The sequence below is a fragment of the Sorex fumeus genome, unplaced genomic scaffold, assembly GCF_029834395.1.
Source record: "Sorex fumeus unplaced genomic scaffold, SorFum_2.1 ptg000043l, whole genome shotgun sequence".
Classification (NCBI taxonomy): Eukaryota; Metazoa; Chordata; class Mammalia; order Eulipotyphla; family Soricidae; genus Sorex; species Sorex fumeus.
The window spans coordinates 21,734,913-22,023,270 of record NW_026606100.1 but is presented as its reverse complement, the minus strand read 5'-3'; positions in this window follow the sequence as shown (position 1 = coordinate 22,023,270).

Below are 288,358 nucleotides of genomic sequence, written 5' to 3'. Positions count from 1 at the left end.
GATTTTTCCATTCATTCACTGCGACTTTGGAAAACATCTGAATTCCAACTCCAGGCGAGTTTTCGTTCCACCACTGGTGAATGTCCAAGTAACCCAATGCTGTCTTTCAGCGGCCTGTTCACACTCGTAGGCATGCTGTTCTACTGGCTATCCACTCAACCCTGATCAATTCTTCATTTTCCTGTCCACACAACCCCGACTTCAAAAATCATTGGAATCTCCACCCCTGAATGTGCCATTCATTCACTGAGAATCTGAAATTCATCTCCATCTCCAAATAAAGGCAGACTTTCGTTACACCACTGGTAAATGTACAAGTAAACCAATGCTGGTTTTCAGAGGCCTGCTCACATTCCCAGGCGTGTTGTTTAACTGGATATCCACTCAACCCTGGTCAGCTCTTCATATTCCTGCGCACACAACCCAGACTTCAGAAATCATTGGAATCTCGACTACAGAATGTTCCGTTCATTCACTGCGAATCTGGAATTCATCTGCATCTGCACTCCAGGAAGTTTAATGTTACACCACTGGTTAATGTTCCAGTAATCCAATTCTGATTTTCACCGTCCTGGTCACTCTCGCTGGCGTTCTGTTCAATTGATTATCTAATCAAACATGGTCAGCCCTTCATTTTCCTGGTCACGAAACCCAGATGTCAGAAAAAAATGGAATCTCCGCTAGAGAATGTGCCATTCGTTCACTGTGAATCTGATATTCATCTCAATATCCACTTGAAGGCAGACTTCCTTTACACCACAGGTAAATGTCCAAGTAATGCAGTGCTTGTGTTCTGCGGCCTGTTCACACTCGCAGGCGTGCTGTTCTTCTGGCTATCCACTCAAACCAGGTCAGCTCTTCATTTTCCTGTCGATACAACACAGATGTCAGAAATCATTGCAAACTCCTCGACAGACTCTGCTATTCATTCACTGCGAATCTGGAATTCATCTCAATCTCCACTCCACGCAGTCTTTCGTTACACCATTGGTGAATGTCCAAGTAGCCCAATGCTGGTTTTCAGCGGCCTGTTCACACTCACAGGCGTGCTGTTCATCGGGCTATCCATGCAACCCTGGTCAGCTCTTCATTTTCCTCTCCACACAACCCAGACGTCAGAAATCATTGGAATCTCCACTACAGAATGTTCCACTCATTCACGGCGAATGTGGAATTCATCTGAAACTCCACTCCAGTCCGCCTTACATTACACAACTGGTGAATGTCCACGTAACCGAATGCTGATTTTCACACTCGCAGGCTTACTATTAAACTATTCAGAAATCATTGGCATCTCCATTAGAGATTTTTCCATTCTTTCACTGCGAGTTTGGAAAACATCTGAATTCCAACTCCAGGCGAATTTTCGTTACACCACTGGTGAATGTCCAAGTAACCCATTGCTGGCTCTCAGCGGCCTGTTCCGACTCGCAGGCATGCTGTTCACCTGGCTATACACTCAACGCTGGTCAGCTCTTCATTTTCCTGTCCACAAAAGCGAGACTTCAGAAATCATTGGAATCTCCACTACAGAATGTTCCAAACATTCACGGCGACTCTGGAATTCATTTGTATGTCCACTCCAGGCAGATTTTCGTTACACCACTTGTGAATGTCCAAGTACACAATGCTGGATTTTTGCGACCTGTTCACAGTCGCAGGGGTGATGTTCAACTGGCTATCCACTCAACCCTAGTCAGCCCTTCATTTTCCTGTCCACACAACCCAGCCTTCAGAAACCATTATTATCTCCAGTACAGAATGTTCCATTCATTCACTGCGTATCCGGAATTCTTCTGAATCTCCACTCCATGCAGGTGTTCGTTACACTGCTGGTGAATATCCAAGAAACACAATGCTGGTTTTCAGCAGCCTGTTCACTCTCACAGGCGTGCTGTTCTACGGGCTATCCACTCAAACCTGGAAAACACTTCATTTTCCTGTACTCACAACCCAGACTACAGAAATCTTTGGAATCTCCACTAGAGAGTGTGCCATTCATTCGCTGAATCTGGAACTCATCGCAATCTCTACTCCACACAGGCTTTGGTTTCACCACTGGTGAAAGTTCAAGTAACCCAATTCTGGTTTTCAGCGGCCTGTTCACACTCACAGGCGTGCTGTTAAACTGGCTATGCACTAAACTCTGGTCAGCTCTTCATTTTCCTTTCTACACAAAACAGACAGCAGAAATCATTGGATTCTCCACTATAAAATGTTCTATTAATTCAATCTGAATCTGGAATTCTTCCTCAATATCCACTGCAAGTAGACTTTCTTTACACCACTGGTGAATGTCCAAGTAACCCAATGCAGGTATTCAGCTGCCTATTCAAACCCGCAGGCGTGCTGTTCTACTGCCTGTCGACACAACTCTGGTAGGCTCTTCATTTTCCTGTCAACACAACCCATACTTCAGAAATCATTGGAATCTCCACTACAGAATGTGTCATTCATTCACTGAGAATCTGGAATTCATCTCAATCTCCACAGGAGGTCGTCATTTTTTACTCCACTGGTGAATGTCCAAGAAACTCAAGGCTGGTTTTCATCGGCCTGTTGACACTCGCAGGCGTGCTGTTAATCTGGCTGTCCAGCTCTTCATTTTCCTCTCCGCACAACCCAGACGTCAGAAATCATTGGAATCTCCACTACAGAATTTTCCATTCATTCATTCCGAATCTGGAATTCATCTGAATCTGCAAATCCAGGTAGGCTTTCGTTACACCACAGGTGAACGTCCGAGTAAACCGAATGCTGATTATCACACACGCAGGCTTACTATTAAACTATTCAGAAATCATTGGCATCTCCATTAGAGATTTTTCCATTCATTCACTGCGACTTTGGAAAACATCTGAATTCCAACTCCAGGCGAGTTTTCGTTCCACCACTGGTGAATGTCCAAGTAACCCAATGCTGTCTTTCAGCGGCCTGTTCACACTCGTAGGCATGCTGTTCTACTGGCTATCCACTCAACCCTGGTCAATTCTTCATTTTCCTGTCCACACAACCCCGACTTCAAAAATCATTGGAATCTCCACCCCTGAATGTGCCATTCATTCACTGAGAATCTGAAATTCATCTCCATCTCCAAATAAAGGCAGACTTTCGTTACACCACTGGTAAATGTACAAGTAAACCAATGCTGGTTTTCAGAGGCCTGTTCACATTCCCAGGCGTGTTGTTTAACTGGATATCCACTCAACCCTGGTCAGCTCTTCATATTCCTGCGCACACAACCCAGACTTCAGAAATCATTGGAATCTCGACTACAGAATGTTCCGTTCATTCACTGCGAATCTGGAATTCATCTGCATCTGCACTCCAGGAAGTTTAATGTTACACCACTGGTTAATGTTCCAGTAATCCAATTCTGATTTTCACCGTCCTGGTCACTCTCGCTGGCGTTCTGTTCAATTGATTATCTAATCAAACATGGTCAGCCCTTCATTTTCCTGGTCACGAAACCCAGATGTCAGAAAAAAATGGAATCTCCGCTAGAGAATGTGCCATTCGTTCACTGTGAATCTGATATTCATCTCAATATCCACTTGAAGGCAGACTTCCTTTACACCACAGGTAAATGTAAAAGTAATGCAGTGCTTGTGTTCTGCGGCCTGTTCACACTCGCAGGCGTGCTGTTCTTCTGGCTATCCACTCAAACCAGGTCAGCTCTTCATTTTCCTGTCGATACAACACAGATGTCAGAAATCATTGGAAACTCCTCGACAGACTCTGCTATTCATTTACTGCGAATCTGGAATTCATCTCAATCTCCACTCCACGCAGTCTTTCGTTACACCATTGGTGAATGTCCAAGTAGCCCAATGCTGGTTTTCAGCGGCCTGTTCACACTCACAGGCGTGCTGTTCATCGGGCTATCCATGCAACCCTGGTCAGCTCTTCATTTTCCTCTCCACACAACCCAGACGTCAGAAATCATTGGAATCTCCACTACAGAATGTTCCACTCATTCACGGCGAATGTGGAATTCATCTGAAACTCCACTCCAGTCCGCCTTACATTACACAACTGGTGAATGTCCACGTAACCGAATGCTGATTTTCACACTCGCAGGCTTACTATTAAACTATTCAGAAATCATTGGCATCTCCATTAGAGATTTTTCCATTCTTTCACTGCGAGTTTGGAAAACATCTGAATTCCAACTCCAGGCGAATTTTCGTTACACCACTGGTGAATGTCCAAGTAACCCATTGCTGGCTCTCAGCGGCCTGTTCCGACTCGCAGGCATGCTGTTCACCTGGCTATACACTCAACGCTGGTCAGCTCTTCATTTTCCTGTCCACAAAAGCGAGACTTCAGAAATCATTGGAATCTCCACTACAGAATGTTCCAAACATTCACGGCGACTCTGGAATTCATTTGTATGTCCACTCCAGGCAGATTTTCGTTACACCACTTGTGAATGTCCAAGTACACAATGCTGGATTTTTGCGACCTGTTCACAGTCGCAGGGGTGATGTTCAACTGGCTATCCACTCAACCCTAGTCAGCCCTTCATTTTCCTGTCCACACAACCCAGCCTTCAGAAACCATTATTATCTCCAGTACAGAATGTTCCATTCATTCACTGCGTATCCGGAATTCTTCTGAATCTCCACTCCATGCAGGTGTTCGTTACACTGCTGGTGAATATCCAAGAAACACAATGCTGGTTTTCAGCAGCCTGTTCACTCTCACAGGCGTGCTGTTCTACGGGCTATCCACTCAAACCTGGAAAACACTTCATTTTCCTGTACTCACAACCCAGACTACAGAAATCTTTGGAATCTCCACTAGAGAGTGTGCCATTCCTTCGCTGAATCTGGAACTCATCGCAATCTCTACTCCACACAGGCTTTGGTTTCACCACTGGTGAAAGTTCAAGTAACCCAATTCTGGTTTTCAGCGGCCTGTTCACACTCACAGGCGTGCTGTTAAACTGGCTATGCACTAAACTCTGGTCAGCTCTTCATTTTCCTTTCTACACAAAACAGACAGCAGAAATCATTGGATTCTCCACTATAAAATGTTCTATTAATTCAATCTGAATCTGGAATTCTTCCTCAATATCCACTGCAAGTAGACTTTCTTTACACCACTGGTGAATGTCCATGTAACCCAATGCAGGTATTCAGCTGCCTATTCAAACCCGCAGGCGTGCTGTTCTACTGCCTGTCGACACAACTCTGGTAGGCTCTTCATTTTCCTGTCAACACAACCCATACTTCAGAAATCATTGGAATCTCCACTACAGAATGTGTCATTCATTCACTGAGAATCTGGAATTCATCTCAATCTCCACAGGAGGTCGTCATTTTTTACTCCACTGGTGAATGTCCAAGAAACTCAAGGCTGGTTTTCATCGGCCTGTTGACACTCGCAGGCGTGCTGTTAATCTGGCTGTCCAGCTCTTCATTTTCCTCTCCGCACAACCCAGACGTCAGAAATCATTGGAATCTTCACTACAGAATTTTCCATTCATTCATTCCGAATCTGGAATTCATCTGAATCTGCAAATCCAGGTAGGCTTTCGTTACACCACAGGTGAACGTCCGAGTAAACCGAATGCTGATTATCACACACGCAGGCTTACTATTAAACTATTCAGAAATCATTGGCATCTCCATTAGAGATTTTTCCATTCATTCACTGCGACTTTGGAAAACATCTGAATTCCAACTCCAGGCGAGTTTTCGTTCCACCACTGGTGAATGTCCAAGTAACCCAATGCTGTCTTTCAGCGGCCTGTTCACACTCGTAGGCATGCTGTTCTACTGGCTATCCACTCAACCCTGGTCAATTCTTCATTTTCCTGTCCACACAACCCCGACTTCAAAAATCATTGGAATCTCCACCCCTGAATGTGCCATTCATTCACTGAGAATCTGAAATTCATCTCCATCTCCAAATAAAGGCAGACTTTCGTTACACCACTGGTAAATGTACAAGTAAACCAATGCTGGTTTTCAGAGGCCTGTTCACATTCCCAGGCGTGTTGTTTAACTGGATATCCACTCAACCCTGGTCAGCTCTTCATATTCCTGTGCACACAACCCAGACTTCAGAAATCATTGGAATCTCGACTACAGAATGTTCCGTTCATTCACTGCGAATCTGGAATTCATCTGCATCTGCACTCCAGGAAGTTTAATGTTACACCACTGGTTAATGTTCCAGTAATCCAATTCTGATTTTCACCGTCCTGGTCACTCTCGCTGGCGTTCTGTTCAATTGATTATCTAATCAAACATGGTCAGGCGTTCATTTTCCTGGTCACGAAACCCAGATGTCAGAAAAAATTGGAATCTCCGCTAGAGAATGTGCCATTCGTTCACTGTGAATCTGATATTCATCTCAATATCCACTTGAAGGCAGACTTCCTTTACACCACAGGTAAATGTCCAAGTAATGCAGTGCTTGTGTTCTGCGGTCTGTTCACACTCGCAGGCGTGCTGTTCTTCTGGCTATCCACTCAAACCAGGTCAGCTCTTCATTTTCCTGTCGATACAACACAGATGTCAGAAATCATTGGAAACTCCTCGACAGACTCTGCTATTCATTCACTGCGAATCTGGAATTCATCTCAATCTCCACTCCACGCAGTCTTTCGTTACACCATTGGTGAATGTCCAAGTAGCCCAATGCTGGTTTTCAGCGGCCTGTTCACACTCACAGGCGTGCTGTTCATCGGGCTATCCATGCAACCCTGGTCAGCTCTTCATTTTCCTCTCCACACAACCCAGACGTCAGAAATCATTGGAATCTCCACTACAGAATGTTCCACTCATTCACGGCGAATGTGGAATTCATCTGAAACTCCACTCCAGTCCGCCTTACATTACACAACTGGTGAATGTCCACGTAACCGAATGCTGATTTTCACACTCGCAGGCTTACTATTAAACTATTCAGAAATCATTGGCATCTCCATTAGAGATTTTTCCATTCTTTCACTGCGAGTTTGGAAAACATCTGAATTCCAACTCCAGGCGAATTTTCGTTACACCACTGGTGAATGTCCAAGTAACCCATTGCTGGCTCTCAGCGGCCTGTTCCGACTCGCAGGCATGCTGTTCACCTGGCTATACACTCAACGCTGGTCAGCTCTTCATTTTCCTGTCCACAAAAGCGAGACTTCAGAAATCATTGGAATCTCCACTACAGAATGTTCCAAACATTCACGGCGACTCTGGAATTCATTTGTATGTCCACTCCAGGCAGATTTTCGTTACACCACTTGTGAATGTCCAAGTACACAATGCTGGATTTTTGCGACCTGTTCACAGTCGCAGGGGTGATGTTCAACTGGCTATCCACTCAACCCTAGTCAGCCCTTCATTTTCCTGTCCACACAACCCAGCCTTCAGAAACCATTATTATCTCCAGTACAGAATGTTCCATTCATTCACTGCGTATCCGGAATTCTTCTGAATCTCCACTCCATGCAGGTGTTCGTTACACTGCTGGTGAATATCCAAGAAACACAATGCTGGTTTTCAGCAGCCTGTTCACTCTCACAGGCGTGCTGTTCTACTGGCTATCCACTCAAACCTGGAAAACACTTCATTTTCCTGTACTCACAACCCAGACTACAGAAATCTTTGGAATCTCCACTAGAGAGTGTGCCATTCATTCGCTGAATCTGGAACTCATCACAATCTCTACTCCACACAGGCTTTGGTTTCACCACTGGTGAAAGTTCAAGTAACCCAATTCTGGTTTTCAGCAGCCTGTTCACACTCACAGGCGTGCTGTGAAACTGGCTATGCACTAAACTCTGGTCAGCTCTTCATTTTCCTTTCTAAACAAAACAGACAGCAGAAATCATTGGATTCTCCACTATAAAACGTTCTATTAATTCAATCTGAATCTGGAATTCTTCCTCAATATCCACTGCAAGTAGACTTTCTTTACACCACTGGTAAATGTCCAAGTAACCCAATGCAGGTATTCAGCTGCCTATTCAAACCCGCAGGCGTGCTGTTCTACTGCCTGTCGACACAACTCTGGTAGGCTCTTCATTTTCCTGTCAACACAACCCATACTTCAGAAATCATTGGAATCTCCACTACAGAATGTGTCATTCATTCACTGAGAATCTGAAATTCATCTCAATCTCCACAGGAGGTCGGTATTTTTTACTCCACTGGTGAATGTCCAAGAAACTCAAGGCTGGTTTTCATCGGCCTGTTGACACTCGCAGGCGTGCTGTTAATCTGGCTGTCCAGCTCTTCATTTTCCTCTCCGCACAACCCAGACGTCAGAAATCATTGGAATCTCCACTACAGAATTTTCCATTCATTCATTCCGAATCTGGAATTCATCTGAATCTGCAAATCCAGGTAGGCTTTCGTTACACCACAGGTGAACGTCCGAGTAAACCGAATGCTGATTATCACACACGCAGGCTTACTATTAAACTATTCAGAAATCATTGGCATCTCCATTAGAGATTTTTCCATTCATTCACTGCGACTTTGGAAAACATCTGAATTCCAACTCCCGGCGAGTTTTCGTTCCACCACTGGTGAATGTCCAAGTAACCCAATGCTGTCTTTCAGCGGCCTGTTCACACTCGTAGGCATGCTGTTCTACTGGCTTTCCACTCAACCCTGGTCAATTCTTCATTTTCCTGTCCACACAACCCCGACTTCAAAAATCATTGGAATCTCCACCCCTGAATGTGCCATTCATTCACTGAGAATCTGAAATTCATCTCCATCTCCAAATAAAGGCAGACTTTCGTTACACCACTGGTAAATGTACAAGTAAACCAATGCTGGTTTTCAGAGGCCTGTTCACATTCCCAGGCGTGTTGTTTAACTGGATATCCACTCAACCCTGGTCAGCTCTTCATATTCCTGCGCACACAACCCAGACTTCAGAAATCATTGGAATCTCGACTACAGAATGTTCCGTTCATTCACTGCGAATCTGGAATTCATCTGCATCTGCACTCCAGGAAGTTTAATGTTACACCACTGGTTAATGTTCCACTAATCCAATTCTGATTTTCACCGTCCTGGTCACTCTCGCTGGCGTTCTGTTCAATTGATTATCTAATCAAACATGGTCAGCCCTTCATTTTCCTGGTCACGAAACCCAGATGTCAGAAAAAAATGGAATCTCCGCTAGAGAATGTGCCGTTCGTTCACTGCGAATCTGATATTCATCTCAATATCCACTTGAAGGCAGACTTCCTTTACACCACAGGTAAATGTCCAAGTAATGCAGTGCTTGTGTTCTGCGGCCTGTTCACACTCGCAGGCGTGCTGTTCTTCTGGCTATCCACTCAAACCAGGTCAGCTCTTCATTTTCCTGTCGATACAACACAGATGTCAGAAATCATTGGAATCTCCTCGACAGACTCTGCTATTCATTCACTGCGAATCTGGAATTCATCTCAATCTCCACTCCACGCAGTCTTTCGTTACACCATTGGTGAATGTCCAAGTAGCCCAATGCTGGTTTTCAGCGGCCTGTTCACACTCACAGGCGTGCTGTTCATCGGGCTATCCATGCAACCCTGGTCAGCTCTTCATTTTCCTCTCCACACAACCCAGACGTCAGAAATCATTGGAATCTCCACTGCAGAATGTTCCACTCATTCACGGCGAATGTGGAATTCATCTGAAACTCCACTCCAGTCCGCCTTACATTACACAACTGGTGAATGTCCACGTAACCGAATGCTGATTTTCACACTCGCAGGCTTACTATTAAACTATTCAGAAATCATTGGCATCTCCATTAGAGATTTTTCCATTCTTTCACTGCGACTTTGGAAAACATCTGAATTCCAACTCCAGGCGAATTTTCGTTACACCACTGGTGAATGTCCAAGTAACCCATTGCTGGCTCTCAGCGGCCTGTTCCGACTCGCAGGCATGCTGTTCACCTGGCTATACACTCAACGCTGGTCAGCTCTTCATTTTCCTGTCCACAAAAGCGAGACTTCAGAAATCATTGGAATCTCCACTACAGAATATTCCAAACATTCACGGCGACTCTGGAATTCATTTGTATGTCCACTCCAGGCAGATTTTCGTTACACCACTTGTGAATGTCCAAGTACACAATGCTGGATTTTTGCGACCTGTTCACAGTCGCAGGGGTGATGTTCAACTGGCTATCCACTCAACCCTAGTCAGCCCTTCATTTTCCTGTCCACACAACCCAGCCTTCAGAAACCATTATTATCTCCAGTACAGAATGTTCCATTCATTCACTGCGTATCCGGAATTCTTCTGAATCTCCACTCCATGCAGGTGTTCGTTACACTGCTGGTGAATATCCAAGAAACACAATGCTGGTTTTCAGCAGCCTGTTCACTCTCACAGGCGTGCTGTTCTACTGGCTATCCACTCAAACCTGGAAAACACTTCATTTTCCTGTACTCACAACCCAGACTACAGAAATCTTTGGAATATCCACTAGAGAGTGTGCCGTTCATTCGCTGAATCTGGAACTCATCGCAATCTCTACTCCACACAGGCTTTGGTTTCACCACTGGTGAAAGTTCAAGTAAGTTCTGGTTTTCAGCGGCCTGTTCACACTCACAGGCGTGCTGTTAAACTGGCTATGCACTAAACTCTGGTCAGCTCTTCATTTTCCTTTCTACACAAAACAGACAGCAGAAATCATTGGATTCTCCACTATAAAATGTTCTATTAATTCAATCTGAATCTGGAATTCTTCCTCAATATCCACTGCAAGTAGACTTTCTTTACACCACCGGTGAATGTCCAAGTAACCCAATGCAGGTATTCAGCTGCCTATTCAAACCCGCAGGCGTGCTGTTCTACTGCCTGTCGACACAACTCTGGTAGGCTCTTCATTTTCCTGTCAACACAACCCATCCTTCAGAAATCATTGGAATCTCCACTACAGAATGTGTCATTCATTCACTGAGAATCTGGAATTCATCTCAATCTCCACAGGAGGTCGTCATTTTTTACTCCACTGGTGAATGTCCAAGAAACTCAAGGCTGGTTTTCATCGACCTGTTGACACTCGCAGGCGTGCTGTTAATCTGGCTGTCCATAAAACCCTGGTCAGCTCTTCATTTTCCTCTCCGCACAACCCAGACGTCAGAAATCATTGGAATCTCCACTACAGAATTTTCCATTCATTCATTCCGAATCTGGAATTCATCTGAATCTGCAAATCCAGGTAGGCTTTCGTTACACCACAGGTGAACGTCCGAGTAAACCGAATGCTGATTATCACACACGCAGGCTTACTATTAAACTATTCAGAAATCATTGGCATCTCCATTAGAGATTTTTCCATTCATTCACTGCGACTTTGGAAAACATCTGTATTCCAACTCCAGGCGAGTTTTCGTTCCACCACTGGTGAATGTCCAAGTAACCCAATGCTGTCTTTCAGCGGCCTGTTCACACTCGTAGGCTTGCTGTTCTACTGGCTATCCACTCAACCCTGGTCAATTCTTCATTTTCCTGTCCACACAACCCCGACTTCAAAAATCATTGGAATCTCCACCCCTGAATGTGCCATTCATTCACTGAGAATCTGAAATTCATCTCCATCTCCAAATAAAGGCAGACTTTCGTTACACCACTGGTAAATGTACAAGTAAACCAATGCTGGTTTTCAGAGGCCTGCTCACATTCCCAGGCGTGTTGTTTAACTGGATATCCACTCAACCCTCGTCAGCTCTTCATATTCCTGCGCACACAACCCAGACTTCAGAAATCATTGGAATCTCAACTACAGAATGTTCCGTTCATTCACTGCGAATCTGGAATTCATCTGCATCTGCACTCCAGGAAGTTTAATGTTACACCACTGGTTAATGTTCCAGTAATCCAATTCTGATTTTCACCGTCCTGGTCACTCTCGCTGGCGTTCTGTTCAATTGATTATCTAATCAAACATGGTCAGCCCTTCATTTTCCTGGTCACGAAACCCAGATGTCAGAAGAAATTGGAATCTCCGCTAGAGAATGTGCCATTCGTTCACTGCGAATCTGATATTCATCTCAATATCCACTTGAAGGCAGACTTCCTTTACACCACAGGTAAATGTCCAAGTAATGCAGTGCTTGTGTTCTGCGGCCTGTTCACACTCGCAGGCGTGCTGTTCTTCTGGCTATCCACTCAAACCAGGTCAGCTCTTCATTTTCCTGTCGATACAACACAGATGTCAGAAATCATTGGAATCTCCTCGACAGACTCTGCTATTCATTCACTGCGAATCTGGAATTCATCTCAATCTCCACTCCACGCAGTCTTTCGTTACACCATTGGTGAATGTCCAAGTAGCCCAATGCTGGTTTTCAGCGGCCTGTTCACACTCACAGGCGTGCTGTTCATCGGGCTATCCATGCAACCCTGGTCAGCTCTTCATTTTCCTCTCCACACAACCCAGACGTCAGAAATCATTGGAATCTCCACTACAGAATGTTCCACTCATTCACGGCGAATGTGGAATTCATCTGAAACTCCACTCCAGTCCGCCTTACATTACACAACTGGTGAATGTCCACGTAACCGAATGCTGATTTTCACACTCGCAGGCTTACTATTAAACTATTCAGAAATCATTGGCATCTCCATTAGAGATTTTTCCATTCTTTCACTGCGACTTTGGAAAACATCTGAATTCCAACTCCAGGCGAATTTTCGTTACACCACTGGTGAATGTCCAAGTAACCCATTGCTGGCTCTCAGCGGCCTGTTCCGACTCGCAGGCATGCTGTTCACCTGGCTATACACTCAACGCTGGTCAGCTCTTCATTTTCCTGTCCACAAAAGCGAGACTTCAGAAATCATTGGAATCTCCACTACAGAATGTTCCAAACATTCACGGCGACTCTGGAATTCATTTGTATGTCCACTCCAGGCAGATTTTCGTTACACCACTTGTGAATGTCCAAGTACACAATGCTGGATTTTTGCGACCTGTTCACAGTCGCAGGGGTGATGTTCAACTGGCTATCCACTCAACCCTAGTCAGCCCTTCATTTTCCTGTCCACACAACCCAGCCTTCAGAAACCATTATTATCTCCAGTACAGAATGTTCCATTCATTCACTGCGTATCCGGAATTCTTCTGAATCTCCACTCCATGCAGGTGTTCGTTACACTGCTGGTGAATATCCAAGAAACACAATGCTGGTTTTCAGCAGCCTGTTCACTCTCACAGGCGTGCTGTTCTACTGGCTATCCACTCAAACCTGGAAAACACTTCATTTTCCTGTACTCACAACCCAGACTACAGAAATCTTTGGAATCTCCACTAGAGAGTGTGCCATTCATTCGCTGAATCTGGAACTCATCGCAATCTCTACTCCACACAGGCTTTGGTTTCACCACTGGTGAAAGTTCAAGTAACCCAATTCTGGTTTTCAGCGGCCTGTTCACACTCACAGGCGTGCTGTTAAACTGGCTATGCACTAAACTCTGGTCAGCTCTTCATTTTCCTTTCTACACAAAACAGACAGCAGAAATCATTGGATTCTCCACTATAAAATGTTCTATTAATTCAATCTGAATCTGGAAATCTTCCTCAATATCCACTGCAAGTAAACTTTCTTTACACCACCGGTGAATGTCCAAGTAACCCAATGCAGGTATTCAGCTGCCAATTCAAACCCGCAGGCGTGCTGTTCTACTGCCTGTCGACACAACTCTGGTAGGCTCTTCATTTTCCTGTCAACACAACCCATACTTCAGAAATCATTGGAATCTCCACTACAGAATGTGTCATTCATTCACTGAGAATCTGGAATTCATCTCAATCTCCACAGGAGGTCGTCATTTTTTACTCCACTGGTGAATGTCCAAGAAACTCAAGGCTGGTTTTCATCGGCCTGTTGACACTCGCAGACGTGCTGTTAATCTGGCTGTCCATAAAACCCTGGTCAGCTCTTCATTTTCCTCTCCGCACAACCCAGACGTCAGAAATCATTGGAATCTCCACTAGAGAATTTTCCATTCATTCATCCGAATCTGGAATTCATCTGAATCTGCAAATCCAGGTAGGCTTTCGTTACACCACAGGTGAACGTCCGAGTAAACCGAATGCTGATTATCACACACGCAGGCTTACTATTAAACTATTCAGAAATCATTGGCATCTCCATTAGAGATTTTTCCATTCATTCACTGCGACTTTGGAAAACATCTGAATTCCAACTCCAGGCGAGTTTTCGTTCCACCACTGGTGAATGTCCAAGTAACCCAATGCTGTCTTTCAGCGGCCTGTTCACACTCGTAGGCTTGCTGTTCTACTGGTTATCCACTCAACCCTGGTCAATTCTTCATTTTCCTGTCCACACAACCACGACTTCAAAAATCATTGGAATCTCCACCCCTGAATGTGCCATTCATTCACTGAGAATCTGAAATTCATCTCCATCTCCATATAAAGGCAGACTTTCGTTACACCACTGGTAAATGTACAAGTAAACCAATGCTGGTTTTCAGAGGCCTGCTCACATTCCCAGGCGTGTTGTTTAACTGGATATCCACTCAACCCTGGTCAGCTCTTCATATTCCTGCACACACAACCCAGACTTCAGAAATCATTGGAATCTCGACTACAGAATGTTCCGTTCATTCACTGCGAATCTGGAATTCATCTGCATCTGCACTCCAGGAAGTTTAATGTTACACCACTGGTTAATGTTCCAGTAATCCAATTCTGATTTTCACCGTCCTGGTCACTCTCGCTGGCGTTTTGTTCAATTGATTATCTAATCAAACATGGTCAGCCCTTCATTTTCCTTGTCACGAAACCCAGATGTCAGAAAAAAATGGAATCTCCGCTAGAGAATATGCCATTCGTTCACTGCGAATCTGATATTCATCTCAATATCCACTTGAAGGCAGACTTCCTTTACACCACAGGTAAATGTCCAAGTAATGCAGTGCTTGTGTTCTGCGGCCTGTTCACACTCGCAGGCGTGCTGTTCTTCTGGCTATCCACTCAAACCAGGTCAGCTCTTCATTTTCCTGTCGATACAACACAGATGTCAGAAATCATTGGAATCTCCTCGACAGACTCTGCTATTCATTCACTGCGAATCTGGAATTCATCTCAATCTCCACTCCACGCAGTCTTTCGTTACACCATTGGTGAATGTCCAAGTAGCCCAATGCTGGTTTTCAGCGGCCTGTTCACACTCACAGGCGTGCTGTTCATCGGGCTATCCATGCAACCCTGGTCAGCTCTTCATTTTCCTCTCCACACAACCCAGACGTCAGAAATCATTGGAATCTCCACTACAGAATGTTCCACTCATTCACGGCGAATGTGGAATTCATCTGAAACTCCACTCCAGTCTGCCTTACATTACACAACTGGTGAATGTCCACGTAACCGAATGCTGATTTTCACACTCGCAGGCTTACTATTAAACTATTCAGAAATCATTGGCATCTCCATTAGAGATTTTTCCATTCTTTCACTGCGAGTTTGGAAAACATCTGAATTCCAACTCCAGGCGAATTTTCGTTACACCACTGGTGAATGTCCAAGTAACCCATTGCTGGCTCTCAGCGGCCTGTTCCGACTCGCAGGCATGCTGTTCACCTGGCTATACACTCAACGCTGGTCAGCTCTTCATTTTCCTGTCCACAAAAGCGAGACTTCAGAAATCATTGGAATCTCCACTACAGAATGTTCCAAACATTCACGGCGACTCTGGAATTCATTTGTATGTCCACTCCAGGCAGATTTTCGTTACACCACTTGTGAATGTCCAAGTACACAATGCTGGATTTTTGCGACCTGTTCACAGTCGCAGGGGTGATGTTCAACTGGCTATCCACTCAACCCTAGTCAGCCCTTCATTTTCCTGTCCACACAACCCAGCCTTCAGAAACCATTATTATCTCCAGTACAGAATGTTCCATTCATTCACTGCGTATCCGGAATTCTTCTGAATCTCCACTCCATGCAGGTGTTCGTTACACTGCTGGTGAATATCCAAGAAACACAATGCTGGTTTTCAGCAGCCTGTTCACTCTCACAGGCGTGCTGTTCTACTGGCTATCCACTCAAACCTGGAAAACACTTTATTTTCCTGTACTCACAACCCAGACTACAGAAATCTTTGGAATCTCCACTAGAGAGTGTGCCATTCATTCGCTGAATCTGGAACTCATCGCAATCTCTACTCCACACAGGCTTTGGTTTCACCACTGGTGAAAGTTCAAGTAACCCAATTCTGGTTTTCAGCGGCCTGTTCACACTCACAGGCGTGCTGTTAAACTGGCTATGCACTAAACTCTGGTCAGCTCTTCATTTTCCTTTCTACACAAAACAGACAGCAGAAATCATTGGATTCTCCACTATAAAATGTTCTATTAATTCAATCTGAATCTGGAATTCTTCCTCAATATCCACTGCAAGTAGACTTTTTTTACACCACCGGTGAATGTCCAAGTAACCCAATGCAGGTATTCAGCTGCCTATTCAAACCCGCAGGCGTGCTGTTCTACTGCCTGTCGACACAACTCTGGTAGGCTCTTCATTTTCCTGTCAACACAACCCATACTTCAGAAATCATTGGAATCTCCACTACAGAATGTGTCATTCATTCACTGAGAATCTGGAATTCATCTCAATCTCCACAGGAGGTCGTCATTTTTTACTCCAGTGGTGAATGTCCAAGAAACTCAAGGCTGGTTTTCATCGACCTGTTGACACTCGCAGGCGTGCTGTTAATCTGGCTGTCCAGCTCTTCATTTTCCTCTCCGCACAACCTAGACGTCAGAAATCATTGGAATCTCCACTACAGAATTTTCCATTCTTTCATTCCGAATCTGGAATTCATCTGAATCTGCAAATCCAGGTAGGCTTTCGTTACATCACAGGTGAACGTCCGAGTAAACCGAATGCTGATTATCACACACGCAGGCTTACTATTAAACTATTCAGAAATCATTGTCATCTCCATTAGAGATTTTTCCATTCATTCACTGCGACTTTGGAAAACATCTGAATTCCAACTCCAGGCGAGTTTTCGTTCCACCACTGGTGAATGTCCAAGTAACCCAATGCTGTCTTTCAGCAGCCTGTTCACACTCGTAGGCATGCTGTTCTACTGGCTATCCACTCAACCCTGGTCAATTCTTCATTTTCCTGTCCACACAGCCCCGACTTCAAAAATCATTGGAATCTCCACCCCTGAATGTGCCATTCATTCACTGAGAATCTGAAATTCATCTCCATCTCCAAATAAAGGCAGACTTTCGTTACACCACTGGTAAATGTACAAGTAAACCAATGCTGGTTTTCAGAGGCCTGCTCACATTCCCAGGCGTGTTGTTTAACTGGATATCCACTCAACCCTGGTCAGCTCTTCATATTCCTGCGCACACAACCCAGACTTCAGAAATCATTGGAATCTCGACTACAGAATGTTCCGTTCATTCACTGCGAATCTGGAATTCATCTGCATCTGCACTCCAGGAAGTTTAATGTTACACCACTGGTTAATGTTCCAGTAATCCAATTCTGATTTTCACCGTCCTGGTCACTCTCGCTGGCGTTCTGTTCAATTGATTATCTAATCAAACATGGTCAGCCCTTCATTTTCCTGGTCACGAAACCCAGATGTCAGAAAAAAATGGAATCTCCGCTAGAGAATGTGCCATTCGTTCACTGCGAATCTGATATTCATCTCAATATCCACTTGAAGGCAGACTTCCTTTACACCACAGGTAAATGTCCAAGTAATGCAGTGCTTGTGTTCTGCGGCCTGTTCACACTCGCAGGCGTGCTGTTCTTCTGGCTATCCACTCAAACCAGGTCAGCTCTTCATTTTCCTGTCGATACAACACAGATGTCAGAAATCATTGGAATCTCCTCGACAGACTCTGCTATTCATTCACTGCGAATCTGGAATTCATCTCAATCTCCACTCCACGCAGTCTTTCGTTACACCATTGGTGAATGTCCAAGTAGCCCAATGCTGGTTTTCAGCGGCCTGTTCACACTCACAGGCGTGCTGTTCATCGGGCTATCCATGCAACCCTGGTCAGCTCTTCATTTTCCTCTCCACACAACCCAGACGTCAGAAATCATTGGAATCTCCACTACAGAATGTTCCACTCATTCACGGCGAATGTGGAATTCATCTGAAACTCCACTCCAGTCCGCCTTACATTACACAACTGGTGAATGTCCACGTAACCGAATGCTGATTTTCACACTCGCAGGCTTACTATTAAACTATTCAGAAATCATTGGCATCTCCATTAGAGATTTTTCCATTCTTTCACTGCGAGTTTGGAAAACATCTGAATTCCAACTCCAGGCGAATTTTCGTTACACCACTGGTGAATGTCCAAGTAACCCATTGCTGGCTCTCAGCGGCCTGTTCCGACTCGCAGGCATGCTGTTCACCTGGCTATACACTCAACGCTGGTCAGCTCTTCATTTTCCTGTCCACAAAAGCGAGACTTCAGAAATCATTGGAATCTCCACTACAGAATGTTCCAAACATTCACGGCGACTCTGGAATTCATTTGTATGTCCACTCCAGGCAGATTTTCGTTACACCACTTGTGAATGTCCAAGTACACAATGCTGGATTTTTGCGACCTGTTCACAGTCGCAGGGGTGATGTTCAACTGGCTATCCACTCAACCCTAGTCAGCCCTTCATTTTCCTGTCCACACAACCCAGCCTTCAGAAACCATTATAATCTCCAGTACAGAATGTTCCATTCATTCACTGCGTATCCGGAATTCTTCTGAATCTCCACTCCATGCAGGTGTTCGTTACACTGCTGGTGAATATCCAAGAAACACAATGCTGGTTTTCAGCAGCCTGTTCACTCTCACAGGCGTGCTGTTCTACTGGCTATCCACTCAAACCTGGAAAACACTTCATTTTCCTGTACTCACAACCCAGACTACAGAAATCTTTGGAATCTCCACTAGAGAGTGTGCCATTCATTCGCTGAATCTGGAACTCATCGCAATCTCTACTCCACACAGGCTTTGGTTTCACCACTGGTGAAAGTTCAAGTAACCCAATTCTGGTTTTCAGCGGCCTGTTCACACTCACAGGCGTGCTGTTAAACTGGCTATGCACTAAACTCTGGTCAGCTCTTCATTTTCCTTTCTACACAAAACAGACAGCAGAAATCATTGGATTCTCCACTATAAAATGTTCTATTAATTCAATCTGAATCTGGAATTCTTCCTCAATATCCACTGCAAGTAGACTTTCTTTACACCACCGTTGAATGTCCAAGTAACCCAATGCAGGTATTCAGCTGCCTATTCAAACCCGCAGGCGTGCCGTTCTACTGCCTGTCGACACAACTCTGGTAGGCTCTTCATTTTCCTGTCAACACAACCCATACTTCAGAAATCATTGGAATCTCCACTACAGAATGTGTCATTCATTCACTGAGAATCTGGAATTCATCTCAATCTCCACAGGAGGTCGTCATTTTTTACTCCACTGGTGAATGTCCAAGAAACTCAAGGCTGGTTTTCATCGGCCTGTTGACACTCGCAGGCGTGCTGTTAATCTGGCTGTCCAGCTCTTCATTTTCCTCTCCGCACAACCCAGACGTCAGAAATCATTGGAATCTCCACTACAGAATTTTCCATTCATTCATTCCGAATCTGGAATTCATCTGAATCTGCAAATCCAGGTAGGCTTTCGTTACACCACAGGTGAACGTCCGAGTAAACCGAATGCTGATTATCACACACGCAGGCTTACTATTAAACTATTCAGAAATCATTGGCATCTCCATTAGAGATTTTTCCATTCATTCACTGCGACTTTGGAAAACATCTGAATTCCAACTCCAGGCGAGTTTTCGTTCCACCACTGGTGAATGTCCAAGTAACCCAATGCTGTCTTTCAGCGGCCTGTTCACACTCGTAGGCATGCTGTTCTACTGGCTATCCACTCAACCCTGGTCAATTCTTCATTTTCCTGTCCACACAACCCCGACTTCAAAAATCATTGGAATCTCCACCCCTGAATGTGCCATTCATTCACTGAGAATCTGAAATTCATCTCCATCTCCAAATAAAGGCAGACTTTCGTTACACCACTGGTAAATGTACAAGTAAACCAATGCTGGTTTTCAGAGGCCTGCTCACATTCCCAGGCGTGTTGTTTAACTGGATATCCACTCAACCCTGGTCAGCTCTTCATATTCCTGCGCACACAACCCAGACTTCAGAAATCATTGGAATCTCGACTACAGAATGTTCCGTTCATTCACTGCGAATCTGGAATTCATCTGCATCTGCACTCCAGGAAGTTTAATGTTACACCACTGGTTAATGTTCCAGTAATCCAATTCTGATTTTCACCGTCCTGGTCACTCTCGCTGGCGTTCTGTTCAATTGATTATCTAATCAAACATGGTCAGCCCTTCATTTTCCTGGTCTCGAAACCCAGATGTCAGAAAAAATTGGAATCTCCGCTAGAGAATGTGCCATTCGTTCACTGCGAATCTGATATTCATCTCAATATCCACTTGAAGGCAGACTTCCTTTTCACCACAGGTAAATGTCCAAGTAATGCAGTGCTTGTGTTCTGCGGCCTGTTCACCCTCGCAGGCGTGCTGTTCTTCTGGCTATCCACTCAAACCAGGTCAGCTCTTCATTTTCCTGTCGATACAACATAGATGTCAGAAATCATTGGAATCTCCTCGACAGACTCTGCTATTCATTCACTTCGAATCTGGAATTCATCTCAATCTCCACTCCACGCAGTCTTTCGTTACACCATTGGTGAATGTCCAAGTAGCCCAATGCTGGTTTTCAGCGCCCTGTTCACACTCACAGGCGTGCTGTTCATCGGGCTATCCATGCAACCCTGGTCAGCTCTTCATTTTCCTCTCCACACAACCCAGACGTCAGAAATCATTGGAATCTCCACTACAGAATGTTCCACTCATTCACGGCGAATGTGGAATTCATCTGAAACTCCACTCCAGTCCGCCTTACATTACACAACTGGTGAATGTCCACGTAACCGAATGCTGATTTTCACACTCGCAGGCTTACTATTAAACTATTCAGAAATCATTGGCATCTCCATTAGAGATTTTTCCATTCTTTCACTGCGAGTTTGGAAAACATCTGAATTCCAACTCCAGGCGAATTTTCGTTACACCACTGGTGAATGTCCAAGTAACCCATTGCTGGCTCTCAGCGGCCTGTTCCGACTCGCAGGCATGCTGTTCACCTGGCTATACACTCAACGCTGGTCAGCTCTTCATTTTCCTGTCCACAAAAGCGAGACTTCAGAAATCATTGGAATCTCCACTACAGAATGTTCCAAACATTCACGGCGACTCTGGAATTCATTTGTATGTCCACTCCAGGCAGATTTTCGTTACACCACTTGTGAATGTCCAAGTACACAGTGCTGGATTTTTGCGACCTGTTCACAGTCGCAGGGGTGATGTTCAACTGGCTATCCACTCAACCCTAGTCAGCCCTTCATTTTCCTGTCCACACAACCCAGCCTTCAGAAACCATTATTATCTCCAGTACAGAATGTTCCATTCATTCACTGCGTATCCGGAATTCTTCTGAATCTCCACTCCATGCAGGTGTTCGTTACACTGCTGGTGAATATCCAAGAAACACAATGCTGGTTTTCAGCAGCCTGTTCACTCTCACAGGCGTGCTGTTCTACTGGCTATCCACTCAAACCTGGAAAACACTTCATTTTCCTGTACTCACAACCCAGACTACAGAAATCTTTGGAATCTCCACTAGAGAGTGTGCCATTCATTCGCTGAATCTGGAACTCATCGCAATCTCTACTCCACACAGGCTTTGGTTTCACCACTGGTGAAAGTTCAAGTAACCCAATTCTGGTTTTCAGCGGCCTGTTCACACTCACAGGCGTGCTGTTAAACTGGCTATGCACTGAACTCTGGTCAGCTCTTCATTTTCCTTTCTACACAAAACAGACAGCAGAAATCATTGGATTCTCCACTATAAAATGTTCTATTAATTCAATCTGAATCTGGAATTCTTCCTCAATATCCACTGCAAGTAGACTTTCTTTACACCACCGGTGAATGTCCAAGTAACCCAATGCAGGTATTCAGCTACCTATTCAAACCCGCAGGCGTGCTGTTCTACTGCCTGTCGGCACAACTCTGGTAGGCTCTTCATTTTCCTGTCAACACAACCCATACTTCAGAAATCATTGGAATCTCCACTACAGAATGTGTCATTCATTCACTGAGAATCTGGAATTCATCTCAATCTCCACAGGAGGTCGTCATTTTTTACTCCACTGGTGAATGTCCAAGAAACTCAAGGCTGGTTTTCATCGGCCTGTTGACACTCGCAGGCGTGATGTTAGTCTGGCTGTCCAGCTCTTCATTTTCCTCTCCGCACAACCCAGACGTCAGAAATCATTGGAATCTCCACTACAGAATTTTCCATTCATTCATTCCGAATCTGGAATTCATCTGAATCTGCAAATCCAGGTAGGCTTTCGTTACACCACAGGTGAACGTCCGAGTAATCCGAATGCTGATTATCACACACGCAGGCTTACTATTAAACTATTCAGAAATCATTGGCATCTCCATTAGAGATTTTTCCATTCATTCACTGCGACTTTGGAAAACATCTGAATTCCAACTCCAGGCGAGTTTTCGTTCCACCACTGGTGAATGTCCAAGTAACCCAATGCTGTCTTTCAGCGGCCTGTTCACACTCGTAGGCTTGCTGTTCTACTGCTTATCCACTCAACCCTGGTCAATTCTTCATTTTCCTGTCCACACAACCACGACTTCAAAAATCATTGGAATCTCCACCCCTGAATGTGCCATTCATTCACTGAGAATCTGAAATTCATCTCCATCTCCATATAAAGGCAGATTTTCGTTACACCACTGGTAAATGTACAAGAAAAACCAATGCTGGTTTTCAGAGGCCTGCTCACATTCCCAGGCGTGTTGTTTAACTGGATATCCACTCAACCCTGGTCAGCTCTTCATATTCCTGCGCACACAACCCAGACTTCAGAAATCATTGGAATCTCGACTACAGAATGTTCCGTTCATTCACTGCGAATCTGGAATTCATCTGCATCTGCACTCCAGGAAGTTTAATGTTACACCACTGGTTAATGTTCCAGTAATCCAATTCTGATTTTCACCGTCCTGGTCACTCTCGCTGGCGTTCTGTTCAATTGATTATCTAATCAAACATGGTCAGCCCTTCATTTTCCTGGTCACGAAACCCAGATGTCAGAAAAAATTGGAATCTCCGCTAGAGAATGTGCCATTCGTTCACTGCGAATCTGATATTCATCTCAATATCCACTTGAAGGCAGACTTCCTTTACAACACAGGTAAATATCCAAGTAATGCAGTGCTTGTGTTCTGCGGCCTGTTCACACTCGCAGGCGTGCTGTTCTTCTGGCTATCCACTCAAACCAGGTCAGCTCTTCATTTTCCTGTCGATACAACACAGATGTCAGAAATCATTGGAATCTCCTCGACAGACTCTGCTATTCATTCACTGCGAATCTGGAATTCATCTCAATCTCCACTCCACGCAGTCTTTCGTTACACCATTGGTGAATGTCCAAGTAGCCCAATGCTGGTTTTCAGCGGCCTGTTCACACTCACAGGCGTGCTGTTCATCGGGCTATCCATGCAACCCTGGTCAGCTCTTCATTTTCCTCTCCACACAACCCAGACGTCAGAAATCATTGGAATCTCCACTACAGAATGTTCCACTCATTCACGGCGAATGTGGAATTCATCTGAAACTCCACTCCAGTCCGCCTTACATTACACAACTGGTGAATGTCCACGTAACCGAATGCTGATTTTCACACTCGCAGGCTTACTATTAAACTATTCAGAAATCATTGGCATCTCCATTAGAGATTTTTCCATTCTTTCACTGCGAGTTTGGAAAACATCTGAATTCCAACTCCAGGCGAATTTTCGTTACACCACTGGTGAATGTCCAAGTAACCCATTGCTGGCTCTCAGCGGCCTGTTCCGACTCGCAGGCATGCTGTTCACCTGGCTATACACTCAACGCTGGTCAGCTCTTCATTTTCCTGTCCACAAAAGCGAGACTTCAGAAATCATTGGAATCTCCACTACAGAATGTTCCAAACATTCACGGCGACTCTGGAATTCATTTGTATGTCCACTCCAGGCAGATTTTCGTTACACCACTTGTGAATGTCCAAGTACACAATGCTGGATTTTTGCGACCTGTTCACAGTCGCAGGGGTGATGTTCAACTGACTATCCACTCAACCCTAGTCAGCCCTTCATTTTCCTGTCCACACAACCCAGCCTTCAGAAACCATTATTATCTCCAGTACAGAATGTTCCATTCATTCACTGCGTATCCGGAATTCTTCTGAATCTCCACTCCATGCAGGTGTTCGTTACACTGCTGGTGAATATCCAAGAAACACAATGCTGGTTTTCAGCAGCCTGTTCACTCTCACAGGCGTGCTGTTCTACTGGCTATCCACTCAAACCTGGAAAACACTTTATTTTCCTGTACTCACAACCCAGACTACAGAAATCTTTGGAATCTCCACTAGAGAGTGTGCCGTTCATTCGCTGAATCTGGAACTCATCGCAATCTCTACTCCACACAGGCTTTGGTTTCACCACTGGTGAAAGTTCAAGTAAGTTCTGGTTTTCAGCGGCCTGTTCACACTCACCTGCGTGCTGTTAAACTGGCTATGCAATAAACTCTGGTCAGCTCTTCATTTTCCTTTCTACACAAAACAGACAGCAGAAATCATTGGATTCTCCACTATAAAATGTTCTATTAATTCAATCTGAATCTGGAATTCTTCCTCAATATCCACTGCAAGTAGACTTTCTTTACACCACTGGTGAATGTCCAAGTAACCCAATGCAGGTATTCAGCTGCCAATTCAAACCCGCAGGCGTGCTGTTCTACTGCCTCTCGACACAACTCTGGTAGGCTCTTCATTTTCCTGTCAACACAACCCATACTTCAGAAATCATTGGAATCTCCACTACAGAATGTGTCATTCATTCACTGAGAATCTGGAATTCATCTCAATCTCCACAGGAGGTCGTCATTTTTTACTCCACTGGTGAATGTCCAAGAAACTCAAGGCTGGTTTTCATCGGCCTGTTGACACTCGCAGACGTGCTGTTAATCTGGCTGTCCATAAAACCCTGGTCAGCTCTTCATTTTCCTCTCCGCACAACCCAGACGTCAGAAATCATTGGAATCTCCACTACAGAATTTTCCATTCATTCATTCCGAATCTGGAATTCATCTGAATCTGCAAATCCAGGTAGGCTTTCGTTACACCACAGGTGAACGTCCGAGTAAACCGAATGCTGATTATCACACACGCAGGCTTACTATTAAACTATTCAGAAATCATTGGCATCTCCATTAGAGATTTTTCCATTCATTCACTGCGACTTTGGAAAACATCTGAATTCCAACTCCAGGCGAGTTTTCGTTCCACCACTGGTGAATGTCCAAGTAACCCAATGCTGTCTTTCAGCGGCCTGTTCACACTCGTAGGCTTGCTGTTCTACTGGTTATCCACTCAACCCTGGTCAATTCTTCATTTTCCTGTCCACACAACCACGACTTCAAAAATCATTGGAATCTCCACCCCTGAATGTGCCATTCATTCACTGAGAATCTGAAATTCATCTCCATCTCCATATAAAGGCAGACTTTCGTTACACCACTGGTAAATGTACAAGTAAACCAATGCTGGTTTTCAGAGGCCTGCTCACATTCCCAGGCGTGTTGTTTAACTGGATATCCACTCAACCCTGGTCAGCTCTTCATATTCCTGCGCACACAACCCAGACTTCAGAAATCATTGGAATCTCGACTACAGAATGTTCCGTTCATTCACTGCGAATCTGGAATTCATCTGCATCTGCACTCCAGGAAGTTTAATGTTACACCACTGGTTAATGTTCCAGTAATCCAATTCTGATTTTCACCGTCCTGGTCACTCTCGCTGGCTTTCTGTTCAATTGATTATCTAATCAAACATGGTCAGCCCTTCATTTTCCTGGTCACGAAACCCAGATGTCCGAAAAAATTGGAATCTCCGCTAGAGAATGTGCCATTCGTTCACTGCGAATCTGATATTCATCTCAATATCCACTTGAAGGCAGACTTCCTTTACACCACAGGTAAATATCCAAGTAATGCAGTGCTTGTGTTCTGCGGCCTGTTCACACTCGCAGGCGTGCTGTTCTTCTGGCTATCCACTCAAACCAGGTCAGCTCTTCATTTTCCTGTCGATACAACACAGATGTCAGAAATCATTGGAATCTCCTCGACAGACTCTGCTATTCATTCACTGCGAATCTGGAATTCATCTCAATCTCCACTCCACGCAGTCTTTCGTTACACCATTGGTGAATGTCCAAGTAGCCCAATGCTGGTTTTCAGCGGCCTGTTCACACTCACAGGCGTGCTGTTCATCGGGCTATCCATGCAACCCTGGTCAGCTCTTCATTTTCCTCTCCACACAACCCAGACGTCAGAAATCATTGGAATCTCCACTACAGAATGTTCCACTCATTCACGGCGAATGTGGAATTCATCTGAAACTCCACTCCAGTCCGCCTTACATTACACAACTGGTGAATGTCCACGTAACCGAATGCTGATTTTCACACTCGCAGGCTTACTATTAAACTATTCAGAAATCATTGGCATCTCCATTAGAGATTTTTCCATTCTTTCACTGCGAGTTTGGAAAACATCTGAATTCCAACTCCAGGCGAATTTTCGTTACACCACTGGTGAATGTCCAAGTAACCCATTGCTGGCTCTCAGCGGCCTGTTCCGACTCGCAGGCATGCTGTTCACCTGGCTATACACTCAACGCTGGTCAGCTCTTCATTTTCCTGTCCACAAAAGCGAGACTTCAGAAATCATTGGAATCTCCACTACAGAATGTTCCAAACATTCACGGCGACTCTGGAATTCATTTGTATGTCCACTCCAGGCAGATTTTCGTTACACCACTTGTGAATGTCCAAGTACACAATGCTGGATTTTTGCGACCTGTTCACAGTCGCAGGGGTGATGTTAAACTGACTATCCACTCAACCCTAGTCAGCCCTTCATTTTCCTGTCCACACAACCCAGCCTTCAGAAACCATTATTATCTCCAGTACAGAATGTTCCATTCATTCACTGCGTATCCGGAATTCTTCTGAATCTCCACTCCATGCAGGTGTTCGTTATACTGCTGGTGAATATCCAAGAAACACAATGCTGGTTTTCAGCAGCCTGTTCACTCTCACAGGCGTGCTGTTCTACTGGCTATCCACTCAAACCTGGAAAACACTTTATTTTCCTGTACTCACAACCCAGACTACAGAAATCTTTGGAATCTCCACTAGAGAGTGTGCCGTTCATTCGCTGAATCTGGAACTCATCGCAATCTCTACTCCACACAGGCTTTGGTTTCACCACTGGTGAAAGTTCAAGTAAGTTCTGGTTTTCAGCGGCCTGTTCACACTCACCTGCGTGCTGTTAAACTGGCTATGCAATAAACTCTGGTCAGCTCTTCATTTTCCTTTCTACACAAAACAGACAGCAGAAATCATTGGATTCTCCACTATAAAATGTTCTATTAATTCAATCTGAATCTGGAATTCTTCCTCAATATCCACTGCAAGTAGACTTTCTTTACACCACTGGTGAATGTCCAAGTAACCCAATGCAGGTATTCAGCTGCCAATTCAAACCCGCAGGCGTGCTGTTCTACTGCCTCTCGACACAACTCTGGTAGGCTCTTCATTTTCCTGTCAACACAACCCATACTTCAGAAATCATTGGAATCTCCACTACAGAATGTGTCATTCATTCACTGAGAATCTGGAATTCATCTCAATCTCCACAGGAGGTCGTCATTTTTTACTCCACTGGTGAATGTCCAAGAAACTCAAGGCTGGTTTTCATCGGCCTGTTGACACTCGCAGACGTGCTGTTAATCTGGCTGTCCATAAAACCCTGGTCAGCTCTTCATTTTCCTCTCCGCACAACCCAGACGTCAGAAATCATTGGAATCTCCACTACAGAATTTTCCATTCATTCATTCCGAATCTGGAATTCATCTGAATCTGCAAATCCAGGTAGGCTTTCGTTACACCACAGGTGAACGTCCGAGTAAACCGAATGCTGATTATCACACACGCAGGCTTACTATTAAACTATTCAGAAATCATTGGCATCTCCATTAGAGATTTTTCCATTCATTCACTGCGACTTTGGAAAACATCTGAATTCCAACTCCAGGCGAGTTTTCGTTCCACCACTGGTGAATGTCCAAGTAACCCAATGCTGTCTTTCAGCGGCCTGTTCACACTCGTAGGCTTGCTGTTCTACTGGTTATCCACTCAACCCTGGTCAATTCTTCATTTTCCTGTCCACACAACCACGACTTCAAAAATCATTGGAATCTCCACCCCTGAATGTGCCATTCATTCACTGAGAATCTGAAATTCATCTCCATCTCCATATAAAGGCAGACTTTCGTTACACCACTGGTAAATGTACAAGTAAACCAATGCTGGTTTTCAGAGGCCTGCTCACATTCCCAGGCGTGTTGTTTAACTGGATATCCACTCAACCCTGGTCAGCTCTTCATATTCCTGCGCACACAACCCAGACTTCAGAAATCATTGGAATCTCGACTACAGAATGTTCCGTTCATTCACTGCGAATCTGGAATTCATCTGCATCTGCACTCCAGGAAGTTTAATGTTACACCACTGGTTAATGTTCCAGTAATCCAATTCTGATTTTCACCGTCCTGGTCACTCTCGCTGGCTTTCTGTTCAATTGATTATCTAATCAAACATGGTCAGCCCTTCATTTTCCTGGTCAGGAAACCCAGATGTCCGAAAAAAATGGAATCTCCGCTAGAGAATGTGCCATTCGTTCACTGCGAATCTGATATTCATCTCAATATCCACTTGAAGGCAGACTTCCTTTACAACACAGGTAAATATCCAAGTAATGCAGTGCTTGTGTTCTGCGGCCTGTTCACACTCGCAGGCGTGCTGTTCTTCTGGCTATCCACTCAAACCAGGTCAGCTCTTCATTTTCCTGTCGATACAACACAGATGTCAGAAATCATTGGAATCTCCTCGACAGACTCTGCTATTCATTCACTGCGAATCTGGAATTCATCTCAATCTCCACTCCACGCAGTCTTTCGTTACACCATTGGTGAATGTCCAAGTAGCCCAATGCTGGTTTTCAGCGGCCTGTTCACACTCACAGGCGTGCTGTTCATCGGGCTATCCATGCAACCCTGGTCAGCTCTTCATTTTCCTCTCCACACAACCCAGACGTCAGAAATCATTGGAATCTCCACTACAGAATGTTCCACTCATTCACGGCGAATGTGGAATTCATCTGAAACTCCACTCCAGTCCGCCTTACATTACACAACTGGTGAATGTCCACGTAACCGAATGCTGATTTTCACACTCGCAGGCTTACTATTAAACTATTCAGAAATCATTGGCATCTCCATTAGAGATTTTTCCATTCTTTCACTGCGAGTTTGGAAAACATCTGAATTCCAACTCCAGGCGAATTTTCGTTACACCACTGGTGAATGTCCAAGTAACCCATTGCTGGCTCTCAGCGGCCTGTTCCGACTCGCAGGCATGCTGTTCACCTGGCTATACACTCAACGCTGGTCAGCTCTTCATTTTCCTGTCCACAAAAGCGAGACTTCAGAAATCATTGGAATCTCCACTACAGAATGTTCCAAACATTCACGGCGACTCTGGAATTCATTTGTATGTCCACTCCAGGCAGATTTTCGTTACACCACTTGTGAATGTCCAAGTACACAATGCTGGATTTTTGCGACCTGTTCACAGTCGCAGGGGTGATGTTAAACTGACTATCCACTCAACCCTAGTCAGCCCTTCATTTTCCTGTCCACACAACCCAGCCTTCAGAAACCATTATTATCTCCAGTACAGAATGTTCCATTCATTCACTGCGTATCCGGAATTCTTCTGAATCTCCACTCCATGCAGGTGTTCGTTACACTGCTGGTGAATATCCAAGAAACACAATGCTGGTTTTCAGCAGCCTGTTCACTCTCACAGGCGTGCTGTTCTACTGGCTATCCACTCAAACCTGGAAAACACTTTATTTTCCTGTACTCACAACCCAGACTACAGAAATCTTTGGAATCTCCACTAGAGAGTGTGCCGTTCATTCGCTGAATCTGGAACTCATCGCAATCTCTACTCCACACAGGCTTTGGTTTCACCACTGGTGAAAGTTCAAGTAAGTTCTGGTTTTCAGCGGCCTGTTCACACTCACCTGCGTGCTGTTAAACTGGCTATGCAATAAACTCTGGTCAGCTCTTCATTTTCCTTTCTACACAAAACAGACAGCAGAAATCATTGGATTCTCCACTATAAAATGTTCTATTAATTCAATCTGAATCTGGAATTCTTCCTCAATATCCACTGCAAGTAGACTTTCTTTACACCACTGGTGAATGTCCAAGTAACCCAATGCAGGTATTCAGCTGCCAATTCAAACCCGCAGGCGTGCTGTTCTACTGCCTCTCGACACAACTCTGGTAGGCTCTTCATTTTCCTGTCAACACAACCCATACTTCAGAAATCATTGGAATCTCCACTACAGAATGTGTCATTCATTCACTGAGAATCTGGAATTCATCTCAATCTCCACAGGAGGTCGTCATTTTTTACTCCACTGGTGAATGTCCAAGAAACTCAAGGCTGGTTTTCATCGGCCTGTTGACACTCGCAGACGTGCTGTTAATCTGGCTGTCCATAAAACCCTGGTCAGCTCTTCATTTTCCTCTCCGCACAACCCAGACGTCAGAAATCATTGGAATCTCCACTACAGAATTTTCCATTCATTCATTCCGAATCTGGAATTCATCTGAATCTGCAAATCCAGGTAGGCTTTCGTTACACCACAGGTGAACGTCCGAGTAAACCGAATGCTGATTATCACACACGCAGGCTTACTATTAAACTATTCAGAAATCATTGGCATCTCCATTAGAGATTTTTCCATTCATTCACTGCGACTTTGGAAAACATCTGAATTCCAACTCCAGGCGAGTTTTCGTTCCACCACTGGTGAATGTCCAAGTAACCCAATGCTGTCTTTCAGCGGCCTGTTCACACTCGTAGGCTTGCTGTTCTACTGGTTATCCACTCAACCCTGGTCAATTCTTCATTTTCCTGTCCACACAACCACGACTTCAAAAATCATTGGAATCTCCACCCCTGAATGTGCCATTCATTCACTGAGAATCTGAAATTCATCTCCATCTCCATATAAAGGCAGACTTTCGTTACACCACTGGTAAATGTACAAGTAAACCAATGCTGGTTTTCAGAGGTCTGCTCACATTCCCAGGCGTGTTGTTTAACTGGATATCCACTCAACCCTGGTCAGCTCTTCATATTCCTGCGCACACAACCCAGACTTCAGAAATCATTGGAATCTCGACTACAGAATGTTCCGTTCATTCACTGCGAATCTGGAATTCATCTGCATCTGCACTCCAGGAAGTTTAATGTTACACCACTGGTTAATGTTCCAGTAATCCAATTCTGATTTTCACCGTCCTGGTCACTCTCGCTGGCGTTCTGTTCAATTGATTATCTAATCAAACATGGTCAGCCCTTCATTTTCCTGGTCAGGAAACCCAGATGTCCGAAAAAAATGGAATCTCCGCTAGAGAATGTGCCATTCGTTCACTGCGAATCTGATATTCATCTCAATATCCACTTGAAGGCAGACTTCCTTTACACCACAGGTAAATGTCCAAGTAATGCAGTGCTTGTGTTCTGCGGCCTGTTCACACTCGCAGGCGTGCTGTTCTTCTGGCTATCCACTCAAACCAGGTCAGCTCTTCATTTTCCTGTCGATACAACACAGATGTCAGAAATCATTGGAATCTCCTCGACAGACTCTGCTATTCATTCACTGCGAATCTGGAATTCATCTCAATCTCCACTCCACGCAGTCTTTCGTTACACCATTGGTGAATGTCCAAGTAGCCCAATGCTGGTTTTCAGCGGCCTGTTCACACTCACAGGCGTGCTGTTCATCGGGCTATCCATGCAACCCTGGTCAGCTCTTCATTTTCCTCTCCACACAACCCAGACGTCAGAAATCATTGGAATCTCCACTACAGAATGTTCCACTCATTCACGGCGAATGTGGAATTCATCTGAAACTCCACTCCAGTCCGCCTTACATTACACAACTGGTGAATGTCCACGTAACCGAATGCTGATTTTCACACTCGCAGGCTTACTATTAAACTATTCAGAAATCATTGGCATCTCCATTAGAGATTTTTCCATTCTTTCACTGCGAGTTTGGAAAACATCTGAATTCCAACTCCAGGCGAATTTTCGTTACACCACTGGTGAATGTCCAAGTAACCCATTGCTGGCTCTCAGCGGCCTGTTCCGACTCGCAGGCATGCTGTTCACCTGGCTATACACTCAACGCTGGTCAGCTCTTCATTTTCCTGTCCACAAAAGCGAGACTTCAGAAATCATTGGAATCTCCACTACAGAATGTTCCAAACATTCACGGCGACTCTGGAATTCATTTGTATGTCCACTCCAGGCAGATTTTCGTTACACCACTTGTGAATGTCCAAGTACACAATGCTGGATTTTTGCGACCTGTTCACAGTCGCAGGGGTGATGTTCAACTGACTATCCACTCAACCCTAGTCAGCCCTTCATTTTCCTGTCCACACAACCCAGCCTTCAGAAACCATTATTATCTCCAGTACAGAATGTTCCATTCATTCACTGCGTATCCGGAATTCTTCTGAATCTCCACTCCATGCAGGTGTTCGTTACACTGCTGGTGAATATCCAAGAAACACAATGCTGGTTTTCAGCAGCCTGTTCACTCTCACAGGCGTGCTGTTCTACTGGCTATCCACTCAAACCTGGAAAACACTTTATTTTCCTGTACTCACAACCCAGACTACAGAAATCTTTGGAATCTCCACTAGAGAGTGTGCCGTTCATTCGCTGAATCTGGAACTCATCGCAATCTCTACTCCACACAGGCTTTGGTTTCACCACTGGTGAAAGTTCAAGTAAGTTCTGGTTTTCAGCGGCCTGTTCACACTCACCTGCGTGCTGTTAAACTGGCTATGCAATAAACTCTGGTCAGCTCTTCATTTTCCTTTCTACACAAAACAGACAGCAGAAATCATTGGATTCTCCACTATAAAATGTTCTATTAATTCAATCTGAATCTGGAATTCTTCCTCAATATCCACTGCAAGTAGACTTTCTTTACACCACTGGTGAATGTCCAAGTAACCCAATGCAGGTATTCAGCTGCCAAATCAAACCCGCAGGCGTGCTGTTCTACTGCCTCTCGACACAACTCTGGTAGGCTCTTCATTTTCCTGTCATCACAACCCATACTTCAGAAATCATTGGAATCTCCACTACAGAATGTGTCATTCATTCACTGAGAATCTGGAATTCATCTCAATCTCCACAGGAGGTCGTCATTTTTTACTCCACTGGTGAATGTCCAAGAAACTCAAGGCTGGTTTTCATCGGCCTGTTGACACTCGCAGACGTGCTGTTAATCTGGCTGTCCATAAAACCCTGGTCAGCTCTTCATTTTCCTCTCCGCACAACCCAGACGTCAGAAATCATTGGAATCTCCACTACAGAATTTTCCATTCATTCATTCCGAATCTGGAATTCATCTGAATCTGCAAATCCAGGTAGGCTTTCGTTACACCACAGGTGAACGTCCGAGTAAACCGAATGCTGATTATCACACACGCAGGCTTACTATTAAACTATTCAGAAATCATTGGCATCTCCATTAGAGATTTTTCCATTCATTCACTGCGACTTTGGAAAACATCTGAATTCCAACTCCAGGCGAGTTTTCGTTCCACCACTGGTGAATGTCCAAGTAACCCAATGCTGTCTTTCAGCGGCCTGTTCACACTCGTAGGCTTGCTGTTCTACTGGTTATCCACTCAACCCTGGTCAATTCTTCATTTTCCTGTCCACACAACCACGACTTCAAAAATCATTGGAATCTCCACCCCTGAATGTGCCATTCATTCACTGAGAATCTGAAATTCATCTCCATCTCCATATAAAGGCAGACTTTCGTTACACCACTGGTAAATGTACAAGTAAACCAATGCTGGTTTTCAGAGGCCTGCTCACATTCCCAGGCGTGTTGTTTAACTGGATATCCACTCAACCCTGGTCAGCTCTTCATATTCCTGCGCACACAACCCAGACTTCAGAAATCATTGGAATCTCGACTACAGAATGTTCCGTTCATTCACTGCGAATCTGGAATTCATCTGCATCTGCACTCCAGGAAGTTTAATGTTACACCACTGGTTAATGTTCCAGTAATCCAATTCTGATTTTCACCGTCCTGGTCACTCTCGCTGGCTTTCTGTTCAATTGATTATCTAATCAAACATGGTCAGCCCTTCATTTTCCTGGTCAGGAAACCCAGATGTCCGAAAAAAATGGAATCTCCGCTAGAGAATGTGCCATTCGTTCACTGCGAATCTGATATTCATCTCAATATCCACTTGAAGGCAGACTTCCTTTACACCACAGGTAAATGTCCAAGTAATGCAGTGCTTGTGTTCTGCGGCCTGTTCACACTCGCAGGCGTGCTGTTCTTCTGGCTATCCACTCAAACCAGGTCAGCTCTTCATTTTCCTGTCGATACAACACAGATGTCAGAAATCATTGGAATCTCCTCGACAGACTCTGCTATTCATTCACTGCGAATCTGGAATTCATCTCAATCTCCACTCCACGCAGTCTTTCGTTACACCATTGGTGAATGTCCAAGTAGCCCAATGCTGGTTTTCAGCGGCCTGTTCACACTCACAGGCGTGCTGTTCATCGGGCTATCCATGCAACCCTGGTCAGCTCTTCATTTTCCTCTCCACACAACCCAGACGTCAGAAATCATTGGAATCTCCACTACAGAATGTTCCACTCATTCACGGCGAATGTGGAATTCATCTGAAACTCCACTCCAGTCCGCCTTACATTACACAACTGGTGAATGTCCACGTAACCGAATGCTGATTTTCACACTCGCAGGCTTACTATTAAACTATTCAGAAATCATTGGCATCTCCATTAGAGATTTTTCCATTCTTTCACTGCGAGTTTGGAAAACATCTGAATTCCAACTCCAGGCGAATTTTCGTTACACCACTGGTGAATGTCCAAGTAACCCATTGCTGGCTCTCAGCGGCCTGTTCCGACTCGCAGGCATGCTGTTCACCTGGCTATACACTCAACGCTGGTCAGCTCTTCATTTTCCTGTCCACAAAAGCGAGACTTCAGAAATCATTGGAATCTCCACTACAGAATGTTCCAAACATTCACGGCGACTCTGGAATTCATTTGTATGTCCACTCCAGGCAGATTTTCGTTACACCACTTGTGAATGTCCAAGTACACAATGCTGGATTTTTGCGACCTGTTCACAGTCGCAGGGGTGATGTTAAACTGACTATCCACTCAACCCTAGTCAGCCCTTCATTTTCCTGTCCACACAACCCAGCCTTCAGAAACCATTATTATCTCCAGTACAGAATGTTCCATTCATTCACTGCGTATCCGGAATTCTTCTGAATCTCCACTCCATGCAGGTGTTCGTTACACTGCTGGTGAATATCCAAGAAACACAATGCTGGTTTTCAGCAGCCTGTTCACTCTCACAGGCGTGCTGTTCTACTGGCTATCCACTCAAACCTGGAAAACACTTTATTTTCCTGTACTCACAACCCAGACTACAGAAATCTTTGGAATCTCCACTAGAGAGTGTGCCGTTCATTCGCTGAATCTGGAACTCATCGCAATCTCTACTCCACACAGGCTTTGGTTTCACCACTGGTGAAAGTTCAAGTAAGTTCTGGTTTTCAGCGGCCTGTTCACACTCACCTGCGTGCTGTTAAACTGGCTATGCACTAAACTCTGGTCAGCTCTTCATTTTCCTTTCTACACAAAACAGACAGCAGAAATCATTGGATTCTCCACTATAAAATGTTCTATTAATTCAATCTGAATCTGGAATTCTTCCTCAATATCCACTGCAAGTAGACTTTCTTTACACCACTGGTGAATGTCCAAGTAACCCAATGCAGGTATTCAGCTGCCAATTCAATCCCGCAGGCGTGCTGTTCTACTGCCTGTCGACACAACTCTGGTAGGCTCTTCATGTTCCTGTCAACACAACCCATACTTCAGAAATCATTGGAATCTCCACTACAGAATGTGTCATTCATTCACTGAGAATCTGGAATTCATCTCAATCTCCACAGGAGGTCGTCATTTTTTACTCCACTGGTGAATGTCCAAGAAACTCAAGGCTGGTTTTCATCGGCCTGTTGACACTCGCAGACGTGCTGTTAATCTGGCTGTCCATAAAACCCTGGTTAGCTCTTCATTTTCCTCTCCGCACAACCCAGACGTCAGAAATCATTGGAATCTCCACTACAGAATTTTCCATTCATTCATTCCGAATCTGGAATTCATCTGAATCTGCAAATCCAGGTAGGCTTTCGTTACACCACAGGTGAACGTCCGAGTAAACCGAATGCTGATTATCACACACGCAGGCTTACTATTAAACTATTCAGAAATCATTGGCATCTCCATTAGAGATTTTTCCATTCATTCACTGCGACTTTGGAAAACATCTGAATTCCAACTCCAGGCGAGTTTTCGTTCCACCACTGGTGAATGTCCAAGTAACCCAATGCTGTCTTTCAGCGGCCTGTTCACACTCGTAGGCTTGCTGTTCTACTGGTTATCCACTCAACCCTGGTCAATTCTTCATTTTCCTGTCCACACAACCACGACTTCAAAAATCATTGGAATCTCCACCCCTGAATGTGCCATTCATTCACTGAGAATCTGAAATTCATCTCCATCTCCATATAAAGGCAGACTTTCGTTACACCACTGGTAAATGTACAAGTAAACCAATGCTGGTTTTCAGAGGCCTGCTCACATTCCCAGGCGTGTTGTTTAACTGGATATCCACTCAACCCTGGTCAGCTCTTCATATTCCTGCGCACACAACCCAGACTTCAGAAATCATTGGAATCTCGACTACAGAATGTTCCGTTCATTCACTGCGAATCTGGAATTCATCTGCATCTGCACTCCAGGAAGTTTAATGTTACACCACTGGTTAATGTTCCAGTAATCCAATTCTGATTTTCACCGTCCTGGTCACTCTCGCTGGCGTTCTGTTCAATTGATTATCTAATCAAACATGGTCAGCCCTTCATTTTCCTGGTCAGGAAACCCAGATGTCCGAAAAAAATGGAATCTCCGCTAGAGAATGTGCCATTCGTTCACTGCGAATCTGATATTCATCTCAATATCCACTTGAAGGCAGACTTCCTTTACACCACAGGTAAATATCCAAGTAATGCAGTGCTTGTGTTCTGCGGCCTGTTCACACTCGCAGGCGTGCTGTTCTTCTGGCTATCCACTCAAACCAGGTCAGCTCTTCATTTTCCTGTCGATACAACACAGATGTCAGAAATCATTGGAATCTCCTCGACAGACTCTGCTATTCATTCACTGCGAATCTGGAATTCATCTCAATCTCCACTCCACGCAGTCTTTCGTTACACCATTGGTGAATGTCCAAGTAGCCCAATGCTGGTTTTCAGCGGCCTGTTCACACTCACAGGCGTGCTGTTCATCGGGCTATCCATGCAACCCTGGTCAGCTCTTCATTTTCCTCTCCACACAACCCAGACGTCAGAAATCATTGGAATCTCCACTACAGAATGTTCCACTCATTCACGGCGAATGTGGAATTCATCTGAAACTCCACTCCAGTCCGCCTTACATTACACAACTGGTGAATGTCCACGTAACCGAATGCTGATTTTCACACTCGCAGGCTTACTATTAAACTATTCAGAAATCATTGGCATCTCCATTAGAGATTTTTCCATTCTTTCACTGCGAGTTTGGAAAACATCTGAATTCCAACTCCAGGCGAATTTTCGTTACACCACTGGTGAATGTCCAAGTAACCCATTGCTGGCTCTCAGCGGCCTGTTCCGACTCGCAGGCATGCTGTTCACCTGGCTATACACTCAACGCTGGTCAGCTCTTCATTTTCCTGTCCACAAAAGCGAGACTTCAGAAATCATTGGAATCTCCACTACAGAATGTTCCAAACATTCACGGCGACTCTGGAATTCATTTGTATGTCCACTCCAGGCAGATTTTCGTTACACCACTTGTGAATGTCCAAGTACACAATGCTGGATTTTTGCGACCTGTTCACAGTCGCAGGGGTGATGTTCACTGGCTATCCACTCAACCCTAGTCAGCCCTTCATTTTCCTGTCCACACAACCCAGCCTTCAGAAACCATTATTATCTCCAGTACAGAATGTTCCATTCATTCACTGCGTATCCGGAATTCTTCTGAATCTCCACTCCATGCAGGTGTTCGTTACACTGCTGGTGAATATCCAAGAAACACAATGCTGGTTTTCAGCAGCCTGTTCACTCTCACAGGCGTGCTGTTCTACTGGCTATCCACTCAAACCTGGAAAACACTTCATTTTCCTGTACTCACAACCCAGACTACAGAAATCTTTGGAATCTCCACTAGAGAGTGTGCCGTTCATTCGCTGAATCTGGAACTCATCGCAATCTCTACTCCACACAGGCTTTGGTTTCACCACTGGTGAAAGTTCAAGTAACCCAATTCTGGTTTTCAGCGGCCTGTTCACACTCACAGGCGTGCTGTTAAACTGGCTATGCACTAAACTCTGGTCAGCTCTTCATTTTCCTTTCTACACAAAACAGACAGCAGAAATCATTGGATTCTCCACTATAAAATGTTCTATTAATTCAATCTGAATCTGGAATTCTTCCTCAATATCCACTGCAAGTAGACTTTCTTTACACCACTGGTGAATGTCCAAGTAACCCAATGCAGGTATTCAGCTGCCAATTCAAACCCGCAGGCGTGCTGTTCTACTGCCTGTCGACACAACTCTGGTAGGCTCTTCATGTTCCTGTCAACACAACCCATACTTCAGAAATCATTGGAATCTCCACTACAGAATGTGTCATTCATTCACTGAGAATCTGGAATTCATCTCAATCTCCACAGGAGGTCGTCATTTTTTACTCCACTGGTGAATGTCCAAGAAACTCAAGGCTGGTTTTCATCGGCCTGTTGACACTCGCAGACGTGCTGTTAATCTGGCTGTCCATAAAACCCTGGTCAGCTCTTCATTTTCCTCTCCGCACAACCCAGACGTCAGAAATCATTGGAATCTCCACTACAGAATTTCCCATTCATTCATTCCGAATCTGGAATTCATCTGAATCTGCAAATCCAGGTAGGCTTTCGTTACACCACAGGTGAACGTCCGAGTAAACCGAATGCTGATTATCACACACGCAGGCTTACGATTAAACTATTCAGAAATCATTGGCATCTCCATTAGAGATTTTTCCATTCATTCACTGCGACTTTGGAAAACATCTGAATTCCAACTCCAGGCGAGTTTTCGTTCCACCACTGGTGAATGTCCAAGTAACCCAATGCTGTCTTTCAGCGGCCTGTTCACACTCGTAGGCTTGCTGTTCTACTGGTTATCCACTCAACCCTGGTCAATTCTTCATTTTCCTGTCCACACAACCACGACTTCAAAAATCATTGGAATCTCCACCCCTGAATGTGCCATTCATTCACTGAGAATCTGAAATTCATCTCCATCTCCATATAAAGGCAGACTTTCGTTACACCACTGGTAAATGTACAAGTAAACCAATGCTGGTTTTCAGAGGCCTGCTCACATTCCCAGGCGTGTTGTTTAACTGGATATCCACTCAACCCTGGTCAGCTCTTCATATTCCTGCGCACACAACCCAGACTTCAGAAATCATTGGAATCTCGACTACAGAATGTTCCGTTCATTCACTGCGAATCTGGAATTCATCTGCATCTGCACTCCAGGAAGTTTAATGTTACACCACTGGTTAATGTTCCAGTAATCCAATTCTGATTTTCACCGTCCTGGTCACTCTCGCTGGCGTTCTGTTCAATTGATTATCTAATCAAACATGGTCAGCCCTTCATTTTCCTGGTCACGAAAACCCAGATGTCAGAAAAAAATGGAATCTCCGCTAGAGAATGTGCCATTCGTTCACTGCGAATCTGATATTCATCTCAATATCCACTTGAAGGCAGACTTCCTTTACACCACAGGTAAATGTCCAAGTAATGCAGTGCTTGTGTTCTGCGGCCTGTTCACACTCGCAGGCGTGCTGTTCTTCTGGCTATCCACTCAAACCAGGTCAGCTCTTCATTTTCCTGTCGATACAACACAGATGTCAGAAATCATTGGAATCTCCTCGACAGACTCTGCTATTCATTCACTGCGAATCTGGAATTCATCTCAATCTCCACTCCACGCAGTCTTTCGTTACACCATTGGTGAATGTCCAAGTAGCCCAATGCTGGTTTTCAGCGGCCTGTTCACACTCACAGGCGTGCTGTTCATCGGGCTATCCATGCAACCCTGGTCAGCTCTTCATTTTCCTCTCCACACAACCCAGACGTCAGAAATCATTGGAATCTCCACTACAGAATGTTCCACTCATTCACGGCGAATGTGGAATTCATCTGAAACTCCACTCCAGTCCGCCTTACATTACACAACTGGTGAATGTCCACGTAACCGAATGCTGATTTTCACACTCGCAGGCTTACTATTAAACTATTCAGAAATCATTGGCATCTCCATTAGAGATTTTTCCATTCTTTCACTGCGAGTTTGGAAAACATCTGAATTCCAACTCCAGGCGAATTTTCGTTACACCACTGGTGAATGTCCAAGTAACCCATTGCTGGCTCTCAGCGGCCTGTTCCGACTCGCAGGCATGCTGTTCACCTGGCTATACACTCAACGCTGGTCAGCTCTTCATTTTCCTGTCCACAAAAGCGAGACTTCAGAAATCATTGGAATCTCCACTACAGAATGTTCCAAACATTCACGGCGACTCTGGAATTCATTTGTATGTCCACTCCAGGCAGATTTTCGTTACACCACTTGTGAATGTCCAAGTACACAATGCTGGATTTTTGCGACCTGTTCACAGTCGCAGGGGTGATGTTCAACTGGCTATCCACTCAACCCTAGTCAGCCCTTCATTTTCCTGTCCACACAACCCAGCCTTCAGAAACCATTATTATCTCCAGTACAGAATGTTCCATTCATTCACTGCGTATCCGGAATTCTTCTGAATCTCCACTCCATGCAGGTGTTCGTTACACTGCTGGTGAATATCCAAGAAACACAATGCTGGTTTTCAGCAGCCTGTTCACTCTCACAGGCGTGCTGTTCTACTGGCTATCCACTCAAACCTGGAAAACACTTCATTTTCCTGTACTCACAACCCAGACTACAGAAATCTTTGGAATCTCCACTAGAGAGTGTGCCGTTCATTCGCTGAATTTCGAACTCATCGCAATCTCTACTCCACACAGGCTTTGGTTTCACCACTGGTGAAAGTTCAAGTAACCCAATTCTGGTTTTCAGCGGCCTGTTCACACTCACAGGCGTGCTGTTAAACTGGCTATGCACTAAACTCTGGTCAGCTCTTCATTTTCCTTTCTACACAAAACAGACAGCAGAAATCATTGGATTCTCCACTATAAAATGTTCTATTAATTCAATCTGAATCTGGAATTCTTCCTCAATATCCACTGCAAGTAGACTTTCTTTACACCACTGGTGAATGTCCAAGTAACCCAATGCAGGTATTCAGCTGCCAATTCAATCCCGCAGGCGTGCTGTTCTACTGCCTGTCGACACAACTCTGGTAGGCTCTTCATGTTCCTGTCAACACAACCCATACTTCAGAAATCATTGGAATCTCCACTACAGAATGTGTCATTCATTCACTGAGAATCTGGAATTCATCTCAATCTCCACAGGAGGTCGTCATTTTTTACTCCACTGGTGAATGTCCAAGAAACTCAAGGCTGGTTTTCATCGGCCTGTTGACACTCGCAGACGTGCTGTTAATCTGGCTGTCCATAAAACCCTGGTCAGCTCTTCATTTTCCTCTCCGCACAACCCAGACGTCAGAAATTATTGGAATCTCCACTACAGAATTTTCCATTCATTCATTCCGAATCTGGAATTCATCTGAATCTGCAAATCCAGGTAGGCTTTCGTTACACCACAGGTGAACGTCCGAGTAAACCGAATGCTGATTATCACACACGCAGGCCTACTATTAAACTATTCAGAAATCATTGGCATCTCCATTAGAGATTTTTCCATTCATTCACTGCGACTTTGGAAAACATCTGAATTCCAACTCCAGGCGAGTTTTCGGTCCACCACTGGTGAATGTCCAAGTAACCCAATGCTGTCTTTCAGCGGCCTGTTCACACTCGTAGGCTTGCTGTTCTACTGGTTATCCACTCAACCCTGGTCAATTCTTCATTTTCCTGTCCACACAACCGCGACTTCAAAAATCATTGGAATCTCCACCCCTGAATGTGCCATTCATTCACTGAGAATCTGAAATTCATCTCCATCTCCATATAAAGGCAGACTTTCGTTACACCACTGGTAAATGTACAAGTAAACCAATGCTGGTTTTCAGAGGCCTGCTCACATTCCCAGGCGTGTTGTTTAACTGGATATCCACTCAACCCTGGTCAGCTCTTCATATTCCTGCGCACACAACCCAGACTTCAGAAATCATTGGAATCTCGACTACAGAATGTTCCGTTCATTCACTGCGAATCTGGAATTCATCTGCATCTGCACTCCAGGAAGTTTAATGTTACACCACTGGTTAATGTTCCAGTAATCCAATTCTGATTTTCACCGTCCTGGTCACTCTCGCTGGCGTTCTGTTCAATTGATTATCTAATCAAACATGGTCAGCCCTTCATTTTCCTGGTCACGAAACCCAGATGTCAGAAAAAAATGGAATCTCCGCTAGAGAATGTGCCATTCGTTCACTGCGAATCTGATATTCATCTCAATATCCACTTGAAGGCAGACTTCCTTTACACCACAGGTAAATGTCCAAGTAATGCAGTGCTTGTGTTCTGCGGCCTGTTCACACTCGCAGGCGTGCTGTTCTTCTGGCTATCCACTCAAACCAGGTCAGCTCTTCATTTTCCTGTCGATACAACACAGATGTCAGAAATCATTGGAATCTCCTCGACAGACTCTGCTATTCATTCACTGCGAATCTGGAATTCATCTCAATCTCCACTCCACGCAGTCTTTCGTTACACCATTGGTGAATGTCCAAGTAGCCCAATGCTGGTTTTCAGCGGCCTGTTCACACTCACAGGCGTGCTGTTCATCGGGCTATCCATGCAACCCTGGTCAGCTCTTCATTTTCCTCTCCACACAACCCAGACGTCAGAAATCATTGGAATCTCCACTACAGAATGTTCCACTCATTCACGGCGAATGTGGAATTCATCTGAAACTCCACTCCAGTCCGCCTTACATTACACAACTGGTGAATGTCCACGTAACCGAATGCTGATTTTCACACTCGCAGGCTTACTATTAAACTATTCAGAAATCATTGGCATCTCCATTAGAGATTTTTCCATTCTTTCACTGCGAGTTTGGAAAACATCTGAATTCCAACTCCAGGCGAATTTTCGTTACACCACTGGTGAATGTCCAAGTAACCCATTGCTGGCTCTCAGCGGCCTGTTCCGACTCGCAGGCATGCTGTTCACCTGGCTATACACTCAACGCTGGTCAGCTCTTCATTTTCCTGTCCACAAAAGCGAGACTTCAGAAATCATTGGAATCTCCACTACAGAATGTTCCAAACATTCACGGCGACTCTGGAATTCATTTGTATGTCCACTCCAGGCAGATTTTCGTTACACCACTTGTGAATGTCCAAGTACACAATGCTGGATTTTTGCGACCTGTTCACAGTCGCAGGGGTGATGTTCAACTGGCTATCCACTCAACCCTAGTCAGCCCTTCATTTTCCTGTCCACACAACCCAGCCTTCAGAAACCATTATTATCTCCAGTACAGAATGTTCCATTCATTCACTGCGTATCCGGAATTCTTCTGAATCTCCACTCCATGCAGGTGTTCGTTACACTGCTGGTGAATATCCAAGAAACACAATGCTGGTTTTCAGCAGCCTGTTCACTCTCACAGGCGTGCTGTTCTACTGGCTATCCACTCAAACCTGGAAAACACTTCATTTTCCTGTACTCACAACCCAGACTACAGAAATCTTTGGAATCTCCACTAGAGAGTGTGCCGTTCATTCGCTGAATCTGGAACTCATCGCAATCTCTACTCCACACAGGCTTTGGTTTCACCACTGGTGAAAGTTCAAGTAACCCAATTCTGGTTTTCAGCGGCCTGTTCACACTCACAGGCGTGCTGTTAAACTGGCTATGCACTAAACTCTGGTCAGCTCTTCATTTTCCTTTCTACACAAAACAGACAGCAGAAATCATTGGATTCTCCTCTATAAAATGTTCTATTAATTCAATCTGAATCTGGAATTCTTCCTCAATATCCACTGCAAGTAGACTTTCGTTACACCACTGGTGAATGTCCAAGTAACCCAATGCAGGTATTCAGCTGCCAATTCAAACCCGCAGGCGTGCTGTTCTACTGCCTGTCGACACAACTCTGGTAGGCTCTTCATGTTCCTGTCAACACAACCCATACTTCAGAAATCATTGGAATCTCCACTACAGAATGTGTCATTCATTCACTGAGAATCTGGAATTCATCTCAATCTCCACAGGAGGTCGTCATTTTTTACTCCACTGGTGAATGTCCAAGAAACTCAAGGCTGGTTTTCATCGGCCTGTTGACACTCGCAGACGTGCTGTTAATCTGGCTGTCCATAAAACCCTGGTCAGCTCTTCATTTTCCTCTCCGCACAACCCAGACGTCAGAAATCATTGGAATCTCCACTACAGAATTTTCCATTCATTCATTCCGAATCTGGAATTCATCTGAATCTGCAAATCCAGGTAGGCTTTCGTTACACCAGAGGTGAACGTCCGAGTAAACCGAATGCTGATTATCACACACGCAGGCTTACTATTAAACTATTCAGAAAGCATTGGCATCTCCATTAGAGATTTTTCCATTCATTCACTGCGACTTTGGAAAACATCTGAATTCCAACTCCAGGCGAGTTTTCGTTCCACCACTGGTGAATGTCCAAGTAACCCAATGCTGTCTTTCAGCGGCCTGTTCACACTCGTAGGCTTGCTGTTCTACTGCTTATCGACTCAACCCTGGTCAATTCTTCATTTTCCTGTCCACACAACCCCGACTTCAAAAATCATTGGAATCTCCACCCCTGAATGTGCCATTCATTCACTGAGAATCTGAAATTCATCTACATCTCCATATAAAGGCAGACTTTCGTTACACCACTGGTAAATGTACAAGTAAACCAATGCTGGTTTTCAGAGGCCTGCTCACATTCCCAGGCGTGTTGTTTAACTGGATATCCACTCAACCCTGGTCAGCTCTTCATATTCCTGCGCACACAACCCAGACTTCAGAAATCATTGGAATCTCGACTACAGAATGTTCCATTCATTCACTGCGAATCTGGAATTCATCTGCATCTGCACTCCAGGAAGTTTAATGTTACACCACTGGTTAATGTTCCAGTAATCCAATTCTGATTTTCACCGTCCTGGTCACTCTCGCTGGCGTTCTGTTCAATTGATTATCTAATCAAACATGGTCAGCCCTTCATTTTCCTGGTCACGAAACCCAGATGTCAGAAAAAATTGGAATCTCCGCTAGAGAATGTGCCATTCGTTCACTGCGAATCTGATATTCATCTCAATATCCACTTGAAGGCAGACTTCCTTTACAACACAGGTAAATATCCAAGTAATGCAGTGCTTGTGTTCTGCGGCCTGTTCACACTCGCAGGCGTGCTGTTCTTCTGGCTATCCACTCAAACCAGGTCAGCTCTTCATTTTCCTGTCGATACAACACAGATGTCAGAAATCATTGGAATCTCCTCGACAGACTCTGCTATTCATTCACTGCGAATCTGGAATTCATCTCAATCTCCACTCCACACAGTCTTTCGTTACACCATTGGTGAATGTCCAAGTAGCCCAATGCTGGTTTTCAGCGGCCTGTTCACACTCACAGGCGTGCTGTTCATCGGGCTATCCATGCAACCCTGGTCAGCTCTTCATTTTCCTCTCCACACAACCCAGACGTCAGAAATCATTGGAATCTCCACTACAGAATGTTCCACTCATTCACGGCGAATGTGGAATTCATCTGAAACTCCACTCCAGTCCGCCTTACATTACACAACTGGTGAATGTCCACGTAACCGAATGCTGATTTTCACACTCGCAGGCTTACTATTAAACTATTCAGAAATCATTGGCATCTCCATTAGAGATTTTTCCATTTTTTCACTGCGACTTTGGAAAACATCTGAATTCCAACTCCAGGCGAATTTTCGTTACACCACTGGTGAATGTCCAAGTAACACATTGCTGGCTCTCAGCGGCCTGTTCCGACTCGCAGGCATGCTGTTCACCTGGCTATACACTCAACGCTGGTCAGCTCTTCATTTTCCTGTCCACAAAAGCGAGACTTCAGAAATCATTGGAATCTCCACTACAGAATGTTCCAAACATTCACGGCGACTCTGGAATTCATTTGTATGTCCACTCCAGGCAGATTTTCGTTACACCACTTGTGAATGTCCAAGTACACAATGCTGGATTTTTGCGACCTGTTCACAGTCGCAGGGGTGATGTTCAACTGGCTATCCACTCAACCCTAGTCAGCCCTTCATTTTCCTGTCCACACAACCCAGCCTTCAGAAACCATTATTATCTCCAGTACAGAATGTTCCATTCATTCACTGCGTATCCGGAATTCTTCTGAATCTCCACTCCATGCAGCTGTTCGTTACACTGCTGGTGAATATCCAAGAAACACAATGCTGGTTTTCAGCAGCCTGTTCAATCTCACAGGCGTGCTGTTCTACTGGCTATCCACTCAAACCTGGAAAACACTTCATTTTCCTGTACTCACAACCCAGACTACAGAAATCTTTGGAATCTCCACTAGAGAGTGTGCCGTTCATTCGCTGAATCTGGAACTCATCGCAATCTCTACTCCACACAGGCTTTGGTTTCACCACTGGTGAAAGTTCAAGTAACCCAATTCTGGTTTTCAGCGGCCTGTTCACACTCACAGGCGTGCTGTTAAACTGGCTATGCACTAAACTCTGGTCAGCTCTTCATTTTCCTTTCTACACAAAACAGACAGCAGAAATCATTGGATTCTCCACTATAAAATGTTCTATTAATTCAATCTGAATCTGGAATTCTTCCTCAATATCCACTGCAAGTAGACTTTCTTTACACAACTGGTGAATGTCCAAGTAACCCAATGCAGGTATTCAGCTGCCAATTCAAACCCGCAGGCGTGCTGTTCTACTGCCTGTCGACACAACTCTGGTAGGCTCTTCATCTTCCTGTCAACACAACCCATACTTCAGAAATCATTGGAATCTCCACTACAGAATGTGTCATTCATTCACTGAGAATCTGGAATTCATCTCAATCTCCACAGGAGGTCGTCATTTTTTACTCCACTGGTGAATGTCCAAGAAACTCAAGGCTGGTTTTCATCGGCCTGTTGACACTCGCAGACGTGCTGTTAATCTGGCTGTCCATAAAACCCTGGTCAGCTCTTCATTTTCCTCTCCGCACAACCCAGACGTCAGAAATCATTGGAATCTCCACTACAGAATTTTCCATTCATTCATTCCGAATCTGGAATTCATCTGAATCTGCAAATCCAGGTAGGCTTTCGTTACACCACAGGTGAACGTCCGAGTAAACCGAATGCTGATTATCACACACGCAGGCTTACTATTAAACTATTCAGAAATCATTGGCATCTCCATTAGAGATTTTTCCATTCATTCACTGCGACTTTGGAAAACATCTGAATTCCAACTCCAGGCGAGTTTTCGTTCCACCACTGGTGAATGTCCAAGTAACCCAATGCTGTCTTTCAGCGGCCTGTTCACACTCGTAGGCTTGCTGTTCTACTGGTTATCCACTCAACCCTGGTCAATTCTTCATTTTCCTGTCCACACAACCACGACTTCAAAAATCATTGGAATCTCCACCCCTGAATGTGCCATTCATTCACTGAGAATCTGAAATTCATCTCCATCTCCATATAAAGGCAGACTTTCGTTACACCACTGGTAAATGTACAAGTAAACCAATGCTGGTTTTCAGAGGCCTGCTCACATTCCCAGGCGTGTTGTTTAACTGGATATCCACTCAACCCTGGTCAGCTCTTCATATTCCTGCGCACACAACCCAGACTTCAGAAATCATTGGAATCTCGACTACAGAATGTTCCGTTCATTCACTGCGAATCTGGAATTCATCTGCATCTGCACTCCAGGAAGTTTAATGTTACACCACTGGTTAATGTTCCAGTAATCCAATTCTGATTTTCACCGTCCTGGTCACTCTCGCTGGCGTTCTGTTCAATTGATTATCTAATCAAACATGGTCAGCCCTTCATTTTCCTGGTCACGAAACCCAGATGTCAGAAAAAAATGGAATCTCCGCTAGAGAATGTGCCATTCGTTCACTGCGAATCTGATATTCATCTCAATATCCACTTGAAGGCAGACTTCCTTTACACCACAGGTAAATGTCCAAGTAATGCAGTGCTTGTGTTCTGCGGCCTGTTCACACTCGCAGGCGTGCTGTTCTTCTGGCTATCCACTCAAACCAGGTCAGCTCTTCATTTTCCTGTCGATACAACACAGATGTCAGAAATCATTGGAATCTCCTCGACAGACTCTGCTATTCATTCACTGCGAATCTGGAATTCATCTCAATCTCCACTCCACGCAGTCTTTCGTTACACCATTGGTGAATGTCCAAGTAGCCCAATGCTGGTTTTCAGCGGCCTGTTCACACTCACAGGCGTGCTGTTCATCGGGCTATCCATGCAACCCTGGTCAGCTCTTCATTTTCCTCTCCACACAACCCAGACGTCAGAAATCATTGGAATCTCCACTACAGAATGTTCCACTCATTCACGGCGAATGTGGAATTCATCTGAAACTCCACTCCAGTCCGCCTTACATTACACAACTGGTGAATGTCCACGTAACCGAATGCTGATTTTCACACTCGCAGGCTTACTATTAAACTATTCAGAAATCATTGGCATCTCCCTTAGAGAGTTTTCCATTCTTTCACTGCGACTTTGGAAAACATCTGAATTCCAACTCCAGGCGAATTTTCGTTACACCACTGGTGAATGTCCAAGTAACCCATTGCTGGCTCTCAGCGGCCTGTTCCGACTCGCAGGCATGCTGTTCACCTGGCTATACACTCAACGCTGGTCAGCTCTTCATTTTCCTGTCCACAAAAGCGAGACTTCAGAAATCATTGGAATCTCCACTACAGAATGTTCCAAACATTCACGGCGACTCTGGAATTCATTTGTATGTCCACTCCAGGCAGATTTTCGTTACACCACTTGTGAATGTCCAAGTACACAATGCTGGATTTTTGCGACCTGTTCACAGTCGCAGGGGTGATGTTCAACTGGCTATCCACTCAACCCTAGTCAGCCCTTCATTTTCCTGTCCACACAACCCAGCCTTCAGAAACCATTATTATCTCCAGTACAGAATGTTCCATTCATTCACTGCGTATCCGGAATTCTTCTGAATCTCCACTCCATGCAGGTGTTCGTTACACTGCTGGTGAATATCCAAGAAACACAATGCTGGTTTTCAGCAGCCTGTTCACTCTCACAGGCGTGCTGTTCTACTGGCTATCCACTCAAACCTGGAAAACACTTCATTTTCCTGTACTCACAACCCAGACTACAGAAATCTTTGGAATCTCCACTAGAGAGTGTGCCGTTCATTCGCTGAATCTGGAACTCATCGCAATCTCTACTCCACACAGGCTTTGGTTTCACCACTGGTGAAAGTTCAAGTAACCCAATTCTGGTTTTCAGCGGCCTGTTCACACTCACAGGCGTGCTGTTAAACTGGCTATGCACTAAACTCTGGTCAGCTCTTCATTTTCCTTTCTACACAAAACAGACAGCAGAAATCATTGGATTCTCCACTATAAAATGTTCTATTAATTCAATCTGAATCTGGAATTCTTCCTCAATATCCACTGCAAGTAGACTTTCGTTACACCACTGGTGAATGTCCAAGTAACCCAATGCAGGTATTCAGCTGCCAAGTCAAACCCGCAGGCGTGCTGTTCTACTGCCTGTCGACACAACTCTGGTAGGCTCTTCATCTTCCTGTCAACACAACCCATACTTCAGAAATCATTGGAATCTCCACTACAGAATGTGTCATTCATTCACTGAGAATCTGGAATTCATCTCAATCTCCACAGGAGGTCGTCATTTTTTACTCCACTGGTGAATGTCCAAGAAACTCAAGGCTGGTTTTCATCGGCCTGTTGACACTCGCAGACGTGCTGTTAATCTGGCTGTCCATAAAACCCTGGTCAGCTCTTCATTTTCCTCTCCGCACAACCCAGACGTCAGAAATCATTGGAATCTCCACTACAGAATTTTCCATTCATTCATTCCGAATCTGGAATTCATCTGAATCTGCAAATCCAGGTAGGCTTTCGTTACACCACAGGTGAACGTCCGAGTAAACCCAATGCTGATTATCACACACGCAGGCTTACTATTAAACTATTCAGAAAGCATTGGCATCTCCATTAGAGATTTTTCCATTCATTCACTGCGACTTTGGAAAACATCTGAATTCCAACTCCAGGCGAGTTTTCGTTCCACCACTGGTGAATGTCCAAGTAACCCAATGCTGTCTTTCAGCGGCCTGTTCACACTCGTAGGCTTGCTGTTCTACTGCTTATCGAATCAACCCTGGTCAATTCTTCATTTTCCTGTCCACACAACCCCGACTTCAAAAATCATTGGAATCTCCACCCCTGAATGTGCCATTCATTCACTGAGAATCTGAAATTCATCTCCATCTCCATATAAAGGCAGACTTTCGTTACACCACTGGTAAATGTACAAGTAAACCAATGCTGGTTTTCAGAGGCCTGCTCACATTCCCAGGCGTGTTGTTTAACTGGATATCCACTCAACCCTGGTCAGCTCTTCATATTCCTGCGCACACAACCCAGACTTCAGAAATCATTGGAATCTCGACTACAGAATGTTCCGTTCATTCACTGCGAATCTGGAATTCATCTGCATCTGCACTCCAGGAAGTTTAATGTTACACCACTGGTTAATGTTCCAGTAATCCAATTCTGATTTTCACCGTCCTGGTCACTCTCGCTGGCGTTCTGTTCAATTGATTATCTAATCAAACATGGTCAGCCCTTCATTTTCCTGGTCACGAAACCCAGATGTCAGAAAAAATTGGAATCTCCGCTAGAGAATGTGCCATTCGTTCACTGCGAATCTGATATTCATCTCAATATCCACTTGAAGGCAGACTTCCTTTACAACACAGGTAAATATCCAAGTAATGCAGTGCTTGTGTTCTGCGGCCTGTTCACACTCGCAGGCGTGCTGTTCTTCTGGCTATCCACTCAAACCAGGTCAGCTCTTCATTTTCCTGTCGATACAACACAGATGTCAGAAATCATTGGAATCTCCTCGACAGACTCTGCTATTCATTCACTGCGAATCTGGAATTCATCTCAATCTCCACTCCACGCAGTCTTTCGTTACACCATTGGTGAATGTCCAAGTAGCCCAATGCTGGTTTTCAGCGGCCTGTTCACACTCACAGGCGTGCTGTTCATCGGGCTATCCATGCAACCCTGGTCAGCTCTTCATTTTCCTCTCCACACAACCCAGACGTCAGAAATCATTGGAATCTCCACTACAGAATGTTCCACTCATTCACGGCGAATGTGGAATTCATCTGAAACTCCACTCCAGTCCGCCTTACATTACACAACTGGTGAATGTCCACGTAACCGAATGCTGATTTTCACACTCGCAGGCTTACTATTAAACTATTCAGAAATCATTGGCATCTCCATTAGAGATTTTTCCATTCTTTCACTGCGACTTTGGAAAACATCTGAATTCCAACTCCAGGCGAATTTTCGTTACACCACTGGTGAATGTCCAAGTAACCCATTGCTGGCTCTCAGCAGCCTGTTCCGACTAGCAGGCATGCTGTTCACCTGGCTATACACTCAACGCTGGTCAGCTCTTCATTTTCCTGTCCACAAAAGCGAGACTTCAGAAATCATTGGAATCTCCACTACAGAATGTTCCAAACATTCACGGCGACTCTGGAATTCATTTGTATGTCCACTCCAGGCAGATTTTCGTTACACCACTTGTGAATGTCCAAGTACACAATGCTGGATTTTTGCGACCTGTTCACAGTCGCAGGGGTGATGTTCAACTGGCTATCCACTCAACCCTAGTCAGCCCTTCATTTTCCTGTCCACACAACCCAGCCTTCAGAAACCATTATTATCTCCAGTACAGAATCTTCCATTCATTCACTGCGTATCCGGAATTCTTCTGAATCTCCACTCCATGCAGCTGTTCGTTACACTGCTGGTGAATATCCAAGAAACACAATGCTGGTTTTCAGCAGCCTGTTCACTCTCACAGGCGTGCTGTTCTACTGGCTATCCACTCAAACCTGGAAAACACTTCATTTTCCTGTACTCACAACCCAGACTACAGAAATCTTTGGAATCTCCACTAGAGAGTGTGCCATTCATTCGCTGAATCTGGAACTCATCGCAATCTCTACTCGACACAGGCTTTGGTTTCACCACTGGTGAAAGTTCAAGTAACCCAATTCTGGTTTTCAGCGGCCTGTTCACACTCACAGGCGTGCTGTTAAACTGGCTATGCACTAAACTCTGGTCAGCTCTTCATTTTCCTTTCTACACAAAACAGACAGCAGAAATCATTGGATTCTCCACTATAAAATGTTCTATTAATTCAATCTGAATCTGGAATTCTTCCTCAATATCCACTGCAAGTAGACTTTCTTTACACCACCGGTGAATGTCCAGGTAACCCAATGCAGGTATTCAGCTGCCTATTCAAACCCGCAGGCGTGCTGTTCTACTGCCTGTCGACACAACTCTGGTAGGCTCTTCATTTTCCTGTCAACACAACCCATACTTCAGAAATCATTGGAATCTCCACTACAGAATGTGTCATTCATTCACTGAGAATCTGGAATTCATCTCAATCTCCACAGGAGGTCGTCAATTTTTACTCCACTGGTGAATGTCCAAGAAACTCAAGGCTGGTTTTCATCGGCCTGTTGACACTCGCAGGCGTGCTGTTAATCTGGCTGTCCATAAAACCCTGGTCAGCTCTTCATTTTCCTCTCCGCACAACCCAGACGTCAGAAATCATTGGAATCTCCACTACAGAATTTTCCATTCATTCATTCCGAAAATGGAATTCCTCTGAATCTGCAAATCCAGGTAGGCTTTCGTTACACCACAGGTGAACGTCCGAGTAAACCGAATGCTGATTATCACACACGCAGGCTTACTATTAAACTATTCAGCAATCAATGGCATCTCCATTAGAGATTTTTCCATTCATTCACTGCGACTTTGGAAAACATCTGAATTCCAACTCCAGGCGAGTTTTCGTTCCACCACTGGTGAATGTCCAAGTAACCCAATGCTGTCTTTCAGCGGCCTGTTCACACTCGTAGGCTTGCTGTTCTACTGGCTATCCACTCAACCCTGGTCAATTCTTCATTTTCCTGTCCACACAACCCCGACTTCAAAAATCATTGGAATCTCCACCCCTGAATGTGCCATTCATTCACTGAGAATCTGAAATTCATCTCCATCTCCAAATAAAGGCAGACTTTCGTTACACCACTGGTAAATGTACAAGTAAACCAATGCTGGTTTTCAGAGGCCTGTTCACATTCCCAGGCGTGTTGTTTAACTGGATATCCACTCAATCCTGGTCAGCTCTTCATATTCCTGCGCACACAACCCAGACTTCAGAAATCATTGGAATCTCGACTACAGAATGTTCCGTTCATTCACTGCGAATCTGGAATTCATCTGCATCTGCACTCCAGGAAGTTTAATGTTACACCACTGGTTAATGTTCCAGTAATCCAATTCTGATTTTCACCGTCCTGGTCACTCTCGCTGGCGTTCTGTTCAATTGATTATCTAATCAAACATGGTCAGCCCTTCATTTTCCTTGTCTCGAAACCTAGATGTCAGAAAAAAATGGAATCTCTGCTAGAGAATGTGCCATTCGTTCACTGCGAATCTGATATTCATCCCAATATCCACTTGAAGGCAGACTTCCTTTACACCACAGGTAAAAGTCCAAGTAATGCAGTGCTTGTGTTCTGCGGCCTGTTCACACTCGCAGGCGTGCTGTTCTTCTGGCTATCCACTCAAACCAGGTCAGCTCTTCATTTTCCTGTCGATACAACACAGATGTCAGAAATCATTGGAATCTCCTCGACAGACTCTGCTATTCATTCACTGCGAATCTGGAATTCATCTCAATCTCCACTCCACGCAGTCTTTCGTTACACCATTGGTGAATGTCCAAGTAGCCCAATGCTGGTTTTCAGCGGCCTGTTCACACTCACAGGCGTGCTGTTCATCGGGCTATCCATGCAACCCTGGTCAGCTCTTCATTTTCCTCTCCACACAACCCAGACGTCAGAAATCATTGGAATCTCCACTACAGAATGTTCCACTCATTCACGGCGAATGTGGAATTCATCTGAAACTCCACTCCAGTCCGCCTTACATTACACAACTGGTGAATGTCCACGTAACCGAATGCTGATTTTCACACTCGCAGGCTTACTATTAAACTATTCAGAAATCATTGGCATCTCCATTAGAGATTTTTCCATTCTTTCACTGCGACTTTGGAAAACATCTGAATTCCAACTCCAGGCGAATTTTCGTTACACCACTGGTGAATGTCCAAGTAACCCATTGCTGGCTCTCAGCGGCCTGTTCTGACTCGCAGGCATGCTGTTCACCTGGCTATACACTCAACGCTGGTCAGCTGTCATTTTCCTGTCCACAAAAGCGAGACTTCAGAAATCATTGGAATCTCCACTACAGAATGTTCCAAACATTCACGGCAACTCTGGAATTCATTTGTATGTCCACTCCAGGCAGATTTTCGTTACACCACTTGAGAATGTCCAAGTACACAATGCTGGATTTTTGCGACCTGTTCACAGTCGCAGGGGTGATGTTCAACTGGCTATCCACTCAACCCTAGTCTGCCCTTCATTTTCCTGTCCACACAACCCAGCCTTCAGAAACCATTATTATCTCCAGTACAGAATGTTCCATTCATTCACTGCGTATCCGGAATTCTTCTGAATCTCCACTCCATGCAGGTGTTCGTTACACTGCTGGTGAATATCCAAGAAACACAATGCTGGTTTTCAGCAGCCTGTTCACTCTCACAGGCGTGCTGTTCTACTGGCTATCCACTCAAACCTGGAAAACACTTCATTTTCCTGTACTCACAACCCAGACTACAGAAATCTTTGGAATCTCCACTAGAGAGTGTGCCATTCATTCGCTGAATCTGGAACTCATCACAATCTCTACTCCACACAGGCTTTGGTTTCACCACTGGTGAAAGTTCAAGTAACCCAATTCTGGTTTTCAGCAGCCTGTTCACACTCACAGGCGTGCTGTTAAACTGGCTATGCACTAAACTCTGGTCAGCTCTTCATTTTCCTTTCTACACAAAACAGACAGCAGAAATCATTGGATTCTCCACTATAAAATGTTCTATTAATTCAATCTGAATCTGGAATTCTTCCTCAATATCCACTGCAAGTAGACTTTCTTTACACCACCGGTGAATGTCCAAGTAACCCAATGCAGGTATTCAGCTGCCTATTCAAACCCGCAGGCGTGCTGTTCTACTGCCTGTCGACACAACTCTGGTAGGCTCTTCATTTTCCTGTCAACACAACCCATACTTCAGAAATCATTGGAATCTCCACTACAGAATGTGTCATTCATTCACTGAGAATCTGGAATTCATCTCAATCTCCACAGGAGGTCGTCATTTTTTACTCCACTGGTGAATGTCCAAGAAACTCAAGGCTGGTTTTCATCTTCCTGTTGACACTCGCAGGCGTGCTGTTAATCTGGCTGTCCAGCTCTTCATTTTCCTCTCCGCACAACCCAGACGTCAGAAATCATTGGAATCTCCACTACAGAATTTTCCATTCATTCATTCCGAATCTGGAATTCATCTGAATCTGCAAATCCAGGTAGGCTTTCATTACACCACAGGTGAACGTCCGAGTAAACCGAATGCTGATTGTCACACACGGAGGCTTACTATTAAACTATTCAGAAATCATTGGCATATCCATTAGAGATTTTTCCATTCATTCACTGCGACTTTGGAAAATATCTGAATTCCAACTCCAGGCGAGTTTTCGTTCCACCACTGGTGAATGTCCAAGTAACCCAATGCTGTCTTTCAGCGGCCTGTTCACACTCGTAGGCATGCTGTTCTACTGGCTATCCACTCAACCCTGGTCAATTCTTCATTTTCCTGTCCACACAACCCCGACTTCAAAAATCATTGGAATCTCCACCCCTGAATGTGCCATTCATTCACTGAGAATCTGAAATTCATCTCCATCTCCAAATAAAGGCAGACTTTCGTTACACCACTGGTAAATGTACAAGTAAACCAATGCTGGTTTTCAGAGGCCTGTTCACATTCCCAGGCGTGTTGTTTAACTGGATATCCACTCAACCCTGGTCAGCTCTTCATATTCCTGCGCACACAACCCAGACTTCAGAAATCATTGGAATCTCGACTACAGAATGTTCCGTTCATTCACTGCGAATCTGGAATTCATCTGCATCTGCACTCCAGGAAGTTTAATGTTACACCACTGGTTAATGTTCCAGTAATCCAATTCTGATTTTCACCGTCCTGGTCACTCTCGCTGGCGTTCTGTTCAATTGATTATCTAATCAAACATGGTCAGCCCTTCATTTTCCTGGTCTCGAAACCCAGATGTCAGAAAAAAATGGAATCCCCGCTAGAGAATGTGCCATTCGTTCACTGCGAGTCTGATATTCATCCCAATATCCACTTGAAGGCAGACTTCCTTTACACCACAGGTAAATGTCCAAGTAATGCAGTGCTTGTGTTCTGCGGCCTGTTCACACTCGCAGGCGTGCTGTTCTTCTGGCTATCCACTCAAACCAGGTCAGCTCTTCATTTTCCTGTCGATACAACACAGATGTCAGAAATCATTGGAATCTCCTCGACAGACTCTGCTATTCATTCACTGCGAATCTGGAATTCATCTCAATCTCCACTCCACGCAGTCTTTCGTTACACCATTGGTGAATGTCCAAGTAGCCCAATGCTGGTTTTCAGCGGCCTGTTCACACTCACAGGCGTGCTGTTCATCGGGCTATCCATGCAACCCTGGTCAGCTCTTCATTTTCCTCTCCACACAACCCAGACGTCAGAAATCATTGGAATCTCCACTACAGAATGTTCCACTCATTCACGGCGAATGTGGAATTCATCTGAAACTCCACTCCAGTCCGCCTTACATTACACAACTGGTGAATGTCCACGTAACCGAATGCTGATTTTCACACTCGCAGGCTTACTATTAAACTATTCAGAAATCATTGGCATCTCAATTAGAGATTTTTCCATTCTTTCACTGCGAGTTTGGAAAACATCTGAATTCCAACTCCAGGCGAATTTTCGTTACACCACTGGTGAATGTCCAAGTAACCCATTGCTGGCTCTCAGCGGCCTGTTCCGACTCGCAGGCATGCTGTTCACCTGGCTATACACTCAACGCTGGTCAGCTCTTCATTTTCCTGTCCACAAAAGCGAGACTTCAGAAATCATTGGAATCTCCACTACAGAATGTTCCAAACATTCACGGCGACTCTGGAATTCATTTGTATGTCCACTCCAGGCAGATTTTCGTTACACCACTTGTGAATGTCCAAGTACACAATGCTGGATTTTTGCGACCTGTTCACAGTCGCAGGGGTGATGTTCAACTGGCTATCCACTCAACCCTAGTCAGCCCTTCATTTTCCTGTCCACACAACCCAGCCTTCAGAAACCATTATTATCTCCAGTACAGAATGTTCCATTCATTCACTGTGTATCCAGAATTCTTCTGAATCTCCACTCCATGCAGGTGTTCGTTACACTGCTGGTGAATATCCAAGAAACACAATGCTGGTTTTCAGCAGCCTGTTCACTCTCACAGGCGTGCTGTTCTACTGGCTATCCACTCAAACCTGGAAAACACTTCATTTTCCTGTACTCACAACCCAGACTACAGAAATCTTTGGAATCTCCACTAGAGAGTGTGCCATTCATTCGCTGAATCTGGAACTCATCGCAATCTCTACTCCACACAGGCTTTGGTTTCACCACTGGTGAAAGTTCAAGTAACCCAATTCTGGTTTTCAGCGGCCTGTTCACACTCACAGGCGTGCTGTTAAACTGGCTATGCACTAAACTCTGGTCAGCTCTTCATTTTCCTTTCTACACAAAACAGACAGCAGAAATCATTGGATTCTCCACTATAAAAGGTTCTATTAATTCAATCTGAATCTGGAATTCTTCCTCAATATCCACTGCAAGTAGACTTTCTTTACACCACTGGTGAATGTCCAAGTAACACAATGCAGGTATTCAGCTGCCTATTCAAACCCGCAGGCGTGCTGTTCTACTGCCTGTCGACACAACTCTGGTAGGCTCTTCATTTTCCTGTCAACACAACCCATACTTCAGAAATCATTGGAATCTCCACTACAGAATGTGTCATTCATTCACTGAGAATCTGGAATTCATCTCAATCTCCACAGGAGGTCGTCATTTTTTACTCCACTGGTGAATGTCCAAGAAACTCAAGGCTGGTTTTCATCGGCCTGTTGACACTCGCAGGCATGCTGTTAATCTGTCTGTCCAGCTCTTCATTTTCCTCTCCGCACAACCCAGACGTCAGAAATCATTGGAATCTCCACTACAGAATTTTCCATTCATTCATTCCGAATCTGGAATTCATCTGAATCTGCAAATCCAGGTAGGCTTTCGTTAGACCACAGGTGAACGTCCGAGTAAACCGAATGCTGATTATCACACACGCAGGCTTACTATTAAACTATTCAGAAATCATTGGCATCTCCATTGGAGATTTTTCCATTCATTCACTGCGACTTTGGAAAACATCTGAATTCCAACTCCAGGCGAGTTTTCGTTCCACCACTGGTGAATGTCCAAGTAAGCCAATGCTGTCTTTCAGCGGCCTGTTCACACTCGTAGGCATGCTGTTCTACTGGCTATCCACTCAACCCTGCTCAATTCTTCATTTTCCTGTCCACACAACCCCGACTTCAAAAATCATTGGAATCTCCACCCCTGAATGTGCCATTCATTCACTGAGAATCTGAAATTCATCTCCATCTCCAAATAAAGGCAGACTTTCGTTACACCACTGGTAAATGTACAAGTAAACCAATGCTGGTTTTCAGAGGCCTGTTCACATTCCCAGGCGTGTTGTTTAACTGGATATCCACTCAACCCTGGTCAGCTCTTCATATTCCTGCGCACACAACCCAGACTTCAGAAATCATTGGAATCTCGACTACAGAATGTTCCGTTCATTCACTGCGAATCTGGAATTCATCTGCATCTGCACTCCAGGAAGTTTAATGTTACACCACTGGTTAATGTTCCAGTAATCCAATTCTGATTTTCACCGTCCTGGTCACTCTCGCTGGCGTTCTGTTCAATTGATTATCTAATCAAACATGGTCAGCCCTTCATTTTCCTGGTCTCGAAACCCAGATGTCAGAAAAAAATGGAATCTCCACTAGAGATTGTGCCATTCGTTCACTGCGAGTCTGATATTCATCCCAATATCCACTTGAAGGCAGACTTCCTTTACACCACAGGTAAATGTCCAAGTAATGCAGTGCTTGTGTTCTGCGGCCTGTTCACACTCGCAGGCGTGCTGTTCTTCTGGCTATCCACTCAAACCAGGTCAGCTCTTCATTTTCCTGTCGATACAACACAGATGTCAGAAATCATTGGAATCTCCTCGACAGACTCTGCTATTCATTCACTGCGAATCTGGAATTCATCTCAATCTCCACTCCACGCAGTCTTTCGTTACACCATTGGTGAATGTCCAAGTAGCCCAATGCTGGTTTTCAGCGGCCTGTTCACACTCACAGGCGTGCTGTTCATCGGGCTATCCATGCAACCCTGGTCAGCTCTTCATTTTCCTCTCCACACAACCCAGACGTCAGAAATCATTGGAATCTCCACTACAGAATGTTCCACTCATTCACGGCGAATGTGGAATTCATCTGAAACTCCACTCCAGTCCGCCTTACATTACACAACTGGTGAATGTCCACGTAACCGAATGCTGATTTTCACACTCGCAGGCTTACTATTAAACTATTCAGAAATCATTGGCATCTCCATTAGAGATTTTTCCATTCTTTCACTGCGACTTTGGAAAACATCTGAATTCCAACTCCAGGCGAATTTTCGTTACACCATTGGTGAATGTCCAAGTAACCCATTGCTGGCTCTTAGCGGCCTGTTCCGACTCGCAGGCATGCTGTTCACCTGGCTATACACTCAACGCTGGTCAGCTCTTCATTTTCCTGTCCACAAAAGCGAGACTTCAGAAATCATTGGAATCTCCACTACAGAATGTTCCAAACATTCACGGCGACTCTGGAATTCATTTGTATGTCCACTCCAGGCAGATTTTCGTTACACCACTTGTGAATGTCCAAGTACACAATGCTGGATTTTTGCGACCTGTTCACAGTCGCAGGGGTGATGTTCAACTGGCTATCCACTCAACCCTAGTCAGCCCTTCATTTTCCTGTCCACACAACCCAGCCTTCAGAAACCATTATTATCTCCAGTACAGAATGTTCCATTCATTCACTGCGTATCCAGAATTCTTCTGAATCTCCACTCCATGCAGGTGTTCGTTACACTGCTGGTGAATATCCAAGAAACACAATGCTGGTTTTCAGCAGCCTGTTCACTCTCACAGGCGTGCTGTTCTACTGGCTATCCACTCAAACCTGGAAAACACTTCATTTTCCTGTACTCACAACCCAGACTACAGAAATCTTTGGAATCTCCACTAGAGAGTGTGCCATTCATTCGCTTAATCTGGAACTCATCGCAATCTCTACTCCACACAGGCTTTGGTTTCACCACTGGTGAAAGTTCAAGTAACCCAATTCTGGTTTTCAGCGGCCTGTTCACACTCACAGGCGTTTTGTTAAACTGGCTATGCACTAAACTCTGGTCAGCTCTTCATTTTCCTTTCTACACAAAACAGACAGCAGAAATCATTGGATTCTCCACTATAAAATGTTCTATTAATTCAATCTGAATCTGGAATTCTTCCTCAATATCCACTGCAAGTAGACTTTCTTTACACCACTGGTGAATGTCCAAGTAACCCAATGCAGGTATTCAGCTGCCTATTCAAACCCGCAGGCGTGCTGTTCTACTGCCTGTCGACACAACTCTGGTAGGCTCTTCATTTTCCTGTCAACACAACCCATACTTCAGAAATCATTGGAATCTCCACTACAGAATGTGTCATTCATTCACTGAGAATCTGGAATTCATCTCAATCTCCACAGGAGGTCGTCATTTTTTACTCCACTGGTGAATGTCCAAGAAACTCAAGGCTGGTTTTCATCGGCCTGTTGACACTCGCAGGCGTGCTGTTAATCTGGCTGTCCAGCTCTTCATTTTCCTCTCCGCACAACCCAGACGTCAGAAATCATTGGAATCTCCACTACAGAATTTTCCATTCATTCATTCCGAATCTGGAATTCATCTGAATCTGCAAATCCAGGTAGGCTTTCGTTACACCACAGGTGAACGTCCGAGTAAACCGAATGCTGATTATCACACACGCAGGCTTACTATTAAACTATTCAGAAATCATTGGCATCTCCATTAGAGATTTTTCCATTCATTCACTGCGACTTTGGAAAACATCTGAATTCCAACTCCAGGCGAGTTTTCGTTCCACCACTGGTGAATGTCCAAGTAACCCAATGCTGTCTTTCAGCGGCCTGTTCACACTCGTAGGCATGCTGTTCTACTGGCTATCCACTCAACCCTGGTCAATTCTTCATTTTCCTGTCCACACAACCCCGACTTCAAAAATCATTGGAATCTCCACCCCTGAATGTGCCATTCATTCACTGAGAATCTGAAATTCATCTCCATCTCCAAATAAATAAAGGCAGACTTTCGTTACACCACTGGTAAATGTACAAGTAAACCAATGCTGGTTTTCAGAGGCCTGTTCACATTCCCAGGCGTGTTGTTTAACTGGATATCCACTCAACACTGGTCAGCTCTTCATATTCCTGCGCACACAACCCAGACTTCAGAAATCATTGGAATCTCGACTACAGAATGTTCCGTTCATTCACTGCGAATCTGGAATTCATCTGCATCTGCACTCCAGGAAGTTTAATGTTACACCACTGGTTAATGTTCCAGTAATCCAATTCTGATTTTCACCATCCTGGTCACTCTCGCTGACGTTCTGTTCAATTGATTATCTAATCAAACATGGTCAGCCCTTCATTTTCCAGGTCTCGAAACCCAGATGTCAGAAAAAAATGGAATCTCCGCTAGAGAATGTGCCATTCGTTCACTGCGAATCTGATATTCATCCCAATATCCACTTGAAGGCAGACTTCCTTTACACCACAGGTAAATGTCCAAGTAATGCAGTGCTTGTGTTCTGCGGCCTGTTCACACTCGCAGGCGTGCTGTTCTTCTGGCTATCCACTCAAACCAGGTCAGCTCTTCATTTTCCTGTCGATACAACACAGATGTCAGAAATCATTGGAATCTCCTCGACAGACTCTGCTATTCATTCACTGCGAATCTGGAATTCATCTCAATCTCCACTCCACGCAGTCTTTCGTTACACCATTGGTGAATGTCCAAGTAGCCCAATGCTGGTTTTCAGCGGCCTGTTCACACTCACAGGCGTGCTGTTCATCGGGCTATCCATGCAACCCTGGTCAGCTCTTCATTTTCCTCTCCACAAAACCCAGACGTCAGAAATCATTGGAATCTCCACTACAGAATGTTCCACTCATTCACGGCGAATGTGGAATTCATCTGAAACTCCACTCCAGTCCGCCTTACATTACACAACTGGTGAATGTCCACGTAACCGAATGCTGATTTTCACACTCGCAGGCTTACTATTAAACTATTCAGAAATCATTGGCATCTCCATTAGAGATTTTTCCATTCTTTCACTGCGAGTTTGGAAAACATCTGAATTCCAACTCCAGGCGAATTTTCGTTACACCACTGGTGAATGTCCAAGTAACCCATTGCTGGCTCTCAGCGGCCTGTTCCGACTCGCAGGCATGCTGTTCACCTGGCTATACACTCAACGCTGGTCAGCTCTTCATTTTCCTGTCCACAAAAGCGAGACTTCAGAAATCATTGGAATCTCCACTACAGAATGTTCCAAACATTCACGGCGACTCTGGAATTCATTTGTATGTCCACTCCAGGCAGATTTTCGTTACACCACTTGTGAATGTCCAAGTACACAATGCTGGATTTTTGCGACCTGTTCACAGTCGCAGGGGTGATGTTCAACTGGCTATCCACTCAACCCTAGTCAGCCCTTCATTTTCCTGTCCACACAACCCAGCCTTCAGAAACCATTATTATCTCCAGTACAGAATGTTCCATTCATTCACTGCGTATCCGGAATTCTTCTGAATCTCCACTCCATGCAGGTGTTCGTTACACTGTTGGTGAATATCCAAGAAACACAATGCTGGTTTTCAGCAGCCTGTTCACTCTCACAGGCGTGCTGTTCTACTGGCTATCCACTCAAACCTGGAAAACACTTCATTTTCCTGTACTCACAACCCAGACTACAGAAATCTTTGGAATCTCCACTAGAGAGTGTGCCATTCATTCGCTGAATCTGGAACTCATCGCAATCTCTACTCCACACAGGCTTTGGTTTCACCACTGGTGAAAGTTCAAGTAACCCAATTCTGGTTTTCAGCAGCCTGTTCACACTCACAGGCGTGCTGTTAAACTGGCTATGCACTAAACTCTGGTCAGCTCTTCATTTTCCTTTCTACACAAAACAGACAGCAGAAATCATTGGATTCTCCACTATAAAATGTTCTATTAATTCAATCTGAATCTGGAATTCTTCCTCAATATCCACTGCAAGTAGACTTTCTTTACACCACCGGTGAATGTCCAAGTAACCCAATGCTGGTATTCAGCTGCCTATTCAAACCCGCAGGCGTGCTGTTCTACTGCCTGTCGACACAACTCTGGTCAGCTCTTCATTTTCCTTTCTACACAAAACAGACAGCATAAATCATTGGATTCTCCACTATAAAATGTTCTATTAATTCAATCTGAATCTGGAATTCTTCCTCAATATCCACTGCAAGTAGACTTTCTTTACACCACTGGTGAATGTCCAAGTAACCCAATGCAGGTATTCAGCTGCCTATTCAAACCCGCAGGCGTGCTGTTCTACTGCCTGTCGACACAACTCTGGTAGGCTCTTCATTTTCCTGTCAACACAACCCATACTTCAGAAATCATTGGAATCTCCACTACAGAATGTGTCATTCATTCACTGAGAATCTGGAATCCATCTCAATCTCCACAGGAGGTCGTCATTTTTTACTCCACTGGTGAATGTCCAAGAAACTCAAGGCTGGTTTTCATCTTCCTATTGACACTCGCAGGCGTGCTGTTAATCTGGCTGTCCATAAAACCCTGGTCAGCTCTTCATTTTCCTCTCCGCACAACCCAGACGTCAGAAATCATTGGAATCTCCACTACAGAATTTTCCATTCATTCATTCCGAATCTGGAATTCATCTGAATCTGCAAATCCAGGTAGGCTTTCGTTACACCACAGGTGAACGTCCGAGTAAACCGAATGCTGATTATCACACACGCAGGCTTACTATTAAACTATTCAGAAATCATTGGCATCTCCATTAGAGATTTTTCCATTCATTCACTGCGACTTTGGAAAACATCTGAATTCCAACTCCAGGCGAGTTTTCGTTCCACCAGTGGTGAATGTCCAAGTAACCCAATGCTGTCTTTCAGCGGCCTGTTCACACTCGTAGGCATGCTGTTCTACTGGCTATCCACTCAACCCTGGTCAATTCTTCATTTTCCTGTCCACACAACCCCGACTTCAAAAATCATTGGAATCTCCACCCCTGAATGTGCCATTCATTCACTGAGAATCTGAAATTCATCTCCATCTCCAAATAAAGGCAGACTTTCGTTACACCACTGGTAAATGTACAAGTAAACCAATGCTGGTTTTCAGAGGCCTGTTCACATTCCCAGGCGTGTTGTTTAACTGGATATCCACTCAACCCTGGTCAGCTCTTCATATTCCTGCGCACACAACCCAGACTTCAGAAATCATTGGAATCTCGACTACAGAATGTTCCGTTCATTCACTGCGAATCTGGAATTCATCTGCATCTGCACTCCAGGAAGTTTAATGTTACACCACTGGTTAATGTTCCAGTAATCCAATTCTGATTTTCACCGTCCTGGTCACTCTCGCTGGCGTTCTGTTCAATTGATTATCTAATCAAACATGGTCAGCCCTTCATTTTCCTGGTCACGAAAACCCAGATGTCAGAAAAAAATGGAATCTCCGCTAGAGAATGTGCCATTCGTTCACTGCGAATCTGATATTCATCTCAATATCCACTTGAAGGCAGACTTCCTTTACACCACAGGTAAATGTCCAAGTAATGCAGTGCTTGTGTTCTGCGGCCTGTTCACCCTCGCAGGCGTGCTGTTCTTCTGGCTATCCACTCAAACCAGGTCAGCTCTTCATTTTCCTGTGGATACAACACAGATGTCAGAAATCATTGGAATCTCCTCGACAGACTCTGCTATTCATTCACTGCGAATCTGGAATTCATCTCAATCTCCACTCCACGCAGTCTTTCGTTACACCATTGGTGAATGTCCAAGTAGCCCAATGCTGGTTTTCAGCGGCCTGTTCACACTCACAGGCGTGCTGTTCATCGGGCTATCCATGCAACCCTGGTCAGCTCTTCATTTTCCTCTCCACACAACCCAGACGTCAGAAATCATTGGAATCTCCACTACAGAATGTTCCACTCATTCACGGCGAATGTGGAATTCATCTGAAACTCCACTCCAGTCCGCCTTACATTACACAACTGGTGAATGTCCACGTAACCGAATGCTGATTTTCACACTCGCAGGCTTACTATTAAACTATTCAGAAATCATTGGCATCTCCATTAGAGATTTTTCCATTCTTTCACTGCGAGTTTGGAAAACATCTGAATTCCAACTCCAGGCGAATTTTCGTTACACCACTGGTGAATGTCCAAGTAACCCATTGCTGGCTCTCAGCGGCCTGTTCCGACTCGCAGGCATGCTGTTCACCTGGCTATACACTCAACGCTGGTCAGCTCTTCATTTTCCTGTCCACAAAAGCGAGACTTCAGAAATCATTGGAATCTCCACTACAGAATGTTCCAAACATTCACGGCGACTCTGGAATTCATTTGTATGTCCACTCCAGGCAGATTTTCGTTACACCACTTGTGAATGTCCAAGTACACAATGCTGGATTTTTGCGACCTGTTCACAGTCGCAGGGGTGATGTTCAACTGGCTATCCACTCAACCCTAGTCAGCCCTTCATTTTCCTGTCCACACAACCCAGCCTTCAGAAACCATTATTATCTCCAGTACAGAATGTTCCATTCATTCACTGCGTATCCGGAATTCTTCTGAATCTCCACTCCATGCAGGTGTTCGTTACACTGCTGGTGAATATCCAAGAAACACAATGCTGGTTTTCAGCAGCCTGTTCACTCTCACAGGCGTGCTGTTCTACTGGCTATCCACTCAAACCTGGAAAACACTTCATTTTCCTGTACTCACAACCCAGACTACAGAAATCTTTGGAATCTCCACTAGAGAGTGTGCCATTCATTCGCTGAATCTGGAACTCATCGCAATCTCTACTCCACACAGGCTTTGGTTTCACCACTGGTGAAAGTTCAAGTAACCCAATTCTGGTTTTCAGCGGCCTGTTCACACTCACAGGCGTGCTGTTAAACTGGCTATGCACTAAACTCTGGTCAGCTCTTCATTTTCCTTTCTACACAAAACAGACAGCAGAAATCATTGGATTCTCCACTATAAAATGTTCTATTAATTCAATCTGAATCTGGAATTCTTCCTCAATATCCACTGCAAGTAGACTTTCTTTACACCACTGGTGAATGTCCAAGTAACCCAATGCAGGTATTCAGCTGCCTATTCAAACCCGCAGGCGTGCTGTTCTACTGCCTGTCGACACAACTCTGGTAGGCTCTTCATTTTCCTGTCAACACAACCCATACTTCAGAAATCATTGGAATCTCCACTACAGAATGTGTCATTCATTCACTGAGAATCTGGAATCCATCTCAATCTCCACAGGAGGTCGTCATTTTTTACTCCACTGGTGAATGTCCAAGAAACTCAAGGCTGGTTTTCATCTTCCTATTGACACTCGCAGGCGTGCTGTTAATCTGGCTGTCCATAAAACCCTGGTCAGCTCTTCATTTTCCTCTCCGCACAACCCAGACGTCAGAAATCATTGGAATCTCCACTACAGAATTTTCCATTCATTCATTCCGAATCTGGAACTCATCTGAATCTGCAAATCCAGGTAGGCTTTCGTTACACCACAGGTGAACGTCCGAGTAAACCGAATGCTGATTATCACACACGCAGGCTTACTATTAAACTATTCAGAAATCATTGGCATCTCCATTAGAGATTTTTCCATTCATTCACTGCGACTTTGGAAAACATCTGAATTCCAACTCCAGGCGAGTTTTCGTTCCACCAGTGGTGAATGTCCAAGTAACCCAATGCTGTCTTTCAGCGGCCTGTTCACACTCGTAGGCATGCTGTTCTACTGGCTATCCACTCAACCCTGGTCAATTCTTCATTTTCCTGTCCACACAACCCCGACTTCAAAAATCATTGGAATCTCCACCCCTGAATGTGCCATTCATTCACTGAGAATCTGAAATTCATCTCCATCTCCAAATAAAGGCAGACTTTCGTTACACCACTGGTAAATGTACAAGTAAACCAATGCTGGTTTTCAGAGGCCTGTTCACATTCCCAGGCGTGTTGTTTAACTGGATATCCACTCAACCCTGGTCAGCTCTTCATATTCCTGCGCACACAACCCAGACTTCAGAAATCATTGGAATCTCGACTACAGAATGTTCCGTTCATTCACTGCGAATCTGGAATTCATCTGCATCTGCACTCCAGGAAGTTTAATGTTACACCACTGGTTAATGTTCCAGTAATCCAATTCTGATTTTCACCGTCCTGGTCACTCTCGCTGGCGTTCTGTTCAATTGATTATCTAATCAAACATGGTCAGCCCTTCATTTTCCTGGTCACGAAAACCCAGATGTCAGAAAAAAATGGAATCTCCGCTAGAGAATGTGCCATTCGTTCACTGCGAATCTGATATTTATCTCAATATCCACTTGAAGGCAGACTTCCTTTACACCACAGGTAAATGTCCAAGTAATGCAGTGCTTGTGTTCTGCGGCCTGTTCACACTCGCAGGCGTGCTGTTCTTCTGGCTATCCACTCAAACCAGGTCAGCTCTTCATTTTCCTGTCGATACAACACAGATGTCAGAAATCATTGGAATCTCCTCGACAGACTCTGCTATTCATTCACTGCGAATCTGGAATTCATCTCAATCTCCACTCCACGCAGTCTTTCGTTACACCATTGGTGAATGTCCAAGTAGCCCAATGCTGGTTTTCAGCGGCCTGTTCACACTCACAGGCGTGCTGTTCATCGGGCTATCCATGCAACCCTGGTCAGCTCTTCATTTTCCTCTCCACACAACCCAGACGTCAGAAATCATTGGAATCTCCACTACAGAATGTTCCACTCATTCACGGCGAATGTGGAATTCATCTGAAACTCCACTCCAGTCCGCCTTACATTACACAACTGGTGAATGTCCACGTAACCGAATGCTGATTTTCACACTCGCAGGCTTACTATTAAACTATTCAGAAATCATTGGCATCTCCATTAGAGATTTTTCCATTCTTTCACTGCGACTTTGGAAAACATCTGAATTCCAACTCCAGGCGAATTTTCGTTACACCACTGGTGAATGTCCAAGTAACCCATTGCTGGCTCTCAGCGGCCTGTTCCGACTCGCAGGCATGCTGTTCACCTGGCTATACACTCAACGCTGGTCAGCTCTTCATTTTCCTGTCCACAAAAGCGAGACTTCAGAAATCATTGGAATCTCCACTACAGAATGTTCCAAACATTCACGGCGACTCTGGAATTCATTTGTATGTCCACTCCAGGCAGATTTTCGTTACACCACTTGTGAATGTCCAAGTACACAATGCTGGATTTTTGCGACCTGTTCACAGTCGCAGGGGTGATGTTCAACTGGCTATCCACTCAACCCTAGTCAGCCCTTCATTTTCCTGTCCACACAACCCAGCCTTCAGAAACCATTATTATCTCCAGTACAGAATGTTCCATTCATTCACTGCGTATCCGGAATTCTTCTGAATCTCCACTCCATGCAGGTGTTCGTTACACTGCTGGTGAATATCCAAGAAACACAATGCTGGTTTTCAGCAGCCTGTTCACTCTCACAGGCGTGCTGTTCTACTGGCTATCCACTCAAACCTGGAAAACACTTCATTTTCCTGTACTCACAACCCAGACTACAGAAATCTTTGGAATCTCCACTAGAGAGTGTGCCATTCATTCGCTGAATCTGGAACTCATCGCAATCTCTACTCCACACAGGCTTTGGTTTCACCACTGGTGAAAGTTCAAGTAACCCAATTCTGGTTTTCAGCGGCCTGTTCACACTCACAGGCGTGCTGTTAAACTGGCTATGCACTAAACTCTGGTCAGCTCTTCATTTTCCTTTCTACACAAAACAGACAGCAGAAATCATTGGATTCTCCACTATAAAATGTTCTATTAATTCAATCTGAATCTGGAATTCTTCCTCAATATCCACTGCAAGTAGACTTTCTTTACACCACAGGTGAATGTCCAAGTAACCCAATGCAGGTATTCAGCTGCCTATTCAAACCCGCAGGCGTGCTGTTCTACTGCCTGTCGACACAACTCTGGTAGGCTCTTCATTTTCCTGTCAACACAACCCATACTTCAGAAATCATTGGAATCTCCACTACAGAATGTGTCATTCATTCACTGAGAATCTGGAATTCATCTCAATCTCCACAGGAGGTCGTCATTTTTTACTCCACTGGTGAATGTCCAAGAAACTCAAGGCTGGTTTTCATCTTCCTATTGACACTCGCAGGCGTGCTGTTAATCTGGCTGTCCATAAAACCCTGGTCAGCTCTTCATTTTCCTCTCCGCACAACCCAGACGTCAGAAATCATTGGAATCTCCACTACAGAATTTTCCATTCATTCATTCCGAATCTGGAATTCATCTGAATCTGCAAATCCAGGTAGGCTTTCGTTACACCACAGGTGAACGTCCGAGTAAACCGAATGCTGATTATCACACACGCAGGCTTACTATTAAACTATTCAGAAATCATTGGCATCTCCATTAGAGATTTTTCCATTCATTCACTGCGACTTTGGAAAACATCTGAATTCCAACTCCAGGCGAGTTTTCATTCCACCAGTGGTGAATGTCCAAGTAACCCAATGCTGTCTTTCAGCGGCCTGTTCACACTCGTAGGCATGCTGTTCTACTGGCTATCCACTCAACCCTGGTCAATTCTTCATTTTCCTGTCCACACAACCCCGACTTCAAAAATCATTGGAATCTCCACCCCTGAATGTGCCATTCATTCACTGAGAATCTGAAATTCATCTCCATCTCCAAATAAAGGCAGACTTTCGTTACACCACTGGTAAATGTACAAGTAAACCAATGCTGGTTTTCAGAGGCCTGTTCACATTCCCAGGCGTGTTGTTTAACTGGATATCCACTCAACCCTGGTCAGCTCTTCATATTCCTGCGCACACAACCCAGACTTCAGAAATCATTGGAATCTCGACTACAGAATGTTCCGTTCATTCACTGCGAATCTGGAATTCATCTGCATCTGCACTCCAGGAAGTTTAATGTTACACCACTGGTTAATGTTCCAGTAATCCAATTCTGATTTTCACCGTCCTGGTCACTCTCGCTGGCGTTCTGTTCAATTGATTATCTAATCAAACATGGTCAGCCCTTCATTTTCCTGGTCACGAAAACCCAGATGTCAGAAAAAAATGGAATCTCCGCTAGAGAATGTGCCATTCGTTCACTGCGAATCTGATATTCATCTCAATATCCACTTGAAGGCAGACTTCCTTTACACCACAGGTAAATGTCCAAGTAATGCAGTGCTTGTGTTCTGCGGCCTGTTCACACTCGCAGGCGTGCTGTTCTTCTGGCTATCCACTCAAACCAGGTCAGCTCTTCATTTTCCTGTCGATACAACACAGATGTCAGAAATCATTGGAATCTCCTCGACAGACTCTGCTATTCATTCACTGCGAATCTGGAATTCATCTCAATCTCCACTCCACGCAGTCTTTCGTTACACCATTGGTGAATGTCCAAGTAGCCCAATGCTGGTTTTCAGCGGCCTGTTCACACTCACAGGCGTGCTGTTCATCGGGCTATCCATGCAACCCTGGTCAGCTCTTCATTTTCCTCTCCACACAACCCAGACGTCAGAAATCATTGGAATCTCCACTACAGAATGTTCCACTCATTCACGGCGAATGTGGAATTCATCTGAAACTCCACTCCAGTCCGCCTTACATTACACAACTGGTGAATGTCCACGTAACCGAATGCTGATTTTCACACTCGCAGGCTTACTATTAAACTATTCAGAAATCATTGGCATCTCCATTAGAGATTTTTCCATTCTTTCACTGCGAGTTTGGAAAACATCTGAATTCCAACTCCAGGCGAATTTTCGTTACACCACTGGTGAATGTCCAAGTAACCCATTGCTGGCTCTCAGCGGCCTGTTCCGACTCGCAGGCATGCTGTTCACCTGGCTATACACTCAACGCTGGTCAGCTCTTCATTTTCCTGTCCACAAAAGCGAGACTTCAGAAATCATTGGAATCTCCACTACAGAATGTTCCAAACATTCACGGCGACTCTGGAATTCATTTGTATGTCCACTCCAGGCAGATTTTCGTTACACCACTTGTGAATGTCCAAGTACACAATGCTGGATTTTTGCGACCTGTTCACAGTCGCAGGGGTGATGTTCAACTGGCTATCCACTCAACCCTAGTCAGCCCTTCATTTTCCTGTCCACACAACCCAGCCTTCAGAAACCATTATTATCTCCAGTACAGAATGTTCCATTCATTCACTGCGTATCCGGAATTCTTCTGAATCTCCACTCCATGCAGGTGTTCGTTACACTGCTGGTGAATATCCAAGAAACACAATGCTGGTTTTCAGCAGCCTGTTCACTCTCACAGGCGTGCTGTTCTACTGGCTATCCACTCAAACCTGGAAAACACTTCATTTTCCTGTACTCACAACCCAGACTACAGAAATCTTTGGAATCTCCACTAGAGAGTGTGCCATTCATTCGCTGAATCTGGAACTCATCGCAATCTCTACTCCACACAGGCTTTGGTTTCACCACTGGTGAAAGTTCAAGTAACCCAATTCTGGTTTTCAGCACCCTGTTCACACTCACAGGCTTTCTGTTAAACTGGCTATGCACTAAACTCTGGTCAGCTCTTCATTTTCCTTTCTACACAAAACAGACAGCAGAAATCATTGGATTCTCCACTATAAAAGGTTCTATTAATTCAATCTGAATCTGGAATTCTTCCTCAATATCCACTGCAAGTAGACTTTCTTTACACCACCGGTGAATGTCCAAGTAACCCAATGCAGGTATTCAGCTGCCTATTCAAACCCGCAGGCGTGCTGTTCTACTGCCTGTCGACACAACTCTGGTAGGCTCTTCATTTTCCTGTCAACACAACCCATACTTCAGAAATCATTGGAATCTCCACTACAGAATGTGTCATTCATTCACTGAGAATCTGGAATTCATCTCAATCTCCACAGGAGGTCGTCATTTTTTACTCCACTGGTGAATGTCCAAGAAACTCAAGGCTGGTTTTCATCGGCCTGTTGACACTCGCAGGCGTGCTGTTAATCTGGCTGTCCAGCTCTTCATTTTCCTCTCCGTACAACCCAGACGTCAGAAATCATTGGAATCTCCACTACAGAATTTTCCATTCATTCATTCCGAATCTGGAATTCATCTGAATCTGCAAATCCAGGTAGGCTTTCGTTACACCACAGGTGAACGTCCGAGTAAACCGAATGCTGATTATCACACACGCAGGCTTACTATTAAACTATTCAGAAATCATTGGCATCTCCATTAGAGATTTTTCCATTCATTCACTGCGACTTTGGAAAACATCTGAATTCCAACTCCAGGCGAGTTTTCGTTCCACCACTGGTGAATGTCCAAGTAACCCAATGCTGTCTTTCAGCGGCCTGTTCACACTTGTAGGCATGCTGTTCTACTGGCTATCCACTCAACCCTGGTCAATTCTTCATTTTCCTGTCCACACAACCCCGACTTCAAAAATCATTGGAATCTCCACCCCTGAATGTGCCATTCATTCACTGAGAATCTGAAATTCATCTCCATCTCCAAATAAAGGCAGACTTTCGTTACACCACTGGTAAATGTACAAGTAAACCAATGCTGGTTTTCAGAGGCCTGTTCACATTCCCAGGCGTGTTGTTTAACTGGATATCCACTCAACCCTGGTCAGCTCTTCATATTCCTGCGCACACAACCCAGACTTCAGAAATCATTGGAATCTCGACTACAGAATGTTCCGTTCATTCACTGCGAATCTGGAATTCATCTGCATCTGCACTCCAGGAAGTTTAATGTTACACCACTGGTTAATGTTCCAGTAATCCAATTCTGATTTTCACCGTCCTGGTCACTCTCGCTGGCGTTCTGTTCAATTGATTATCTAATCAAACATGGTCAGCCCTTCATTTTCCTAGTCTCGAAACCCAGATGTCAGAAAAAAATGGAATCTCCGCTAGAGAATGTGCCATTCGTTCACTGCGAGTCTGATATTCATCCCAATATCCACTTGAAGGCAGACTTCCTTTACACCACAGGTAAATGTCCAAGTAATGCAGTGCTTGTGTTCTGCGGCCTGTTCACACTCGCAGGCATGCTGTTCTTCTGGCTATCCACTCAAACCAGGTCAGCCCTTCATTTTCCTGTCGATACAACACAGATGTCAGAAATCATTGGAATCTCCTCGACAGACTCTGCTATTCATTCACTGCGAATCTGGAATTCATCTCAATCTCCACTCCACGCAGTCTTTCGTTACACCATTGGTGAATGTCCAAGTAGCCCAATGCTGGTTTTCAGCGGCCTGTTCACACTCACAGGCGTGCTGTTCATCGGGCTATCCATGCAACCCTGGTCAGCTCTTCATTTTCCTCTCCACACAACCCAGACGTCAGAAATCATTGGAATCTCCACTACAGAATGTTCCACTCATTCACGGCGAATGTGGAATTCATCTGAAACTCCACTCCAGTCCGCCTTACATTACACAACTGGTGAATGTCCACGTAACCGAATGCTGATTTTCACACTCGCAGGCTTACTATTAAACTATTCAGAAATCATTGGCATCTCCATTAGAGATTTTTCCATTCTTTCACTGCGAGTTTGGAAAACATCTGAATTCCAACTCCAGGCGAATTTTCGTTACACCACTGGTGAATGTCCAAGTAACCCATTGCTGGCTCTCAGCGGCCTGTTCCGACTCGCAGGCATGCTGTTCACCTGGCTATACACTCAACGCTGGTCAGCTCTTCATTTTCCTGTCCACAAAAGCGAGACTTCAGAAATCATTGGAATCTCCACTACAGAATGTTCCAAACATTCACGGCGACTCTGGAATTCATTTGTATGTCCACTCCAGGCAGATTTTCGTTACACCACTTGTGAATGTCCAAGTACACAATGCTGGATTTTTGCGACCTGTTCACAGTCGCAGGGGTGATATTCAACTGGCTATCCACTCAACCCTAGTCAGCCCTTCATTTTCCTGTCCACACAACCCAGCCTTCAGAAACCATTATTATCTCCAGTACAGAATGTTCCATTCATTCACTGCGTATCCGGAATTCTTCTGAATCTCCACTCCATGCAGGTGTTCGTTACACTGCTGGTGAATATCCAAGAAACACAATGCTGGTTTTCAGCAGACTGTTCACTCTCACAGGCGTGCTGTTCTACTGGCTATCCACTCAAACCTGGAAAACACTACATTTTCCTGTACTCACAACCCAGACTACAGAAATCTTTGGAATCTCCACTAGAGAGTGTGCCATTCATTCGCTCAATCTGGAACTCATCGCAATCTCTACTCGACACAGGCTTTGGTTTCACCACTGGTGAAAGTTCAAGTAACCCAATTCTGGTTTTCAGCGGCCTGTTCACACTCAAAGGCGTACTGTTAAACTGGCTATGCACTAAACTCTGGTCAGCTCTACATTTTCCTTTCTACACAAAACAGACCACAGAAATCATTGGATTCTCCACTATAAAATGTTCTATTAATTCAATCTGAATCTGGAATTCTTCCTCAATATCCACTGCAAGTAGACTTTCTTTACACCACCGGTGAATGTCCAAGTAACCCAATGCAGGTATTCAGCTGCCTATTCAAACCCGCAGGCGTGCTGTTCTACTGCCTGTCGACACAACTCTGGTAGGCTCTTCATTTTCCTGTCAACACAACCCATACTTCAGAAATCATTGGAATCTCCACTACAGAATGTGTCATTCATTCACTGAGAATCTGGAATTCATCTCAATCTCCACAGGAGGTCGTCATTTTTTACTCCACTGGTGAATGTCCAAGAAACTCAAGGCTGGTTTTCATCGGCCTGTTGACACTCGCAGGCGTGCTGTTAATCTGGCTGTCCAGCTCTTCATTTTCCTCTCCGTACAACCCAGACGTCAGAAATCATTGGAATCTCCACTACAGAATTTTCCATTCATTCATTCCGAATCTGGAATTCATCTGAATCTGCAAATCCAGGTAGGCTTTCGTTACACCACAGGTGAACGTCCGAGTAAACCGAATGCTGATTATCACACACGCAGGCTTACTATTAAACTATTCAGAAATCATTGGCATCTCCATTAGAGATTTTTCCATTCATTCACTGCGACTTTGGAAAACATCTGAATTCCAACTCCAGGCGAGTTTTCGTTCCACCACTGGTGAATGTCCAAGTAACCCAATGCTGTCTTTCAGCGGCCTGTTCACACTTGTAGGCATGCTGTTCTACTGGCTATCCACTCAACCCTGGTCAATTCTTCATTTTCCTGTCCACACAACCCCGACTTCAAAAATCATTGGAATCTCCACCCCTGAATGTGCCATTCATTCACTGAGAATCTGAAATTCATCTCCATCTCCAAATAAAGGCAGACTTTCGTTACACCACTGGTAAATGTACAAGTAAACCAATGCTGGTTTTCAGAGGCCTGTTCACATTCCCAGGCGTGTTGTTTAACTGGATGTCCACTCAACCCTGGTCAGCTCTTCATATTCCTGCGCACACAACCCAGACTTCAGAAATCATTGGAATCTCGACTACAGAATGTTCCGTTCATTCACTGCGAATCTGGAATTCATCTGCATCTGCACTCCAGGAAGTTTAATGTTACACCACTGGTTAATGTTCCAGTAATCCAATTCTGATTTTCACCGTCCTGGTCACTCTCGCTGGCGTTCTGTTCAATTGATTATCTAATCAAACATGGTCAGCCCTTCATTTTCCTGGTCTCGAAACCCAGATGTCAGAAAAAAATGGAATCTCCGCTAGAGAATGTGCCATTCGTTCACTGCGAGTCTGATATTCATCCCAATATCCACTTGAAGGCAGACTTCCTTTACACCACAGGTAAATGTCCAAGTAATGCAGTGCTTGTGTTCTGCGGCCTGTTCACACTCGCAGGCGTGCTGTTCTTCTGGCTATCCACTCAAACCAGGTCAGCTCTTCATTTTCCTGTCGATACAACACAGATGTCAGAAATCATTGGAATCTCCTCGACAGACTCTGCTATTCATTCACTGCGAATCTGGAATTCATCTCAATCTCCACTCCACGCAGTCTTTCGTTACACCATTGGTGAATGTCCAAGTAGCCCAATGCTGGTTTTCAGCGGCCTGTTCACACTCACAGGCGTGCTGTTCATCGGGCTATCCATGCAACCCTGGTCAGCTCTTCATTTTCCTCTCCACACAACCCAGACGTCAGAAATCATTGGAATCTCCACTACAGAATGTTCCACTCATTCACGGCGAATGTGGAATTCATCTGAAACTCCACTCCAGTCCGCCTTACATTACACAACTGGTGAATGTCCACGTAACCGAATGCTGATTTTCACACTCGCAGGCTTACTATTAAACTATTCAGAAATCATTGGCATCTCCATTAGAGATTTTTCCATTCTTTCACTGCGAGTTTGGAAAACATCTGAATTCCAACTCCAGGCGAATTTTCGTTACACCACTGGTGAATGTCCAAGTAACCCATTGCTGGCTCTCAGCGGCCTGTTCCGACTCGCAGGCATGCTGTTCACCTGGCTATACACTCAACGCTGGTCAGCTCTTCATTTTCCTGTCCACAAAAGCGAGACTTCAGAAATCATTGGAATCTCCACTACAGAATGTTCCAAACATTCACGACGACTCTGGAATTCATTTGTATGTCCACTCCAGGCAGATTTTCGTTACACCACTTGTGAATGTCCAAGTACACAATGCTGGATTTTTGCGACCTGTTCACAGTCGCAGGGGTGATATTCAACTGGCTATCCACTCAACCCTAGTCAGCCCTTCATTTTCCTGTCCACACAACCCAGCCTTCAGAAACCATTATTATCTCCAGTACAGAATGTTCCATTCATTCACTGCGTATCCGGAATTCTTCTGAATCTCCACTCCATGCAGGTGTTCGTTACACTGCTGGTGAATATCCAAGAAACACAATGCTGGTTTTCAGCAGCCTGTTCACTCTCACAGGCGTGCTGTTCTACTGGCTATCCACTCAAACCTGGAAAACACTACATTTTCCTGTACTCACAACCCAGACTACAGAAATCTTTGGAATCTCCACTAGAGAGTGTGCCATTCATTCGCTCAATCTGGAACTCATCGCAATCTCTACTCGACACAGGCTTTGGTTTCACCACTGGTGAAAGTTCAAGTAACCCAATTCTGGTTTTCAGCGGCCTGTTCACACTCACAGGCGTACTGTTAAACTGGCTATGCACTAAACTCTGGTCAGCTCTTCATTTTCCTTTCTACACAAAACAGACCACAGAAATCATTGGATTCTCCACTATAAAATGTTCTATTAATTGAATCTGAATCTGGAATTCTTCCTCAATATCCACTGCAAGTAGACTTTCTTTACACCACCGGTGAATGTCCAAGTAACCCAATGCAGGTATTCAGCTGCCTATTCAAACCCGCAGGCGTGCTGTTCTACTGCCTGTCGACACAACTCTGGTAGGCTCTTCATTTTCCTGTCAACACAACCCATACTTCAGAAATCATTGGAATCTCCACTACAGAATGTGTCATTCATTCACTGAGAATCTGGAATTCATCTCAATCTCCACAGGAGGTCGTCATTTTTTACTCCACTGGTGAATGTCCAAGAAACTCAAGGCTGGTTTTCATCGGCCTGTTGACACTCGCAGGCGTGCTGTTAATCTGGCTGTCCATAAAACCCTGGTCAGCTCTTCATATCCCTCTCCGCACAACCCAGACGTCAGAAATCATTGGAATCTCCACTACGGAATTTTCCATTCATTCATTCCGAATCTGGAATTCATCTGAATCTGCAAATCCAGGTAGGCTTTCGTTACACCACAGGTGAACGTCCGAGTAAACCGAATGCTGATTATCACACACGCAGGCTTACATTTAAACTATTCAGAAATCATTGGCATCTCCATTAGAGATTTTTCCATTCATTCACTGCGACTTTGGAAAACATCTGAATTCCAATTCCAGGCGAGTTTTCGTTCCACCACTGGTGAATGTCCAAGTAACCCAATCCTGTCTTTCAGCGGCCTGTTCACACTCGTAGGCTTGCTGTTCTACTGGCTATCCACTCAACCCTGGTCAATTCTTCATTTTCCTGTCCACACAACCCCGACTTCAAAAATCATTGGAATCTCCACCCCTGAATGTGCCATTCATTCACTGAGAATCTGAAATTCATCTCCATCTCCAAATAAAGGCAGACTTTCGTTACACCACTGGTAAATGTACAAGTAAACCAATGCTGGTTTTCAGAGGCCTGTTCACATTCCCAGGCGTGTTGTTTAACTGGATATCCACTCAACCCTGGTCAGCTCTTCATATTCCTGCGCACACAACCCAGACTTCAGAAATCATTGGAATCTCGACTACAGAATGTTCCGTTCATTCACTGCGAATCTGGAATTCATCTGCATCTGCACTCCAGGAAGTTTAATGTTACACCACTGGTTAATGTTCCAGTAATCCAATTCTGATTTTCACCGTCCTGGTCACTCTCGCTGGCGTTCTGTTCAATTGATTATCTAATCAAACATGGTCAGCCCTTCATTTTCCTGGTCACGAAACCCAGATGTCAGAAAAAAATGGAATCTCCGCTAGAGAATGTGCCATTCGTTCACTGCGAATCTGATATTCATCTCAATATCCAATTGAAGGCAGACTTCCTTTACACCACAGGTAAATGTCCAAGTAATGCAGTGCTTGTGTTCTGCGGCCTGTTCACACTCGCAGGCGTGCTGTTCTTCTGGCTATCCACTCAAACCAGGTCAGCTCTTCATTTTCCTGTCGATACAACACAGATGTCAGAAATCATTGGAATCTCCTCGACAGACTCTGCTATTCATTCACTGCGAATCTGGAATTCATCTCAATCTCCACTCCACGCAGTCTTTCGTTACACCATTGGTGAATGTCCAAGTAGCCCAATGCTGGTTTTCAGCGGCCTGTTCACACTCACAGGCGTGCTGTTCATCGGGCTATCCATGCAACCCTGGTCAGCTCTTCATTTTCCTCTCCACACAACCCAGACGTCAGAAATCATTGGAATCTCCACTACAGAATGTTCCACTCATTCACGGCGAATGTGGAATTCATCTGAAACTCCACTCCAGTCCGCCTTACATTACACAACTGGTGAATGTCCACGTAACCGAATGCTGATTTTCACACTCGCAGGCTTACTATTAAACTATTCAGAAATCATTGGCATCTCCATTAGAGATTTTTCCATTCTTTCACTGCGAGTTTGGAAAACATCTGAATTCCAACTCCAGGCGAATTTTCGTTACACCACTGGTGAATGTCCAAGTAACCCATTGTTGGCTCTCAGCGGCCTGTTCCGACTCGCAGGCATGCTGTTCACCTGGCTATACACTCAACGCTGGTCAGCTCTTCATTTTCCTGTCCACAAAAGCGAGACTTCAGAAATCATTGGAATCTCCACTACAGAATGTTCCAAACATTCACGGCGACTCTGGAATTCATTTGTATGTCCACTCCAGGCAGATTTTCGTTACACCACTTGTGAATGTCCAAGTACACAATGCTGGATTTTTGCGACCTGTTCACAGTCGCAGGGGTGATGTTCAACTGGCTATCCACTCAACCCTAGTCAGCCCTTCATTTTCCTGTCCACACAACCCAGCCTTCAGAAACCATTATTATCTCCAGTACAGAATGTTCCATTCATTCACTGCGTATCCGGAATTCTTCTGAATCTCCACTCCATGCAGGTGTTCGTTACACTGCTGGTGAATATCCAAGAAACACAATGCTGGTTTTCAGCAGCCTGTTCACTCTCACAGGCGTGCTGTTCTACTGGCTATCCACTCAAACCTGGAAAACACTTCATTTTCCTGTACTCACAACCCAGACTACAGAAATCTTTGGAATCTCCACTAGAGAGTGTGCCATTCATTCGCTGAATCTGGAACTCATCGCAATCTCTACTCCACACTGGCTTTGGTTTCACCACTGGTGAAAGTTCAAGTAACCCAATTCTGGTTTTCAGCGGCCTGTTCACACTCACAGGCGTGCTGTTAAACTGGCTATGCACTAAACTCTGGTCAGCTCTTCATTTTCCTTTCTACACAAAACAGACAGCAGAAATCATTGGATTCTCCACTATAAAAGGTTCTATTAATTGAATCTGAATCTGGAATTCTTCCTCAATATCCACTGCAAGTAGACTTTCTTTACACTACCGGTGAATGTCCAAGTAACCCAATGCAGGTATTCAGCTGCCTATTCAAACCCGCAGGCGTGCTGTTCTACTGCCTGTCGACACAACTCTGGTAGGCTCTTCATTTTCCTGTCAACACAACCCATACTTCAGAAATCATTGGAATCTCCACTACAGAATGTGTCATTCATTCACTGAGAATCTGGAATTCATCTCAATCTCCACAGGAGGTCGTCATTTTTTACTCCACTGGTGAATGTCCAAGAAACTCAAGGCTGGTTTTCATCGGCCTGTTGACACTCGCAGGCGTGCTGTTAATCTGGCTGTCCAGCTCTTCATTTTCCTCTCCGTACAACCCAGACATCAGAAATCATTGGAATCTCCACTACAGAATTTTCCATTCATTCATTCCGAATCTGGAATTCATCTGAATCTGCAAATCCAGGTAGGCTTTCGTTACACCACAGGTGAACGTCCGAGTAAACCGAATGCTGATTATCACACACGCAGGCTTACTATTAAACTATTCAGAAATCATTGGCATCTCCATTAGAGATTTTTCCATTCATTCACTGCGACTTTGGAAAACATCTGAATTCCAACTCCAGGCGAGTTTTCGTTCCACCACTGGTGAATGTCCAAGTAACCCAATGCTGTCTTTCAGCGGCCTGTTCACACTCGTAGGCATGCTGTTCTACTGGCTATCCTCTCAACCCTGGTCAATTCTTCATTTTCCTGTCCACACAACCCCGACTTCAAAAATCATTGGAATCTACACCCCTGAATGTGCCATTCATTCACTGAGAATCTGAAATTCATCTCCATCTCCAAATAAATAAAGGCAGACTTTCGTTACACCACTGGTAAATGTACAAGTAAACCAATGCTGGTTTTCAGAGGCCTGTTCACATTCCCAGGCGTGTTGTTTAACTGGATATCCACTCAACCCTGGTCAGCTCTTCATATTCCTGCGCACACAACCCAGACTTCAGAAATCATTGGAATCTCGACTACAGAATGTTCCGTTCATTCACTGCGAATCTGGAATTCATCTGCATCTGCACTCCAGGAAGTTTAATGTTACACCACTGGTTAATGTTCCAGTAATCCAATTCTGATTTTCACCGTCCTGGTCACTCTCGCTGGCGTTCTGTTCAATTGATTATCTAATCAAACATGGTCAGCCCTTCATTTTCCTGGTCTCGAAACCCAGATGTCAGAAAAAAATGGAATCTCCGCTAGAGAATGTGCCATTCGTTCACTGCGAGTCTGATATTCATCCCAATATCCACTTGAAGGCAGACTTCCTTTACACCACAGGTAAATGTCCAAGTAATGCAGTGCTTGTGTTCTGCGGCCTGTTCACACTCGCAGGCGTGCTGTTCTTCTGGCTATCCACTCAAACCAGGTCAGCTCTTCATTTTCCTGTCGATACAACACAGATGTCAGAAATCATTGGAATCTCCTCGACAGACTCTGCTATTCATTCACTGCGAATCTGGAATTCATCTCAATCTCCACTCCACGCAGTCTTTCGTTACACCAGTGGTGAATGTCCAAGTAGCCCAATGCTGGTTTTCAGCGGCCTGTTCACACTCACAGGCGTGCTGTTCATCGGGCTATCCATGCAACCCTGGTCAGCTCTTCATTTTCCTCTCCACACAACCCAGACGTCAGAAATCATTGGAATCTCCACTACAGAATGTTCCACTCATTCACGGCGAATGTGGAATTCATCTGAAACTCCACTCCAGTCCGCCTTACATTACACAACTGGTGAATGTCCACGTAACCGAATGCTGATTTTCACACTCGCAGGCTTACTATTAAACTATTCAGAAATCATTGGCATCTCCATTAGAGATTTTTCCATTCTTTCACTGCGAGTTTGGAAAACATCTGAATTCCAACTCCAGGCGAATTTTCGTTACACCACTGGTGAATGTCCAAGTAACCCATTGCTGGCTCTCAGCGGCCTGTTCCGACTCGCAGGCATGCTGTTCACCTGGCTATACACTCAACGCTGGTCAGCTCTTCATTTTCCTGTCCACAAAAGCGAGACTTCAGAAATCATTGGAATCTCCACTACAGAATGTTCCAAACATTCACGGCGACTCTGGAATTCATTTGTATGTCCACTCCAGGCAGATTTTCGTTACACCACTTGTGAATGTTCAAGTACACAATGCTGGATTTTTGCGACCTGTTCACAGTCGCAGGGGTGATATTCAACTGGCTATCCACTCAACCCTAGTCAGCCCTTCATTTTCCTGTCCACACAACCCAGCCTTCAGAAACCATTATTATCTCCAGTACAGAATGTTCCATTCATTCACTGCGTATCCGGAATTCTTCTGAATCTCCACTCCATGCAGGTGTTCGTTACACTGCTGGTGAATATCCAAGAAACACAATGCTGGTTTTCAGCAGCCTGTTCACTCTCACAGGCGTGCTGTTCTACTGGCTATCCACTCAAACCTGGAAAACACTACATTTTCCTGTACTCACAACCCAGACTACAGAAATCTTTGGAATCTCCACTAGAGAGTGTGCCATTCATTCGCTGAATCTGGAACTCATCGCAATCTCTACTCGACACAGGCTTTGGTTTCACCACTGGTGAAAGTTCAAGTAACCCAATTCTGGTTTTCAGCGGCCTGTTCACACTCACAGGCGTGCTGTTAAACTGGCTATGCACTAAACTCTGGTCAGCTCTACATTTTCCTTTCTACACAAAACAGACCACAGAAATCATTGGATTCTCCACTATAAAATGTTCTATTAATTCAATCTGAATCTGGAATTCTTCCTCAATATCCACTGCAAGTAGACTTTCTTTACACCACCGGTGAATGTCCAAGTAACCCAATGCAGGTATTCAGCTGCCTATTCAAACCCGCAGGCGTGCTGTTCTACTGCCTGTCGACACAACTCTGGTAGGCTCTTCATTTTCCTGTCAACACAACCCATACTTCAGAAATCATTGGAATCTCCACTACAGAATGTGTCATTCATTCACTGAGAATCTGGAATTCATCTCAATCTCCACAGGAGGTCGTCATTTTTTACTCCACTGGTGAATGTCCAAGAAACTCAAGGCTGGTTTTCATCGGCCTGTTGACACTCGCAGGCGTGCTGTTAATCTGGCTGTCCATAAAACCCTGGTCAGCTCTTCATTTTCCTCTCCGCACAACCCAGACGTCAGAAATCATTGGAATCTCCACTACGGAATTTTCCATTCATTCATTCCGAATCTGGAATTCATCTGAATCTGCAAATCCAGGTAGGCTTTCGTTACACCACAGGTGAACGTCCGAGTAAACCGAATGCTGATTATCACACACGCAGGCTTACTATTAAACTATTCAGAAATCATTGGCATCTCCATTAGAGATTTTTCCATTCATTCACTGCGACTTTGGAAAACATCTGAATTCCAACTCCAGGCGAGTTTTCGTTCCACCACTGGTGAATGTCCAAGTAACACAATGCTGTCTTTCAGCGGCCTGTTCACACTCGTAGGCTTGCTGTTCTACTGGCTATCCACTCAACCCTGGTCAATTCTTCATTTTCCTGTCCACACAACCCCGACTTCAAAAATCATTGGAATCTCCACCCCTGAATGTGCCATTCATTCACTGAGAATCTAAAATTCATCTCCATCTCCAAATAAAGGCAGACTTTCGTTACATCACTGGTAAATGTACAAGTAAACCAATGCTGGTTTTCAGAGGCCTCTTCACATTCCCAGGCGTGTTGTTTAACTGGATATCCACTCAACCCTGGTCAGCTCTTCATATTCCTGCGCACACAACCCAGACATCAGAAATCATTGGAATCTCGACTACAGAATGTTCCGTTAATTCACTGCGAATCTGGAATTCATCTGCATCTGCACTCCAGGAAGTTTAATGTTACACCACTGGTTAATGTTCCAGTAATCCAATTCTGATTTTCACTGTCCTGGTCACTCTCGCTGGCGTTCTGTTCAATTGATTATCTAATCAAACATGGTCAGCCCTTCATTTTCCTGGTCACGAAACCCAGATGTCAGAAAAAAATGGAATCTCCGCTAGAGAATGTGCCATTCGTTCACTGCGAATCTGATATTCATCTCAATATCCAATTGAAGGCAGACTTCCTTTACACCACAGGTAAATGTCCAAGTAATGCAGTGCTTGTGTTCTGCGGCCTGTTCACCCTCGCAGGCGTGCTGTTCTTCTGGCTATCCACTCAAACCAGGTCAGCTCTTCATTTTCCTGTGGATACAACACAGATGTCAGAAATCATTGGAATCTCCTCGACAGACTCTGCTATTCATTCACTGCGAATCTGGAATTCATCTCAATCTCCACTCCACGCAGTCTTTCGTTACACCATTGGTGAATGTCCAAGTAGCCCAATGCTGGTTTTCAGCGGCCTGTTCACACTCACAGGCGTGCTGTTCATCGGGCTATCCATGCAACCCTGGTCAGCTCTTCATTTTCCTCTCCACACAACCCAGACGTCAGAAATCATTGGAATCTCCACTACAGAATGTTCCACTCATTCACGGCGAATGTGGAATTCATCTGAAACTCCACTCCAGTCCGCCTTACATTACACAACTGGTGAATGTCCACGTAACCGAATGCTGATTTTCACACTCGCAGGCTTACTATTAAACTATTCAGAAATCATTGGCATCTCCATTAGAGATTTTTCCATTCTTTCACTGCGAGTTTGGAAAACATCTGAATTCCAACTCCAGGCGAATTTTCGTTACACCACTGGTGAATGTCCAAGTAACCCATTGCTGGCTCTCAGCGGCCTGTTCCGACTCGCAGGCATGCTGTTCACCTGGCTATACACTCAACGCTGGTCAGCTCTTCATTTTCCTGTCCACAAAAGCGAGACTTCAGAAATCATTGGAATCTCCACTACAGAATGTTCCAAACATTCACGGCGACTCTGGAATTCATTTGTATGTCCACTCCAGGCAGATTTTCGTTACACCACTTGTGAATGTCCAAGTACATAATGCTGGATTTTTGCGACCTGTTCACAGTCGCAGGGGTGATGTTCAACTGGCTATCCACTCAACCCTAGTCAGCCCTTCATTTTCCTGTCCACACAACCCAGCCTTCAGAAACCATTATTATCTCCAGTACAGAATGTTCCATTCATTCACTGCGTATCCGGAATTCTTCTGAATCTCCACTCCATGCAGGTGTTCGTTACACTGCTGGTGAATATCCAAGAAACACAATGCTGGTTTTCAGCAGCCTGTTCACTCTCACAGGCGTGCTGTTCTACTGGCTATCCACTCAAACCTGGAAAACACTTCATTTTCCTGTACTCACAACCCAGACTACAGAAATCTTTGGAATCTCCACTAGAGAGTGTGCCATTCATTCGCTGAATCTGGAACTCATCACAATCTCTACTCCACACAGGCTTTGGTTTCACCACTGGTGAAAGTTCAAGTAACCCAATTCTGGTTTTCAGCAGCCTGTTCACACTCACAGGCGTGCTGTTAAACTGGCTATGCACTAAACTCTGGTCAGCTCTTCATTTTCCTTTCTACACAAAACAGACAGCAGAAATCATTGGATTCTCCACTATAAAAGGTTCTATTAATTGAATCTGAATCTGGAATTCTTCCTCAATATCCACTGCAAGTAGACTTTCTTTACACTACCGGTGAATGTCCAAGTAACCCAATGCAGGTATTCAGCTGCCTATTCAAACCCGCAGGCGTGCTGTTCTACTGCCTGTCGACACAACTCTGGTAGGCTCTTCATTTTCCTGTCAACACAACCCATACTTCAGAAATCATTGGAATCTCCACTACAGAATGTGTCATTCATTCACTGAGAATATGGAATTCATCTCAATCTCCACAGGAGGTCGTCATTTTTTACTCCACTGGTGAATGTCCAAGAAACTCAAGGCTGGTTTTCATCGGCCTGTTGACACTCGCAGGCGTGCTGTTAATCTGGCTGTCCAGCTCTTCATTTTCCTCTCCGCACAACCCAGACGTCAGAAATCATTGGAATCTCCACTACAGAATTTTCCATTCATTCATTCCGAATCTGGAATTCATCTGAATCTGCAAATCCAGGTAGGCTTTCGTTACACCACAGGTAAACGTCCGAGTAAACCGAATGCTGATTATCACACACGCAGGCTTACTATTAAACTATTCAGAAATCATTGGCATCTCCATTAGAGATTTTTCCATTTATTCACTGCGACTTTGGAAAACATCTGAATTCCAACTCCAGGCGAGTTTTCGTTCCACCACTGGTGAATGTCCAAGTAACCCAATGCTGTCTTTCAGCGGCCTGTTCACACTCGTAGGCATGCTGTTCTACTGGCTATCCACTCAACCCTGGTCAATTCTTCATTTTCCTGTCCACACAACCCCGACTTCAAAAATCATTGGAATCTACACCCCTGAATGTGCCATTCATTCACTGAGAATCTGAAATTCATCTCCATCTCCAAATAAAGGCAGACTTTCGTTACACCACTGGTAAATGTACAAGTAAACCAATGCTGGTTTTCAGAGGCCTGTTCACATTCCCAGGCGTGTTGTTTAACTGGATATCCACTCAACCCTGGTCAGCTCTTCATATTCCTGCGCACACAACCCAGACTTCAGAAATCATTGGAATCTCGACTACAGAATGTTCCGTTCATTCACTGCGAATCTGGAATTCATCTGCATCTGCACTCCAGGAAGTTTAATGTTACACCACTGGTTAATGTTCCAGTAATCCAATTCTGATTTTCACCGTCCTGGTCACTCTCGCTGGCGTTCTGTTCAATTGATTATCTAATCAAACATGGTCAGCCCTTCATTTTCCTGGTCTCGAAACCCAGATGTCAGAAAAAAATGGAATCTCCGCTAGAGAATGTGCCATTCGTTCACTGCGAGTCTGATATTCATCCCAATATCCACTTGAAGGCAGACTTCCTTTACACCACAGGTAAATGTCCAAGTAATGCAGTGCTTGTGTTCTGCGGCCTGTTCACACTCGCAGGCGTGCTGTTCTTCTGGCTATCCACTCAAACCAGGTCAGCTCTTCATTTTCCTGTCGATACAACACAGATGTCAGAAATCATTGGAATCTCCTCGACAGACTCTGCTATTCATTCACTGCGAATCTGGAATTCATCTCAATCTCCACTCCACGCAGTCTTTCGTTACACCATTGGTGAATGTCCAAGTAGCCCAATGCTGGTTTTCAGCGGCCTGTTCACACTCACAGGCGTGCTGTTCATCGGGCTATCCATGCAACCCTGGTCAGCTCTTCATTTTCCTCTCCACACAACCCAGACGTCAGAAATCATTGGAATCTACACTACAGAATGTTCCACTCATTCACGGCGAATGTGGAATTCATCTGAAACTCCACTCCAGTCCGCCTTACATTACACAACTGGTGAATGTCCACGTAACCGAATGCTGATTTTCACACTCGCAGGCTTACTATTAAACTATTCAGAAATCATTGGCATCTCCATTAGAGATTTTTCCATTCTTTCACTGCGAGTTTGGAAAACATCTGAATTCCAACTCCAGGCGAATTTTCGTTACACCACTGGTGAATGTCCAAGTAACCCATTGCTGGCTCTCAGCGGCCTGTTCCGACTCGCAGGCATGCTGTTCACCTGGCTATACACTCAACGCTGGTCAGCTCTTCATTTTCCTGTCCACAAAAGCGAGACTTCAGAAATTATTGGAGTCTCCACTACAGAATGTTCCAAACATTCACGGCGACTCTGGAATTCATTTGTATGTCCACTCCAGGCAGATTTTCGTTACACCACTTGTGAATGTCCAAGTACACAATGCTGGATTTTTGCGACCTGTTCACAGTCGCAGGGGTGATGTTCAACTGGCTATCCACTCAACCCTAGTCAGCCCTTCATTTTCCTGTCCACACAACCCAGCCTTCAGAAACCATTATTATCTCCAGTACAGAATGTTCCATTCATTCACTGCGTATCCGGAATTCTTCTGAATCTCCACTCCATGCAGGTGTTCGTTACACTGCTGGTGAATATCCAAGAAACACAATGCTGGTTTTCAGCAGCCTGTTCACTCTCACAGGCGTGCTGTTCTACTGGCTATCCACTCAAACCTGGAAAACACTTCATTTTCCTGTACTCACAACCCAGACTACAGAAATCTTTGGAATCTCCACTAGAGAGTGTGCCATTCATTCGCTGAATCTGGAACTCATCACAATCTCTACTCCACACAGGCTTTGGTTTCACCACTGGTGAAAGTTCAAGTAACCCAATTCTGGTTTTCAGCAGCCTGTTCACACTCACAGGCGTGCTGTTAAACTGGCTATGCACTAAACTCTGGTCAGCTCTTCATTTTCCTTTCTACACAAAACAGACCACAGAAATCATTGGATTCTGCACTATAAAATGTTCTATTAATTCAATCTGAATCTGGAATTCTTCCTCAATATCCACTGCAAGTAGACTTTCTTTACACCACTGGTGAATGTCCAAGTAACCCAATGCAGGTATTCAGCTGCCTATTCAAACCCGCAGGCGTGCTGTTCTACTGCCTGTCGACACAACTCTGGTAGGCTCTTCATTTTCCTGTCAACACAACCCATACTTCAGAAATCATTGGAATTTCCACTACAGAATGAGTCATTCATTCACTGAGAATCTGGAATTCATCTCAATCTCCACAGGAGGTCGTCATTTTTTACTCCACTGGTGAATGTCCAAGAAACTCAAGGCTGGTTTTCATCGGCCTGTTGACACTCGCAGGCGTGCTGTTAATCTGGCTGTCCAGCTCTTCATTTTCCTCTCCGCACAACCCAGACGTCAGAAATCATTGGAATCTCCACTACAGAATTTTCCATTCATTCATTCCGAATCTGGAATTCATCTGAATCTGCAAATCCAGGTAGGCTTTCGTTACACCACAGGTGAACGTCCGAGTAAACCGAATGCTGATTATCACACACGCAGGCTTACTATTAAACTATTCAGAAATCATTGGCATCTCCATTAGAGATTTTTCCATTCATTCACTGCGACTTTGGAAAACATCTGAATTCCAACTCCAGGCGAGTTTTCGTTCCACCACTGGTGAATGTCCAAGTAACCCAATGCTGTCTTTCAGCGGCCTGTTCACACTCGTAGGCATGCTGTTCTACTGGCTATCCACTCAACCCTGGTCAATTCTTCATTTTCCTGTCCACACAACCCCGACTTCAAAAATCATTGGAATCTACACCCCTGAATGTGCCATTCATTCACTGAGAATCTGAAATTCATCTCCATCTCCAAATAAAGGCAGACTTTCGTTACACCACTGGTAAATGTACAAGTAAACCAATGCTGGTTTTCAGAGGCCTGTTCACATTCCCAGGCGTGTTGTTTAACTGGATATCCACTCAACCCTGGTCAGCTCTTCATATTCCTGCGCACACAACCCAGACTTCAGAAATCATTGGAATCTCGACTACAGAATGTTCCGTTCATTCACTGCGAATCTGGAATTCATCTGCATCTGCACTCCAGGAAGTTTAATGTTACACCACTGGTTAATGTTCCAGTAATCCAATTCTGATTTTCACCGTCCTGGTCACTCTCGCTGGCGTTCTGTTCAATTGATTATCTAATCAAACATGGTCAGCCCTTCATTTTCCTGGTCTCGAAACCCAGATGTCAGAAAAAAATGGAATCTCCGCTAGAGAATGTGCCATTCGTTCACTGCGAGTCTGATATTCATCCCAATATCCACTTGAAGGCAGACTTCCTTTACACCACAGGTAAATGTCCAAGTAATGCAGTGCTTGTGTTCTGCGGCCTGTTCACACTCGCAGGCGTGCTGTTCTTCTGGCTATCCACTCAAACCAGGTCAGCTCTTCATTTTCCTGTCGATACAACACAGATGTCAGAAATCATTGGAATCTCCTCGACAGACTCTGCTATTCATTCACTGCGAATCTGGAATTCATCTCAATCTCCACTCCACGCAGTCTTTCGTTACACCATTGGTGAATGTCCAAGTAGCCCAATGCTGGTTTTCAGCGGCCTGTTCACACTCACAGGCGTGCTGTTCATCGGGCTATCCATGCAACCCTGGTCAGCTCTTCATTTTCCTCTCCACACAACCCAGACGTCAGAAATCATTGGAATCTCCACTACAGAATGTTCCACTCATTCACGGCGAATGTGGAATTCATCTGAAACTCCACTCCAGTCCGCCTTACATTACACAACTGGTGAATGTCCACGTAACCGAATGCTGATTTTCACACTCGCAGGCTTACTATTAAACTATTCAGAAATCATTGGCATCTCCATTAGAGATTTTTCCATTCTTTCACTGCGAGTTTGGAAAACATCTGAATTCCAACTCCAGGCGAATTTTCGTTACACCACTGGTGAATGTCCAAGTAACCCATTGCTGGCTCTCAGCGGCCTGTTCCGACTCGCAGGCATGCTGTTCACCTGGCTATACACTCAACGCTGGTCAGCTCTTCATTTTCCTGTCCACAAAAGCGAGACTTCAGAAATTATTGGAGTCTCCACTACAGAATGTTCCAAACATTCACGGCGACTCTGGAATTCATTTGTATGTCCACTCCAGGCAGATTTTCGTTACACCACTTGTGAATGTCCAAGTACACAATGCTGGATTTTTGCGACCTGTTCACAGTCGCAGGGGTGATGTTCAACTGGCTATCCACTCAACCCTAGTCAGCCCTTCATTTTCCTGTCCACACAACCCAGCCTTCAGAAACCATTATTATCTCCAGTACAGAATGTTCCATTCATTCACTGCGTATCCGGAATTCTTCTGAATCTCCACTCCATGCAGGTGTTCGTTACACTGCTGGTGAATATCCAAGAAACACAATGCTGGTTTTCAGCAGCCTGTTCACTCTCACAGGCGTGCTGTTCTACTGGCTATCCACTCAAACCTGGAAAACACTTCATTTTCCTGTACTCACAACCCAGACTACAGAAATCTTTGGAATCTCCACTAGAGAGTGTGCCATTCATTCGCTGAATCTGGAACTCATCACAATCTCTACTCCACACAGGCTTTGGTTTCACCACTGGTGAAAGTTCAAGTAACCCAATTCTGGTTTTCAGCAGCCTGTTCACACTCACAGGCGTGCTGTTAAACTGGCTATGCACTAAACTCTGGTCAGCTCTTCATTTTCCTTTCTACACAAAACAGACCACAGAAATCATTGGATTCTGCACTATAAAATGTTCTATTAATTCAATCTGAATCTGGAATTCTTCCTCAATATCCACTGCAAGTAGACTTTCTTTACACCACTGGTGAATGTCCAAGTAACCCAATGCAGGTATTCAGCTGCCTATTCAAACCCGCAGGCGTGCTGTTCTACTGCCTGTCGACACAACTCTGGTAGGCTCTTCATTTTCCTGTCAACACAACCCATACTTCAGAAATCATTGGAATTTCCACTACAGAATGAGTCATTCATTCACTGAGAATCTGGAATTCATCTCAATCTCCACAGGAGGTCGTCATTTTTTACTCCACTGGTGAATGTCCAAGAAACTCAAGGCTGGTTTTCATCGGCCTGTTGACACTCGCAGGCGTGCTGTTAATCTGGCTGTCCAGCTCTTCATTTTCCTCTCCGCACAACCCAGACGTCAGAAATCATTGGAATCTCCACTACAGAATTTTCCATTCATTCATTCCGAATCTGGAATTCATCTGAATCTGCAAATCCAGGTAGGCTTTCGTTACACCACAGGTAAACGTCCGAGTAAACCGAATGCTGATTATCACACACGCAGGCTTACTATTAAACTATTCAGAAATCATTGGCATCTCCATTAGAGATTTTTCCATTCATTCACTGCGACTTTGGAAAACATCTGAATTCCAACTCCAGGCGAGTTTTCGTTCCACCACTGGTGAATGTCCAAGTAACCCAATGCTGTCTTTCAGCGGCCTGTTCACACTCGTAGGCATGCTGTTCTACTGGCTATCCACTCAACCCTGGTCAATTCTTCATTTTCCTGTCCACACAACCCCGACTTCAAAAATCATTGGAATCTACACCCCTGAATGTGCCATTCATTCACTGAGAATCTGAAATTCATCTCCATCTCCAAATAAAGGCAGACTTTCGTTACACCACTGGTAAATGTACAAGTAAACCAATGCTGGTTTTCAGAGGCCTGTTCACATTCCCAGGCGTGTTGTTTAACTGGATATCCACTCAACCCTGGTCAGCTCTTCATATTCCTGCGCACACAACCCAGACTTCAGAAATCATTGGAATCTCGACTACAGAATGTTCCGTTCATTCACTGCGAATCTGGAATTCATCTGCATCTGCACTCCAGGAAGTTTAATGTTACACCACTGGTTAATGTTCCAGTAATCCAATTCTGATTTTCACCGTCCTGGTCACTCTCGCTGGCGTTCTGTTCAATTGATTATCTAATCAAACATGGTCAGCCCTTCATTTTCCTGGTCTCGAAACCCAGATGTCAGAAAAAAATGGAATCTCCGCTAGAGAATGTGCCATTCGTTCACTGCGAGTCTGATATTCATCCCAATATCCACTTGAAGGCAGACTTCCTTTACACCACAGGTAAATGTCCAAGTAATGCAGTGCTTGTGTTCTGCGGCCTGTTCACACTCGCAGGCGTGCTGTTCTTCTGGCTATCCACTCAAACCAGGTCAGCTCTTCATTTTCCTGTCGATACAACACAGATGTCAGAAATCATTGGAATCTCCTCGACAGACTCTGCTATTCATTCACTGCGAATCTGGAATTCATCTCAATCTCCACTCCACGCAGTCTTTCGTTACACCATTGGTGAATGTCCAAGTAGCCCAATGCTGGTTTTCAGCGGCCTGTTCACACTCACAGGCGTGCTGTTCATCGGGCTATCCATGCAACCCTGGTCAGCTCTTCATTTTCCTCTCCACACAACCCAGACGTCAGAAATCATTGGAATCTCCACTACAGAATGTTCCACTCATTCACGGCGAATGTGGAATTCATCTGAAACTCCACTCCAGTCCGCCTTACATTACACAACTGGTGAATGTCCACGTAACCGAATGCTGATTTTCACACTCGCAGGCTTACTATTAAACTATTCAGAAATCATTGGCATCTCCATTAGAGATTTTTCCATTCTTTCACTGCGAGTTTGGAAAACATCTGAATTCCAACTCCAGGCGAATTTTCGTTACACCACTGGTGAATGTCCAAGTAACCCATTGCTGGCTCTCAGCGGCCTGTTCCGACTCGCAGGCATGCTGTTCACCTGGCTATACACTCAACGCTGGTCAGCTCTTCATTTTCCTGTCCACAAAAGCGAGACTTCAGAAATCATTGGAATCTCCACTACAGAATGTTCCAAACATTCACGGCGACTCTGGAATTCATTTGTATGTCCACTCCAGGCAGATTTTCGTTACACCACTTGTGAATGTCCAAGTACACAATGCTGGATTATTGCGACCTGTTCACAGTCGCAGGGGTGATGTTCAACTGGCTATCCACTCAACCCTAGTCAGCCCTTCATTTTCCTGTCCACACAACCCAGCCTTCAGAAACCATTATTATCTCCAGTACAGAATGTTCCATTCATTCACTGCGTATCCGGAATTCTTCTGAATCTCCACTCCATGCAGGTGTTCGTTACACTGCTGGTGAATATCCAAGAAACACAATGCTGGGTTTCAGCAGCCTGTTCACTCTCACAGGCGTGCTGTTCTACTGGCTATCCACTCAAACCTGGAAAACACTTCATTTTCCTGTACTCACAACCCAGACTACAGAAATCTTTGGAATCTCCACTAGAGAGTGTGCCATTCATTCGCTGAATCTGGAACTCATCACAATCTCTACTCCACACAGGCTTTGGTTTCACCACTGGTGAAAGTTCAAGTAACCCAATTCTGGTTTTCAGCAGCCTGTTCACACTCACAGGCGTGCTGTTAAACTGGCTATGCACTAAACTCTGGTCAGCTCTTCATTTTCCTTTCTACACAAAACAGACAGCAGAAATCATTGGATTCTCCAATATAAAAGGTTCTATTAATTGAATCTGAATCTGGAATTCTTCCTCAATATCCACTGCAAGTAGACTTTCTTTACACCACCGGTGAATGTCCAAGTAACCCAATGCAGGTATTCAGCTGCCTATTCAAACCCGCAGGCGTGCTGTTCTACTGCCTGTCGACACAACTCTGGTAGGCTCTTCATTTTCCTGTCAACACAACCCATACTTCAGAAATCATTGGAATCTCCACTACAGAATGTGTCATTCATTCACTGAGAATCTGGAATTCATCTCAATCTCCACAGGAGGTCGTCATTTTTTACTCCACTGGTGAATGTCCAAGAAACTCAAGGCTGGTTTTCATCGGCCTGTTGACACTCGCAGGCGTGCTGTTAATCTGGCTGTCCAGCTCTTCATTTTCCTCTCCGCACAACCCAGACGTCAGAAATCATTGGAATCTCCACTACAGAATTTTCCATTCATTCATTCCGAATCTGGAATTCATCTGAATCTGCAAATCCAGGTAGGCTTTCGTTACACCACAGGTAAACGTCCGAGTAAACCGAATGCTGATTATCACACACGCAGGCTTACTATTAAACTATTCAGAAATCATTGGCATCTCCATTAGAGATTTTTCCATTTATTCACTGCGACTTTGGAAAACATCTGAATTCCAACTCCAGGCGAGTTTTCGTTCCACCACTGGTGAATGTCCAAGTAACCCAATGCTGTCTTTCAGCGGCCTGTTCACACTCGTAGGCATGCTGTTCTACTGGCTATCCACTCAACCCTGGTCAATTCTTCATTTTCCTGTCCACACAACCCCGACTTCAAAAATCATTGGAATCTACACCCCTGAATGTGCCATTCATTCACTGAGAATCTGAAATTCATCTCCATCTCCAAATAAAGGCAGACTTTCGTTACACCACTGGTAAATGTACAAGTAAACCAATGCTGGTTTTCAGAGGCCTGTTCACATTCCCAGGCGTGTTGTTTAACTGGATATCCACTCAACCCTGGTCAGCTCTTCATATTCCTGCGCACACAACCCAGACTTCAGAAATCATTGGAATCTCGACTACAGAATGTTCCGTTCATTCACTGCGAATCTGGAATTCATCTGCATCTGCACTCCAGGAAGTTTAATGTTACACCACTGGTTAATGTTCCAGTAATCCAATTCTGATTTTCACCGTCCTGGTCACTCTCGCTGGCGTTCTGTTCAATTGATTATCTAATCAAACATGGTCAGCCCTTCATTTTCCTGGTCTCGAAACCCAGATGTCAGAAAAAAATGGAATCTCCGCTAGAGAATGTGCCATTCGTTCACTGCGAGTCTGATATTCATCCCAATATCCACTTGAAGGCAGACTTCCTTTACACCACAGGTAAATGTCCAAGTAATGCAGTGCTTGTGTTCTGCGGCCTGTTCACACTCGCAGGCGTGCTGTTCTTCTGGCTATCCACTCAAACCAGGTCAGCTCTTCATTTTCCTGTCGATACAACACAGATGTCAGAAATCATTGGAATCTCCTCGACAGACTCTGCTATTCATTCACTGCGAATCTGGAATTCATCTCAATCTCCACTCCACACAGTCTTTCGTTACACCATTGGTGAATGTCCAAGTAGCCCAATGCTGGTTTTCAGCGGCCTGTTCACACTCACAGGCGTGCTGTTCATCGGGCTATCCATGCAACCCTGGTCAGCTCTTCATTTTCCTCTCCACACAACCCAGACGTCAGAAATCATTGGAATCTCCACTACAGAATGTTCCACTCATTCACGGCGAATGTGGAATTCATCTGAAACTCCACTCCAGTCCGCCTTACATTACACAACTGGTGAATGTCCACGTAACCGAATGCTGATTTTCACACTCGCAGGCTTACTATTAAACTATTCAGAAATCATTGGCATCTCCATTAGAGATTTTTCCATTCTTTCACTGCGAGTTTGGAAAACATCTGAAATCCAACTCCAGGCGAATTTTCGTTACACCACTGGTGAATGTCCAAGTAACCCATTGCTGGCTCTCAGCGGCCTGTTCCGACTCGCAGGCATGCTGTTCACCTGGCTATACACTCAACGCTGGTCAGCTCTTCATTTTCCTGTCCACAAAAGCGAGACTTCAGAAATTATTGGAGTCTCCACTACAGAATGTTCCAAACATTCACGGCGACTCTGGAATTCATTTGTATGTCCACTCCAGGCAGATTTTCGTTACACCACTTGTGAATGTCCAAGTACACAATGCTGGATTTTTGCGACCTGTTCACAGTCGCAGGGGTGATGTTCAACTGGCTATCCACTCAACCCTAGTCAGCCCTTCATTTTCCTGTCCACACAACCCAGCCTTCAGAAACCATTATTATCTCCAGTACAGAATGTTCCATTCATTCACTGCGTATCCGGAATTCTTCTGAATCTCCACTCCATGCAGGTGTTCGTTACACTGCTGGTGAATATCCAAGAAACACAATGCTGGTTTTCAGCAGCCTGTTCACTCTCACAGGCGTGCTGTTCTACTGGCTATCCACTCAAACCTGGAAAACACTTCATTTTCCTGTACTCACAACCCAGACTACAGAAATCTTTGGAATCTCCACTAGAGAGTGTGCCATTCATTCGCTGAATCTGGAACTCATCACAATCTCTACTCCACACAGGCTTTGGTTTCACCACTGGTGAAAGTTCAAGTAACCCAATTCTGGTTTTCAGCAGCCTGTTCACACTCACAGGCGTGCTGTTAAACTGGCTATGCACTAAACTCTGGTCAGCTCTTCATTTTCCTTTCTACACAAAACAGACAGCAGAAATCATTGGATTCTGCACTATAAAATGTTCTATTAATTCAATCTGAATCTGGAATTCTTCCTCAATATCCACTGCAAGTAGACTTTCTTTACACCACTGGTGAATGTCCAAGTAACCCAATGCAGGTATTCAGCTGCCTATTCAAACCCGCAGGCGTGCTGTTCTACTGCCTGTCGACACAACTCTGGTAGGCTCTTCATTTTCCTGTCAACACAACCCATACTTCAGAAATCATTGGAATTTCCACTACAGAATGAGTCATTCATTCACTGAGAATCTGGAATTCATCTCAATCTCCACAGGAGGTCGTCATTTTTTACTCCACTGGTGAATGTCCAAGAAACTCAAGGCTGGTTTTCATCGGCCTGTTGACACTCGCAGGCGTGCTGTTAATCTGGCTGTCCAGCTCTTCATTTTCCTCTCCGCACAACCCAGACGTCAGAAATCATTGGAATCTCCACTACAGAATTTTCCATTCATTCATTCCGAATCTGGAATTCATCTGAATCTGCAAATCCAGGTAGGCTTTCGTTACACCACAGGTAAACGTCCGAGTAAACCGAATGCTGATTATCACACACGCAGGCTTACTATTAAACTATTCAGAAATCATTGGCATCTCCATTAGAGATTTTTCCATTCATTCACTGCGACTTTGGAAAACATCTGAATTCCAACTCCAGGCGAGTTTTCGTTCCACCACTGGTGAATGTCCAAGTAACCCAATGCTGTCTTTCAGCGGCCTGTTCACACTCGTAGGCATGCTGTTCTACTGGCTATCCACTCAACCCTGGTCAATTCTTCATTTTCCTGTCCACACAACCCCGACTTCAAAAATCATTGGAATCTACACCCCTGAATGTGCCATTCATTCACTGAGAATCTGAAATTCATCTCCATCTCCAAATAAAGGCAGACTTTCGTTACACCACTGGTAAATGTACAAGTAAACCAATGCTGGTTTTCAGAGGCCTGTTCACATTCCCAGGCGTGTTGTTTAACTGGATATCCACTCAACCCTGGTCAGCTCTTCATATTCCTGCGCACACAACCCAGACTTCAGAAATCATTGGAATCTCGACTACAGAATGTTCCGTTCATTCACTGCGAATCTGGAATTCATCTGCATCTGCACTCCAGGAAGTTTAATGTTACACCACTGGTTAATGTTCCAGTAATCCAATTCTGATTTTCACCGTCCTGGTCACTCTCGCTGGCGTTCTGTTCAATTGATTATCTAATCAAACATGGTCAGCCCTTCATTTTCCTGGTCTCGAAACCCAGATGTCAGAAAAAAATGGAATCTCCGCTAGAGAATGTGCCATTCGTTCACTGCGAGTCTGATATTCATCCCAATATCCACTTGAAGGCAGACTTCCTTTACACCACAGGTAAATGTCCAAGTAATGCAGTGCTTGTGTTCTGCGGCCTGTTCACACTCGCAGGCGTGCTGTTCTTCTGGCTATCCACTCAAACCAGGTCAGCTCTTCATTTTCCTGTCGATACAACACAGATGTCAGAAATCATTGGAATCTCCTCGACAGACTCTGCTATTCATTCACTGCGAATCTGGAATTCATCTCAATCTCCACTCCACGCAGTCTTTCGTTACACCATTGGTGAATGTCCAAGTAGCCCAATGCTGGTTTTCAGCGGCCTGTTCACACTCACAGGCGTGCTGTTCATCGGGCTATCCATGCAACCCTGGTCAGCTCTTCATTTTCCTCTCCACACAACCCAGACGTCAGAAATCATTGGAATCTCCACTACAGAATGTTCCACTCATTCACGGCGAATGTGGAATTCATCTGAAACTCCACTCCAGTCCGCCTTACATTACACAACTGGTGAATGTCCACGTAACCGAATGCTGATTTTCACACTCGCAGGCTTACTATTAAACTATTCAGAAATCATTGGCATCTCCATTAGAGATTTTTCCATTCTTTCACTGCGAGTTTGGAAAACATCTGAATTCCAACTCCAGGCGAATTTTCGTTACACCACTGGTGAATGTCCAAGTAACCCATTGCTGGCTCTCAGCGGCCTGTTCCGACTCGCAGGCATGCTGTTCACCTGGCTATACACTCAACGCTGGTCAGCTCTTCATTTTCCTGTCCACAAAAGCGAGACTTCAGAAATCATTGGAATCTCCACTACAGAATGTTCCAAACATTCACGGCGACTCTGGAATTCATTTGTATGTCCACTCCAGGCAGATTTTCGTTACACCACTTGTGAATGTCCAAGTACACAATGCTGGATTATTGCGACCTGTTCACAGTCGCAGGGGTGATGTTCAACTGGCTATCCACTCAACCCTAGTCAGCCCTTCATTTTCCTGTCCACACAACCCAGCCTTCAGAAACCATTATTATCTCCAGTACAGAATGTTCCATTCATTCACTGCGTATCCGGAATTCTTCTGAATCTCCACTCCATGCAGGTGTTCGTTACACTGCTGGTGAATATCCAAGAAACACAATGCTGGGTTTCAGCAGCCTGTTCACTCTCACAGGCGTGCTGTTCTACTGGCTATCCACTCAAACCTGGAAAACACTTCATTTTCCTGTACTCACAACCCAGACTACAGAAATCTTTGGAATCTCCACTAGAGAGTGTGCCATTCATTCGCTGAATCTGGAACTCATCACAATCTCTACTCCACACAGGCTTTGGTTTCACCACTGGTGAAAGTTCAAGTAACCCAATTCTGGTTTTCAGCAGCCTGTTCACACTCACAGGCGTGCTGTTAAACTGGCTATGCACTAAACTCTGGTCAGCTCTTCATTTTCCTTTCTACACAAAACAGACAGCAGAAATCATTGGATTCTCCAATATAAAAGGTTCTATTAATTGAATCTGAATCTGGAATTCTTCCTCAATATCCACTGCAAGTAGACTTTCTTTACACCACCGGTGAATGTCCAAGTAACCCAATGCAGGTATTCAGCTGCCTATTCAAACCCGCAGGCGTGCTGTTCTACTGCCTGTCGACACAACTCTGGTAGGCTCTTCATTTTCCTGTCAACACAACCCATACTTCAGAAATCATTGGAATCTCCACTACAGAATGTGTCATTCATTCACTGAGAATCTGGAATTCATCTCAATCTCCACAGGAGGTCGTCATTTTTTACTCCACTGGTGAATGTCCAAGAAACTCAAGGCTGGTTTTCATCGGCCTGTTGACACTCGCAGGCGTGCTGTTAATCTGGCTGTCCAGCTCTTCATTTTCCTCTCCGCACAACCCAGACGTCAGAAATCATTGGAATCTCCACTACAGAATTTTCCATTCATTCATTCCGAATCTGGAATTCATCTGAATCTGCAAATCCAGGTAGGCTTTCGTTACACCACAGGTAAACGTCCGAGTAAACCGAATGCTGATTATCACACACGCAGGCTTACTATTAAACTATTCAGAAATCATTGGCATCTCCATTAGAGATTTTTCCATTTATTCACTGCGACTTTGGAAAACATCTGAATTCCAACTCCAGGCGAGTTTTCGTTCCACCACTGGTGAATGTCCAAGTAACCCAATGCTGTCTTTCAGCGGCCTGTTCACACTCGTAGGCATGCTGTTCTACTGGCTATCCACTCAACCCTGGTCAATTCTTCATTTTCCTGTCCACACAACCCCGACTTCAAAAATCATTGGAATCTACACCCCTGAATGTGCCATTCATTCACTGAGAATCTGAAATTCATCTCCATCTCCAAATAAAGGCAGACTTTCGTTACACCACTGGTAAATGTACAAGTAAACCAATGCTGGTTTTCAGAGGCCTGTTCACATTCCCAGGCGTGTTGTTTAACTGGATATCCACTCAACCCTGGTCAGCTCTTCATATTCCTGCGCACACAACCCAGACTTCAGAAATCATTGGAATCTCGACTACAGAATGTTCCGTTCATTCACTGCGAATCTGGAATTCATCTGCATCTGCACTCCAGGAAGTTTAATGTTACACCACTGGTTAATGTTCCAGTAATCCAATTCTGATTTTCACCGTCCTGGTCACTCTCGCTGGCGTTCTGTTCAATTGATTATCTAATCAAACATGGTCAGCCCTTCATTTTCCTGGTCTCGAAACCCAGATGTCAGAAAAAAATGGAATCTCCGCTAGAGAATGTGCCATTCGTTCACTGCGAGTCTGATATTCATCCCAATATCCACTTGAAGGCAGACTTCCTTTACACCACAGGTAAATGTCCAAGTAATGCAGTGCTTGTGTTCTGCGGCCTGTTCACACTCGCAGGCGTGCTGTTCTTCTGGCTATCCACTCAAACCAGGTCAGCTCTTCATTTTCCTGTCGATACAACACAGATGTCAGAAATCATTGGAATCTCCTCGACAGACTCTGCTATTCATTCACTGCGAATCTGGAATTCATCTCAATCTCCACTCCACGCAGTCTTTCGTTACACCATTGGTGAATGTCCAAGTAGCCCAATGCTGGTTTTCAGCGGCCTGTTCACACTCACAGGCGTGCTGTTCATCGGGCTATCCATGCAACCCTGGTCAGCTCTTCATTTTCCTCTCCACACAACCCAGACGTCAGAAATCATTGGAATCTCCACTACAGAATGTTCCACTCATTCACGGCGAATGTGGAATTCATCTGAAACTCCACTCCAGTCCGCCTTACATTACACAACTGGTGAATGTCCACGTAACCGAATGCTGATTTTCACACTCGCAGGCTTACTATTAAACTATTCAGAAATCATTGGCATCTCCATTAGAGATTTTTCCATTCTTTCACTGCGAGTTTGGAAAACATCTGAAATCCAACTCCAGGCGAATTTTCGTTACACCACTGGTGAATGTCCAAGTAACCCATTGCTGGCTCTCAGCGGCCTGTTCCGACTCGCAGGCATGCTGTTCACCTGGCTATACACTCAACGCTGGTCAGCTCTTCATTTTCCTGTCCACAAAAGCGAGACTTCAGAAATTATTGGAGTCTCCACTACAGAATGTTCCAAACATTCACGGCGACTCTGGAATTCATTTGTATGTCCACTCCAGGCAGATTTTCGTTACACCACTTGTGAATGTCCAAGTACACAATGCTGGATTTTTGCGACCTGTTCACAGTCGCAGGGGTGATGTTCAACTGGCTATCCACTCAACCCTAGTCAGCCCTTCATTTTCCTGTCCACACAACCCAGCCTTCAGAAACCATTATTATCTCCAGTACAGAATGTTCCATTCATTCACTGCGTATCCGGAATTCTTCTGAATCTCCACTCCATGCAGGTGTTCGTTACACTGCTGGTGAATATCCAAGAAACACAATGCTGGTTTTCAGCAGCCTGTTCACTCTCACAGGCGTGCTGTTCTACTGGCTATCCACTCAAACCTGGAAAACACTTCATTTTCCTGTACTCACAACCCAGACTACAGAAATCTTTGGAATCTCCACTAGAGAGTGTGCCATTCATTCGCTGAATCTGGAACTCATCACAATCTCTACTCCACACAGGCTTTGGTTTCACCACTGGTGAAAGTTCAAGTAACCCAATTCTGGTTTTCAGCAGCCTGTTCACACTCACAGGCGTGCTGTTAAACTGGCTATGCACTAAACTCTGGTCAGCTCTTCATTTTCCTTTCTACACAAAACAGACAGCAGAAATCATTGGATTCTGCACTATAAAATGTTCTATTAATTCAATCTGAATCTGGAATTCTTCCTCAATATCCACTGCAAGTAGACTTTCTTTACACCACTGGTGAATGTCCAAGTAACCCAATGCAGGTATTCAGCTGCCTATTCAAACCCGCAGGCGTGCTGTTCTACTGCCTGTCGACACAACTCTGGTAGGCTCTTCATTTTCCTGTCAACACAACCCATACTTCAGAAATCATTGGAATTTCCACTACAGAATGAGTCATTCATTCACTGAGAATCTGGAATTCATCTCAATCTCCACAGGAGGTCGTCATTTTTTACTCCACTGGTGAATGTCCAAGAAACTCAAGGCTGGTTTTCATCGGCCTGTTGACACTCGCAGGCGTGCTGTTAATCTGGCTGTCCAGCTCTTCATTTTCCTCTCCGCACAACCCAGACGTCAGAAATCATTGGAATCTCCACTACAGAATTTTCCATTCATTCATTCCGAATCTGGAATTCATCTGAATCTGCAAATCCAGGTAGGCTTTCGTTACACCACAGGTAAACGTCCGAGTAAACCGAATGCTGATTATCACACACGCAGGCTTACTATTAAACTATTCAGAAATCATTGGCATCTCCATTAGAGATTTTTCCATTCATTCACTGCGACTTTGGAAAACATCTGAATTCCAACTCCAGGCGAGTTTTCGTTCCACCACTGGTGAATGTCCAAGTAACCCAATGCTGTCTTTCAGCGGCCTGTTCACACTCGTAGGCATGCTGTTCTACTGGCTATCCACTCAACCCTGGTCAATTCTTCATTTTCCTGTCCACACAACCCCGACTTCAAAAATCATTGGAATCTACACCCCTGAATGTGCCATTCATTCACTGAGAATCTGAAATTCATCTCCATCTCCAAATAAAGGCAGACTTTCGTTACACCACTGGTAAATGTACAAGTAAACCAATGCTGGTTTTCAGAGGCCTGTTCACATTCCCAGGCGTGTTGTTTAACTGGATATCCACTCAACCCTGGTCAGCTCTTCATATTCCTGCGCACACAACCCAGACTTCAGAAATCATTGGAATCTCGACTACAGAATGTTCCGTTCATTCACTGCGAATCTGGAATTCATCTGCATCTGCACTCCAGGAAGTTTAATGTTACACCACTGGTTAATGTTCCAGTAATCCAATTCTGATTTTCACCGTCCTGGTCACTCTCGCTGGCGTTCTGTTCAATTGATTATCTAATCAAACATGGTCAGCCCTTCATTTTCCTGGTCTCGAAACCCAGATGTCAGAAAAAAATGGAATCTCCGCTAGAGAATGTGCCATTCGTTCACTGCGAGTCTGATATTCATCCCAATATCCACTTGAAGGCAGACTTCCTTTACACCACAGGTAAATGTCCAAGTAATGCAGTGCTTGTGTTCTGCGGCCTGTTCACACTCGCAGGCGTGCTGTTCTTCTGGCTATCCACTCAAACCAGGTCAGCTCTTCATTTTCCTGTCGATACAACACAGATGTCAGAAATCATTGGAATCTCCTCGACAGACTCTGCTATTCATTCACTGCGAATCTGGAATTCATCTCAATCTCCACTCCACGCAGTCTTTCGTTACACCATTGGTGAATGTCCAAGTAGCCCAATGCTGGTTTTCAGCGGCCTGTTCACACTCACAGGCGTGCTGTTCATCGGGCTATCCATGCAACCCTGGTCAGCTCTTCATTTTCCTCTCCACACAACCCAGACGTCAGAAATCATTGGAATCTCCACTACAGAATGTTCCACTCATTCACGGCGAATGTGGAATTCATCTGAAACTCCACTCCAGTCCGCCTTACATTACACAACTGGTGAATGTCCACGTAACCGAATGCTGATTTTCACACTCGCAGGCTTACTATTAAACTATTCAGAAATCATTGGCATCTCCATTAGAGATTTTTCCATTCTTTCACTGCGAGTTTGGAAAACATCTGAATTCCAACTCCAGGCGAATTTTCGTTACACCACTGGTGAATGTCCAAGTAACCCATTGCTGGCTCTCAGCGGCCTGTTCCGACTCGCAGGCATGCTGTTCACCTGGCTATACACTCAACGCTGGTCAGCTCTTCATTTTCCTGTCCACAAAAGCGAGACTTCAGAAATCATTGGAATCTCCACTACAGAATGTTCCAAACATTCACGGCGACTCTGGAATTCATTTGTATGTCCACTCCAGGCAGATTTTCGTTACACCACTTGTGAATGTCCAAGTACACAATGCTGGATTTTTGCGACCTGTTCACAGTCGCAGGGGTGATGTTCAACTGGCTATCCACTCAACCCTAGTCAGCCCTTCATTTTCCTGTCCACACAACCCAGCCTTCAGAAACCATTATTATCTCCAGTACAGAATGTTCCATTCATTCACTGCGTATCCGGAATTCTTCTGAATCTCCACTCCATGCAGGTGTTCGTTACACTGCTGGTGAATATCCAAGAAACACAATGCTGGTTTTCAGCAGCCTGTTCACTCTCACAGGCGTGCTGTTCTACTGGCTATCCACTCAAACCTGGAAAACACTTCATTTTCCTGTACTCACAACCCAGACTACAGAAATCTTTGGAATCTCCACTAGAGAGTGTGCCATTCATTCGCTGAATCTGGAACTCATCGCAATCTCTACTCCACACAGGCTTTGGTTTCACCACTGGTGAAAGTTCAAGTAACCCAATTCTGGTTTTCAGCGGCCTGTTCACACTCACAGGCATGCTGTTAAACTGGCTATGCACTAAACTCTGGTCAGCTCTTCATTTTCCTTTCTACACAAAACAGACAGCAGAAATCATTGGATTCTCCACTATAAAATGTTCTATTAATTCAATCTGAATCTGGAATTCTTCCTCAATATCCACTGCAAGTAGACTTTCTTTACACCACTGGTGAATGTCCAAGTAACCCAATGCAGGTATTCAGCTGCCTATTCAAACCCGCAGGCGTGCTGTTCTACTGCCTGTCGACACAACTCTGGTAGGCTCTTCATTTTCCTGTCAACACAACCCATACTTCAGAAATCATTGGAATCTCCACTACAGAATGTGTCATTCATTCACTGAGAATCTGGAATTCATCTCAATCTCCACAGGAGGTCGTCATTTTTTACTCCACTGGTGAATGTCCAAGAAACTCAAGGCTGGTTTTCATCGGCCTGTTGACACTCGCAGGCGTGCTGTTAATCTGGCTGTCCAGCTCTTCATTTTCCTCTCCGCACAACCCAGACGTCAGAAATCATTGGAATCTCTACTACAGAATTTTCCATTCATTCATTCCGAATCTGGAATTCATCTGAATCTGCAAATCCAGGTAGGCTTTCGTTACACCACAGGTGAACGTCCGAGTAAACCGAATGCTGATTATCACACACGCAGGCTTACTATTAATCTATTCAGAAATCATTGGCATCTCCATTAGAGATTTTTCCATTCATTCACTGCGACTTTGGAAAACATCTGAATTCCAACTCCAGGCGAGTTTTCGTTCCACCACTGGTGAATGTCCAAGTAACCCAATGCTGTCTTTCAGCGGCCTGTTCACACTCGTAGGCATGCTGTTCTACTGGCTATCCACTCAACCCTGGTCAATTCTTCATTTTCCTGTCCACACAACCCCGACTTCAAAAATCATTGGAATCTCCACCCCTGAATGTGCCATTCATTCACTGAGAATCTGAAATTCATCTCCATCTCCAAATAAAGGAAGACTTTCGTTACACCACTGGTAAATGTACAAGTAAACCAATGCTGGTTTTCAGAGGCCTGTTCACATTCCCAGGCGTGTTCTTTAACTGGATATCCACTCAACCCTGGTCAGCTCTTCATATTCCTGCGCACACAACCCAGACTTCAGAAATCATTGGAATCTCGACTACAGAATGTTCCGTTCATTCACTGCGAATCTGGAATTCATCTGCATCTGCACTCCAGGAAGTTTAATGTTACACCACTGGTTAATGTTCCAGTAATCCAATTCTGATTTTCACCGTCCTGGTCACTCTCGCTGGCGTTCTGTTCAATTGATTATCTAATCAAACATGGTCAGCCCTTCATTTTCCTGGTCACGAAAGCCAGATGTCAGAAAAAATTGGAATCTCCGCTAGAGAATGTGCCATTCGTTCACTGCAAATCTGATATTCATCTCAATATCCACTTGAAGGCAGACTTCCTTTACACCACAGGTAAATGTCCAAGTAATGCAGTGCTTGTGTTCTGCGGCCTGTTCACACTCGCAGGCGTGCTGTTCTTCTGGCTATCCACTCAAACCAGGTCAGCTCTTCATTTTCCTGTCGATACAACACAGATGTCAGAAATCATTGGAATCTCCTCGACAGACTCTGCTATTCATTCACTGCGAATCTGGAATTCATCTCAATCTCCACTCCACGCAGTCTTTCGTTACACCATTGGTGAATGTCCAAGTAGCCCAATGCTGGTTTTCAGCGGCCTGTTCACACTCACAGGCGTGCTGTTCATCGGGCTATCCATGCAACCCTGGTCAGCTCTTCATTTTCCTCTCCACACAACCCAGACGTCAGAAATCATTGGAATCTCCACTACAGAATGTTCCACTCATTCACGGCGAATGTGGAATTCATCTGAAACTCCACTCCAGTCCGCCTTACATTACACAACTGGTGAATGTCCACGTAACCGAATGCTGATTTTCACACTCGCAGGCTTACTATTAAACTATTCAGAAATCATTGGCATCTCCATTAGAGATTTTTCCATTCTTTCACTGCGAGTTTGGAAAACATCTGAATTCCAACTCCAGGCGAATTTTCGTTACACCACTGGTGAATGTCCAAGTAACCCATTGCTGGCTCTCAGCGGCCTGTTCCGACTCGCAGGCATGCTGTTCACCTGGCTATACACTCAACGCTGGTCAGCTCTTCATTTTCCTGTCCACAAAAGCGAGACTTCAGAAATCATTGGAATCTCCACTACAGAATGTTCCAAACATTCACGGCGACTCTGGAATTCATTTGTATGTCCACTCCAGGCAGATTTTCGTTACACCACTTGTGAATGTCCAAGTACACAATGCTGGATTTTTGTGACCTGTTCACAGTCGCAGGGGTGATGTTCAACTGGCTATCCACTCAACGCTAGTCAGCCCTTCATTTTCCTGTCCACACAACCCAGCCTTCAGAAACCATTATTATCTCCAGTACAGAATGTTCCATTCATTCACTGCGTATCCGGAATTCTTCTGAATCTCCACTCCATGCAGGTGTTCGTTACACTGCTGGTGAATATCCAAGAAACACAATGCTGGTTTTCAGCAGCCTGTTCACTCTCACAGGCGTGCTGTTCTACTGGCTATCCACTCAAACCTGGAAAACACTTCATTTTCCTGTACTCACAACCCAGACTACAGAAATCTTTGGAATCTCCACTAGAGAGTGTGCCGTTCATTCGCTGAATCTGGAACTCATCGCAATCTCTACTCCACACAGGCTTTGGTTTCACCACTGGTGAAAGTTCAAGTAACCCAATTCTGGTTTTCAGCAGCCTGTTCACACTCACAGGCGTGCTGTTAAACTGGCTATGCACTAAACTCTGGTCAGCTCTTCATTTTCCTTTCTACACAAAACAGACAGCAGAAATCATTGGATTCTCCACTATAAAATGTTCTATTAATTCAATCTGAATCTGGAATTCTTCCTCAATATCCACTGCAAGTAGACTTTCTTTACACCACTGGTGAATGTCCAAGTAACCCAATGCAGGTATTCAGCTGCCTATTCAAACCCGCAGGCGTGCTGTTCTACTGCCTGTCGACACAACTCTGGTAGGCTCTTCATTTTCCTGTCAACACAACCCATACTTCAGAAATCATTGGAATCTCCACTACAGAATGTGTCATTCATTCACTGAGAATCTGGAATTCATCTCAATCTCCACAGGAGGTCGTCATTTTTTACTCCACTGGTGAATGTCCAAGAAACTCAAGGCTGGTTTTCATCGGCCTGTTGACACTCGCAGGCATGCTGTTAATCTGGCTGTCCAGCTCTTCATTTTCCTCTCCGCACAACCCAGACGTCAGAAATCATTGGAATCTCCACTACAGAATTTTCCATTCATTCATTCCGAATCTGGAATTCATCTGAATCTGCAAATCCAGGTAGGCTTTCGTTACACCACAGGTGAACGTCCGAGTAAACCGAATGCTGATTATCACACACGCAGGCTTACTATTAAACTATTCAGAAATCATTGGCATCTCCATTAGAGATTTTTCCATTCATTCACTGCGACTTTGGAAAACATCTGAATTCCAACTCCAGGCGAGTTTTCGTTCCACCACTGGTGAATGTCCAAGTAACCCAATGCTGTCTTTCAGCGGCCTGTTCACACTCGTAGGCATGCTGTTCTACTGGCTATCCACTCAACCCTGATCAATTCTTCATTTTCCTGTCCACACAACCCCGACTTCAAAAATCATTGGAATCTCCACCCCTGAATGTGCCATTCATTCACTGAGAATCTGAAATTCATCTCCATCTCCAAATAAAGGAAGACTTTCGTTACACCACTGGTAAATGTACAAGTAAACCAATGCTGGTTTTCAGAGGCCTGTTCACATTCCCAGGCGTGTTGTTTAACTGGATATCCACTCAACCCTGGTCTGCTCTTCATATTCCTGCGCACACAACCCAGACTTCAGAAATCATTGGAATCTCGACTACAGAATGTTCCGTTCATTCACTGCGAATCTGGAATTCATCTGCATCTGCACTCCAGGAAGTTTAATGTTACACCACTGGTTAATGTTCCAGGAATCCAATTCTGATTTTCACCGTCCTGGTCACTCTCGCTGGCGTTCTGTTCAATTGATTATCTAATCAAACATGGTCAGCCCTTCCTTTTCCTGGTCACGAAACCCAGATGTCAGAAAAAAATGGAATCTCCGCTAGAGAATGTGCCATTCGTTCACTGCGAATCTGATATTCATCTCAATATCCACTTGAAGGCAGACTTCCTTTACACCACAGGTAAATGTCCAAGTAATGCAGTGCTTGTGTTCTGCGGCCTGTTCACACTCGCAGGCGTGCTGTTCTTCTGGCTATCCACTCAAACCAGGTCAGCTCTTCATTTTCCTGTGGATACAACACAGATGTCAGAAATCATTGGAATCTCCTCGACAGACTCTGCTATTCATTCACTGCGAATCTGGAATTCATCTCAATCTCCACTCCACGCAGTCTTTCGTTACACCATTGGTGAATGTCCAAGTAGCCCAATGCTGGTTTTCAGCGGCCTGTTCACACTCACAGGCGTGCTGTTCATCGGGCTATCCATGCAACCCTGGTCAGCTCTTCATTTTCCTCTCCACACAACCCAGACGTCAGAAATCATTGGAATCTCCACTACAGAATGTTCCACTCATTCACGGCGAATGTGGAATTCATCTGAAACTCCACTCCAGTCCGCCTTACATTACACAACTGGTGAATGTCCACGTAACCGAATGCTGATTTTCACACTCGCAGGCTTACTATTAAACTATTCAGAAATCATTGGCATCTCCATTAGAGATTTTTCCATTCTTTCACTGCGAGTTTGGAAAACATCTGAATTCCAACTCCAGGCGAATTTTCGTTACACCACTGGTGAATGTCCAAGTAACCCATTGCTGGCTCTCAGCGGCCTGTTCCGACTCGCAGGCATGCTGTTCACCTGGCTATACACTCAACGCTGGTCAGCTCTTCATTTTCCTGTCCACAAAAGCGAGACTTCAGAAATCATTGGAATCTCCACTACAGAATGTTCCAAACATTCACGGCGACTCTGGAATTCATTTGTATGTCCACTCCAGGCAGATTTTCGTTACACCACTTGTGAATGTCCAAGTACACAATGCTGGATTTTTGCGACCTGTTCACAGTCGCAGGGGTGATGTTCAACTGGCTATCCACTCAACCCTAGTCAGCCCTTCATTTTCCTGTCCACACAACCCAGCCTTCAGAAACCATTATTATCTCCAGTACAGAATGTTCCATTCATTCACTGCGTATCCGGAATTCTTCTGAATCTCCACTCCATGCAGGTGTTCGTTACACTGCTGGTGAATATCCAAGAAACACAATGCCGGTTTTCAGCAACCTGTTCACTCTCACAGGCGTGCTGTTCTACTGGCTATCCACTCAAACCTGGAAAACACTTCATTTTCCTGTACTCACAACCCAGACTACAGAAATCTTTGGAATCTCCACTAGAGAGTGTGCCATTCATTCGCTGAATCTGGAACTCATCGCAATCTCTACTCCACACAGGCTTTGGTTTCACCACTGGTGAAAGTTCAAGTAAGTTCTGGTTTTCAGCGGCCTGTTCATAATCACAGGCGTGCTGTTAAACTGGCTATGCACTAAACTCTGGTCAGCTCTTCATTTTCCTTTCTACACAAAACAGACAGCAGAAATCATTGAATTCTCCACTATAAAAGGTTCTATTAATTCAATCTGAATCTGGAATTCTTCCTCAATATCCACTGCAAGTAGACTTTCTTTACACCACTGGTGAATGTCCAAGTAACCCAATGCAGGTATTCAGCTGCCTATTCAAACCCGCAGGCGTGCTGTTCTACTGCCTGTCGACACAACTCTGGTAGGCTCTTCATTTTCCTGTCAACACAACCCATACTTCAGAAATCATTGGAATCTCCACTACAGAATGTGTCATTCATTCACTGAGAATCTGGAATTCATCTCAATCTCCACAGGAGGTCGTCATTTTTTACTCCACTGGTGAATGTCCAAGAAACTCAAGGCTGGTTTTCATCGGCCTGTTGACACTCGCAGGCTTGCTGTTAATCAGGCTGTCCATAAAACCCTGGTCAGCTCTTCATTTTCCTCTCCGCACAACCCAGACGTCAGAAATCATTGGAATCTCCACTACAGAATTTTCCATTCATTCATTCCGAATCTGGAATTCATCTGAATCTGCAAATCCAGGTAGGCTTTCGTTACACCACAGGTGAACGTCCGAGTAAACCGAATGCTGATTATCACACACGCAGGCTTACTGTTAATCTATTCAGAAATCATTGGCATCTCCATTAGAGATTTTTCCATTCATTCACTGCGACTTTGGAAAACATCTGAATTCCAACTCCAGGCGAGTTTTCGTTCCACCACTGGTGAATGTCCAAGTAACCCAATGCTGTCTTTCAGCGGCCTGTTCACACTCGTAGGCATGCTGTTCTACTGGCTATCCACTCAACCCTGGTCAATTCTTCATTTTCCTGTCCACACAACCCCGACTTCAAAAATCATTGGAATCTCCACCCCTGAATGTGCCATTCATTCACTGAGAATCTGAAATTCATCTCCATCTCCAAATAAAGGAAGACTTTCGTTACACCACTGGTAAATGTACAAGTAAACCAATGCTGGTTTTCAGAGGCCTGTTCACATTCCCAGGCGTGTTCTTTAACTGGATATCCACTCAACCCTGGTCAGCTCTTCATATTCCTGCGCACACAACCCAGACTTCAGAAATCATTGGAATCTCGACTACAGAATGTTCCATTCATTCACTGCGAATCTGGAATTCATCTGCATCTGCACTCCAGGAAGTTTAATGTTACACCACTGGTTAATGTTCCAGTAATCCAATTCTGATTTTCACCGTCCTGGTCACTCTCGCTGGCGTTCTGTTCAATTGATTATCTAATCAAACATGGTCAGCCCTTCATTTTCCTGGTCACGAAAGCCAGATGTCAGAAAAAATTGGAATCTCCGCTAGAGAATGTGCCATTCGTTCACTGCAAATCTGATATTCATCTCAATATCCACTTGAAGGCAGACTTCCTTTACACCACAGGTAAATGTCCAAGTAATGCAGTGCTTGTGTTCTGCGGCCTGTTCACACTCGCAGGCGTGCTGTTCTTCTGGCTATCCACTCAAACCAGGTCAGCTCTTCATTTTCCTGTCGATACAACACAGATGTCAGAAATCATTGGAATCTCCTCGACAGACTCTGCTATTCATTCACTGCGAATCTGGAATTCATCTCAATCTCCACTCCACGCAGTCTTTCGTTACACCATTGGTGAATGTTCAAGTAGCCCAATGCTGGTTTTCAGCGGCCTGTTCACACTCACAGGCGTGCTGTTCATCGGGCTATCCATGCAACCCTGGTCAGCTCTTCATTTTCCTCTCCACACAACCCAGACGTCAGAAATCATTGGAATCTCCACTACAGAATGTTCCACTCATTCACGGCGAATGTGGAATTCATCTGAAACTCCACTCCAGTCCGCCTTACATTACACAACTGGTGAATGTCCACGTAACCGAATGCTGATTTTCACACTCGCAGGCTTACTATTAAACTATTCAGAAATCATTGGCATCTCCATTAGAGATTTTTCCATTCTTTCACTGCGAGTTTGGAAAACATCTGAATTCCAACTCCAGGCGAATTTTCGTTACACCACTGGTGAATGTCCAAGTAACCCATTGCTGGCTCTCAGCGGCCTGTTCCGACTCGCAGGCATGCTGTTCACCTGGCTATACACTCAACGCTGGTCAGCTCTTCATTTTCCTGTCCACAAAAGCGAGACTTCAGAAATCATTGGAATCTCCACTACAGAATGTTCCAAACATTCACGGCGACTCTGGAATTCATTTGTATGTCCACTCCAGGCAGATTTTCGTTACACCACTTGTGAATGTCCAAGTACACAATGCTGGATTTTTGTGACCTGTTCACTGTCGCAGGGGTGATGTTCAACTGGCTATCCACTCAACGCTAGTCAGCCCTTCATTTTCCTGTCCACACAACCCAGCCTTCAGAAACCATTATTATCTCCAGTACAGAATGTTCCATTCATTCACTGCGTATCCGGAATTCTTCTGAATCTCCACTCCATGCAGGTGTTCGTTACACTGCTGGTGAATATCCAAGAAACACAATGCTGGTTTTCAGCAGCCTGTTCACTCTCACAGGCGTGCTGTTCTACTGGCTATCCACTCAAACCTGGAAAACACTTCATTTTCCTGTACTCACAACCCAGACTACAGAAATCTTTGGAATCTCCACTAGAGAGTGTGCCGTTCATTCGCTGAATCTGGAACTCATCGCAATCTCTACTCCACACAGGCTTTGGTTTCACCACTGGTGAAAGTTCAAGTAACCCAATTCTGGTTTTCAGCAGCCTGTTCACACTCACAGGCGTGCTGTTAAACTGGCTATGCACTAAACTCTGGTCAGCTCTTCATTTTCCTTTCTACACAAAACAGACAGCAGAAATCATTGGATTCTCCACTATAAAATGTTCTATTAATTCAATCTGAATCTGGAATTCTTCCTCAATATCCACTGCAAGTAGACTTTCTTTACACCACTGGTGAATGTCCAAGTAACCCAATGCAGGTATTCAGCTGCCTATTCAAACCCGCAGGCGTGCTGTTCTACTGCCTGTCGACACAACTCTGGTAGGCTCTTCATTTTCCTGTCAACACAACCCATACTTCAGAAATCATTGGAATCTCCACTACAGAATGTGTCATTCATTCACTGAGAATCTGGAATTCATCTCAATCTCCACAGGAGGTCGTCATTTTTTACTCCACTGGTGAATGTCCAAGAAACTCAAGGCTGGTTTTCATCGGCCTGTTGACACTCGCAGGCATGCTGTTAATCTGGCTGTCCAGCTCTTCATTTTCCTCTCCGCACAACCCAGACGTCAGAAATCATTGGAATCTCCACTACAGAATTTTCCATTCATTCATTCCGAATCTGGAATTCATCTGAATCTGCAAATCCAGGTAGGCTTTCGTTACACCACAGGTGAACGTCCGAGTAAACCGAATGCTGATTATCACACACGCAGGCTTACTATTAAACTATTCAGAAATCATTGGCATCTCCATTAGAGATTTTTCCATTCATTCACTGCGACTTTGGAAAACATCTGAATTCCAACTCCAGGCGAATTTTCGTTACACCACTGGTGAATGTCCAAGTAACCCATTGCTGGCTCTCAGCGGCCTGTTCCGACTCGCAGGCATGCTGTTCACCTGGCTATACACTCAACGCTGGTCAGCTCTTCATTTTCCTGTCCACAAAAGCGAGACTTCAGAAATCATTGGAATCTCCACTACAGAATGTTCCAAACATTCACGGCGACTCTGGAATTCATTTGTATGTCCACTCCAGGCAGATTTTCGTTACACCACTTGTGAATGTCCAAGTACACAATGCTGGATTTTTGCGACCTGTTCACAGTCGCAGGGGTGATGTTCAACTGGCTATCCACTCAACCCTAGTCAGCCCTTCATTTTCCTGTCCACACAACCCAGCCTTCAGAAACCATTATTATCTCCAGTACAGAATGTTCCATTCATTCACTGCGTATCCGGAATTCTTCTGAATCTCCACTCCATGCAGGTGTTCGTTACACTGCTGGTGAATATCCAAGAAACACAATGCCGGTTTTCAGCAACCTGTTCACTCTCACAGGCGTGCTGTTCTACTGGCTATCCACTCAAACCTGGAAAACACTTCATTTTCCTGTACTCACAACCCAGACTACAGAAATCTTTGGAATCTCCACTAGAGAGTGTGCCATTCATTCGCTGAATCTGGAACTCATCGCAATCTCTACTCCACACAGGCTTTGGTTTCACCACTGGTGAAAGTTCAAGTAAGTTCTGGTTTTCAGCGGCCTGTTCATAATCACAGGCGTGCTGTTAAACTGGCTATGCACTAAACTCTGGTCAGCTCTTCATTTTCCTTTCTACACAAAACAGACAGCAGAAATCATTGAATTCTCCACTATAAAAGGTTCTATTAATTCAATCTGAATCTGGAATTCTTCCTCAATATCCACTGCAAGTAGACTTTCTTTACACCACTGGTGAATGTCCAAGTAACCCAATGCAGGTATTCAGCTGCCTATTCAAACCCGCAGGCGTGCTGTTCTACTGCCTGTCGACACAACTCTGGTAGGCTCTTCATTTTCCTGTCAACACAACCCATACTTCAGAAATCATTGGAATCTCCACTACAGAATGTGTCATTCATTCACTGAGAATCTGGAATTCATCTCAATCTCCACAGGAGGTCGTCATTTTTTACTCCACTGGTGAATGTCCAAGAAACTCAAGGCTGGTTTTCATCGGCCTGTTGACACTCGCAGGCGTGCTGTTAATCAGGCTGTCCATAAAACCCTGGTCAGCTCTTCATTTTCCTCTCCGCACAACCCAGACGTCAGAAATCATTGGAATCTCCACTACAGAATTTTCCATTCATTCATTCCGAATCTGGAATTCATCTGAATCTGCAAATCCAGGTAGGCTTTCGTTACACCACAGGTGAACGTCCGAGTAAACCGAATGCTGATTATCACACACGCAGGCTTACTATTAATCTATTCAGAAATCATTGGCATCTCCATTAGAGATTTTTCCATTCATTCACTGCGACTTTGGAAAACATCTGAATTCCAACTCCAGGCGAGTTTTCGTTCCACCACTGGTGAATGTCCAAGTAACCCAATGCTGTCTTTCAGCGGCCTGTTCACACTCGTAGGCATGCTGTTCTACTGGCTATCCACTCAACCCTGGTCAATTCTTCATTTTCCTGTCCACACAACCCCGACTTCAAAAATCATTGGAATCTCCACCCCTGAATGTGCCATTCATTCACTGAGAATCTGAAATTCATCTCCATCTCCAAATAAAGGAAGACTTTCGTTACACCACTGGTAAATGTACAAGTAAACCAATGCTGGTTTTCAGAGGCCTGTTCACATTCCCAGGCGTGTTCTTTAACTGGATATCCACTCAACCCTGGTCAGCTCTTCATATTCCTGCGCACACAACCCAGACTTCAGAAATCATTGGAATCTCGACTACAGAATGTTCCATTCATTCACTGCGAATCTGGAATTCATCTGCATCTGCACTCCAGGAAGTTTAATGTTACACCACTGGTTAATGTTCCAGTAATCCAATTCTGATTTTCACCGTCCTGGTCACTCTCGCTGGCGTTCTGTTCAATTGATTATCTAATCAAACATGGTCAGCCCTTCATTTTCCTGGTCACGAAAGCCAGATGTCAGAAAAAATTGGAATCTCCGCTAGAGAATGTGCCATTCGTTCACTGCAAATCTGATATTCATCTCAATATCCACTTGAAGGCAGACTTCCTTTACACCACAGGTAAATGTCCAAGTAATGCAGTGCTTGTGTTCTGCGGCCTGTTCACACTCGCAGGCGTGCTGTTCTTCTGGCTATCCACTCAAACCAGGTCAGCTCTTCATTTTCCTGTCGATACAACACAGATGTCAGAAATCATTGGAATCTCCTCGACAGACTCTGCTATTCATTCACTGCGAATCTGGAATTCATCTCAATCTCCACTCCACGCAGTCTTTCGTTACACCATTGGTGAATGTCCAAGTAGCCCAATGCTGGTTTTCAGCGGCCTGTTCACACTCACAGGCGTGCTGTTCATCGGGCTATCCATGCAACCCTGGTCAGCTCTTCATTTTCCTCTCCACACAACCCAGACGTCAGAAATCATTGGAATCTCCACTACAGAATGTTCCACTCATTCACGGCGAATGTGGAATTCATCTGAAACTCCACTCCAGTCCGCCTTACATTACACAACTGGTGAATGTCCACGTAACCGAATGCTGATTTTCACACTCGCAGGCTTACTATTAAACTATTCAGAAATCATTGGCATCTCCATTAGAGATTTTTCCATTCTTTCACTGCGAGTTTGGAAAACATCTGAATTCCAACTCCAGGCGAATTTTCGTTACACCACTGGTGAATGTCCAAGTAACCCATTGCTGGCTCTCAGCGGCCTGTTCCGACTCGCAGGCATGCTGTTCACCTGGCTATACACTCAACGCTGGTCAGCTCTTCATTTTCCTGTCCACAAAAGCGAGACTTCAGAAATCATTGGAATCTCCACTACAGAATGTTCCAAACATTCACGGCGACTCTGGAATTCATTTGTATGTCCACTCCAGGCAGATTTTCGTTACACCACTTGTGAATGTCCAAGTACACAATGCTGGATTTTTGTGACCTGTTCACAGTCGCAGGGGTGATGTTCAACTGGCTATCCACTCAACGCTAGTCAGCCCTTCATTTTCCTGTCCACACAACCCAGCCTTCAGAAACCATTATTATCTCCAGTACAGAATGTTCCATTCATTCACTGCGTATCCGGAATTCTTCTGAATCTCCACTCCATGCAGGTGTTCGTTACACTGCTGGTGAATATCCAAGAAACACAATGCTGGTTTTCAGCAGCCTGTTCACTCTCACAGGCGTGCTGTTCTACTGGCTATCCACTCAAACCTGGAAAACACTTCATTTTCCTGTACTCACAACCCAGACTACAGAAATCTTTGGAATCTCCACTAGAGAGTGTGCCGTTCATTCGCTGAATCTGGAACTCATCGCAATCTCTACTCCACACAGGCTTTGGTTTCACCACTGGTGAAAGTTCAAGTAACCCAATTCTGGTTTTCAGCAGCCTGTTCACACTCACAGGCGTGCTGTTAAACTGGCTATGCACTAAACTCTGGTCAGCTCTTCATTTTCCTTTCTACACAAAACAGACAGCAGAAATCATTGGATTCTCCACTATAAAATGTTCTATTAATTCAATCTGAATCTGGAATTCTTCCTCAATATCCACTGCAAGTAGACTTTCTTTACACCACTGGTGAATGTCCAAGTAACCCAATGCAGGTATTCAGCTGCCTATTCAAACCCGCAGGCGTGCTGTTCTACTGCCTGTCGACACAACTCTGGTAGGCTCTTCATTTTCCTGTCAACACAACCCATACTTCAGAAATCATTGGAATCTCCACTACAGAATGTGTCATTCATTCACTGAGAATCTGGAATTCATCTCAATCTCCACAGGAGGTCGTCATTTTTACTCCACTGGTGAATGTCCAAGAAACTCAAGGCTGGTTTTCATCGGCCTGTTGACACTCGCAGGCATGCTGTTAATCTGGCTGTCCAGCTCTTCATTTTCCTCTCCGCACAACCCAGACGTCAGAAATCATTGGAATCTCCACTACAGAATTTTCCATTCATTCATTCCGAATCTGGAATTCATCTGAATCTGCAAATCCAGGTAGGCTTTCGTTACACCACAGGTGAACGTCCGAGTAAACCGAATGCTGATTATCACACACGCAGGCTTACTATTAAACTATTCAGAAATCATTGGCATCTCCATTAGAGATTTTTCCATTCATTCACTGCGACTTTGGAAAACATCTGAATTCCAACTCCAGGCGAATTTTCGTTACACCACTGGTGAATGTCCAAGTAACCCATTGCTGGCTCTCAGCGGCCTGTTCCGACTCGCAGGCATGCTGTTCACCTGGCTATACACTCAACGCTGGTCAGCTCTTCATTTTCCTGTCCACAAAAGCGAGACTTCAGAAATCATTGGAATATCCACTACAGAATGTTCCAAACATTCACGGCGACTCTGGAATTCATTTGTATGTCCACTCCAGGCAGATTTTCGTTACACCACTTGTGAATGTCCAAGTACACAATGCTGGATTTTTGCGACCTGTTCACAGTCGCAGGGGTGATGTTCAACTGGCTATCCACTCAACCCTAGTCAGCCCTTCATTTTCCTGTCCACACAACCCAGCCTTCAGAAACCATTATTATCTCCAGTACAGAATGTTCCATTCATTCACTGCGTATCCGGAATTCTTCTGAATCTCCACTCCATGCAGGTGTTCGTTACACTGCTGGTGAATATCCAAGAAACACAATGCCGGTTTTCAGCAACCTGTTCACTCTCACAGGCGTGCTGTTCTACTGGCTATCCACTCAAACCTGGAAAACACTTCATTTTCCTGTACTCACAACCCAGACTACAGAAATCTTTGGAATCTCCACTAGAGAGTGTGCCATTCATTCGCTGAATCTGGAACTCATCGCAATCTCTACTCCACACAGGCTTTGGTTTCACCACTGGTGAAAGTTCAAGTAAGTTCTGGTTTTCAGCGGCCTGTTCATAATCACAGGCGTGCTGTTAAACTGGCTATGCACTAAACTCTGGTCAGCTCTTCATTTTCCTTTCTACACAAAACAGACAGCAGAAATCATTGAATTCTCCACTATAAAAGGTTCTATTAATTCAATCTGAATCTGGAATTCTTCCTCAATATCCACTGCAAGTAGACTTTCTTTACACCACTGGTGAATGTCCAAGTAACCCAATGCAGGTATTCAGCTGCCTATTCAAACCCGCAGGCGTGCTGTTCTACTGCCTGTCGACACAACTCTGGTAGGCTCTTCATTTTCCTGTCAACACAACCCATACTTCAGAAATCATTGGAATCTCCACTACAGAATGTGTCATTCATTCACTGAGAATCTGGAATTCATCTCAATCTCCACAGGAGGTCGTCATTTTTTACTCCACTGGTGAATGTCCAAGAAACTCAAGGCTGGTTTTCATCGGCCTGTTGACACTCGCAGGCGTGCTGTTAATCAGGCTGTCCATAAAACCCTGGTCAGCTCTTCATTTTCCTCTCCGCACAACCCAGACGTCAGAAATCATTGGAATCTCCACTACAGAATTTTCCATTCATTCATTCCGAATCTGGAATTCATCTGAATCTGCAAATCCAGGTAGGCTTTCGTTACACCACAGGTGAACGTCCGAGTAAACCGAATGCTGATTATCACACACGCAGGCTTACTATTAATCTATTCAGAAATCATTGGCATCTCCATTAGAGATTTTTCCATTCATTAACTGCGACTTTGGAAAACATCTGAATTCCAACTCCAGGCGAGTTTTCGTTCCACCACTGGTGAATGTCCAAGTAACCCAATGCTGTCTTTCAGCGGCCTGTTCACACTCGTAGGCATGCTGTTCTACTGGCTATCCACTCAACCCTGGTCAATTCTTCATTTTCCTGTCCACACAACCCCGACTTCAAAAATCATTGGAATCTCCACCCCTGAATGTGCCATTCATTCACTGAGAATCTGAAATTCATCTCCATCTCCAAATAAAGGAAGACTTTCGTTACACCACTGGTAAATGTACAAGTAAACCAATGCTGGTTTTCAGAGGCCTGTTCACATTCCCAGGCGTGTTCTTTAACTGGATATCCACTCAACCCTGGTCAGCTCTTCATATTCCTGCGCACACAACCCAGACTTCAGAAATCATTGGAATCTCGACTACAGAATGTTCCATTCATTCACTGCGAATCTGGAATTCATCTGCATCTGCACTCCAGGAAGTTTAATGTTACACCACTGGTTAATGTTCCAGTAATCCAATTCTGATTTTCACCGTCCTGGTCACTCTCGCTGGCGTTCTGTTCAATTGATTATCTAATCAAACATGGTCAGCCCTTCATTTTCCTGGTCACGAAACCCAGATGTCAGAAAAAATTGGAATCTCCGCTAGAGAATGTGCCATTCGTTCACTGCAAATCTGATATTCATCTCAATATCCACTTGAAGGCAGACTTCCTTTACACCACAGGTAAATGTCCAAGTAATGCAGTGCTTGTGTTCTGCGGCCTGTTCACACTCGCAGGCGTGCTGTTCTTCTGGCTATCCACTCAAACCAGGTCAGCTCTTCATTTTCCTGTCGATACAACACAGATGTCAGAAATCATTGGAATCTCCTCGACAGACTCTGCTATTCATTCACTGCGAATCTGGAATTCATCTCAATCTCCACTCCACGCAGTCTTTCGTTACACCATTGGTGAATGTCCAAGTAGCCCAATGCTGGTTTTCAGCGGCCTGTTCACACTCACAGGCGTGCTGTTCATCGGGCTATCCATGCAACCCTGGTCAGCTCTTCATTTTCCTCTCCACACAACCCAGACGTCAGAAATCATTGGAATCTCCACTACAGAATGTTCCACTCATTCACGGCGAATGTGGAATTCATCTGAAACTCCACTCCAGTCCGCCTTACATTACACAACTGGTGAATGTCCACGTAACCGAATGCTGATTTTCACACTCGCAGGCTTACTATTAAACTATTCAGAAATCATTGGCATCTCCATTAGAGATTTTTCCATTCTTTCACTGCGAGTTTGGAAAACATCTGAATTCCAACTCCAGGCGAATTTTCGTTACACCACTGGTGAATGTCCAAGTAACCCATTGCTGGCTCTCAGCGGCCTGTTCCGACTCGCAGGCATGCTGTTCACCTGGCTATACACTCAACGCTGGTCAGCTCTTCATTTTCCTGTCCACAAAAGCGAGACTTCAGAAATCATTGGAATCTCCACTACAGAATGTTCCAAACATTCACGGCGACTCTGGAATTCATTTGTATGTCCACTCCAGGCAGATTTTCGTTACACCACTTGTGAATGTCCAAGTACACAATGCTGGATTTTTGTGACCTGTTCACAGTCGCAGGGGTGATGTTCAACTGGCTATCCACTCAACGCTAGTCAGCCCTTCATTTTCCTGTCCACACAACCCAGCCTTCAGAAACCATTATTATCTCCAGTACAGAATGTTCCATTCATTCACTGCGTATCCGGAATTCTTCTGAATCTCCACTCCATGCAGGTGTTCGTTACACTGCTGGTGAATATCCAAGAAACACAATGCTGGTTTTCAGCAGCCTGTTCAATCTCACAGGCGTGCTGTTCTACTGGCTATCCACTCAAACCTGGAAAACACTTCATTTTCCTGTACTCACAACCCAGACTACAGAAATCTTTGGAATCTCCACTAGAGAGTGTGCCGTTCATTCGCTGAATCTGGAACTCATCGCAATCTCTACTCCACACAGGCTTTGGTTTCACCACTGGTGAAAGTTCAAGTAACCCAATTCTGGTTTTCAGCAGCCTGTTCACACTCACAGGCGTGCTGTTAAACTGGCTATGCACTAAACTCTGGTCAGCTCTTCATTTTCCTTTCTACACAAAACAGACAGCAGAAATCATTGGATTCTCCACTATAAAATGTTCTATTAATTCAATCTGAATCTGGAATTCTTCCTCAATATCCACTGCAAGTAGACTTTCTTTACACCACTGGTGAATGTCCAAGTAACCCAATGCAGGTATTCAGCTGCCTATTCAAACCCGCAGGCGTGCTGTTCTACTGCCTGTCGACACAACTCTGGTAGGCTCTTCATTTTCCTGTCAACACAACCCATACTTCAGAAATCATTGGAATCTCCACTACAGAATGTGTCATTCATTCACTGAGAATCTGGAATTCATCTCAATCTCCACAGGAGGTCGTCATTTTTACTCCACTGGTGAATGTCCAAGAAACTCAAGGCTGGTTTTCATCGGCCTGTTGACACTCGCAGGCATGCTGTTAATCTGGCTGTCCAGCTCTTCATTTTCCTCTCCGCACAACCCAGACGTCAGAAATCATTGGAATCTCCACTACAGAATTTTCCATTCATTCATTCCGAATCTGGAATTCATCTGAATCTGCAAATCCAGGTAGGCTTTCGTTACACCACAGGTGAACGTCCGAGTAAACCGAATGCTGATTATCACACACGCAGGCTTACTATTAAACTATTCAGAAATCATTGGCATCTCCATTAGAGATTTTTCCATTCATTCACTGCGACTTTGGAAAACATCTGAATTCCAACTCCAGGCGAGTTTTCGTTCCACCACTGGTGAATGTCCAAGTAACCCAATGCTGTCTTTCAGCGGCCTGTTCACACTCGTAGGCATGCTGTTCTACTGGCTATCCACTCAACCCTGATCAATTCTTCATTTTCCTGTCCACACAACCCCGACTTCAAAAATCATTGGAATCTCCACCCCTGAATGTGCCATTCATTCACTGAGAATCTGAAATTCATCTCCATCTCCAAATAAAGGCAGACTTTCGTTACACCACTGGTAAATGTACAAGTAAACCAATGCTGGTTTTCAGAGGCCTGTTCACATTCCCAGGCGTGTTGTTTAACTGGATATCCACTCAACCCTGGTCTGCTCTTCATATTCCTGCGCACACAACCCAGACTTCAGAAATCATTGGAATCTCGACTACAGAATGTTCCGTTCATTCACTGCGAATCTGGAATTCATCTGCATCTGCACTCCAGGAAGTTTAATGTTACACCACTGGTTAATGTTCCAGGAATCCAATTCTGATTTTCACCGTCCTGGTCACTCTCGCTGGCGTTCTGTTCAATTGATTATCTAATCAAACATGGTCAGCCCTTCCTTTTCCTGGTCACGAAACCCAGATGTCAGAAAAAAATGGAATCTCCGCTAGAGAATGTGCCATTCGTTCACTGCGAATCTGATATTCATCTCAATATCCACTTGAAGGCAGACTTCCTTTACACCACAGGTAAATGTCCAAGTAATGCAGTGCTTGTGTTCTGCGGCCTGTTCACACTCGCAGGCGTGCTGTTCTTCTGGCTATCCACTCAAACCAGGTCAGCTCTTCATTTTCCTGTCGATACAACACAGATGTCAGAAATCATTGGAATCTCCTCGACAGACTCTGCTATTCATTCACTGCGAATCTGGAATTCATCTCAATCTCCACTCCACGCAGTCTTTCGTTACACCATTGGTGAATGTCCAAGTAGCCCAATGCTGGTTTTCAGCGGCCTGTTCACACTCACAGGCGTGCTGTTCATCGGGCTATCCATGCAACCCTGGTCAGCTCTTCATTTTCCTCTCCACACAACCCAGACGTCAGAAATCATTGGAATCTCCACTACAGAATGTTCCACTCATTCACGGCGAATGTGGAATTCATCTGAAACTCCACTCCAGTCCGCCTTACATTACACAACTGGTGAATGTCCACGTAACCGAATGCTGATTTTCACACTCGCAGGCTTACTATTAAACTATTCAGAAATCATTGGCATCTCCATTAGAGATTTTTCCATTCTTTCACTGCGAGTTTGGAAAACATCTGAATTCCAACTCCAGGCGAATTTTTGTTACACCACTGGTGAATGTCCAAGTAACCCATTGCTGGCTCTCAGCGGCCTGTTCCGACTCGCAGGCATGCTGTTCACCTGGCTATACACTCAACGCTGGTCAGCTCTTCATTTTCCTGTCCACAAAAGCGAGACTTCAGAAATCATTGGAATCTCCACTACAGAATGTTCCAAACATTCACGGCGACTCTGGAATTCATTTATATGTCCACTCCAGGCAGATTTTCGTTACACCACTTGTGAATGTCCAAGTACACAATGCTGGATTTTTGTGACCTGTTCACAGTCGCAGGGGTGATGTTCAACTGGCTATCCACTCAAACCTAGTCAGCCCTTCATTTTCCTGTCCACACAACCCAGCCTTCAGAAACCATTATTATCTCCAGTACAGAATGTTCCATTCATTCACTGCGTATCCGGAATTCTTCTGAATCTCCACTCCATGCAGGTGTTCGTTACACTGCTGGTGAATATCCAAGAAACACAATGCTGGTTTTCAGCAGCCTGTTCACTCTCACAGGCGTGCTGTTCTACTGGCTATCCACTCAAACCTGGAAAACACTTCATTTTCCTGTACTCACAACCCAGACTACAGAAATCTTTGGAATCTCCACTAGAGAGTGTGCCGTTCATTCGCTGAATCTGGAACTCATCGCAATCTCTACTCCACACAGGCTTTGGTTTCACCACTGGTGAAAGTTCAAGTAAGTTCTGGTTATCAGCGGCCTGTTCACACTCACAGGCGTGCTGTTAAACTGGCTATGCACTAAACTCTGGTCAGCTCTTCATTTTCCTTTCTACACAAAACAGACAGCAGAAATCATTGGATTCTCCACTATAAAATGTTCTATTAATTCAATCTGAATCTGGAATTCTTCCTCAATATCCACTGCAAGTAGACTTTCTTTACACCACTGGTGAATGTCCAAGTAACCCAATGCAGGTATTCAGCTGCCAATTCAAACCCGCAGGCGTGCTGTTCTACTGCCTGTCGACACAACTCTGGTAGGCTCTTCATTTTCCTGTCAACACAACCCATACTTCAGAAATCATTGGAATCTCCACTACAGAATGTGTCATTCATTCACTGAGAATCTGGAATTCATCTCAATCTCCACAGGAGGTCGTCATTTCTTACTCCACTGGTGAATGTCCAAGAAACTCAAGGCTGGTTTTCATCGGCCTGTTGACACTCACAGGCGTGCTGTTAATCTGGCTGTCCATAAAACCCTGGTCAGCTCTTCATTTTCCTCTCCGCAAAACTCAGACGTCAGAAATCATTGGAATCTCCACTACAGAATTTTCCATTCATTCATTCCGAATCTGGAATTCATCTGAATCTGCAAATCCAGGTAGGCTTTCGTTACACCACAGGTGAACGTCCGAGTAAACCGAATGCTGATTATCACACACGCAGGCTTACTATTAAACTATTCAGAAATCATTGGCATCTCCATTAGAGATTTTTCCATTCATTCACTGCGACTTTGGAAAACATCTGAATTACAACTCCAGGCGAGTTTTCGTTCCACCACTGGTGAATGTCCAAGTAACCCAATGCTGTCTTTCAGCGGCCTGTTCACACTCGTAGGCTTGCTGTTCTACTGGTTATCCACTCAACCCTGGTCAATTCTTCATTTTCCTGTCCACACAACCCCGACTTCAAAAATCATTGGAATCTCCACCCCTGAATGTGCCATTCATTCACTGAGAATCTGAAATTCATCTCCATCTCCAAATAAAGGCAGACTTTCATTACACCACTGGTAAATGTACAAGTAAACCAATGCTGGTTTTCAGAGGCCTGCTCACATTCCCAGGCGTGTTGTTTAACTGGATATCCACTCAACCCTGGTCAGCTCTTCATATTCCTGCGCACACAACCCAGACTTCAGAAATCATTGGAATCTCGACTACAGAATGTTCTGTTCATTCACTGCGAATCTGGAATTCATCTGCATCTGCACTCCAGGAAGTTTAATGTTACACCACTGGTTAATGTTCCAGTAATCCAATTCTGATTTTCACCGTCCTGGTCACTCTCGCTGGCGTTCTGTTCAATTGATTATCTAATCAAACATGGTCAGCCCTTCATTTTCCTGGTCACGAAACCCAGATGTCAGAAAAAAATGGAATCTCCGCTAGAGAATGTGCCATTCGTTCACTGCGAATCTGATATTCATCTCAATATCCACTTGAAGGCAGACTTCCTTTACACCACAGGTAAATGTCCAAGTAATGCAGTGCTTGTGTTCTGCGGCCTGTTCACACTCGCAGGCGTGCTGTTCTTCTGGCTATCCACTCAAACCAGGTCAGCTCTTCATTTTCCTGTCGATACAACACAGATGTCAGAAATCATTGGAATCTCCTCGACAGACTCTGCTATTCATTCACTGCGAATCTGGAATTCATCTCAATCTCCACTCCACGCAGTCTTTCGTTACACCATTGGTGAATGTCCAAGTAGCCCAATGCTGGTTTTCAGCGGCCTGTTCACACTCACAGGCGTGCTGTTCATCGGGCTATCCATGCAACCCTGGTCAGCTCTTCATTTTCCTCTCCACACAACCCAGACGTCAGAAATCATTGGAATCTCCACTACAGAATGTTCCACTCATTCACGGCGAATGTGGAATTCATCTGAAACTCCACTCCAGTCCGCCTTACATTACACAACTGGTGAATGTCCACGTAACCGAATGCTGATTTTCACACTCGCAGGCTTACTATTAAACTATTCAGAAATCATTGGCATCTCCATTAGAGATTTTTCCATTCTTTCACTGCGAGTTTGGAAAACATCTGAATTCCAACTCCAGGCGAATTTTCGTTACACCACTGGTGAATGTCCAAGTAACCCATTGCTGGCTCTCAGCGGCCTGTTCCGACTCGCAGGCATGCTGTTCACCTGGCTATACACTCAACGCTGGTCAGCTCTTCATTTTCCTGTCCACAAAAGCGAGACTTCAGAAATCATTGGAATCTCCACTACAGAATGTTCCAAACATTCACGGCGACTCTGGAATTCATTTGTATGTCCACTCCAGGCAGATTTTCGTTACACCACTTGTGAATGTCCAAGTACACAATGCTGGATTTTTGCGACCTGTTCACAGTCGCAGGGGTGATGTTCAACTGGCTATCCACTCAACCCTAGTCAGCCCTTCATTTTCCTGTCCACACAACCCAGCCTTCAGAAACCATTATTATCTCCAGTACAGAATGTTCCATTCATTCACTGCGTATCCGGAATTCTTCTGAATCTCCACTCCATGCAGGTGTTCGTTACACTGCTGGTGAATATCCAAGAAACACAATGCTGGTTTTCAGCAGCCTGTTCACTCTCACAGGCGTGCTGTTCTACTGGCTATCCACTCAAACCTGGAAAACACTTCATTTTCCTGTACTCACAACCCAGACTACAGAAATCTTTGGAATCTCCACTAGAGAGTGTGCCGTTCATTCGCTGAATCTGGAACTCATCGCAATCTCTACTCCACACAGGCTTTGGTTTCACCACTGGTGAAAGTTCAAGTAAGTTCTGGTTTTCAGCGGCCTGTTCACACTCACAGGCGTGCTGTTAAACTGGCTATGCACTAAACTCTGGTCAGCTCTCCATTTTCCTTTCTACACAAAACAGACAGCAGAAATCATTGGATTCTCCACTAGAAAATGTTCTATTAATTCAATCTGAATCTGGAATTCTTCCTCAATATCCACTGCAAGTAGACTTTCTTTACACCACTGGTGAATGTCCAAGTAACCCAATGCAGGTATTCAGCTGCCTATTCAAACCCGCAGGCGTGCTGTTCTACTGCCTGTCGACACAACTCTGGTAGGCTCTTCATTTTCCTGTCAACACAACCCATACTTCAGAAATCATTGGAATCTCCACTACAGAATGTGTCATTCATTCACTGAGAATCTGGAATTCATCTCAATCTCCACAGGAGGTCGTCATTTTTTACTCCACTGGTGAATGTCCAAGAAACTCAAGGCTGGTTTTCATCGGCCTGTTGACACTCGCAGGCGTGCTGTTAATCAGGCTGTCCATAAAACCCTGGTCAGCTCTTCATTTTCCTCTCCGCACAACCCAGACGTCAGAAATCATTGGAATCTCCACTACAGAATTTTCCATTCATTCATTCCGAATCTGAAATTCATCTGAATCTGCAAATCCAGGTAGGCTTTCGTTACACCACAGGTGAACGTCCGAGTAAACCGAATGCTGATTTTCACACTCGCAGGCTTACTATTAAACTATTCAGAAATCATTGGCATCTCCATTAGAGATTTTTCCATTCATTCACTGCGACTTTGGAAAACATCTGAATTCCAACTCCAGGCGAGTTTTCGTTCCACCACTGGTGAATGTCCAAGTAACCCAATGCTGTCTTTCAGCGGCCTGTTCACACTCGTAGGCTTGCTGTTCTACTGGTTATCCACTCAACCCTGGTCAATTCTTCATTTTCCTGTCCACACAACCCCGACTTCAAAAATCATTGGAATCTCCACCCCTGAATGTGCCATTCATTCACTGAGAATCTGAAATTCATCTCCATCTCCAAATAAAGGCAGACTTTCATTACACCACTGGTAAATGTACAAGTAAACCAATGCTGGTTTTCAGAGGCCTGCTCACATTCCCAGGCGTGTTGTTTAACTGGATATCCACTCAACCCTGGTCAGCTCTTCATATTCCTGCGCACACAACCCAGACTTCAGAAATCATTGGAATCTCGACTACAGAATGTTCCGTTCATTCACTGCGAATCTGGAATTCATCTGCATCTGCACTCCAGGAAGTTTAATGTTACACCACTGGTTAATGTTCCAGTAATCCAATTCTGATTTTCACCGTCCTGGTCACTCTCGCTGGCGTTCTGTTCAATTGATTATCTAATCAAACATGGTCAGCCCTTCATTTTCCTGGTCACGAAACCCAGATGTCAGAAAAAAATGGAATCTCCGCTAGAGAATGTGCCATTCGTTCACTGCAAATCTGATATTCATCTCAATATCCACTTGAAGGCAGACTTCCTTTACACCACAGGAAAATGTCCAAGTAATGCAGTGCTTGTGTTCTGCGGCCTGTTCACACTCGCAGGCGTGCTGTTCTTCTGGCTATCCACTCAAACCAGGTCAGCTCTTCATTTTCCTGTCGATACAACACAGATGTCAGAAATCATTGGAATCTCCTCGACAGACTCTGCTATTCATTCACTGCGAATCTGGAATTCATCTCAATCTCCACTCCACGCAGTCTTTCGTTACACCATTGGTGAATGTCCAAGTAGCCCAATGCTGGTTTTCAGCGGCCTGTTCACACTCACAGGCGTGCTGTTCATCGGGCTATCCATGCAACCCTGGTCAGCTCTTCATTTTCCTCTCCACACAACCCAGACGTCAGAAATCATTGGAATCTCCACTACAGAATGTTCCACTCATTCACGGCGAATGTGGAATTCATCTGAAACTCCACTCCAGTCCGCCTTACATTACACAACTGGTGAATGTCCACGTAACCGAATGCTGATTTTCACACTCGCAGGCTTACTATTAAACTATTCAGAAATCATTGGCATCTCCATTAGAGATTTTTCCATTCTTTCACTGCGAGTTTGGAAAACATCTGAATTCCAACTCCAGGCGAATTTTCGTTACACCACTGGTGAATGTCCAAGTAACCCATTGCTGGCTCTCAGCGGCCTGTTCCGACTCGCAGGCATGCTGTTCACCTGGCTATACACTCAACGCTGGTCAGCTCTTCATTTTCCTGTCCACAAAAGCGAGACTTCAGAAATCATTGGAATCTCCACTACAGAATGTTCCAAACATTCACGGCGACTCTGGAATTCATTTGTATGTCCACTCCAGGCAGATTTTCGTTACACCACTTGTGAATGTCCAAGTACACAATGCTGGATTTTTGCGACCTGTTCACAGTCGCAGGGGTGATGTTCAACTGGCTATCCACTCAACCCTAGTCAGCCCTTCATTTTCCTGTCCACACAACCCAGCCTTCAGAAACCATTATTATCTCCAGTACAGAATGTTCCATTCATTCACTGCGTATCCGGAATTCTTCTGAATCTCCACTCCATGCAGGTGTTCGTTACACTGCTGGTGAATATCCAAGAAACACAATGCTGGTTTTCAGCAGCCTGTTCACTCTCACAGGCGTGCTGTTCTACTGGCTATCCACTCAAACCTGGAAAACACTTCATTTTCCTGTACTCACAACCCAGACTACAGAAATCTTTGGAATCTCCACTAGAGAGTGTGCCATTCATTCGCTGAATCTGGAACTCATCGCAATCTCTACTCCACACAGGCTTTGGTTTCACCACTGGTGAAAGTTCAAGTAACCCAATTCTGGTTTTCAGCGGCCTGTTCACACTCACAGGCGTGCTGTTAAACTGGCTATGCACTAAACTCTGGTCAGCTCTTCATTTTCCTTTCTACACAAAACAGACAGCAGAAATCATTGGATTCTCCACTATAAAATGTTCTATTAATTCAATCTGAATCTGGAATTCTTCCTCAATATCCACTGCAAGTAGACTTTCTTTACACCACCGGTGAATGTCCAAGTAACCCAATGCAGGTATTCAGCTGCCTATTCAAACCCGCAGGCGTGCTGTTCTACTGCCTGTCGGCACAACTCTGGTAGGCTCTTCATTTTCCTGTCAACACAACCCATACTTCAGAAATCATTGGAATCTCCACTACAGAATGTGTCATTCATTCACTGAGAATCTGGAATTCATCTCAATCTCCACAGGAGGTCGTCATTTTTTACTCCACTGGTGAATGTCCAAGAAACTCAAGGCTGGTTTTCATCGGCCTGTTGACACTCGCAGGCGTGCTGTTAATCTGGCTGTCCAGCTCTTCATTTTCGTCTCCGCACAACCCAGACGTCAGAAATCATTGGATTCTCCACTACAGAATTTTCCATTCATTCATTCCGAATCTGGAATTCATCTGAATCTGCAAATCCAGGTAGGCTTTCGTTACACCACAGGTGAACGTCCGAGTAAACCGAATGCTGATTATCACACACGCAGGCTTACTATTAAACTATTCAGAAATCATTGGCATCTCCATTAGAGATTTTTCTATTCATTCACTGCGACTTTGGAAAACATCTGAATTCCAACTCCAGGCGAGTTTTCGTTCCACCACTGGTGAATGTCCAAGTAACCCAATGCTGTCTTTCAGCGGCCTGTTCACACTCGTAGGCATGCTGTTCTACTGGCTATCCACTCAACCCTGGTCAATTCTTCATTTTCCTGTCCACACAACCCCGACTTCAAAAATCATTGGAATCTCCACCCCTGAATGTGCCATTCATTCACTGAGAATCTGAAATTCATCTCCATCTCCAAATAAAGGCAGACTTTCGTTACACCACTGGTAAATGTACAAGTAAACCAATGCTGGTTTTCAGAGGCCTGTTCACATTCCCAGGCGTGTTGTTTAACTGGATATCCACTCAACCCTGGTCAGCTCTTCATATTCCTGCGCACACAACCCAGACTTCAGAAATCATTGGAATCTCGACTACAGAATGTTCCGTTCATTCACAGCGAATCTGGAATTCATCTGCATCTTCACTCCAGGAAGTTTAATGGTACACCACTGGTTAATGTTCCAGTAATCCAATTCTGATTTTCACCGTCCTGGTCACTCTCGCTGGCGTTCTGTTCAATTGATTATCTAATCAAACATGGTCAGCCCTTCATTTTCCTGGTCACGAAACCCAGATGTCAGAAAAAATTGGAATCTCCGCTAGAGAATGTGCCATTCGTTCACTGCGAATCTGATATTCATCTCAATATCCACTTGAAGGCAGATTTCCTTTACACCACAGGTAAATGTCAAAGTAATGCAGTGCTTGTGTTCTGCGGCCTGTACACACTCGCAGGCGTGCTGTTCTTCTGGCTATCCACTCAAACCAGGTCAGCTCTTCATTTTCCTGTCGATACAACACAGATGTCAGAAATCATTGGAATCTCCTCGACAGACTCTGCTATTCATTCACTGCGAATCTGGAATTCATCTCAATCTCCACTCCACGCAGTCTTTCGTTACACCATTGGTGAATGTCCAAGTAGCCCAATGCTGGTTTTCAGCGGCCTGTTCACACTCACAGGCGTGCTGTTCATCGGGCTATCCATGCAACCCTGGTCAGCTCTTCATTTTCCTCTCCACACAACCCAGACGTCAGAAATCATTGGAATCTCCACTACAGAATGTTCCACTCATTCACGGCGAATGTGGAATTCATCTGAAACTCCACTCCAGTCCGCCTTACATTACACAACTGGTGAATGTCCACGTAACCGAATGCTGATTTTCACACTCGCAGGCTTACTATTAAACTATTCAGAAATCATTGGCGTCTCCATTAGAGATTTTTCCATTCTTTCACTGCGAGTTTGGAAAACATCTGAATTCCAACTCCAGGCGAATTTTCGTTACACCACTGGTGAATGTCCAAGTAACCCATTGCTGGCTCTCAGCGGCCTGTTCCGACTCGCAGGCATGCTGTTCACCTGGCTATACACTCAACGCTGGTCAGCTCTTCATTTTCCTGTCCACAAAAGCGAGACTTCAGAAATCATTGGAATCTCCACTACAGAATGTTCCAAACATTCACGGCGACTCTGGAATTCATTTGTATGTCCACTCCAGGCAGATTTTCGTTACACCACTTGTGAATGTCCAAGTACACAATGCTGGATTTTTGCGACCTGTTCACAGTCGCAGGGGTGATGTTCAACTGGCTATCCACTCAACCCTAGTCAGCCCTTCATTTTCCTGTCCACACAACCCAGCCTTCAGAAACCATTATTATCTCCAGTACAGAATGTTCCATTCATTCACTGCGTATCCGGAATTCTTCTGAATCTCCACTCCATGCAGGTGTTCGTTACACTGCTGGTGAATATCCAAGAAACACAATGCTGGTTTTCAGCAGCCTGTTCACTCTCACAGGCGTGCTGTTCTACTGGCTATCCACTCAAACCTGGAAAACACTTCATTTTCCTGTACTCACAACCCAGACTACAGAAATCTTTGGAATCTCCACTAGAGAGTGTGCCATTCATTCGCTGAATCTGGAACTCATCGCAATCTCTACTCCACACAGGCTTTGGTTTCACCACTGGTGAAAGTTCAAGTAACCCAATTCTGGTTTTCAGCGGCCTGTTCACACTCACAGGCGTGCTGTTAAACTGGCTATGCACTAAACTCTGGTCAGCTCTTCATTTTCCTTTCTAAACAAAACAGACAGCAGAAATCATTGGATTCTCCACTATAAAATGTTCTATTAATTCAATCTGAATCTGGAATTCTTCCTCAATATCCACTGCAAGTAGACTTTCTTTACACCACCGGTGAATGTCCAAGTAACCCAATGCAGGTATTCAGCTGCCTATTCAAACCCGCAGGCGTGCTGTTCTACTGCCTGTCGACACAACTCTGGTAGGCTCTTCATTTTCCTGTCAACACAACCCATACTTCAGAAATCATTGGAATCTCCACTACAGAATGTGTCATTCATTCACTGAGAATCTGGAATTCATCTCAATCTCCACAGGAGGTCGTCATTTTTTACTCCACTGGTGAATGTCCAAGAAACTCAAGGCTGGTTTTCATCGGCCTGTTGACACTCGCAGGCGTGCTGTTAATCTGGCTGTCCATAAAACCCTGGTCAGCTCTTCATTTTCCTCTCCGCACAACCCAGACGTCAGAAATCATTGGAATCTCCACTACAGAATTTTCCATTCATTCATTCCGAATCTGGAATTCATCTGAATCTGCAAATCCAGGTAGGCTTTCGTTACACCACAGGTGAACGTCCGAGTAAACCGAATGCTGATTATCACACACGCAGGCTTACTATTAAACTATTCAGAAATCATTGGCATCTCCATTAGAGAATTTTCCATTCATTCACTGCGACTTTGGAAAACATCTGAATTCCAACTCCAGGCGAGTTTTCGTTCCACCACTGGTGAATGTCCAAGTAACCCAATGCTGTCTTTCAGCGGCCTGTTCACACTCGTAGGCTTGCTGTTCTACTGGTTATCCACTCAACCCTGGTCAATACTTCATTTTCCTGTCCACACAACCCCGACTTCAAAAATCATTGGAATCTCCACCCCTGAATGTGCCATTCATTCACTGAGAATCTGAAATTCATCTCCATCTCCAAATAAAGGCAGACTTTCGTTACACCACTGGTAAATGTACAAGTAAACCAATGCTGGTTTTCAGAGGCCTGCTCACATTCCCAGGCGTGTTGTTTAACTGGATATCCACTCAACCCTGGTCAGCTCTTCATATTCCTGCGCACACAACCCAGACTTCAGAAATCATTGGAATCTCGACTACAGAATGTTCCGTTCATTCACTGCGAATCTGGAATTCATCTGCATCTGCACTCCAGGAAGTTTAATGTTACACCACTGGTTAATGTTCCAGTAATCCAATTCTGATTTTCACCGTCCTGGTCACTCTCGCTGGCGTTCTGTTCAATTGATTATCTAATCAAACATGGTCAGCCCTTCATTTTCCTGGTCACGAAACCCAGATGTCAGAAAAAATTGGAATCTCCGCTAGAGAATGTGCCATTCATTCACTGCAAATCTGATATTCATCTCAATATCCACTTGAAGGCAGACTTCCTTTACACCACAGGTAAATGTCCAAGTAACGCAGTGCTTGTGTTCTGCGGCCTGTTCACACTCGCAGGCGTGCTGTTCTTCTGGCTATCCACTCAAACCAGGTCAGCTCTTCATTTTCCTGTCGATACAACACAGATGTCAGAAATCATTGGAATCTCCTCGACAGACTCTGCTATTCATTCACTGCGAATCTGGAATTCACCTCAATCTCCACTCCACGCAGTCTTTCGTTACACCATTGGTGAATGTCCAAGTAGCCCAATGCTGGTTTCCAGCGGCCTGTTCACATTCACAGGCGTGCGGTTCATCTGGCTATCCATGCAACCCTGGTCAGCTCTTCATTTTCCTCTCCACACAACCTAGACGTCAGAAATCATTGGAATCTCCACTACAGAATGTTCCACTCATTCACGGCGAATGTGGAATTCATCTGAAACTCCACTCCAGTCCGCCTTACATTACACAACTGGTGAATGTCCACGTAACCGAATGCTGATTTTCACACTCGCAGGCTTACTATTAAACTATTCAGAAATCATTGGCATCTCCCTTAGAGATTTTTCCATTCTTTCACTGCGAGTTTGGAAAACATCTGAATTCCAACTCCAGGCGAGTTTTCGTTCCACCACTGGTGAATGTCCAAGTAACCCATTGCTGGCTCTCAGCGGCCTGTTCCGACTCGCAGGCATGCTGTTCACCTGGCTATACACTCAACGCTGGTCAGCTCTTCATTTTCCTGACCACAAAAGCGAGGCTTCAGAAATCCTTGGAATCTCCACTACAGAATGTTCCAAACATTCACGGCGACTCTGGAATTCATTTGTATGTCCACTCCAGGCAGATTTTCGTTACACCACTTGTGAATGTCCAAGTAACACAATGCTGGATTTTTGCGACCTGTTCACAATCGCAGGGGTGATGTTCAACTGGCTATCCACTCAACCCTAGTCAGCCCTTCATTTTCCTGTCCACACAACCCAGCCTTCAGAAACCATTATTATCTCCAGTACAGAATGTTCCATTCATTCACTGCGTATCCGGAATTCTTCTGAATCTCCACTCCATGCAGGTGTTCGTTACACTGCTGGTGAGTATCCAAGAAACACAATGCTGGTTTTCAGCAGCCTGTTCAATCTCACAGGCGTGCTGTTCTACTGGCTATCCACTCAAACCTGGAAAACACTTCATTTTCCTGTACTCACAACCCAGACTACAGAAATCTTTGGAACCTCCACTAGAGAGTGTGCCATTCATTCGCTGAATCTGGAATTCATCTCAATCTCTACTCGACACAGGCTTTGGTTTCACCACTGGTGAAAGTTCAAGTAACCCAATTCTGGTTTTCAGCGGCCTGTTCACACTCACAGGCGTGCTGTTAAACTGGCTATGCACTAAACTCTGGTCAGCTCTTCATTTTCCTTTCTACACAAAACAGACAGCAGAAATCATTGGATTCTCCACTATAAAAGGTTCTATTAATTCAATCTGAATCTGGAATTCTTCCTCAATATCCACTGCAAGTAGACTTTCTTTACACCACTGGTGAATGTCCAAGTAACCCAATGCAGGTATTCAGCTGCCAATTCAAACCCGCAGGCGTGCTGTTCTACTGCCTGTCGACACAACTCTGGTAGGCTCTTCATTTTCCTGTCAACACAACCCATACTTCAGAAATCATTGGAATCTCCACTACAGAATGTGTCATTCATTCACTGAGAATCTGGAATTCATCTCATTCTCCACAGGAGGTCGTCATTTTTTACTCCACTGGTGAATGTCCAAGAAACTCAAGGCTGGTTTTCATCGGCCTGTTGACACTCGCAGGCGTGCTGTTAATCTGGCTGTCCATACAACCCTGGTCAGCTCTTCATTTTCCTCTCCACACAACCCAGACGTCAGAAATCATTGGAATCTCCACTACAAAATTTTCCATTCATTCATTCCGAATCTGGAATTCATCTGAATCTGCAAAACCAGGTAGGCTTTCGTTACACCACAGGTGAACGTCCGAGTAAACCGAATGCTGAATTTCACACTCGCACGCTTACTATTAAACTATTCAGAAATCATTGGCATCTCCATTAGAGATATTTCCATTCATTCACTGGGACTTTGGAAAACATCTGAATTCCAACTCCAGGCGAGTTTTCGTTCCACCACTGGTGAATGTCCAAGTAACCCAATGCTGTCTTTCAGCGGCCTGTTCACACTCGTAGGCATGCTGTTCTACTGGCTATCCACTCAACCCTGGTCAATTCTTCATTTTCCTGTCCACACAACCCCGACTTCAAAAATCATTGGAATCTCCACCCCTGAATGTGCCATTCATTCACTGAGAATCTGAAATTCATCTCCATCTCCAAATAAATAAAGGCAGACTTTCGTTACACCACTGGTAAATGTACAAGTAAACCAATGCTGGTTTTCAGAGGCCTGTTCACATTCTCAGGCGTGTTGTTTAACTGGATATCCACTCAACCCTGGTCAGCTCTTCATATTCCTGCGCACACAACCCAGACTTCAGAAATCATTGGAATCTCGACTACAGAATGTTCCGTTCATTCACTGCGAATCTGGAATTCATCTGAATCTGCACTCCAGGAAGTTTAATGTTACAACACTGGTTAATGTTCCAGTAATCCAATTCTGATTTTCACCGTCCTGGTCACTCTCGCTGTCGTTCTGTTCAATTGATTATCTAATCAAACATGGTCAGCCCTTCATTTTCCTGGTCACGAAACCCAGATGTCAGAAAAAATTGGAATCTCCGCTAGAGAATGTGCCATTCGTTCACTGCGAATCTGATATTCATCTCAATATCCACTTGAAGGCAGACTTCCTTTACACCACAGGTAAATGTCCAAGTAATGCAGTGCTTGTGTTCTGCGGCCTGTTCACACTCGCAGGCGTGCTGTTCTTCTGGCTATCCACTCAAACCAGGTCAGCTCTTCATTTTCCTGTCGATACAACACAGATGTCAGAAATCATTGGAATCTCCTCGACAGACTCTGCTATTCATTCACTGCGAATCTGGAATTCACCTCAATCTCCACTCCACGCAGTCTTTCGTTACACCATTGGTGAATGTCCAAGTAGCCCAATGCTGGTTTCCAGCGGCCTGTTCACACTCACAGGCGTGCTGTTCATCTGGCTATCCATGCAACCCTGGTCAGCTCTTCATTTTCCTCTCCACACAACCCAGACGACAGAAATCATTGGAATCTCCACTACAGAATGTTCCACTCATTCACGGCGAATGTGGAATTCATCTGAAACTCCACTCCAGTCCGCCTTACATTACACAACTGGTGAATGTCCACGTAACCGAATGCTGATTTTCACACTCGCAGGCTTACTATTAAACTATTCAGAAATCATTGGCATCTCCCTTAGAGATTTTTCCATTCTTTCACTGCGAGTTTGGAAAACATCTGAATTCCAACTCCAGGCGAGTTTTCGTTCCACCACTGGTGAATGTCCAAGTAACCCATTGCTGGCTCTCAGCGGCCTGTTCCGACTCGCAGGCATGCTGTTCACCTGGCTATACACTCAACGCTGGTCAGCTCTTCATTTTCCTGACCACAAAAGCGAGGCTTCAGAAATCCTTGGAATCTCCACTACAGAATGTTCCAAACATTCACGGCGACTCTGGAAGTCATTTGTATGTCCACTCCAGGCAGATTTTCGTTACACCACTTGTGAATGTCCAAGTAACACAATGCTGGATTTTTGCGACCTGTTCACAATCGCAGGGGTGATGTTCAACTGGCTATCCACTCAACCCTAGTCAGCCCTTCATTTTCCTGTCCACACAACCCAGCCTTCAGAAACCATTATTATCTCCAGTACCGAATGTTCCATTCATTCACTGCGTATCCGGAATTCTTCTGAATCTCCACTCCATGCAGGTGTTCGTTACACTGCTGGTGAATATCCAAGAAACACAATGCTGGTTTTCAGCAGCCTGTTCAATCTCACAGGCGTGCTGTTCTACTGGCTATCCACTCAAACCTGGAAAACACTTCATTTTCCTGTACTCACAACCCAGACTACAGAAATCTTTGGAACCTCCACTAGAGAGTGTGCCATTCATTCGCTGAATCTGGAATTCATCTCAATCTCTACTCAACACAGGCTTTGGTTTCACCACTGGTGAAAGTTCAAGTAACCCAATTCTGGTTTTCAGCGGCCTGTTCACACTCACAGGCGTGCTGTTAAACTGGCTATGCACTAAACTCTGGTCAGCTCTTCATTTTCCTTTCTACACAAAACAGACAGCAGAAATCATTGGATTCTCCACTATAAAATGTTCTATTAATTCAATCTGAATCTGGAATTCTTCCTCAATATCCACTGCAAGTAGACTTTCTTTACACCACTGGTGAATGTCCAAGTAACCCAATGCAGGTATTCAGCTGCCAATTCAAACCCGCAGGCGTGCTGTTCTACTGCCTGTCGACACAACTCTGGTAGGCTCTTCATTTTCCTGTCAACACAACCCATACTTCAGAAATCATTGGAATCTCCACTACAGAATGTGTCATTCATTCACTGAGAATCTGGAATTCATCTCATTCTCCACAGGAGGTCGTCATTTTTTACTCCACTGGTGAATGTCCAAGAAACTCAAGGCTGGTTTTCATCGGCCTGTTGACACTCGCAGGCGTGCTGTTAATCTGGCTGTCCATACAACCCTGGTCAGCTCTTCATTTTCCTCTCCACACAACCCAGACGTCAGAAATCATTGGAATCTCCACTACAAAATTTTCCATTCATTCATTCCGAATCTGGAATTCATCTGAATCTGCAAATCCAGGTAGGCTTTCGTTACACCACAGGTGAACGTTCGAGTAAACCGAATGCTGATTTTCACACTCGCAGGCTTACTATTAAACTATTCAGAAATCATTGGCATCTCCATTAGAGATTTTTCCATTCATTCACTGCGACTTTGGAAAACATCTGAATTCCAACTCCAGGCGAGTTTTCGTTCCACCACTGGTGAAAGTCCAAGTAACCCAATGCTGTCTTTCAGCGGCCTGTTCACACTCGTAGGCGTGCTGTTCTACTGGCTATCCACTCAACCCTGGTCAATTCTTCATTTTCCTGTCCACACAACCCCGACTTCAAAAATCATTGGAATCTCCACCCCTGAATGTGCCATTCATTCACTGAGAATCTGAAATTCATCTCCATCTCCAAATAAATAAAGGCAGACTTTCGTTACACCACTGGTGAATGTACAAGTAAACCAATGCTGGTTTTCAGAGGCCTGTTCACATTCTCAGGCGTGTTGTTTAACTGGATATCCACTCAACCCTGGTCAGCTCTTCATTTTCCTGCGCACACAACCAAGACTTCAGAAATCATTGGAATCTCGACTACAGAATGTTCCGTTCATTCACTGCGAATCTGGAATTCATCTGCATCTGCACTCCAGGAAGTTACACCACTGGTTAATGTTCCAGTAATCCAATTCTGATTTTCACCGTCCTGGTCACTCTCGCTGGCGTTCTGTTCAATTGATTATCTAATCAAACATGGTCAGCCCTTCATTTTTCTGGTCACGAAACCCAGATGTCAGAAAAAATTGGAATCTCCGCTAGAGAATGTGCCATTCGTTCACTGCGAATCTGATATTCATCTCAATATCCACTTGAAGGCAGACTTCCTTTACACCACAGGTAAATGTCCAAGTAATGCAGTGCTTGTGTTCTGCGGCCTGTTCACACTCGCAGGCGTGCTGTTCTTCTGGCTATCCACTCAAACCAGGTCAGCTCTTCATTTTCCTGTCGATACAACACGGATGTCAGAAATCATTGGAATCTCCTCGACAGACTCTGCTATTCATTCACTGCGAATCTGGAATTCATCTCAATCTCCACTCCACGCAGTCTTTCGTTACACCATTGGTGAATGTCCAAGTAGCCCAATGCTGGTTTCCAGCGGCCTGTTCACACTCACAGGCGTGCTGTTCATCTGGCTATCCATGCAACCCTGGTCAGCTCTTCATTTTCCTCTCCACACAACCCAGACGTCAGAAATCATTGGAATCTCCACTACAGAATGTTCCACTCATTCACGGCGAATGTGGAATTCATCTGAAACTCCACTCCAGTCCGCCTTACATTACACAACTGGTGAATGTCCACGTAACCGAATGCTGATTTTCACACTCGCAGGCTTACTATTAAAGTATTCAGAAATCATTGGCATCTCCCTTAGAGATTTTTCCATTCTTTCACTGCGAGTTTGGAAAACATCTGAATTCCAACTCCAGGCGAGTTTTCGTTCCACCACTGGTGAATGTCCAAGTAACCCATTGCTGGCTCTCAGCGGCCTGTTCAGACGCGCAGGCATGCTGTTCACCTGGCTATACACTCAACGCTGGTCAGCTCTTCATTTTCCTGACCACAAAAGCGAGGCTTCAGAAATCCTTGGAATCTCCACTACAGAATGTTCCAAATATTCACGGCGACTCTGGAATTCATTTGTATGTCCACTCCAGGCAGATTTTCGTTACACCACTTGTGAATGTCCAAGTAACACAATGCTGGATTTTTGCGACCTGTTCACAATCGCAGGGGTGATGTTCAACTGGCTATCCACTCAACCCTAGTCAGCCCTTCATTTTCCTGTCCACACAACCCAGCCTTCAGAAACCATTATTATCTCCAGTACAGAATGTTCCATTCATTCACTGCGTATCCGGAATTCTTCTGAATCTCCACTCCATGCAGGTGTTCGTTACACTGCTGGTGAATATCCAAGAAACACAATGCTGGTTTTCAGCAGCCTGTTCACTCTCACAGGCGTGCTGTTCTACTGGCTATCCACTCAAACCTGGAAAACACTTCATTTTCCTGTACTCACAACCCAGACTAGAGAAATCTTTGGAACCTCCACTAGAGAGTGTGCCATTCATTCGCTGAATCTGGAATTCATCTCATTCTCCACAGAAGGTCGTCATTTTTTACTCCACTGGTGAATGTCCAAGAAACTCAAGGCTGGTTTTCATCGGCCTGTTGACACTCGCAGGCGTGCTGTTAATCTGGCTGTCCATACAACCCTGGTCAGCTCTTCATTTTCCTCTCCACACAACCCAGACGTCAGAAATCATTGGAATCTCCACTACAAAATTTTCCAGTCATTCATTCCTAATCTGGAATTCATCTGAATCTGCAAATCCAGGTAGGCTTTCGTTACACCACAGGTGAACGTCCGAGTAAACCGAATGCTGATTTTCACACTCGCAGGCTTACTATTAAACAATTCAGAAATCATTGGCATCTCCATTAGAGATTTTTCCATTCATTCACTGCGACTTTGGAAAACATCTGAATTCCAACTCCAGGCGAGTTTTCGTTCCACCACTGGTGAATGTCCAAGTAACCCAATGCTGTCTTTCAGCGGCCTGTTCACACTCGTAGGCATGCTGTTCTACTGGCTATCCACTCAACCGTGGTCAATTCTTCATTTTCCTGTCCACACAACCCCGACTTCAAAAATCATTGGAATCTCCACCCCTGAATGTGCCATTCATTCACTGAGAATCTGAAATTCATCTCCATCTCCAAATAAATAAAGGCAGACTTTCGTTACACCACTGGTAAATGTACAAGTAAACCAATGCTGGTTTTCAGAGGCCTGTTCACATTCTCAGGCGTGTTGTTTAACTGGATATCCACTCAACCCTGGTCAGCTCTTCATATTCCTGCGCACACAACCCAGACTTCAGAAATCATTGGAATCTCGACTACAGAATGTTCCGTTCATTCACTGCGAATCTGGACTTCATCTGAATCTGCACTCCAGGAAGTTTAATGTTACACCACTGGTTAATGTTCCAGTAATCCAATTCTGATTTTCACCGTCCTGGTCACTCTCGCTGGCGTTCTGTTCAATTGATTATCTAATCAAACATGGTCAGCCCTTCATTTTCCTGGTCACGAAACCCAGATGTCAGAAAAAATTGGAATCTCCGCTAGAGAATGTGCCATTCGTTCACTGCGAATCTGATATTCATCTCAATATCCACTTGAAGGCAGACTTCCTTTACACCACAGGTAAATGTCCAAGTAATGCAGTGCTTGTGTTCTGCGGCCTGTTCACACTCGCAGGCGTGCTGTTCTTCTGGCTATCCACTCAAACCAGGTCAGCTCTTCCTTTTCCTGTCGATACAACACAGATGTCAGAAATCATTGGAATCTCCTCGACAGACTCTGCTATTCATTCACTGCGAATCTGGAATTCCTCTCAATCTCCACTCCACGCAGTCTTTCGGTACACCAGTGGTGAATGTCCAAGTAGCCCAATGCTGGTTTTCAGCGGCCTGTTCACACTCACAGGCGTGCTGTTCATCGGGCTATCCATGCAACCCTGGTCAGCTCTTCATTTTCCTCTCCACACAACCCAGACGTCAGAAATCATTGGAATCTCCACTACAGAATTTTCCATTCATTCATTCCGAATCTGGAGTTCATCTGAATCTGCAAATCCAGGTAGGCTTTCGTTACACCACAGGTCAACGTCCGAGTAAACCGAATGCTGATTTTCACACTCGCAGGCTTACTATTAAACTATTCAGAAATCATTGGCATCTCCATTAGAGATTTTTCCATTCATTCACTGCGAATTTGGAAAACATCTGAATTCCATCTCCAGGCGAGTTTTTGTTACACCACTGGTGAATGTCCAAGTAACCCATTGCGGGCTCTCAGCGGAATGTTCAGACTCGCAGGCATGCTGTTCACCTGGCTATATACTCAACGCTGGTCACCTCTTCATTTTCCTGTCCACAAAAGCGAGACTCCAGAAATCATTGGTATCTCCACTACAGAATGTTGCAAACATTCACGGCGAATCTGGAATTCATTGTATATCCACTCCAAGCAGATTTTCATTACACCACTTGTGAATGTCCAAGTAACGCAATGCTTGATTTTTTCGACCTGTTCACAATGGCAGGGTTGATGTTCAACTGGCTATCCACTCAACCCTAGTCAGCCCTTCATTTTTCTGTCCACACAACCAAGACTTCAGAAATCATTGGTATCTTCACTACAGAATGTGCCATTCATTCACTGCGAATATAGAATTCTTCTCAATCTCCAATGAAGGCAAAACTTCTTTACGCCACCTGTGAATGTCCAAGTAACCCAATGCTGGTTTTCTCTGGCCTGTTCACAATCACAGGCATGCTGTTCAATTGGCTTTCCACTCCAACCTGGTCAGCTCTTCATTCTCCTTTCCTCTCAACCAATCCTTCAGAAAGCATAGCAATCTCCACAACAGAATGTTCCGTTCATTCACGGCGAATCTGGAAACCATCTGAATCTCCAACTCAAGGCGGGCTATCCTTACACCACTGGTGAATGTCCAAGTAACCCAATGCTGTCTTTCAGCGGCCTGTTCACACTCGTAGGCGTGCTGTTCTACTGGCTATCCACTCAACCCTGGTCAATTCTTCATTTTCCTGTCCACACAACCCCGACTTCAAAAATCATTGGAATCTCCACCCCTGAATGTGCCATTCATTCCCTGAGAATCTGAAATTCATCTCCATCTCCAAATAAAGGCAGATTTTCGTTACACCACTGGTGAATGTACAAGTAAACCAATGCTGGTTTTCAGTGGCCTGTTCACATTCTCAGGCGTGTTGTTTAACTGGATATCCACTCAACCCTGGTCAGCTCTTCATTTTCCTGTGCACACAACCCAGACGTCAGAAAACATTGGAATCTCCACGACACAATATGCCATTAATTCACTGTGATTTTAGAATTCATCTGAATCTCCACTCCAGGCAGGCATTCATTACACCATTGGTGAATGTCCAAGTAACCCAGTGCTGTCGGTCTTCGGTCTGTTCACACTGGCAGGCGTGCTCTTCTTCTGGCTATCCACTTAACCCTAGTTTGCTCTTCATTTTCCTGCCCACACTACACACACTACAGAAATCAATGGACTCTCCACTACTGAATGTTCAATTCATTCAATGCGAATCTGAAATTCATCTGAACATCCAACTCCAGGCAGGCTAACCTTACACTACTGGTGAATGTCAAAATAAACTAATGCTTGTTTTCAGCAGACTGTTAACAATCGCAGGCGTACTCTTCAACTGGCTATCGACACAAAACTGGACACCTCTACATTTTCCTGTCCACACAACCCAGACTTCAGAAATTAGTGGAATCTCCAACACAGAATATTTCATTCATTTACTGCGAATCTGGAATTCATCTGAATCTCCAATTCCACGCATGCTTTCGTTAAACCACTGATGAATATCCAAGTAACACAATGCTGGTTTTCAGCAGCCTGTTCACACTCGCAGGCGTGCTGTTCATCTGGCTATCCACTCAACCCTGGTCAGGTCTTCATTTTCCTGTCCACACAACCCAGACTTCAGAAATCATTGGAATTACCACGACAGAATGTTCGAGTCATTCACTCATATCTGGAATTCTTCTGAATCTCCACTCCAGAAGGCTTTAATTACACCACGGCTGAATGTCCAAGTAACCCAAAGCTGGTTTTCAGTGACCTGTTCACAGTCGTAGGCCTGCTGTTAAACTGGCTATGCACTCAACCCTAGTCAGCTCTTCAGTTTCCTGTGCACATGACCCAGACTTCAGAAATCACTGGAATCTCGACTACAGAATGTTCCGTTCATTCACTGCGAATCTGGTATTCATCTGAATCTCCACTCCAGGAAGGTTAATGTTACACCACTGGTTAATGTTCCAGTAATCCAATGCTGATTTTCACCGTCCTGGTCACTCTCGCTGGTGTTCTGTTCAATTGATTACCTAATCAAACATGGTCAGCCCTTCATTTTCCTGTTCACGAAACCCAGACGTCAGAAAAAATTGGAATCTCCGCTAGAGAATGTGCCATTCATTCACTGCGAATCTGATATTCATCTCAATATCCACTTGAAGGCAGACTTTCTTTACACGACAAGTAATGCAGTGCTTGTGTTCTGCGGCCTGTTCACACTCGCAGGCGTGCTGTTCTTCTGGCTATCCACTCAAACCAGGTCAGCTCTTCATTTTCCTGTCGATACAACACAGATGTCAGAAATCATTGGAATCTCCTCGACAGACTCTGCTATTCATTCACTGCGAATCTGGAATTCATCTCAATGTCCACTCCACGTAGTCTTTTGTAACACCAGTGGTGAATGTCCAAGTAGCCCAGTGCTGGTTTTCAGCGGCCTCTTCACACTCGCAGGCGTGCTGTTCATCTGGCTATCCATGTAACCCTGGTCAGCTCTTCATTTTCCTCTCCACACAACCCAGACGTCAGAAATCATTGGAATCTCCACTACAGAATGTTCCACTCATTCACGGCGAATGTGGTGTTCATCTGAAACTCCACTCCAGTCCGCCTTGCATTACACAAGTGGTGAATGTCCACGTAACCGAATGCTAATTTTCACACTCGTAGGCTTACTATTAAACTATTCAGAAATCATTGGCATCTCCATTAGAGATTTTTCCATTCATTCACTGCAAATTTGGAAAACATCTGTATTCCATCTCCAGGTCAGTTTTCGTTACACGACTAGTGAATGTCCAAGTAACCCATTGGTGGCTCTCAGCGGCCTGTTTAGACTCGCTGGCATTTTGTTCACCTGGCTATACACTCAACGTTGGTCAGCTCTTCATTTTCCTGTCCACAAGAGCGAGACTTCAGAAATCATTGGAATCTCCACTACAGAATGTTCCAAACATTCACGGCGAATCTGGAATTCAGTTGTATATCCACTCCAGGCAGATTTTCGTTACACCACTTGTGAATGTCAAAGTAACACAATGCTGGATTTTTGTGACCTGTTCACAATCGCAGGCTTGATGTTCAACTGGCTATACACTCAACCCTAGTCATCCCTTCATTTTCCTGTCCACACAACCGAGACTTCAGAAATCATTGGTTTGTTCACTACAGAATGTGCCATTCATTCACTGCGAATCTGGAATTCTGCTCAATCTCCACTGAACGCAAAATTTCTTTACGCCACCTATGAATGTCCAAGTAACCCAATGCTGGTTTTCTCTGGCCTGTTCACACTCGCAGGCATGCTGTTCAATTGGCTTTCCACTCCAACCTGGTCAGCTTTTCATTTTCCTGTCCACACAACCCACCCTTCAGAAATCATGGCAATCTCCACAACAGAATGTTTGGTTCATTCACGGCGAACCTGGAATTCATCTGAATTTCCAACTCCAGGTGTGCTATACTTACACCACTGGTGAATGTCCAAGTAACCCAATGCTGTCTTTCAGCGGCCTGTTCACACTCGTAGGCGTGCTGTTCTACTGGCTATCGACTCAACCCCGGTCAATTCTTCATTTTCCTGTCCACACAACCCCGATTTCAAAAATCATTGGAATCTCCACCCCTGAATGTGCCATTCATTCCCTGAGAATCTGAAATTCATCTCCATCTCCAAATAAAGGCAGATTTTCGTTAAACCAGTGATGAATATCCAAGTAACACAATGCCGGTTTTCAGCGGCCTGTTCACACTCGCAGGCGTGCTGTTCATCTGGCTATCCATGTAACCCTGGTCAGCTCTTCATTATCCTGTCCACACAACCCAGACTTCAGAAATCATTGGAATTACCACGACAGAATGTTCGAGTCATTCACTGCATATCTGGAATTCATCTGAATCTCCACTCCCGAAGGCTTTAATTACACCACAGCTGAATATCCAAGTAACCCAAAGCTGGTTTTCAGTGACCTGTGCACACTCGTAGGCATGCTGTTAAACTGGCTATGCACTCAACCCTAGTCAGCTCTTCATTTTCCTGTGCACACAACCCAGACTTCAGAAATCATTGGAATCTCGGCTACAGTATGTTCCGATCATTCACTGCGAATCTGGATTTCATCTGAATCTCCACTCCAGGAAGGTTAATGTTACACCACTGGTTAATGTTCCAGTAATCCAATGCTGATTTTCACCGTCCTGATCACTCTCGCTGGCGTTCTGTTCAATTGAGTATCTAATCAAACATGGACAGCCCTTCGTTTTCCTGTTCACGAAACCCAGACGTCAGAAAAAATTGGAATCTCCGCTAGAGAATGTGCCATTCGTTCACTGCGAATCTGATATTCATCCCAATATCCACTTGAAGGCAGACTTCCTTTACACCACAGGTAAATGTCCAAGTAATGCAGTGCTTGTGTTCTGCGGCCTGTTCACACTCGCAGGCGTGCTGTTCTTCTGGCTATCCACTCAAACCAGGTCAGCTCTTCCTTTTCCTGTCGATACAACACAGATGTCAGAAATCATTGGAATCTCCTCGACAGACTCTGCTATTCATTCACTGCGAATCTGGAATTCATCTCAATCTCCACTCCACGCAGTCTTTCGTTACACCAGTGGTGAATGTCCAAGTAGCCCAATGCTGGTTTCCAGCGGCCTGTTCACACTCTCAGGCGTGCTGTTCATCTGGCTATCCATGCAACCCTGGTCAGCTCTTCATTTTCCTCTCCACACAACCCAGACGTCAGAAATCATTGGAATCTCCACTACAGAATGTTCCACTCATTCACGGCGAATGTGGAATTCATCTGAAACTCCACTCCAGTCCGCCTTACATTACACAACTGGTGAATGTCCACGTAACCGAATGCTGATTTTCACACTCGCAGGCTTACTATTAAAGTATTCAGAAATCATTGGCATCTCCCTTAGAGATTTTTCCATTCTTTCACTGCGAGTTTGGAAAACATCTGAATTCCAACTCCAGGCGAGTTTTCGTTCCACCACTGGTGAATGTCCAAGTAACCCATTGCTGGCTCTCAGCGGCCTGTTCAGACTCGCAGGCATGCTGTTCACCTGGCTATACACTCAACGCTGGTCACCTCTTCATTTTCCTGTCCACAAAAGCGAGACTCCAGAAATCATTGGAATCTCCACTACAGAATGTTCCAAACATTCATGGCGAATCTGGAATTCATTTGTATATCCACTCCAGGCAGATTATCATTAGACCACTTGTGAATGTCCAAGTAACCCAATGCTTGATTTTTGCGACCTGTTCACAATTGCAGGGTTGATGTTCAACTGGCTATCCACTCAAGCCTAGTCAGCCCTTCATTTACCTGTCCACACAACCCAGCCTTCAGAAATCATTGGTATCTTCACTACAGAATTTGCCATGCATTCACTGTGAATCTGGAATTCTTCTCAATCTCCACTGAATGCAAAGTTGCTTTACGCCACCTGTGAATGTCCAAGTAACCCAAAGCTGGTTTTCTCTGGCCTGTTCACAATCGCAAGCATGCTGTTCAATTGGCTTTCCACTCCAACCTGGTCAGCTCTTCATTCTCCTGTCCACTCAACCCACCCTTCAGAAATCATAGCAATCTCCACAACAGAATGTTCCGTTCATTCACGGCGAATCTGGAATCCATCTGAATCTCCAACTCCCGGCGGCCTATCCTTACAGCACTCGTGAATGTACAAGTAACCCAATGCTGTCTTTCAGCGGCCTGTTCACACTCGTAGGCGTGCTGTTCTACTGTCTATCCACTCAACCCTGGTCAATTCTTCATTTTCCTGTCCACACAACCCCGACTTCAAAAATTATTGGTATCTCCACCCCTGAATGTGCCATTCATTCACTGAGAATCTGAAATTCATCTCCATCTCCAAATAAAGGCAGATTATTGTTACACCACTGGTGAATGTACAAGGAAACCAATGCTGGATTTCAGAGGCCTTTTCACATTCTCAGGCGTGTTGTTTAACTGGATATCCACTCAACCCTGGTCAGCTCTTCATATTCCTGCGCACAGAACCCAGACTTCAGAAATCATTGGAATCTCGACTACAGAATGTTCCGTTCATTCACTGCGAATCTGGAATTCATCTGAATCTGCACTCCAGGAAGTTAAATGTTACACCACTGGTTAATGTTCCAGTAATCCAATTCTGATTTTCACCGTCCTGGTCACTCTCGCTGGCGTTCTGTTCAATTGATTATCTAATCAAACAAGGTCAGCCCTTCATTTTCCTGTTCACGAAACCCAGATGTCAGAAAAAATTGGAATCTCCGCTAGAGAATGTGCCATTCGTTCACTGTGAATCTGATATTCATCTCAATATCCACTTGACGGCAGACTTTCTTTACACCACATGTAAATATCCAAGTAATGCAGGGCTTGTGTTCTGCGGCCTGTTCACACTCGCAGGCTTGCTGTTCTTCTGACTATCCACTCAAAGCAGGTCAGCTCTTCATTTTCCTGTCGATACAACACAGATGTCAGAAATCATTGGATTCTCCTCGACAGACTCTGCTATTCATTCACTGCGAATCTGGAATTCATCTCAATCTCCACTCCACGCAGTCTTTCGTTACACCAGTGGTGAATGTCCAAGTAGCCCAATGCTGGTTTTCAGCGGCCTGTTCACACTCACAGGCGTGCTGTTCATCTGGCTATCCATGCAACCCTGGTCAGCTCTTCATTTTCCTCTCCACACAACGTAGACGTCAGAAATCATTGGAATCTCCACTGCAGAATGTTCCACTCATTCAGGGCGAATCTGGAATTCATCTGAACATCCAACTCCAGGCAGGCTAACGTTACACTACTGTTGAATGTCAAAATAATCTAATGCTTGTTTTCAGCAGCCTGTTAACAATCACAGGCGTTCTCTTCAACTGGCTATCCACACAAAACTGGTCAGCTCTTCATTTTCCTGTCCACACAACTCAGACTTCAGAAATTAGTGGAATCTCCACCACAGAATGTTTCATTCATTTACTGCGAATCTGGAATTCATCTGAATCTCCACTCCCAAAGGCTTTAATTACACCACAGCTGAATGTCCAAGTAACCCAAAGCTGTTTTTCAGTGACCTGTTCACACTCGTAGGCATGCTGTTAAACTGGCTATGCACTCAATCCTAGTCAGCTCTTCTTTTTCCTGTGCACACAACCCAGATTTCAGAAATCATTGGAATCTCGACTACAGTATGTTCCGATCATTCACTGCGAATTTGGAATTCATCTGAATCTCCACTCCAGGAAGGTTAATGTTACACAACTGGTTAATGTTCCAGTAATCCAATGCTGATTTTCACCGTCCTGGTCACTCTCGCTGGCGTTCTGTTTAATTGATTATCTAATCAAACATGGTCAGCCCTTCATTTTCCTGTTCACGAAACCCAGACGTCAGAAAAAATTGGAATCTCCGCTAGAGAATGTGCCATTCGTTCACTGTGAATCTGATATTCATCTAAATATGCACTTGAAGGCAGACTTATTTTACACCACAGGTAAATGTCCAAGTAATGCAGTGCGTGTGTTCTGCTCCCTGTTCACACTCGCAGGCGTGCTGTTCTTCTGGCTATCCACTCAAACCAGGTCAGCTCTTCATTTTCCTGTCGAAACTATACAGATGTCAGAAATCATTGGAATCTCCTCTACAGACTCTGCTATTCAGTCACTACGAATCTGGAATTCATCTCAATCTCCACTCCAGGCAGTCTTTCATTACACCAGTGGCGAATGTCCTAGTTGCCCAATGCTGTTTTTCAGTGGCCTCTTCACACTCGCAGGCGCTGGTCATCTGGCTATCCATGTAACCCTGGTCAGCTCTTCATTTTCCTCTCCACACCACCCAGACGTCAGAAATCACTGGAATCTCCACTACAGTATGTTCCACTCATTCACGGCGAATGTGGTGTTCATCTGAAACTCCACTCCAGTCCGCCTTACATTACACATCTGGTGAATGTCCACGTAACCAATTGCTGATTTTCACACTCGCAGGCTTACTATTAAACTATTCAGAATTCATTGGCATCTCCATTAGCGATTTTTCCATTAATTCACTGTGAATTTGGAAAACATCTGAATTCCATCTCCACTCAACGCTGGTCAGCTCTTCATTTTCCTTTTCTCAAAAGCGAGACTTCAGAAATCATTGGAATCTTCACTACAGAAAGTTCCAAACATTCACAGCGAATCTGGAATTCATTTGTATATCCACTCCAGGCAGATTTTCGTTACACCACTTGTGAATGTCCAAGTAACCCAATGCTGGATTTTTGCGACCTGTTCACAATCGCAGGGTTGATGTTCAACTGGCTATCCACTCAACCCTGGTCAGCTCTTCATTTTCCTGTCCACACAACCCTTACTTCAGAAATCATTGGAATTACCACGACAGAATGTTTGAGTCATTCACTGCATATCTGGAATTCATCTGAATCTCCAAATAAAGGCAGACTTTTGTTACACCATTGGTAAACCAATGCTGTTTTTCAGAGGCCTATTCAAATTCTCAGGCGTGTTGTTTAACTGGATATCCACTCAACCCTGTTCAGCTCTTCATTTTCCTGTGCACACAACCCAGACGTCAGAAAACATTGGAATCTCCACGACACAATGTGCCATTAATTCACTGTGATTTTAGAATTCATCTGAATCTCCACTCCAGGCAGGCATTCATTACAGCATTGGAGAATGTCCAAGTAACCCAGTGCTGTCGGTCTTCGGTCTGTTCACACTCGCAGGCGTGCTCTTCTTGTGGCTACTCACTTAACCCTAGTTTGCTCTTCATTTTCCTGCCCACACTACACACACTAGAGAAATCAATGGACGGTCCACTATAGAATGTTCCATTCATTCAATGCGAATCTGGAATTCATCTGAATATCCAACTCCAGGCAGGCTAACGGTACACTACTGGTGAATGTCAAAATAAAGTAATGTTTGTTTTCAGCAGCCTGTTAACAATCGCAGGCGTACTCTTCAACTGGCTATCGACACAAAACTGGTCAGCTCTTCATTTTTCTGTCCACCAACCCACCCTTCAGAAATTATTGGAATCTCCACTACAGAGTGTTTCATTCATTCACTGCGAATCTGGAATTCATCTGAATCTCCAATTCTGCGCATGCTTTCATTAAACCACTGATGAATGTCCAAGTAACACAATGCTGGTTTTCAGCGGCCTGTTCACACTCGCAGGCGTGCTGTTCATCTGGCTATCCACTCACACCTGGTCAGCTCTTCATTTTTCTGTCCACCCAACCCAGAATTCAGAAATCATTGGAATTACCACGACAGAATGTTCGAGTCATTCACTGCATATCTGGAATTCATCTGAATCTCCACTCCAGTAGGCTTTAATTACACCACTGCTGGATGTCCAAGTAACCCAAAGCTGGTTTTCAGTGACCTGTTCACACTCGTAGGCCTGCTCTTAAACTCCCTATGCACTCAAGCCTAGTATGCTCTTCATTTTCCTGTGCACAAAACCAGAATGTTCAGAAATCATTGGAATCTCGACTACAGAATGTTCCGTTCATTCACTTCGATTCTGGAATTCATCTGAATCTCCACTCCAGGAAGTTTAATGTTACACCACTGGTTAACGTTCCAGTAATCCAATGCTGATTTTCACCGTCCTGGTCACTATCGCTGGCATTCTGTTCAATTGAGTATCTAATCAAACCTGGTCAGCTCTTCATTTTCCTGTCCACGAAACCCAGACGTCAGAAAAAATTGGAATCTCCGCTACAGAATGTGCCATTCATCCACTGCGAATCTGATATTCACCACAGGTAAATGTCCGAGTAATGCAGTGCTTGTGTTCTGCGGCCTGGTCACACTCGCAGGCGTGCTGTTCATCTGACTATCCACACAACCCTGTTCAGCTCTACATTTTCCTCTCCACACAACACAGACGTCAGAAATCATTGGAATCTCCACTACAGAAAGTTCCAATCATTCAAGGAGAATCTGGAATTCATCTGAAACTCCACTCCAGTCAGCCTTACTTTACACAACTGGTGAATGTCCATGTAACCGATTGCTGATTTTCACACTCGTAGGCTTACTATAAAAATATTCAGAAATCATTGACATCTCCATTAGAGATTTTTCCATTCGTTCACTGCGAGTTTGGAAAACATCTGAATTCCAACTCCAGGCGAGTTTTCGTTACACCACTGGTGAATATCCAAGTAAGCCATTGCTGGCTCCCAGAGGCCTGTTCAGATTCGCAGGCATGCTGTTCACCTGGCCATACACTCAACGCTGGTCAGCTCTTCATTTTCCTGTCCACACCAACTAGACTTCAGAAATTATTGGAATCTCCACTACAGAATGTTCCAAACATTCACGGCGAATCTGGAATTCATTTGTATATCCACTCCAGGCAGATTTTCGTTACACCACTTGTGAATGTCCAAGTAACACAATGCTGGATTTTTGCAACCTGTTCACAATCGCAGGGGTGATGTTCAACTGGCTATCCACTCAACCCTAATCAGCCGTTCATTTTCCTGTCCACACAACCGAGACTTCAGAAATCATTGGTATCTTCTCTACAGAATGTGCCATTCATTCACTGCGAATCTGGAATTCTTCTCAATCTCTATTGAAGGCAAATTTTCTTAACGCCACCTGTGAATGTCCAAGTAACCCAATGCTGGTTTTCTCTAGCCTGTTCACAATTGCAGACATGCTGTTCAATTGGCTTTCTGATCCAACCTGGTCAGCTCTTCATTTTCCTGTCCACAAAACCCACCCTTCAGAAATTATTGTAATCTCCACTACATAGTGTTTCATTCATTCACTGCGAATCTGGAATTCATCTGAATAACCAATTCCACACGTGCTTTTGTTAAACCACTGATGAATATCCAAGTAACACAATGCTGGTTTTCAGCGGCCTGTTCACACTCGCAGGCGTGCTGTTCATCTGGCTATCCACTCAAACCTGGTCAGCTCTTCATTTTTCTGTCCACCCAACCCAGAATTCAGAAATCATTGGAATTACCACGACAGAATGTTCGAGTCATTCACTGCATATCTGGAATTCATCTGAATCTCCACTCCAGTAGGCGTTAATTACACCACTGCTGGATATCCAAGTAACCCAAAGCTGGTTTTCAGTGACCTGTTTACACTCGTAGGCCTGCTGTTAAACTCCCGATGCACTCAACCCTAGTCAGCTCTTCATTTTCCTGTGCACATAACCAGAATGTTCAGAAATCATTGGAATCTCGACTACAGAATGTTCCGTTCATTCACTGCGAATCTGGAATTCATCTGAATCTCCACTACAGGAAGGTTAATGTTACACCACTGGTTAATGTTCCAGTAATCCAATGCTGATTTTCACCATCCTGGTCACTATCGCTGGCATTCTGTTCAATTGCGTATCTAATCAAACCTGGTCAGCTCTTCATTTTCACGAAACCCAGACGTCAGAAAAAATTGGAATCTCCGCTAGAGAATGTGCCATCATTCACTGCGAATCTGATATTCATCTCAATATCCACTTGAAGGCAGACTTTCTTTACACCACAGGTAAATGTCCGAGTAATGCAGTGCTTGTATTCTGCGGCCTGGTCACACTCGCAGGCGTGCTGTTCATCTGACTATCCACACAACCCTGTTCAGCTCTTCATTTTCCTCTCCACACAACACAGACGTCAGAAATCATTGGAATCTCCACTACAGAATGTTCCATTCATTCACGGCGAATCTGGAATTCATCTGAAACTCCACTCCAGTCAGCCTTACTTTACACAACTGGTGAATGTCCATGTAACCGAATGCTGATTTTCACACTCGCAGGCTTACTATTAAACTATTCAGAAGTCATTGACATCTCCATTAGAGATATTTCCATTCATTCACTGCGAGTTTGGAAAACATCTGAATTCCAACTCCAGGTGAGTTTTCGTTACACCACTGGTGAATGTCCAAGTAACCCGTTGCTGGCTCTCAGCGGCCTGTTCAGATTCGCAGGCATGCTGTTCACCTGGCCATACACTCAACGCTGGTCAGCTCTTCATTTTCCTGTCCACACCAGCGAGACTTCAGAAATTATTGGAATCTCCACTACAGAATGTTCCAAACATTCACGGCGACTCTGGAATTCATTTGTATGTCCACTCCAGGCAGATTTTCGTTACACCACTTGTGAATGTCCAAGTAACCCAATGCTGGATTTTTGCGACCTGTTCACAATCGCAGGGTTGATGTTCAACTGGCTATCCACTCAACCCTAGTCAGCCCTTCATTTTCATGTCCACACAACCGAGACTTCAGAAATCATTGGTATCTTCTCTACAGAATGTGCCATTCATTCACTGCGAATCTGGAATTCTTGTCAATCTCCACTGAAGGCAAAATTTCTTAACACCACCTGTGAATGTCCAAGTAACCCAATGCTGGTTTTCTCTAGCCTGTTCACAATTGCAGACATGCTGTTCAATTGGCTTTCCGATCCAACCTGGTCAGGTCTTCATTTTCCTGTCCACACAACCCACCCTTCAGAAATTATTGGGATCTCCACTACATAGAGTTTCATTCATTCACTGCGAATCTGGAATTCATCTGATTAACCAATTCCACACGTGCTTTCGTTAAACCACTGATGAATATCCAAGTAACACAATGCTGGTTTTCAGCGGCCTGTTCACACTCGCAGGCGTGCTGTTCATCTGGCTATCCACTCACACCTGGTCAGCTCTTCATTTTTCTGTCCACCCAACCCAGAATTCAGAAATCATTGGAATTACCACGACAGAATGTTCGAGTCATTCACTGCATATCTGGAATTCATCTGAATCTCCACTCCAGAAGGCTTTAATTACACCACTGCTGGATGTCCAAGTAACCCAAAGCTGTTTTTCAGTGACCTGTTCACAATCGGGGGCATGTTGTTAAACTCCCTATGCACTCAACCCTAGTCAGCTCTTCATTTTCCTGTGCACACAACCAGAATGTTCAGAAATAATTGGATTCTCGACTACAGAATGTTCCGTTCATTCACTGCGAATCTGGAATTCATCTGAATCTCCACTCCAGGAAGGTTAATTTTACACCACTGGTTAATGTTCCAGTAATCCAATGCTGATTTTCACCGTCCTGGACACTCTCGCTGGCGTTCTGTTCAATTGCGTATCTAATCAAACCTGGTCAGCTCTTCATTTTCCTGTCCATGAAACCCAGACGTCAGAAAAAATTGGAATCTCCACTGGAGAATGTGCCATTCGTTCACTGCGTATCTCATATTCATCTCAATATCCACTTGAAGGCAGACTTTCTTTACACCACAGGTAAATGTCCGAGTATTGCAGTGCTTGTGTTCTGCGGCCTGGTCACACTCGCAGGCGTGCTGTTCATCTGACTATCCACACAACCCTGGTCAGCTCTTCATTTTCCTCTCCACACAACCCAGACGTCAGAAATCATTGGAATCTCCACTACAGAATGTTCCACTCATTCACAGAGAATCTGGAATTCATCTGAAACTCCACTCCAGTCAGGCTTACATTACACAACTGGTGAATGTCCATGTAACCGATTGCTGATTTTCACACTCGCAGGCTTACTATTAAACTATTCAGAAATCATTGTCATCTCCATTAGAGATTTTTCCATTCATTCACTGCGAATTTGGAAAACATCTGAATTCCAACTCCAGGCGAGTTTTCGTTACACCACTGGTGAATGTCCAAATAGCCCAAAGCTGGTTTTTAGCAGCCTGTTCACACGCTCAGGCCTGCTGTTTAAATGGCCATCCAGTCAACACTGGTAAGCTCTTTACCTTACTGTACATACACCCCAGATTCAGAAATTATTGGAATCTCCACTACAGAATATTCCATTCATTCACTGCGAATCTGAAATTCATCTGAATCTCCAAATCCAGGAGGCCTTTCGTTATACCACTGGTGATTGTCCAAGTAAACCAATGCTGGATTTCAGCGGCCTGTTCACACTCGTAGGCGTACTGTTAAATCTCGCTATCCACTCAACGCTGTTTAGCTCTACATTTTTCTGTCCACACAACCAAGACGTCAGAAAACAATTGGAATCTCCACTTCAGAATGCTCCACTGATTCACTGCAAATCTGGAATTCAGATGAATCTCCAACTTCAACGTTACACCACTGGTGAATGTCCAAGTAACCCAATGCTGGTTTTCAGCGGCCTGTTCAATCTCGCAGGCATGCTGTTATACTGGCTATCCACTTGACTCAGTTTAGCTGTTCATTTTCCTGTCCACACAAACCCGACTTCAGAAATAATTTTTATCTCCATTACAGAATGTTCCATTCATTCACTGTGAATCTGGAATTCATTTGAATCTCCACTCCAGGCAGAGAAACTTTACACCATTGGTGAATGTCCATGAAACCCAATGCTGGTTTTCAGCGGCCTGTTCAGATTTGCAGCCATGCTGATCAATTGGCTATGCACTCAACCCTGTTCAGATCTTCATTTTTCTGTCTACATAAGCAGCCTTCAGAATCGCTGGATTCTCCAATATAGAACGTTCCATTCATTCACTGCGAATCTGGAATATACCTGTCTCTCTTCTCCAGGCAGGTTTTCTTTACACGGCTCTTGAATGTCCAAGCAAACCAATGCTGATTTTCTGGAGCCTTTTCATATTCGCTGCCGTGCTGTTTTATTGGCTATTGATTCATCCTTCATTTTCCTGTCCACAGAAACCTGCCTTCACAAATCATTGGAATCTACACTACAGAATGTTCCAATCATTCACTACGAATCTGGAATTCATCTGACTCTCCACTCTAGTTATGTTTTCGTTACAAAACTTTTGAATGACCAAGAAACCCAATGCTAGTTTTCAGCGACCCGTTCACACTCGCAGTTGTGCTTTTGAATTAGCTATCCACTAAACCCTGCTCAGCTCTTCATTATCCTGACCACAAAACTCAGCCTTCAGAAATAATTGTTATATCTACCCTGGTGAATGTCCAAGTGACCCAATGCTGATATTGATGGGCCTGTTCACACTCGCAGCCCTGCTGCTCAATTGGCTATCCATTTAACCCTGGTCAGCTCTTCATTTTCCTGTCCACACAAACAAGCCTTCAGAAATCATTGGAATCTCCACTCCAGAATGTTCCATTCAATCATTGCGATTCTGGAATTCATCTGAATCTGCAGTGCAGGCAGTCTTTCGTTACACCACTGGTGAATGTCCAAGTGAACCAATGCTGGAATTCAGCGGCATGTTCACAGTGGGTAGCCATGTGGGTCAATTGGCTATCCACTCAACAGGTGTCAGTGTTCATTTTCTGGACCACACAATCCAGAATTCAGAAATCATTGTTAACTCCAATACAGAATATTCCATTAATCCACTGCAAATCTGGAATACATCTGACTCTCCAATCTAGGTAGGTTTTCATTACAACACTGGTGAATGACCAAGTAACCCAATGCTGAATTTCAGCGGCCTAGTCAGACTCGAAGCAGTGCTGTTCAATTGGTTATCCACTAAACCCTGCTCAGCTCCTTATTTTCCTGTCCACACAAACCTACCTTCAGAAATCATTGTACTCTCCACTACAGAATGTTCCATTCATTCACTGCCAATTTGGAATGCATCTGACACTGCACTGCAGGCAGTCTACTGTGACACCACTGGTGAATGTCCAAGTAACCCAGTGCTGGTTTTCAGCGGCATGTTCACACACAGAGATGTGCTGTTTAATTGGATTTCCACTCAAAGCTGGTCAGGTCTTCATTTTTCTGTCCACACAAACCATCCTTCAGAAATCATTATTATCTCCAGTACAGAAAGTTCCATTCATTCACTGCGAATCTCGAATTCATCTGAATCTCAACTCTGGCAATTTTTCATACAACACTGCTGATTTTCTTTTCTTTTTTTTTTTTTATTAGTGAAACACCATGAGGTTCAGTTGTAGATTTACAAATTTTTGTGCTTGGATCTCGGTCATACCACGATCACATACCCATCCCTCCACCAGTGCCCATTTTCCACCACCAGGATAATATCCCTCCCCCCCATCCTCCCATCCCCCCATCCCCCCCCTGCCACTGTGGCAGGGCATTCCCTTTTGTTTTCTCTCTCCTACTGGGTGTTGTGATCTGCCAAAGAGGCATTGAGTGGCGAACATGTTCAGTCCAGTCTACTTTCAACCTGCATCTCCCCTCCTGGGAGGATCCTCCAAACACACTCCACTTGGTGTTCCCCTTTCTATGTGAATTGTCCTTTCCCCTAGAATACCCAGCTGGCCTCTAAGTTATGGAGTAATTCTCCTGGTGTTGCTCTCAGCTATTTTTGGGTATTAATCTCATATTTTATTATTTTATATCCCCCAGATGAATGCTATCTTTCTATGTCTATCCCTCTCTTTCTGACTCATTTCGCTTAGCATGATACTTTCCACTTGTATGTAAAGTTCATGACTTCATATTTTCTAAGAGCCACATAGTACTCCATTGTGTAGATGTACCAAAGTTTCTTTAACCAGTCATCTGTTCTTGGGCACTCAGGTCTCTTCCAGTTTCTGGCTACTGTAAAGAGTGCTGCAATGAACAAACAAGTGCAGATGTCACATCGGCTACACATTTTTGCCTCTCTGGGATATATTCTCAGGAGTGGTATCGCTGGGTCAAATGGGAGCTCAATTTCTAATTTTTTGAGGAACGTCCATACTGTTTTCCAAAAGGGCTGAACCAGTCGGCATTCCCACCAACAGTGAAGGAGTGTCCCTTTCTCGCCACATCCGCGCCAGCAACGGTTGCTTTTGTTCTTTTGAATGTGAGCCAGTCTATGAGGTGTGAGATGGTATCTCATTGTGGTTTTGATCTGCATCTCCCTGATGATTAATGATGTAGAGCATTTTCTCATGTGCTTTTTTGCCATTCGGATTTCTTCTTTGAGAAAGTTTCTGTTCATTTCATTGCCCCATTTTTTGATGGGGTTGGATGTTTTCTTCTTGTGGAGTTAAACCAGTATTTTGTATATCCTTGATATCAACCCATTGTCAGATGTGTATTCAGCGAATATTCTTTCCCATTCTGTAGACTGTCTTTGTATTTTGGTCACTGTTTCTTTGGAGGTACAGAAACTTCTTAGTTTAAGGTAGTCCCATTTATCTATCTCTGTTTTCACTTGCTCAGCCAACACTGCTGAATTTCTAAGTAAGCCAATTCTGTTTATCACCGGCCTGTTCAGACTCTCAGCATAGGAATTCAATTGGCTATCGATTCATTCCTGGTCAGCTCTACATTTTCCTGTCCACACAAACCAGTCTTCAGAAATAATTGGAATCTCCACTACAGAATGTTCCATTCAATCATTGCGATTCTGGAATTCATCTGACACCTCTGGTGAATGTCCAAGTAACCCAGTGCTGGTTTTCTGTGGCATGTTCACACACACAGATGTGCTGTTTAATTGGATTTCCACTCAAAGCTGGTCAGATCTTCATTGTTCTGTCCACACAATCCATCCTTCAGAAATCATTATTATCTCCAGTACAGAAAGTTCCAATAATTCACTGTGAATCTCGAATTCATCTGAATCTCAACTTCGGCAATTTTTCATACAACAATGCTGAATTTCTAAGTAAGCAAATTCTGATTATCAGCGGCCTGTTCAGACTCACAGACTTGCTGTTCAATAGGCGGTCGATTCATTCCTGGTCAGCTCTACATTTTCTTGACCACAAAAACCAGCCTTCAGAAATCATTGGGATCTCCACTACAGAATGTTCCACTCAATCATTGCGACTCTGGAATTCCTCTGAATCTGCCGTACAGGAAGTCTTTCGTTACACCGCTGGTGAATGCTCAAGAAAACCAATGCTGATTTTCAGCGTCCTGATCACACTCGCAGACATGCTGCTCAAATTGCTCTCCATTCAACCCTGATCAGCTCTTCATTTTCCTGTGAACACTAACAAGACTTCAGAAATCATTGGAATCTCCACTGCAGAATGTTCCATTTATTCATTCACTACGAATCTGGAATTCATCTGAACCTGCACTCCAGGCAATCTTTCGTAACACCACTGGTGAATATCCAAGTAAACCAATACTCGTTTTCAGTGACCTTTTCGTACTCGAAAATGGCTGCTTAATTGGCTATCGATTTATCCCTGGTCAGCTCTTCATTTTCCTGTCCACAAAACCAGGCCTTCAGATATCATTGGAATCTCTGATACAGAATGTTCCATTCAATCATTGCGATTCTGGAATTCATGTGAATCTGCAGTGCAGGCAGTCTTTCATTACACCACTGGTGAATGTCCAAGTGACTCCATGCTGGTTTTAAGCGGCATGTTCACAGGCGCAGCCATGCTGCTCAATTGGATATCCACTCAACAGGGGGCAGTTGTTCATTTTCTTGACCACACAATCCAGCCTTCAGAAATCATTGTTAACTCCAATAGAGAATATTCCATTAATTCACTGCGAATCTGGAATTCATCTGACTCTCCAATCTGCGTAGGTTTTCATTACAACACTGGTGAATGACCAAGTAACCCAATGCTGAATTTCAGCGGCCTAGTCAGACTCGAAGCAGTGCTGTTCAATTGGTTATCCACTAAACCCTGCTCAGCTCCTTATTTTCCTGTCCACACAAACAAGACTTCAGAAATCATTGGAATGTCCACTATAGAATGTTCCTTTCATTCACTGCGGATCTGGAATTCATCTGAATCTCAACTCCCGGCAGTTTCTCATACAGCACTGCTGAATTTCTAAGTAAGCCAATTCTGATTATCAGAGGCCTATTCGTACTCGCAGCCGTGCTGCTTAATTGGTTATCGATTTATCCCTGGTCAGCTCTTCATTTTCCTGTACACACAAACCAGACTTCAGAAACCAAGGGAATCTCCGCTACAAAATGTTCCATTCATTCTGTGCGAATCTGGAATTCATCTGACTCTCCACTCTAGTTAGGTTTTCGTGACAACACTAGTGAAGGACCAAGAATCCCAATGCTGGTTTTCAGCTGCCTGTTCACACTCGCAGTCGTGCTGTTCAATTGGATATCCGCTAAACCATGCTCAGCACTTCATTTTCCTCTCCACACTACCCCACCTTCAGAAATCATTGTTCTCGCCGCTAGAGAATGTTTTTTCTCTCACTGCGAATTTGGAATTCATCTGAATCTGCATTGCAGGCAGTCTGCGGTGACACCTCTGGTGAATGACCAAGTAACCCAGTGCTGGTTTTCAGCAGCATGTTCACACATGCAGATGTGCTGTTTAATTGGATTTCCACTCAAAGCTGGTCAGGTCTTCATTTTCCTGTCCACAAAACCCAGCCTTCAGAAATCATTAGTAACTCGAGTACAGAATGTTCCTTTCATTCACTGCGAATCTGGAATTCATCTGAAGCTCCACTCTAGTTAGGGTTTCTTTGCAACACTAGTGAATGACCAAGAATCCCAATGCTGGTTTTCAGCTGCCTGTTCACACTCGCAGACATGCTGTTCAATTGGCTATCCACTGAACCCTGCTCAGCACTTCATTTTCCTGTCCACAAAACCCAGCCTTCAGAAATCATTGTTAACTCAAATAGAGAATATTCCATTCAATCACTGCGAATCTGGAATTCAAATGACTCTCCACTCTAGGTACATTTTCCTTATACCACTGGTGAATGACCAAGTAACCCAATGCTGGTTTTCAGCGGCATGTTCACACTCGCAGATGTGCTGTTCAATTGGCTATCCTCTCGATGCTGGCTGGTCAGGTCTTCATTTTCCTGTTCACACAAACCAGCCTTCAGAAATCATTGGAATCTCCACTACAGAATGTTCCACTCAATCATTGCGTTTCTGGAATTCATCTGAATCGGCAGTACAGGCAGTCTTTCGTTACACCCCTGGTGAATGTTCAAGAAAACCAATGCTGATTTTCAGCGTCCTGTTCACACTCGCAGCCATGCTGCTCAATTTCCTCTCCATTCAAACCTGGTCAGCTCTTCATTTTCCTGTGTACACAAACAAGACTTCAGAAACCATTGGAATCTCCACTACAGAATGTTCCATTAATTCATTCACTGCGAATCTGGAATTCATATGAATCTGCACTCCAGGCAAACTTTCGTAACACCATTGTTGAATATCCAAGTAAACCAATACTGCTTTTCAGTGGTCTTTTCGTACTCGCAACTGGCTGCTTAATTGGCTATCGATATATCCCTGGTCAGCTCTTCATTTTCCTGCCCACACAACCAGGCCTTCAGAAATCATTGGAATCTCTGCTACAGAATGTTCCATTCAATCATTGCGATTTTGGAATTCATCTGAATCTGCAGTGCAGGCAGTCTTTCGTTACACCACTGGTGAATGTCCAAGTGACTCCATGCTGGTTTTAAGCAGCATGTTCACAGGCACAGCCATGCTGGTCAATTGCCTATCCACTCAACAGGGGTCAGCTGTTCATTTTCTTGACCACACAATCCAGTCTTCAGAAATCATTGTTAACTCCAATACAGAATGTTCCATTCATTCACTGCGGATCTGGAATTCATCGGAATCTCAAATCCCAGCAGTTTCTCATACAACACTGCTGAATTTCTAAGTAAGCCAATTCTGATTATCAGCGGCCTGTTCGTACTCGCAGCCATGCTGCTTAATTGGTTATCGATTTATCCCAGGTCAGCTCTTCATTTCCTGTCCACACAAACCAGACATCAGAAACCAGGGGAATCTCCGCTACAGAATGTTCCATTCATTCTCTGTGAATCTGGAATTCATCTGACTCTCCACTCTAGTTAGGTTTTCGTGACAACACTAGTGAAGGACCAAGAATCCCAATGCTGGTTTTCAGCTGCCTGTTCACACTCGCAGACGTGCTGTTCAATTGGATATCCGCTAAACCATGCTCAGCACTTCATTTTCCTCTCCACACTACCCCACCTTCAGAAATCATTGTTCTCGCCACTAGAGAATGTTTTTTCTCTCACTGCGAATTTGGAATTCATCTGAATCTGCATTGCAGGCAGTCTGCGGTGACACCTCTGGTGAATGACCAAGTAACCCAGTGCTGGTTTTCAGCAGCATGTTCACACATGCAGATGTGCTGTTTAATTGGATTTCCACTCAAAGCTGGTCAGGTCTTCATTTTCCTGTCCACGCAACCCAGTTTTCAGAAATCATTATTAACTCCAGTACAGAATGTTCCTTTCATTCACTGCGAATCTGGAATTCATCTGAAGCTCCACTCTAGTTAGGGTTTCTTTGCAACACTAGTGAATGACCAAGAATCGCAATGCTGGTTTTCAGCTGCCTGTTCACACTCTCAGACATGCTGTTCAATTGGCTATCCACTAAACCCTGCTCAGCACTTCATTTTCCTGTCCACAAAACCCAGCCTTCAGAAATCATTGTTAACTCAAATAGAGAATATTCCATTCAATCACTGCGAATCTGGAATTCAAATGACTCTCCACTCTAGGTACATTTTCCTTATACCACTGGTGAATGACCAAGTAACCCAATGCTGGTTTTCAGCGGCATGTTCACACTCGCAGATGTGCTGTTCAATTGGCTATCATCTCGATGCTGGTCAGGTCTTCTTCTTCCTGTTCACAAAAACCAGCCATCAGAAATCATTGGAATCTCCACTACAGAATGTTCCACTCAATCATTGCGTTTCTGGAATTCATCTGAATCGGCAGTACAGGCAGTCTTTCGTTACACCCCTGGTGAATGTTCAAGAAAACCAATGCTGATTTTCAGCGTCCTGTTCACACTCGCAGCAATGCTGCTCAATTTCCTCTCCATTCAAACCTGGTCAGCTCTTCATTTTCCTGTGTACACAAACAAGACTTCAGAAATCATTGGAATCTCCACTACAGAACGTTCCATTAATTCATTCACTGCGAATCTGGAATTCATATGAACCTGCACTCCAGGCAAACTTTCGTAACACCACTGTTGAATATCCAAGTAAACCAATACTGCTTTTCAGTGGTCTTTTCGTACTCGCAACTGGCTGCTTAATTGGCTATCGATATATCCCTGGTCAGCTCTTCGTTTTCCTGCCCACACAACCAGGCCTTCAGAAATCATTGGAATCTCTGCTACAGAATGTTCCATTCAATCATTGCGATTTTGGAATTCATCTGAATCTGCAGTGCAGGCAGTCTTTCGTTACACCACTGGTGAATGTCCAAGTGACTCCATGCTGGTTTTAAGCAGCATGTTCACAGGCACAGCCATGCTGGTCAATTGCCTATCCACTCAACAGGGGTCAGCTGTTCATTTTCTTGACCACACAATCCAGTCTTCAGAAATCATTGTTAACTCCAATACAGAATGTTCCATTCATTCACTGCGGATCTGGAATTCATCGGAATCTCAACTCCCAGCAGTTTCTCATACAACACTGCTGAATTTCTAATTAAGCCAATTCTGATTATCAGCGGCCTGTTCGTACTCGCAGCCGTGCTGCTTAATTGGTTATCGATTTATCCCAGGTCAGCTCTTCATTTTCCTGTCCACACAAACCAGACTTCAGAAACCAAGGGAATCTCCGCTACAGAATGTTCCATTCATTCTCTGTGAATCTGGAATTCATCTGACTCTCCACTCTAGTTAGGTTTTCGTGACAACACTAGTGAAGGACCAAGAATCCCAATGCTGGTTTTCAGCTGCCTGTTCACACTCGCAGACGTGCTGATCAATTGGATATCCACTAAACCATGCTCAGCACTTCATTTTCCTCTCCACACTACCCCACCTTCAGAAATCATTGTTCTCGCCACTAGAGAATGTTTTTTCTCTCACTGCGAATTTGGAATTCATCTGAATCTGCATTGCAGGCAGTCTGCGGTGACACCTCTGGTGAATGACCAAGTAACCCAGTGCTGGTTTTCAGCAGCATGTTCACACATGCAGATGTGCTGTTTAATTGGATTTCCACTCAAAGCTGGTCAGGTCTTCATTTTCCTGTCCACAAAACCCAGCCTTCAGAAATCATTAGTAACTCGAGTACAGAATGTTCCTTTCATTCACTGCGAATCTGGAATTCATCTGAAGCTCCACTCTAGTTAGGGTTTCTTTGCAACACTAGTGAATGACCAAGAATCCCAATGCTGGTTTTCAGCTGCCTGTTCACACTCGCAGACATGCTGTTCAATTGGCTATCCACTGAACCCTGCTCAGCACTTCATTTTCCTGTCCACAAAACCCAGCCTTCAGAAATCATTGTTAACTCAAATAGAGAATATTCCATTCAATCACTGCGAATCTGGAATTCAAATGACTCTCCACTCTAGGTACATTTTCCTTATACCACTGGTGAATGACCAAGTAACCCAATGCTGGTTTTCAGCGGCATGTTCACACTCGCAGATGTGCTGTTCAATTGGCTATCCTCTCGATGCTGGCTGGTCAGGTCTTCATTTTCCTGTTCACACAAACCAGCCTTCAGAAATCATTGGAATCTCCACTACAGAATGTTCCACTCAATCATTGCGTTTCTGGAATTCATCTGAATCGGCAGTACAGGCAGTCTTTCGTTACACCCCTGGTGAATGTTCAAGAAAACCAATGCTGATTTTCAGCGTCCTGTTCACACTCGCAGCCATGCTGCACAATTTCCTCTCCATTCAAACCTGGTCAGCTCTTCATTTTCCTGTGTACACAAACAAGACTTCAGAAACCATTGGAATCTCCACTACAGAATGTTCCATTAATTCATTCACTGCGAATCTGGAATTCATATGAATCTGTACTCCAGGCAAACTTACGTAACACCACTGTTGAATATCCAAGTAAACCAATACTGCTTTTCAGTGGTCTTTTCGTACTCGCAACTGGCTGCTTAATTGGCTATCGATATATCCCTGGTCAGCTCTTCATTTTCCTGCCCACACAACCAGGCCTTCAGAAATCATTGGAATCTCTGCTACAGAATGTTCCATTCAATCATTGCGATTTTGGAATTCATCTGAATCTGCAGTGCAGGCAGTCTTTCGTTACACCACTGGTGAATGTCCAAGTGACTCCATGCTGGTTTTAAGCAGCATGTTCACAGGCACAGCCATGCTGGTCAATTGCCTATCCACTCAACAGGGGTCAGCTGTTCATTTTCTTGACCACACAATCCAGTCTTCAGAAATCATTGTTAACTCCAATACAGAATGTTCCATTCATTCACTGCGGATCTGGAATTCATCGGAATCTCAAATCCCAGCAGTTTCTCATACAACACTGCTGAATTTCTAAGTAAGCCAATTCTGATTATCAGCGGCCTGTTCGTACTCGCAGCCATGCTGCTTAATTGGTTATCGATTTATCCCAGGTCAGCTCTTCATTTTCCTGTCCACACAAACCAGACATCAGAAACCAGGGGAATCTCCGCTACAGAATGTTCCATTCATTCTCTGTGAATCTGGAATTCATCTGACTCTCCACTCTAGTTAGGTTTTCGTGACAACACTAGTGAAGGACCAAGAATCCCAATGCTGGTTTTCAGCTGCCTGTTCACACTCGCAGACGTGCTGTTCAATTGGATATCCGCTAAACCATGCTCAGCACTTCATTTTCCTCTCCACACTACCCCACCTTCAGAAATCATTGTTCTCGCCACTAGAGAATGTTTTTTCTCTCACTGCTAATTTGGAATTCATCTGAATCTGCATTGCAGGCAGTCTGCGGTGACACCTCTGGTGAATGACCAAGTAACCCAGTGCTGGTTTTCAGCAGCATGTTCACACATGCAGATGTGCTGTTTAATTGGATTTCCACTCAAAGCTGGTCAGGTCTTCATTTTCCTGTCCACACAACCCAGTTTTCAGAAATCATTATTAACTCCAGTACAGAATGTTCCTTTCATTCACTGCGAATCTGGAATTCATCTGAATCTCCACTCTAGTTAGGGTTTCTTTGCAACACTAGTGAATGACCAAGAATCGCAATGCTGGTTTTCAGCTGCCTGTTCACACTCGCAGACATGCTGTTCAATTGGCTATCCACTAAACCCTGCTCAGCACTTCATTTTCCTGTCCACAAAACCCAGCCTTCAGAAATCATTGTTAACTCAAATAGAGAATATTCCATTCAATCACTGCGAATCTGGAATTCAAATGACTCTCCACTCTAGGTACATTTTCCTTATACCACTGGTGAATGACCAAGTAACCCAATGCTGGTTTTCAGCGGCATGTTCACACTCGCAGATGTGCTGTTCAATTGGCTATCATCTCGATGCTGGTCAGGTCTTCTTCTTCCTGTTCACACAAACCAGCCTTCAGAAATCATTGGAATCTCCACTACAGAATGTTCCACTCAATCATTGCGTTTCTGGAATTCATCTGAATCGGCAGTACAGGCAGTCTTTCGTTACACCCCTGGTGAATGTTCAAGAAAACCAATGCTGATTTTCAGCGTCCTGTTCACACTCGCAGCCATGCTGCTCAATTTCCTCTCCATTCAAACCTGGTCAGCTCTTCATTTTCCTGTGTACACAAACAAGACTTCAGAAATCATTGGAATCTCCACTGCAGAATGTTCCATTTATTCATTCACTACGAATCTGGAATTCATCTGAACCTGCACTCCAGTCAATCTTTCGTAACACCACTGGTGAATATCCAAGTAAACCAATACTCGTTTTCAGTGACCTTTTCGTACTCGAAAATGGCTGCTTAATTGGCTATCGATTTATCCCTGGTCAGCTCTTCATTTTCCTGTCCACAAAACCAGGCCTTCAGATATCATTGGAATCTCTGATACAGAATGTTCCATTCAATCATTGCGATTCTGGAATTCATCTGAATCTGCAGTGCAGGCAGTCTTTCATTACACCACTGGTGAATGTCCAAGTGACTCCATGCTGGTTTTAAGCGGCATGTTCACAGGCGCAGCCATGCTGCTCAATTGGATATCCACTCAACAGGGGGCAGTTGTTCATTTTCTTGACCACACAATCCAGCCTTCAGAAATCATTGTTAACTCCAATAGAGAATATTCCATTAATTCACTGCGAATCTGGAATTCATCTGACTCTCCAATCTGCGTAGGTTTTCATTACAACACTGGTGAATGACCAAGTAACCCAATGCTGATTTTCAGCGTCCTGTTCACACTCGCAGCAGTGCTGCTAAATTTGCTCTCCATTCAACCCTGGTCAGCTCTTGATTTTCCTGTCCACACAAACAAGACTTCAGAAATCATTGGAATGTCCACTATAGAATGTTCCTTTCATTCACTGCGGATCTGGAATTCATCTGAATCTCAACTCCCGGCAGTTTCTCATACAGCACTGCTGAATTTCTAAGTATGCCAATTCTGATTATCAGAGGCCTATTCGTACTCGCAGCCGTGCTGCTTAATTGGTTATCGATTTATCCCTGGTCAGCTCTTCATTTTCCTGTCCACACAAACCAGACTTCAGAAACAAAGGGAATCTCCGCTACAGAATGTTCCATACATTCTGTGCGAATCTGGAATTCATCTGACTCTCGACTCTAGTTAGGTTTTCGTGACAACACTAGTGAAGGACCAAGAATCCCAATGCTGGTTTTCAGCTGCCTGTTCACACTCGCAGACGTGCTGTTCAATTGGATATCCGCTAAACCATGCTCAGCACTTCATTTTCCTCTCCACACTACCCCACCTTCAGAAATCATTGTTCTCGCCACTAGAGAATGTTTTTTCTCTCACTGCGAATTTGGAATTCATCTGAATCTGCATTGCAGGCAGTCTGCGGTGACACCTCTGGTGAATGACCAAGTAACCCAGTGCTGGTTTTCAGCAGCATGTTCACACATGCAGATGTGCTGTTTAATTGGATTTCCACTCAAAGCTGGTCAGGTCTTCATTTTCCTGTCCACACAACCCAGTTTTCAGAAATCATTATTAACTCCAGTACAGAATGTTCCTTTCATTCACTGCGAATCTGGAATTCATCTGAATCTCCACTCTAGTTAGGGTTTCTTTGCAACACTAGTGAATGACCAAGAATCGCAATGCTGGTTTTCAGCTGCCTGTTCACACTCGCAGACATGCTGTTCAATTGGCTATCCACTAAACCCTGCTCAGCACTTCATTTTCCTGTCCACAAAACCCAGCCTTCAGAAATCATTGTTAACTCAAATAGAGAATATTCCATTCAATCACTGCGAATCTGGAATTCAAATGACTCTCCACTCTAGGTACATTTTCCTTATACCACTGGTGAATGACCAAGTAACCCAATGCTGGTTTTCAGCGGCATGTTCACACTCGCAGATGTGCTGTTCAATTGGCTATCATCTCGATGCTGGTCAGGTCTTCTTCTTCCTGTTCACACAAACCAGCCTTCAGAAATCATTGGAATCTCCACTACAGAATGTTCCACTCAATCATTGCGTTTCTGGAATTCATCTGAATCGGCAGTACAGGCAGTCTTTCGTTACACCCCTGGTGAATGTTCAAGAAAACCAATGCTGATTTTCAGCGTCCTGTTCACACTCGCAGCCATGCTGCTCAATTTCCTCTCCATTCAAACCTGGTCAGCTCTTCATTTTCCTGTGTACACAAACAAGACTTCAGAAATCATTGGAATCTCCACTGCAGAATGTTCCATTTATTCATTCACTACGAATCTGGAATTCATCTGAACCTGCACTCCAGTCAATCTTTCGTAACACCACTGGTGAATATCCAAGTAAACCAATACTCGTTTTCAGTGACCTTTTCGTACTCGAAAATGGCTGCTTAATTGGCTATCGATTTATCCCTGGTCAGCTCTTCATTTTCCTGTCCACAAAACCAGGCCTTCAGATATCATTGGAATCTCTGATACAGAATGTTCCATTCAATCATTGCGATTCTGGAATTCATCTGAATCTGCAGTGCAGGCAGTCTTTCATTACACCACTGGTGAATGTCCAAGTGACTCCATGCTGGTTTTAAGCGGCATGTTCACAGGCGCAGCCATGCTGCTCAATTGGATATCCACTCAACAGGGGGCAGTTGTTCATTTTCTTGACCACACAATCCAGCCTTCAGAAATCATTGTTAACTCCAATAGAGAATATTCCATTAATTCACTGCGAATCTGGAATTCATCTGACTCTCCAATCTGCGTAGGTTTTCATTACAACACTGGTGAATGACCAAGTAACCCAATGCTGATTTTCAGCGTCCTGTTCACACTCGCAGCAGTGCTGCTAAATTTGCTCTCCATTCAACCCTGGTCAGCTCTTGATTTTCCTGTCCACACAAACAAGACTTCAGAAATCATTGGAATGTCCACTATAGAATGTTCCTTTCATTCACTGCGGATCTGGAATTCATCTGAATCTCAACTCCCGGCAGTTTCTCATACAGCACTGCTGAATTTCTAAGTATGCCAATTCTGATTATCAGAGGCCTATTCGTACTCGCAGCCGTGCTGCTTAATTGGTTATCGATTTATCCCTGGTCAGCTCTTCATTTTCCTGTCCACACAAACCAGACTTCAGAAACAAAGGGAATCTCCGCTACAGAATGTTCCATACATTCTGTGCGAATCTGGAATTCATCTGACTCTCGACTCTAGTTAGGTTTTCGTGACAACACTAGTGAAGGACCAAGAATCCCAATGCTGGTTTTCAGCTGCCTGTTCACACTCGCAGACGTGCTGTTCAATTGGATATCCGCTAAACCATGCTCAGCACTTCATTTTCCTCTCCACACTACCCCACCTTCAGAAATCATTGTTCTCGCCACTAGAGAATGTTTTTTCTCTCACTGCGAATTTGGAATTCATCTGAATCTGCATTGCAGGCAGTCTGCGGTGACACCTCTGGTGAATGACCAAGTAACCCAGTGCTGGTTTTCAGCAGCATGTTCACACATGCAGATGTGCTGTTTAATTGGATTTCCACTCAAAGCTGGTCAGGTCTTCATTTTCCTGTCCACACAACCCAGTTTTCAGAAATCATTATTAACTCCAGTACAGAATGTTCCTTTCATTCACTGCGAATCTGGAATTCATCTGAATCTCCACTCTAGTTAGGGTTTCTTTGCAACACTAGTGAATGACCAAGAATCGCAATGCTGGTTTTCAGCTGCCTGTTCACACTCGCAGACATGCTGTTCAATTGGCTATCCACTAAACCCTGCTCAGCACTTCATTTTCCTGTCCACAAAACCCAGCCTTCAGAAATCATTGTTAACTCAAATAGAGAATATTCCATTCAATCACTGCGAATCTGGAATTCAAATGACTCTCCACTCTAGGTACATTTTCCTTATACCACTGGTGAATGACCAAGTAACCGAATGCTGGTTTTCAGCGGCATGTTCACACTCGCAGATGTGCTGTTCAATTGGCTATCATCTCGATGCTGGTCAGGTCTTCTTCTTCCTGTTCACAAAAACCAGTCTTCAGAAATCATTGGAATCTCCACTACAGAGTGTTCCACTCAATCATTGCGTTTCTGGAATTCATCTGAATCGGCAGTACAGGCAGTCTTTCGTTTCACCCCTGGTGAATGTTCAAGAAAACCAATGCTGATTTTCAGCGTCCTGTTCACACTCGCAGCCATGCTGCTCAATTTCCTCTCCATTCAAACCTGGTCAGCTCTTCATTTTCCTGTGTACACAAACAAGACTTCAGAAATCATTGGAATCTCCACTACAGAACGTTCCATTAATTCATTCACTGCGAATCTGGAATTCATATGAACCTGCACTCCAGGCAAACTTTCGTAACACCACTGTTGAATATCCAAGTAAACCAATACTGCTTTTCAGTGGTCTTTTCGTACTCACAACTGGCTGCTTAATTGGCTATCGATATATCCCTGGTCAGCTCTTCATTTTCCTGCCCACACAACCAGGCCTTTAGAAATCATTGGAATCTCTGCTACAGAATGTTCCATTCAATCATTGCGATTTTGGAATTCATCTGAATCTGCAGTGCAGGCAGTCTTTCGTTACACCACTGGTGAATGTCCAAGTGACTCCATGCTGGTTTTAAGCAGCATGTTCACAGGCACAGCCATGCTGGTCAATTGCCTATCCACTCAACAGGGGTCAGCTGTTCATTTTCTTGACCACACAATCCAGTCTTCAGAAATCATTGTTAACTCCAATACAGAATGTTCCATTCATTCACTGCAGATCTGGAATTCATCGGAATCTCAACTCCCAGCAGTTTCTCATACAACACTGCTGAATTTCTAAGTAAGCCAATTCTGATTATCAGCGGCCTGTTCGTACTCGCAGCCGTGCTGCTTAATTGGTTATTGATTTATCCCAGGTCAGCTCTTCATTTTCCTGTCCACACAAACCAGACTTCAGAAACCAAGGGAATCTCCGCTACAGAATGTTCCATTCATTCTCTGTGAATCTGGAATTCATCTGACTCTCCACGCTAGTTAGGTTTTCGTGACAACACTAGTGAAGGACCAAGAATCCCAATGCTGGTTTTCAGCTGGCTGTTCACACTCACAGACGTGCTGTTCAATTGGATATCCCCTAAACCATGCTCAGCACTTCATTTTCCTCTCCACACTACCCCACCTTCAGAAATCATTGTTCTCGCCACTAGAGAATGTTTTTTCTCTCACTGCGAATTTGGAATTCATCTGAATCTGCATTGCAGGCAGTCTGCGGTGACACCTCTGGTGAATGACCAAGTAACCCAGTGCTGGTTTTCAGCAGCATGTTCACACATGCAGATGTGCTGTTTAATTGGATTTCCACTCAAAGCTGGTCAGGTCTTCATTTTCCTGTCCACACAACCCAGTTTTCAGAAATCATTATTAACTCCAGTACAGAATGTTCCTTTCATTCACTGCGAATCTGGAATTCATCTGAATCTCCACTCTAGTTAGGGTTTCTTTGCAACACTAGTGAATGACCAAGAATCGCAATGCTGGTTTTCAGCTGCCTGTTCACACTCGCAGACATGCTGTTCAATTGGCTATCCACTAAACCCTGCTCAGCACTTCATTTTCCTGTCCACAAAACCCAGCCTTCAGAAATCATTGTTAACTCAAAAAGAGAATATTCCATTCAATCACTGCGAATCTGGAATTCAAATGACTCTCCACTCTAGGTACATTTTCCTTATACCACTGGTGAATGACCAAGTAACCCATTGCTGGTTTTCAGCGGCATGTTCACACTCGCAGATGTGCTGTTCAATTGGCTATCATCTCGATGCTGCTCAGGTCTTCATTTTCCTGTTCACACAAACCAGCCTTCAGAAATCATTGGAATCTCCACTACAGAATGTTCCACTCAATCATTGCGTTTTGGAATTCATCTGAATCGGCAGTACAGGCAGTCTTTCGTTACACCCCTGGTGAATGTTCAAGAAAACCAATGCTGATTTTCAGCGTCCTGTTCACACTCGCAGCCATGCTGCTCAATTTCCTCTCCATTCAAACCTGGTCAGCTCTTCATTTTCCTGTGTACACAAACAAGACTTCAGAAACCATTGGAATCTCCACTACAGAATGTTCCATTAATTCATTCACTGCGAATCTGGAATTCATATGAATCTGCACTCCAGGCAAACTTTCGTAACACCACTGTTGAATATCCAAGTAAACCAATACTGCTTTTCAGTGGTCTTTTCGTACTCGCAACTGGCTGCTTAATTGGCTATCGATATATCCCTGGTCAGCTCTTCATTTTCCTGCCCACACAACCAGGCCTTCAGAAATCATTGGAATCTCTGCTACAGAATGTTCCATTCAATCATTGCGATTTTGGAATTCATCTGAATCTGCAGTGCAGGCAGTCTTTCGTTACACCACTGGTGAATGTCCAAGTGACCCCATGCTGGTTTTAAGCAGCATGTTCACAGGCACAGCCATGCTGGTCAATTGCCTATCCACTCAACAGGGGTCAGCTGTTCATTTTCTTGACCACACAATCCAGTCTTCAGAAATCATTGTTAACTCCAATACAGAATGTTCCATTCATTCACTGCGGATCTGGAATTCATCGGAATCTCAACTCCCAGCAGTTTCTCATACAACACTGCTGAATTTCTAAGTAAGCCAATTCTGATTATCAGCGGCCTGTTCATACTCGCAGAAGTGCTGCTTAATTGGTTATCGATTTATCCCAGGTCAGCTCTTCATTTTCCTGTCCACACAAACCAGACTTCAGAAACCAAGGGAATCTCCGCTACAGAATGTTCCATTCATTCTCTGTGAATCTGGAATTCATCTGACTCTCCACTCTAGTTAGGTTTTCGTGACAACACTAGTGAAGGACCAAGAATCCCAATGCTGGTTTTCAGCTGCCTGTTCACACTCGCAGACGTGCTGTTCAATTGGATATCCGCTAAACCATGCTCAGCACTTCATTTTCCTCTCCACACTACCCCACCTTCAGAAATCATTGTTCTCGCCACTAGAGAATGTTTTTTCTCTCACTGCGAATTTGGAATTCATCTGAATCTGCATTGCAGGCAGTCTGCGGTGACACCTCTGGTGAATGACCAAGTAACCCAGTGCTGGTTTTCAGCAGCATGTTCACACATGCAGATGTGCTGTTTAATTGGATTTCCACTCAAAGCTGGTCAGGTCTTCATTTTCCTGTCCACACAACCCAGTTTTCAGAAATCATTATTAACTCCAGTACAGAATGTTCCTTTCATTCACTGCGAATCTGGAATTCATCTGAATCTCCACTCTAGTTAGGGTTTCTTTGCAACACTAGTGAATGACCAAGAATCCCAATGCTGGATTTCAGCTGCCTGTTCACACTCGCAGACATGCTGTTCAATTGGCTATCCACTAAACCCTGCTCAGCACTTCATTTTCCTGTCCACAAAACCCAGCCTTCAGAAATCATTGTTAACTCAAATAGAGAATATTCCATTCAATCACTGCGAATCTGGAATTCAAATGACTCTCCACTCTAGGTACATTTTCCTTATACCGCTGGTGAATGACCAAGTAACCCAATGCTGTTTTTCAGCGGCATGTTCACACTCGCAGATGTGCTGTTCAATTGGCTATCATCTCGATGCTGGTCAGGTCTTCTTTTTCCTGTTCACACAAACCAGCCTTCAGAAATCATTGGAATCTCCACTACAGAATGTTCCACTCAATCATTGCGTTTCTGGAATTTATCTGAATCGGCAGTACAGGCAGTCTTTCGTTACACCCCTGGTGAAAGTTCAAGAAAACCAATGCTGATTTTCAGCGTCCTGTTCACACTTGCAGCCATGCTGCTCAATTTCCTCTCCATTCAAACCTGGTCAGCTCTTCATTTTCCTGTGTACACAAACAAGACTTCAGAAATCATTGGAATCTCCACTACAGAATGTTCCATTAATTCATTCACTGCGAATCTGGAATTCATATGAACCTGCACTCCAGGCAAACTTTCGTAACACCACTGTTGAATATCCAAGTAAACCAATACTGCTTTTCAGTGGTCTTTTCGTACTCGCAACTGACTGCTTAATTGGCTATCGAAATATCCCTGGTCAGCTCTTCATTTTCCTGCCCACACAACCAGTCCTTCAGAAATCATTGGAATCTCTGCTACAGAATGTTCATTCAATCATTGCGATTCTGGAATTCATCTGAATCTGCAGTGCAGGCAGTCTTTCGTTACACCACTGGTTAATGTCCAAGTGACTCCATGCTGGTTTTAAGCAGCATGTTCACAGGCACAGCCATGCTGATCAATTGCCTATCCACTCAACAGGGGTCAGCTGTTCATTTTCTTGACCACACAATCCAGTCTTCAGAAATCATTGTTAACTCCAATACAGAATGTTCCATTCATTCACTGCGGATCTGGAATTAATCGGAAACTCAACTCCCAGCAGTTTCTCATACAACACTGCTGAATTTCTAAGTAAGCCAATTCTGATTATCAGCGGCCTGTTTGTACTCGCAGCCGTGCTGCTTAATTGGTTATCGATTTATCCCTGGTCAGCTCTTCATTTTCCTGTCCACAGAAAGAAGACTTCAGAAATTACTGGAATCTCCGCTACAGAATGTTCCATTCATTCTCTGTGAATCTGGAATTCATCTGACTCTCCACTCTAGTTAGGTTTTCGTGACAACACTAGTGAAGGACCAAGAATCCCAATGCTGGTTTTCAGCTGCCTGTTCACACTCGCAGACGTGCTGTTCAATTGGATATCCGCTAAACCATGCTCAGCACTTCATTTTCCTCTCCACACTACCCCACCTTCAGAAATCATTGTTCTCGCCACTAGAGAATGTTTTTTCTCTCACTGCGAATTTGGAATTCATCTGAATCTGCATTGCAGGCAGTCTGCGGTGACACCTCTGGTGAATGACCAAGTAACCCAGTGCTGGTTTTCAGCAGCATGTTCACACATGCAGATGTGCTGTTTAATTGGATTTCCACTCAAAGCTGGTCAGGTCTTCATTTTCCTGTCCACACAACCCAGTTTTCAGAAATCATTATTAACTCCAGTACAGAATGTTCCTTTCATTCACTGCGAATCTGGAATTCATCTGAATCTCCACTCTAGTTAGGGTTTCTTTGCAACACTAGTGAATGACCAAGAATCCCAATGCTGGATTTCAGCTGCCTGTTCACACTCGCAGACATGCTGTTCAATTGGCTACCACTAAACCCTGCTCAGCACTTCATTTTCCTGTCCACAAAACCCAGCCTTCAGAAATCATTGTTAACTCAAATAGAGAATATTCCATTCAATCACTGCGAATCTGGAATTCAAATGACCCTCCACTCTAGGTACATTTTCCTTATACCGCTGGTGAATGACCAAGTAACCCAATGCTGGTTTTCAGCGGCATGTTCACACTCGCAGATGTGCTGTTCAATTGGCTATCATCTCGATGCTGGTCAGGTCTTCTTTTTCCTGTTCACACAAACCAGCCTTCAGAAATCATTGGAATCTCCACTACAGAATGTTCCAGTCAATCATTGCGTTTCTGGAATTCATCTGAATCGGCAGTACAGGCAGTCTTTCGTTACACTCCTGGTGAAAGTTCAAGAAAACCAATGCTGATTTTCAGCGTCCTGTTCACACTTGCAGCCATGCTGCTCAATTTCCTCTCCATTCAAACCTGGTCAGCTCTTCATTTTCCTGTGTACACAAACAAGACTTCAGAAACCATTGGAATCTCCACTACAGAATGTTCCATTAATTCATTCACTGCGAATCTGGAATTCATATGAACCTGCACTCCAGGCAAACTTTCGTAACACCACTGTTGAATATCCAAGTAAACCAATACTGCTTTTCAGTGGTCTTTTCGTACTCGCAACTGGCTGCTTAATTGGCTATCGATATATCCCTGGTCAGCTCTTCATTTTCCTGCCCACACAACCAGGCCTTCAGAAGTCATTGGAATCTCTGCTACAGAATGTTCCATTCAATCATTGCGATTCTGGAATTCATCTGAATCTGCAGTGCAGGCAGTCTTTCGTTACACCACTGGTGAATGTCCAAGTGACTCCATGCTCGTTTTAAGCAGCATGTTCACAGGCATAGCCATGCTGATCAATTGCCTATCCACTCAACAGGGGTCAACTGTTCATTTTACTGACCACACAATCCAGTCTTCAGAAATCATTGTTAACTCCAATACAGAATGTTCCATTCATTCACTGCGGATCTGGAATTCATCGGAATCTCAACTCCCAGCAGTTTCTCATACAACACTGCTGAATTTCTAAGTAAGCCAATTCTGATTATCAGCGGCCTGTTTGTACTCGCAGCCGTGCTGCTTAATTGGTTATCGATTTATCCCTGGTCAGCTCTTCATTTTCCTGTCCACACAAACCAGACTTCAGAAATTACTGGAATCTCCGCTACAGAATGTTGCATTCATTCTCTGTGAATCTGGAATTCATCTGACTCTCCACTCTAGTTAGGTTTTCGTGACAACACTAGTGAAGGACCAAGAATCCCAATGCTGGTTTTCAGCTGCCTGTTCACACTCGCAGACGTGCTGTTCAATTGGATATCCGCTAAACCATGCTCAGCACTTCATTTTCCTCTCCACACTACCCCACCTTCAGAAATCATTGTTCTCGCCACTATAGAATGTTTTTTCTCTCACTGCGAATTTGGAATTCATCTGAATCTGCATTGCAGGCAGTCGGCGGTGACACCTCTGGTGAATGTCCAAGGAACCCAGTGCTGGTTTTCAGCGGCATATTCACAAACGCAGATGTGCTGTGTAATTGGATTTCCACTCAAAGCTGGTCAGGTCTTCATTTTCCTATCCACACAACCCAACCTTCAGAAATCATTATTATCTCCAGTACGGAATGTTCCTTTCATTCACTGCGAATCTTGAATTCATCTGAATCTCCACTCTAGTTAGGTTTTCGTGACAACACTAGTGAATGACCAAGAATCCCAATGCTGGTTTTCAGCTGCCTGTTCACACTCGCAGACGTGCTGTTCAATTGGCTATACACTGAACCCTGCTCAGCACTTCATTTTCCTGTCCACAAAACCCAGCCTTCAGAAATCATTGTTAATTCAAATAGAGAATATTCCAGTCATTCACTGCGAATCTGGAATTGAAATTACTCTCCACTCTAGGTTCATTTTCGTTATAACACTGGTAAATGACCAAGTAACCCAATGCTGGTTTTCAGCGGCATGTTCATACTCGCAGACGTGCTGTTCAATTGGCTATCCTCTCGATGAAGGTCAGGTCTTCATTTTCCTGATCACACAAACCAGCCTTCAGAAATCATTGGAATCTCCACTACAGAATGATCCATTCAATCATTGTGATTCTGAATTCATCTGAATCGGCAGTACAGGCAGTCTTTCGTTACACCCCTGGTGAATGTTCAAGAAAACCAATGCTGATTTTCAGCGTCCTTTTCACACTCGCAGCCGTACTGCTCAATTTGCTCTCCATTCAACACTAGTCAGTTCTTCATTCTCCTGTGTAAACAAACAAGACTTCAGAAATCTTTGGAATCTCCACTACATAATGTTCCATTCATTCATTCACTGTGAATCTGGAATTCATCTGAACCTTCAAGCTAGCCAGTCTTTCGTAACACCACTGGTGAATAAACAAGTAACCCAGTACTGGTTTTCAGCAGCCTTTTCATACTCGCAGCAGTGCTGCTTAATTGGCTCTTGATTTATCCCTGGTCAGCTCTTCATTTTCCTGTCCGCAAAAACCAGCCTTCAGAAATCACTGGAATCTCCGCTACAGAATGTTCCTATCAGTCATCTCGATTCTGGAATTCATCTGAATCGGCAGTACAGGCAGTCTTTCGTTACACCCCGGGTGAATGTTCAAGAAAACCAATGCTGATTTTCAGCGTCCTGTTCACACTCGCAGCCGTACTGCTCAATTTGCTCTCCATTCAACACTAGTCAGCTCTTCATTTTCCTGTTCACAAAAACAAGACTCAGAAATCATTGCAATCTCCAATCCAGAATGTTCCATTCAATCATTGCGATTCTGGAATTCATCTGAATCTGCAGTACAAGCCGTCTTTCGTTACACTACTGGTGAATGTTCAAGAAAACCAATGCTGATTTTCAGTGTCCTGTTCACACTTGCAGCCGTTCTGCCCAATTTGCTCTCCATTCAACCCTCGTGAGCTCTTCATTTTCCTGTGTACACAAATAAGACTTCAGAAATCATTGGAATCTCCACTACAGAATGTTCCATTCAATAATTCACTGCGAATCTGGAATTCATCTGAACCTTCACTCCAGGCAGTCTTTCGTAACACCACTGGTGAATATCCAAGTAACCCAATACTGCTTTTCAGTAGCCTTTTCGTACTTGCAGCCGGCTGCTTAATTGGCTATCGATTTATCCCTGGTCAACTCTTCATTTTTCTGTCCACACAACCCAGACTTCAGAAATCATTGGAATCTCTGCTACACATTGTTCAATTCAATCTTTGCGATTCTGAAATTCATCTGAATCTGCAGTGCAGGCAGTCTATCGTTACACCACTGGTGAATGTCCAAGTGACTCCATGCTGGTTTTAAGCGGCATGTTCACAGCCGCAGCCTTGCTGCTCAATTGGATATCCACTCAACAGGTGTCAGTTGTTCATTTTCTTAACCACACAATCCAGCCTTTAGAAATCATTGATAACTCCAATACAGAATATTCCATTAATTCACTGCGAATCTGGAATTCATCTGACTCTCCAATCTAGGTAGGTTTTCATTAGAACACTGATCAATTACCAAGTTACACAATTCTTGTTTTCAGCGTCCTGTTCACACTCGCAGCCTTGCTCCTTAATTTGGTCTCCATTCAACCCTGCTCAGCTCTTCATTTTCCTGCTATCTATTCATTCAGTGTCAGCTCTATGTTTTCCTTTTCACACAAACAAGTCTTCAGAAATCACTGTTAAATCCACTACAGACTTTTACATTTATTCATTGCCATTTTGGAATTCATCTGAATCTGCACTACAGGAAGTCTGTCCTTACGCCCCTGGTGAATGTCCAAGTAACCAAATGCTGATTTTCAGCGTCCTGTTCACACTCGCAGCAGTGCTGCTAAATTTGCTCTCCATTCAACCCTGGTCAGCTCTTCAATTTCCTGTCCACACAAACAGGACTTCAGAAATCATTGGAATCTTCACTACAGAATGTTCCATTCATTCACTGCGAATCTGGAATTCATCTGAATCTCAACATCCGGCAGTTTCTCATACAGCACTGCTGAATTTCTAAGTAAGCCAATTCTGATTATCAGCGGCCTGTTCGTACTTGCAGCCGTGCTGCTTAATTGGTTATCGATTTATCCCTGGTCAGCTCTTCATTTTCATATCCACACAAACCAGACTTCAGAAATTACTGGAATCTCCGCCACAGAATGTTCCATTCATTCTCTGCGAATCTGGAATTCATCTGACTCTCCACTCTAGTTAGGTTTTCGTGACAACACTAGTGAAGGACCAAGAATCCCAATGCTGGTTTTCAGCTGCCTGTTTACACTCGCAGTCGTGCTGTTCTATTGGATATCCGCTAAACCATGCTCAGCACTTCATTTTCCTCTCCACACTACCCCACCTTCAGAAATCATTGTTCTCACCAATATAGAATGTTTTTTTCTCTCACTGCGAATTTGGAATTCATCTGAATCTGCATTGCAGGTAGTATGCTGTGACACCTCTGGTGAATGTCCAATTAACCCAGTGCTGGTTTTCATCAGCATGTTCACACACGCAGATGTGCTGTGTAATTGGATTTCCACTCAAAGCTGGTCAGGTCTTCATTTTCCTCTCCGCACACCCAGAGGTCAGAAATCATTGGAATCTACACTACGGAATGTTCCACTCATTCACGGCGAATGTGGAATTCATCTGAAACTCCACTACAGTCAGCCTTACATTACACAACTTGTGAATGTCCATGTAACCGAATGCTGATTTTCACACTCGCAGGCTTACTATTAAACTATTCGGAAATCTTTGACATCTCCATTAGAGATTTTTCCATTCGTTCACAGAATTTGTAAAACATCTGAATTCCAACTCCAGGCGAGTTTTCGTTACACCACTGGTGAATGTCCAAGTAACCCGTTGCTGGCTCTCAGCGGCCTGTTCAGACTCGCAGGCATGCTGTTCACCTGGCCATACACTCAACGCTGGTCAGCTCTTCATTTTCCTGTCCACAAAAGCGAGACTTCAGAAATCATTGGAATCTCTACTACAGAACGTTCCAAACATTCACGTCGACTCTGGAATTAATTTGTATGTCCACTCCAGGCAGATTTTCGTTACACCACTTGTGAATGTCCAAGTAACACAATGCTGGATTTTGGCAACCTGTTCACAATCGCAGGGGTGATGTTCAACTGGCTATCCACTCAACCCTAGTCAGCCCCTCATTTTCCTGTCCACACAACCGAGACTTCAGAAATCATTGGTATCCTCTCTACAGAATGTGCCATTCATTCACTGCGAATCTGGAATTCTTCTCAATCTCCACTGAAGGCAAAATTTATTAACGCCACCTGTGAATGTCCAAGTAACCCAATGCTGGTTTTCTCTAGCCTGTTCCCAATCGCAGACATGCTGATCAATTGGCTTTCCGATCCAAACTGGTCAGCTCTTCATTTTCCTGTCCACAAAACCCACCCTTCAGAAATTATTGGAATCTCCACTACATAGTGTTTCATTCATTCACTGCGAATCTGGAATTCATCTGAATCTCCAATTCCACACATGCTATGGTTAAACCACTGATGAATATCCAAGGAACACAATGCTGGTTTTCAGCGGCCTGTTCACACCCGCAGGCGTGCTATTCATCTGGCTATCCACTCACACCTGGTCAGCTCTTCATTTTTCTGTCCACCCAACCCAGAATTCAGAAATCATTGGAATTACCACGACAGAATGTTCGAGTCATTCACTGCATATCTGGAATTCATCTGAATCTCCACTCCAGAAGGCTTTAATTACACCACTGCTGGATGTTCAAGTAACCCAAAGCTGTTTTTCAGTGACCTGTTCACACTCGTAGGCATGCTGTTAAACTGGCTATGCACTCAACCCTAGTCAGCTCTTCATTTTCCTGTGCACACAACCAGAATGTTCAGAAATCATTGGAATCTCGACTACAGAATGTTCCGTTCATTCACTGCGAATCTGGAATTCATCTGAATCTCCACTCCAGGAAGGTTAATGTTACACCACTGGTTAATGTTCCAGTAATCCAATGCTGATTTTCACCGTCCTGGACACTCTCGCTGGCGTTCTGTTCAATTGCGTATCTAATCGAACCTGGTCAGCTCTTCATTTTCCTTTCCATGAAACCCAGACGTCAGAAAAAATTGGAATCTCCACTAGAGAATGTGCCACTCGTTCACTGCGAATCTGATATTCATCTCAATATCCACTTGAAGGCAGACTTTCTTTACACCACAGGTAAATGTCCAAGTAATGCAGTGCTTGTGTTCTGCGGCCCGGTCACACTCGCAGGCGTGCTGTTCATCTGACTATCCACACAACCCTGGTCAGCTCTTCATTTTCCTCTTCACACAACCCAGACGTCAGAAATCATTGGAATCTCCACTACAGAATGTTCCACTGATTCACGGCGAATCTGGAATTCATCTGAAACTCCACTCTAGTCAGGCTTTCTTTACACAACTGGTGAATGTCCATGTAACCGAATGCTGATTTTCACACTCGCAGGCTTACTATTAAACTATTCAGAAATCATTGGAATCTCCATTAGAGATTTTTCCATTCATTCACTGCGAATTTGGAAAACATCTGAATTCCAACTCCAGGCGAATTTTCGTTACACCACTGGTGAATGTCCAAATAGCCCAATGCTGGTTTTCAGCAGCCTGTTCACACATGCAGATGTGCTGTGTAAATGGATTTCCACTCAAAGCTGGTCAGGTCTTCATTTTCCTGTCCACACAACCCAGCCTTCAGAAATCATTATTATCTCCAGTACGGAATGTTTCTTTCATTCACTGCGAATCTGGAATTCATCTGAACCTTCACTCCAGGCAGTCTTTCGTAACACCGCTGGTGAATAACCAAATAACCCAATATTGGTTTTCAGTGGCCTTTTCATACTCGCAGCCGTGCTACTTAATTGGCTCTCGATTTATCACTGGTCAGCTCTTCATTTTCCTGTCCACACAATCCAGCCTTCAGAAATCATTGGAATCTCTGCTACAGAATGTTCCATTCAATCATTGCGATTCTAGAATTCATCTGAATCTGCAGTGCAGGCTGTCTTTCGTTACACCACTGGTGAATGTCCAGGTGACTCCATGCTGGTTTTTATTGGCATGTTCACCAGCCATTCTGGTCAATTAGCTTTGCACTCAACAGGGGTCAGTTGTTCATTTTCTTGACCACACAATCCAGCCTTCAGAAATCATTGTTAACTCCAATACAGAATATTCCATTAAGTCACTGCGAATCTTGAATTCATGTGACTCTCCAATCTACGTAGGTTTTCATTACAACACTGGTGAATGACCAAGTATCCCAATGGTGGTTTTCAGCGTCCTGTTCACTCTCGCAGCCGTACTGCTCAATTTGCTCTCCATTCAACCCTGGTCAGCTCTTCTTTTTCCAGTTCACCAAAACAAGACTTCAGAAATCATTGGAATCTCCACTACAGAATGTTCCATTCATTCATTCACTGCGAATCTGGAATTCATATGAACCTTCACTACAGGCAGTCTTCCCTAGCACCTCTGGTGAATATCCAAGTAACCCAATACTGCTTTTCAGTAGCCTTTTTGTACTTCCAGCCGGCTGGTTAATTGGCTATCGATTTATCCCTGGTCAGCTCTTCCATTTCCTGTCCACACAACCCAGACTTCAGAAATCATTGGAATCTCCACTACAGAATGTTCCATTCAATCATTGCAATTCTGAATTCATCTGAATCGGCAAAACAGGCATTCTCTCTTTACACCCCTGGTGAATGTTCCAGAAAACCAATGCTGATTTTCAGCGTCCTGTTAACACTCGCAGCCGTGCTGCTCAATTTGCTTTCCATTCAACCCTGGTCAGCTCTTCATTTTCCTGTGTACACAAACAAGACTTCAGAAATCATTGGAATCTCCACTACAGAATGTTCCATTCATTCATTTACTGCGAATCTGGAATTCATCTGAATCTTCAAGCCAGGCAGTCTTTCATAACACCAGTGGTGAATAAACAAGTAACCCAATACTGGATTTCAGCAGCCTTTTCATACTCGCAGCAGTGCTGCTTAATTGGCTCTTGATTTATCCCTGGGCAGCTCTTCATTTTCCAGTGCACAAAAAACAGCCTTCAGAAATCACTGGAATCTCCGCTACAGAATGTTCCATTCAAAAATTGCGATTCTGTAATTCATCTGAATCTGCAGTGCAGGCAGCCTTTCGTTACACCACTGGTGAATGTCCAAGTGACTCCATGCTGGTTTTCAGCGGCATGTTCACAGGCGCAGCCATGCTGCTCAATTGGCTATCAACTCAACAGGGGGCAGTTGTTCATTTTCTTGACCACACAATCCAGCTTTCAGAAATCATTGTTAACTCCAATACAGAATATTCCATTAATTCATTGCGAATCTGGAATTCATCTGACTCTCCAATCTACATAGGTTTTCATTACAACACTGGTGAATGACCAAGTAACCCAATGCTGGTTTTCAGCGTCCTGTTCACACTGGCAGCCGTGCTGCTCAATTTGCTCTCCATTCAACCCTGCTCAGCTCTTCATTTTCCTGTTCACAAAAACAAGTCTCAGAAATCATTGGAATCTCCACTGTAGAATGTTCCATTCAATCATTGCGATTCTGGAATTCATCTGAATCTGCAGAACAGGCCGTCTTTCGTTACATCCCTGGTGAATGTTCAAGAAAACCAATGCTGATTTTCAGTGTCCTGTTCACACTCGAATCCGTGCTGCTCAATTGGCTCTCCATTCAACCCTGGTTAGATCTTCATTTTCTGTGTACACAAACAAGACTTCAGAAACTATTGGCATCTCCACTACAGAATGTTCCATTCATTCATTCATTGCAAATCTGGCATTCATCTGAACCTTCAAGACAGGAAGTCTTTAATAACACCACTGGTGAATAAACAAGTAAATCAATTCTGTTTTTCAGTAGCCTTTTCAAAATTGCAGCCGGCTACTTAATTGGCTCTTGATTTATCCCTGGGCAGCTCTTCATTTTCCTGTCCACAAAAACCAGCCTTCAGTAATCACTGGAATCTCCGCTACAGAATGTTCCATTCAATCATTGCGATTCTGGAATTCCTCTGAATCTGCAGTACAGGCAGTCTTTCGTTACACCACTGGTGAATGTCCAAGTGACTCCATGCTGGTTTTAAGCGGCATGTTCACAGGCGCAGCCATGCTGCTCAATTGGATATCCACTCAACAGGGGGCAGTTGTTCATTTTCTTGACCACACAATCCAGCCTTCAGAAATCATTGTAAACTCCAATACAGAATATTCCATTAATTCACTGCGGATCTGGAATTCATCTGACTCTACAATCTACGTAGGTATTCATTACAACACTGGTGAATGAACAAGTAACCCAATGCTGGTTTTTAGGGTCCTGTTCACACTGGCAGCCGTGCTGCTCAATTTGCTCTCAATTCAACCCTGCTCAGCTCTTCATTATCCTGTTCACAAAAACAAGACTTCAGAAATCATTGGAATCTCCACTCCAGAACGTTCCTTTCAAAAATTGCGATTCTGGAATTCATCTGAATCTGCAGTGCAGGCAGTCTTTCGTTACACCACTGGTGAATGTCCAAGTGAGTCCATGCTGGTTTTAAGCGGCATGTTCACAGGCGCAGCCATGCTGCTCAATTGGATATCCACTCAACAGGGGTCAGTTGTTCATTTTCTTGACCACACTATCCAGTCTTCAGAAATCATTGTTAACTCCAATACAGAATATTCCATTAATTCACTGCGAATCATGAATTTATCTGACTCTCCAATCTACGTAGGTTTTCATTACAACACTGGTGAATGACCAAGTAACCCAATGCTGATTTTCAGCGTCCTGTTCACACTCGCAGCCGTGCTGCTTAATTTGCTCTCCATTCAACCCCTCAGCTCTTGATTTTCCTGTCCACACAAACAAGACTTCAGAAATCATTGGAATATCCACTATAGAATGTTCCATTCATTCACTGCGGAACTGGAATTCATCTGAATCTCAACTCCCGGCAGTTTCTCATACAGCACTGCTGAATTTCTAAGTAAGCCAATTCTGATTATCAGCGGCCTGTTCGTACTCGCAGCAGTGCTGCTTAATTGGTTATGGATTTATCCCTGGTCAGCTCTTCATTTTCCTGTCCACAGAAAGCAGACTTCAGAAATTACTGAAATCTCCGCTACAGAATATTCCTATCATTCTCTGTGAATATGGAATTCATCTGACTCTCCACTCTAGTTAGGTTTTCGTGACAACACTAGTGAAGGACCAAGAATCCCAATGCTGGTTTTCAGCTGCCTGTTCACACTCGCAGACGTGCTGTTCAATTGGATATCCGCTAAACCATGCTCAGCACTTCATTTTCCTCTCCACACTACCCCACCTTCAGAAATCATTGTTCTCGCCACTAGAGAATGTTTTTTCTATCACTGCGAATTTGGAATTCATCTGAATCGGCATTGCAGGCAGTCTGCTGTGACACCTCTGGTGAATGACCAAGTAACCCAGTGCTGGTTTTCAGCAGCATGTTCACACATGCAGATGTGCTGTGTAAATGGATTTCCACTCAAAGCTGGTCAGGTCTTCATTTTCCTGTCCACACACCCCAGCCTTCAGAAATCATTATTATCTCCAGTACGGAATGTTTCTTTCATTCACTGCGAATCTGGAATTCATCTGAACCTTCACTCCAGGCAGTCTTTCGTAACACCGCTGGTGAATAACCAAATAACCCAATACTGGTTTTCAGTGGCCTTTTCATACTCGCAGCCGTGCTACTTAATTGGCTCTCGATTTATCACTGGTCAGCTCTTCATTTTCCTGTCCACACAATCCAGCCTTCAGAAATCATTGGAATCTCTGCTTCAGAATGTTCCATTCAATCATTGCGATTCTGGAATTCATCTGACTCTCCAATCTGCGTAGGCTTTCATTACAACACTGGTGAATGACCAAGTAACCCAACACTGGATTTCATCGGCCTAGTCAGACTCCCAGCCGTGCTGTTCAATTGGTTTTCCACTCAACCCTGCTCAGCTCTTCATTTTCCTGTCCACACAACCCGACCTTCAGAAACCATTGTTCTCTCCACTATAGAATGTTCCATTCATTCACTATGAATTTGGAATTCATCTGAATCTGTATTGCAGGCAGTCTACTGTGACAACTCTGGTGAATGTCCAAGTAACCTAGTGCTGGTTTTCAATGCCATGTTCCCACACGCAGATGTGCTGTTTAATCTGTTTAATCTGGAATTCATCTGAATCTCATCTCTAGCAATTTTTCATACAACACTGCTGAATTTCTAAGTAAGCCAATTCTGATTATCAGCGGCCTGTTCAGACTCTCAGCCTTGCTGTTCTATAGGCTATCGATTCATTCCTGGTCAGCTCTACATTTTCCTGTCCACACAAACCAGCCTACAGAAATCACTGCTATCTCCAATACAGACTATTACATTTATTCATTGTGAATTTGGAATTGATCTGAATCTGCACTACAGGCAGTCTTTCCTTACGCCCCTGGTGAAAGTCCAAGTAACCCAATGCTGATTTTTAGCGTCGTGTTCACACTCGCATCCGTGCTGCTCTATTTGCTATCCATTCAACACTGGTCAGCTCTTCATTTTCATGTCCACAAAAAGAAGACTACAGAAATCATTGGAATCTCCACTCCAGAATGTTCCATTCAATCATTGTGATTCTGGAATTCATCTGAATCTGCAGTGCAGGCAGTTTTTCATTACACCACTGGTGTTTGTCCACGTGACTCCAGGCTGGTTTCCAAGGGCATGTTCACAGGAGCAGACATGCTGGTCAACTGGCTTTGCACTCAACAGGGGTCAGTTGTTCACTTTCTTGACCTCAATATCCAGCCTTCTGAAATCATTGTTAACTCCAATACAGAATATTCCATTAAGTCACTGCGAATCTTGAATTCATGTGACTCTCCAATCTACGTAGGTTTTCATTACAACACTGGTGAATGACCAAGTATCCCAATGGTGGTTTTCAGCGTCCTGTTCACTCTCGCATCCATACTGCTCAATTTGCTCTCCATTCAACCCTGGTCAGCTCTTCTTTTTCCAGTTCACAAAAACAAGACTTCAGAAATCATTGGAATCTCCACTACAGAATATTCCATCCATTCATTCACTGCGAATCTGGAATTCATATGAACCTTCACTACAGGCAGTCTTCCCTAGCACCTCTGGTGAATATCCAAGTAACCCAATACTGCTTTTCAGTAGCCTTTTTGTACTTCCAGCCGGCTGGTTAATTGGCTATCGATTTATCCCTGGTCAGCTCTTCCATTTCCTGTCCACACAACCCAGACTTCAGAAATCATTGGAATCTCCACTACAGAATGTTCCATTCAATCATTGCGATTCTGAATTCATCTGAATCGACAGTACAGGCAGTCTTTCGTTACACCCCGGGTGAATGTTCCAGAAAACCAATGCTGATTTTCAGCGTCCTGTTCACACTCGCAGCCGTACTGCTCAATTTGTTCTCCATTCAACACTAGTCAGCTCTTCATTTTCCTGTTCACAAAAACAAGACTCAGAAATCAGTGCAATCTCCACTCCAGAATGTTCCATTCAATCATTGCAATTCTGGAATTCATCTGAATCCGCAGTACAAGACGTCTTTCGTTACACCACTGGTGAATGTTCAAGAAAACCAATGCTGATTTTCAGCGTCCTGTTCACACTTGCTGCCGTTCTGCACAATTTGCTCTCCTTTCAACCCTCGTGAGCTCTTCATTTTCCTGTGTACACAAACAAGACTTCAGAAATCATTGGAATCTCCACTACAGAATGTTCCATTCATTTATTCACTGCGAATCTGGAATTCATCTGAATCTTCACACCAGGGAGTCTTTCGTAACACCACTGGTGAATATCCAAGTAACCCAATACTGCTTTTCAGTACCCTTTTCGTACTTGCAGCCGGCTGCTTAATTGGCTATCGATTTATCCCTGGTCAGCTCTTCATTTTCCTGTACACACAACCCAGACTTTAGAAATCATTGGAATCTCTACTACAGATTGTTCAATTCAATCTTTGCGATTCTGGAATTCATCTGAATCTGCAGTGCAGGCAGCCTTCGTTACACCACTGGTGAATGTCCAAGTGACTCCATGCTGGTTTTAAGCGGCATGTTCACAGGCGCAGCCGTGCTGCTCAATTGGTTATCCACTCAAGAGGTGTCAGTTGTTCATTTTCTTGACCACACTATCCAGCCTTCAGAAATCATTTTTAACTCCAATTCAGAATATTCCATTAATTCATTGCGAATCTGGAATTCATCTGACTCTCCAATCTAGGTAGATTTTCATTACAACACTGGTCAACTACCAATTTACACAATGCTTGTTTTCAGCGTCCTGTTCACACTCGCAGCCGTGCTGCTCAATTTGCTCTCCATTCAACCCTGCTCAGCTCTTCATTTTCCTGCTACCTATTTATTCAGTGTCAGCTCTACATTTTCCTGTTCACACAAACCAGGCTTCAGAAATCACTGTTAACTCCACTACAGACTTTTACATTTATTCATTGCGATTTTGGAATTCATCTGAATCTGCACTACAGGAAGTCTTTCCTTAGGTCCCTGGTGATTGTCCAAGTAACCCAATGCTAATGTTCAGCGTCCTGTTCACATTCGCAGCCGTGCTGCTCAATTGGTCTCCATTCAAACCTGGTCAGCACTTCATTTTCCTGTCCACACAAAGAAGACTTCAGAAATCATTGGAATCTTCACTACAGAATGTTCCATTCATTCACTGCGAATCTGGAATTCATCTAAATCTCAACTCCCGGCAGTTTCTCATACAGCACTGCTGAATTTCTAAGTAAGCCAATTCTGATTATCATCGGCCTGTTCGTACTCGCAGCCGTGCTGCTTAATTGGTTATCGATTTATCCCTGGTCAGCTCTTCATTTTCCTGTCCACACAAACCAGACTTCAGAAACCAAGGGAATCTCCGCTACAGAATGTTCCATTCATTCTGTGCGAATCTGGAATTCATCTGACTCTCCACTCTCGTTAGGTTTTTGTGACAACACTAGTGAAGGACCAAGAATCCCAATGCTGGTTTTCAGCTGCCTGTTCACACTCGCAGACGTGCTGTTCAATTGGATATCCGCTAAACCATGCTCAGCACTCCATTTTCCTCTCCACACGACCCCACCTTCAGAAATCATTGTTCTCGCCACTAGAGAATGTTTTTTCTCTCACTGCGAATTTGGAATTCATCTGAATCTGCATTGTAGGCAGTCTGCTGTGACACCTCTGGTGAATGTCCAAGGAACCCAGTGCTGGTTTTCAGCGGCATGTTCACACAAGCAGATGTGCTGTGTAATTGGATTTCTACTCAAAGCTGGTCAGCTCTTCATTTTCCTGTCCACACAAACCAGACTTCAGAAATCACTGGAATCTCTACTACAGAATGTTCATTCATTCTCTGCGCATCTGGAAATCATCTGACTCTCCACTCTCGTTAGGTTTTTGTGACAACACTAGTGAATGACCAAGAATCCCAATGCTGGTTTTCAGCTGCCTGTTCACACTCGCAGACGTGCTGTTCAATTGGCTATCCACTAAACCCTGCTCAGCACTTCATTTTCCTGTCCACAAAACCCAGCCTTCAGAAATCATTGTTAACTCAAATAGAGAATATTCCAGTCATTCACTGCAAATCTGGAATTCAAATGACTCTCCACTCTAGGTACATTTTCGTTATAACACTGGTGAATGACCAAGTAACCCAATGCTGGTTTTCAGCGCCATGTTCACACTCGCAGGTGTGCTGTTCAATTGGCTATCCTCTCGATGCTGGTCAGGTCTTCATTTTCCTGATCACACAAACCAGCCTTCAGAAATCATTGGAATCTCCACTACAGAATGTTCCATTCAATCATTACGATTCTGAATTCATCTGAATCGGCAGTACAGGCAGTCTTTCGTTACACCCCTGGTGAATGTTCAAGAAAACCAATGCTGATTTTCAGTGTCCTGTTCACACTCGCAGCCGTACTGCTCAATTTGCTCTCCATTCAACACTAGTCAGTTCTTCATTTTCCTGTGTACACAAACAAGACTTCAGAAATCTTTGGAATCTCCACAACAGAATGTTCCATTCATTAATTCACTGCGAATCTGGAATTCATCTGAACCTTCAAGGCAGGCAGGCTTTTGTAACAGCACTGGTGAATAAACAATACTGGTTTTCAGCAACCTTTTAATACTCGCAGCCTTGCTGCTTAATTGGCTCTTGATTTATCCCTGGTCAGCTCTTCATTTTCCTGTACACAAAAATCAGCCCTCAGAAATCACTGGAATCTCCGCTACAGAATGTTCTATTCAATCATTGCGATTCTTTAATTCATCTGAATCTGCAGTGCAGGCAGTCTTTCGTTACACCACTGGTGAATGTCCAAGTGACTCCATGCTGGTTTTCAGCGGCATGTTCACAGGCGCAGCCATGCTGCTCAATTGGCTATCCACTCAACAGGGGGCAGTTGTTCATTTTCTTGACCACACAATCCAGCCTACAGAAATCATTGTTAACTCCAATACAGAATATTCCATTAATTCACTGCGAATCTGGAATTCATCTGACTCTCCAATCTAGTAGGTTTTCATGACAACACTGGTCAATTACCAAGTTACACAATGCTTGTTTTCAGCGTCCTGTTCACACTCGCAGCCGTGCTGCTCAATTTGCTCTCCATTAAACCCTGGTCAGCTCTTCATTTTCCTGTCCACACAAACAAGACTTCAGAAATCATTGGAATCTCCACTACAAATGTTCCATTCATTCACTGCGAATCTGGAATTCATCTGAGTCTCAAATCCCGGCAGTTTCTCATACAGTACAGCTGAATTTCTAAGTAAGGCAATTCTGATTATCAGCAGCCTGTTCGTACTCGCACCAGTGCTGCTTAATTTGTTATCGATTTATCCCTGGTGAGATCTTCATTTTCCTGTCCACACAAACCAGACTTCAGAAATCACTGGAATCTCCGCTACAGAATATTCCATTCATTCTTTGCGAATCTCGAATTCATTTGACTCTCCACTCTAGTTAGGTCTTCGTGACAACACTAGTGAATGACCAAGAATCCCAATGCTGGTTTTCAGCTGCCTGTTCACACTCGCAGACGTGCTGTTCAATTGGATATCCGCTGAACCATGCTCAGCACTTCATTTTCCTCTCCACACTACCCCACCTTCAGAAATCATTGTTCTCACCGCTATAGAATGTTTTTTCTCTCACTGCGAATTTGGAATTCTTCTGAATCTGCTTCTCAGAAAGTCTGCTGTGACAACTCTGGTGAATGTCCAAGGAACCCAGTGCTGGTTTTCAGCGGCATGTTCACACACGCAGATGTGCTGTGTATTTGGATTTCCACTTCAAGGCAGGCAGGCTTTTGTAACAGCACTGGTGAATGAACAAGTAACCCAATACTGGTTTTCAGCAGCTTTTTCATACTCGCAGCAGTGCTGCTTAATTGGCTCTTGATTTATCCCTGGTCAGCTCTTCATTTTCCTGTCCAGAAAAACCAGCCCTCAGAAATCACTGGAATCTCCGCTACAGAATGTTCTATTCAATCATAGCGATTCTGGAATTCATCTGAATCTGCAGTTCAGGCAGCCTTTCGTTACACCACTGGTGAATGTCCAAGTGACTCCATGCTGGTTTTCAGTGGCATGTTCCCAGGCTCAGCCATGCTGCTCAATTGGCTATCCACTGAACAGGGGGCAGTTGTTCATTTTCTTGACCACACAATCCAGCCTTCAGAAATCATTGTTAACTCCAATACAGAATATTCCATTAATTCACTGCGAATCTGGAATTCATCTGACTCTCCAATCTAGGTAGGTTTTCATGACAACACTGGTCAATTACCAAGTTACACAATGCTTGTTTTCAGCGTCCTGTTCACACTCACAGCCGTGCTGCTCAATTAGCTCTCCATTAAACCCAGTCAGCTCTTCATTTTCCTGTGTACACAAACAAGACTTCAGAAATCACTGGAATCTCCGCTACAGAATATTCCATTCATTCTTTGCGAATCTCGAATTCATTTGACTCTCCACTCTAGTTAGGTCTTCGTGACAACACTAGTGAATGACCAAGAATCCCAATGCTGGTTTTCAGCTGCCTGTTCACACTCGCAGACGTGCTGTTCAATTGGATATCCGCTAAACCATGCTCAGCACTCCATTTTCCTCTCCACACTACCCCACCTTCAGAAATCATTGTTCTCGCCACTAGAGAATGTTTTTTCTCTCACTGCGAATTTGGAATTCATCTGAATCTGCATTGCAGGCAGTCTGCGGTGACACCTCTGGTGAATGACCAAGTAACCCAGTGCTGGTTTTCAGCAGCATGTTCACACATGCAGATGTGCTGTTTAATTGGATTTCCACTCAAAGCTGGTCAGGTCTTCCTTTTCCTGTCCACACATCCCAGCCTTCAGAAATCATTATTATCTCCAGTACAGAATGTTCCTTTCATTCACTGCGAATCTGGAATTCATCTTAATCTCCACTCTAGTTAGGTTTTCGTGACAACACTAGTGAAAGAGCAAGAATTCCAATGCTGGTTTTCAGCTGCCTGTTCACACTCGCAGACGTGCTGTTCAATTGGCTGTCCACTAAACCCTGCTCAGCACTTCATTTTCCTGTCAACAAAACCCAGCCTTCAGAAATCATTGTTAACTCAAATTGAGAATAATCCAGTCATTCACTGCGAATCTGGAATTCAAATGACTCTCCACTCTAGGTACATTTTCGTTATAACACTGGTGAATGACCAAGTAACCCAATGCTGGTTTTCAGCGGCATGTTCACACTCGCAGATGTGCTGTTCAATTGGCTATCCTCATGATGCTCTTCAGGTCTTCATTTTCCTTAATACACAAACCAGACTTCAGAAATCATTGGAATCTCCACTCCAGAATGTCCCATTCAGTAATTGCGATTCTGGAATTCATCTGAATCGGCAGTATATACAGTCTTTCGATACACCACTGGTGAATGCCCAAGTGAGTCCATGCTGGTTTTCAGCGGCATGTTCACAGGCGCAGCCATGCTGGTCAATTGGCAACCCACGCAACAGTGGTCAGTTGTTCATTTTCTTGACCACAACACAATCCAGCCTTCAGAAATCATTGTTAACTCCAATACAGAATATTCCTTTAATTAACTCCGAATTCTGAAATACATCTCACTCTCCAATCAAGGTACATTTTCATTACAACACTGGTAAATGACCAAGTAACCCAGTGCTTGTTTTCAGTGGCATGTTCGCACACGCAGATGTGCTTTTTAATTGGATTTCCACTCAAAGGTGTTTGGGTCTTCATTTTCCTGTCCACACAACCCAGCCTTCAGAAATCATTATTATCTCCAGTACAGAATGATCCTTTCATTCACTGCAAATCTGGAATTCATCTGAATCTCCACTCTAGTTAGGTTTTTGTTACAACACTAGTGAATGACCAAGAATCCCAATGCTGGTTTTCAGCTGCCTGTTCACACTCGCAGACGTGCTGTTCAATTGGCTATCCACTAAAACCAGTTCAGCTCTTCATTTTCCTGTCCACAAAACCCATCCTTCAGAAATCATTGTTAACTCAAATAGAGAATATTCCAGTCATTCACTGCGAATCTGGAATTCAAATGACTCTCCACTCTAGGTACATTTTCGTTATAACACTGGTGAATGACCAAGTAACCCAATGCTGGTTTTCAGCGGCATGTTCACACTCGCAGATGTGCTTTTCAATTGGCTATCCTCTCGATGCTGGTCAGGTCTTCATTTTCCTGATCACACAAACCAGACTTCAGAAATCACTGAAATCTCCACTACAGAATATTCCATTCAATCATTGCGATTCTGAATTCATCTGAATCGGCAGTACAGGCAGTCTTTCGTTACACCCCTGGTGAATGTTCAAAAAGGCCAATGCTGATTTTCAGCGTCCTGTTCACACTCGCATCCGTGCTGCTCAATTTGCTCTCCATTCAACACTAATCAGCTCTTCATTTTCCTGTGTACAAAAACAATACTTCAGAAATCTTTGGAATCTCTACTACAGAATGTTTCATTCATTCATTCACTGCGAATCTGGAATTCATCTGAACCTTCAAGCTAGGCAGTCTTTCGTAACACCAATGGTGAATAAACAAGTAACCCAATACTGGTTTTCAGCAGCCTTTTCATACTCGCAGCAGTGCTGCTTAATTGGCTGTTGATTTATCCCTGGGCAGCTCTTCATTTTCCTGTCCACAAAAACCAGCCTTCAGAAATCACTGGAATCTCCGCTACAGAATGTTCCATTCAATCATTGTGATTCTGGTATTCATCTGAATCTGCAGTGCAGGTAGTCTTTCGTTACAGCACTGGTGAATGTCCAAGTGACTCCATGCTGGTTTTCAGCGGCATGTTCACAGGCGCAGCCATGCTGTTCAATTGGCTATCCACTCAAAAGGGGTCAGTTGTTCATTTCCTTGACCACACAATCCAGCCTTCAGAAATCATTGTTAACTCCAATACAGAATATCCCATTAATTCACTGCGAATCTGGAATTCATCTGACTCTCCAATCTTCATAGGTTTTCATTACAACACCTGTGAATGACCTAGAAACCCAATGCTGGTTTTCAGTGTCCTGTTCACACTCGCAGCGGTGCTGCTCTATTTGCTCTCCATTCAACCCTGCTCAGCTCTTCTTTTTCCTGTTCACAAAAACAAGACTTCAGAAATCATTGTATTCTCCACTCCAGAATGTTCCATTCAATCATTGCGATTCTGGAATTCATCTGAATCTGCAGTACAGGCAGTATTTCGTTACACCCGTGGTGAATGTTCAAGAAATCCAATGCTGATTTTCAGCGTCCTGTTCACACTCGCATCCGTGCTGCTCAATTTTCTCTCCATTCATCCCTGATCAGCTCTTCATTTTCCAATGAATATCCAATACTGCTTTTCAGTAGCCTTTTCGAACTTGCAGCCGGCTGCTTAATTGGCTATGGATTTATCCCTGGTCAGCTCTTCATTTTCCTTTCCACACAACCCAGCCTTCAGAAATCATTGGAATCTCTACTACAGAATGTTCCTTTCAGTCATTTCGATTCTGGAATTCATCTGAATCTGCAGTACAGGCAGTCTTTCGTTACACCCCTGGTGAATGTTCAAGAAATCCAATGCTGATTTTCAGCGTCCTGTTCACACTCGCAACCATGCTGCTCAATATTCTCTCCATTCAACCCTGATCAGATCTTCATTTTCCTGTATACACAAAAAGACTTCATAAATCATTAGAATCTCCTCTACAGAATGTTCCATTCATTCATTCACTGCGAATCTGGAATTCATCTGAACCTGCACTCCAGGCAATCTTTCGTAACACCACTGGTGAATATCCAATTAACCCAATACTGGTTTTCAGTGGCCTTTTCATACTCGAAACTGGCTGCTTAATTGGCTCTCGATTTATCCCTGGTCAGCTCTTCAATTTCCTGTCCACAAAACCAGGCCTTCAGAAATCATTGGAATCTCTGGTACAGAATGTTCCATCCAATCATTGCGATTCTGGAATTCATCTGAATCTGCAGTGCAGGCAGTCTTTCGTTACACCACTGGTGAATGTCCAAGTGACTCCATGCTGGTTTTAAGCGGCATGTTCACAGGCGCAGCCATGCTGCTCAATTGGATATCCAGTCAACAGGGGTCAGTTGTTCATTTTCTTGACCACACAATCCAGCCTTCAGAAATCATTGTTAACTCCAATACAGAATATCCCATTAATTCACTGCGAATCTGGAATTCATCTGACTCTCCAATCTAGGTAGGTTTTCATTACAACACTGGTGGATGACCAAGTAACACAATGCTGAATTTCAGCGGACTAGTCAGACTCGCAGCCGTGCTGTTCAATAGGTTTTCCTCTCAAAGATGCTCAGCTCTTCATTTTCTTGCTTTCGTTTCATTCAATTTCAGCTCTACATTTTCCTATTTACACAAACCGGCCTTCAGAAATCACTGTTAACTCCACTACAGACTTTTACTTTTATTCATTGCGATTTTGGAATTCATCTGAATCTGCACTACAGGAAGTCTTTCCTTACGCCCCTGGTAAATGTCCAAGTAACCCAATGCTGATTTTCAGCGTCCTGTTCACACTCGCAGCCGTGCTGCTCAATTTGCTCTCCATTCAACCCTGGTCAGCTCTTCATTTTCCTGTCCACACAATCAAGACTTCAGAAATCATTGGAATCTCCACTACAGAATGTTCCATTCATTCACTGCGAATGTGGAATTCATCTGAATCTCAACTCCCGGCAGTTTCTCATACAACACTGCTGAATTTTAGTAAGCCAATTCTGATTATTAGTGGCCTGTTCGTACTCACAGCCGTGCTGCTTAATTGGTTATCGATTTATCCCTGGTTAGCTCTTCATTTTCCTGTCCACACAAACCAGACTTCAGAAATCACTGGAATCTCTGCTACAGAATGTTCCATTCATTCTCTGCGAATCTGGAATTCATCTGACTCTCAACTCTCGTTTTCGTGACAACACTAGTGAATGACCAAGAATCCCAATGCTGGTTTTCAGCTGCCTGTTGACACTTGCAGACGTGCTGTTTAATTGGCTATCCACTAAACCCTGCTCAGCTCTTCATTTTCCTGTCAACAAAACCGAGCCTTCAGAAATCATTGTTAACTCAAATAGAGAATATTCCAGTCATTCACTGCGAATCTGGAATTCAAATGACTCTCCAATCTAGGTACATTTTCGTTATAACACTGGTGAATGACCGAGTAACCCAATGCTGGTTTTCAGCGGCATGTTCACAGGCGCAGCCATGCTGGTCAATTGGCTACCCACGCAACAGTGGTCAGTTGTTCATTTTCTTGACCACACAATCCAGGCTTCAGAAATCATTGTTAACTCCAATACAGAATATTCCTTTAATTAACTCCGAATTCTGAAATACATCTCACTCTCCAATCAAGGTACATTTTCATTACAACACTGGTGAATGACCAAGTACCCCAATGCTGGATTTCAGTGCTTGTTTTCAGCGGCATGTTCGCACACGCAGATGTGCTTTTTAATTGGATTTCCAATCAAAGGTGTTCGGGTCTTCATTTTCCTGTCCACACAACCCAGCCTTCTGAAATCATTATTATCTCCAGTACAGAATGTTCCTTTCATTCACTGGAAATCTGGAATTCATCTGAATCTCCACTCTAGTTAGGTTTTCGTTCCAACACTAGTGAATGACCTAGAATCCCAATGCTGGTTTTCAGCTGCCTGTTCACACTCGCAGACGTGCTGTTCAATTGGCTATCCACTAAAACCTGTTCAGCTTTTCATTTTCCTGTCCACAAAGCCCATCCTTCAGAAATCATTGTTAACTCAAATAGACAATATCCCATTCATTCACTGCCAATCTGGAATTCATCTGACTCTGCACTCTAGGTACATTTTTGTTATAACACTGGTGCATTACCAAGTAACCCAATGCTGGTTTTCAGCGTACTGTTCACACTCGCAGATGTGCTATACAATTGGCTATCCACTCTATGCTGGCCAGGTCTTGATTTTCAAGTTCGCACAAACCAACCTTCAGAAATCATTGGAATCTCCGCGACAGAATGTTCCTTTGATTCACTGCGAATCTGGAATACATCTGACTCTCCACTACAGACTGTTACATTTATTCATTGCGAATTTGGAATTCATCTTAATCTGTACTACAGGCAGTCTTTCCTACGCCTCTGGTGAATGTCCCAGTAACCCAATGCTGATTTTCAGCGTACTGTTCACACTCGCAATCGTGATGCTCTATTTGCTCTCCATTCAACCCTGGTCAACACTTCATTTTCATGTCCACAAAAACAAGACTTCAGAAATCATTGGAATCTCCGCTACAGAATATTCCATTCATTCACTGAGAATCTGCAATACATCTGACTCTCCACTCTAGGTACATTTTCGTTATAACACTGGTGAATGACCAAGTAACCCAAAGCTGGTTTTCAGCGGCATGATCACACTCGCAGATTTGCTGTTCAATTGGCTATCCACTCAATGCTGGTCAGGTCTTCATTTTCCTGTTCACACAAACCAGCCTTCAGAAAACACTGGAATCTCCACTCCAGAATGTTCCATTCAATCATTGCGATTCTGAAATTTATCTGAATCTGCAGTACAGGCAGTCTTTCGTTACACCCTGGTGAATGTTCAAGAAAACCAATGCTGATTTTCAGTGTCCTGTTCACACTCGCATCCGTGCTGCTCAATTTGCTCTCCATTCAACCCTCGTCAAGCTCTTCATTTGTGTTCACAAACAAGACTTCAGAAGTCATTGGAATCTCCACTACAGAAAGTTCCATTCATTCATTCACTGCGAATCTAGAATTCAACTGAACCTTCACTCCAGGCAGTCTTTCGTAACACCAGTGGTGAATATCCAAGTAACCCAATTTTGCATTTCACTACCCATTTCGAACTTGCAGCCGGCTGCTTAATTAATTGCCTATGGATTTATCCCTGGTCAGCTCTTCATTTTCCTTTCCACACAACCCAGTCTTCAGAAATCATTGGAATCTCTGCTACAGAATGTTCCTTTCAATGATTTCGATTCTGGAATTCATCTGAATCTGCAGTAATGGAAGTCTTTCGTTACACCCCTGGTGAATGTTCAAGTAATCCAATGCTGATTTTCAGCGTCCTGTTCACACTCGCAGCCGTGCTGGTAAATTTGCTCTCCATTTTACCCTGGTCAGGTCTTCATGTCCCTGTGCACACAAACAATACTTCAGAAATCATTGGAATCTCCACTACAGAAGGTTCCATTCATTCATTCACTGCGAATCTGGAATTCATCTGAACCTTCAAGCTAGGCAGTCTTTCGTAACACCACTGGAGAAAAACCAAGTAACCCAACACTGGTTTTCAGCGGCCTTTTCATACTCGCAGCAGTGCTGCTTAATTGGCTCTCGATTTATCCCTGGTCAGCTCTTCTATTTCCTGTCCACACAAACCAGCCTTCAGAAATCACTGTTATCTCCACTACAGACTGTTACATTTATTCATTGCGAATTTGGAATTCAGCTGAATCTGCACTACAGGCAGTCTTTCCTACGCCCCTGCTGAATGTACCAGTAACCCAATGCGGATTTTCAGCATACTGTTCACACTCGCAAACGTGATGCTCTATTTGCTCTCCTTTCAAACCTGGTCAGCTCTTCATTTTCATGTCCACAAAGGCAAGACTTCAGAAATCATTGGAATCTTAGCTACAGAATATTCCATTCAATCACTGTGAATCTGCAATACATCTGACTCTCCACTCTTGGTACATTTTCGTTATAACACTAGTGAATGACCAAGTAACCCAAAGCTGGTTTTCAGCGGTATGATCACACTCGCAGATTTGCTGTTCAATTGGCTATCCACTCAATGCTGGTCAGGTCTTCATTTTCCTGTTCACACAAACCAGCCTTCAGAAAACATTGGAATCTCCACTCCAGAATGTTCCATTCAATCATTGTGATTCTGAAATTCATCTGTATCTGCAGTAATGGAAGTCTTTCGTTACACCCCTGGTGAATGTTCAAGTAATCCAATGCTGATTTTCAGCGTCCTGTTCACACTCGCAGCCGTTCTGGTAAATTTGCTCTCCATTTTACCCTGGTCAGGTCTTCGTGTCCCTGTGCACACAAACAATACTTCAGAAATCATTGGAATCTCCACTACAGAATGTTCCATTCATTCATTCACTGCGAATCTGGAATTCATCTGAACCTTCATTCCAGGCAGTCTTTCGTAACACAACTGGTGAAAAACCAAGTAACCCAATACTGGTTTTCAGCGGCCTTTTCATACTCGCAGCAGTGCTGCTTAATTGGCTCTCGATTTATCCCTGGTCAGCTCTTCTATTTCCTGTCCACACAAACCAGCCTTCAGAAATCACTGTTATCTCCACTACAGACTGTTACATTTACTCATTGCGAATTTGGAATTCAGCTGAATCTGCACTACAGGCAGTCTTTCCTACGCCCCTGCTGAATGTCCCAGTAACCCAATGCTGATTTTCAGCGTCCTGTTCACACTCGCAACCGTGATGCTCTATTTGCTCTCAATTCAATCCTGGTCAGCTCTTCATTTTCATGTCCACAAAAGCAAGACTTCAGAAATCATTGGAATCTCCGCTACAGAATATTCCATTCATTCACTGTGAATCTGCAATTCATCTGACTTTCCACTCTTGGTACATTTTCGTTATAACACTGGTGAATGACCAATTAACCCAATGCTGGATTTCAGCGGCATGTTCACACTCGCAGATGTGCTGTTTATTTGGCTATCCACCCAATGCTGGTCAGCTCTTCTATTTCCTGTTCACACTAACCGGCCTTCAGAAATCACTGTTACCTCCACTACAGACTGTTACATTTATTCATTGCGAATTTGGAATTCATCTGAATCTGCACTACAGGCAGACTTTCCTTACGCCCCTGGTGAATGTCCCAGTACCCCAATGCTGATTTTCAGCGTCCTGTTCACACTCGCAGCCGTGCTGCTAAATTTGATCTCCATTTTACACTGGTCAGCTCTTAATGTTCCTGTGCACAGTGCAGGCAGTCTGTCGTTACACCACTGGTGAATGTCCAAGTGACTCCATGCTGGTTTTCAGCGGCATGTTCACAGGCGCAGCCATGCTGGTCAATTGGCTATCCACTCAACAGGGGTCAGTTGTTCATTTTCTTGACCACACAATCCAGCTTTTAGAAATCATTGTTAACTCCAATACAGAATATTCCATTAATTCACTGCGAATCTGGAATTCATCTGACTCTCCAATCTAGGTACATTTTCATTACAACACTGGTGAATGACCAAGTACCCCAATGCTGGATTTCAGCGGCCTAGTCAGACTCGCAGCGGTTCTGTTCAATTGGTTATCCATTCAACCCTGTTCAGCTCTTCATTTTTCTGTCCACACAACCCGACCTTCGGAAAACATTGTTCTCAGCACTATAGAATGTTGCATTCAGTCACTGCGAATTTGGAATTCATCTGAATCTGCATTGCAGGCAGTCTGCTGTGACACCTCTGGTGAATTTCCAAGTAACCCTGTGCTGCTTTTCAGCGGCATTTTCCCACACAGATATGTGCTGTATAATTGGATTTCCACTCAAATCTGGTCAGGTCTTCATTTTCCTGTCCACACAACCAAGCCTTCAGAAATCATTATTATCTCCAGTACAGAATGTTCCTTTCATTCACTGTGAATCTGGAATTCATCTGAATCTCCACTCTAGTTAGGTTTTCGTTACAACACTAGTAAATGACCAAGAATCCCAATGCTGGTTTTCAGCTGCCTGTTCACACTCGCAGACGTGCTGTTCAATTGGCTATCCACTCGATGCTGGCCAGGTCTTCACTTTCCTGTTCACACAAACCAGCCTTCAGAAATTATTGGAATCTCCGCTACAGAATGTTCCAATCATTCACTGCGAATCTGGAATTCATCTGACTCTCAACTCTCGGCAGATTTTCGCTTTAACACTGGTGAATGACCAAGTAACCCAATGCTGGTTTTCAGCGGCATGTTCACACTAGCAGATGTGCTATTCAATTGGCTATCCACTCGATGCTGGCCAGGTCTTCATTTTCCTGTTCACACAAATCAACCTTCAGAAAATATTGGAAACTCCGCTGCAGAATTTTCCATTCATTCACTGCGAATTTGGAATTCATCTGAATCTGCACTACAGGCAGTCTTTCCTTACACCCCTGGTGAATGTCCAAGTAACCAAATGCTGATTTTCAGCTGTCTGTTCACACTCAGAGCCGTGCTGTTAAGTTTGCTCTCTATTTTACTCTGTTCAGGTCTTCATGTTCCTGTGCACAGTGCAGGCAGTCTTTCGTTATACCACTGATCAATGTCCAAGTGACTCCATGCTGGTTTTCAGCTGCATGTTCACAGGCGCAGCCATGCTGCTCAATTGACTATCCACGCAATAGGGGTCAGTGAATGACCAAGTAATCCAATGCTGGATTTCAGTGGCATGTTCACACTAGCAGATGTGCTATTCAATTGTCTATCCACTCGATGCTGGCCAGGTCTTCATTTTCCTGTTCACACAGACCGTCCTTCAGAAATCACTGTTATTTCTTCTACAGACTGTTACATATATTCATTGCGAATTTGGAATTCATCTGAATCTGCACTACAGGCAAACTTTCCTTACGCCCCTGGTGAATGTCCCAGTAACCCAATGCTGATTTTCAGCGTCCTGTTCACACTCAGAGCCGTGCTGCTAAATTTGCTCTCCATTTTACCCTGTTCAGCTCTTCCTGTTCCTGTGCACAGTGCAGGCAGTCTTTCGTTACACCACTGGTGAATGTCCATGTGACTCCATGCTGGTTTTCAGCGGCATGTTCACAGGCACAGCCATGCTGGTCAATTGGCTATCCATTCAACAGGGGTCAGTTGTTCATTTCCTTGACCACGAAATCCAGCCTTCAGAAATCATTGTTAACTCCAATACAGAATATTCCATTAATTCACTGTGAATCTGGAATTCATCTGACTCTCAAATCCAGGTACATTTTCATTACAACACTTGTGAATGACCAAGTACCCCAATGCTGGATTTCAGTGGCCTAGTCAGACTCGCAGCCGTGCTGTTCAATTGGTTATCCACTCAACCCTGCTCAGCTCTTCATATTCCTGTCCACACAACCAGACCTTCGGAAAACATTGTTCTCAGCACTATAGAATGTTGCATTCACTCACTTCGAATTTGGAATTCATCTGAATCTGCATTGCAGGCAGTCTGCTGTGACACCTCTGGTGAATGTCCAAGTAACCCAGTGCTGGTTTTCAGCGGCGTGTTCCCACACAGAGATGTGCTGTATAATTGGATTTCCACTCAAAGCTGGTCAGGTCTTCATTTTCCTGTCCACACAACGTAGCCTTCAGAAATCATTATTATCTCCATTACAGAATGTTCCTTTCATTCACTTCGAATCTGGAATTCATCTGAATCTCCACTCTAGTTAGGTTTTCGTTACAACACTAGTGAATGACCAAGAATCCCAATGCTGGTTTTCAGCTGCCTGTTCACACTCGCAGAAGTGCTGTTCAATTGGCTATCCACTAAAATCTGCTCAGCTCTTCATTTTCCTGTCCACACAACCCATCATTCAGAAACCATTGTTAACTCAAATAGAGAATATTCCATTCATTCACTGCCAATTTGGAATTCATCTGACTCTCCACTCTAGGTACATTTTCGTTATAACACTGGTGAATGACCAAGTAACCCAATGCTGGATTTTATCAGCATGTTCACACTTGCAGATGTGCTGTTCAATTGGCTATCCACTCAATGTTGATCAGTTCTTCATTTTCCTGTTCACAAACCAACCTTCAGAAATCATTGGAATCTCCACTCCAGAATGTTTCATTCAATCATTTCGAATCTGGAATTCATTTTAATCTGCAATTCAGGCAGTCTTTCGTTACACCCCAGGTGAATATTCAAGAAATCCAATGCTGATTTTCAGCCTCCTGTTCACACTCGCAGCCGTGCTGCTCAATTTGCTCTCCTGGTCAGCTCTTCATTTTCCTGTGCACACAAACAAGACTTCAGAAATCATTGGTATCTCCACTACAGAATTTTCCATTCTTTCATTCACTGCGAATCTGGAATTCATCTGAAGCTTCACTCCAGGCAGTCTTCTATAACACCACTGGTGAATAACCAAGTTACCCAATACTATTTTTCAGTGGCCTTTTCGTACTCGCTACCGGCTGCTTAATTGGCTATCGATTTGTCCCTGGTCAGCTCTTCATTTTCCTGTCCACACAACACAGACTTCAGAAATCCTTGGAATCTCTGCGACACAATGTTCCATTCATTCATTGCGATTCTGGAATTTATCTGAATCGGCAATGCAGGCAGTCTTTCGTTACACCACTGGTTAATGTCCAAGTAACTCCATGCTGGTTTTCAGCGGCATGTTCACACACGCAGATGTGCTGTTTAATTGGATTTCCACTCCAAGCTGATCAGGTCTTCATTTTCCTGTCCACACAATCCAGTCTTCAGAAATCATTATTATCTCCAGTACAGAATGTTCCATTAATTCACTGCGAATCTGGAATTCATCTGAATCTCAACTCCTAGCAGTTTTTCATACAACAACTGCTGAATTTCTAAGTAAGCCAATTTTGATTATTAGCAGCCTGTTCAGACTCTATGCCTTGATGTTGAATTGGCTTTCGATTCATTCCTGGTCAGCTCTACATTTTCCTGTCCACACAACCCATCCTTGAGAAATCATTGGAATCTCCACTAGAGAATGTTCCATTCATTCATTCACTGAAAATCTGGAATTCTTCTGAACCTGCACTCCAGGCAGTCTTTTGTAACACCACTGGTGAATAACCAAGTAACCCAATACTGCTCTTCAGTGGCCTTTTCGTACTCGCAGCCGGCTGCTTAATTGGCTATCGATTTGTCCCTGGTCAGCTCTTCATTTTCCTGTCCACACAACCCAGACTTCAGAAGTCCTTGGAATCTCTGCTACACAATGTTCCATTCAATCATTGCGATTCTGGAATTCATCTGAATCTGCAGTGCAGGCAGTCTTTCGTTACACCACTGATGAATGTCCAAGTGATTCCATGCTGGTTTTCAGCGGCATGTTCACCGGCGCAGGCATGCTGGTAAATTGGCTATCCACTCAACAGGGGTCAGTTGTTCATTTTCTTCACCACTTCAGAAATCATAGTTAACTCCAATACAGAATATTCCATTAATTCACTGCGAATCTGGAATTCATCTGACTCTCCAATCTAGATAGGTTTTCATTACAACACTGGTGAATGAGCAAGTAATACAATGCTGAATTTGACTGGCCTAGTCAGACTCGCAGCCGTGCTTTTCAATTGGTTTTCCACTCATCCCTGCTCAGCTCTTCATTTTCCTGCTATCAATTCATTCAGTGTCTGCTCTACATTTTCCTGTTCTCACAAACCGGCCTTCAGAAATCACTGTTAACTCCACTACAGACTTTTATATTTATTCATTGCGATTTTGGAATTCATCTGAATCTGCACTACAGCAAGTCTTTCCTTATGCCCCTGGTGAATGTCCAAGTAACCCAATGCTGATTTTCAGCGTCCTGTTCACACTCGCAGCCGTGCTGCTCACTTTGTTCTGCATTCAACCCTGGTCAGCTCTTCATTTTCCTGTCCACACAAACAAGACTTCAGAAATCATTGGAATCTCCACAATAGAATGTTCCATTCATTCACTGCGAATCTGGAATTCATCTGCATCTCAACTCCCGGCAGTTTCTCATACAACACTGCTGCATTTCTAAGTAAGTCAATTCTGATTATCAGCGGCTTGTTCGTACTCGCAGCCGTGCTGCTTAATTGGTTATCGATATATCCCTGGTCAGCACTTCATTTTCCTGTCCACACAAACCAGACTTCAGAAATCACTGGAATCTCTGCTACAGAATATTCCATTCATTCTCTGCGAATCTGGAATTCATCTGACTCTCCACTCTCGTTAGGTTTTTGTAACAACACTAGTGAATGACCAAGAATCCCAATGCTGGTTTTTAGCTGCCTGTTCACACTCGCAGACGTACTGTTCAATTGGATATCCGCTAAACCATGCTCAGCACTTCATTTTCCTCTCCACACTACCCCACCTTCAGAAATCATTGTTCTCACCACTATAGTATGTTTTTTCTCTCACTGTGAATTTGGAATTCATCTGAATCTGCATTGCAGGCAGTCTGCTGTGACACTGCATTGCAGGCAGTCTGCGGTGAATGTCCAAGTAACCCAGTGCTGGTTTTCAACGGCATTTTAACACACGCAGATGTGCCGTTTAATTGGATTTCCACTCAAAGCTGGTCAGGTCTTCATATCCCTGTCCACACAACCAGCCTTCAGAAATCATTATTTTTTTTATTCCAAATACTTTAATGTGTTAACCATGTGGTATAAAAGCCATCATATGTCATTTAATTTCATTATTTCAGTTCTGAAAAATAGATATTCTGGGTATCACAGGAATGGGATACTTCACAGATAATGAAACTGATGCTTAAAGTATAAATATTGCCTCCATGCTATATGCTAAGTGCTTACTGTTTAATGGGACTTTTCTGTACAATTGGAAAATGTATATATTCTTATACCTAGTAATAACGTTCACCTTGAATCTCTTTTCTAGAAAATATTCTTATTATATTTATAATCTGCCACGATTTTTCCATCTTTTACAGTTTAATCTACCTCAATTTGTGCAAATTTTTTAAAAATACTTTATAATTGATAATTTTTATATTATTACATAACTGAGATTATTTTACAGCAGGATTTAATCATTTTTTTTATTTTCATAAATCTTTTTTTCCCTTTATTTATTTTATTTTTTTTACAGTTGTAGACTTACAAATTTTTGTGCTTTGGTTTCAATTATACAATGATCAGATACCCATCCCTCCACCAGTGCCCATTTTCCCCCACCATGGATAATATCCCTCCCACCCCCATCCCCCCATCCCCCCTGTCTCTGTGGCAAGGCAATCCCCTGTGTTCTCTCTCTCCTTTTGGGTGTTGTGGTCTGCAAAAGAGGCATTGAGTGGCAAACATGTTCAGTCCATAGTCTACTTTCGACATGCATCTCCCCTCCTGGGAGGATCTTCCAAACATCCTTTATTTGGTGCTCTCTTGTCTATCTGAACTGCCCTTTCCCCTAGGAGACCCGGCTGTCCTCTAAGTTATGGAGTAATCATCCTGGTGCTGATATGAGCTATTCTTGGGTATTAATCTCATACTTTGTTACTTTATATCCCCCAGATGAATGCAATCTTTCTATGTATATCTCTCTCTTTCTGACTCATTTCGCTTAGCATGATTCTTTCCATATTGTACCACATGTATGTAAATTTCATGACTTCATCTTTTCTAGCAGCTACATACTACTCCATTGTGTAGATGTACCAAAGTTTCTTTAACCAGTCACATGTTCGTGGGCATTCAGGTTTCTTCCAGTTTCTGGCTATTGTAAAGAGGGCTGAAATGAACAAACAAGAGCAGATGTCACTTCGACTATACTTCAGAAATCATTGTTGTCACCACTATAGAATGTTTTTTCTCTCACTGCGAATTTGGAATTCATCTGAATCTGCATTGCAGGCAGTCTGCTGTGACACCTCTAGTGAATGTCCAAGTAACCCAGTGCTGGTTTTCAGCGGCATGTTCACACACGCAGATGTGCCGTTTAATTGGATTTCCACTCAAAGTAGGTCAGGTCTTCATTTTCCTGTGCACACAACCCAGCCATAAGAAATCATTACTATCTCCAGTACAGAATGTTCCTTTCATTCACTGTGAATCTGGAATTCATCTGAATCTCAACTCTCGTTAGGTTTTCGTTACAACACTAGTGAATGACCAAGAATCCCAATGCTGGTTTTCAGTTGCCTGTTCACACTCGCAGACGTGCTGCTCAATTGGCTATTCACTAAACCCTGCTCAGCTCTTCATTTTCCTGTCCACCATACCCAGCGTTCAGAAACCATTGTTAACTCAAATAGAGAATATTCCATTCATTCACTGCGAATCTGGAATTCAAATGACTCTCCACTCTAGGTACATTTTCGTTATAACACTGGTGAATGACCAAGTAACCCAATGCTGGTTTTCAGCGGCATGTTCACACTCGCAGATGTGCTGTTCGGTTGGCTATCCTCTCGTTGCTGGTCAGGTCTTCATTTTGCTGTTCACACAAATCAGCCTTCAGAAATCATTGGAATCTCTACTACAGAATGTTCCATTCAGTCATTGCGATTCTGGAATTCATCTGAATCGGCAGTACAGGCAGTCTTTCGTTACACCCCTTGTGAATGTTCAAGAAAACCAATGCTGATTTACAGTGTCCTGTTCACACTCACAGCCGTGCTGCTCAATTTGCTCTCCATTCAAACCTGGTCAGCTCTTCATTTTCCTGTGTACACTAACAAGACTTCAGAAATCATTGGAATCTCCACTACAGAATGTTCCATTCATTCATTCACTGCGAATCTGGAATTCACCTGAACCTTCAAGCCAGGAAGTCTTTCCCAACACCACTGGTGAATAAACAAGTAACCCAATACTCGTTTTCAGCATCCTTTTCATACTCGCAGCAGTGCTGCTTATTTGGCTCTTGATTTATCCCTGGTCAGCTCTTCATTTTCCTGTCCACAAAAACCAGCCTTCAGAAATCACTGGAATCTCCGCTACAGAATGTTCCATCCAATCATTGCGATTCTGGTATTCATCTGAATCTGCAGTGCAGGCAGTCTTTCGTTACACCACTGGTAAATGTCCAAGTGACTCCGTGCTAGTTTTCAGTGGCATGTTCACAGGCGCAGCCATGCTGGTCAATTGGCTATCCCCTTAACAGGGGTCAGTTGTTCATTTTCTTGACCACACAATTCAGCGTTCAAAAATCATTGTTAACTCCAATACAGAATTTTCCATTAATTCACTGCGAATCTTGAATTCATCTGACTCTCCAATCTACGTAGGTTTTCATTACAACACTGGTGAATGACCAAGTAACCCAATGCTGGTTTTCAGTGTCCTGTTCACACTCGCAGCCATGCTGCTCAATTTGCTCTCCATTCAACCCTGCTCAGCTCTTCATTTTCCTGTTCACCAAAACAAGACTTCAGAAATCATTGGAATCTCCACTCCAGAATGTTCCATTCAATCATTGCGATTCTGAAATTCATCTGAATCTGCAGTACAGGCAGTCTTTTGTTACACCCCTGGTGAATGTTCAAGAAAACCAATGCTGATTTTCAGTGTCCTGTTCACACTCGCATCCGTGCTGCTCAATTTGCTCTCCATTCAACCCTCGTCAGCTCTTCATTTTCCTCTGTACACAAACAAGACTTCAGAAGTCATTGGAATCTCCACTACAGAAAGTTCCATTCATTCATTCACTGCGAATCTGGAATTCAACTGAACCTTCACTCCAGGCAGTCTTTCGTAACACCAGTGGTGAATATCCAAGTAAACCAATACTGCTTTTCAGTAACCTTTTCGTACTTGCAGCCGGCTGCTTAATTGACTCTTGATTTATCCCTGGTCAGCTCTTCATTTTCCTTTCCACAGAACCCAGCCTCCAGAAATCATTGGAATCTCTGCTACAGAATGTTCCATTCAATCATTTCGATTCTGGAATTCATCTGAATCTGCAGTGCAGGCAGTCTTTAGTTACACCACTGGTGAATGTCCAAGTGACTCCATGTTGGTTTTTAGCGGCATGTTCACATGTGCAGTCATGCTGCTCAATTTGCTATCCACTCAACAGGGGTCAGTTGTAAATTCTCTTGACCACACAATCCAGCCTTCCGAAATAATTGTTAACTCCAATACAGAATATTCCATTAATTCACTGCGAATCTGGAATTCATCTGACTCTCCAATCTAGGTAGGTTTTCATTACAACACTGGTGGATGATCAAGTAACACAATGCTGAATTTCACAGGACTAGTCAGACTCGCAGCCGTGGTGTTCAATAGGTTTTCCTCTCAAATATGCTCAGCTCTTCATTTTCCTGCTATCGATTCATTCATTGTCAGCTCTACATTTTCCTATTTACACAAACCAGCCTTCAAAAATCACTGTTAACTCCACTACAGACTTTTACATTTATTCACTGCGATTTTGGAATTCATCTGAATCTGCACTACAGGAAGTCTTTCCTTACACCCCTGGTGAATGTCCAAGTAACCCAATGCTGATTTTCAGCGTCCTTTTCACACTCGCAGCCGTGCTGCTCAATTTGTTCTGCATTCAACCCTGTTCAGCTCTTCATTTTCCTGTCCACACAAACAAGATTTCAGAAATCATTGGAATCTCCACTATAGAATGTTCCATTCATTCACTGCGAATCTGGAATTCATCTGCATCTCAACTCCCGGCAGTTTCTCATACAACACTGCTGCATTTCTAAGTAAGTCAATTCTGATTATCAGCGGACTGTTCGTACTCGCAGCCATGCTGCTTAATTGGTTATCGATATATCCCTGGTCAGCACTTCACTTTCCTGTCCACACAAACCAGACTTCAGAAATCACTGGAATCTCTGCTACAGAATGTTCCATTCATTCTCTGCGAATCTGGAATTCATCTGACTCTCCACTCTAGGTAGGTTTTCGTGACAACACTAGTGAATGACCAAGAATCCCAATGCTGGTTTTCAGCTGCGTGTTCACACTCACAGACGTGCTGTTCAATTGTATATCCGCTAAACCATGCTCAGCACTTCATTTTCCTCTCCACACTACCCCACCTTCAGAAATCATTGTTCTCACCACTATAGTATGTTTTTTCTCTCACTGTGAATTTGGAATTCATCTGAACCTGCATTGCAGGCAGTCTGCTGTGACATCTCTGGTGAATGTCCAAGTAACCCAGTGCTTGTTTTCAGCGGCATGTCCACACACGCAAATGTGCCGTTTAATTGGATTTCCACTCAAAGCTGGTCAGGTCTTCATTTTCCTGTCCACATGACCCAGCCTTCAGAAATCATTACTATCTCCAGTACATAATGTTCCTTTCATTCACTGCGACTCTGGAATTCATCTGAATCTCCACTCTTGTTAGGTTTTCGTTACAACACTAGTGAATGACCAAGAATCCCAATGCTGGTTTTCAGCTGCCTGTTCACACTCGCAGACGTGCTGCTCAATTGGCTATTCACTAAATCCTGCTCAGCTCTTCATTTTCCTGTCCACCATACCCAGCGTTCAGAAACCATTGTTAACTCAAATAGAGAATATTCCATTCATTCACTGCGAATCTGGAATTCAAATGACTCTCCACTCTAGGTACATTTTCGTTATAACACTGGTGAATGACCAAGTAACCCAATGCTGGTTTTCAGCGGCATGTTCACATTCGCAGATATGCTGTTCAATTGGCTATCCTCTCGATGCTGGTCAGGTCTTCATTTTGCTGTTCACACAAGTAAGCCTTCAGAAATCATTTGAATCTCCACTACAGAATGATCCATTCAGTCATTGCGATTCTGGAATTCATCTGAATCGGCAGTACAGGCAGTCCTTCGTTACACCCCGGGTGAATGTTCAAGAAAACCAATGCTGATTTTCAGCGTCCTGTTCACACTCGCAGCCGTGCTGCCCAATTTGCTCTCCATTCAACCCTGGTCAGCTCTTCATTTTCCTGTGTACACGAACAAGACTTCAGAAATCATTGGAATCTGCACTACAGAATGTTCCATTCATTCATTCCCTGCGAATCTGGAATTCATCTGAACCTTCACTCCAGGCAGTCTTTCATAACACCACTGGTGAATAACCACGTAACCCAAAACTGGTTTTTAGCAACCTTTTCTTACTTGCAGCAGTGCTGCTTAATTTGCTCTTGATTTATCCCCGGTCAGCTCTTAATTTTCCTGTCCACAAAAACCAGCCTTCAGAAATCACTGGAATCTCCGCTACAGAATGTCCATTCAATCATTGCGATTCTGGAATTCATCTGAATCTGCAGTGCAGGCAGTCTTTCGTTACACCACTGGTGAATGTCCAAGTGACTCCATGCTAATTTTCAGCGGCATGTTCACAGGCGCAACCATGCTGGTCAATTGGCTATGCACTCAACAGGGGTTAGTTCTTAATTTCCTTGACCACAGTATCCAAACTTCAGAAATCATTGTTAACTCCAATACAGAATATTCCATTAATTCACTGCGAAACTTGAATTCGTCTGACTCTCCAATGTAGGTAGGTTTCCATTACAACACTGGTGAATGACCAAGTAACCCAATGCTGGATTTCAGCGGCCTACTCAGACTCGCAGCCATGCTGTTCAATTGGTTTTCCACTCAACCCTGCTCAGCTCTTCATTTTCCTGTCCACACAACCCGACCTTCACAAATCATTGTTCTCTCCACTATAGAATGTTCCATTCATTCACTGCGAATTTGGAATTCATCTGAATCTGCACTGCAGGCAGTCTATTGTGACACCACTGGTGAATGTCCATGTAACCCAGTGCTGGTTTTTAGCGGAATTTTCACACAGGCAGATGTGCTGTTCAATTAGATTTCCACTCAAAGCTGGTCAGGTCTTCATTTTCCTGTCCATACAACCCAGCCTTCAGAAAACTTTACTATCTCCAGTACAGAATGTTCCATTCATTCATTGCGAATCTGGCATTCATCTGAATCTCAACTCCAGCAATTTTTCATACAATACTGCTGAATTTCTAAGTAAGCCAATTCTGTTTATCAGCGGCCTGTTCAGAATCTCAGCCTTGCTGGTCAATTGGCTATCGAATCATTCCTGGTCAGCTCTACATTTTCCTGTCCACTAAAACCAGCCTTCAGAAATCACTGTTACATCCACTACAGACTGTTATATTTATTCATTGAGAATTTGAAATTCATCTGAATCTGCACTATAGGCAGTCTATCCTTACACCGCTGAGGAATGTCCAAGTTACCCAATGTTGATTTTCAGTGTCCTATTCACACTCGCAGCCGTGCTGCTCCATTTGCTCTCCATTGAACCCTGGTCAGCTCTTCATTTTACTGTACACAAAATCAGGACTTCAGAAATCATTGGAAGCTCCACTCCAGAATGTTCCATTCAATCATTGCGATTCTGGAATTCATCTGAATCGGCAGTACATGCAGTCTTTCGTTACACCCCTGATGAATGTTCAAGAAAACCAATGCTGATTTTCAGCGTCCTGTTCACACTCATAGCCGTGCTGCCCAATTTTCTCTCCATTCAACCCTGGTCAGCTCTTCATTTTCCTGTGTACACGAACAAGACTTCAGAAATCATTGGAATCTGCACTACAGAATGTTCCATTCATTCATTCCCTGCGAATCTGGAATTCATCTGAACCTTCACTCCAGGCAGTCTTCTGTGACACCACTGGTGAATAATCAAGTAACACAATACTGGTTTTCAGTGCCCTTTTCATACTTCAAGCAGTGCTGCTTTATTGGCTCTCGATTTATCCGTGGTCAGCTCTTCATTTTCCGGTCCACACAAACTAGCCTTCAGAAATCACTGGAATCTCTCTACAGAATGTTCCATTCAATCATTGTGATTCTGGAATTCATCTGAATCTGCAGTGCAGGCAGTCTTTTGTTATACCACTGGTGAATGTCCTAGTGACTCCATGCTGGTTTTCAGCTGCATGTTCTCAGGCGCAGCCATGCTGGTCAATTGGCTCTCCACTCAACAGGAGTCAGTTGTTTATTTTCTTGACCACACAATCCAGCCTTAAGAAATCATTGTTAACTACAAAGCAGAATACTCCATTAATTCACTGCGAATCTGTAATTCGTCTGACTCTCCAATCTAGGTAGGTTTTCATTACAACACTGGTGAATGACCAAGTAACCCAATGCTGGATTTCAGCGGCCTAGTCAGAATCGCAGCCATGCTGTTCAATTGGTTTTCCACTCAACCCTGCTCAGCTCTTCATTTTCCTGTCCACACAACCCGATATTCAGTAATCATTGTTCTCTCCACTATAGAATGTTCCATTCATTCACTGCGAATTTGGAATCCATCTGAATCTGCACTGAAGGCCGTATACTGTGACATCTCTGGTGAATGTCCAAGTAACCCAGTGCTGGTTTTCAGCGGCATGTTCACACACGCAGATTTGCAGTTTAATTGGATTTCCACTCAAAGCTGGTCAGGTCTTCATGGTCCTGTCCACACAATACAGTCTTCAGAAATCATTATTTTCTCCAGTACAGAATGTTCCATTAATTCATTGCGAATCTAGAATTCATCTGTATCTCAACTCCCAGCATGTTTCATACAACACTGCTGAATTTCTAAGGAAGCCAATTCTGATTATCAGCGGCCTGTTCAGACTCTCAGCCTTGTTCAATTGGCTATCGATTCATTCCTTGTCAGCTCTACATTTTCCTGTCCACACAACCCATCCTTCAGAAATCATTAGAATCTCCACTACAGAATGTTCCATTCATTCATTCACAGCAAATCTGGAATTCATCTTAACCTGCACTCCAGGCAGTCTTTCGTAACAACACTGGTGAATATCCAAATAACCCAATACTGCTTTTCAGTGGCCTTTTTGTACAATCAGCCGGCTGCTTAATTGGCTATCGATTTATCGCTGGTCAGCTCTTCATTTTCCTGTCCACACAACCCAGCCTTCACAAATCATTGGAATCTCTGCTAAAGAATGTTCCATTCAATCTTTGCGATTCTGGAATTCATCTGAATCTGCAGTGCAGGCAGTCTTTCGTTACACCACTGGTGAATGTCCAAGTGACTCCATGCTGGTTTTAAGCGGCATGTTCACAGGCGCAGCCGTGCTGCTCAATTGGCTATCTACTCAACAGGTGTCAGTTGTTCATTTTCTTGACCACACAATCCAGCCTTCAGAAATCATTCTTAACTCCAATACAGAATATTCCATTAATTCACCGTGAATCTGGAATTCATCTGACTCTCCAATCTATGTAGGTTTTCATTACAACTCTGGTGAATGAGCAAGTAATACAATGCTGGATTTCAGAGGCCTAGTCAGACTCGCAGCCGTGCTGTTCAATTGGTTATCCACTCAACCCTGCTCAGCTCTTCATTTTCCTGTCCACACAACCCGACCTTCAGAAATCATTTTTCTCTCCACTATAGAATGTTCCATTGATTCACTGCGAATTTGCATTTCATCTGAATCTGCACTGCAAGCATTCTACTGTGACACCACTGGTGAATGTCCATGTAACCCAGTGCTGGTTTTCAGCGGTATTTTCACACACACAGATGTGCTGTTTAATTAGATTTCCTCTCAAATCTGGTCATGTCTTCATTTTCCTGTCCATACAACCCAGCCTTCAGAAATCATTATTATTTCCAGTACAGAATGTTCCATTCATTCACTGCGAATCGGGAATTCATCTGAATCTCAACTCCGGCAATTTTTCATAAAACACTGCTGTATTTCTAATAAGCCAATTCTGTTTATCAGCGGCCTATTCAGAATCTCCGCATTGCTCGTCAATTGGCTATCGATTCATTCCTGGTCAGCTCTACATTTTCCTGTCCACTAAAACCAGTCTTCAGAAATCACTGTTATCTCCACTACAGACTATTACATTTATTCATTGAGAATTTGGAACTCATCTGAATCTGCACTATAGGCAGTCTATCCTTACACCGCTGGGGAATGTCCAAGTAACCCAATGTTAATTTTCAGCGTCCTGTTCACACTCACAGCCGTGCTGCTCCATTTGCTCTCCATTGAAACCTGGTCAGCTCTTCATTTTCCTGTTCACAAAATCAGGACTTCAGAAATCATTGGAATCTCCACTCCAGAATGTTCCATTCAATCATTGCGATTCTGGAATTCATCTTAATTGGCAGTACAGGCAGTCTTGCATTACACCCCTGGTGAATGTTCAAGAAAACCAATGCTGATTTTCAGCGTCCTGTTCACACTAGCAGCCGTGCTGCTCAATTTGCTCTCCATTCAACCTTGGTGAGCTCTTCATTTTCCTGTGTACACGAACAAGACTTCAGAAATCATTGGAATCTCCACTATAGAATGTTCCATTCATTCATTCACTGCGATTCTGGAATTCATCTGAACCTTCACTCCAGGCAGTCTTCCGTGAAACCACTTGTGAAAAACCAAGTAACCCAATACTGGTTTTCAGTTGCCTTTTCATACTCGAAGCAGTACTGCTTAATTGGCTCTCGATTTATCCCTGGTCAGCTCTTCATTTTAGGTCCACACAAACTAGCCTTCAGAAATCATTGGAATCTCTGCTACAGAATGTTCCCTTCAATCATTGTGATTCTGGAATATATCTGAATCTGCAGTGCAGTCAGTCTTTCGTTACACCACTGGTGAATGTCCAAGCGACTCCATGCTGGTTTTCAGCTGCATGTTCTCAGGCTCTGCCATGCTGGTCAACTGGCTCTCCACTCAACAGGGGTCAGTTGTTCATTTTCTTGGCCACACAATCCAGCCTTCAGAAATCATTGTTAACTACAAAGCAGAATACTCCATTAATTCACTGCGAATCTGTAATTCGTCTGACTCTCCAATCTAGGTAGGTTTTCATTACAACACTGGTGAATGACCAAGTAACCCAATGCTGGATTTCAGCGGCCTAGTCAGAATCGCAGCCATGCTGTTCAATTGGTTTTCCACTCAACCCTACTCAGCTCTTCATTTTCCTGTCCACACAACCCGACATTCAGAAATCATTGTTTTCTGCACTATAGAATGTTCCATTGATTCACTGCGAATTTGGAATCCATCTGAATCTGCACTGCAGGCAGTCTACTGTGACACCTCTGGTGAATGTCCAAGTAACCCAGTGCTGGTTTTCAACGGCATGTTCACACATGCAGATGTGAAGTTTAATTGGATTTCCACTCAAAGCTGGTCAGGTCTTCATTTTACTGTCCACACAATCCAGTCTTCAAAAATCATTATTATCTCCAGTACAGAATGTTTCATTAATTCATTGCGAATCTGGACTTCATCTGAATCTCAACTCCCGGCAGTTTTTCATACAACACTGCTGAATTTCTAAGTAAGCCAATTCTGATTATCAGCAGCCTGTTCAGACTCTTAGCCTTGTTGTACAATTGGCTATCGATTCATTCCTGGTCAGCTCTACATTTTCCTGTCCACACAACCCATCCTTCAGAAATCATTAGAATCTCCACTACAGAATGTTCCATTCATTCATTCACTGCGAATCTGGAATTCACCTGAACCTTCAAGCCAGGCAGTCTTTCGTAACACCACTGGTGAATATACATGTAACCCAATACTGGTTATTAGCAGCCTTTTCATACTCACAGTAGTGCTGCTTATTTGGCACTTGATTTATCCCTGGTCAGCTCTTCATTTTCCTGTCCACACAACCCAGCCTTCAGAAATCATTGGAATCTCTGCTACAGAATTTTCCATTCAATATTTGCGATTCTGGAATTCATCTGAATCTGCAGTGCAGGCAGTCTTTCGTTACACCACTGGTGAATGTACAAGTGACTCCATGCTGGTTTTAAGCGGCATGTTCAAAGGCGCAGCCATGCTGGTCAATTGGCTATCCACTCAACAGGGGTCAGTTGTTCATTTTCTTGACCACACAATCCAGCCTTCAGAAATCATTGTTAACTCCAATACAGAATATTTCATTGATTCACTGCGAATCTAGAATTCATCTGACTCTCCAATCTAGGTAGGTTTTCATTACAACACTGGTGAATGACCAAGGAAAACAATGCTGAATTTAAGCGGCCTAGTCAGACTCGCAGCCGTGCTGTTCAATTGGTTTTCTACTCAACCCTGCTCAGCTCTTCATTTTCCTGCTATCGATTCATTCAGTGTCAGCTCTACATTTTCCTGTTCAGACAAACCAGCATTCAGAAATCATTGGAATCTCCCCTACAGAATGTTCCATTCAATTATTGCGATTCTGGAATTAATCCGAATCGGCAGTACAGGCAGTCTTTCGTTACACCCCTGGTGAATGTTCAAGAAAACCAATGCTGATTTTCAGCGTCCTGTTCACATTACAGCCGTGCTGCTCAATTTGCTCTCCATTCAACCTGGTCAGCTCTTCATTTTCCTGTGTACACGAACAAGACTTCAGAAATCATTGGAATCTCCACTATAGAATGTTCCATTCATTCATTCACTGCGATTCTGGAATTCATCTGAACCTTCACTCCAGGCAGTCTTCCGTGAAACCACTTGTGAAAAACCAAGTAACCCAATACTGGTTTTCAGTTGCCTTTTCATACTCGAAGCAGTACTGCTTAATTGGCTCTCGATTTATCCCTGGTCAGCTCTTCATTTTAGGTCCACACAAACTAGCCTTCAGAAATCATTGGAATCTCTGCTACAGAATGTTCCCTTCAATCATTGCGATTCTGGAATATATCTGAATCTGCAGTGCAGTCAGTCTTTCGTTACACCACTGGTGAATGTCCAAGGGACTCCATGCTGGTTTTCAGCTGCATGTTCTCAGGCTCTGCCATGCTGGTCAACTGGCTCTCCACTCAACAGGGGTCAGTTGTTCATTTTCTTGGCCACACAATCCAGCCTTCAGAAATCATTGTTAACTACAAAGCAGAATACTCCATTAATTCACTGCGAATCTGTAATTCGTCTGACTCTCCAATCTAGGTAGGTTTTCATTACAACACTGGTGAATGACCAAGTAACCCAATGCTGGATTTCAGCGGCCTAGTCAGAATCGCAGCCATGCTGTTCAATTGGTTTTCCACTCAACCCTACTCAGCTCTTCATTTTCCTGTCCACACAACCCGACATTCAGAAATCATTGTTCTCTGCACTATAGAATGTTCCATTGATTCACTGCGAATTTGGAATCCATCTGAATCTGCACTGCAGGCAGTCTACTGTGACACCTCTGGTGAATGTCCAAGTAACCCAGTGCTGGTTTTCAACGGCATGTTCACACATGCAGATGTGAAGTTTAATTGGATTTCCACTCAAAGCTGGTCAGGTCTTCATTTTACTGTCCACACAATCCAGTCTTCAAAAATCATTATTATCTCCAGTACAGAATGTTTCATTAATTCATTGCGAATCTGGACTTCATCTGAATCTCAACTCCCGGCAGTTTTTCATACAACACTGCTGAATTTCTAAGTAAGCCAATTCTGATTATCAGCAGCCTGTTCAGACTCTTAGCCTTGTTGTACAATTGGCTATCGATTCATTCCTGGTCAGCTCTACATTTTCCTGTCCACACAACCCATCCTTCAGAAATCATTAGAATCTCCACTACAGAATGTTCCATTCATTCATTCACTGCGAATCTGGAATTCACCTGAACCTTCAAGCCAGGCAGTCTTTCGTAACACCACTGGTGAATATACATGTAACCCAATACTGGTTATTAGCAGCCTTTTCATACTCACAGTAGTGCTGCTTATTTGGCTCTTGATTTATCCCTGGTCAGCTCTTCATTTTCCTGTCCACACAACCCAGCCTTCAGAAATCATTGGAATCTCTGCTACAGAATTTTCCATTCAATATTTGCGATTCTGGAATTCATCTGAATCTGCAGTGCAGGCAGTCTTTCGTTACACCACTGGTGAATGTACAAGTGACTCCATGCTGGTTTTAAGCGGCATGTTCAAAGGCGCAGCCATGCTGGTCAATTGGCTATCCACTCAACAGGGGTCAGTTGTTCATTTTCTTGACCACACAATCCAGCCTTCAGAAATCATTGTTAACTCCAATACAGAATATTTCATTGATTCACTGCGAATCTAGAATTCATCTGACTCTCCAATCTAGGTAGGTTTTCATTACAACACTGGTGAATGACCAAGGAAAACAATGCTGAATTTAAGCGGCCTAGTCAGACTCGCAGCCGTGCTGTTCAATTGGTTTTCTACTCAACCCTGCTCAGCTCTTCATTTTCCTGCTATCGATTCATTCAGTGTCAGCTCTACATTTTCCTGTTCAGACAAACCAGCATTCAGAAATCATTGGAATCTCCCCTACAGAATGTTCCATTCAATTATTGCGATTCTGGAATTAATCCGAATCGGCAGTACAGGCAGTCTTTCGTTACACCCCTGGTGAATGTTCAAGAAAACCAATGCTGATTTTCAGCGTCCTGTTCACATTACAGCCGTGCTGCTCAATTTGCTCTCCATTCAACCTGGTCAGCTCTTCATTTTCCTGTGTACACGAACAAGACTTCAGAAATCATTGGAATCTCCACTATAGAATGTTCCATTCATTCATTCACTGCGATTCTGGAATTCATCTGAACCTTCACTCCAGGCAGTCTTCCGTGAAACCACTTGTGAAAAACCAAGTAACCCAATACTGGTTTTCAGTTGCCTTTTCATACTCGAAGCAGTACTGCTTAATTGGCTCTCGATTTATCCCTGGTCAGCTCTTCATTTTAGGTCCACACAAACTAGCCTTCAGAAATCATTGGAATCTCTGCTACAGAATGTTCCCTTCAATCATTGCGATTCTGGAATATATCTGAATCTGCAGTGCAGTCAGTCTTTCGTTACACCACTGGTGAATGTCCAAGGGACTCCATGCTGGTTTTCAGCTGCATGTTCTCAGGCTCTGCCATGCTGGTCAACTGGCTCTCCACTCAACAGGGGTCAGTTGTTCATTTTCTTGGCCACACAATCCAGCCTTCAGAAATCATTGTTAACTACAAAGCAGAATACTCCATTAATTCACTGCGAATCTGTAATTCGTCTGACTCTCCAATCTAGGTAGGTTTTCATTACAACACTGGTGAATGACCAAGTAACCCAATGCTGGATTTCAGCGGCCTAGTCAGAATCGCAGCCATGCTGTTCAATTGGTTTTCCACTCAACCCTACTCAGCTCTTCATTTTCCTGTCCACACAACCCGACATTCAGAAATCATTGTTCTCTGCACTATAGAATGTTCCATTGATTCACTGCGAATTTGGAATCCATCTGAATCTGCACTGCAGGCAGTCTACTGTGACACCTCTGGTGAATGTCCAAGTAACCCAGTGCTGGTTTTCAACGGCATGTTCACACATGCAGATGTGAAGTTTAATTGGATTTCCACTCAAAGCTGGTCAGGTCTTCATTTTACTGTCCACACAATCCAGTCTTCAAAAATCATTATTATCTCCAGTACAGAATGTTTCATTAATTCATTGCGAATCTGGACTTCATCTGAATCTCAACTCCCGGCAGTTTTTCATACAACACTGCTGAATTTCTAAGTAAGCCAATTCTGATTATCAGCAGCCTGTTCAGACTCTTAGCCTTGTTGTACAATTGGCTATCGATTCATTCCTGGTCAGCTCTACATTTTCCTGTCCACACAACCCATCCTTCAGAAATCATTAGAATCTCCACTACAGAATGTTCCATTCATTCATTCACTGCGAATCTGGAATTCACCTGAACCTTCAAGCCAGGCAGTCTTTCGTAACACCACTGGTGAATATACATGTAACCCAATACTGGTTATTAGCAGCCTTTTCATACTCACAGTAGTGCTGCTTATTTGGCTCTTGATTTATCCCTGGTCAGCTCTTCATTTTCCTGTCCACACAACCCAGCCTTCAGAAATCATTGGAATCTCTGCTACAGAATTTTCCATTCAATATTTGCGATTCTGGAATTCATCTGAATCTGCAGTGCAGGCAGTCTTTCGTTACACCACTGGTGAATGTACAAGTGACTCCATGCTGGTTTTAAGCGGCATGTTCAAAGGCGCAGCCATGCTGGTCAATTGGCTATCCACTCAACAGGGGTCAGTTGTTCATTTTCTTGACCACACAATCCAGCCTTCAGAAATCATTGTTAACTCCAATACAGAATATTTCATTGATTCACTGCGAATCTAGAATTCATCTGACTCTCCAATCTAGGTAGGTTTTCATTACAACACTGGTGAATGACCAAGGAAAACAATGCTGAATTTAAGCGGCCTAGTCAGACTCGCAGCCGTGCTGTTCAATTGGTTTTCTACTCAACCCTGCTCAGCTCTTCATTTTCCTGCTATCGATTCATTCAGTGTCAGCTCTGTTCAGACAAACCAGCATTCAGAAATCATTGGAATCTCCCCTACAGAATGTTCCATTCAATTATTGCGATTCTGGAATTAATCCGAATCGGCAGTACAGGCAGTCTTTCGTTAAACCCCTGGTGAATGTTCAAGAAAACCAATGCTGATTTTCAGCGTCCTATTCACACTCGCAGCCGTGCTGCTCAATTTGCTCTCCATTCAACCCTGGTTAGATCTTTATTTTCCTGTGTACACAAACAAGACTTCAGAAATCATTGGAATCTCCACTACAGAATGTTCCATTCATTCATTCACTGCGAATCTGGATTCATCTGAACCTTCACTCCAGGCTGTCTTTCGTGACACCACTGGTGAATAACCAAGTAACCCAATACTGGTTTTCAGTTGCCTTTTCATACTCGAAGCAATGCTGCTTAATTGGCTCTCCATGTATCCCTGGTCAGCTCTTCATTTTCCTGTCCACAAAAACCAACCTTCAGAAATCATTGGAATCTCTGCTACAGAATGTTCCCTTCAATCTTTGCGATTCTGGAATTCATCTGAATCTGCAATGCAGGCAGTCTTTCGTTACACCACTGGTGAATGTCCAAGTGACTCCATGCTGGTTTTCAGAGGCATGTTCTCAGGCACAGCTATGCTGGTCAATTGGCTATCCACTCAACAGGGGTCAGTTGTTCATTTTCTTGACCACAAAATCCAGTCTTCAGAAATCATTGTTAACTCCAATGCAAAATATTCCATTAATTTACTGCAAATCTGGAATTCGTCTGACTCTCCAATCTATGTAGGTTTTCCTTACAACGCTGGTGAATGACCAAGTAACCCAATGCTGGATTTAAGCGGCCTTGTTAGACTCGCAGCCATTCAGTTCAATTGGTTTTCCACTTAACCATGCTCATATCTTCATTTTCCTGTCCACACAACCCGACCTTCAGAAATCATTGTTCTCTCCACTATAGAATGTTCCACTCATTCACTCCGAATTTGAAATTCATCTGAATCTGCACTGCAGGCAGTCTACTGTGACACCTCTGGTGAATGTCCAAGTAACCCAGTGCTGGTTTTCAGCGACATGTGGACACACACGCAGATGTGCTGTTTAATTGGATTTCCACTCAAAGCTGGTCAGGTCTTCATGGTCCTTTCCACACAATCCAGTCTTCAGGAATCACTATTTTCTCCAGTACAGAATGCTCCATTCATTCACTGCGAATCTAGAATTCATCTGAATCTCAACTTCCCTCAGTTTTTCATAAAACACTGCTGAATTTCTAAGTAAGCCAATTCTGATTATCAGCGGCCTGTTAAGACTCTCAGCATTGTTGTTCAATTGGCTATTGATTCATTCCTGCTCAGCTCTACATTTTCCTTTCCACACAACCCATCCTTCAGAAATCTTTGGAATCTCCACTACAGAATGTTATGTTCATTCATTCACTGCAAATCTGGAATTCATCTGAACCTGCACTCCAGGCAGTCTTTCATAACACCACTGGTAAATATCCAAATAACCCAATACTGCTTTTCAGTGGCCTTTTCGTACTCACAGACGGCTGCTTATTTGGCTATCGATTTATCTCTGGTCAGCTCTTCATTTTCCTGACAACACAATCTAGCCTTCAGAAATCATTGTTAACTCCAATACAGAATATTCCATTAATTCACTGCGAATCTGGAATTCCTCTGACTCTCCAATCTAGGTACATTTTCGTTATAACACTGGTGAATGACCAAGCAACCCAATGCTGGTTTTCAGCGGCATGTTCACACTCGCAGATGTGCTGTTCAATTGGCTATCCACTCAATGCTGGTCAGGTCTTCATTTTCCTGTTCTCACAAACCAGCCTTCAGAAAACATTGGAATCTCCAACCCAGAATATTCCATTCAATCATTGCGATTCTGGAATTCATCTGAATCTGCACTACAGGCAGTCTTTCCTTACGCCCCTGGTGAATGTCCCAGTAACCCAATGCTGATTTTCAGCGTACTGTTCACGCTCGCAGCCGTGATGCTCTATTTGCTTTCCATTCAACCCTGGTCAGCTCTTCATTTTCCTGTCCACAAAACCCAGCCATCAATAATCATTGTTAACTCAAATCGAGAATATTCCGTTCATTCACTGCCAATCTGGAATTCATCTGAATCTCCACTCTAGGTACATTTTCGTTATAACTCTGGTGTATGACCCAGTAACCCAATGCTTGTTTTCAGCGGCATGTTCACACTCGCAGATGTGCTATTCATTTGGCTATACACTCGATGCTGGTCAGGTCTTCATTTTCTTGTTCACACAAACCAGCCTTCAGAAATCATTGGAATCTCCGCTACAGAATGTTCCATTCATTCACTGCGAATCTGGAATTCATCTGACACTCCACTCTAGGTACATTTTCGTTTTAACACTGGTGAATGACCATGTAACCCAATGCTGGTTTTCAGCGGCATGTTCACACTCGCTGATGTGCTATTCAATTGGCTATCCACTCGATGCTGGCCAGGTCTTCATTTTCCTGTTCACACAAACCAGCCTTCAGAAATCATTGGAATCTCCGCTACAGAATGTTCCATTCATTCACTGTGAATCTGGAATTCATCTGAACTCCACTCTAGGTACATTTCCGTTATAACACTGGTGAATGACCATGTAACCCAATGCTGGTTTTCAGGGCCATGTTCACACTCACTGATGTGCTATTCAATTGGCTATCCACTCGAAGCTGGTCTGGTCTTCATTTTCTTGTTCACACAAACCAGCCTTCAGAAATCATTGGAATCTCCGATACAGAATGTTCCATTCATTCACTGCGAATCGGGAATTCATCTGACACTCCACTCTAGTTACATTTTCGTTTTAACACTGGTGAATGACCATGTAACCCAATGCTGGTTTTCAGGGGTATGTTCACACTCGCAGATGTGCTGTTTAATTGGCTATCCACCCAATGCTGCTCAGGTCTTCATTTTCCTGTTCACACAAACCAGCCTTCAGAAATCACTCTTATTTCCACTACAGACTGTTAATCATTGTTAACTCAAATAGAGAATTCCATTCATTCACTGCCAATCTGGAATTCATCTGACTCTCCAATCTAGGTACATTTTAGTTATAACACTGGTGAATGACCAAGCAACCCAATGCTGGTTTTCAGTGGCATGTTCACACTCGCAGATGTGCTATTCATTTGCCTATACACTCGATGCTGGTCAGGTCTTCATTTTCTTGTTCACACAAACCAGCCTTCAGAAATCATTGGAATCTCCGATACAGAATGTTCCATTCATTCACCGCGAATCTGGAATTCATCTGACTCTCCACTCTCGGTAGATTTTCGTTATAACACTGGTGAATGACTAAGTAACCCAATGCTGGATTTCAGCAGCATGTTCACACTCGCAGATGTGCTGTTTAATTGGCTATCCACCCAATGCTGGTCAGGTCTTCATTTTCCTCTTCACACAAACCGGCCTTCAGAAATCACTGTTTTCTCCACTACAGACTATTCATTCAGTGTCAGCTCTACATTTTCCTGTTCACACAAACCAGACTTCAGAAATCACTGTTAACTCCACTATAGACTTTTACATTTATTCATTGCGAGTTTGGAATTCGTCTGAATATGCACTACCGGCTTTCTTTCCTTACGCCCCTGGTGAATGTCCCAGTAACCCAATGCTGATTTTCAGCGTACTGTTCACACTCGCAGCCGGGATGTTCTATTTGCTCTCCATTCAACCCTGGACAGCTGTTCTTATTCATGTCCACAAAAACAAGACTTCAGAAATCATTGGAATCTCCGCTACAGAATATTCCAATCATTCACTGCGAATCTGTAATTCATCTGACTCTCCAATCTAGGTATATTTTTGTTATAACACTGGCGAATGACCAAGTAACCCAATGCTGGTTTTCAGCGGCATGTGCACACTCGCAGATATGCTGTTCATTTGGCTATCCACTCAATGCTGGTCAGGTCTTCATTTTCCTGTTCACACAAACCAGCCTGCAGAAAACATTGGAATCTCCACTCCAGAATATTCCATTCAATCATTACGATTCTGGAATTCATCTGAATCTACAGTACAGGCAGTCTTTCGTTACACCCTTAGTGAATGTTCAAGTAATCCAATGCTGATTTTCAGCGTCCTGTTCACACTCGCAGCCATGCTGCTAAATTTGCTCTCCATTTTACCCTGGTCAGCTCTTCATGTTCCTGTGCACAGTGCAGGCACTCTTTGGTTACACCACTGGTGAATGTCCAAGTGATTCAATGCTGGTTTTCAGCGGCATGTTCACAGGCGCAGCCATGCTGGTCAATTGGCTATCCAGTCAACAGGGGTCAATTGTTCATTTTCTTGACCACACTATCCAGCCTTCAGAAATCATTGGAATATCCACTACAGAATGTTCCATTCAATCATTGAGATTCTGGAATTCATCTGAATCTGCAGTGCAGGCAGTCTTTCGTTACACCACTGGTGAATGTCCAGTTGACTCCATGCTGGTTTTAAGCGGCATGTTCACAGGCGCAGCCTTGTTGCTCAATTGGCTATCCACTCAAGAGTGGTCAGTTGTTCATTTTCTTAACCACACAACCCAGCCTTCAGAAATCATTATTATTTCCAGTACAGAATGTTCCATTCATTCATTCACTGAGAACCTGTAATTCATCTGGACCTTCACTCCAGGCAGTCTTTCTTAACACCGCTGGTGAATAACCAAGTAACCCAATAGTGGTTTTCAGCGGCCTTTTCATACTCGCAGCAGTGCTGCTTAATTTGCTATTGATTTATGTCTGGTCAGCTCTTCATTTTCCTGTCCACACAAACCAGCCTTCAGAAATCACTTTTATCTCCACTAAAGACTGTTACATTTATTCATTGCGAATTTGGAATTCTTCTGAATCTGCACTAGAGGCAGTCTTTCCTTACGCCCTTGGTGAATGTCACAGTATCCCAATGCTGATTTTCAGCGTCCTGTTCACACTCGCAGCCATGATGCTCTATTTGCTCTCCATTCAACCCTGGTCAGCTCTTCATTTTCATTTCCACAAAAACAAGACTTAAGAAATCATTCGACTCTCCGCTACAGAATATTCCATTCATTCACTGCGAACCTGTAATTCATCTGACTCTCCACACTAGGTATATTTTCGTTATAACACTGGTCAATGACCAATTAACCCAATGCTGGCTTTCAGCGGCATGTTCACACTCGCAGATGTGCTGTTCAATTGGCTATCCACTCAATGCTGGTCAGGTCTTCATTTTCCTGTTCACACAAACCAGCCTTCAGAAAACATTGGAATCTCCACTCCAGAATATTCCATTCAATCATTGCGATTCTGGGATTCATCTGAATCTGCAGTACAGGCAGTCTTTCATTACACCCCTGGTGAATGTTCATGTAATCCAATGTTAATTTTCAGCGTCCTGTTCACACTCGAAGCTGTGCTGCTAAATTTGCTCTCCATTTCAACATGGTCAGCTTTCATGTTACTGTGTAGACAAACAATACTTCAGAAATCATTGGAATCTCCACTACAGAATGTTCCATTCATTCATTCACTGCGAATCTGGAATTCATCTGAACCTTCACTCCTGGCAGTCTTTCGTAACACCACTGGTGAATGTCCAAGTGACTCCATGCTGGTTTTCAGCGGCATGTTCACAGGCGCAGCCATGCTGGTCAATTGGCTATCCACTCAAGAGCGGTCAGCTGTTCATTTTCTTCAACACACAATCCAGCCTTCAGAAATCATTAACTCCAATACAGAATATTCCCTTAATTCACTGCGAATCTGGAATTCATCCGACTCTCCAATCTAGGTACATTTTCATTACAACACTGGTGAATGATTAAGTACCCCAATGCTCATTTCAGCAGCCTAGTCAGACTCGCAGCCGTGCTGTTCAATTAGTTATCCTCTCAACCCTGCTCAGCACTTCATCTTCCTCTCCACAAAACCCGACCGTCGGAAAAAATTGTTCTCAGCACTATAGAATGTCGCATGCAGTCACTGCGAATTTGTAATTCATCTGAATCTGCATTGCAAGAAGTCTCCTGTGACACCTCTGGTGAATGCCCAAGTAACCCAGTGCTGGTTTTCATTGGCATGTTCACACACGCAGATGTGCTTTTTAATTGGATTTCCACTAAAAGCTGGTCAAGTCTTCATTTTCCTGTCCACACAACCCAGCCTTCAGAAATCATTATTATCTCCAGTACAGAATGTTCCTTACATTCATTCACTGCTAACCTGGAATTCATCTGGACCTTCACTCCAGGCAGTCTTTCATAACACCACTGGTGAATAATCAAGTAACCCAATACTGGTTTTCAGCGGCCTTTTCACACTCGCATCCATGCTGCTCAATTTGCTCTCAATTTTACCCTGGACAGCTCTTCATGTTCCTGTGCACACAAACAATACTTCAGAAATCATTGGAATCTCCACTGCAGAATGTTCCATTCAATCATTGCGATTCTGGAATTCATCTGAATCTGCAGTGTAGGCAGTCTTTCGTTACACCACTGGTGAATGTCCAAGTGACTCCATTCTAGTTTTCAGAGGCATGTTCACAGGCACAGTCATGCTGGTCAATTGGCTATGCACGCAATAGGGGTCAGTTGTTCATTTTCTTAACCACACAATTCAGCCTTCAGACATCATTGTTAACTCCAATACAGAATATTACATTAATTCACTGCGAATCTAGAATTCATCTGACTCTCCAATCTAGGTAGGTTTTCATTACAACACTGGTGAATGACCAAGGAAAACAATGCTGAATTTAAGCGCCCTAGTCAGACTCGCAGCCGTGCTGTTTAATTGGTTATCCACTCGACCTTACTCAGCTCTTCATCTTCCTGTCCACACAACCCGACCTTCTTAAAACATTGTTCTCAGCACTATAGAATGTTGCATTCACTCACTGCGAATTTGGAATTCATCTGAATCTGCATTGCAGGCAGTCTGCTGTGACACCTCTTGTGATTGTCCAAGTAACCCAGTGCTGGTTTGCAGCGGCATGTTCCCACACACAGATGTGCTGTATAATTGGATTTCCACTCAAACTGGTCAGGTCTTCCTTTTCCTGTCAACACAACCCAGGATTCTGAAATCATTATTATCTCCATTACAGAATGTTCCTTTCATTCACTGCGAGTCTGGAATTCATCTGAATCTCCACTCTAGTTAGGCTTTCGTTAAAACACTAGTGAATGAGCAAGAATCCCAATGCTGTTTTTCAGCTGGCTTTTCACACTCGCAGACATGCTGTTCAATTGGCTATCCATTAAAACCAGCTCAGCTCTTCATTTTCCTGTCCACAAAACCCAGCCATCAGAAATCATTGTTAACTCAAATAGAGAATATTCCATTCATTCACTGCTAATCTGGAATTCATCTGACTCTCCACTCTCGGTACATCTTCGTTTTAACACTGGTGAATGACCAAGTATCCCAATTTTGGATTTCAGCGGCATGTTCACACTCAAAGATGTGCTGTTTAATTGGCTATCCACTCGATGCTGGTCAGATCTATATTTTCCTTTTCACACAAACCAGCCTTCAGAAATCACTCTTATCTCCACTACAGACTGTTACATTTATTCATTGCGAATATGGAATTCATCTGAATCTGCACTACAGGCAGTCATTCCTTACGCCCCTGGTGAATGTCCCAGTAACATAATGCAGATTTTCAGCGTACTGTTCACACTCGCAGCCGTGATGCTCTATTTGCTCTCCATTCAACCCTAGTCAGCTCTTCATTTTCATGTCCACAAAAACAAGACTGCAGAAATCATTGGAGTCTCCGCTACAGAATATTTCATTCATTCACTGCGAATCTGTAATTCATCTGACTCTCCACTCTAGGTATATTTTCATTATAACAGTGTTGAATGACCAAGTCACCCAATGCTGGTTTTCAGCGGCATGTTCACACTCGCAGATGTGCTGTTCAATTGGCTATCCACTCAATGCTGGTCAGGTCATCATTTTCCTGTTCACACATACCAGCCTGCAGAAAACATTGGAATCTCCACTCCAGAATGTTCCATTCAATCATTGCGATTCTGTAATTCATCTGAATCTGCAGTACAGGCAGTCTTTCGTTACACCCCTGAAATCATTGTTAACTCAAATAGAGAATATTCCAATCATTCACTGCGAATCTGGAATTCATCTGACTCTCCACTCTCGGTAGATTTTCGTTTTAACACTTGTGAATGACCAAGTAACCCAATGCTGGTTTTCAGAGGCATGTTCACAGTAGCAGATATGCTATACAATTGGCTATCCACTCGATGCTGGCCAGGTCTTCATTTTCCTGTTCACACAAACCAGCCTTCATAAATCATTGTAATCTCCGCTACAGAATGTTCCATTCATTCAATGCGAATCTGGATTTCATCTGACTCTTGGTAGATTTTCGTTTTAACACTGGTTAATGACCAAGTAACCCAATGCTGAATTTCAGCGGCATGTTCACATTCGCAGAAGTGGATTCAATTGGCTATCAACTCGATGCTGGTCAGGTCTTTATTTTCCTGTTCACACAAACCAGCCTTCAGAAATCATTGGAATCTCCGCTACAGAATGTTCCAATCATTCACTGAGAATCTGGAATTCATCTGAATCTCCACTCTCGGTAGATTTTCGTTTTAACACTGGTGAATGACCAAGTAACCCAATGCTGGATTTCAGCGGCTTGTTCACACTCGCAGATGTGCTGTTTAATTGGCTATCCATCCAATGCTGGTCAGGTCTTCATTTTCCTCTTCACAAAAACCGGCCTTCAGAAACCACTGTTATCTCCACTATAGAGTGTTACATTTATTCATTGCGAATTTGGAATTCATCTGAATCTGCACTACAGGCAGTCTTTCCTTACGCCCCTGGTGAATGTCCCAGTAACCCAATGCTGATTTTCAGCGTCCTGTTCACACACGCAGCCGTTATGCTCTATTTGCTCTCCATTCAACCCTGCTCAGATCTTCATTTTCATGTCCACAAAAACAAGACTTCAGAAATCATTGGAATCTCCGCTAAAGAATTTTCCATTCATTCACTGAGAATCTGTAATTCATCTGACTCTCCAATCTAGGTATATTTTCGTTATAACACTGGTGAATGACCAAGAATACCAATGCTGATTTTCAGCTGCCTGTTCACACTCGCAGACGTGCCTTTCAATTGGCTATCCACTAAACATGCTCAGCTCTTCATATTCCTGTCCAAAATACCCAGTCTTCAGTAAACATTGTTAACTCAAATAGAGAATATTCCATACATTCACTGCGAATATGGAATTCCTCTGACTCTCCACTCGAGGTACATTTCCTTTATAATATTGGTGAATGACCAAGTAACCCAATTCTGGTTTTCAGAGGCATGTTCATACTCACAGATGTGCGCTTCCATAGGCTATCCACTCGATGCTGGTCAGTTCTTTACTTTCCTGTTCACAAAACAGTCTTCAGAAATCATTGGAATCTCCGCTACAGAATGTTCCATTCATTCACTGCGAATCTGGAATTCATCTGACTCTCCACTCGCGGTAGATTTTCGTTATAACACTGGTGAATGACCAAGTAACCCAATGCTGGATTTTATCGGCATGTTCACACTCACAGATGTGTGGTTCAATTGGCTATGCACTCAATGCTGGTCAGGTCTTCATTTTCCTGTTCACAAACCAGCCTTCAGAAATCATTAGAATCTCCACTCCAGAATGTTTCATTCAGTCATTTCGAATCTCGAATTCATCTGAACCTGCAATACAGGCAGTCTTTCGTTACACCCCTGGTAAATGTTCAAGAAATCCAATGCTGATTTTAAACCTCCTCTTCACACTTGCAGCCGTGCTGCTCAGTTTGCTCTCCATTCAACCCTGGTCAGTTCTTCATTTTCCTGTGCACACAAAAACGACTTCTGAAATCATTGGAATCTCCACTACAGTATGTTCCATTCATTCATTCACTGCGAATCTGGTATTCACCTGAACCTTCACTCCAGGCAGTCTTTCGTAACACCACTGGTGAATAACTAAGTAACCCAATACTGCTTTTCAGTGGACTTTTCGTACTCGCAGCTGGCTGCTTAATTGGCTATCGATTTGTCCCTGGTCATCTCTTCATTTTCCTGTCCACACAACCCAGACTTCAGAAATCCTTGGAATCTCTGCTACACAATGTTCCATTCAATCATTGCGATTCTGGAATTCATCTGAATCTGCAGTGCAGGCAGTCTTTCGTTACACCACTGGTGAATGTCCAAGTGACTCCATGCCGGTTTTCAGCGGCATGTTCACACACGCAGCTGTGCTGTTTAATTGGACTTCCACTCCAAGCTGGTCAAGTCTTCATTGTCCTGTCCACACAATCCAGTCTTCAGAAATCATTATTATCTCCAGTACAGAATGTTCCATTAATTCACTGCGAATCTGGAATTCATCTGAATCTCAACTCCCAGCAGTTTTTCATACAACACTGCTGAATTTCTAAGTAAGCCAATTCTGATTATCAGTGGCCTGTTCAGACTCTCCGCCTTGTTGTTCAATAGGCTTTCGATTCATTCCTGGTCAGCTCTACATTTTCCTGTCCACACAACCAATCTTTCAGAAATCATTGGAATCTCCACTAGAGAATGTTCCATTCATTCATTCACTGCAAATCTGGAATTCTTCTATACCTGCACTTCAGGCAGTCTTTCATAACACCACTGGTGAATATCCAAGTAACCTAATACTGCTTTTCAGTGGCCTTTTCGTACACGCAGCCGGCTGCTTAATTGGCTATTGATTTATCCCTGGTCAGCTCTTCATTTTCCTGTCTACACAACCCAGCCTTCAGAAATCATTGGAGTCTCTGCTACAGAATGATCTATTCAATCATTGCGATTCTGGAATTCATCTGAATCTGCAGTGTAGCCAGTCTTTCGTTACACACTGATGAATGTCCAAGTGATCCCATGCTGGTTTTAAGTGGCATGTTCACAGGCGCAGGCATGCTGGTCAATTGGCTACCCACTCAACAGGGGTCAGTTGTTCATTTTCTTGACCACACAATCCAGCCCTCAGAAATCATAGTTAACTAAAATACAGAATATTCCATTAAATCACTGCGCAACTGGAATTCATCTGACTCTCCAATCTAGATAGGTTTTCATTACAACACTGCTGAATGAGCAAGTAATACAATGCTGAATTTCAGTGGCCTAGTCAGACTCGCAGCCGTGCTGTTCAATTCGTTTTCCACTCATCCCTGCTCAGCTCTTCATTTTCCTGCAATCAATTCATTCAGTGCCTGCTCTACATTTTCCTGTTCACTCAAACCAACATTCAGAAATCACTGTTAACTCCACTACAGACTTTTACATTTATTCATTGCGATTTTGGAATTCATCTGAATCTCCACTACCGGAAGTCTTTCCTTACGCCGCTGGTGAATGTCCAAGTAACCCAATGCTGATTTTCAGCGTCCTGTTCACACTCGCAGCCGTGATGCTCAATTTGCTCTGCATTCAACCCTGGTCAGCTCTTTATTTTCCTGTCCACACAAACAAGACTTCAGAAATCATTGGAATCTCCACTACAGAATGTTCCATTCATTCACTATGAATCTGGAATTCATCTGAATCTCAAATCCCGGCAGTTTCTCATACAACACTGCTGAATTTCTAAGTAAGACAATTCTGATTATCAGCGGCCTGTTCATACTCGCAGTCATGCTGCTTAATTGGTTATCGATATATCCCTGGTCAGCACTTCATTTTCCTGTCCACACAAACCAGACATCAGAAATCACTAGAATCTCCGCTACAGAATGTTCCATTCATTCTCTGCTAATCTGGAATTCATCTGACTCTCCACTCTAGTTAGGTTTTCGTGACAACAGTAGTGAATGACCAAGAATCTCAATGCTGGTTTTCAGCTGCCTGTTCATACTCGCAGACGTGCTGTTCAAATGGATATCCACTAAACCATGCTCAGCATTTCATTTTCCTCTCCACACTACCCCACCTTCAGAAATCATTGCTTTCACCAAAATAGAATGTTTTTTCTCTCACTGCGAATTTGGAATTCATCTGAATCTGCATTGTAGGAAGTCTGCTGTGACACCTCTGGTGAATTTCCAAGTAACCCAGTGCTGGTTTTCAGCGGCATGTTCACACACGCAGACGTGCCGTTTAATTGGATTTCCACTCAAAACTGGTCAGGTCTTCATTTTCCTGTCCACAGAACCCAGGCTTCAGAAATCATTATTATCTCCAGTACAGAATGTTCCTTTCATTCACTGCGAATCTGGAATTCATCTGAATCTCCTCTCTAGTTAGGTTTTCGTTACAGCACTAGTGAATGACCAAGAATCCCAATGCTGCTTTTCAGCTGCCTGTTCACACTCGCAGACGTGCTGTTCAATTGGCTATCCACTAAAACCTGCTCAGCTCTTTATTTTCCTGTCCACAAAACCCATCCTTCAGAAATCATTGTTAACTCAAATAGAGAATATTCCATTCATTCACTGAGAAATTGGAATTCATCTGACTCTCCACTCTCGGTAGATTTTCATTTTAACACTGGTGAATGAACAAGTAACCCAATGCTGGTTTTCAGTGGCATGTTCACACTAGTAGATGTGCTATACAATTGGCTATCCACTCGATGCTGGCCAGGTCTACATTTTCCTGTTTACACAAACCAGCCTTCAGAAATCATTGGAATCTCCGCTACAGAATGTTCCATTCATTCAATGCGAATCTGGAATTCATCTGACTCTCCACTCTCGGTAGATTTTCGTTTTAACACTGGTGAATGAACAAGAAACCCAATGCTGGATTTCAGCGGCATGTTCACATTCGCAGATGTGCTATTCAATTGTCTATCCACTCGATGCTGGTCAGGTCTTCATTTTCCTGTTCACACATACCGGCCTTCAGAAATCACTGTTATCTCCACTACAGACTGTTACATTTATTCATTGCGAATTTGGAATTCATCTGAATCTGCACTACAGGCAGTCTTTCCTTACGCCCCTGGTGAATGTCCCAGTTACCCAATGCTGATGTTCAGCGTCCTGTTCACACTCACAGCATTGATGCTCAATTTGCTCTCCATTCAACCCTGCTCAGATCTTCATTTTCATGTCCACAAAAACAAGACTTCAGAAATCATTGGAATCTCCGCTAAAGAATTTTCCATTCATTCACTGAGAATCTGTAATTCATCTGACTCTCCAATCTAGGTATATTTTCGTTATAACACTAGTGAATGACTAAGTAACCCAATGCTGGTTTTTAGCGGCATGTTCACACTAGCAGATGTGCTGTTCAATTGGCTATCCACTCAATGCTGGTCAGGTCTTCATTTTCCTGTTCACACAAACTAGCCTTCAGAAAACATTGGAAACTCCACTCCAGAATGTTCCATTCAATCATTGCGATTCTGGAATTCATCTGAATCTGCAGTACAGGCAGACTTTCGTTAAACCCCTGGTGAATGTTCAAGTAATCCAATGCTGATTCTCAGCGTGCTGTTCACAGTCGCAGCCGTGCTGGTAAATTTGCTCTCCATCTTACCCTGGTCAGCTCTTCATGTTCCTGTGCACACAAACAAAACTTCAGAAATCATTGGAATCTCCACTACAGAATGTTCCATTCATTCATTCACAGCAAAACTGGAATTCATCTGAAGCTTCACTCCAGGCAGTCTTTCGTAACACCACTGGTGAATGTCCAAGTGACTCCAAGCTGGTTTTCAGCGGCATGTTCACAGGCGCAGCCATGCTGGTCAATTGGCTATCCACTCAACAGCGGTCAGTTGTTCATTTTCTTGACCACACAATCTAGCCTTCAGAAATGATTGTTAACTCCAATACAGAATATTCACCTAATTCACTGCGAATCTGGAATTCATCTGACTCTCCACTCTCGGTACATCTTCGTTTTAACACTGGTGAAAGACGAGGTAACCCAATGCTGGATTTCAGCGGCATGTTCACACTCGCAGATGTGCTGTTTATTTGGCTATCCACCCAATGCTGGTTAGGTCTTCATTTTCCTGTTCACACAAACCAGCATTCAGAAATCATTCTTATCTCCATTACAGACTGTTACATTTATTCATTGCGAATATGGTATTCATCTGAATATGCACTACAGGTAGTCTTTCTTATGCCCCTGGTGAATGTCCCAGTAACCCAATGCTGATTTTCAGCGTACTGTTCACACTCGCAGCCGTGATGCTCTATTTGCTCTCCATTCAACCCTGGTCAGCTCTTCATTTTCATGTCCACAAAAATAAGACTTCAGAAATCATTGGAATCTCCGCTACAGAATGTTCCATTCATTCACCGCGAATCTGGAATTCATCTGACTCTCCACTCTCGGTAGATTTTCGTTTTAACACTGGTGAATGTCCAAGTAACACAATGCTGGTTTTCAGCGGCATGTACACACTCGCAGATGTGCTGTTCAATTGGCTATCCACTCAATGCTGGTCAGGTCTTCATTTTCCTGTTCATACAAACCAGCCTGCAGAAAACATTGGAATCTCCACTCCAGAATGTTCCATTCAATCATTGCGATTCTGGAATTCATCTGAATCTGCAGTACAGGCAGACTTTCGTTAAACCCCTGGTGAATGTTCAAGTAATCCAATGCTGATTTCCAGCGTGCTGTTCACACTCGCAGCCGTGCTGCTCAATTTGCTCTCCATTTTACCCTGATCAGCTCTTCATGTTCCTGTGCACACAACCCGACCTTCGGAAAACATTGTTCTCAGCACTATAGAATGTTGCCTTCACTCACTGTCAATTTGGAGTTCATCTGAATCTGCATTTCAGGCAGTCTGCTGTGACACCTCTGGTGAATGTCCAAGTAACCCAGTGCTGGTTTTCAGCGGCATGGTCCCATACACAGATGTACTGTATAATTGGATTTCCACACAAAGCTGTTCAGGTCTTCATTTTCCTGTCCACACAACCCAGCCTTCAGAAATCATTATTATCTCCATTAGAGAATTTTCATTTCATTCACTGCGGATCTGGAATTCATCTGAATCTCCACTCTAGTTAGGTTTTCGTTTCAACACTCGTGAATGACCACGAATCCCAATACTGGTTTTTAGCTGCCTGTTCACACTCGCAGACGTGCTGTTGAACTGGCTATCGACTAAAACCAGCTCAGCTCTTCATTTTCCTTTCCACAAAACCCAGCATTCAGAAATCATTGTTAACTCAAATAGAGAATATACCATTAATTCACTGCCAATCTGGAATTCATCTGACTCTCTTCTCTAGGTACATTTTCGTTATAACACTGGTGAATGACCAAGTAACCCAATGCTGGTTTTCAGCGGCATGTTCACACTCGCAGATGTGGTATTCAATTGGCTATTCACTCGATGCTGGCCAGGTCTTCATTTTCCTGTTCACACAAACCACCCTTCAGAAAACATTGGAATCTCCGGTACAGAATGTTCCGTTCATTCACTTCGAATCTCGAATTCATCTGGATCTCCACTCTAGTTAGGTTTTCGTTACAACACTAGTGAATGACCGAGAATCCAAATGCTGGTTTCAGCTGCCTGTTCACACTGGCAGACGTGCTATTCAATTGGCTATCCAATAAAACCTGCTCAGCTCTTTATTTTCCTGTCCATAAAACCCATCATTCCGAAATCATTTTTAACTCAAATAGAGTATATTTCATTCTTTCACTGCCAATCTGGAAATCATCTGACTATCCACTCTAGGTACATTTTCGTTATAACACTGGTGAATGACCAAGAAATCCAATGCTGGTTTTCAGCGGCATGTTCACAATCGCAGATGTGCTATTCAATTGGCTATCCACTCGATGCTGGCCAGGTCTTCATGTTCCTGTTCACACAAACCAGCCTTCAGAAATCATTGGAATCTCCGGTACAGAATATTCCATTCATGCACTGCGAATCTGGAATTCATCTGACTCTCCACTCTCGGTAGATCTTCGTTTTAACACTGGTGAATGACTAGGTATCCCAATGCTGGATTTCAGCGGCATGTTCACACTCGCAGATGTGCTGTTTAATTGGCTATCCACCCAATGCTGGGCAGGTCTTCATTTTCCTGTTCACACAAACCAGCCTTCAGAAATCGTTCTTATCTCCACTACAGACTGCTACATTTATTCATTGCGAATATGGAATTCATCTGAATCTACACTACAGGCAGGCTTTCCTTATGCCCCTGGTGAATGTCCCAGTAACCCAATGCTGATTTTCAGCATACTGTTCACACATGCAGCCGTGATGCTCTATTTGCTCTCCATTCAACCCTGGTCAGCTCTTCATTTTCATGTTCACAAAACCAAGACTTCAGAAATCATTGGAATCTCCGCTACAGAATATTCCATTCATTCACTGCAAATCTGTAATAAATCTGACTCTCCACTCTAGGTATATTTTCGTTATAACACTGGTGAATGACCAAGTAACTCAATGCTGGTTTTCAGCGGCATGTTCACACTCAGATGTGCTGTTCAGTTGCCTATCCACTCAATGCTGGTCAGGTCTTCATTTTCCTGTTCACACAAACCAGCCTGCAGAAAACACTGGAATCTCCACTCCAGAATGTTCCATTCATTCATTGCGATTCTGGAATTCATCTGAATCTGCAGTACAGGCAGACTTTCGTTAAACCCCTGGTGAATGTTCAAGTAATCCAATGCTGATTTTCAGCGTGCTGTTCACACTTGCAGCCGTGCTGCTCAATTTGCTCTCCATTTTACCCTGATCAGCTCTTCATGTTCCTGTGCACACAAACAATACTTCAGAAATCATTGCAATCTCCAATTCAGGAAGTTTCATTCATTCATTCACTGCGAATCTGGAATTCATCTGAACCTTCACTCCAGGCAGTCTTTCATAACACCACTGGTGAATGTCCATGTGACTCCATGCTGGTTTTCATAGGCCTTTCCATACTCGCCGCAGTGCAGCTTAATCGGCTCTCAATTTATCCCTGGTCAGCTCTTCATTTTCCTGTCCACACAAACCAACCTTCAGAAATCACTGGAATCTCTGATCCAGAATGTTCCATTCAATCATTGCGATTCTGGAATTCATCTGAATCTGCAGTGCAGACAGTCTTTCGTTACACCACTGGTGAATGTCCAGGTGACTCCATGCTGGTTTTCAGCGGCATGTTCAGAGGCGCAGCCATGCTGGTCAATTAGCTATCCAATCAACAGGTGTGGGTTGTTCATTTTCTTGACCACACTATCCAGCCTTCAGAAATCATTGTTAACTCCAATACAGAATATTCCCTTAATTCACTGCGAATCTGTAATTCATCTGACTCTCCAATCTAGGTACATTTTCATTACAACATTGGTGAATGACCAAGTACCCCAATGCAGGATTTCAGCGGCCTAGTCAGACTCGCAGCCGTGCTGTTCAATTGGTTATCCACTCAACCCTGCTCAGCTCTTCATATTCCTGTGCACACAACCCGACCTTCGGAAAACATTGTTCTCAGCACTATAGAATGTTGCCTTCACTCACTGTCAATTTGGAGTTCATCTGAATCTGCATTTCAGGCAGTCTGCTGGGACACCTCTGGTAAATGTCCATGTAACCCAGTGCTGGTTTTCAGCGGCATGGTCCCATACACAGATGTGCTGTATAATTGGATTTCCACACAAAGCTATTCAGGTCTTCATTTTCCTGTCCACACAACCCAGCCTTCAGAAATCATTATTATCTCCATTAGAGAATTTTCCTTTCATTCACTGCGGATCTGGAATTCATCTGAATCTCCACTCTAGTTAGGTTTTCGTTTCAACACTCCTGAATGACCACGAATCCCAATACTGGTTTTTAGCAGCCTGTTCACACTCGCAGACGTGCTGTTCAACTGGCTATCGACTAAAACCTGCTCAGCTCTTCATTTTCCTTTCAACAAAACCCAGTCTTCAGAAATCATTGTTAACTCAAATAGAGTATATCCCATAAATTCACTGCCAATCTGGAATTCATCTGACTCTCCTCTCTAGGTACATTTTCGTTATAACACTGGTGAATGACCAAGTAAACCAATGCTGGTTTTCAGCGGCATGTTCACACTCGCAGATGTGGTATTCAATTGGCTATTCACTCGTTGCTGGCCAGGTCTTCATTTTCCTGTTCACACAAACCAGCCTTCAGAAATCATTGGAATCTCCTCTACAGAATATTCCATTCATTCACTGCGAATCTGGGATTCATCTGAATCTCCACTCTAGTTAGGTTTTCGTTACAACACTAGTGAATGACCAAGAATCCCAATGCTCGTTTTCAGCTGCATGTTCACACTCGCAGACATGCTGTTCAATTGGCTATCCACTAAAGTCGGCTCAGCTCTTCATTTTCCTGTCGACAAAACCCAACATTCCGAAATCATTGTTAACTCAAATAGAGAATATTTCATTCATTCATTGCCAATCTGGAAATCATCTGACTATACACTCTAGGTACATTTTCGTTATAACACTGGTGAATGACGAAGAAAGCCAATGCTGGTTTTCAGTGGCATGTTCACAATCGCAGATGTGCTATTCAATTGGCTATCCACTCGATGCTGGCCAGGTCTTCATGTTCCTGTTCACACAAACCAGCCTTCAGAAATCATTGGAATCTCCGGTACAGAATATTCCATTCATTCACTACGAATCTGGAATTCATCTGACTCTCCACTCTCGGTATATCTTCGTTTTAACACTGGTGAATGACTAGATAACCCAATGCTGGATTTCCGCGGCATGTTCACACTCGCAGATGTGCTGTTTAACTGGCTATCCACCCAATGCTGGGCAGGTCTTCATTTTCCTGTTCACACAAACCGGCCTTCAGAAATCATTCTTATCTCCACTACAGACTGTTACATTTATTCATTGCGAATATGGAATTCATCTGAATCTGCACTACAGGCAGGCTTTCCTTATGCCCCTGGTGAATGTCCCAGTAACAAAATGCTGATTTTCAGCATACCGTTCACACTCGCAGCCGTGATGCTCTATTTGCTCTCCATTCAACCCTGCTCAGCCCTTCATTTTCATGTCCACAAAAACAAGATTTCAGAAATCATTGGAATCTCCGCTACAGAATTTTCCATTCATTCACTGCGAATCTGTAATAAATCTGACTCTCCACTCTAGGTATATTTTCGTTATAACACTGGTGAATGACCAAGTAACCCATTGCTTGTTTTCAGCGGCATGTTCACACTCGCAGATGTGCTGTTCAGTTGGCTATCCACTCAATGCTGCTCAGGTCTTCATTTTCCTGTTCACACAAACCAGCCTGCAGAAAACATTGGAATCTCCACTCCAGAATGGTCCATTCAATCATTGTGATTTTGGAATTCATTTGAATCTTCAGTAGAGGTAGACGTTCGTTACACCCCTGGTGAATGTTCAAGTAATCCAATGCTGATTTTCAGCGTCCTGTTCACACTTGCAGCCGTGCCGCTCAAGATACTCTCCATTTTAACCCTGATCAGTTCTTCATGTTCCTGTGCACACAAACAATACTTCAGAAATCATTGGAGTCTCCACTACAGAAAGTTCCATTCATTCATTCACTGCGAATCTGGAATTCATCTGAACCTTCACTCCAGGCAGTCTTTCGTAACAGCACTGGTGAATGTCCAAGTGACTCCATGCTGGTTTTCAGCGGCATGTTCACACTCGCAGATGTGCTATTCTATTCCCTATCCACTCGATGCTGGCCAGGTCTTCATTTTCCTGTTCACACAAACCAGCCTTAAGAAATCATTGGAATCTCCGCTACAGAATGTTCCATTCATTCACTGCGAATCTGGAATTCATCTGACTCTCCCCTCTCGGTAGATTTTCGTTTTAACACTGGTGAATGAACAAGTAACCCAATGCTGGATTTCAGCAGCATGTTCAAACTCGCAGATGTGCTGTTTAATTGGCTATCCACCCAATGCTGGGCAGGTCTTCATTTTCCTGTTCACACAAACCAGCCTTCAGAAATCACTGTTAACTGCACTACAGACTGTTACATTTATTCATTGTGAATTTGGAATTCATCTGAATCTGCACTACAGGCAGACGTTCCTTACACCCCTCGTGAATGTCCCAATAACCCAATGCTGATTTTCAGCGTACTGTTCACACTCGCAGCCGTGATGCTCTATTTGCTCTCCATTCAACCCTGGTCAGCTCTTCATTTTCATGTCCACAAAAATAAGACTTCAGAAATCATTGGAATCTCCGCTACAGAATATTTCATTCATTCACTGTTAATCTGTAATTCATCTGACTCTCCACTCTAGGTATATTTTCGTTATAACACTGGTGAATGACCAAGTAACACAATGCTGGTTTTCAGCGGCATGTACACACTCGCAGATGTGCTGTTCAATTGGCTATCCACTCAATGCTGGTCAGGTCTTCATTTTCCTGTTCACACAAACCAGCCTGCAGAAAACATTGGAATCTCCACTCCAGAATGTTCCATTCAATCATTGCGATTCTGGAATTCATCTGAATCTGCAGTACAGGCAGACTTTCGTTAAACCCCTGGTGAATGTTCAAGTAATCCAATGCTGATTCTCAGCGTGCTGTTCACAGTCGCAGCCGTGCTGGTAAATTTGCTCTCCATTTTACCCTGGTCAGCTCTTCATGTTCCTGTGCACACAAACAAAACTTCAGAAATCATTGGAATCTCCACTACAGAATGTTCCATTCATTCATTCACAGCAAAACTGGAATTCATCTGAAGCTTCACTCCAGGCAGTCTTTCGTAACACCACTGGTGAATGTCCAAGTGACTCCAAGCTGGTTTTCAGCGGCATGTTCGCAGGCGCAGCCATGCTGGTCAATTGGCTATCCACTCAACAGCGGTCAGTTGTTCATTTTCTTGACCACACAATCTAGCCTTCAGAAATGATTGTTAACTCCAATACAGAATATTCACCTAATTCACTGCGAATCTGGAATTCATCTGACTCTCCACTCTCGGTACATCTTCGTTTTAACACTGGTGAAAGACGAGGTAACCCAATGCTGGATTTCAGCGGCATGTTCACACTCGCAGATGTGCTGTTTATTTGGCTATCCACCCAATGCTGGTTAGGTCTTCATTTTCCTGTTCACACAAACCAGCATTCAGAAATCATTCTTATCTCCATTACAGACTGTTACATTTATTCATTGCGAATATGGTATTCATCTGAATATGCACTACAGGTAGTCTTTCTTATGCCCCTGGTGAATGTCCCAGTAACCCAATGCTGATTTTCAGCGTACTGTTCACACTCGCAGCCGTGATGCTCTATTTGCTCTCCATTCAACCCTGGTCAGCTCTTCATTTTCATGTCCACAAAAATAAGACTTCAGAAATCATTGGAATCTCCGCTACAGAATGTTCCATTCATTCACCGCGAATCTGGAATTCATCTGACTCTCCACTCTCGGTAGATTTTCGTTTTAACACTGGTGAATGTCCAAGTAACACAATGCTGGTTTTCAGCGGCATGTACACACTCGCAGATGTGCTGTTCAATTGGCTATCCACTCAATGCTGGTCAGGTCTTCATTTTCCTGTTCATACAAACCAGCCTGCAGAAAACATTGGAATCTCCACTCCAGAATGTTCCATTCAATCATTGCGATTCTGGAATTCATCTGAATCTGCAGTACAGGCAGACTTTCGTTAAACCCCTGGTGAATGTTCAAGTAATCCAATGCTGATTTCCAGCGTGCTGTTCACACTCGCAGCCGTGCTGCTCAATTTGCTCTCCATTTTACCCTGATCAGCTCTTCATGTTCCTGTGCACACAACCCGACCTTCGGAAAACATTGTTCTCAGCACTATAGAATGTTGCCTTCACTCACTGTCAATTTGGAGTTCATCTGAATCTGCATTTCAGGCAGTCTGCTGTGACACCTCTGGTGAATGTCCAAGTAACCCAGTGCTGGTTTTCAGCGGCATGGTCCCATACACAGATGTACTGTATAATTGGATTTCCACACAAAGCTGTTCAGGTCTTCATTTTCCTGTCCACACAACCCAGCCTTCAGAAATCATTATTATCTCCATTAGAGAATTTTCATTTCATTCACTGCGGATCTGGAATTCATCTGAATCTCCACTCTAGTTAGGTTTTCGTTTCAACACTCGTGAATGACCACGAATCCCAATACTGGTTTTTAGCTGCCTGTTCACACTCGCAGACGTGCTGTTGAACTGGCTATCGACTAAAACCAGCTCAGCTCTTCATTTTCCTTTCCACAAAACCCAGCATTCAGAAATCATTGTTAACTCAAATAGAGAATATACCATTAATTCACTGCCAATCTGGAATTCATCTGACTCTCTTCTCTAGGTACATTTTCGTTATAACACTGGTGAATGACCAAGTAACCCAATGCTGGTTTTCAGCGGCATGTTCACACTCGCAGATGTGGTATTCAATTGGCTATTCACTCGATGCTGGCCAGGTCTTCATTTTCCTGTTCACACAAACCACCCTTCAGAAAACATTGGAATCTCCGGTACAGAATGTTCCGTTCATTCACTTCGAATCTCGAATTCATCTGGATCTCCACTCTAGTTAGGTTTTCGTTACAACACTAGTGAATGACCGAGAATCCAAATGCTGGTTTCAGCTGCCTGTTCACACTGGCAGACGTGCTATTCAATTGGCTATCCAATAAAACCTGCTCAGCTCTTTATTTTCCTGTCCATAAAACCCATCATTCCGAAATCATTTTTAACTCAAATAGAGTATATTTCATTCTTTCACTGCCAATCTGGAAATCATCTGACTATCCACTCTAGGTACATTTTCGTTATAACACTGGTGAATGACCAAGAAATCCAATGCTGGTTTTCAGCGGCATGTTCACAATCGCAGATGTGCTATTCAATTGGCTATCCACTCGATGCTGGCCAGGTCTTCATGTTCCTGTTCACACAAACCAGCCTTCAGAAATCATTGGAATCTCCGGTACAGAATATTCCATTCATGCACTGCGAATCTGGAATTCATCTGACTCTCCACTCTCGGTAGATCTTCGTTTTAACACTGGTGAATGACTAGGTATCCCAATGCTGGATTTCAGCGGCATGTTCACACTCGCAGATGTGCTGTTTAATTGGCTATCCACCCAATGCTGGGCAGGTCTTCATTTTCCTGTTCACACAAACCAGCCTTCAGAAATCGTTCTTATCTCCACTACAGACTGTTTCATTTATTCATTGCGAATATGGAATTCATCTGAATCTACACTACAGGCAGGCTTTCCTTATGCCCCTGGTGAATGTCCCAGTAACCCAATGCTGATTTTCAGCATACTGTTCACACATGCAGCCGTGATGCTCTATTTGCTCTCCATTCAACCCTGGTCAGCTCTTCATTTTCATGTTCACAAAACCAAGACTTCAGAAATCATTGGAATCTCCGCTACAGAATATTCCATTCATTCACTGCAAATCTGTAATAAATCTGACTCTCCACTCTAGGTATATTTTCGTTATAACACTGGTGAATGACCAAGTAACTCAATGCTGGTTTTCAGCGGCATGTTCACACTCAGATGTGCTGTTCAGTTGCCTATCCACTCAATGCTGGTCAGGTCTTCATTTTCCTGTTCACACAAACCAGCCTGCAGAAAACACTGGAATCTCCACTCCAGAATGTTCCATTCATTCATTGCGATTCTGGAATTCATCTGAATCTGCAGTACAGGCAGACTTTCGTTAAACCCCTGGTGAATGTTCAAGTAATCCAATGCTGATTTTCAGCGTGCTGTTCACACTTGCAGCCGTGCTGCTCAATTTGCTCTCCATTTTACCCTGATCAGCTCTTCATGTTCCTGTGCACACAAACAATACTTCAGAAATCATTGCAATCTCCAATTCAGGAAGTTCCATTCATTCATTCACTGCGAATCTGGAATTCATCTGAACCTTCACTCCAGGCAGTCTTTCATAACACCACTGGTGAATGTCCATGTGACTCCATGCTGGTTTTCATAGGCCTTTCCATACTCGCCGCAGTGCAGCTTAATCGGCTCTCAATTTATCCCTGGTCAGCTCTTCATTTTCCTGTCCACACAAACCAACCTTCAGAAATCACTGGAATCTCTGATCCAGAATGTTCCATTCAATCATTGCGATTCTGGAATTCATCTGAATCTGCAGTGCAGACAGTCTTTCGTTACACCACTGGTGAATGTCCAGGTGACTCCATGCTGGTTATCAGCGGCATGTTCAGAGGCGCAGCCATGCTGGTCAATTAGCTATCCAATCAACAGGTGTGGGTTGTTCATTTTCTTGACCACACTATCCAGCCTTCAGAAATCATTGTTAACTCCAATACAGAATATTCCCTTAATTCACTGCGAATCTGTAATTCATCTGACTCTCCAATCTAGGTACATTTTCATTACAACATTGGTGAATGACCAAGTACCCCAATGCTGGATTTCAGCGGCCTAGTCAGACTCGCAGCCGTGCTGTTCAATTGGTTATCCACTCAACCCTGCTCAGCTCTTCATGTTCCTGTGCACACAACCCGACCTTCGGAAAACATTGTTCTCAGCACTATAGAATGTTGCCTTCACTCACTGTCAATTTGGAGTTCATCTGAATCTGCATTTCAGGCAGTCTGCTGGGACACCTCTGGTAAATGTCCATGTAACCCAGTGCTGGTTTTCAGCGGCATGGTCCCATACACAGATGTGCTGTATAATTGGATTTCCACACAAAGCTATTCAGGTCTTCATTTTCCTGTCCACACAACCCAGCCTTCAGAAATCATTATTATCTCCATTAGAGAATTTTCCTTTCATTCACTGCGGATCTGGAATTCATCTGAATCTCCACTCTAGTTAGGTTTTCGTTTCAACACTCCTGAATGACCACGAATCCCAATACTGGTTTTTAGCAGCCTGTTCACACTCGCAGACGTGCTGTTCAACTGGCTATCGACTAAAACCTGCTCAGCTCTTCATTTTCCTTTCAACAAAACCCAGTCTTCAGAAATCATTGTTAACTCAAATAGAGTATATCCCATAAATTCACTGCCAATCTGGAATTCATCTGACTCTCCTCTCTAGGTACATTTTCGTTATAACACTGGTGAATGACCAAGTAAACCAATGCTGGTTTTCAGCGGCATGTTCACACTCGCAGATGTGGTATTCAATTGGCTATTCACTCGTTGCTGGCCAGGTCTTCATTTTCCTGTTCACACAAACCAGCCTTCAGAAATCATTGGAATCTCCTCTACAGAATATTCCATTCATTCACTGCGAATCTGGGATTCATCTGAATCTCCACTCTAGTTAGGTTTTCGTTACAACACTAGTGAATGACCAAGAATCCCAATGCTCGTTTTCAGCTGCATGTTCACACTCGCAGACATGCTGTTCAATTGGCTATCCACTAAAGTCGGCTCAGCTCTTCATTTTCCTGTCGACAAAACCCAACATTCCGAAATCATTGTTAACTCAAATAGAGAATATTTCATTCATTCATTGCCAATCTGGAAATCATCTGACTATACACTCTAGGTACATTTTCGTTATAACACTGGTGAATGACGAAGAAAGCCAATGCTGGTTTTCAGTGGCATGTTCACAATCGCAGATGTGCTATTCAATTGGCTATCCACTCGATGCTGGCCAGGTCTTCATGTTCCTGTTCACACAAACCAGCCTTCAGAAATCATTGGAATCTCCGGTACAGAATATTCCATTCATTCACTACGAATCTGGAATTCATCTGACTCTCCACTCTCGGTATATCTTCGTTTTAACACTGGTGAATGACTAGATAACCCAATGCTGGATTTCCGCGGCATGTTCACACTCGCAGATGTGCTGTTTAACTGGCTATCCACCCAATGCTGGGCAGGTCTTCATTTTCCTGTTCACACAAACCGGCCTTCAGAAATCATTCTTATCTCCACTACAGACTGTTACATTTATTCATTGCGAATATGGAATTCATCTGAATCTGCACTACAGGCAGGCTTTCCTTATGCCCCTGGTGAATGTCCCAGTAACAAAATGCTGATTTTCAGCATACCGTTCACACTCGCAGCCGTGATGCTCTATTTGCTCTCCATTCAACCCTGCTCAGCCCTTCATTTTCATGTCCACAAAAACAAGATTTCAGAAATCATTGGAATCTCCGCTACAGAATTTTCCATTCATTCACTGCGAATCTGTAATAAATCTGACTCTCCACTCTAGGTATATTTTCGTTATAACACTGGTGAATGACCAAGTAACCCATTGCTTGTTTTCAGCGGCATGTTCACACTCGCAGATGTGCTGTTCAGTTGGCTATCCACTCAATGCTGCTCAGGTCTTCATTTTCCTGTTCACACAAACCAGCCTGCAGAAAACATTGGAATCTCCACTCCAGAATGGTCCATTCAATCATTGTGATTTTGGAATTCATTTGAATCTTCAGTAGAGGTAGACGTTCGTTACACCCCTGGTGAATGTTCAAGTAATCCAATGCTGATTTTCAGCGTCCTGTTCACACTTGCAGCCGTGCCGCTCAAGATACTCTCCATTTTAACCCTGATCAGTTCTTCATGTTCCTGTGCACACAAACAATACTTCAGAAATCATTGGAGTCTCCACTACAGAAAGTTCCATTCATTCATTCACTGCGAATCTGGAATTCATCTGAACCTTCACTCCAGGCAGTCTTTCGTAACAGCACTGGTGAATGTCCAAGTGACTCCATGCTGGTTTTCAGCGGCATGTTCACACTCGCAGATGTGCTATTCTATTCCCTATCCACTCGATGCTGGCCAGGTCTTCATTTTCCTGTTCACACAAACCAGCCTTAAGAAATCATTGGAATCTCCGCTACAGAATGTTCCATTCATTCACTGCGAATCTGGAATTCATCTGACTCTCCCCTCTCGGTAGATTTTCGTTTTAACACTGGTGAATGAACAAGTAACCCAATGCTGGATTTCAGCAGCATGTTCAAACTCGCAGATGTGCTGTTTAATTGGCTATCCACCCAATGCTGGGCAGGTCTTCATTTTCCTGTTCACACAAACCAGCCTTCAGAAATCATTGTTAACTGCACTACAGACTGTTACATTTATTCATTGTGAATTTGGAATTCATCTGAATCTGCACTACAGGCAGACGTTCCTTACACCCCTCGTGAATGTCCCAATAACCCAATGCTGATTTTCAGCGTACTGTTCACACTCGCAGCCGTGATGCTCTATTTGCTCTCCATTCAACCCTGGTCAGCTCTTCATTTTCATGTCCACAAAAACAAGACTTCAGAAATCATTGGAATCTCCGCTACAGAATATTCCATTCAGTCACTGCGAATCTGTAATTCATTTGACTCTCCACTCTAGGTATATTTTCGTTATAACACTGGTGAATGACCAAGTAACCCAATGCTGGTTTTCAGCGGCATGTTCACACTCGCAGATGTGCTGTTCAATTGGCTATCCACTCAATGCTGGTCAGGTCTTCATTTTCTAGTTCACACAATCCAGCCTTCAGAAAACATTGGAATCTCCACTCCAGAATGTTCCATTCAATTATTGCGCTTCTGGAATTCATCTGAATCAGCAGTACAGGCAGTCTTTCGTTTCACCCCGGGTGAATGTTCAAGTAATCCAATGCTGATTTTCAGCGTCCTGGTGACACTCGCAGCCATGCTGCTCAATTTGCTCTCCATTTTGCCCTGGACAGCTCTTCATGTTCCTGTGCACACAAACAATACTTCAGAAATCATTGGAATCTCCACTGCAGAATGTTCCATTCATTCATTCACTGCGAATCTGGCATTCATCTGAACCTTCACTCTGGGCAGTCTTTCGTAACACTAGTGGTGAAAAAACCAAGTAACCCAATAGTGGTTTTCAGCGGCCTTATCATACTCGCAGCAGAGCTGCTTAATTGGCTCTCGATTTATCCCTGGTCAGCTCTTCTTTTTCCTGTCCAAACAAACCAGTCATCAGAAAACATTGGAATCTCTCCTACAAAATGTTGCATTCAATCATTGTGATTCTGGAATTCATCTGAATCTGCAGTGCAGGCAGTCTTTGGTTACACCAGTGATGAATGTCTAAGTGACTCCACGCTGGTTTTCAGCGGCATATTCACAGACTCAGCCATGCTGGTCAATTGGCATTGCAGACAATCTGCTGTGACTCCTCTGGTGAATGTCCAAGTAACCCAGTGCTGGTTTTCAGTGGCATGTTTCCACACAGAGAAGTGCTGTATAATTGGATTTCTACTCAAAGCTGGTCAGGTCTTCATTTTCATGTCCACACTACCCAGCCTTCAGAAATCAGTATTATCTCCAGTACAGAATGTTCCGTTCATTTACTGCGAATCTGGAATTCATCTGAATCTCCACTCTCGTTAGGTTTTCGTTACAACACTAGTGAATGACCAAGAATCACAATGCTGGTTTCAGTTGACTGTTCACACTCGCAGACGTGCTGTTCAATTGGCTATCCAGTAAAACCTGCTCAGCTCTTCATTTTTTCTGTCCACAAAACTCATCCTTCAGAAATCATTTTTCACTCAAATAGAGAATACTCCATTCATTCACTGCCAATCTGGAATTCATCTGACTCTCCACTCTAGGTATATTTTCGTTATAACACTGGCGAATGACCAAGTAACCCAATGCTCGTTTTCAGCGGCATGTTCACCTTCGCAGATGTGCGATTCAATTGGCTATCCATTCGATGCTGGCCAAGTCCTCATTTTCCTGTTCACACAAACCAGCCTTCAGAAATCATTGGAATCTCCGCTACAGAATGTTCCATTCATTCACTGAGAACCTGGAATTCATCTGACTCTCCACTCTCGGTAGATTTTCGTTTTAGCACTGGTGAATGAGCAAGTAACCCAATGCTGGATTTCACTGGCATGTTCACACTCGCAGATGTGCTGTTTAATTGGCTATCCATCCAATGCTGGGCAGGTCTTCATTTTCCTGTTCACACAATCCAGCCTTCAGAAATCACTGTTATCTCCACTACAGACTGTTACATTTATTCATTGTGAATCTGGAATTCATCTGAATCTGCACTAAAGGCAGTGTTTCCTTACACCCCTGGTGAATGTCCCTGTAACCCAATGTTGATTTTCAGCGTACTGTTCACACTCGCAGCCGTGCTGCCCAATTTGCTCTCCATTCAACCCTGGTCAGCTCTTCATTTTCCTGTGTACACGAACAAGACTTCAGAAATCATTGGAATCTGCACTACAGAATGTTCCATTCATTCATTCACTGCGAATCTGGAATTCACCTGGACCTTCACTCCAGGCAGTCTTTCATAACACCACTGGTAAATAAGCAAGTAACCCAATACTGGTTTTCAGCAGCCTTTTCGTACTCGCAGCAGTGCTGCTTAATTGGCTCTTGATTTATCCCTGGTCAGCTCTTCATTTTCTTGTCCACGAAAACCATACTTCAGAAATCATTGGAATCTCCACTACAGAATGTGTCATTCATTCACTGAGAATCTGGAATTCATCTCAATCTCCACAGGAGGTCATCATTTTTTACTCCACTGGTGAATGTCCAAGAAACTCAAGGCTGGTTTTCATCGGCCTGTTGACACTCGCAGGCGTGCTGTTAATCTGGCTGTCCATAAAACCCTGGTCAGCTCTTCATTTACCTCTCGGCACAACCCAGACGTCAGAAATCATTGGAATCTCCACTACAGAATTTTCCATTCATTCATTCCGAATCTGGAATTCATCTGAATCTGCAAATCCAGGTAGGCTTTCGTTACACCACAGGTGAACGTCCGAGTAAACCGAATGCTGATTATCACACACGCAGGCTTACTATTAAACTATTCAGAAATCATTGGCATCTCCATTAGAGATTTTTCCATTCATTCACTGCGACTTTGGAAAACATCTGAATTCCAACTCCAGGCGAGTTTTCGTTCCACCACTGGTGAATGTCCAAGTAACCCAATGCTGTCTTTCAGCGGCCTGTTCACACTCGTAGGCATGCTGTTCTACTGGCTATCCACTCAACCCTGGTCAATTCTTCATTTTCCTGTCCACACAACCCCGACTTCAAAAATCATTGGAATCTCCACCCCTGAATGTGCCATTCATTCACTGAGAATCTGAAATTCATCTCCATCTCCAAATAAAGGCAGACTTTCGTTACACCACTGGTAAATGTACAAGTAAACCAATGCTGGTTTTCAGAGGCCTGTTCACATTCCCAGGCGTGTTGTTTAACTGGATATCCACTCAACCCTGGTCAGCTCTTCATATTCCTGCGCACACAACCCAGACTTCAGAAATCATTGGAATCTCGACTACAGAATGTTCCGTTCATTCACTGCGAATCTGGAATTCATCTGCATCTGCACTCCAGGAAGTTTAATGTTACACCACTGGTTAATGTTCCAGTAATCCAATTCTGATTTTCACCGTCCTGGTCACTCTCGCTGGCGTTCTGTTCAATTGATTATCTAATCAAACATGGTCAGCCCTTCATTTTCCTGGTCTTGAAACCCAGATGTCAGAAAAAAATGGAATCTCCGCTAGAGAATGTGCCATTCGTTCACTGCGAATCTGATATTCATCTCAATATCCTCTTGAAGGCAGACTTCCTTTACAACACAGGTAAATGTCCAAGTAATGCAGTGCTTGTGTTCTGCGGCCTGTTCACACTCGCAGGCGTGCTGTTCTTCTGGCTATCCACTCAAACCACGGTCAGCTCTTCATTTTCCTGTCGATACAACACAGATGTCAGAAATCATTGGAATCTCCTCGACAGACTCTGCTATTCATTCACTGCGAATCTGGAATTCATCTCAATCTCCACTCCACGCAGTCTTTCGTTACACCATTGGTGAATGTCCAAGTAGCCCAATGCTGGTTTTCAGCGGCCTGTTCACACTCACAGGCGTGCTGTTCATCGGGCTATCCATGCAACCCTGGTCAGCTCTTCATTTTCCTCTCCACACAACCCAGACGTCAGAAATCATTGGAATCTCCACTACAGAATGTTCCACTCATTCACGGCGAATGTGGAATTCATCTGAAACTCCACTCGAGTCCGACTTACATTACACAACTGGTGAATGTCCACGTAACCGAATGCTGATTTTCACACTCGCAGGCTTACTATTAAACTATTCAGAAATCATTGGCATCTCCATTAGAGATTTTTCCATTCTTTCACTGCGAGTTTGGAAAACATCTGAATTCCAACTCCAGGCGAATTTTCGTTACACCACTGGTGAATGTCCAAGTAACCCATTGCTGGCTCTCAGCGGCCTGTTCCGACTCGCAGGCATGCTGTTCACCTGGCTATACACTCAACGCTGGTCAGCTCTTCATTTTCCTGTCCACAAAAGCGAGACTTCAGAAATCATTGGAATCTCCACTACAGAATGTTCCAAACATTCACGGCGACTCTGGAATTCATTTGTATGTCCACTCCAGGCAGATTTTCGTTACATCACTTGTGAATGTCCAAGTACACAATGCTGGATTTTTGCGACCTGTTCACAGTCGCAGGGGTGATGTTCAACTGGCTATCCACTCAACCCTAGTCAGCCCTTCATTTTCCTGTCCACACAACCCAGCCTTCAGAAACCATTATTATCTCCAGTACAGAATGTTCCATTCATTCACTGCGTATCCGGAATTCTTCTGAATCTCCACTCCATGCAGGTGTTCGTTACACTGCTGGTGAATATCCAAGAAACACAATGCTGGTTTTCAGCAGCCTGTTCACTCTCACAGGCGTGCTGTTCTACTGGCTATCCACTCAAACCTGGAAAACACTTCATTTTCCTGTACTCACAACCCAGACTACAGAAATCTTTGGAATCTCCACTAGAGAGTGTGCCATTCATTCGCTGAATCTGGAACTCATCGCAATCTCTACTCCACACACGCTTTGGTTTCACCACTGGTGAAAGTTCAAGTAACCCAATTCTGGTTTTCAGCGGCCTGTTCACACTTACAGGCGTGCTGTTAAACTGGCTATGCACTAAACTCTGGTCAGCTCTTCATTTTCCTTTCTACACAAAACAGACAGCAGAAATCACTGGATTCTCCACTATAAAATGTTCTATTAATTCAATCTGAATCTGGAATTCTTCCTCAATATCCACTGCAAGTAGACTTTCTTTACACCACCGGTGAATGTCCAAGTAACCCAATGCAGGTATTCAGCTGCCTATTCAAACCCGCAGGCGTGCTGTTCTACTGCCTGTCGACACAACTCTGGTAGGCTCTTCATTTTCCTGTCAACACAACCCATACTTCAGAAATCATTGGAATCTCCACTACAGAATGTGTCATTCATTCACTGAGAATCTGGAATTCATCTCAATCTCCACAGGAGGTCGTCATTTTTTACTCCACTGGTGAATGTCCAAGAAACTCAAGGCTGGTTTTCATCGGCCTGTTGACACTCGCAGGCGTGCTGTTAATCTGGCTGTCCATAAAACCCTGGTCAGCTCTTCATTTTCCTCTCCGCACAACCCAGACGTCAGAAATCATTGGAATCTCCACTACAGAATTTTCCATTCATTCATTCCGAATCTGGAATTCATCTGAATCTGCAAATCCAGGTAGGCTTTCGTTACACCACAGGTGAACTTCCGAGTAAACCGAATGCTGATTATCACACACGCAGGCTTACTATTAAACTATTCAGAAATCATTGGCATCTCCATTAGAGATTTTTCCATTCATTCACTGCGACTTTGGAAAACATCTCAATTCCAACTCCAGGCGAGTTTTCGTTCCACCACTGGTGAATGTCCAAGTAACCCAATGCTGTCTTTCAGCGGCCTGTTCACACTCGTAGGCATGCTGTTCTACTGGCTATCCACTCAACCCTGGTCAATTCTTCATTTTCCTGTCCACACAACCCCGACTTCAAAAATCATTGGAATCTCCACCCCTGAATGTGCCATTCATTCACTGAGAATCTGAAATTCATCTCCATCTCCAAATAAAGGCAGACTTTCGTTACACCACTGGTAAATGTACAAGTAAACCAATGCTGGTTTTCAGAGGCCTGTTCACATTCCCAGGCGTGTTGTTTAACTGGATATCCACTCAACCCTGGTCAGCTCTTCATATTCCTGCGCACACAACCCAGACTTCAGAAATCATTGGAACCTCGACTACAGAATGTTCCGTTCATTCACTGCGAATCTGGAATTCATCTGCATCTGCACTCCAGGAAGTTTAATGTTACACCACTGGTTAATGTTCCAGTAATCCAATTCTGATTTTCACCGTCCTGGTCACTCTCGCTGGCGTTCTGTTCAATTGATTATCTAATCAAACATGGTCAGCCCTTCATTTTCCTGGTCTTGAAACCCAGATGTCAGAAAAAAATGGAATCTCCGCTAGAGAATGTGCCATTCGTTCACTGCGAATCTGATATTCATCTCAATATCCTCTTGAAGGCAGACTTCCTTTACACCACAGGTAAATGTCCAAGTAATGCAGTGCTTGTGTTCTGCGGCCTGTTCACACTCGCAGGCGTGCTGTTCTTCTGGCTATCCACTCAAACCACGGTCAGCTCTTCATTTTCCTGTCGATACAACACAGATGTCAGAAATCATTGGAATCTCCTCGACAGACTCTGCTATTCATTCACTGCGAATCTGGAATTCATCTCAATCTCCACTCCACGCAGTCTTTCGTTACACCATTGGTGAATGTCCAAGTAGCCCAATGCTGGTTTTCAGCGGCCTGTTCACACTCACAGGCGTGCTGTTCATCGGGCTATCCATGCAACCCTGGTCAGCTCTTCATTTTCCTCTCCACACAACCCAGACGTCAGAAATCATTGGAATCTCCACTACAGAATGTTCCACTCATTCACGGCGAATGTGGAATTCATCTGAAACTCCACTCCAGTCCGCCTTACATTACACAACTGGTGAATGTCCACGTAACCGAATGCTGATTTTCACACTCGCAGGCTTACTATTAAACTATTCAGAAATCATTGGCATCTCCATTAGAGATTTTTCCATTCTTTCACTGCGAGTTTGGAAAACATCTGAATTCCAACTCCAGGCGAATTTTCGTTACACCACTGGTGAATGTCCAAGTAACCCATTGCTGGCTCTCAGCGGCCTGTTCCGACTCGCAGGCATGCTGTTCACCTGGCTATACACTCAACGCTGGTCAGCTCTTCATTTTCCTGTCCACAAAAGCGAGACTTCAGAAATCATTGGAATCTCCACTACAGAATGTTCCAAACATTCACGGCGACTCTGGAATTCATTTGTATGTCCACTCCAGGCAGATTTTCGTTACATCACTTGTGAATGTCCAAGTACACAATGCTGGATTTTTGCGACCTGTTCACAGTCGCAGGGGTGATGTTCAACTGGCTATCCACTCAACCCTAGTCAGCCCTTCATTTTCCTGTCCACACAACCCAGCCTTCAGAAACCATTATTATCTCCAGTACAGAATGTTCCATTCATTCACTGCGTATCCGGAATTCTTCTGAATCTCCACTCCATGCAGGTGTTCGTTACACTGCTGGTGAATATCCAAGAAACACAATGCTGGTTTTCAGCAGCCTGTTCACTCTCACAGGCGTGCTGTTCTACTGGCTATCCACTCAAACCTGGAAAACACTTCATTTTCCTGTACTCACAACCCAGACTACAGAAATCTTTGGAATCTCCACTAGAGAGTGTGCCATTCATTCGCTGAATCTGGAACTCATCGCAATCTCTACTCCACACACGCTTTGGTTTCACCACTGGTGAAAGTTCAAGTAACCCAATTCTGGTTTTCAGCGGCCTGTTCACACTTACAGGCGTGCTGTTAAACTGGCTATGCACTAAACTCTGGTCAGCTCTTCATTTTCCTTTCTACACAAAACAGACAGCAGAAATCACTGGATTCTCCACTATAAAATGTTCTATTAATTCAATCTGAATCTGGAATTCTTCCTCAATATCCACTGCAAGTAGACTTTCTTTACACCACCGGTGAATGTCCAAGTAACCCAATGCAGGTATTCAGCTGCCTATTCAAACCCGCAGGCGTGCTGTTCTACTGCCTGTCGACACAACTCTGGTAGGCTCTTCATTTTCCTGTCAACACAACCCATACTTCAGAAATCATTGGAATCTCCACTACAGAATGTGTCATTCATTCACTGAGAATCTGGAATTCATCTCAATCTCCACAGGAGGTCGTCATTTTTTACTCCACTGGTGAATGTCCAAGAAACTCAAGGCTGGTTTTCATCGGCCTGTTGACACTCGCAGGCGTGCTGTTAATCTGGCTGTCCATAAAACCCTGGTCAGCTCTTCATTTTCCTCTCCGCACAACCCAGACGTCAGAAATCATTGGAATCTCCACTACAGAATTTTCCATTCATTCATTCCGAATCTGGAATTCATCTGAATCTGCAAATCCAGGTAGGCTTTCGTTACACCACAGGTGAACTTCCGAGTAAACCGAATGCTGATTATCACACACGCAGGCTTACTATTAAACTATTCAGAAATCATTGGCATCTCCATTAGAGATTTTTCCATTCATTCACTGCGACTTTGGAAAACATCTCAATTCCAACTCCAGGCGAGTTTTCGTTCCACCACTGGTGAATGTCCAAGTAACCCAATGCTGTCTTTCAGCGGCCTGTTCACACTCGTAGGCATGCTGTTCTACTGGCTATCCACTCAACCCTGGTCAATTCTTCATTTTCCTGTCCACACAACCCCGACTTCAAAAATCATTGGAATCTCCACCCCTGAATGTGCCATTCATTCACTGAGAATCTGAAATTCATCTCCATCTACAAATAAATAAAGGCAGACTTTCGTTACACCACTGGTAAATGTACAAGTAAACCAATGCTGGTTTTCAGAGGCCTGTTCACATTCCCAGGCGTGTTGTTTAACTGGATATCCACTCAACCCTGGTCAGCTCTTCATATTCCTGCGCACACAACCCAGACTTCAGAAATCATTGGAACCTCGACTACAGAATGTTCCGTTCATTCACTGCGAATCTGGAATTCATCTGCATCTGCACTCCAGGAAGTTTAATGTTACACCACTGGTTAATGTTCCAGTAATCCAATTCTGATTTTCACCGTCCTGGTCACTCTCGCTGGCGTTCTGTTCAATTGATTATCTAATCAAACATGGTCAGCCCTTCATTTTCCTGGTCTTGAAACCCAGATGTCAGAAAAAAATGGAATCTCCGCTAGAGAATGTGCCATTCGTTCACTGCGAATCTGATATTCATCTCAATATCCTCTTGAAGGCAGACTTCCTTTACACCACAGGTAAATGTCCAAGTAATGCAGTGCTTGTGTTCTGCGGCCTGTTCACACTCGCAGGCGTGCTGTTCTTCTGGCTATCCACTCAAACCACGGTCAGCTCTTCATTTTCCTGTCGATACAACACAGATGTCAGAAATCATTGGAATCTCCTCGACAGACTCTGCTATTCATTCACTGCGAATCTGGAATTCATCTCAATCTCCACTCCACGCAGTCTTTCGTTACACCATTGGTGAATGTCCAAGTAGCCCAATGCTGGTTTTCAGCGGCCTGTTCACACTCACAGGCGTGCTGTTCATCGGGCTATCCATGCAACCCTGGTCAGCTCTTCATTTTCCTCTCCACACAACCCAGACGTCAGAAATCATTGGAATCTCCACTACAGAATGTTCCACTCATTCACGGCGAATGTGGAATTCATCTGAAACTCCACTCCAGTCCGCCTTACATTACACAACTGGTGAATGTCCACGTAACCGAATGCTGATTTTCACACTCGCAGGCTTACTATTAAACTATTCAGAAATCATTGGCATCTCCATTAGAGATTTTTCCATTCTTTCACTGCGAGTTTGGAAAACATCTGAATTCCAACTCCAGGCGAATTTTCGTTACACCACTGGTGAATGTCCAAGTAACCCATTGCTGGCTCTCAGCGGCCTGTTCCGACTCGCAGGCATTCTGTTCACCTGGCTATACACTCAACGCTGGTCAGCTCTTCATTTTCCTGTCCACAAAAGCGAGACTTCAGAAATCATTGGAATCTCCACTACAGAATGTTCCAAACATTCACGGCGACTCTGGAATTCATTTGTATGTCCACTCCAGGCAGATTTTCGTTACATCACTTGTGAATGTCCAAGTACACAATGCTGGATTTTTGCGACCTGTTCACAGTCGCAGGGGTGATGTTCAACTGGCTATCCACTCAACCCTAGTCAGCCCTTCATTTTCCTGTCCACACAACCCAGCCTTCAGAAACCATTATTATCTCCAGTACAGAATGTTCCATTCATTCACTGCGTATCCGGAATTCTTCTGAATCTCCACTCCATGCAGGTGTTCGTTACACTGCTGGTGAATATCCAAGAAACACAATGCTGGTTTTCAGCAGCCTGTTCACTCTCACAGGCGTGCTGTTCTACTGGCTATCCACTCAAACCTGGAAAACACTTCATTTTCCTATACTCACAACCCAGACTACAGAAATCTTTGGAATCTCCACTAGAGAGTGTGCCATTCATTCGCTGAATCTGGAACTCATCGCAATCTCTACTCCACACAGGCTTTGGTTTCACCACTGGTGAAAGTTCAAGTAACCCAATTCTGGTTTTCAGCGGCCTGTTCACACTCACAGGCGTGCTGTTAAACTGGCTATGCACTAAACTCTGGTCAGCTCTTCATTTTCCTTTCTACACAAAACAGACAGCAGAAATCATTGGATTCTCCACTATAAAATGTTCTATTAATTCAATCTGAATCTGGAATTCTTCCTCAATATCCACTGCAAGTAGACTTTCTTTACACCACCGGTGAATGTCCAAGTAACCCAAAGCAGGTATTCAGCTGCCTATTCAAACCCGCAGGCGTGCTGTTCTACTGCCTGTCGACACAACTCTGGTAGGCTCTTCATTTTCCTGTCAACACAACCCATACTTCAGAAATCATTGGAATCTCCACTACAGAATGTGTCATTCATTCACTGAGAATCTGGAATTCATCTCAATCTCCACAGGAGGTCGTCATTTTTTTACTCCACTGGTGAATGTCCAAGAAACTCAAGGCTGGTTTTCATCGGCCTGTTGACACTCGCAGGCGTGCTGTTAATCTGGCTGTCCATAAAACCCTGGTCAGCTCTTCATTTTCCTCTCCGCACAACACAGACGTCAGAAATCATTGGAATCTCCACTACAGAATTTTCCATTCATTCATTCCGAATCTGGAATTCATCTGAATCTGCAAATCCAGGTAGGCTTTCGTTACACCACAGGTGAACGTCCGAGTAAACCGAATGCTGATTATCACACACGCAGGCTTACTATTAAACTATTCAGAAATCATTGGCATCTCCATTAGAGATTTTTCCATTCATTCACTGCGACTTGGAAAACATCTGAATTCCAACTCCAGGCGAGTTTTCGTTCCACCACTGGTGAATGTCCAAGTAACCCAATGCTGTCTTTCAGCGGCCTGTTCACACTCGTAGGCATGCTGTTCTACTGGCTATCCACTCAACCCTGGTCAATTCTTCATTTTCCTGTCCACATAACCCCGACTTCAAAAATCATTGGAATCTCCACCCCTGAATGTGCCATTCATTCACTGAGAATCTGAAATTCATCTCCATCTCCAAATAAAGGCAGACTTTCGTTACACCACTGGTAAATGTACAAGTAAACCAATGCTGGTTTTCAGAGGCCTGTTCACATTCCCAGGCGTGTTGTTTAACTGGATATCCACTCAACCCTGGTCAGCTCTTCATATTCCTGCGCACACAACCCAGACTTCAGAAATCATTGGAATCTCGACTACAGAATGTTCCGTTCATTCACTGCGAATCTGGAATTCATCTGCATCTGCACTCCAGGAAGTTTAATGTTACACCACTGGTTAATGTTCCAGTAATCCAATTCTGATTTTCACCGTCCTGGTCACTCTCGCTGGCATTCTGTTCAATTGATTATCTAATCAAACATGGTCAGCCCTTCATTTTCCTGGTCTCGAAACCCAGATGTCAGAAAAAAATGGAATCTCCGCTAGAGAATGTGCCATTCGTTCACTGCGAATCTGATATTCATCTCAATATCCACTTGAAGGCAGACTTCCTTTACACCACAGGTAAATGTCCAAGTAATGCAGTGCTTGTGTTCTGCGGCCTGTTCACACTCGCAGGCGTGCTGTTCTTCTGGCTATCCACTCAAACCAGGTCAGCTCTTCATTTTCCTGTCGATACAACACAGATGTCAGAAATCATTGCAAACTCCTCGACAGACTCTGCTATTCATTCACTGCGAATCTGGAATTCATCTCAATCTCCACTCCACGCAGTCTTTCGTTACACCATTGGTGAATGTCCAAGTAGCCCAATGCTGGTTTTCAGCGGCCTGTTCACACTCACAGGCGTGCTGTTCATCGGGCTATCCATGCAACCCTGGTCAGCTCTTCATTTTCCTCTCCACACAACCCAGACGTCAGAAATCATTGGAATCTCCACTACAGAATGTTCCACTCATTCACGGCGAATGTGGAATTCATCTGAAACTCCACTCCAGTCCGCCTTACATTACACAACTGGTGAATGTCCACGTAACCGAATGCTGATTTTCACACTCGCAGGCTTACTATTAAACTATTCAGAAATCATTGGCATCTCCATTAGAGATTTTTCCATTCTTTCACTGCGAGTTTGGAAAACATCTGAATTCCAACTCCAGGCGAATTTTCGTTACACCACTGGTGAATGTCCAAGTAACCCATTGCTGGCTCTCAGCGGCCTGTTCCGACTCGCAGGCATGCTGTTCACCTGGCTATACACTCAACGCTGGTCAGCTCTTCATTTTCCTGTCCACAAAAGCAAGACTTCAGAAATCATTGGAATCTCCACTACAGAATGTTCCAAACATTCACGGCGACTCTGGAATTCATTTGTATGTCCACTCCAGGCAGATTTTCGTTACACCACTTGTGAATGTCCAAGTACACAATGCTGGATTTTTGCGACCTGTTCACAGTCGCAGGGGTGATGTTCAACTGGCTATCCACTCAACCCTAGTCAGCCCTTCATTTTCCTGTCCACACAACCCAGCCTTCAGAAACCATTATTATCTCCAGTACAGAATGTTCCATTCATTCACTGCGTATCCGGAATTCTTCTGAATCTCCACTCCATGCAGGTGTTCGTTACACTGCTGGTGAATATCCAAGAAACACAATGCTGGTTTTCAGCAGCCTGTTCACTCTCACAGGCGTGCTGTTCTACTGGCTATCCACTCAAACCTGGAAAACACTTCACTTTTCCTGTACTCACAACCCAGACTACAGAAATATTTGGAATCTCCACTAGAGAGTGTGCCATTCATTCGCTGAATCTGGAACTCATCGCAATCTCTACTCCACACAGGCTTTGGTTTCACCACTGGTGAAAGTTCAAGTAAGTTCTGGTTTTCAGCGGCCTGTTCACACTCACAGGCGTGCTGTTAAACTGGCTATGCACTAAACTCTGGTCAGCTCTTCATTTTCCTTTCTACACAAAACAGACAGCAGAAATCATTGGATTCTCCACTATAAAAGGTTCTATTAATTCAATCTGAATCTGGCATTCTTCCTCAATATCCACTGCAAGTAGACTTTCTTTACACCACTGGTGAATGTCCAAGTAACCCAATGCAGGTATTCAGCTGCCTATTCAAACCCGCAGGCGTGCTGTTCTACTGCCTGTCGACACAACTCTGGTAGGCTCTTCATTTTCCTGTCAACACTACCCATACTTCAGAAATCATTGGAATCTCCACTACAGAATGTGTCATTCATTCACTGAGAATCTGGAATTCATCTGAATCTCCACAGGAGGTCGTCATTTTTTACTCCACTGGTGAATGTCCAAGAAACTCAAGGCTGGTTTTCATCGGCCTGTTGACACTCGCAGGCGTGCTGTTAATCTGGCTGTCCATAAAACCCTGGTCAGCTCTTCATTTTCCTCTCCGCACAACCCAGACGTCAGAAATCATTGGAATCTCCACTACAGAATTTTCCATTCATTCATTCCGAATCTGGAATTCATCTGAATCTGCAAATCCAGGTAGGCTTTCGTTACACCACAGGTGAACGTCCGAGTAAACCGAATGCTGATTATCACACACGCAGGCTTACTATTAAACTATTCAGAAATCATTGGCATCTCCATTAGAGATTTTTCCATTCATTCACTGCGACTTTGGAAAACATCTGTATTCCAACTCCAGGCGAGTTTTCGTTCCACCACTGGTGAATGTCCAAGTAACCCAATGCTGTCTTTCAGCGGCCTGTTCACACTCGTAGGCATGCTGTTCTACTGGCTATCCACTCAACCCTGGTCAATTCTTCATTTTCCTGTCCACACAACCCCGACTTCAAAAATCATTGGAATCTCCACCCCTGAATGTGCCATTCATTCACTGAGAATCTGAAATTCATCTCCATCTCCAAATAAAGGCAGACTTTCGTTACACCACTGGTAAATGTACAAGTAAACCAATGCTGGTTTTCAGAGGCCTGTTCACATTCCCAGGCGTGTTGTTTAACTGGATATCCACTCAACCCTGGTCAGCTCTTCATATTCCTGCGCACACAACCCAGACTTCAGAAATCATTGGAATCTCGACTACAGAATGTTCCGTTCATTCACTGCGAATCTGGAATTCATCTGCATCTGCACTCCAGGAAGTTTAATGTTACACCACTGGTTAATGTTCCAGTAATCCAATTCTGATTTTCACCGTCCTGGTCACTCTCGCTGGCGTTCTGTTCAATTGATTATCTAATCAAACATGGTCAGCCCTTCATTTTCCTGGTCACGAAACCCAGATGTCAGAAAAAAATGGAATCTCCGCTAGAGAATGTGCCATTCGTTCACTGCGAATCTGATATTCATCTCAATATCCACTTGAAGGCAGACTTCCTTTACACCACAGGTAAATGTCCAAGTAATGCAGCGCTTGTGTTCTGCGGCCTGTTCACACTCGCAGGCGTGCTGTTCTTCTGGCTATCCACTCAAACCAGGTCAGCTCTTCATTTTCCTGTCGATACAACACAGATGTCAGAAATCATTGGAATCTCCTCGACAGACTCTGCTATTCGTTCACTGCGAATCTGGAATTCATCTCAATCTCCACTCCACGCAGTCTTTCGTTACACCATTGGTGAATGTCCAAGTAGCCCAATGCTGGTTTTCAGCGGCCTGTTCACACTCACAGGCGTGCTGTTCATCGGGCTATCCATGCAACCCTGGTCAGCTCTTCATTTTCCTCTCCACACAACCCAGACGTCAGAAATCATTGGAATCTCCACTACAGAATGTTCCACTCATTCACGGCGAATGTGGAATTCATCTGAAACTCCACTCCAGTCCGCCTTACATTACACAACTGGTGAATGTCCACGTAACCGAATGCTGATTTTCACACTCGCAGGCTTACTATTAAACTATTCAGAAATCATTGGCATCTCCATTAGAGATTTTTCCATTCTTTCACTGCGAGTTTGGAAAACATCTGAATTCCAACTCCAGGCGAATTTTCGTTACACCACTGGTGAATGTCCAAGTAACCCATTGCTGGCTCTCAGCGGCCTGTTCCGACTCGCAGGCATGCTGTTCACCTGGCTATACACTCAACGCTGGTCAGCTCTTCATTTTCCTGTCCACAAAAGCGAGACTTCAGAAATCATTGGAATCTCCACTACAGAATGTTCCAAACATTCACGGCGACTCTGGAATTCATTTGTATGTCCACTCCAGGCAGATTTTCGTTACACCACTTGTGAATGTCCAAGTACACAATGCTGGATTTTTGTGACCTGTTCACAGTCGCAGGGGTGATGTTCAACTGGCTATCCACTCAACCCTAGTCAGCCCTTCATTTTCCTGTCCACACAACCCAGCCTTCAGAAACCATTATTATCTCCAGTACAGAATGTTCCATTCATTCACTGCGTATCCGGAATTCTTCTGAATCTCCACTCCATGCAGGTGTTCGTTACACTGCTGGTGAATATCCAAGAAACACAATGCTGGTTTTCAGCAGCCTGTTCACTCTCACAGGCGTGCTGTTCTACTGGCTATCCACTCAAACCTGGAAAACACTTCACTTTTCCTGTACTCACAACCCAGACTACAGAAATATTTGGAATCTCCACTAGAGAGTGTGCCATTCATTCGCTGAATCTGGAACTCATCGCAATCTCTACTCCACACAGGCTTTGGTTTCACCACTGGTGAAAGTTCAAGTAAGTTCTGGTTTTCAGCGGCCTGTTCATACTCAAAGGCGTGCTGTTAAACTGGCTATGCACTAAACTCTGGTCAGCTCTTCATTTTCCTTTCTACACAAAACAGACAGCAGAAATCATTGGATTCTCCACTATAAAAGGTTCTATTAATTCAATCTGAATCTGGCATTCTTCCTAAATATCCACTGCAAGTAGACTTTCTTTACACCACTGGTGAATGTCCAAGTAACCCAATGCAGGTATTCAGCTGCCTATTCAAACCCGCAGGCGTGCTGTTCTACTGCCTGTCGACACAACTCTGGTAGGCTCTTCATTTTCCTGTCAACACTACCCATACTTCAGAAATCATTGGAATCTCCACTACAGAATGTGTCATTCATTCACTGAGAATCTGGAATTCATCTCAATCTCCACAGGAGGTCGTCATTTTTTACTCCACTGGTGAATGTCCAAGAAACTCAAGGCTGGTTTTCATCGGCCTGTTGACACTCGCAGGCGTGCTGTTAATCTGGCTGTCCAGCTCTTCATTTTCCTCTCCGCACAACCCAGACGTCAGAAATCATTGGAATCTCCACTACAGAATTTTCCATTCATTCATTCCGAATCTGGAATTCATCTGAATCTGCAAATCCAGGTAGGCTTTCGTTACACCACAGGTGAACGTCCGAGTAAACCGAATGCTGATTATCACACACGCAGGCTTACTATTAAACTATTCAGAAATCATTGGCATCTCCATTAGAGATTTTTCCATTCATTCACTGCGACTTTGGAAAACATCTGAATTCCAACTCCAGGCGAGTTTTCGTTCCACCACTGGTGAATGTCCAAGTAACCCAATGCTGTCTTTCAGCGGCCTGTTCACACTCGTAGGCATGCTGTTCAACTGGCTATCCACTCAACCCTGGTCAATTCTTCATTTTCCTGTCCACACAACCCCGACTTCAAAAATCATTGGAATCTCCACCCCTGAATGTGCCATTCATTCACTGAGAATCTGAAATTCATCTCCATCTCCAAATAAAGGCAGACTTTCGTTACACCACTGGTAAATGTACAAGTAAACCAATGCTGGTTTTCAGAGGCCTGTTCACATTCCCAGGCGTGTTGTTTAACTGGATATCCACTCAACCCTGGTCAGCTCTTCATATTCCTGCGCACACAACCCAGACTTCAGAAATCATTGGAATCTCGACTACAGAATGTTCCGTTCATTCACTGCGAATCTGGAATTCATCTGCATCTGCACTCCAGGAAGTTTAATGTTACACCACTGGTTAATGTTCCAGTAATCCAATTCTGATTTTCACCGTCCTGGTCACTCTCGCTGGCGTTCTGTTCAATTGATTATCTAATCAAACATGGTCAGCCCTTCATTTTCCTGGTCACGAAACCCAGATGTCAGAAAAAAATGGAATCTCCGCTAGAGAATGTGCCATTCGTTCACTGCGAATCTGATATTCATCTCAATATCCACTTGAAGGCAGACTTCCTTTACACCACAGTTAAATGTCCAAGTAATGCAGCGCTTGTGTTCTGCGGCCTGTTCACACTCGCAGGCGTGCTGTTCTTCTGGCTATCCACTCAAACCAGGTCAGCTCTTCATTTTCCTGTCGATACAACACAGATGTCAGAAATCATTGGAATCTCCTCGACAGACTCTGCTATTCGTTCACTGCGAATCTGGAATTCATCTCAATCTCCACTCCACGCAGTCTTTCGTTACACCATTGGTGAATGTCCAAGTAGCCCAATGCTGGTTTTCAGCGGCCTGTTCACACTCACAGGCGTGCTGTTCATCGGGCTATCCATGCAACCCTGGTCAGCTCTTCATTTTCCTCTCCACACAACCCAGACGTCAGAAATCATTGGAATCTCCACTACAGAATGTTCCACTCATTCACGGCGAATGTGGAATTCATCTGAAACTCCACTCCAGTCCGCCTTACATTACACAACTGGTGAATGTCCACGTAACCGAATGCTGATTTTCACACTCGCAGGCTTACTATTAAACTATTCAGAAATCATTGGCATCTCCATTAGAGATTTTTCCATTCTTTCACTGCGAGTTTGGAAAACATCTGAATTCCAACTCCAGGCGAATTTTCGTTACACCACTGGTGAATGTCCAAGTAACCCATTGCTGGCTCTCAGCGGCCTGTTCCGACTCGCAGGCATGCTGTTCACCTGGCTATACACTCAACGCTGGTCAGCTCTTCATTTTCCTGTCCACAAAAGCGAGACTTCAGAAATCATTGGAATCTCCACTACAGAATGTTCCAAACATTCACGGCGACTCTGGAATTCATTTGTATGTCCACTCCAGGCAGATTTTCGTTACACCACTTGTGAATGTCCAAGTACACAATGCTGGATTTTTGTGACCTGTTCACAGTCGCAGGGGTGATGTTCAACTGGCTATCCACTCAACCCTAGTCAGCCCTTCATTTTCCTGTCCACACAACCCAGCCTTCAGAAACCATTATTATCTCCAGTACAGAATGTTCCATTCATTCACTGCGTATCCGGAATTCTTCTGAATCTCCACTCCATGCAGGTGTTCGTTACACTGCTGGTGAATATCCAAGAAACACAATGCTGGTTTTCAGCAGCCTGTTCACTCTCACAGGCGTGCTGTTCTACTGGCTATCCACTCAAACCTGGAAAACACTTCACTTTTCCTGTACTCACAACCCAGACTACAGAAATATTTGGAATCTCCACTAGAGAGTGTGCCATTCATTCGCTGAATCTGGAACTCATCGCAATCTCTACTCCACACAGGCTTTGGTTTCACCACTGGTGAAAGTTCAAGTAAGTTCTGGTTTTCAGCGGCCTGTTCATACTCAAAGGCGTGCTGTTAAACTGGCTATGCACTAAACTCTGGTCAGCTCTTCATTTTCCTTTCTACACAAAACAGACAGCAGAAATCATTGGATTCTCCACTATAAAAGGTTCTATTAATTCAATCTGAATCTGGCATTCTTCCTAAATATCCACTGCAAGTAGACTTTCTTTACACCACTGGTGAATGTCCAAGTAACCCAATGCAGGTATTCAGCTGCCTATTCAAACCCGCAGGCGTGCTGTTCTACTGCCTGTCGACACAACTCTGGTAGGCTCTTCATTTTCCTGTCAACACTACCCATACTTCAGAAATCATTGGAATCTCCACTACAGAATGTGTCATTCATTCACTGAGAATCTGGAATTCATCTCAATCTCCACAGGAGGTCGTCATTTTTTACTCCACTGGTGAATGTCCAAGAAACTCAAGGCTGGTTTTCATCGGCCTGTTGACACTCGCAGGCGTGCTGTTAATCTGGCTGTCCAGCTCTTCATTTTCCTCTCCGCACAACCCAGACGTCAGAAATCATTGGAATCTCCACTACAGAATTTTCCATTCATTCATTCCGAATCTGGAATTCATCTGAATCTGCAAATCCAGGTAGGCTTTCGTTACACCACAGGTGAACGTCCGAGTAAACCGAATGCTGATTATCACACACGCAGGCTTACTATTAAACTATTCAGAAATCATTGGCATCTCCATTAGAGATTTTTCCATTCATTCACTGCGACTTTGGAAAACATCTGAATTCCAACTCCAGGCGAGTTTTCGTTCCACCACTGGTGAATGTCCAAGTAACCCAATGCTGTCTTTCAGCGGCCTGTTCACACTCGTAGGCATGCTGTTCAACTGGCTATCCACTCAACCCTGGTCAATTCTTCATTTTCCTGTCCACACAACCCCGACTTCAAAAATCATTGGAATCTCCACCCCTGAATGTGCCATTCATTCACTGAGAATCTGAAATTCATCTCCATCTCCAAATAAAGGCAGACTTTCGTTACACCACTGGTAAATGTACAAGTAAACCAATGCTGGTTTTCAGAGGCCTGTTCACATTCCCAGGCGTGTTGTTTAACTGGATATCCACTCAACCCTGGTCAGCTCTTCATATTCCTGCGCACACAACCCAGACTTCAGAAATCATTGGAATCTCGACTACAGAATGTTCCGTTCATTCACTGCGAATCTGGAATTCATCTGCATCTGCACTCCAGGAAGTTTAATGTTACACCACTGGTTAATGTTCCAGTAATCCAATTCTGATTTTCACCGTCCTGGTCACTCTCGCTGGCGTTCTGTTCAATTGATTATCTAATCAAACATGGTCAGCCCTTCATTTTCCTGGTCACGAAACCCAGATGTCAGAAAAAAATGGAATCTCCGCTAGAGAATGTGCCATTCGTTCACTGCGAATCTGATATTCATCTCAATATCCACTTGAAGGCAGACTTCCTTTACACCACAGTTAAATGTCCAAGTAATGCAGCGCTTGTGTTCTGCGGCCTGTTCACACTCGCAGGCGTGCTGTTCTTCTGGCTATCCACTCAAACCAGGTCAGCTCTTCATTTTCCTGTCGATACAACACAGATGTCAGAAATCATTGGAATCTCCTCGACAGACTCTGCTATTCGTTCACTGCGAATCTGGAATTCATCTCAATCTCCACTCCACGCAGTCTTTCGTTACACCATTGGTGAATGTCCAAGTAGCCCAATGCTGGTTTTCAGCGGCCTGTTCACACTCACAGGCGTGCTGTTCATCGGGCTATCCATGCAACCCTGGTCAGCTCTTCATTTTCCTCTCCACACAACCCAGACGTCAGAAATCATTGGAATCTCCACTACAGAATGTTCCACTCATTCACGGCGAATGTGGAATTCATCTGAAACTCCACTCCAGTCCGCCTTACATTACACAACTGGTGAATGTCCACGTAACCGAATGCTGATTTTCACACTCGCAGGCTTACTATTAAACTATTCAGAAATCATTGGCATCTCCATTAGAGATTTTTCCATTCTTTCACTGCAAGTTTGGAAAACATCTGAATTCCAACTCCAGGCGAATTTTCGTTACACCACTGGTGAATGTCCAAGTAACCCATTGCTGGCTCTCAGCGGCCTGTTCCGACTCGCAGGCATGCTGTTCACCTGGCTATACACTCAACGCTGGTCAGCTCTTCATTTTCCTGTCCACAAAAGCGAGACTTCAGAAATCATTGGAATCTCCACTACAGAATGTTCCAAACATTCACGGCGACTCTGGAATTCATTTGTATGTCCACTCCAGGCAGATTTTCGTTACACCACTTGTGAATGTCCAAGTACACAATGTTGGATTTTTGCGACCTGTTCACAGTCGCAGGGGTGATGTTCAACTGGCTATCCACTCAACCCTAGTCAGCCCTTCATTTTCCTGTCCACACAACCCAGCCTTCAGAAACCATTATTATCTCCAGTACAGAATGTTCCATTCATTCACTGCGTATCCGGAATTCTTCTGAATCTCCACTCCATGCAGGTGTTCGTTACACTGCTGGTGAATATCCAAGAAACACAATGCTGGTTTTCAGCAACCTGTTCACACTCACAGGCGTGCTGTTAAACTGGCTATGCACTAAACTCTGGTCAGCTCTTCATTTTCCTTTCTACACAAAACAGACAGCAGAAATCATTGGATTCTCCACTATAAAATGTTCTATTAATTCAATCTGAATCTGGAATTCTTCCTCAATATCCACTGCAAGTAGACTTTCTTTACACCACTAGTGAATGTCCAAGTAACCCAATGCAGATATTCAGCTGCCTATTCAAACCCGCAGGCGTGCTGTTCTACTGCCTGTCGACACAACTCTGGTAGGCTCTTCATTTTCCTGTCAACACAACCCATACTTCAGAAATCATTGGAATCTCCACTACAGAATGTGTCATTCATTCACTGAGAATCTGGAATTCATCTCAATCTCCACAGGAGGTCGTCATTTTTTACTCCACTGGTGAATGTCCAAGAAACTCAAGGCTGGTTTTCATCGGCCTGTTGACACTCGCAGGCGTGCTGTTAATCTGGCTGTCCATAAAACCCTGGTCAGCTCTTCATTTTCCTCTCCGCACAACCCAGACGTCAGAAATCATTGGAATCTCCACTACAGAATTTTCCATTCATTCATTCCGAATCTGGAATTCATCTGAATCTGCAAATCCAGGTAGGCTTTCGTTACACCACAGGTGAACGTCCGAGTAAACCGAATGCTGATTATCACACACGCAGGCTTACTATTAAACTATTCAGAAATCATTGGCATCTCCATTAGAGATTTTTCCATTCATTCACTGCGACTTTGGAAAACATCTGAATTCCAACTCCAGGCGAGTTTTCGTTCCACCACTGGTGAATGTCCAAGTAACCCAATGCTGTCTTTCAGCGGCCTGTTCACACTCGTAGGCATGCTGTTCTACTGGCTATCCACTCAACCCTGGTCAATTCTTCATTTTCCTGTCCACACAACCCCGACTTCAAAAATCATTGGAATCTCCACCCCTGAATGTGCCATTCATTCACTGAGAATCTGAAATTCATCTCCATCTCCAAATAAAGGCAGACTTTCGTTACACCACTGGTAAATGTACAAGTAAACCAATGCTGGTTTTCAGAGGCCTGTTCACATTCCCAGGCGTGTTGTTTAACTGGATATCCACTCAACCCTGGTCAGCTCTTCATATTCCTGCGCACACAACCCAGACTTCAGAAATCATTGGAATCTCGACTACAGAATGTTCCGTTCATTCACTGCGAATCTGGAATTCATCTGCATCTGCACTCCAGGAAGTTTAATGTTACACCACTGGTTAATGTTCCAGTAATCCAATTCTGATTTTCACCGTCCTGGTCACTCTCGCTGGCGTTCTGTTCAATTGATTATCTAATCAACATGGTCAGCCCTTCATTTTCCTGGTCTTGAAACCCAGATGTCAGAAAAAAATGGAATCTCCACTAGAGAATGTGCCATTCGTTCACTGCGAATCTGATATTCATCTCAATATCCACTTGAAGGCAGACTTCCTTTACACCACAGGTAAATGTCCAAGTAATACAGTGCTTGTGTTCTGCGGCCTGTTCACCCTCGCAGGCGTGCTGTTCTTCTGGCTATCCACTCAAAGCAGGTCAGCTCTTCATTTTCCTGTCGATACAACACAGATGTCAGAAATCATTGGAATCTCCTCGACAGACTCTGCTATTCATTCACTGCGAATCTGGAATTCATCTCAATCTCCACTCCACGCAGTCTTTCGTTACACCATTGGTGAATGTCCAAGTAGCCCAATGCTGGTTTTCAGCCGCCTGTTCACACTCACAGGCGTGCTGTTCATCGGGCTATCCATGCAACCCTGGTCAGCTCTTCATTTTCCTCTCCGCATAACCCAGACGTCAGAAATCATTGGAATCTCCACTACAGAATGTTCCACTCATTCACGGCGAATGTGGAATTCATCTGAAACTCCACTCCAGTCCGCCTTACATTACACAACTGGTGAATGTCCACGTAACCGAATGCTGATTTTCACACTCGCAGGCTTACTATTAAACTATTCAGAAATCATTGGCATCTCCATTAGAGATTTTTCCATTCTTTCACTGCGAGTTTGGAAAACATCTGAATTCCAACTCCAGGCGAATTTTCGTTACACCACTGGTGAATGTCCAAATAACCCATTGCTGGCTCTCAGCGGCCTGTTCCGACTCGCAGGCATGCTGTTCACCTGGCTATACACTCAACGCTGGTCAGCTCTTCATTTTCCTGTCCACAAAAGCGAGACTTCAGAAATCATTGGAATCTCCACTACAGAATGTTCCAAACATTCACGGCGACTCTGGAATTCATTTGTATGTCCACTCCAGGCAGATTTTCGTTACACCACTTGTGAATGTCCAAGTACACAATGCTGGATTTTTGCGACCTATTCACAGTCGCAGGGGTGATGTTCAACTGGCTATCCACTCAACCCTAGTCAGCCCTTCATTTTCCTGTCCACACAACCCAGCCTTCAGAAACCATTATTATCTCCAGTACAGAATGTTCCATTCATTCACTGCGTATCCGGAATTCTTCTGAATCTCCACTCCATGCAGGTGTTCGTTACACTGCTGGTGAATATCCAAGAAACACAATGCTGGTTTTCAGCAGCCTGTTCACTCTCACAGGCGTGCTGTTCTACTGGCTATCCACTCAAACCTGGAAAACACTTCATTTTCCTGTACTCACAACCCAGACTACAGAAATCTTTGGAATCTCCACTAGAGAGTGTGCCATTCATTCGCTGAATCTGGAACTCATCGCAATCTCTACTCCACACAGGCTTTGGTTTCACCACTGGTGAAAGTTCAAGTAACCCAATTCTGGTTTTCAGCGGCCTGTTCACACTCACAGGCGTGCTGTTAAACTGGCTATGCACTAAACTCTGGTCAGCTCTTCATTTTCCTTTCTACACAAAACACACAGCAGAAATCATTGGATTCTCCACTATAAAAGGTTCTATTAATTCAATCTGAATCTGGAATTCTTCCTCAATATCCACTGCAAGTAGACTTTCTTTACACCACTGGTGAATGTCCAAGTAACCCAATGCAGGTATTCAGCTGCCTATTCAAACCCGCAGGCGTGCTGTTCTACTGCCTGTCGACACAACTCTGGTAGGCTCTTCATTTTCCTGTCAACACAACCCATACTTCAGAAATCATTGGAATCTCCACTACAGAATGTGTCATTCATTCACTGAGAATCTGGAATTCATCTCAATCTCCACAGGAGGTCGTCATTTTTTACTCCACTGGTGAATGTCCAAGAAACTCAAGGCTGGTTTTCATCGGCCTGTTGACACTCGCAGGCGTGCTGTTAATCTGGCTGTCCATAAAACCCTGGTCAGCTCTTCATTTTCCTCTCCGCACAACCCAGACGTCAGAAATCATTGGAATCTCCACTACAGAATTTTCCATTCATTCATTCCGAATCTGGAATTCATCTGAATCTGCAAATCCAGGTAGGCTTTCGTTACACCACAGGTGAACGTCCGAGTAAACCGAATGCTGATTATCACACACGCAGACTTACTATTAAACTATTCAGAAATCATTGGCATCTCCATTAGAGATTTTTCCATTCATTCACTGCGACTTTGGAAAACATCTGAATTCCAACTCCAGGCGAGTTTTCGTTCCACCACTGGTGAATGTCCAAGTAACCCAATGCTGTCTTTCAGCGGCCTGTTCACACTCGTAGGCATGCTGTTCTACTGGCTATCCACTCAACCCTGGTCAATTCTTCATTTTCCTGTCCACACAACCCCGACTTCAAAAATCATTGGAATCTCCACCCCTGAATGTGCCATTCATTCACTGAGAATCTGAAATTCATCTCCATCTCCAAATAAAGGCAGACTTTCGTTACACCACTGGTAAATGTACAAGTAAACCAATGCTGGTTTTCAGAGGCCTGTTCACATTCCCAGGCGTGTTGTTTAACTGGATATCCACTCAACCCTGGTCAGCTCTTCATATTCCTGCGCACACAACCCAGACTTCAGAAATCATTGGAATCTCGACTACAGAATGTTCCGTTCATTCACTGCGAATCTGGAATTCATCTGCATCTGCACTCCAGGAAGTTTAATGTTACACCACTGGTTAATGTTCCAGTAATCCAATTCTGATTTTCACCGTCCTGGTCACTCTCGCTGGCGTTCTGTTCAATTGATTATCTAATCAAACATGGTCAGCCCTTCATTTTCCTGGTCACGAAACCCAGATGTCAGAAAAAAATGGAATCTCCGCTAGAGAATGTGCCATTCGTTCACTGCGAATCTGATATTCATCTCAATATCCACTTGAAGGCAGACTTCCTTTACACCACAGGTAAATGTCCAAGTAATGCAGTGCTTGTGTTCTGCGGCCTGTTCACCCTCGCAGGCGTGCTGTTCTTCTGGCTATCCACTCAAACCAGGTCAGCTCTTCATTTTCCTGTCGATACAACACAGATGTCAGAAATCATTGGAATCTCCTCGACAGACTCTGCTATTCGTTCACTGCGAATCTGGAATTCATCTCAATCTCCACTCCACGCAGTCTTTCGTTACACCATTGGTGAATGTCCAAGTAGCCCAATGCTGGTTTTCAGCGGCCTGTTCACACTCACAGGCGTGCTGTTCATCGGGCTATCCATGCAACCCTGGTCAGCTCTTCATTTTCCTCTCCACACAACCCAGACGTCAGAAATCATTGGAATCTCCACTACAGAATGTTCCACTCATTCACGGCGAATGTGGAATTCATTTGAAACTCCACTCCAGTCCGCCTTACATTACACAACTGGTGAATGTCCACGTAACCGAATGCTGATTTTCACACTCGCAGGCTTACTATTAAACTATTCAGAAATCATTGGCATCTCCATTAGAGATTTTTCCATTCTTTCACTGCGAGTTTGGAAAACATCTGAATTCCAACTCCAGGCGAATTTTCGTTACACCACTGGTGAATGTCCAAGTAACCCATTGCTGGCTCTCAGCGGCCTGTTCCGACTCGCAGGCATGCTGTTCACCTGGCTATACACTCAACGCTGGTCAGCTCTTCATTTTCCTGTCCACAAAAGCGAGACTTCAGAAATCATTGGAATCTCCACTACAGAATGTTCCAAACATTCACGGCGACTCTGGAATTCATTTGTATGTCCACTCCAGGCAGATTTTCGTTACACCACTTGTGAATGTCCAAGTACACAATGTTGGATTTTTGCGACCTGTTCACAGTCGCAGGGGTGATGTTCAACTGGCTATCCACTCAAACCTAGTCAGCCCTTCATTTTCCTGTCCACACAACCCAGCCTTCAGAAACCATTATTATCTCCAGTACAGAATGTTCCATTCATTCACTGCGTATCCGGAATTCTTCTGAATCTCCACTCCATGCAGGTGTTCGTTACACTGCTGGTGAATATCCAAGAAACACAATGCTGGTTTTCAGCAACCTGTTCACACTCACAGGCGTGCTGTTAAACTGGCTATGCACTAAACTCTGGTCAGCTCTTCATTTTCCTTTCTACACAAAACAGACAGCAGAAATCATTGGATTCTCCACTATAAAATGTTCTATTAATTCAATCTGAATCTGGAATTCTTCCTCAATATCCACTGCAAGTAGACTTTCTTTACACCACTAGTGAATGTCCAAGTAACCCAATGCAGGTATTCAGCTGCCTATTCAAACCCGCAGGCGTGCTGTTCTACTGCCTGTCGACACAACTCTGGTAGGCTCTTCATTTTCCTGTCAACACAACCCATACTTCAGAAATCATTGGAATCTCCACTACAGAATGTGTCATTCATTCACTGAGAATCTGGAATTCATCTCAATCTCCACAGGAGGTCGTCATTTTTTACTCCACTGGTGAATGTCCAAGAAACTCAAGGCTGGTTTTCATCGGCCTGTTGACACTCGCAGGCGTGCTGTTAATCTGGCTGTCCATAAAACCCTGGTCAGCTCTTCATTTTCCTCTCCGCACAACCCAGACGTCAGAAATCATTGGAATCTCCACTACAGAATTTTCCATTCATTCATTCCGAATCTGGAATTCATCTGAATCTGCAAATCCAGGTAGGCTTTCGTTACACCACAGGTGAACGTCCGAGTAAACCGAATGCTGATTATCACACACGCAGGCTTACTATTAAACTATTCAGAAATCATTGGCATCTCCATTAGAGATTTTTCCATTCATTCACTGCGACTTTGGAAAACATCTGAATTCCAACTCCAGGCGAGTTTTCGTTCCACCACTGTTGAAAGTCCAAGTAACCCAATGCTGTCTTTCAGCGGCCTGTTCACACTCGTAGGCATGCTGTTCAACTGGCTATCCACTCAACCCTGGTCAATTCTTCATTTTCCTGTCCACACAACCCCGACTTCAAAAATCATTGGAATCTCCACCCCTGAATGTGCTATTCATTCACTGAGAATCTGAAATTCATCTCCATCTCCAAATAAAGGCAGACTTTCGTTACACCACTGGTAAATGTACAAGTAAACCAATGCTGGTTTTCAGAGGCCTGTTCACATTCCCAGGCGTGTTGTTTAACTGGATATCCACTCAACCCTGGTCAGCTCTTCATATTCCTGCGCACACAACCCAGACTTCAGAAATCATTGGAATCTCGACTACAGAATGTTCCGTTCATTCACTGCGAATCTGGAATTCATCTGCATCTGCACTCCAGGAAGTTTAATGTTATACCACTGGTTAATGTTCCAGTAATCCAATTCTGATTTTCACCGTCCTGGTCACTCTCGCTGGCGTTCTGTTCAATTGATTATCTAATCAACATGGTCAGCCCTTCATTTTCCTGGTCTTGAAACCCAGATTTCAGAAAAAAATGGAATCTCCGCTAGAGAATGTGCCATTCGTTCACTGCGAATCTGATATTCATCTCAATATCCACTTGAAGGCAGACTTCCTTTACACCACAGGTAAATGTCCAAGTAATACAGTGCTTGTGTTCTGCGGCCTGTTCACCCTCGCAGGCGTGCTGTTCTTCTGGCTATCCACTCAAAGCAGGTCAGCTCTTCATTTTCCTGTCGATACAACACAGATGTCAGAAATCATTGGAATCTCCTCGACAGACTCTGCTATTCATTCACTGCGAATCTGGAATTCATCTCAATCTCCACTCCACGCAGTCTTTCGTTACACCATTGGTGAATGTCCAAGTAGCCCAATGCTGGTTTTCAGCCGCCTGTTCACACTCACAGGCGTGCTGTTCATCGGGCTATCCATGCAACCCTGGTCAGCTCTTCATTTTCCTCTCCACATAACCCAGACGTCAGAAATCATTGGAATCTCCACTACAGAATGTTCCACTCATTCACGGCGAATGTGGAATTCATCTGAAACTCCACTCCAGTCCGCCTTACATTACACAACTGGTGAATGTCCACGTAACCGAATGCTGATTTTCACACTCGCAGGCTTACTATTAAACTATTCAGAAATCATTGGCATCTCCATTAGAGATTTTTCCATTCTTTCACTGCGAGTTTGGAAAACATCTGAATTCCAACTCCAGGCGAATTTTCGTTACACCACTGGTGAATGTCCAAGTAACCCATTGCTGGCTCTCAGCGGCCTGTTCCGACTCGCAGGCATGCTGTTCACCTGGCTATACACTCAACGCTGGTCAGCTCTTCATTTTCCTGTCCACAAAAGCGAGACTTCAGAAATCATTGGAATCTCCACTACAGAATGTTCCAAACATTCACGGCGACTCTGGAAGTCTTTTGTATGTCCACTCCAGGCAGATTTTCGTTACACCACTTGTGAATGTCCAAGTACACAATGCTGGATTTTTGCGACCTGTTCACAGTCGCAGGGGTGATGTTCAACTGGCTATCCACTCAACCCTAGTCAGCCCTTCATTTTCCTGTCCACACAACCCAGCCTTCAGAAACCATTATTATCTCCAGTACAGAATGTTCCATTCATTCACTGCGTATCCGGAATTCTTCTGAATCTCCACTCCATGCAGGTGTTCGTTACACTGCTGGTGAATATCCAAGAAACACAATGCTGGTTTTCAGCAGCCTGTTCACTCTCACAGGCGTGCTGTTCTACTGGCTATCCACTCAAACCTGGAAAACACTTCATTTTCCTGTACTCACAACCCAGACTACAGAAATCTTTGGAATCTCCACTAGAGAGTGTGCCATTCATTCGCTGAATCTGGAACTCATCGCAATCTCTACTCCACACAGGCTTTGGTTTCACCACTGGTGAAAGTTCAAGTAACCCAATTCTGGTTTTCAGCGGCCCGTTCACACTCACAGGCGTGCTGTTAAACTGGCTATGCACTAAACTCTGGTCAGCTCTTCATTTTCCTTTCTACACAAAACACACAGCAGAAATCATTGGATTCTCCACTATAAAAGGTTCTATTAATTCAATCTGAATCTGGAATTCTTCCTCAATATCCACTGCAAGTAGACTTTCTTTACACCACTGGTGAATGTCCAAGTAACCCAATGCAGGTATTCAGCTGCCTATTCAAACCCGCAGGCGTGCTGTTCTACTGCCTGTCGACACAACTCTGGTAGGCTCTTCATTTTCCTGTCAACACAACCCATACTTCAGAAATCATTGGAATCTCCACTACAGAATGTGTCATTCATTCACTGAGAATCTGGAATTCATCTCAATCTCCACAGGAGGTCGTCATTTTTTACTCCACTGGTGAATGTCCAAGAAACTCAAGGCTGGTTTTCATCGGCCTGTTGACACTCGCAGGCGTGCTGTTAATCTGGCTGTCCATAAAACCCTGGTCAGCTCTTCATTTTCCTCTCCGCACAACCCAGACGTCAGAAATCATTGGAATCTCCACTACAGAATTTTCCATTCATTCATTCCGAATCTGGAATTCATCTGAATCTGCAAATCCAGGTAGGCTTTCGTTACACCACAGGTGAACGTCCGAGTAAACCGAATGCTGATTATCACACACGCAGACTTACTATTAAACTATTCAGAAATCATTGGCATCTCCATTAGAGATTTTTCCATTCATTCACTGCGACTTTGGAAAACATCTGAATTCCAACTCCAGGCGAGTTTTCGTTCCACCACTGGTGAATGTCCAAGTAACCCAATGCTGTCTTTCAGCGGCCTGTTCACACTCGTAGGCATGCTGTTCTACTGGCTATCCACTCAACCCTGGTCAATTCTTCATTTTCCTGTCCACACAACCCCGACTTCAAAAATCATTGGAATCTCCACCCCTGAATGTGCCATTCATTCACTGAGAATCTGAAATTCATCTCCATCTCCAAATAAAGGCAGACTTTCGTTACACCACTGGTAAATGTACAAGTAAACCAATGCTGGTTTTCAGAGGCCTGTTCACATTCCCAGGCGTGTTGTTTAACTGGATATCCACTCAACCCTGGTCAGCTCTTCATATTCCTGCGCACACAACCCAGACTTCAGAAATCATTGGAATCTCGACTACAGAATGTTCCGTTCATTCACTGCGAATCTGGAATTCATCTGCATCTGCACTCCAGGAAGTTTAATGTTACACCACTGGTTAATGTTCCAGTAATCCAATTCTGATTTTCACCGTCCTGGTCACTCTCGCTGGCGTTCTGTTCAATTGATTATCTAATCAAACATGGTCAGCCCTTCATTTTCCTGGTCACGAAACCCAGATGTCAGAAAAAAATGGAATCTCCGCTAGAGAATGTGCCATTCGTTCACTGCGAATCTGATATTCATCTCAATATCCACTTGAAGGCAGACTTCCTTTACACCACAGGTAAATGTCCAAGTAATGCAGTGCTTGTGTTCTGCGGCCTGTTCACACTCGCAGGCGTGCTGTTCTTCTGGCTATCCACTCAAACCAGGTCAGCTCTTCATTTTCCTGTCGATACAACACAGATGTCAGAAATCATTGGAATCTCCTCGACAGACTCTGCTATTCGTTCACTGCGAATCTGGAATTCATCTCAATCTCCACTCCACGCAGTCTTTCGTTACACCATTGGTGAATGTCCAAGTAGCCCAATGCTGGTTTTCAGCGGCCTGTTCACACTCACAGGCGTGCTGTTCATCGGGCTATCCATGCAACCCTGGTCAGCTCTTCATTTTCCTCTCCACACAACCCAGACGTCAGAAATCATTGGAATCTCCACTACAGAATGTTCCACTCATTCACGGCGAATGTGGAATTCATCTGAAACTCCACTCCAGTCCGCCTTACATTACACAACTGGTGAATGTCCACGTAACCGAATGCTGATTTTCACACTCGCAGGCTTACTATTAAACTATTCAGAAATCATTGGCATCTCCATTAGAGATTTTTCCATTCTTTCACTGCGAGTTTGGAAAACATCTGAATTCCAACTCCAGGCGAATTTTCGTTACACCACTGGTGAATGTCCAAGTAACCCATTGCTGGCTCTCAGCGGCCTGTTCCGACTCGCAGGCATGCTGTTCACCTGGCTATACACTCAACGCTGGTCAGCTCTTCATTTTCCTGTCCACAAAAGCGAGACTTCAGAAATCATTGGAATCTCCACTACAGAATGTTCCAAACATTCACGGCGACTCTGGAATTCATTTGTATGTCCACTCCAGGCAGATTTTCGTTACACCACTTGTGAATGTCCAAGTACACAATGTTGGATTTTTGCGACCTGTTCACAGTCGCAGGGGTGATGTTCAACTGGCTATCCACTCAACCCTAGTCAGCCCTTCATTTTCCTGTCCACACAACCCAGCCTTCAGAAACCATTATTATCTCCAGTACAGAATGTTCCATTCATTCACTGCGTATCCGGAATTCTTCTGAATCTCCACTCCATGCAGGTGTTCGTTACACTGCTGGTGAATATCCAAGAAACACAATGCTGGTTTTCAGCAACCTGTTCACACTCACAGGCGTGCTGTTAAACTGGCTATGCACTAAACTCTGGTCAGCTCTTCATTTTCCTTTCTACACAAAACAGACAGCAGAAATCATTGGATTCTCCACTATAAAATGTTCTATTAATTCAATCTGAATCTGGAATTCTTCCTCAATATCCACTGCAAGTAGACTTTCTTTACACCACTAGTGAATGTCCAAGTAACCCAATGCAGGTATTCAGCTGCCTATTCAAACCCGCAGGCGTGCTGTTCTACTGCCTGTCGACACAACTCTGGTAGGCTCTTCATTTTCCTGTCAACACAACCCATACTTCAGAAATCATTGGAATCTCCACTACAGAATGTGTCATTCATTCACTGAGAATCTGGAATTCATCTCAATCTCCACAGGAGGTCGTCATTTTTTACTCCACTGGTGAATGTCCAAGAAACTCAAGGCTGGTTTTCATCGGCCTGTTGACACTCGCAGGCGTGCTGTTAATCTGGCTGTCCATAAAACCCTGGTCAGCTCTTCATTTTCCTCTCCGCACAACCCAGACGTCAGAAATCATTGGAATCTCCACTACAGAATTTTCCATTCATTCATTCCGAATCTGGAATTCATCTGAATCTGCAAATCCAGGTAGGCTTTCGTTACACCACAGGTGAACGTCCGAGTAAACCGAATGCTGATTATCACACACGCAGGCTTACTATTAAACTATTCAGAAATCATTGGCATCTCCATTAGAGATTTTTCCATTCATTCACTGCGACTTTGGAAAACATCTGAATTCCAACTCCAGGCGAGTTTTCGTTCCACCGCTGTTGAAAGTCCAAGTAACCCAATGCTGTCTTTCAGCGGCCTGTTCACACTCGTAGGCATGCTGTTCAACTGGCTATCCACTCAACACTGGTCAATTCTTCATTTTCCTGTCCACACAACCCCGACTTCAAAAATCATTGGAATCTCCACCCCTGAATGTGCTATTCATTCACTGAGAATCTGAAATTCATCTCCATCTCCAAATAAAGGCAGACTTTCGTTACACCACTGGTAAATGTACAAGTAAACCAATGCTGGTTTTCAGAGGCCTGTTCACATTCCCAGGCGTGTTGTTTAACTGGATATCCACTCAACCCTGGTCAGCTCTTCATATTCCTGCGCACACAACCCAGACTTCAGAAATCATTGGAATCTCGACTACAGAATGTTCCGTTCATTCACTGCGAATCTGGAATTCATCTGCATCTGCACTCCAGGAAGTTTAATGTTACACCACTGGTTAATGTTCCAGTAATCCAATTCTGATTTTCACCGTCCTGGTCACTCTCGCTGGCGTTCTGTTCAATTGATTATCTAATCAACATGGTCAGCCCTTCATTTTCCTGGTCTTGAAACCCAGATGTCAGAAAAAAATGGAATCTCCGCTAGAGAATGTGCCATTCGTTCACTGCGAATCTGATATTCATCTCAATATCCACTTGAAGGCAGACTTCCTTTACACCACAGGTAAATGTCCAAGTAATACAGTGCTTGTGTTCTGCGGCCTGTTCACCCTCGCAGGCGTGCTGTTCTTCTGGCTATCCACTCAAAGCAGGTCAGCTCTTCATTTTCCTGTCGATACAACACAGATGTCAGAAATCATTGGAATCTCCTCGACAGACTCTGCTATTCATTCACTGCGAATCTGGAATTCATCTCAATCTCCACTCCACGCAGTCTTTCGTTACACCATTGGTGAATGTCCAAGTAGCCCAATGCTGGTTTTCAGCCGCCT